This window comes from Bos javanicus, chromosome 2 (genome assembly GCF_032452875.1).
Source record: "Bos javanicus breed banteng chromosome 2, ARS-OSU_banteng_1.0, whole genome shotgun sequence".
In the NCBI taxonomy this organism is placed as follows: Eukaryota; Metazoa; Chordata; class Mammalia; order Artiodactyla; family Bovidae; genus Bos; species Bos javanicus.
In genome coordinates, this window is record NC_083869.1 from 111,141,037 (window position 1) to 111,429,394 (window position 288,358).

General features: G+C 41.2%; 2 protein-coding genes, 1 long non-coding RNA gene and 1 other non-coding gene across 4 annotated transcripts; 2 read left to right on the plus strand and 2 right to left on the minus strand.

The window, feature by feature from the left end:
- The first annotated feature begins 28,419 nt into the window (after positions 1–28,419).
- ACSL3 (acyl-CoA synthetase long chain family member 3) lies at positions 28,420–103,332 on the plus strand. Its single transcript, XM_061386411.1, has 15 exons — positions 28,420–28,510; positions 70,444–70,857; positions 80,574–80,751; positions 81,909–82,018; positions 82,870–83,008; positions 84,610–84,760; positions 85,930–86,053; positions 86,790–86,861; positions 88,707–88,846; positions 90,739–90,911; positions 92,530–92,604; positions 93,702–93,893; positions 95,470–95,584; positions 96,956–97,113; positions 101,248–103,332. Exons 2-15 carry the CDS (start codon positions 70,480–70,482, stop codon positions 101,403–101,405), a joined length of 2,163 nt encoding a protein of 720 aa, XP_061242395.1. The 5' UTR covers positions 28,420–28,510; positions 70,444–70,479; the 3' UTR covers positions 101,406–103,332.
- A 10,862-nt stretch (positions 103,333–114,194) lies between these two features.
- Positions 114,195–142,747, minus strand: LOC133229704 (uncharacterized). Its single transcript, XR_009730622.1, has 2 exons — positions 142,501–142,747; positions 114,195–115,490 (listed from the first exon to the last, which is right to left on the minus strand). It is a non-coding gene; the product is annotated as an uncharacterized LOC133229704 (long non-coding RNA).
- Positions 142,748–203,589: 60,842 nt separating this feature from the next.
- On the plus strand, positions 203,590–206,948 carry KCNE4 (potassium voltage-gated channel subfamily E regulatory subunit 4). The gene is made up of 2 exons (XM_061386433.1): positions 203,590–203,816; positions 204,369–206,948. Exon 2 carries the CDS (start codon positions 204,395–204,397, stop codon positions 204,899–204,901), a length of 507 nt encoding a protein of 168 aa, XP_061242417.1. The 5' UTR covers positions 203,590–203,816; positions 204,369–204,394; the 3' UTR covers positions 204,902–206,948.
- Positions 206,949–268,775: 61,827 nt separating this feature from the next.
- On the minus strand, positions 268,776–268,901 carry LOC133236317 (U6atac minor spliceosomal RNA). Its single transcript, XR_009732836.1, has one exon. It is a non-coding gene; the product is annotated as a U6atac minor spliceosomal RNA (small nuclear RNA).
- Between the last annotated feature and the right edge of the window lie 19,457 nt (positions 268,902–288,358).

Consider the following 288,358-nt stretch of genomic DNA (forward strand, 5'->3'; position numbering starts at 1 on the left):
GATAAATATATTACTCTACCTACAATCTAACAAGATGGCCCAAATATAAATATCCATTTTTTCTTTACCACAATAGTTCCAGGTTAGTAAGGAAGATGGTCCCTGGGGGCCAAGTAAAGAAGCATTTCCTGCCTCTGAAAGGAAATTGAGCAGTTTTCTCAAATCCAATGGATTATTTGTAAAGAGAAGGTTTACCTTGAAAGTGCCACTGGAATGTTTTATGTATTTGTAATCTCAGTTGCCTGGAAGACAGTCAGAGATTCAGAAGTGAGCAAAAATCACCTGATAACAATCCATGCTGCTGCTGCTAAGTCGCTTCAGTCGTGTCTGACTCTGTGCGATCCCATAGACGGCAGCCCACCAGGCTCCCCGTCCCTGGGATTCTCCAGGCAAGAACACTGGAGTGGGGTGCCATTTCCTTCTCCAGTGCATGAAAATGAAAAGTGAAAGTCAGTTGTGTCCAACTCTTCGTGACCCCATGGACTGCAGCCTACCAGGCTCCTCCGTCCATGGGATTTTCCAGGCAGGAGTACTGGAGTGGGTTGCCATTGCCTTCTCTGGATAATAACCCATAGGAAAGCAGAAATGAGGAAAATTATATTCAACTGGCTATTATGTTGAGGCTATAGCCTCTTTTGCTTATTTTTGCAAAGCCTTTTCTTATCCCAACTTCCACTCTGCAGCTTTGGCAAGGAGGAGCTGGTGAGGGCAAGGGAAAGAGATAGTTTTACAAATGACTATGAAGAAGACAAGGCTTCCCAGGTGGCTCAGTGGTAAAGAATCTGCCAGCCAATGCGGGAGACATGGGTTCAACCCTGGGTTTGATCCCCGGGTCAAGAAGATTCCCTAGAGAAGGAAATGGGACTCCAGTCCAATATTCTTGTCTGGGAAATCTCATGGACAGAGGAGCCTGGTGGCCTACAGTCCATGGGCTGGCAAAAGAATCAGACATGACTGAGCGACTAAACAAGTGAAGAAGAACAGCTTCCCTTCCTGGTGAGGCAGAATCCTCACTGTTCCCTTTCATGTTTGCTCCTTTCATTTTTGCCTCTTTTTTGACTCCTCTTTTTCTATTGGACTTCTAAATGTTGGTGGCGTCCAGGATTCTTCCAACTTCTCTTTTCATATTATACCCTCCCCTTGACTGACCCATCCACACAATGGCTTCAGCTACTCCTGGCCCCTGATGACATCTACATGTCCAGCCCTGATGGCTCTGCTGAACTTTGGGCCCTTGGATCCATCACACATCTCCAACAGGATGTCCCCAGCCATATTTATCCTTTTCCTCTGAAGCCTTGGTTTCTGTTGGAAAGACAGCATCAACCAAGCAGTCAGCCAAAGCAGAAAACTGAGAACGCTCGCAGACTCTCTTCTCCTCTCCCTTTTTTCTCTTTGTGCTCCTTAGTTTTTCTGCCTTATCAACTTCATCTCCTGTACATGGCTCATCCACTCCTCCTCCGCCCCCACAGTCTTTTGTTTTCGTCCTCCTTATCAAAACCTGCCAGCATTGGTCTCTCTACCTCCCATCTTATTCTTATGCAATCTGCCGTCCAGAAAATGATTAAACAAATAAACAAAGCCACAGTTGGTCATATTTTTCTTCTGCCTAAAAACTTTGAATAGCTAATGCTGCTTTCAAAGTAAATTTCAAACATCCAGACTTGGCATGGGTGACAAGCTCATTTCTGTTCCTTATAGCCTTGTCTCAGGCCACTTTCCTACACACTCCCTGTGCTGTGGTTCACCTGGCCTCCTTACAATTCCAAAAATGTGCCATGGCTCACCTTGCCTTTGTGCTTGGGCACGTACTGTTCTCTCTACCTAGAACACCACCCACACCTTCTCTGCATAACCTTTGTTAGTTTTTAATAACTTTTATTTTCTTGGGCTCCAAAATCACTGCAGATGGTGACCACAGCCATGAAATTACAAGACGCTTGCTCCTTGGAAGAGAAGCTATGACAAACCTTAGTTCAATTCAGTCGCTCAGTCGTGTCCGACTCTTTGTGACCCCATGAATCGCAGCATGCCAGGCCTCCCTGTCCATCACCAACTCCTGGAGTTCGCTCAGACTCACATCCATCGAGTCAGTGATGCCATCCAGCCATCTCATCCTCTGTCATCCCCTTCTCCTCCTGCTCCCAATCCCTCCCAGCATCAGAGTCTTTTCCAATGAGTCAACTCTTTCCAGGAGGTGGCCAAAGTACTGGAGTTTCAGCTTTAGCATCATTCCTTCCAAAGAAATCCCAGGGCTGATCTCCTTCAGAATGGACTGGTTGGATCTCCTTGCAGTCCAAGGGACTCTCAAGAGTCTTCTCCAACACCACAGTTCAAAAGCATCAATTCTTCAGCGCTCAGCCTTCTTCACAGTCCAACTCTCACATCCCTACATGACCACAGCAAAAACCATAGCCTTGACTAGACAGACCTTTGTTGGCAAAGTAATGTCTCTGTTTTTGAATATGCTATCTAGGTTGGTCATAACTTTTCTTCCAAGGAGTAAGCATCTTTTAATTTCATGGCTACAGTCACCACCTGCAGTGATTTTGGAGCCCCAAAAAATAAAGTCTGACACTGTTTCCACTGCTTCCCCATCTATTTTCCATGAAGTGATGGGACCGGATGCCATGATCTTCATTTTCTGAATGTTGAGCTTTAAGCCAACTTTTTCACTCTCCACTTTCACTTTCATCAAGAGGCTTTTGAGTTCCTCTTCACTTTCTGCCATAAGGGTGGTGTCATCTGCATATCTGAGGTTATTGATATTTCTCCCTGCAATCTTGATTCCAGCTTGTGCTTCTTCCAGCCCAGTGTTTCTCATGATGTACTCTGCATACAAGTTAAATAAACAAGAATACAGTATACAGCCTTGATGTACTCCTTTTCCTATTTGGAATCAGTCTGTTGTCCCATGTCCAGTTCTAACTGTTGCTTCCTGACCTGCATACAGATTTCTCAAGAGGCAGATCAGGTGGTCTGGTATTCCCATCTCTTTCAGAATTTTCCACAGTTTATTGTGATCTACACAGTCAAAGGCTTTGGCATAGTCAATAAAGCAGAAATAGATATTTTTCTGGAACTCTCTTGCTTTTTCCATGATCCAGCAGATGTTGGCAATTTGGTCTCTGGTTCCTCTGCCTTTTCTAAAACCAGCTTGAACATCTGGAATTTCACGGTTCACGTATTGCTGAAGCCTGGCTTGGAGAATTTTGAGCATTACTTTACCAGCGTCTGAGATGAGTGGAATTGTGCGGTAGTTTGAGCCTTCTTTGGCATTGCCTTTCTTTGGGATTGGAATGAAAACTGACCTTTTCCAGTCCTGTGGCCACTGCTGAGTTTTCCAAATTTGCTGGCATATTGAGGGCATCACTTTCACAGCATCATCTTTCAGGATTTGAAATAGCTCAACTGGAATTCCATCACCTCCACTAGCTTTGTTCGTAGTGATGCTTTCTAAGGCCCACTGGACTTCACATTCCAGGATGTCTGGCTCTAGGTGAGTGATCACACCATTGTGATTATCTGGTCGTAAAGATCTTTTTTGTACAGTTCTGTGTATTCTTGCCACCTCTTCTTAATATCTTCTGCTTCTATTAGGTCCAAACCATATCTGTCCTTTATCGAGCCCATCTTTGCATGAAATGTTCCCTTGGTATGTCTAATTTTCTTGAAGAGATCTCTAGTCTTTCCCATTCTGTTTTTTTTCCCTCTATTTCTTTGTATTGATCGCTGAGGAAGGCTTTCTTATCTCTTCTTGCTATTCTTTGGAACTCTGCATTCAGATGTTTATATATTTCCTTTTCTCCTTTGCTTTTCACTTCTCTTCTTTTCACAGCTATTTGTAAGGCCTCCCCAGACAGCCATTTTGCTTTTTTGCATTTCTTTTCTATAGGAATGGTCTTGATCCCTGTCTCCTGTACAATGTCACGAACCTCATTCCATAGTTCATCAGGCAGTCTATTTATCAGATCTAGGCCCTTAAATCTATTTCTCACTTCCATTGTATAATCATAAGGGATTTGATTTAGGTCATACCTGAATGGTCTAGTGGTTTTCCCTACTTTCTTCAATTTCAGTCTGAATTTGGCAATAAGGAGTTCATGGTCTGAGCCACAGTCAGCTCCTGGTCTTGTTTTTGCTGACTGTATAGAGCTTCTCCATCTTTGGCTGCAAAGAATATAATCAATCTGATTTCAATGTTGACCATCTGGTGATGTCCATGTGTAGAGTCTTCTCTTGTGTTGTTGGAAGAGGGTGTTTGTTATGACCAGTGCATTTTCTTGGAAAAACTGTATTAGTCTTTGCCCTGCTTCATTCCGTATTCCAAAGCCAAATTTGCCTGTTACTCCAGGTGTTTCTTGACTTCCTACTTTTGCATTCCAGTCCCCTATAATGAAAAGGACACCTTTTTTGGGTGTTAGTTCTAAAAGGTCTTGTAGGTCTTCACAGAACCGTTCAAGAGGAGAACGGTTACCGAGAGGAGTCACCCCACATCTGAGGTCAGGGGCAGCAGTTGAAAGTGCCAGGCTGCAACAGCGCAGGAATGGCCGAGAGGAGCTACCCCACCCCGGAGGCCAGGGGCCGAGGCCAGGAGGACCTACCCCACGCCCATGGCCAGGGGCAGTGGCCAGGAGGAGGAACCCCACCTCCAAGGAGCAGTGGCTGTGCGAGTACAGGAGGGCCTAAAAGAGCTATTCCATGTTCAAGGTCAGGAGGGGCAGTGGTGAGGAGATACCCCTCATCCAAGGTAAGGAGCAGTGCCTGTGCTTTGCTGGAGCAGCCGTGAAGAGATACCCCACATCCAAGGTAAGAGAAACCCAAGTAAGACGGTAGGTGTTGCAAGAGGGCATCAGAGAGCAAACACACTGAAACCATACTCACAGAAAACTAGTTAATCTAATCACACTAGGACCACAGCCTTGTCTAACACAATGAAACTAAGCCATGCCCATGGGGCCAACCAAGATGGTTGGGTCATGGTGGAGAGGTCTGACAGAATGTGGTCCACTGGAGACGGGAATGGCAAACCACTTCAGTATTCTTGCCTTGAGAACCCCATGAACTGTATGAAAAGGCAAAATGATAGGATACTGAAAGAGGAACTCCCCAGGTCAGTAGGTGCCCAATATGCTACTGGAGATCAGTGGAGAAATAACTGCAGAAAGAATGAAGGGATGGAGCCAAAGCAAAAACAATACCCAGTTGTGGATGTGACTGATGATAGAAGCAAGGTCCGATGCTGTAAAGAGCAATATTGCATGGGAACCTGGAATGTTAAGTCCATGAATCAAGGTGTCATGCGAGTGTATGTTCCTCGGTTCTTTGTCTCGTCACAACAAAGATTTGGAGCAACGGACATTAAAGCCCTCGGCGTGTCACAGCTCTCGGGTCTTGGACAAACCGTGCTACAGATCTTAGGCAAATCAGTGTTACAGCTCCACTTTATTTAGAAGATAGCAGGAGAATCCAAGACTCGAAGAGAAGAGAGTGGAGGAGTGCGTGGGGAGGGAGAGAAAGAGAGTGAGAGAGAGAGAGAGAAAGAAAAGAGCATACGCACGCGGGAGAGAGAGTCCGTGAGAAAGCGCTTTGGCTCCTCTTTGTATATGTTTTTTCCTCCACCTGGGCCTGCCCTATGCAAATTGGGCTTAGCCAAGAGTGCTCTTTGTTCTGCCTGAAGTCTTCACTCTGGTCCTTGGATCTTCCTTTGACCTTCCTTATCTTTTAGCCACCACCATTTTGGACTCCTTTCCCCTATTCTACCTACCTAACAAAGGCAAATTGGAAGTGGTCAAACAGGAGATGCCAAGAGTGAACCTCGACATTCTAGGAATCAGCGAACTAAAATGGACTGGAATGGGTGACTTTAACTCAGATGACCATTATATCTACTACTGCGGGCAGGAATCCCTCAGAAGAAATGCAGTAGCCATCATGGTCAACAAAAGAGTTCAAAATGCAGTACTTGGATGCAATCTCAAAAACGACAGAATGATCTCTGTTCATTTCCAAGGCAAACCATTCAATATCACAGTAATCTAAGTCTATGCCCCAACCAGTAATGCTGAAGAAAAATACCCTAGAACAGAGGCAACCAAGCCCTGGACTTCAGACCAGCACCTGTCCATGGCCTGTTAGGAACCAGGACACACAGAAGGACGTGAATGGTGAATGAAACCATCCCCTTCCCTACCCAACCTGTTCGTGGAAAAATTTACTTCCATGAAACTGGTCCCTAGTGCCAAAAATGTTGGGGACCACTGTCCTAGTGGGTGCAGGGGGTCTGAAACTATGGCCCGACTAGAGGAGACACATATTTTCTCTCCTTCCAAGGAGGTTTTTCAAAATTTATTTTGGATTTATGTTTATTTTTAGTTACTAAGCTAAAATGGCAACCCTCTCCAGTACTCTTGCGTGGAAAATCCCATGGACAGAGGAGCCTGGTAGGCAACAGTCCATGGGGTCACAAGGAGTTGGACATGACTGAGCGATTTCACTTTTAGTTATGAAGCAAACATGAGTGCATTTTTCTTATAGAAATTAAAATATAGAAAACACATAACGTCTTCTGGCTTTTATTGATCACTCCCCTCCAGAGGTTACCCTGTAGTCAGCTTGTATTCTTTAAGCCCTATAACTCAGTGTAGACACATACAGAAACATAGTGGATTCTTTCACATGGTGTCTAGGTCGGGATGGTGGTTGTGATTGTGTAGGTTCTCATCACAAATGCACCAAGAGTAAAGTTACATTAAAAAGTCCCAACTACAGAAAACATTTCCCTCTAATTTTCATCTAACCCCAGAACTGTCTCTTCCTATAAACCCCGTTTATGTATTTAGTAATCTTTTCTAAAAGATTCTTTCTAATCTTTTATTTAAAAGTTTCCTGGATTGATACAGCCACTATGGAAGACAGTATGGAGATTCCTTTAAAAACTAGGAATAAAACCACCATACAACCCAGCAATACCACTTCTAGGTATATACCCTGAGGAAACCAAAACTGAAAAGACACATGTACTCCAGTGTTCACTGTAGCACTGTTTACAGTAGCTAGGACATGGAAGCAATCTAGATATCCATCGACAGGTGAATGGATAAAGAAGCTGTGGTACATATATACAATGGACTACTACTCAGACATAAAAAGGAACACATTTGAGTCAGTTCTAATGAGGTGGATGAACCTAGAGCCTATTATACAGAAAGAAGTAAGTCAGAGAGAGAGAGAGAAAAACAAATATCATATATTAATGCAGATATGTGGAATCTAGAAAGATGGTACTCATGAATATATTCACAGGGCAGTAATTGAGACACAGACATAGAGACAGACTCACGGACAAGGGCAGAGGAAGGAAGGAGAGGGTAAGATGAATGGAGAGCAGCATGTAAGCATATACACTATCATATGTAAAATAGATAGCCAATGGAAATTTGCTGTGTGACTCAGGGAACTCAAACTGGGGTTCTGTAACAACCTAGAGGGGTGGGAAAGGGCAGGAGGTGGGAGGGAGGTTCAGGAGGGAGGGGACATATGTACACCTGAAGCTAATTCATGTTGACATATGGCAGAAATCAAACCAATATTGTAAAGTAATCATCAATCACTTAAAAATAAATAAATATAATTTTAAAAAACTTTCCTGGAAAAGAAAGTATAAGTTAAACTACATTTCTTCTCACTCATTTTGTAAAAATTACATATGAACACATGCTTAATGTGAAAGATTAAAAATATACATAAATACATGGAATAAAGTGAAAATCTGCCTTCATCTCATGATCCCACCTCACCATTCCCCTTCCCCCCATTATATTGTGTATTTTTCTGGTTCTTTTACTCTGCATTTTCATTTTATATATATATACAGAGAGAGAAGCTATGTATTCTAGAAACTTTTCCATGTAAGTATAATAAGATTAAAGGATTAAGTTATGAGAGGCAGAGAACAGGCCCTTAGGTAATAAGATACAGGGCAAGGTTTGAAGGAGGGGGCAGGAAATCTTTGTACAACAAGCCTGTAGAGGGAGGATTGGGCTGCTGAGGTGTTGAGAGCTTGTATGGTGAGAAGCACTAGCAGGACTGTTTCAAAAGCAAACCTGACCAACTGCCCAATTTTTCCATCTTTCTTCTCAAATCTTGAGGCTGAGTGATTGGTTGTATTTCTGGCAACAATTAGACTTTAATTTTTTTCTATTTTTAGCCCAATTGAGTAATTTTTTAAAAACTCAGTAATTTTAAAAAACATAGTATCTATTCTTTCCTTTTTCAGATAAATCAAGCTAGATATGTTCCCAGGTGGCTCATGTGGTAAAGAATCTGCCTGCAATGCAGGAGACACGGGTTTGATCCCTGAGTTGTAAAGATCCCTTCAAGAAGGAAATGGTAACCCACTTCAGTACTCTCGTAAGGAGAAGTTCATGGACAGAGGAGCCTGGTGGGCTACAGTCCATGGCGTCGCAAAAAGTCAGACATGACTGAACAACTAACACCCACACTAAAACTCAGTAATTTTTAAAGACATATTATCTATTCTTTCCTTTTTCTGATAAATCAAGCTGAATAACTTTTTTTTTTTTTAACTACATATGAGTTTTAAGTATGGCTAAATTGAGATGGATGGTCTTTGATGAGTGATTCTTTTATTTATTTATTTGGCTGCCTTGGGTCTTAGCTGTGGCATACGCGATCTATGCTGTGTCATGTGACCTTTGGTGGATCCTGTGGGATCTTTCATTGCAGGGCATAGTCTCTCTAATTGTGGTGTGTGGGCTACAGTGGTTTCAGGGTGTGGGCTTAACTGCTCCGAGGCAGGTGGGATCTTAGTTCCCCGACGAGGAACTGAACCCATGTCCCCTGAATTGCAAAGCAGATGCTTTTTATTTTTCTTATTATTTTTTAAATGAAGTATTTACATTTTTTCTTTATTTATTTATTGGCTGTGCTGGGTCTTCTTTGCTGCCTAGGCTTTCTCTAGTTGCAGAGAGCGTGGACTACTCTCTAGCTGCGGGGCACAGGCTTCCGATTGTGGTGGTTTCTCTTGTGGAGCATGGACTCTGGGTGTGGGCTTCAGTACTTGCAACTCCTTGCCTCTAGAGCACAGGCTCAGTAGTTGTGGCTCATGGGCTTAGTTGCTCAGTGGCATGTGCGATCTTCCTGGAGCAGGGATTGAACTCCTGCATTGGCAGGTGGATTCTTTACCACTGAGCCACCAAGGAAGCCTGCAAGGTGGATTCTTAACCACTGGACCATCTGTGAAGTCCCAAAATGAATGATTCTTGTTTTGAGTTCTCTTTCTTTAACTGGTAGAAATTTCCTCTTCCTCAACCTCTCCTTGCTCTTTCTTCATCACTCTTCCTTCTCTTCCAGGATTCAGCTTACTTTTTTTTTTAGGGTGGCGGATGTGTTTTCTTTATTTTCTTTCCATTTTGGACTCTCATTTAATTCAGGCTTAATCTTGTTTAACCTGCTAAGTATTTTACACTGAAGCTTAGAGAATGCTGATCACAATTCCAAAATATTTGAGTACAAACCACCAGGATGACTGAAACTATTGCCCTCTTCCCTGGGAAGCAATATGGTGCCGTAGAGAAAATCGTGAGCTGGGAGTCAGACTTGGGTATGTGTCCAGGTTCTGCCACACACTAATTTCAGGATCTCCAGGCGGTACCTAACAAAGTCTCAGTGTTTTCTTCCATGAAACAGGAAAATACTTAACTAGGGTATTTGCTTTTTTAAATAAAATAATATACACAAACCACTGATTCAATACACAAGTGCTATTTTTCCACTCTAACATTTTGATTTAGAGAATAGTCCAGAAAAAATTTCACACCATCCATTCAGTTAACCAGGACAGAGGAGGAGAGAGTGACACAGGCAGAAGGTCTGTCTAAAAGGAAACACTGTTTTATGTTTCTCTTTTATTCACCCAGAAACCTGAGCTTGCATGACCTAGGGCAGGGAGTAAAGGAAGCCCTAGAAATGCGACTCCTGCTTCACAGACAAGGGATGATGGAATATATAGTAAACGACTCTGTTTGTTTACTAAAGACATAACCACAGCTTCATAATAGTAACAAAATACCTTCCTGAGCGTCAGTGAATATCATTTTGAAACCCTTCTTTCATTTTCTTGTTTGTATTCCAGTAAATGTGTGCTGTGAATAAGTAAAAACCAGAAAGGCAATGCCAAAGAATGCTCAAACTACCGCACAATTCCACTCATCTCACATGCTAGTTTACTAGTAATGCTCAAAATTCTCCAAGCCAGGCTTCAACAATACGTGAACCGTGAACTTCCTGATGTTCAAGCTGGTTTTAGAAAAGGCAGAGGAACCAGAGATCAAATTGCCAGCATCTGCTGGATCTTGGAAAAAGCAAGAGAGTTCCAGAAAAACATCTATTTCTGCTTTATTGACTATGCCAAAGCCTTTGACTGTGTGGATCACAATAAACTTTGGAAAATTCTGAAAGAGATGGGAATACCAGACCACCTGATCTGCTTCTTGAGAAATTTGTATGCAGGTCAGGAAGCAACAGTTAGAACTGGACATGGAACAACAGACTGGTTCCAAATAGGAAAAGGAGTTCGTCAAGGCTGTATATTGTCACCCTGTTTATTTAACTTATATGCAGAGTACATCATGAGAAACGCTGGACTGGAAGAAACACAAACTGGAATCAAGATTGCCGGGAGAAATATCAATAACCTCAGATATGCAGATGACACCACCCTTATGGCAGAAAGTGAAGAGGAACTCAAAAGCCTCTTGATGAAAGTGAAAGTGGAGAGTGAAAAAGTTGGCTTAAAGCTCAACATTCAGAAAACGAAGACCATGGCATCCGGTCCTACCACTTCATGGGAAATAGATGGGGAAACAGTGGAAACAGGGTCAGACTTTATTTTTCTGGGCTCCAAAATCACTACAGATGGTGACTGCAGCCATGAAATTAAAAGACGCTTACTCCTTGGAAGGAAAGTTATGACCAACCTAGATAGCATATTCAAAAGCAGAGACATTACTTTGCCAACAAAGGTCCGTCTAGTCAAAGCTATGGTTTTTCCTGTGTTCATGTATGGATGTGAGAGTTGGACTGTGAAGAAAGCTGAGCGCTGAAGAATTGATGCTTTTGAACTGTGGTGTTGGAGAAGACTCTTGAGAGTCCCTTGGACTGCAAGGAGATCCAACCAGTCCATTCTGAAGGAGATCAGCCCTGGGATTTCTTTGGAGGGAATGATGCTGAAGGTGAAACTCCAGTACTTTGGCCACCTCCTGGAAAGAGTTGACTCATTGGAAAAGACCCTGATGCTGGGAGGGATTGGGAGCAGGAGGAGAAGGGGATGACAGAGGATGAGATGGCTGGATGGCATCACTGACTCGATGGACGTGAGTCTGAGTGAACTCCGGGAGTTGGTGATGGATAGGGAGGCCTGGCATGCTGCGATTCATGGGGTCGCAAAGAGTCGGACACGACTGAGCGACTGAATTGAACTGAGAGTAAGCTCACACACACACACACACACACACACACACACACACACAGGTACTGACTTATTTAACTGGAAAGAATAGGAGTGGGCTCAAGCACCACTAGATTTGGGGTTTCTCACCACTGTCTCTTTCCTGAACTGTACTGGGTTGCTTGATGGCCTCCAAGACAGAGCTGATCTGGATTCAGCAAACTTTATGCTTGTATCATCCCAACTCAGCTTCTTTCTGAGAATACAGGTGTAAAATGCTTGGAACAGACTCTTCTTGGGTCTTCTTGGACCATATCATGGCCCTTGACCCAGTGGCTGGGTAGGGGAGATAGGATGTTCTGATAGGCAGGTTCTGTGGCCAGTGCAGACAAGGGTTAATGACTAGTACTTCTGCCAGAAACATATAGAAATGAAGAGGGACTCTTTCCCAATGTCAGGTTTCCCTGACAGTTAGGTTTTCCCCTATTGAAAAGCAGAGACACTACTTTGCCAACAAAGGTCCGTCTAGTCAAGGCTATGGTTTTTCCATTGGTCATGTATGGATGTGAGAATTGGACTGTGAAGAAAGCTGAGTGACGAAGAATTGATGCTTTTGAACTGTGGTGTTGGAGAAGACTCTTGAGAGTCCCTTGGACTGCAAGGAGATCCAATCAGTCTATCCTAAAGGAGATCAGACCTGGGTGTTCTTTGGAAGGAATGATGCTAAAGCTGAAACTCCAGTACTTTGGCCCCTTCATGGGAAGAGTTGACTCATTGGAAAAGACTCTTATGCTGGGAGGGATTGAGGGCAGGAGGAGAAGGGGATGACAGAGGATGAGATGGCTGGATGGCATCACTGACTTGATGGGCATGAGTTTGAGTGAACTCCTGGAGATGATGATGGACGGGGAGGCCTGGTGTGCTGCAATTCATGGGGTCGCAGAGAGTCGGACATGACTGAGCGACCGAACTGAACTGAACTGAATTACAGCTGTTTATACACAGGTGTGATAAATCAAGTACTCACTTTGGTTAACGCTTTGACACTTCCACAATTTATATGAATTTGAGAAATATGCTCCTAAGCAAGGTGTGACCACATAAGGACTACTAGGGTGGTGTGATTTGGAAATTATGTACAAAGTATATAAAATAGATAATATATAAAATGTTTTTATATTTGTGTATGAATCCTAGTAATGTTCACAAGATCATTAGAGACTCAGCATATAAATGAGAATAAACTAGCAAGATGCAAAAATAAACAATCTTCAGCATTTTAAAAAATTGAATGAATGTTCTGGCATAGCCTTACTTCATTAAAAATTTCTAGACTAAAAACTTTCTTTACTAAGATAAATGCAAATGATAAAGCTTTTCAAGATCTAGAGGAGAAACAGAGAAAAACTAAAATGACTTCTCTTTTTTGATTTTGACCGTAAGTCTCAATTCTGTTCACCTGATGCTTCTACTTTTGAAACAGTGGAAAGAGGGAAAGAAAAGAAGGAAGAATTGGAGGGAAGATAAAGAGAAGAGTGCAGAGGAGGGTATTTGGGATTAATTTTTACCTTCTCAAAAGTGGGGTAATGAAATGGAACAATGTAGGTCCTGGTGTAGATGTTATTGTATTTTGAACATCAGCTTGCTTTCCCCCACCTGAAGCACTTTTACTCAAAGTCCTTCCTCACTCAAACCCTGGCTGGGGTTGACCATTGCTGACTCCACTCTCAGCTCTAGGGATGGGCCGTGACTAACTTGAGTCAGAATATTTTGTCTCCCAACAGGTATGGGCTGTTTTAGAGGTAGTGATGGCAACTAACCCAGTCATGGCCAACACGATGAAAGATGTTCCTAGGACTTTTGAAAAAGATAATTATTCTTTCGGGCTTGATTTGGTGATTTGACACAGAGTAGCTTAGGGTGAGGGTAGCCATGGATTAAGAAGTCAACTCAGGAAGAAAGACAGTTCCAGAGAGGCAGAAAAATGGAGGAGCCTGCTGACACCTGAATCTGGAGGAAGCTGCATGAGAAGCCAGCTCTACCTGTAGAGTTTCAATCATATGACTAATAAATGTTGTTCTTTATATAAATTTGGGCTTCCCTGGTGGGTAAGGAATCCACTTGCAATACAGGAGACCCAGGTTCAATCCCTGGGTTGGGAAGATTCCCTGGAGAAGGAAATGGCAAACCACTCCAGTATTCTTGCCTGGAGAATCCCATGGACAGAGGAGCCTGGTGGGCTACAGTCTATGGAGCTGCAGAGTCAGACATGACTGAGCGAATATCACATACACCCAGAGTGAGAGTGAAAGGCTCTCAGTTGTTTTCGACTCTCTGCGACCCCATGGACTACACAGTCCATGGAATTCTCTGGGCTAGAATACTGGAGTGGGTAACCTTTCCCTTCTCCAGGGATCTTCCCAACCCAGGGATCAAAGCCAGGTGTCCCAGGTTGCAGGCGGATTCTTTACCAGCTGAGCCACACACGCACATATAAATTAGTTTGAGTTGGGTTTCTGTTTCATTGAAAATGAAAATGACCTTAACTGGTTTTCTTGGAAGCACATGAATATTATTCCTCTTTACATCTCTTCCCCACTGTCCAGCCTGATGCTTTTTCATGCAGTGGTTGTTCACTGAATGAATGAATGAATGCATTAATATAGTGGAAAGCTCTCGGGGTTGGAAGTTAAGACCTGCTTGTCTAAATCATAGTGTATGTAATACAAAAATATGTAACTAAGTAGACATCCAGGCTTCCCAGGTGGGTCAGTGAGTAAAGAATCCTCCTGCAATGCAGAGACCATCTGCAGTGCAAGAGATGTGGGTTCGATCCCTGGGTCAGGAAGATCCTCTGGAGAACGAAATGGTAACCCACTCAGTATTCTTGCCTGGGAAATCCCATGGACAGAGGAGCCTGGCGGACTATAGTCCATGGGGTTGCAAAAGAGCTGGACACAAATTAGTGACTAAACCACCAAGCAGACACCACCCACCTGTTGGGACTCCAGGTTCTCATTTGAGATATGAAAGGATTGGACGAGTTCCCATACTATTGGCCTTTGCTTTCTGTGAGTTTCTCTTCTGCGGATTCCACTAACTGCAGATACCAAGGGCTTTCTGTATGCACAATGCTGCACCATTTTATATAAGGCATTTGAGCAGCCTTGGATCTGGGTATCCACAGAGGACTGCTGGAGCCAATCCCTTGCAGATACTGAGGGATGGCTGATATTATGCCACTCCCCTTCAGTGAGGAATTACTGACAGTTTACATCTTGGGTCCATTTTGATTTTATTTGGTCAATACTTTCATTGTGCTAGTTAAATATTTTAAATCTCTCTCTGCTCAAATGTAGAAAATGAAGTGGAACTAAAGAACCTCTTGATGAGGGTGAAAGAGAAGAGTGAAAAAGCTGCCTTAAAACTCAACATTCAAAAAACTAAGATCATGGCATCTAGACCCATCACTTCATGGCAAATGGATGAGGAAAAAGTGAAAACAGTGACAGATTTTATTTTCTTGGGCTCCAAAATCACTATGGACGGTGACTGCAGCCAGAAAATTAGAAGATGCTTGCTCCTTGGAAGGAAAGCTATGACAAACCTAGACAGTGTAAAAAGCAAAGACATTACTTTGCTGACAAATATCCATATAGTCCAAGCTATGGTTTTTCCAGTAGTCAGCTACAGATGTGAGAGTTGGACCATAAAGAAGGTTGAGTGCTGAAGAATTGATACTTTTGAACTGTGGTGTTGGAGAAGACTCTTGAGAGTCACTTGGACTGCAAGGAGATCAAATCAGTCAAACCTAAAGGAAATCAACCCTGAATGTTCATTGGAAGGACTGATGCTGAAGCTGAAGCTCCAATACTTTGGCCACCTGATGGGAAGAGCTGACTCACTGGAAAAGACCCTGATGCTGAGAAAGATTGAGGGCAGGAGGGGAAGGGAGCAACAAAGAACAGGATGGTTGGATGGCATCACTGATTCAATGAACATGAGTTTGAGCAGACTCTGGGAAATAATGAAGGACAGGGAAGCCTGGAGTGCTGCAGTCCATGGAGTCACAAAGAGTCAGATAGGACTTACTAACTGAACAACAACAACCACTCAAATGTATTAATTCAATTAACATTTACTGAGTGCCTGTTACCTGTCAAGCACTATGTTTGGCACTGGGTCACTGTGGAGAGTGAAACGATGTGGTCTATTGTTTTCATGCATCTTATAGTCCAGAGCTATGCTGATTAATGCAGTGGCCACCAACCATAGATGGCTGTTGAGCACCTGAAAGGGGTCTAGTCCAAATTGAGATGTGCTGTAAGCACAAAATAAACACCAGGCTTAAATGAGTTACCGCAAAGAGTGTCACATTAATTATTTTTTAAGCTGATTACAAGTTGAAATGATAATAACTGGGATAGATTGAATTATAAAAAATATACTATTAAAATTAATTTGGCTTATTTGCTTTGTACTTTTTAATGTGGCTGCCAGAAAATTTTAAATTACATACACAACAGTGCTAGTGTAGAGCAGGAGACTGATAATTCTTCAATTTTAATGTTGTCTATGAATCCTCTGAAAAATCTTGTTAAAATACAGATGTGGTTCAAGTAGGTCTGGGATTGCACCTGACTGAGATTTTGTAATTTTTTTCTTTACAAGCAACCAGGTGATGCTGATGCTACCTCTCACAGAGCACACCTTTAGTAGACTAGAAGTGATCTGTAGACTTACCAAATGGGAAATTAAATGTGGATTGAAATATATGATTGAGGAAAAAATATATATAGGAATGAACTCACTGTAGAAAGAATGACTATTAAGATAAACTAGGGGCGTCCCTGGTGCTTCCGTGGTAGAGAATCTACCTGCCAATGCAGAAAACACAGGTTCGATCCCTGGTCTGGGAAGATCCCACATGCCATGGGGTAACTAAGTCCGTATGCCACAACTGCTGAGCCTGGGTCCTAGAGCTGGGGAGGCACAGCTACTGAGCCCAGGTGCTGCAACTTCTGAAGCCCGGGAGCCCTAGACGAGGCTGTGTATTACAATTAGAGAGTAGCCCCCACTCATCGCAACTAGAAAAAAGCCCTCGCAGCAACTAAGACCCAGTACAGCCAAAAAAAAGTAATAAAATGAATAATTAATTTAAAAAAAACAGTAAAGTAGGTATCACAGAAGCAAGAACTGAAACAAATGTAGTGTGAGGACAGTCTCTCAAATTTAAAAAAATTACAGTTTGATGTTTTGTGAGAGATTTAAATGTACTGTAAATACCATGGCTGGTGTATGTACCCCTCTATTCTTCGCATGAGTGTACAGGATTCAATAGTTGAATTTAGCAAATATCTGTTGAGCTCACTTGGCGCAAGTATTGTCTATCAGCACGTAGAGCAGACAGACCTTAGGGAATAAGAAGATGAAAATGTACTTCTTCTCAAACAGCTCATCATGCAGTTAGAGAAAGATAAACACAGCTGACCTAATACGGCGCAAGAAGCACTAATCTCATAGTAATGCTACCTGGTGCTTTTGTTTGCTTTCACCTTTCTCTTATTGGACACACTCTGATTTCCCTGTGGGTCATCTACACCCACCTTCCAACATTTTCCCTCGTGACCTCCACCCTCGGATCCTGGATGCAGCGAGTGAGTCAGGTCTGGACAGACAGCAGGTACTGTTGTGGACACGTTGGGCAAAGAGGGACATATAATTCCTCAAGAGGAAATGAGATTTCTGTAGCAGAGTTGGAATTTCCAGTGGGATAGAAGTCTTCCAGAACCTCCAGCCACCTTGCTGTCCTAGAGATCGGGGGAGGGGAGGGTCAGGATGAAGCAAATGCCATCACCAAGGAAGTAGATCTGAGGAATGAAGAAAGTTAAAGCCCCTCTTTCTAATCCTTTGGAGCTCTGTCTTACTATCCCTGAAGGCATATATGTTCCCTTTAATTCGTAACCAATAAACTTTATTTGTTTTAGCAAGTTTAATGTGCATTTTCTGTTCCTTGTAACCCAAGGAAGCCTCACCGATTAACCAATAACATGAACAAAGCAGAGAGAATGGGACAAATAATCTTGCTTGGGAGCTTCCCAGAGCACTTGACACTGAGTTCAATGCCTTAAATGACAAAGCAAGATCTAATGGACATTGGGGTGATGGGACTGTGCTCCTTGTTATAATATTTATGGATTCTGCAAACTGAGCAGGATTTCTAAAAATGCCAGGTCATGTCCACAAGAATATGTTCTTAGTTTCTGGGAGAGGCTCTCTGAGTGGCAAGATGACTTTCCTGCCAAAAATATCAGCCAGTTCCTCATGAGGGCTTAAATGTCACCTCTCAGAGTTGTCTTTCCTGACCTCCCTATAGAAAATTCTTTATTGCTCTTTTCTCCCAGTCATCCTGTTTAAATGTCGGAAGAGCATTCCAACTTTGGAACTATCTTTTTATTTTTATTTATTTACTGTTGTTGTTGTTCAGTTACTAAGTCATGCTCTTTGTGGCCCCGTGGACTGCAGCATGCAAACCTTCCCTGTCCTTCCCTATTTCCTGAAGTTTCCTCAAACTCATATCCATTGAGTTGGTAATGATATCTAATCATCTCATCCTCTGTCACCCCCTTCTATTTATTATAATGTCTTACCTTAGGGTATAAGCTTCCTGAAGGTCAGGACCATTTTTGTCTCAATACATGCTATAATTGTAGCATCTCCTACTGCCCCCAATCCCTCCCAGCATCAGAGTCTTTTCCAATGAGTCAACTTTTCCCATGAGGTGGTCAAAGTACTGGAGTTTCAGCTTTAGCATCATTCCTTCCAAGAAAATCCCAGGGCTGATCTCCTTCACAATGGACTGGTTGGATCTCCTTGCAGTCCAAGGGACTCTCAAGAGTCTTCTCCAACACCACAGTTCAAAAGCATCAATTCTTCGGCACTCAGCTATCTTCACAGTCCAACTCTCACATCCACACATGAACAGAGGAAAAACCATAGCTTTGACTAGACGGACCTTTGTGGGCAAAGTAATGTCTCTGCTTTTCAATATGCTATCTAGGTTGGTCATAACTTTCCTTCCAAGGAGTAAGCGTCCTTTAATTTCATGGCTGCAGTCACCATCTGTAGTGATTTTGGAGCCCAGAAAAATAAAGTCTGACCCTGTTTCCACTGTTTCCCCATCTATTTCCCATGAAGTGGTGGGACCGGATGCCATGATCTTCGTTCTCTGAATGTTGAGCTTTAAGCCAACTTTTTCACTCTCCACTTTCACTTTCATCAAGAGGCTTTGTAGTTCCTCTTAACTTTCTGCCATAAGGGTGGTGTCATCTGCATATCTGAGGTTACTGATATTTCTCCCGGCAATCTTGATTCCAGCTTGTATTTCTTCCAGTCTAGCGTTTCTCATGATGTACTCTGCATATAAGTTAAATAAGCAGGGTGACAATATACAGCCTTGACGAACTCCTTTTCTTATTTGGAACCAGTCTGTTGTTCCATGTCCAGTTCTAACTATTGCTTCCTGACCTGCATATAGATTTCTCAAGAGGCAGATCAGGTGTTCTGGTATTCCCATCTCTTTCAGAATTTCCCACAGTTTATTGTGATCCACACAGTCAAAGGCTTTGGCATAGTCAATAAAGCAGAAATAGATGTTTTTCTGGAACTCTCTTGCTTTTTCCATGATCCAGTGGATGTTGGCAACTTGATCTCTGGTTCCTCTGCCTTTTCTAAAACCAGCTTGAACATCAGGAAGTTCATGGTTCACGTATTGTTGAAGCCTGGCTTGGAGAATTTTGAGCATTACTTTACTAGCATGTGAGATGAGTGCAATTGTGCTGTAGTTTGAGCATTCTTTGGCATTGCCTTTCTTTGGGATTGGAATGAAAACTGACCTTTTCCAGTCCTGTGGCCATTGCTGAGTTTTCCAGATTTGCTGGCATATTGAGTGCAGCACTTTCACAGCATCATCTTTCAGGATTTGGAATAGCTCAACTGGAATTCCATCACCTCCACTAGCTTTGTTCGTAGTGATGCTTTCTAAGGTCCACTTGACTTCACATTCCAGGATGTCTGGCTCTAGGTCAGTGATCACACCACCGTGATTATCTGGGTGGTGAAGATCTTTTTTGTACAGTTCTTCTGTGTATTCTTGCCTCTCTTCTTAATATCTTCTGCTTCTGTTAGGTCCATACCATTTCTGTCCTTTATCAAGCTCATCTTTGCATGAAATGTTCCTTTGGTATCTCTGATTTTCTTGAAGAGATCCCTAGTCTTTCCCATTCTGTTGTTTTCCTCTATTTCTTTGTATTGATCGCTGAGGAAGGCTTTCTTATCTCTTCTTGCTATTCTTTGGAACTCTGCATTCAGATGTTTACATCTTTCCTTTTCTCCTTTGCTTTTCGCTTCTCTTCTTTTCACAGCTATTTGTAAGGCCTCCCCAGACAGCCATTTTGCTTTTTTGCATTTCTTTTCCATGGGGATGGTCTTGATCCCTGTCTCCTGTACAATGTCACGAACCTCATTCCATAGTTCATCAGGCACTCTATCTATCAGATCTAGGCCTTTAAATCTATTTCTCACTTCCACTGTATAATCATAAGGGATTTGATTTAGGTCATACCTGAATGGTCTAGTGGTTTTCCCTACTTTCTTCAATTTCAGTCTGAATTTGGCAATAAGGAGTTCATGGTCTGAGCCACAGTCAGCTCCTGGTCTTGTTTTTGCTGACTGTATAGAGCTTCTCCATCTTTGGCTGCAAAGAATATAATCAGTCTGATTTTGGTGTTGGCCGTCTGGTGATGTCCATGTATAGAGCCTTCTCTTGTGTTGTTGGAAGAGGGTGTTTGTTATGACCAGTGCATTTTCTTGGAAAAACTGTATTAGTCTTTGCCCTGCTTCATTCCGTATTCCAAGGCCAAATTTGCCTGTTACTCCAGGTGTTTCTTGACTTCCTACTTTTGCATTCCAGTCCCCTATAATGAAAAGGACATCTTTTTTGGGTGTTAGTTCTAAAAGGTCTTGTAGGTCTTCATAGAACCGTTCAACTTCAGCTTCTTCAGCGTTACTGGTTGGGGCATAGACTTGGATTACTGTGATATTGAATGGTTTGCCTTGGAAACGAACAGAGATCATTCTGTCGTTTTTGAGACTGCATCCAAGTACTGCATTTCAGACTCTTTTGTTGACCATGATGGCCACTCCATTTCTTCTGAGGGATTCCTGCCTGCAGTAGTAGATATAATGGTCATCTGAGTTAAATTCACCCATTGCAGTCCATTTGAGTTCGCTGATTCCTAGAATGTCGACACTCACTCTTGCCATCTCTTGTTTGACCACTTCCAATTTGCTTTGATTCATGGACCTGACATTCCAGGTTCCTGTGCAATATTGCTCTTTACAGCATCGGACCTTGCTTTTATCACCAGTCACATCCACAACTGGGTATTGTTTTTGTTTTGGCTCCATCCCTTCATTCTTTCTGGAGTTATTTCTCCACTGATCTCCAGTAGCATATTGGGCACCTACTGACCTGGGGAGTTTCTCTTTCAGTATCCTATCATTTTGCCTTTTCATACTGTTCATAGGGTTCTCAAGGCAAGAATACTGACGTGGTTGCCATTCCCTTCTCCAGTGGACCACATTCTGTCAAATCTCTCCACCATGACCCGCCCATCTTGGGTTGCCCCACGGGCATGGCTTAGTTTCATTGTGTTAGACAAGGCTGTGGTCCTAGTGTGATTAGATTGACTAGTTTTCTGTGAGTATGGTTTCAGTGTGTTTGCCCTCTGATGCCCTCTTGCAACACCTACCGTCTTACTTGGGTTTGTCTTACCTTGGGCGTGGGGTATCTCTTCATGGCTGCTCCAGCAAAGCGCAGCCATTGTTGCTTACCTTGGACGAGGGGTATCTCCTTGTCCAAGTTCAATAAGGAAGTTCAATAAGGAACTCTAAAAAGAAGACAGTTCATGAAAGGAGAAGGCTTAGGGGTTATTTACTTATTTCACAATTATATGAAGGTTCTTTATCAGAAAAATGTAGAAGTTTCTCTCTATTATTAAAAATGCTCTATTGCCTTTTACATCCTTCTTTTCTTCCTTCTTGATAACTGCCATGTGTGTGTGATGACTGGAACTCTAACACCTATTTTATGACCTTGAATATGGAAGTCACATATGAAGAAGCCACACACCGAGAATAGCAGAACAGAAAGAGAGAAGCATTCTGGGTCCCTGGTGGCTCAGATGGTAAAGAATCCATCTACAGTGTGGGGTCCTGGGTTCAAGCCCTGGGTTGGGACGATCCCCTGGAGGAGGGCATGCCAACCCACTCCAGTATTCTTGCCTGGAGAATCCCCATGGACAGAGAAGCCTGGCGGGCTACAGTCCACTGGGTTGCAAAGAGTTGGACATGATGGAGCAACTAAGCACACACAATAATTTCATGGAGTGGTTGTACTAACCTTGGAGTATCTGGTTCATACTCCTTATTTGTAGAATATGTATAACCTTCTCATATTAGAGCCACTTATTTTGCATTTTCAGTTACATGCAGCCAAAATTAATTCTAGCTGATATTCTAGGTTTTCTCTCTCTCTCTTTTTAATCACATATAGAATCCAATGTTCTTGCCTGGAGAATCTCAGGGACGGGGGAGCCTGGTGGGATGCTGTCTATGGGGTCGCACAGAGTCCGGACATGACTGAAGCGACTTAGCAGCACCAGCAGCAGCAGAGTCTCTATTCCAGAATATATTTGAAAAATAACAGAAAACTAACTATACTGGACAGCTTAATATAACTGCCTGAATTCAGAGTTCTTTACAGATATACTTAAAAGATGGATAGGAAAGTCATATGAGTTGGTAAATTACAGAGGTTTAATAAAAGTATTATAATATAAAAGCTAAGTATTCAGAGACTCATTCATAAAAAAGTAAACAAGTCCAACAATGGATTTGAAGAGATTTTTAGGCATATAAAGTGAAAGTGAAGTCGCTCAGTAGTGTCCGACTCTTTGCGACCCCATAGACTGTAGCCTACCAGGCTCCTCCGTCCATGGGATTTTCCAGGCAAGAGTACTGGAGTGGGTTGCCATTTCCTTCTCCAGAGGATCTTCCTGACCCAGGATCGAACCACGGTCTCCCACATTGTAGGCAGACGCTTTACCGTCTGAGCCACCAGGGAAGCCTAGGCATATAAGTATGTGTCAATCATTAAGGAAATCAGTCCTGAATATTCATTGGAAGGACTGATGCTGAGGCTGAAGCTCCAATACTTTGGCCACATGATGTGAAGAACTGACTCACTAGAAAAGACCCTGATGCTGGGAAAGATTGAAGGCAGGAGGAGAAGTGGATGACAAAGGATGAGATGCTTGGATGGCATCATCGACTCGATGGATATGAGTTTGAGCAAGCTCTGGGAGTTGGTGATGGACAGAGAAGCCTGGCGTGCTGTAGTCTATGGGTTCTCAAAGAGTCAGTCATGACTGAGTGACTGAACTGAAGTATATATAGCTAAGAAATGTTCACTGCCTTAACTGGAAATTATCATTAATCAAAATGAACTGGGAATAAAAAGAAATATGTGATCATTTTAAAAAGTCAATTAATTTTAGGCTATTTTAATGAAATTCTGACAGGCAAGAACTTGGAATGGATTCTTTAAAGATATTTTACAATTTTCAGGCCCTTGCTATAGTTTAGATATTCTGTTTTGTCTTTCAGGAAATGAAGAAGGGAGAAGAAAAATAAAAATGACGAAAGAGAGATAAAACAGGTCATTTGGAAAAGATTTTTTAAAAAAGTCTAGCCTGGAAAAGAAAGAAGTAAAAGTGGAATTTAAAGCATTTCATGAATTTGAAAGCTGCTTAGTCGTGTCCGACTCTTTGTGACCCCATGGGCTATAGAGTCCATGGAATTCTCTAAGCCAGAATACTGGAATGGGTAGCTTTTCCCTTCTCCAGGGGATCTTTCCAACCCAGGGATCAAACCCAGGTCTCCCACATTGCAGGCAAATTCTTTACCAGCTGAGCCACAAGGGAAGCCCATGAATATTGGAGTGTGTGGCCTACCCCTTCTCCAGGAGATCTTCCCGAACCAGGAATTGAACCAGGGTCTCCTGCATTGCAGGCAGATTCTTTAACTCTGACGTATCAGGAAAGCCCTGATAGGTTCCCAAAAGGAAGGTTCCCAATCACTAAAGTGGAACAAAGTTGAACTACCCTAAATTGAAGAAAGAACACATTACTAGAGTGTTTACAGAATCCTATGTCATGGAAAGAGGTTGAGTTTTATAATGTCACTTCCTAGAGATCTTTATAGTCTACAGTGGATATGAAGTTTTCCCAGTGTGATGTCTCAACCCGTGATCAACCATATACATCCTTTCTGAGCTGATACCTGGGTAGCAAAGGGCTTCCTAGAAGGACCACAGGATTGGGATACACAGGATCGCTTAGAATTATTCTGATTCTTTCCTTGAAACTCAGTAATTAGACAATTTCTTGAAATACATTCCAGCTTTTTTTGAAACAAAAGGCAGACACTGTTGATTGTCCACCTGTAGCAGATTCTGCTGACACCCTGAATTTACCACCAGGTATTCTCGAGTCCAGGACATTCTGACAGCATCTGTGGATCTCTATCTTAGAGCTTTCTCTCTACCAGAGTGTAAGGCAGTAATTTGTCCCTATTGGGTTTAATATGTAACCCAGGCTCGAGTCTTCCAATTCTGCTTTCTGAGTCTTGCTAGCTCCACAATCTGAGGAGGGCTCACAGAGTATCTGATTTGCCTTCATGGCATCTTGTATAACTCTGATCTGCAAATAAGAAGCCCATTTTCCTGCAGAGTGGCAGCAATGGGCATGTGACTATAGGATCCTTGGGTGCTACCATATGCATGCCACCTGACAGAACTCAAATAATTCTGAAAGGCCCAGCTAAGGAGTCAGCTTGAGGTTGATACTTTTTTGGGTGGGACCCTGTACTTCAAAATATGAGACATGCTTTGAACCAAAGGTCAAATGATGTTCTGTCCCCACTTGTTAAAATATACTCTCCCATTCTCCTAGTGAATGATCTATGATTGAGCTAAGCTTATCAGGGCAATTTCATTTGATAGTTACTGCTTTAGGGGAAGTGGGTTGAGTACATCTTGGAAGATAAGAAACATGTACTGACATGTAGAAGCCAATTTTCCTCTCTGACTTTGGATGGAATATTAAGTAAAGATAACAACGGAGAAAAACAAAACAAAACAAAACAAACAACAACAACAACAACAAAAAACAATGGAGGGACTTCCCTGGTGGTCCAGTGGTTAAGAAAATGCTTTGCAATGCAGGAGACATGGGTTCGATCCCTGGTTGGGGGACTAAGATTCCACATTCAGTGTAGCAACTAAGCCCGTGCTCTCGTGCCACAATTAGATAGCCCATACATTCCAACGAAACATCCTGCGTGACACAGTGAAGATCTCATGTTCTGCAACTAAGACCTGACACAGTCAAATAGATAAATAAATGCTCGGAGCAGTTGCAGCCATTCTGTTACCAGGAAGAGAAAGAAAATGAACACCGAGAGTGGCAGAGTAAAGACACAGAAGGAGCTGGGTTCTTACACCAGTGAGCCCTATGAAGAAATCCTGGAATTGCCTTCCTCTGGACATTTTCAGTGACATAAGAGATAATTTTATTGTTTTAGCCACTTTTAGTCAGAGATGGGTAATTTCCAGTGATGTCCGTAGTGGACACTGTTGATTAGGGCTTCTCACATTTATTCCTTTCCATGGCTATTTCTGTGTTGATGGAGTCCACCTTCCACTATAAAGGCCAAAAATGCTGATTTTTCCTGGCTTACCTTGCAGCTAGAATATGACCATATGACCCAATTCTGGCCGATAGGACTTGAAGAGCACTCAGTTATTAGCTTTCTGAGAAAGGATTTCCTCCTTAATTAGAAGTGACATTTAGGAAACATTCTCCTATTCTTTGACTACACACTATTGTGTTCTCATGTGACACTTGAAACTGTGGTGGCCATCTGTGAGTGTGATGGTCTAAGGAGAAAGCCAGAGTGAAAGATGTAAAGACTCAGGTCCTCAGTGACCTGGCAGAGTCCTTGAACCCATCTTAGATCTGCCCTGCCTCTTGAGTTATATTTAAGTGAGGTACATAAATGTCATAATCTAAGTTGATTGTTGTTGGATGTTCTGCTCCTTGAGGCCAGAGCCATCTTAACTCAGAGGTCTAGGGCTGTTACATCACTTCAGTCACTGTCTCGTATGTGTGTGCGTGCTCAGTAGCTCCAGTCCTGTGACCCTGAGGACTATAGCTCATCAAGCTCCTCTGTCCATGTGATTTTCCAGGCAAGAATACTGGAGTGGGTTGCAATTCCTTCATCCAGGGGATCTTCCCGACTCAGGGATTGAACCTGTGGCTCCGGCAGTCTCCTGCAGTGCAGGTGGATTCTTTATCAGCTGCGCTACCCTGAAAGCCCATCAATCACTGTCTTCCCCTCCTGTTGCTGCTGCTGCTGAGTCACTTCAGTCATGTCTGACTGTGTGACCCCATAGACGCCAGCCCACCAGGCTCCCCTGTTCCTGGGATTCTCCAGGCAAGAACATTGGAGTGGGGTGCCATTTCCTTCTCCAATGTCTTCCCCTCCTAATCTACCAGAAATGAAAGAACAAAAAAAGTTTCTGTTGAACTTCTAAACATCAGCTGGTTCTGGTTTTACATTTTACTGATGATGAAAAATGCTAATAGTATATCATTTGCTCTACAATCACAAACTATTTCTGGGCCCCTCCACAGAAGACAATCATTAGGTATTCATGAAAATTACAAAGACGTCTCCTCTCAACAGTCCTGCAATTTGGAGAAATAACAAAACTGTAAAAGGAATTGTTGGATGTTTTCATTCAGTTGGGCATTACAGCTTCTGAATTGAGTTTTCCTAAAAAAAAAAGGGAAATACAACCAAATTCCCTTATTCTTTCAGATGCTGTAAATAAAAATATACTGAAAACCTGTCTAAAAGAAGAGCAGTTATGCATGTATTATTTTATTTAAACAACAAAACATCATAGAGACTGGAAATATTACTGTTTACTGTAAGCAAACAGGATGAGAATTTAGAAGGAACATTTTCTTTTAAAAGTATATATCATACCCACACAGCTGCTTAGCCACACACATACACTAGTAATATCGAAAGAGATAATGAAGATGTTAGGATGTTGCTGGAATTCTACAAGTCTGCTTTATGATTATTGATGGGGAATAAAAAAAAGATTCCTGCCTTGGAAATTACTTATTTTCTAGAGACTTTTCCTGGTTCTAGAACTACCACTTTGATGGTATACTTTGCTCAGCATGCAGAATGATGGTGGTCTTTTAGGTAAGAAATCTTCAGGACTTAATCCTTTGATAGGGCTTCGACAGATTAGGAAGCAACTGAACCTCTTCCTCTAGCAAGAAGAGCAGGTTTCCTGGGTCAGGGATCCTTTCCTTTAGGTAGTTAAATTGGCTTGGGGCCCAAGGTGAGTGAACTTTCTTTGCTCCTCGACTCATCACTCCAGACAGCGCAAGTTCAGGCGGCTTCACAGATTTCCCAAGAGAAATCGAGCCCCTGCTTTTGCCCAAGGCTGGCTCATGCACGTCACCTTTCACCTACTTTAAAGATAAGTTTTGCATAGCATGGTGGTTTACTATTCAAGTAGCTATTTCTAGCTCCTTCATTACTTCAAAACAAAATGAAACCCTCCAAATGTTTTACTTCTTGTGGAATCGAGTCTGACTTAAAAGTTATAACTTCGTTCACAGACCACTAAATAATATGTTGAATTAAAGAGAGAGAGAGAAAAAAAAAAAAAGCTCAACCCCACTACAGCTTGCGTAATGAAAGCCATCTTTTTAATAGTGTATTGTAGTTGTTATTTTAGTCATTTGTGTTTTGCTTTGTTGGCTTGCAGGAAGGCAGTCTACCTGCACTCTTTTCCCCATTAATAGTGTCTAAAGTGAAATATAATGGCAAACTCTTCAAAATACAGAAACGCGTTCAGCTTCATAAAAAGAAGTCCAAAAATAGTACTGAGGGGTCAACTTTATCCTTTAGAAAACAAGTATCAATCTTGTATATGACTTCCCTGGTAGCTCAGACGGTAAAGCGTCTGCCTACAATGCGTATAAAGAGTGAGTGCATCGAGGGGAGATGGGCTATTTGCTGGGTTCGGTGAAGCCAAAGCAAGAATAAAAAACCTGCTTTGAATTCCTGAGCCCCTCTCGCTTCAGACATTTCCCCAAATCATTTTATTTTCCAAAATCTGACAAATCTGTGCAAGAACGAAACACATAATCCAGTTAAGAAGGAAGATAATGGCGCACTTTTTTTCCAGAGCTATATTAAGATTTATAGATTACAGCAACATCTGCGTTTGTAGTTTTTGGGAGGGGCGAGGCGCTGGTCTTTCCAACCCTAGGGGAAGGGCCCTCCCGCAGACCGAGCCGGACGGCTCCTCCTCCACCCACGTCCCGGCCGCACAGTCCGGCTCCCCTCCCCCGCCGCCGCGGTCCAGCCCTTCCCCGCCGACCGGCCCCCGCCCCGCGCAGGCTGCGGCTGGGTCCCGTCCGCCGCGGCTCGGGCGAATGACCCGTAGTAACCCCGCCCCGCCCCCGGCCGCCCGCCGCGCTCCCGGCCGGAATTCGATAGGCCCAGCCCCGCACGCGCCACCGCCCGCGGGCCAATGGGCGGCGGCCTCTCTGCATATGCAACGAGCGCCGGCCGGGGGTGCGCGTCCCGGGCGGTTCGGCTCAACAGACGCTGGTCTGCCGGCGCCGGGGTGCGAGTCCGCGCTTGTTGCCGCGGCCGGGTCTGGGACGAGGCGGTGGCGGCGGACCGAATAGCAGACGGCCGTCTCCTCGCAGTGCGACCGCGGCGGCAGCGTCAGGGTCCCCAGGAGGCGGCCCAGGGCGCCAGTGCTCTGGGGGCGCAACCCAGGCCTGCGTGGGTCCGAGGAACCGGGGCCCCGGCGTCGCGGTGAGTGCGGCACTCGTTGTGGGCACGGCGGGGCCTCCGCGTGCGGAAGGGCTGCTCCCCACGGGCGACCCTGGCCCGGGGGAAGGATGCGGCCGGCCTGGAGGCCCCGGATCCCCGACGTCGCCGCCTAGCCCGGCGGTGCGGGGGTACCGGGCCGCCCCGCGGCGAGGGTGGGAGGTGCCGCCGTGGGATCTGGGAAGCGGGTGAGGTGGGGCCCGAGGCCGCAGAGCCCACGTGAACCCGGGGTGAACCGCAGCCCGAGCGGCCGAGTTGTCCGGAGGAGGAAGGATGCGCGGGGTTCCCTCCGGGCGCTTTGGGGGCGGGGTGGGTTGGAGGTTGGCCACTTTCACTAGCCGGGCTCTGACACGGTCCTCGGGAGGAAACACCCCTGCGGTTTCCGAAACCCAGGCTGGAGGGGCGAGCGGGGGGTGTGTTGCTGCCGGCCATGAGGAGAGATTGGGGGATATGAGGTGGGTCGACCTTGGTTTTTGTTCTGGCCGCGATCGGAGGCGATGGGCCTGGGATGAATCCTATTTGTCTGGGGTTGGGAGTTGAAGGTTTACTTTTCCCTAGGTATATTTTAATTATGCACCGGTAATGGAATGGGTAATTCCGAGCAACTCGAGCGGGGTAGGAATGATCCAGCCCGTTTCACAGATGGGGAACCCGAGGCCCAGAAACATTGAGCTGGTTTGTCCAGGCTGGCTTTGGAAAAAGTGCTCTAAGCTATTGTATGTTTTGTTGTTTAGTCGCTAAGTCGTATCCGACTCTCTGCGACCCCATGGACTGTAGCCCATCAGGCTCCTCTGTCCACGGGATTCTCCAGGCAAGAACACTGGAGTGGGGTGCCATTTCCTCCTCCAGGGGATCTTCGCGACCCAGGGATCGAACCCCCTTGTCTCCTGATTGGCGAGCGGGATTCTTTACCACTGAGTCAGCTAGGAATCGCAGAGAGAATCACAGCTTCTCTTTGCCATGATTTGGGGGCAAGTTAATGTGTCCAAACAGCAGTTCTCTCCACCTGTAAAATGGGAATAACCACCACCTTAGAGAGTTGTTAACATACTATGCAGAGACTCTTCGTAGGAAACCTGGAATGTTATAAAGGCTCAATAAGTGTCAGCTGAGAGGGAATAGGCCTTGTGAAATTGATTGTAGCGGAATAAGATGACAAGTAGCTGACACTGAGTCTTTATAACATTCCAGGTTTCCTACGAAGAGTTTCTGCATAGTATCTCTAAAACTGTTAACAACTCTCTAAGGTGGTAGTTATTCCCATTTTATAGCTGGAGAGAATTGCTGTTTGGACACATTAACTTGCCCCAAGATGACTGCAAGTAAGAGGGGAAGCTGTGATCAGACCCGCCTGTGAAAATCTAGAGCTCTCTTATCCAAGCGTTATATTATACTGCCTCTCTTTGGTGGCTGGCTGAATAGTTGTCACAGTGGAGTTTTGTTTGAGTGGCCAGGAGAACAGTCATTTGATGATAACCTTTTCTGGTTCCCCAGGTTTGTTTCAGGAGTTGAGGGGTGCTGCTGAGTTGCTCCTAAAACTGTGTATTAGAAGATTATTACTGGGAATAAGTGTGGCGACGCGGGAGTGTACTGTATAGACTGTTCTTTTGTGTTCTGGAGTGTTCTTATGCAGTTCTTAACACTTAGGAATGAGTAAGGCTTCTTCAGTCACTGGCATTTTCCTTTTAGTCTTTCCCTAGTTCGTTCTTTTTCTGTAAAAAGAGTCGGTTCTGTAGTAAGATGGCGGTGTTGGGTGTAGGCTGGATGTACGGAGATGTACACTGGATGTACGGGGTTGGGGTGACAAGTCACCTAGTGTCCTTGGGTCTCAGTTACTGGGCTTGTGAGCTGTGTGCACTGGATGACTTAATGTTATCCTTCTTGAAGGATGGATGGATGGGGAAAATCAATCCCTGCTTGGTTTGGGGCGTCAGAGCCCCAAAAAGTCCCAACGATTTTCTCGTTGCTTGTGTGCTCTTCTGCTGTCCTGTTTAATAATTCCTTATTTAGTTAATTGCTCACTTAGAGCCTTTAATTCCTATTCTGTGTCAGACAGCATGTAAGGTATGCATGTAAGGGAATGCAGCAGAGAACAGAATTGATGCCATTTTTGCCTTTAGGGAGGAAAGAATATGAAACAGGTCATCATATAAATAATAGATAATTACAAATTATGATATGTATAATGAAGGAAAAGTAACATGTGAATGAGTATTATATAGACTGTTGTGATTTAGATGGAAATCTAGTCTAGGGAGGGTTTTTTTTTTTTTTAAATGGTGGGTGACAAGTGCTTGGGTGACTAGACTGGGTACTATTAAAAAAAAAAAACTTTTAAATTTGGGCATGATTTTAGATTTATAGAAAAGTTGCAGGAATATTCCTATATACCATAGCCCAGCTCCCCCGCTCTAATATTAGCATGTTGCATAATCTTGGTTCATGTGTCAAAACAAAAGGTTAATATTGATACTATACTCTTAACTAAATTATAAACTATGTTCAGATATCACCAATTTTTCCATGAATGCCCTTTTTTGTGTTCCAGGATTGAGTCCATGATACCAGCTGGCATTTTGCGTTCATGTTATTTTAGTCTCCTCTAGTATTAAATACTAATTTAAAAATTTCCCTTTTATGAGTTACTTTTTTTTTATGATTTACTTTTAATAATTTGTAATAGTAAGTGGTATAGAACACTAAGAAAGTAAATATATGGATATGTAAAATAAACTACTATATATCAACCCTTTTAGTGGTTCCAATTTTGTTTAAATTAGGATTGCCCAGTATCAGTATGTAGAAAATTTCTTTCTAAGCCGATCATCAGTTGACAGGCACTTGGGTTGCTTCCATGTCTTGGCTATTGTAAATAGTGCCGCTAATATATATGTATTCAAATGTTCATTTTGAATTACAGTTTTCATCTTTTCTGGAGTGGAATTGCTGGGTCTCGTGGTAGTTCTATTTTTAGTCTTTTAAAGTACCTCCTTACTGTTTCTCTAGTGGCTGCACCAAATTACATTCCCACCAACAGAATAGTAGGGTTCTTTTTTCTCCTTTAGTATTTATTATTTGTAGACTTTTTGATGGTAGCCATGCTGACAGGTGTGAGCCTCATCACTACCTCATTGTGGTTTTGACTTTTCGTTTCTCTGGTAATGATGTCAAACATCTTTTCACGTGTGTGTTGGCCATCTGTATGTCTTTTTTTCCTGAGAAATGTCCATTTAGGTCTTCTGCCCATTTTAATTTTTTTTGATAGAGTTATGTGAGCTGTTTGTATATTTTGAATATTAACCCTTTGTTGCATCATTTGTAAATACTTCTCTCATAGGTTGTCTTTTCATTTTGCTTACTGTTCCTTTTGCTGTGCAAAGGCTTTTAAGTCTCATTTGTCAATTAAAAGATGCCTGCTCCTTGGAAGAAAAGCTGTGACAAACCTAGACAGCATATTAAAAAGCAGAGACATTACTTTGCCGACAAAGTAATGTCTGTCTAGTCAGAGCTGTGGTTTTTCCAGTAGTCATGTATGGGTGTGAGAGTTGGACTATAGAGAAAGCCGAGGGGAGGGAGGTGGGAGGGGAGTTCAGGATGGGGAACATGTGTACACCTGTGGTGGATTCATGTTGATATATGGCAAAACCAATACAATATTGTAAAGTAGCCTTCAATTAAATAAGTTCATATTAAAAAAATAAAAATAGTAAAATATTTAAAAAAAGAAAAAAAGGCTGAGCGCCGAAGAATTGATGCTTTTTAACTGTGGTGTTGGAGAAGGCTCTTGAGAGTCCCTTGGACTGGCAGGGAGATTAAACCAGTCAATTCTAAAGGAAATCAACCATGATTATTCATTGGAAGGACTGATGCTGAGGCTGAAGCTCCAATACTTTGGCCAACTGGTGGGAAGAACTGACTCATTAGAAAAGACTCTGATGCTGGGAAAGATTGAAGGAGGAAGGAGAAGGGGATGACAGAGAATGAGATGCCTGGATGGCATCACTGACTCAACTGATATGAGTTTGAGCAAACTGTGGGAGATGGTAAAGGACAGGGAAGCCTGGAGTGCTGCAGTCCATGGGATCACAGAGTCAGACATGACTGAGAGACTGAACTGAACTGTATTTTTATTTCCTTTGCCTTGGGAGACTGATCTAAGAAAATACTGCTATGATTTATGCAAAGAGTGTTTTGCCCGTGTTCTTTTCTAGGAGTTTTATGGTGTCATGTCTTATATTGTGTTGCTCAGTCATGTCCATTTCTTTGCCACCCCATGGACTGTAGCTCGCCAGGCTCCTCTGTCCATGGGATTTTCCAGGCAAGAATACTGGAGTGGGTTGCCATTTCCTCCTCCAGGGAATCTTCCCAGCCCAGGGATCGAACCCACATTGCTTACCTCACCTTTGTTGGCAGATGTATTCTTTACCACTAGCGCCTCCTGGGAAGCCCTGTCTTATGTTAGATCTTTAAACAATTTGGAGTTTATTTTTGTATATGTTTGGAGGAATGTTCCAACTTGTTTTACCTGTAGCTGTCCAGCGTTCCCAGCACCACTCACTGTAGAGCCTGTCTTTTTTTCTGGGGAGATTTTTGAATTGATTTGGTGAGATACTACTAGATACTACTAGATGACAATCTTGCATTCTGGTGCTGTAGTTAAATGTACATATAACCAAGAGTTAGGGAACTTTTTTGAGCAACAGTACTTTTTAAACCTCAGTGTCTGTTCCTCCTCAGAATGTCACTCCAGCTCACATTGCAAGATGTGAAAATGAGAGAGGGACTTTTTTTCAAGAAGTCGTTCTGCCTGCCTTTTGAGTACTTACAGCTTAAATATTCCTGTAACATTTAAACTTTCCCTGTTCAAATGAGCAGTTGGGAAGCAAGAAACTTTATATGAGTTTTGGACATCAGGCTGGGATTTGGATGTTTTCAGGAAAGCTAGGCCAAAAAAAGGTGACAGTTTTTTCAAACTTTAGGTAAGTAGCAATATATTTATCAAAAGTACCTGATGTAGTTTATCCTTTACAGAGTGACTTAAAATTCTAATCTCTTAGGAGTCAAATGATGACATGGTTTGGGAAATACAAGCCGTTAAATGTGTGGCTCTTTGAGTTGAATGTGTATTAAAGCAGTACAAGTGACTCATTGCAGTGCCTTTACTGAATTCCATTTGCAGAGTACTGAGCTAGATGCATAATGTGCAATAAATAAAAAGATGAACTTGTGAAATCCTTGCTTTCAAGGAGATTTCAACTTAATGAATACTAATACTCAGATTTAATTTTTTTCCCCTTTTTAAGCTAACATGAAAGTGCTTTCATGTTAGCTTATTTGATTTTTACAGCCTTATATCATTAGCAGAAATACTGAGAAAAGGGAGATTTAGAGGCAAAATTGCCAGATGTGGTAATTAATAGTAGTCAATGGATTGGCAGAAGGGGAAGCTGAATGATGACTAGTTTACCATTTTGGTGCCATCAGTGGAGAGATGACGGGTGAGATTGCCTGTGGAGAAACTAGAAAGAGAAGTGGAAGAGGCTGAGTTTGTCCAGGAGATGGACACAGTGGCTAGTCATGTGAGAGGGACAGCCTGAAGCAGGTGTCCCTGCTGCCGTGGAGAAGCACTCACCACTGTGGAATGCTCCTGTGTGAAAACTGGAGCACCATCTGTTGGATTTAGCAACTGAGAAGTCACGCTGACCTTGGGAGGAGATACTGATACGATGGTCAGGATGGGGTGGGGAGCAGAAGTAAGGGGAAGATGGGGAAAATGGGAATTGCAAGAGTAGGAAACTGCTCCGGAGAGTATTGATTGGTAGCACGATATATACCTGTGGCTGATTCATGTTTATATTAGGCAGAAAACAAGAAAATTCTGTAAAGCAATTATCCTTCAATTAAAAAAACAGGTAAGCTTAAAAAAAAACATGCTGATGGGAAAGTGTCTGACTGGGGGGATGTTGAGTATAGATCAGGAAGCTGTTACTTGTTCATGCAAAATGGAGCCTTGAGCAATTTCCAGAAAATTGCCAAGAACTGTTAAATTCCTAAAAATCAGCCACTTTTCACTGACTCATGACAGTCTTTTTAGAAAACCTCACTACACAGCATTGTGTAAAGCTGATTTAACATGTGACTTAGTCTTGATTTTATTCACCTTAATATAGTATCTACTTTCATCTGACTTTTGATCATAGTTTTTCTTTTATAAAGAAGGAGACATTATAAACATTAAATCCTGTGATTTCTTCAGTGTGCTATTTTTAGTTTCATAATAAACGTTTTCAGACTGCTTCTGTTTTCCTGACATTTTAAGTGCCTAAATTCTTTTTGTTTAAAACTGTAACTTCTATTTTTACTGAAATATGTTTACTTTTGTTTCACGTTTCCCATTTTGAGGAATAAAGAATTGTCAGATGATTCAGCGGGTTTAACTGATCTGCTAATTTTTATTTGGAGCTGAAGATACCAAAATAACCAATGTTTTGGATAAACTGGCTAACTATAGTTATCTACTTGTTTGTGAAGGTATTATGAGGATATGTAGGGGGCATTGATTTATTTATATATATTTCTTTTTTAAAATTTGTTTTTAATTGGAGGATGATTGCTTTACAATATTGTGTTGGTTTCTGCCATACAACAGCTTGAATCAGCCATAAGTGTATATGTATGCCCTCCCTCTCGAACCTCCCTCCCACCCCCACATGCCACCCCTCCAGGTTGTCACTGAGCACCTTGTAACCCTGTTGAGCTCCCTGTGTCATACAGCAGCTTCCCGCTAGTCGTCTGCTTTGCATATGGCAGTGTATGTGTTTCAGTGCTACGCTTTCAGTTCGTCCCACTATCTTCTTCCTCGGCTGTGTCCACCAGTCTGCATCTCTTGTTCCTGTTCTGCAAATAGGTTCATCAGTACTGTTTTTCTAGATTCCATATATATGCATTAGTATACTACAATTGTTTTTCTCTTTCTGACTTACTTCACTCTGTATAACAGACTCCAGGTTCATCCACCTTAGTTCAACTGACTAAATTTGTTCCTTTTTATGACTGAGTAACTTTCCATTGTATATATGTACCACAGCGTCTTTATCCCATTCATCTGTCAGTAGACATCTAGGTTACTTCCATGTCCTGGCTATTGTAAATAGTGCTGCAATAAACATTGGGAATACATGTGTCTTTTTGAATTGTGGTTTTTCTCAGGGTATATGCCCAGTAGTGGGATTGCTGGGTCATATTGTAGTTTTAGTCCTAGTTTTTTTTTTTTTTTTAAGGAATCTACTCAAATTAGTGCATATCTTGCAAGACACTGGGAATTTGAAAATGACTAAGGATCGTCCCTGCTCTAAAAGAGCTCAGGATTCATGAAAGGAAATGTATGAACATTATATGTATAAGGGAAGAAGGTATACGAGCTGTTACTGTGCAGTATAGCTCATACAGACGGAACAGGGCAGGAAAAAGGGGAGACTTGACAGGGGAGGTCTTGTTTTTTTTCTTTCCTTCAGAAGTAGTTTTTTGGCAGGAAGTAGCAAGGTATTGTGAATCCAGCACGTGAGCAAACCCATCAAGCATACATTACTTAAAGGGGACTAGGAAATACTAATTCCTTAAGAATGAGAGTGTTCAAGCTATCTGAAGATACATAAAAGATATGGTTAATGTTAAGTGAGCAATACAGAGGTTATAGTGATAGTGAAGTTGCTCAGTCGTGTCTGACTCTTCACGACCCCATTGACAGTAGCCAACCAGGCTCCTCCGTTCATGGGATTTTCCAGGCAAGAATACTGGAGTGGGTTGCCATTTCCTTCTCCAGGAAAGAGGTCCTATTGACCAGGGTCGCCAGGAAAAGATCAGCTGAGCAAATGAAACATAGATTGGATTAGAAAAAAACAGTTGGGTTTAAGGTAGAGGTACTCTAATGGGGATGTCCAGGGCAATTGGGGAGGAGCAGGATTGACAAATCAATTGAGGCATCCTCTGTTATGGGGGACTAGAGAAACTGTGAGCATTAAGTCACAGAGAAACATAAGTCATAGAGAAACAAAAACACCAGAGCCTTGGAGGATGAAGACTATTAAGACCTTGCCTAAGACTCATTTATTGATTCCTTCAGCTCACCAAGTACAGTTGGCCCTTGAACAACATGGGTTTGAACTGTGCGGGTCCACTTACTTGTGGATTCCCCACCTCCCCACAATGCAATGTATACTACAGCACTACACAATCCAAGGTTGGTTGAATCCCTGGATGTGGAACCATGAGTATGGAGGGCTGACTATAAAATTATATAGTAATTATAAAACCTTGTGTTGTTGAAGGGTCAGCTGTAATTGTCAAAAGAATGGTAGCAAGGGATGGGAATAGGAAGGGAGACTGGGCAGCCAGTAAGTGAAGAGAACCCTGTGAACTCTGCATTTCAGGTCTGGCCGGAGTTGTTTCTAACACTGCTGTTTGTGGGTGTCGCGCTGCCCATACCAATTAGCCTTTGAGGAGCTGTTTCCTCGTCTGTAAAGCTTTCTTGCTCAGCGCTCTTGTGAGCTGGTTCTCCATCAGTGCTTTTTTGCTTTTATTCTCTTTCCATCTCTTCCTTTTACTTGGCTCAAGACTTTTTCTGTTTCTGCCTTATTTCTTTTTTCAGCTTCTTTGAAACTTTATCAGTTAACGTTTTGTGTTTCCCCCTGTGTTTACGTGTTTGCTACTTGTAATTTACTAGGGCATTTTCATGTGTTTTATTAAATACTGGGCTTCACTTGTGACTCAGCTGATAAAGACTCTGCCTGGGTTTGATCCCTGGGTTGGGAAGATCCCCTGGAGAAGGGAAAGGCTACCCACTCTAGTATTTTGGCCTGGAGAATTCCATGGACTCTATAGTCCGTGGGGTCTCAGAGTCAGACATGACTGAGTGTCTTTCACTTTCACTAATTAAATACTAATTACTCAGATATGCAGTTGACACCTCCCTTATGGCAGAAAGTGAAGAGGAACTAAAAAGCCTCTTGAGGAAAGTGAAAGAGGAGAGTGAAAAGTTGGCTTAAAGCTCAACATTCAGAAAACTAAGATCATGGCATCTGGTCCCATCACTTCATGGGAAATAGATGGGGAAACAGTGTCATGTCAGACTTTAATTTTTTGGGCTCCAAAATAACTGCAGATGGTTGCAGCCATGAAATTAAAAGATGCTTACTCCTTGGAAGGAAAGTTATGACCAACCTAGATAGCGTATTGAAAAGCAGAGACATTACTTTGCCAACAAAGGTCCGTCTTGTCAAGGCTATGGTTTTTCCAGTGGTCATGTATGGATGTGAGAGTTGGACTGTGAAGAAAGCTGAGCACTGAAGAATTGATGCTTTTGAACTGTGGTGTTGGAGAAGACTCTTGAGAGTCCCTTGGACTGCAAGGAGATCCAACCAGTCCATCCTAAAGGAGATCAGTCCTGGGTGTTCATTGGAAGGAATGATGTTGAAGCTGAAACTCCAGTACTTTGGCCACCTCATGCGAAGAGTTCACTCACTGGAAAAGACTGATGCTGGGAGGGATTGGAGGCAGGAGGAGAAGGGGACGACAGAGAATGAGATGGCTGGATGGCGTCACCGACTCGATGCACGTGAGTTTAAACTCTGGGAGTTGGTGATGGACAGGGAGGCCTGGTGTGCTACGATTCATGGGGTCACAAAGAGTCAGACACGACTGAGCAACTGAACTGAACACTGCTGCATAAATCTTTTTATAAATATGTATATTTTATTGAAGTGTAGTTGATTTACAGTATTTCAGGGGTACAGCAATATGGTTCAGTCATACTTTTTGAATATTATTTTCTAAATTGGTTTTGTTAACATAAAACAGTTCATTTTTTTCTGCATTGCTGTTTCTGGGTTATAAAATATTCATTATCATTTTGGCCAGAATTATGAAAAGTTGCTACTTCAATCAGTGAAATTTCTTATTTTCACTTTCATCATGGTTGTTGAAGTGATTCTCATTCTAGTCCTTGACTTTGGCTGTTTCTTTTTTTAACCATACCATTAACTGTCAGAAATCTTCTTGTTCTCTTTGAAAACTGACTTGATCCCTGAAGTTGTTGCCTCTTGTTTGGGAGAAGGTTGGGGTAATTGAGTTCCTTCTAAAATGAAGTAGGGAGTTTGTTTTAGTTCCATAGAGAACTAGAATGAACCTGAGTGGATTAATCTTAGAACTGTACTGGGCATTTTTACAGAAAGAGAATTGACCTTCACTGCAGTTACACCAGGAGTCATTTTCCTTTTGTACTGTAACTGCCACACTGCTAGTGTGTTAGAGCCCGAGAACTGGTGTTCATCGTTGACTCTGAAACTGTGCCTGCCTTCTAGGCTGCTGCCTGTGTACTCTCCAGCATAGTGCCCGGGTAGTGCTCTTCTTAGAGATTAAAAATGTTTAGTTTGTATAACACTTTTTTGAGGTGTAATAAGATGTTGTCTCCAGGAGCATCTTGAGGTGGAAGGGTTGTGAGAGGTAGTGGCTGGTTGGGAGTGAGGTGAGAGTTCAGAGAAGGAGCTCAAATATAAGGAATGAGATTGACCTGGCAGAGAGGAGGGACGGTGGGCATCCAGGTTGGGAAATACTATGGAAGTTCCTTGCAAAACTGGGGCTACAACTACCATGTAATTCAGCAGTTCATCCTGAAGAAAATGTTCCATATTAATTCAGAAAGTGTACGCATCCCCTTGCTCATTGCAACACCGTTTGTCCCCACTTTTAGCACAGAACTCCTAAGTCTGTTGGAATTTCCTGATTCTCAGAATCTTATTCAAAAAAGCCCCTTTGGCTCACACCTGAGTTTAATGAAGTGACTTAGGACCCAGTCCCTAGAGTACCTCAGGACAGGGCTGGTCACCAGAAAGACCCAGGGATTAGAGGGCTTGAACTTTCAACCCTTCTCATTGAGGATTTGAACCCGTCTCCCTGGCTCCTGCAAGGAGCGAGGGGACTGAAGACTGAGCTCTGTAAAAACTCTTGAAAAGGGGATATTCAGTAAGCTTCCGGGTTGGAGAACATTTCTGTCCAGGTTCTGGGAAGGCAGCACCCCTGGAGGGAGTTTGGAAGCTGTGTGGTCACTCCCCGACCTTGGTTCTTTGCCCTGTGCATCTCTTCCGTTTGTCTGTTTCCGAGTTGTAGCCTTTATAATAAACTGGTAAACGTAAGAGTGTTCCTGAGTTCTGTGAGCCATCCTAGCAAATTATTTTTTTGTTGTTACTTTTTCAAATTTATTTTTAATCGGAGGTTAACAAGTTACTGAACCTGAGGAGGAGTTTGTGGAAATCCTGATTTATAGCTGACTGGAGACTTGTAACTACAACTGGGGAACAGTCTTGTGGGACTGACCTCTCTTATGAAATAGATTATAAAACTTAGACCAATTCTGGCTTAAAAATTATTTCTCAGACTTTTATCAAAGGAGTATATGCATACAGTGGCTAAGGCTCTGCTCCCAGTGCAGGGGGCCCAGGTTTGATTTCTGGCTGGAGTGTGAAATCCCACATGCTGCAATTAAGGGTCCACATGCTGTAACTAAGACCCATCGCAGCCAAATAAATACCCAAATAAACATTAAAAAATTTTTTCCACAAAACTTGGGAGGCATTGTTCATGGCCTTGCAGTGTTGCAGAGCCATCTGTTGTCAGTGGGATTCTTACTCCTTTATTGGAAGGATGACTGTACACCCTCGTTTGTCTGGAACGCCTTCAAATTCATCTTATAATAGTACATGCTTTTACTCTCCGAAGTATCCTTCTTTGCTGATTAATTATAGAATTACCTGATTTGTAAGTGACTTGGTGGTGGTTTTTTGGGAGCTTTCTTACACCTGGTGGTCTGAGAATTCACAGGGCTGTGTCTGGAGTTCAGGTTCACACTCCCCCCCAGCCCCACATTCATCGGCTCAGTACTTAGCAGGCCCTTTCAGTTTGAAGACTAGGGTTCATCAACTCTGGGATAGGTTATTGCAGAATGCTTCAGTAATTTCTGCCTCTTCATCCTCTTTGTTCTTTCTTCATAGAACTTTTAGTGGAACTTGGCCTTTGGGATTAATTTGACACCTGATTAAAAAAAAACTTTTTAACCTCCTGTTGTCTACCTCATTGTTTTTGCTTTCCTTTCTGGAAAAATATTCCCAGCTTCATTTTCTAATATACCTGTTGACTGATCTTTTTCTGTCTTCTGTATGCCATCGTATTCTTGTTTCATCCACAAGATGGTCTCTCTTATCCCTTTGAGAAAATTATACACATATTTAAAGTGTTTCCTGTGTTTTCCTACCTCCGTTTCATCCCTCTGCCCCTTTTTTGTCTTCATCTCTTTCATTGTGATTTTCTGCCCCTCAAGTACCTGGTGATTTAGAGCTTTATCTTCTGTTCGGATGTTTGGTTCTGATATATCTTTGTGTTCCTAGTTTTTTCCCATTAACAAATTCTTAACATTGGGGTTAGATTTAACATTGTGAGGCAGATTATGATTCTGCTGTTCTGCTGCACAAAAATCTGAATGGCTCTTCAGAGACCTGAATAATGTCTAAATCACTTAGCATCTTGCATGGCACACAGGGCAGTGGAGTGGGGTGCAGTATTTGCTTCTTAGAACTGCTGTCATGCCACAATTTGGTGGCTTAAAACAACAGGAATTTATTCTCTAATAGAGGCCAAAAGTTTGAGTCAGCGTTACTGGGCCGAAATCAAGGTGTTGTCAGGCCTGGGCGCCCCCCAGAGGCTCTGAGAGACGAACGAAGCTTTTCACTCTTCAGCGCCTGTGGCACCCCTCCAGGCTTCCAGGCCAGCGTCTTCATATCTCTGCTTTATCTTCACTTTGCTTTCACGGTGCCTGTCAAATCTACTGCCTCTGTCTCTCTCAAGGACACCTGATGCCATTTGAGGCCCAGGAGTGTCTCATCTCAAATGCCTTACTTTAATAACACCAGCAAAGACCCCTTTTCCAAGTAAGGTAATGTTCACCGCTTCCGGGGATTAGGACCCCATACCTCTAAGGTGGTTAATCAGCTTACGGCAGATACTTTTCTTAAATGGCCCTTTTGTTGAATACCTCTGCCTTTGAAGATACCATTACTGCCTGCAGTTTCTTCCAGTTCAGTCCAGTCCCTCAGTCGTGTCTGACTCTTTGTGACCCCATGGACTGCAGCACGCCAGCCTTCCCTTGGATCACCAACTCCCAGAATTTACTCAAACTCATGTCCATCAAGTTGGTGATGCCATTCAACCATCTCATCTTTTGTCATCTCCTTCTCCTCCTGCCCTCAATCTTTCCCAGCATCAGGGTCTTTTCAAATGAGTCAGCTGTTCGGATCAGGTGGCCAAAGTATTGGAGTTTCAGCTTCAACATCAGTCCTTCAATGAACACCCAGGACTGATCTCCTTTAGGATGGACTGGTTGGATCTCCTTGCAGTCCAAGGGACTCTCGAGTCTTCTCCAACACTACAGTTCAAAAGTATCAATTCTTCGGCACTCAGCTTTCTTTATAGTGCAACTCTCACATCCACACATGACTACTGGAAAAACCATAGCCTTAACTAGACGGACCTTTGTTGGCAAAGTAATGTCTCTACTTTTTAATATGCTGTCTAGGTTAGTCATAACTTATTCCAAGGAGTAAGTGTCTTAATTTCATGGCTGCAGTCTACATATAAGTTAAATAAGCAGGGTGACAATGTACAGCCTTGATGTACTCCTTTTCCTATTTGGAACCAGTCTGTTTGTTCCATGTCCAGTTCTGTTGCTTCCTGACTTGCATACAGATTTCTCAAAAGGCAGGTAGGTGGTCTGGTATTCCCATCTCTTTCAGAATTTTCCACAGTTTATTGTGATCCACACAGTTGAAGGCTTTGGCATAGTCAGTAAAGCAGAATTCTGGAACTCTATTGCTTTTTCGATGATCCAGCGGATGTTGGCAATTTGATCTCTGGTTCCTCTGCCTTGGGGCTTCCTGCGTAGCTCAGTCGGTAAAGCATCTGCCTACAGTGGGGGAGACCTGTGTTCAGTTCCTGGGTTGGGAAGATCCCCTGGAGAAGGAAATGGCAACCCACTCCAGTATTCTTGCCTGGAGAATCCCAAGGACAGAGGAGCCTGGTGGGCTACAGTTTGTGGGATCCTAAGAGTTGGACACGACTTAGCGCTGTCTTTCTTTTCTTTTCCTCTGCCTTTTCTAAAACCAGCTTGAACATCTGGAAGTTCATGGTTCACGTATTGCTGAAGCCTGGCTTGGAGAATTTTGAGCATTACTTTACTAGCGTGTGAGATGAGTGAAATTGTGTGGTAGTTTGAGCATTCTTTGGCATTGCCTTTCTTTGGGATTGGAATGAAAACTGAGCTTTTCCAGTCCTGTGGCCACTGCTGAGTTTTCCAAATTTCCTGTTATATTGAGTGCAGCACTTTCACAGCATCATCTTTTAGGATTTGAAATAGCTCAGCTGGAATTCCATCACCTCCACTAGCTTTGTTCATAGTGATGCTTTCTAAGGTCCACTTGACTTCACATTCCAGGATGTCTGGCTCTAGGTGAGTAATCACACCATCATGATTATCTGGGTCATGAAGATCTTTTTTGTACAAAAATGTATGGGTAAATAAATCTTTGTTGAGATTCAGCATTTATTGAGGGTCAGTTCAATTCTAGGACTTGTCATGTTAGAGTAATTAACAAAACAAGGTAAAGTTAGTATGCACCTGTGTCAAAGCTTCTCCAGGGCAAATTTCTCAGAAGGAATTTGCTAAGTCATAGGAATTTACGTTTTTAGCTTTTGCTGCCAGATTGCTCTCCATAGTGGCTACACTTCCCCCAATAATGCCAAGAGCTGCCTTGTTTCCTGTATCCTCACCAATACTTGTGGTTTTTTTTGTTAAAAAAAAAATCTGATAGGGGAAAATTATACTGTGTTAATTTGTATTTCCTTGATGACCAGTGATGTTGACCATGTTTTTCATAGTTAATAGACATTTGGATTTTTTCCTGTGAATATACATAGCCTGTTTTCTAGTGAGTTGCCTTTTATTTATAGAAGTCTACAAATATGGGTATAAATTGTTCACAGTGTAATTGCTGTCCTTATTTATATACGAGGAAACTTGCACAGAAATAAGTTAAATTGATAAGATCCCTCCCATCCCTATGGACAGATGGATAGTTGAATGAATAAATGAATGAACATGTCTAGAATCATAGCTAATAAAAAACAGAGCAGGCATTTTAGACTGAGATTTATCTAATTTTAAGGCCTGTCCCTTTTAAAGTATATCTGGCTGTCTTGTAGGGAATGAGGAATTTAATAGTGAGGCAGTGGTGTGCTGAATTTTGACTCAAAATATTTAATTATTTGTTCTACTTAACTGTTAGCTGTACTTTTGGCTCTGAGTTTAGGCTTATGTTTGTTAATGTATTTTTTTTTAAATGACTAATGACAGCTAACCTATCTGCTTTAAAAATGACTAAGAAAACATTGAGATAGTATTAATAAATTACTATATACACAGTGAAATACTATTATATATCTAATTCTTCTTGACCATCGTAACAATGAATGAAAACCTCAATATACTTTATAAAAAGTTTTGGATATATCTTTTTTTAATAGACTTTATTTTGAAGAGTAATTTCAAGTTCACAACAAAATTGAGCAGAAGGTAGAGAGATTTCCCATATATCCTCTGTCCTCCCATATTGCACAGCCACCCCCATACTCATCGTCCTGCACTAGAGTGGTACATTTATTACAGCCAGTGAACCTATACTGGTGCATCACTATCAGTGTATGTTAGAGATCACTCTTGGTGTTGTGCTTTCCATGGATTTGGACAAGTATGTAAGTCATTTATCTACCATTATAGTATGGGTGAAGTCCAGGAGTTGATGATGCACAGGGAGGCCTGGAGTACTGCAGTTCATGGGGTCGCAAAGAGTCGGACACGACTGAGCGACTGAACTCAACTGGTAGTATCATACAGAGTAGTTCCACTGTCTGAAATCCTCTCTGCTCTGCCTGTTCATCCCTCCTTCATCCTTAACCTTTGGCAACCTTCTGCTGTAGTCTGTCTCAAGAGCTTTGCCTTCTCCAGAATGTCATATAGTTGGAGTCATATAGTATGTAACCTTTTAGATTGACTTCTTTCACTCAGTAATCCGCATTTGAGTTTCCTCCATCATTTCTTGGCTTAATGACTCATTTCTTTTTAGTGCTGAATAATATTCCATTGCCTGGATGTAGCAGTTGTACATTTACTTGCTGAAGGACATTTTGGTTACTTTGAAGTTTTGGTATTTACAAAGGCTGCCATAAACAGTTGTGTGCAGCTGTTTTTTGTCTAGGCATACGTTTTTCAGCTCTTAAGTAAATATCAAGATCATTTGCCAGATCGTATGATAAGAGTATGTTGAGTTTTGTAAGAAACTGCCAAACTGTCACTCAAAGTGACTCTATCATTTTGCATCCCCACCAGTGTTGAATGAGAGTTCCTGTTGATCTGCATTCTTACAGCATTCAGTGATGTTAGTATTTTGGATTTTATAATATGTTTTTTTTTTGGTAAAAGTATACATGATAAATGTCATTTGCTAGTATAATAGAAGATGATTCCAGAAAAGCTCAGCAGAAATTTTTCTGTGAGGTTTGGAGGTAGAAATATCTCCAGGAAAAGGTTGATTTTTGGCTTTCAGATTAACTAGATGAGGAGTAGTAATGGTTGCCTTCATGTGTTTGTTTTAACAGGTACTGAAACAAAGGCACATATCTTGAAGGCACTAGCACCTCCTACCATTGTCAACTAAAAATGTTTAATTTTTTTAACTACAAAATTTCTACTAGGTGTAAAGTATATTAAGTTAAAACCAAATGTGGGTAAATTATCAGAAAGAAATATTTTCTTTCTATTTTGTGATTGTAGAATTATGAAAGCTATGAGACAGTAGCTTTTCTATTAATTTTACTTCCATATGAGCCCCATTGGAACATTGAGCCATGTTGTTCAGCAGTACTGTTTAACCTGCCTTTCCTCAAGTTGAATTTCATTAAGTATCTCGGCAAGAATTTGAAGTTCAGTTCAGTTCAGTCGCTCAGTCGTGTACGACTCTTTGCGATCCCATGAATCACAGCACACCAGGCCTCCCTGTCCATCACGAACTCCCGGAGTTCACTCAGACTCCCGTCCATCGAGTCAGTGATGCCATCCAGCCATCTCATCCTCTGGCGTCCCCTTCTCCTCCTGCCCCCAATCCCTCCCAGCATCAGAGTCTTTTTCCAGTGAGTCAGCTCTTCGCATGAGGTGGCCAAAGTACTGGAGTTTCAGCTTCAGCATCATTCCCTCCAAAGAAATCCCAGGGCTGATCTCCTTCAGAATGGACTGGTTGGATCTCCTTGCAGTCCAAGGGACTCTCAAGAGTCTTCTCCAACACCACAGTTCAAAAGCATCAATTCTTCGGCGCTCAGCCTTCTTCACAGTCCAACTCTCACATCCATACATGACCACTGGAAAAACCATAGCCTCGACTAGACAAACCTTTGTTGGCAAAGTAATGTCTCTGCTTTTCAATATGCTATCTAGGTTGGTCATAACTTTCCTTCCAAGGAGAAAGCGTCTTTTAATTTCATGGCTGCAGTCACCATCTGCAGTGATTTTGGAGCCCAAAAAACAAAGTCTGACCCTGTTTCCACTGTTTCCCCATCTATTTCCCATGAAGTGATGGGACCAGATGCCATGATCTTCGTTTTCTGAATATTGAGCTTTAAGCCAACTTTTTCACTCTCCACTTTCACTTTCATCAAGAGGCTTTTTAGTTCTCTTCACTTTCTGCCGTAAGGGTGGTGTCATCTGCATATCTGAGGTGATTGATATTTCTCCCGGCAATCTTGATTCCAGCTTGTGTTTCTTCCAGTCCAGCATTTCTCATGATGTACTCTGCATATAAGTTAAATAAGCACGATGACAATATACAGCCTTGACGTACTCTTTTTCCTATTTGGAACCAGCCTGCTGTTCCATGTCCAGTTCTAACTGTTGCTTCCTGACCTGCATACAGATTTCTCAAGAGGCAGATCAGGTGGTGTGGTATTCCCATCTCTTTCAGAATTTTCCACAGTTTATTGGGATCCACACAGTCAAAGGCTTTGGCATAGTCAATAAAGCAGAAATAGATGTTTTTCTGAACTCTATTGCTTTTTCCATGATCCAGCGGATGTTGGCAATTTGATCTCTGGTTCATCTGCCTTTTCTAAAACCAGGTTGAACATCAGGAAGTTCACGGTTCACGTATTGCTGAAGCCTGGTTTGGAGAATTTTGAGCATTACTTTACTAGCATGTGAGATGAGTGCAATTGTGCGGTAGTTTGAGCATTCTTTGGCATTGCCTTTCTTTGGGATTGGAATGAAAACTGACCTTTAGCACTATTTAGACAGTAACATTTCAACATGTGCTGGTCCTTTTATTTTATGCTTATTTAAAATTTTTAACTGGACATTTTAACAGAAACTGTAGGTCGAAGGCTAGGAAAATGGTTATCTATCTATCTGTATACATTAATCTAGGAGTACGTCAAGGCTGTATATTGTCACCCTGCTTATTTAACTTATATGCAGAGTACATCATGAGAAACACTGGGCTGGAAGAAGCCCAAGCTGGAATCAAGATTGCCGGGAGAAATATCAATAACCTCAGATATGCAGATGACACCACCCTTATGGCAGAAAGTGAAGAGGAACTAAAAGCCTCTTGATGAAAGTGAAAGAGGAGAGTGAAAAAGTTGGCTTAAAGCTCAACATTCAGAAAACTAAGATCATGGCATCTGGTCCCATCACTTCATGGGAAATAGATGGGGAAACAGTGGAAACAGTGTCAGACTTTGTTTTTTTGGGCTCCAAGATCACTGCAGATGGTGACTGCAGCCATGAAATTAAAAGAGGTTTACTCCTTGGAAGAAAAGTTATGACCAACCTAGATAGCATATTGAAAAGCAGAGTCATTACTTTGCCAACAAAGGTCCGCCTAGTCAAGGCTATGGTTTTTCCAGTGGTCATGTGTGGATGTGAGAGTTGGACTGTGAAGAAAGCTGGGCGCCAAAGAATTGATGCTTTTGAACTGTGGTGTTGGAGAAGACTCTTGAGAGTCCCTTGGACTGCCAGGAGATCCAAGCAGTCCATTCTAAAGGAGATCAGCCCTGGGTGTTCTTTGGAAGGAATCTATAGCAAGAGCTGCCTGTTAAATAGTTGTCATGGAGTAAAATATAGCATAGTTTTATTCTTTCCTTCCTGTGACTTCTGAAGTAAGTTAGAGTTTGTAAAGTTTTGGGCCAGAAATTTAAAGATCAAGTGTCTAGAAGTTTTTAGCATTTTGAGAAATGAAAATAAAATTGAATAGAACTGTTATAAGGAAGAGTCTAGTTTGGTCAGATGCTTTGAGGCTATAAAAACAACGTTTTATCTATTAGAATCATGCTTATTGACATTTAGCTTCTATTTCAGAAGATTAGTTCAGAATCTTTGCTCACATCTGTTGTGTTTACTGATTTTACATTTTCTACTGATTTTTAAGAAATTACACAAATAGTGTTCATTATTAAAAATGATACACAGTATGAAAGTGAAAAGTGAAGTCGCTCAGCCATGTCTGACTCTTTGGGACCCCATTGGACTGTAGCCTGCCAGGTTCTTCCATCCATGGGATTTTCCAGGCAAGAGTACTGGAGTGGGTTGTCATTTCCTTCTCCAGGGGATCTTCCCGACCCAGGGGTTGAACCTGGGTCTCCCACATTGCAGGCAGATCCTTTACTGTGTGAGCCACCAGGGAAGCCCCTCTACACAGTGTAAGAGTGTTTGCAGGGAAACTTCTTGATTCTTTTTTTTTTTTTTTAGTTGTACAGTTGCTTTACAACGTTTTAGTTTCTGCTGTACAGCAGAGCGAATCAGCTGTGTGTATACATACATCCACTGTTTATTGGATTTCCATCCCATTTACCCTGTCCCCTGATTCTTTTGCTCGAGTTACCCCTTACCAATCTGGACTGTGTCTTCCAAACTTCTTAACATGCATGTCCAGGAGTGCTATCCTTTAATGAAGCAAGTGTGATGGAGAAAGGACTATACCTTGCCCATTGGTGTGCCTTCACTTTACTTTAGACAGTTCTTTGCCTACATGTTCTTAAGCAATATACTTGGCTAAATGAGGAATGCTTAGAAGTGACCAAATATATTAGAGCATAGTATTTTCTCTGTAAATTTCTTTCAGCAACAATAAAAGGGAAATTCTTTGGAAACCCCAAATTTTAAATTTGTAGCTAAGAATAGATCAGTGGAATTCAGATTTATATTGACATTGCAGAGTTAATTTACTGTGTATTGAATAATAGGTATTAAATAGTAAAGCACTCATATAAATGACTACAGTTAGTATGGCCTTTGTTGAGAGTCAGCCAGATCGGGATACAGAAAGAAGTGATTTGGGAATTTTAGTTCATCTCCTTAGGGTAGAGGAGAAACAAGTGCTATGGCAAAGTGGCAGAGGTAACTGTCTCATAAGTTTGCCTAGATTTGATCAGGTACCCAAAAAGGGTAAAGGAGATCCATTGTTCACATAGGTTAATTGTTCAGTCGCTCAGTTGTGTCCTACTCTTTGCGACCCCAAGGACTGCAGGACACCAGGTTTCCCTGTCCATCACCAACTCCTGGAGTTTGCTCAAACTCGTGTCCATCGAGTCGGTGATACCATCCAACCATCTCATCTTGTGTTGTCCCCTTCTCCTGCCTTCAGTCTTTCCCAGCATTAGGATCTTTTCCAGTGAGTCAGTTCTTTGCATCAGGTGGCCAAAGTATTGGAGCTTCTGTTTCAGCATCAGTCCTTCCAATGAATGAATATTCAGGACTGATTTCCTTTAGGATGGACTGTTTGGATCTCCTTGCAGTCTCCAACACCATAGTTCAAAAGATCAATTCTTTGGTGCTCAGCTTTCTTTATAGTTCAACTCTCACATCCATACATGACTACTGGAAAAACCATAGCTTTGACTAGATGGACCTTTGTTGGCAAAGTCATGTCTCTGCTTTTTAATATGCCTTCTAGGTTGGTCATAGCTTTTCCTCCAAGGAGCAAGTGTCTTTTAATTTCATGGCTGCAGTCACCATCTGCAGTGATTTTGGAGCCCCCCAAAACAAAGTCTCTCACTGTTTCCATTGTTTCCCCATCTATTTGCCATGAAGTGATGGGGCCGGATGCCATGATCTTAGTTTTCTGAATGTTGAGTTTTAAGCCAACTTTTTCACTCTCCTCTTTTACTTTCATCAAGAGGCTCTTTAGTTCTTCTTTTTTTGCCTTAAGGGTGGTGTCATCTTCATATCTGAGGTTACTGATATTTCTCCTGGCAATCTTGATTCCAGCTTTTTCATCCATCCTGGCATTTCACATGATATACTCTGCATATAAGTTAAATAAGCAGGGTGACAATATACAGCCTTGATGTACTCCTTTCCTAATTTGGAACCAGTCTTAATTGTATTATGACTGTAATTAACCAGGTTAATTGTATTGTGAAGTAAATAGAATTTCATAGATGATTTGAGAAACCCAGTGTCTTGAATTCTAAAACTTAGAATTCTACCTCTTCACATTTGGGAGCTACTCATATTCAGAAGTTCTAAGAGTTAAGAAACAGATTTTGATTAGAATTTTATTTTAATGCTAGTTGTTAGTAGTATTATTAGTTAACATTAATATTAGTTATTAGTAGTCCCCCTAAAAATGACATGTAGAATTTAAATGAAAACATTAACAAATAGAATTGTATGTGAATACATTTAGATTCATTATCATTGCTACTCAATAGTATTTTAAATCTATGTTACAGATTCACAGCAAGTTGATGACTTTCTTGATGTTCAGTTATATTGATTAAAAAGGAAATTCTATCCACGATTCTAGTGATTCATATTTAAAATATTTTATAGAGTAGCGAAGTTTTGATGGCCTTCACTTGATCCAGTATTCTACATTTGGATGGTAGCAGAAAGTATTAGTTGTGTGTATAGTCGTGCAGCAGAGAGGAATTATTCAGAATTTTATTTTTGTATGTGAAGGTGATTAGAAGTTTGGAAGGAGATGGGACAATGTCAAGGTTGCTGCTCCCTTGACTTCACATGAAAAGATTTCTTAGAGTTAGGCCAAATACTTCTCATAGCTATCTTTTTTCTTACACCTTCTACTTTTAAAACACAAACTAGTTTTTGAACATTTATGAAAAAGCTGCAGAGGGCAGGAAAAACTGGGCACATCGAAGAATGGAAGAGAGGAGCAGGAAGACAACTCTTTTGTCTTAGTAGCTTTTAATTTTGAAACCTGTTCAGATTAAGGGTAAAATAATTGAGTTTATGAAAAGAAGAAAGCATTTTATGTAATGGGACTGGAGTGGGATCCAGAGACTGGGCTTCAGTAGTTCTTTGTCATAAAATCCAAGGATATGTAAGTATTTGCATGGAATATTAGATATGCAAAAAATACTAGTATATGTATTTTCTTAAACATAAATTTGTAATTATCTAACTAAAGCTCATGGAAAGAAATTCCCAAAATTGACTAGCTGGTTAAGGTGGCTGAATGGACTGGTGCCAATTCCAAATACAAGATGTGTTAAGCATAGTTATTTTCCATTATTTTATAAGGGACTCAAGGATATATATGTGATTTCAGCCTCTTCTAACTTTTGAATCTTTATTGTGTGCTTAGTCGCTCAGTTGTGTCCGACTCTTTGTGGTACCATGGACTGTAGCTCGCCAGGGTCCTCTGTCCATGGGGATTCTCCAGGCAAGAATACTGGAATGGGTTGCCATGGCCTCTTCCAGGGTATCTTCCCAACCCAGAGATTGAACCCAGGTCTCCCACATTGCAGGCAGATTCTTTACCGTCTGAGTCACCAGGGAAGCCCTGAGCCACCAGGGAATCTTTATTAAATCAGTAATAATAGCGCTGGGAATTGTGTACTTATTATGAGGCAAGTGTTATATTCTTTACATGCATTAGGTGTTTATGTGATACAGATATTTCTCTCCCCATTTTACAGGTGAGGAAACGAGGGTTAGATAATTTATCTCAAGTGACATTTAGTATGAATGTTCTGAATGTTCATTGAATGTTCATCGGAAGGGCTGATGCTGAAGCTGAAACTCCCAATACTTTGGCCACCTCATGCGAAGAGCTGACTCATTGGAAAAGACCTGATGCTGGGAAAGATTGAAGGCAGGAGGAGAAGGGGATGACAGAGGAGGAGATCGTTGGATGCCATCACCGACTCAATGGACATGAGTTTGAGTAAAGTCCGGGAGTTGGTGATAGACAGGAGGCCTGGCACGGTGCCGTCCATGGGGTCGCAAAGAGTCGGCCATGACTGAGCAACTGAACTGACTGGACTGACTGACTGACTGACATTTAGTAAGCAATTGAGCTAAGTGTCAAGCCTAGTCTTTTTGGCTCTATAGCCTAAACTTTCAGTAAGAGTACAGTTGAATTGACTTTAGTACCTTCAGAATCAGAGGGAAGAAGAAATTATCAAGGTAAAACAAAATATTAATGTTGGTACCCACAGTTTTATATATATATAAACAAATTTAAAATGCTACTAAAACTTACATTGTGTTTTGTAATTTATGTAGAGTGCTTTTACCTACTTTCCTGTTTTTCTCTCAAGGGAGTTTTGTGAGGTATTTGTTATCACCCCAGTTTTACAGTGAATCTGAAGCTTGGGGATGCTGATTGACCTGAAGCTTGGGGATGCTGATTGACTTGTCCCATGTTACACAGCAGGTGAATGAGGGGCCATCATCAAACCTAGAGCATAGCTGTAGTTCTGAAAGGAACAGATCTGTTGAACAGTTTTTATGTGCAATCAAACCAGTGTTGCAGGTAGTAGGACCTTTAGTAGATCTTATAAAAAGTGTGTAAATGAAGCAAATACCTGTCTGCTTTGAAACTCCACATGAAAAAGAAATTTGTACCAAAACCAGCTATACTACTAACTAGCATTTATCATGCCTTTGCATTTTTCCAGAGTCCCTTATTACCTGTTCTGTGCTTAGTCACTCAGGTCATGTCCAACTGTTTGCAACCCCATGGACTGTAGCCCACCAGGCTCTTCTGTCCATGGGGATTCTCTAGGCAAGAATACTGAAGTGGGTTGCCGTGCCCTCCTGCAGGGAATCTTCCCAACCTAGGGATCGAACTCAGGTTTCCCGCATTGCAGGCAGATTCTTTACCGTCTGAGCCACCAGGGAAAGTCCCCCTTATTATCTACTGCACTTTAAATTTCGTGCATATGGGGAAATAAGGTACAAAAAAGTTATTTCATTAATATCACACTTAACTACTGGTGGATCTCAGGCTGTAACTGGTTTGCTTAGTTCAGGAAATGATTAATGGCAGGATGACTGGCTCATTCTGGTTTGCTGGGACTTCCCTGGTTTTAGTACTAAAAAGTCCTGAATCCCAGGAAACCCTAAAGTCCTAGGCAAACCAGAGTGGTTGAGTATCCTGATTGTCCCACTTTGTGACGGATTGGGGATACGAGTAGGGTTCCCATACAAAATACCAGGCATCGGAATTTCAGATAAGCATTGAATAATGTTTTACTATGTGTCCCAGATATTGCATGGACATATGTTTGCTGAAATTTGTTGTTTAGTTGAAATTCAGCTTTTAACTGGACTGAGTTTTTGTTATTTGTTAAATCTGGCAACCTTAAGGAAGAGTGAAGGGACATTCCAGTGGGTAAATCCACTTTACTGCCTTGCGTGTGGACCTCAGGCTTTTATACATTTATCTGTGTAAGAGATCACCTGGCAGTTTCCTTTTCTGGGGTGCTTGACTCGTTCTTTTAGCCAGGTGGCCAGAGATGTGAGAGATCAGGATGAATGTATGAAATCTGATTTTGCCAATGCATTAAAACTTGTGTGTGTTGATTTGAGCAGTTCTCCTTTACTTGGCAGGAAATTTAACCCAGATCTGAACTCCTCTCCTCTTTGTTGGATCTACCAGCTAAATCTCATAGACTACCCACATCATCATTAGACTTTGTGTTAAAAAGTACTTCTGTTTAAATAGTACATTCATGTGATTCAGAATGAAAAGGAAGTAAGGGCTTTCCATACTCCTTTCTTAAACTTGTTCTTTTTCCCACTGTGGAGACAATCTCATCTGATTGGAAAATGTTAAGTTTTTGAAATGAATTTGTAGAAGTCTTCTCATTGAGGGTTTTTCCTTGTTTGTTATTTAAAACTGAGAACTCTTTTCTTACTTGTTTTCCCTTTACCCCCCAAAGGAGAGGGGAAAGTACCTTATATAGAAGACAGAAATGGGTTCCACAGGTCATTTAAATCTCCAATGTTTGATGGTCTGTTGGTACTTCTAAATCATTTTAGGAGTCCTTTACATCAGTAGAATAGAACTAGTTTAATTCCATCAACATTAGTGGTGAGCAAATTAGGGTCTAGTGACTTGAACAATGACATAGTATTTGGTTGCAGAGCTGAGATTGGTGTAGGTGTGTATTTGAGTATTCTTGTGCACAGATGTATTTATTAAAATCCTTGTTCTAAGTCAGTCAGAAAAAGATAAAGATTCCCCTGTCTAATTTCTTTGTTTCTTATTTAATTTTATGCCAAGACCCAACATTTTTTCTTTTTAAAAAAAAAAATATCCGTCTTGGACTTTATTTAGAAAAGGAAAGTGGAATAAAAGTAGTAAATTTAAATTATTTCAATCAGGGTTAGGGAAGTCAAGGTACTGTATTTGTAGTTCAAGGAGAATACCCAAGAGTCCTAAGTTATTTCAACTATTAGTATAAAAGGACTGAAAATCTAAAAAGTACAGTGGAGGACTGAAGATTATGTAAAGTTGTCTCTCTTCAGCAGCTTTTTAATTTTTAAAAATATTTCCAAAATTTTAATTTTGAAATTTAATGTTGCTTTTCCTTTATTGAAGCATAGTTGATTTACAGTATTGTGCATTTCAGGTATATGGCAAAGTGATTCAGATAGATATCTATATTTTAGATTATTTTCCCATTATAGATTATTATGAGATATTGAATGTAATTCTCTGCTATACAGTAAATCCTTGATGCTTATCTATTTTATGTATAGTATTAATAGTTTGTAGCTTTTAATCCCATACTCCTGATTTATCCTCCCTCCCTTCCCCTTTGCTAACCTAAGTTTGTTTTCTATGTTTTAAGAATCTGTTTGTTTTATGTGAATCCATTTGTATTATTATTATTTTTATCCTTTTGAGAAAGCTGAATTTTTATTTTAAATCATTGATTTACATTGTTTCAGGTATACAGCAGAGTGATTTCAGTTTTTATATATATGAAGAATACACATAAGAATTGTTATATATATATATAAATATATATACTCACTTGTATATATATGTAAAGAATGTATAATAGAATATAAATACCTTTTCAGATTCTTTTTCTTTATCAGTTATTTCAAAATACTGAGTATAGTTTTATGTACTATACAGAAGGTCCTTGTTGGTTATCTATTTTATATATAGTGGTGTGTATATGTTATTTCCAAGTGCCTAATTTTCCCTGCCTCCCTTTCTCCTTTGGTAACTATAAATTTGTTTTCTGTGTCTTAGGGGTCTATTTCTGTTTTGTAAATAAGTTCATTTGTATCTTTGTGTTTAGATCTGCATGTAAGTGATATCTATGATACTTTCTCTGACTTGGTATGGTAATAGATCCATCCATGTTGCTGTAAATGGTGATATTCTTTTTTATGGCTGTGTAGTATCCCATGTGTGTGTGTGTGTGTGTGTGTGTGTGTGTGTGTTCTTTACCCATTCTTCTGTCAGTGGACATTTAGGTTGCTTTTCTTTAGGACATTCAGAAGCAATAGTTCATGGCTATTGTAAATAGTAATAGCTGCCATGAACACTGGGAAGCATATGTCTTTTTGAATTAGAATTTTCATCTTTTCCAGATATATGCCCAGGAGTAGGGCTGCTGGATTATATGGCAGCTCTATTTTTAGTTTTATACTGTTTTCCATAGTGGCTGCACCAGATTGCATTCCCACCATAGGATGGGTTCCTTTTCTCTACACTCTCTCCATTATTTGTTATTTGGAAATTCTCATTGTGGTTTTGATTTTCATTTCTCTACTAATTAGTGATGTTGAACATCTTTTCATATGGCTGTTGGTTGTCTCTGTGTCTTCTTTTGAGAAATATCTATTTAGGTCTGCTGCTCATTTTTCGATTGTTTCTTTTTTTTTTTTTTGGATACTGAGCTCTGTGAGCTGTTTGTATAGCTGTTTGTACATTTTGGATATTAATTCCTAGTTAGTCTTGTTGCAAATATTTTCTCCCATTCTGTAGGTTGTCTTTTTATGGTTTCCTTTGCTGGGCAAAAGTGTTTAATTAGATCTTATCTGTTTATTTTTGCTTTTATTTCATTTGCCTTGGGAGACTGGTTAAATTTATTTCTAGCTTTTTTTTTTTTTTGGACACAATTTTTTTTTTAAGCTTTTTATTTTGTATTGGTGTGTAGCTGATTAACAACATTGTGATAGTTTCAGTTGGACATTGAAGGAACTCAGCCCTACATGTATATGTATCCGTTCTCCCCCAAACTCCCCTCCTATCCAGGCTGCCACATATAAATATGTATACTCACTTGTATATATATGTAAAGAATGTATAATAGAATTATATATTATATAATAATATATATATTATATAATAATTGGGCAGAGTTCCATGTAGTATATAGTAGGTCCTTGTTGGCTCTCCTTTTTAAATACAGCAGTGTGTACATGTTCACTGATATACAACTTTAAATGGGATTTTTTTAACTGCTTTTCAGTTTTTAATTTAAATATATTTATGGTGAAGACTTGAATTTTCCTCCCTCCTTCCTTCCTTTCTCTCCTTTTCCCTTTCTTCTTCCCTTCCAATGTGTCTTTAGCGCCAAAAGCTTTATTTTCTGAGATTAGAATAAATAAAAGCCTTGTAGTTTTCTTAAAAAGAAAAGATCAAACCATTATTTCCTCATCACATTTCCTAGTTGTGAATTGAAAGTTCATTTAATCCAGATGGTAACATGACTCAGTCCTCTAAAAATGTCCTTAATAGACTTTCTGGTCCAGAATCTCTTGACCTTTTTAATTTGTTGTATTGAGGAAGTACTTACATGGATTAATGGGCTTGATTTTTAGCTGTACAGTCTAATTTCATTCATAAAACAGTAACAGCTGTGAGGTCAGATTTCAGATTTTAAATGTTGTTAAAGATTTTATTAATATTTGAAGTTTTAGAAAGGAAAAATCTTTTTCAGTAAAGGAAGAGTGAGAATAAGTGCAGTACTGAGTCAAGGCAATAAATTAGCTTATATGTAAGAGTTAAAAATTTTCCTACAGTTGGGTCTGGGTGGTGTGTTTTTGTTTTTCCAGCAGTGCGCACAGTAAGTGAATGTTAAAACCATCCTTCTGAAGCAGATGTGTATGTTTCATAATTTTATTAGGATCTTAGTATTGGGAGACTGGGAAGCAAACATGTTCATCAGAGCCAGGGGCCTGCCTAAAGAAACGCTTTACTGATAGCAAATCATAATTGCTGGCTGCATTTCCCATTACAACTCATAAAGCCTAGTTCTGGGAAGGAAATCTTTCTTTCTGCCCTTGTGACCCCAGTTTCTCATTTCAGAATAAGTAATTTGGATAATTTATCAGGACTCTTTTGGTTCTGTAGGAATGTGACTGCAACTTTTGTGGAAAGGAGAATATATAAGTTGTGAGGGCCTTTTTATCTTCCTTTCCCCCCTTTTAAACTAATAATAAAGTATTAGCTCTAGAGTTTAGGGAGTGTGGGGAATTAAAGTTCAGGTGGGCTTTGGAGTCAAACATTTTGGTTAAAATTTCACCTCATCTGTTAGATGTGTCTTTGGACACAATCTGCCTGAGATTGGGTTTTTGTGACAATTAAAATGAGATGATACAAAGCTCCCTACACCGTACTTCTTTGCTTGATACTCAGAATTGCTTCCCATTTATTGCAAGTTGGGTGAAAATTATAGTTAGACTTCTTGCCACCAAATACAGATTTTTGCTTTTCATCACTGTGCAATTCACTTACTTAAACTTTGTTAGAGATAAAATGCTAAGCTGAATATTTTTCCAGATATGAATAGTTATGTAGTCTGGATGCATATTTAGTGTTGTAGGCTACAAGGAAGACAGAGCGGGGAATAGAATTGGGTGGTGGGCAAGGTTTAACCAAGACATCAGTTAATTGTCTGTGGGCATCACAATGCCCCCTCTGGAGCATTTTCTTGTCACCTTTTCTCCCTGTGTGGGTCATTCTCTCTGCCCCCAGTGAATTTGTAGGAGAATTTTCAAGTGTAGGGGTTCTTTCTCTGCTCTGGAAGTTGAAGTTTCAGATGTGTTTTCTTGGTGGAGGTGAGTATAGGAGCGTAGAAGACTCTCTGTGTTGGCAGGGTAAACATAATAAGGGTTATTGTCCCTCCTGTGGCTATGACAAGGGTCGTGGATTCAGAGCAACTCCTGTTTCCATTGTCAGTTCTCCAACTTGTGGAGGTTGATGGGTTGAGACATTGTTATGTGGCATCTCTCCTGAGCCTGTGACATTGTTGTGGATGAACATGTCTGAGCAGGCAGAACCATGGAATATTACAGTGTGAAGGTGGTCCCTTTGACTGCCTGTGCCCCCTACCCCATAAATTCAGGCATTTACAGTTTTTTGTTGGTTTTTTTTTTTTTTTACTGTTATTGAAACACATTGTCTCTGGAAGCTTTTCATGACTATGATATTATTGATACCCCTTGGTAACAATTTAACATCAGAATTTCATATACTCCTGAAGCATATTATTTGAAGGTGATTTTGCAGCTGAGTATTAATCTCCATTACTTTATGTATAATTATTTTCATAACTCCAACTTCTGTCTTCTCTTTTCTGACAATTACTCATAATTCTGTCTGCCCTCCTTCTGCCTCCACTCTAAGTCTCCTGTGTTCTTCTCAAATAATAGATACCACACAGGGAAAGATTTTCTTTTAACTTGATCATTATGAGTTTAAACAAAAGCTAAGTAAAATTATGTAAGATGTAAATAACTTATTTTGACGTAATACAGTTGACCAATCTATATAGAATATTTTAAAAACATTTCAGGCATTTGAACCTAACTAGGTATAATCACACAGTTTCACATTTAAAGATTTAGTGTTGACTAATCTTTCATTGCATAAATAATGATGGTGCCGGTGCTTAGTCGCTCAGTTGTGTCTGACTCTTTGAGACACCATGGACTGTTTGCTGCCAACTCCTCTGTCCATGGGATTCTCCAGGCAAGAACACTGGAGTGGGCTGCCATTTCCTTCTCCAAAATAACGATGGGTCATCTTCTAAAGTTAAACTTGACTCATCTTGTTATTTTAATTAGCAGTTGTAAGAGTATAGTAAAGGTGGACGTTATTATAGTCTTCAAAGATTAACGCACTTTGACCAATTATAGCTGCTTTCAATTTTTTTATAATTAGTACGGTACGTTGAAGTCCCTCTAGGTTAACTACATGTACATATAACTTATTTTTAATGGCTGTATATCATCTACATTGTGGATGTATAAGTTCTTTAACTGTTCTTTGATTTTAAATTGTTTTCTGTTTTCAGTTGTTCAAAAAAAAATTTCCAGACAATTTTCCTATCTAGTAGGATTTATTCAGGGATTGGGGATTAGTTCAGGGATTGGGCAGCATCCAGTCTAGCAGACAGAAAGGAGCTCCAAAGAGTTGTACGAAGCAGGAGATTTTTTTTTTTCCCCCTGGCAGACCATGTGGCATGCAGGATCTTAGTTCCTCACTAGGGATTGAACTGTGTCCTCTGCAGTGAAAGTGCAGATTCTTAACCACTGGACCTCCAGGGAAATCCCAGCAAGAGATTTTTATAGATAACAATAAGTGAGAGAAAGGAAATTAGGCTGGGCATTTGTTGCTTGGTTCAAGAGGGTTACTTTCCTTTATATGGAGCAAAGGGTGGGATTGGAGCCGGGTCAAGTAACTTGTGCTGAGCAGGCAAGGCTGATTGGATAACAAACGCCTGCAGTTTCTGGGAAAGCTGAGCACAGAAACTTAGCCAGGTTGTACTTTGCTAACATGGGGTTTAGCATGAGCTACTCCATCTTGGGCCTAATCTGGTTACTTAAACAGTTTTTTGCCTTTGAAGCAGTACTACCTACATCCTCTAAGCCTTGCCTTCCAACTATATGCTTACCATAATTCCTTGTTGTTATAGTCATCTCTCCTTTTGTTCCTTAAATACTAGAACCTCAGGCTTTCTATCACTCATTACTGCTATCCTATCCTGAGTCGTAGTGGTTTCAGTCTTACCACAGCCTTTCCGCTCCTTGGCCTCCTGTCCTTATTAAATGATCTCATATTCCAGTCTGCCTCTGCTTCCCCTTTCTCCATTACTATATGTATACCTCCCCATGAGCAGTAACTAAACACCCTCAGCAGTCCTAACTTGAGACGTTCTACGCAGACTACTTACTACCTCCTGTGGTTCCAACTTACTCCTTTTTAGTACCTCAACTCCAACAATTCTATTGGAAGAGAGGATCTCCTTCTGTTGATCTGTGTCCTCATAAACCTTTCCCTCCTCATGGCATTCCTTTCTCAAGCTAAAATTCCCTTATCAGTCATTTAATTCACTGCCTTGGAAATAGTCTTAATTACCCACCCCCCCCCCACCCCCCCGCTCCCGCTTTACCCTGTTTTGTTCTGCTGTTGCTGCTAAGTTGCTTCAGTTGTGTCCGACTCTGTGCGACCCGGTAGACGGCCTCCTACCAGGCTCCTCTGTCCCTGGGATTCTCCAGGCAAGAACACTGGAGTGGGTTGCCATTTCCTTCTCCAATGCATGAAAGTGAAAAGTGAAAGTGAAGTCGCTCAGTCGTGTCCGACTCTTAGCGACCTCATGGACTGCAGCCTACCAGGCTCCTCTGTCCATGGGAATTTTCAGGCAAGAGTACTGGAGTGGGGTGCCACTGGTTCTGGTGCTTGCCTGATAAAATCCCATCGTTGGTTCATTACGCTCTCCCTGATCCGTATTTGTGCTCCGCCAGCTGGCCTTGTCAGGGAAGCACACAGCTGGCTTGATCCGTGTCACTTCACGTCCATGACTGCTGACCACAGGTGGGCCTTGTGAGCTGCCAGGTGAGCCTGCTGTGTCTCCTACTCCACTCACTCTCCTGTAAGATAGATGACTATCTTGCATTTTTCTTTTTCAATTTTCTAGGCATTTCCTTTCTTTCTCCCTCTTAGCTGGTGTTGCTTCCTGTTACTCTGATCACATAGAAGCACCCAGAAGAGGATCTCCCACCAGCTCCTTCCCACCCACATGCCTTCCTGTTCCTGTCTGAGGCCAGCCTCTTCCACTTGGGTCCCATGCTCACCCTCTCTCCTACCCAAAGATGTTACTGTCTTCTGCACACAGTTGACCCTTGATATCTGTCATCTGCATCCATGGATATGGAGAGCTGGCTGTACTGTGTCATTTTACGTAGACAGCTGGAGTATCCCAGGAGTTTCCTGAAAACGGTCTTCCTAGGATTCAGAGTAATGACTGTAATCCTTATCTTTCCTCTTTTGGGTCATAGCCATCACTGTCCTTGCAAGCTATACTATCTCTTACTATAAATTTTATTTTATTAGCCACCCTACGCAGCCTGTGGGATCTTAGTTCCCTGACCAGCAATCGAACCTGGACCCTGGCAATGAAAGCACCAAGTTCGAGCCACTGGACTGCCAGGGAATTCCCGTGTCTCTCTAATTTTAAAACAAAAGGAATGGCTTTGTCCTGCCCTATTACTCATTTCTCTAATCCTCTTCCTAGAGATCTCTTCTTATTTTTTCTTTAACTGTCTCCAGTTGGGCTCTGATCTTTAACCTCAGTTCTTTTCAAGGTTGATAGTGACCTTCACATTGTCAAATCCAGTGTCTAATTCTCAGTCCTCCTTTTTTTTTTTTTTTTTTTTGAATTAAAAATTTTTGTCTTTCCTTGTGGCTCAGCTGGTAAAGAATCTGCCTGCAATGTGGGAGACCTGGATTCGATCCCTGGGTTGGGAAGATCCCCTGGAGAAGGGAAAGGCTGTCCACTCCATTATTCTGGCCTGGAGAATTCCGCGGACTATATAGTCCTTGATGTGGCAAAGAGTCAGACACAATTGAGTGACTTTCACTTGATTTTCTTTTCACTTTCACTTTTAAAAAAATTGTATATATAACAGTTTACCATTGTCTGGTGCATTGGCATCAAGCATGCTCACACTGTTGTGCACCGTCAGCTGTCTCCAGACGTTCCCATCATCCAGCAAACACAGCTTTCATTCCCTCGGCTCCTGGCAACTCACCGTCTCTGTGCCTTTGCTTATTGTAGGTATCTCACATAAGCGGAGTCAGATATTTGTCCTTTTGTGTCTGCCTTATTTCACTTAGCATGATGTTTTCAGGGTTCATACATATAGCATGTATCAGAACTTCATTCTTTTTTTAAGGCTGAATAATATTTTATTGTGTGGCAGTCACATTTTGTTTATGCATTTACCTGTCTTGAATATTCAGCTTGTGTCTTTCAGCTGTTATGAAATGCTGCTGTGAACTTTGGTGTACAGATATCTGTTTGAGTCCATGCTTTCAGTTCTTTTGGAAGTATGCCCACAAGTGGAATTGCTGGATTGTTGTTTAATTTTTTAAGGGACATCTGTTTTCAGTAGCAGCTGTACCATTTTACATTCCCACCAGCATTAGTAAGTGTTCCGGTTTCTCCACTTCCGCCTCCCGGCCAGTGCTTGTCATATTCTTTTTTTTTCTTCCTTTTTGATAATGGGTGTGAAGTCTCATCTCATCGGTGCCTCGGTTTACATTTGTCTTGGTTGACAGCACGTGTACAGCTGATCGGTCCTCCTTGACTCCACTGTCCTGTTCCTTTGTCAACACTGGCTTCTCCTCTCCTGCCCTGTTTGCTGGCCCTTCTACATGTGGACATGCCACAGGGTCTGCCATTTGCATGTGTTCCCACTTCCGAGGTCATCTCAGCCAGTCTCACAGTTGAAATATCATAAATAGGCTGAGAATTCCCAAAGTTATCTCCATCAAACAGAATTAGTTTTTTTTTGGCCGGGGCGGGGAGGGGAGGGGAGCAAAATCTGCCGTCTTGTAGTCTTCCCTTCTCAGTAAATGCAGCTCAGTATTTTTTCGATGTCTCAAGCCCCAAACTTCAGAGTTGCTTTTGACTCCTCTTTTTCTCTCTCACTGTATCCAAAGCTGTACCTTCAAAACACAGTCAGAAGCAGGTCTTTTCTCACTGCCTCCTTCGTCCCCATTCTGATCTAAGCCAGTATCATCATCTGATCCCCGTCAGAGCCCCCGCAGCAGCCACAGTCATCCTTTGCACGGTAGATCAGATGGTCTCACTCGAGCCAGCTCAGTTCTCATGGTGGTGCCAGCCCTGCAGGATCTGATCCCTCTCAGCATCCTCTCCACCCTTATCTCCACTCGCTGTTCCCTTCCTCCCTGGGCTCAGCTAGAATGCTCTTCTTCCAGGTACCAGGTGACTGTCTACTCACAACCTGCGAGATGCCGCCTCTTACAGTTTTATGATGCAGCAGTCGTCTGCTCTCCCAAATTTATTCCCTTGCACCTGCTTTGTTTTTCTTAGTAGCTCCGGTACCTCTTGGTATTTAGTTATTTGTGCGTGGTCTGTTTGCTCCCCAGATTTTGTTTATGACTATGACTTCGTCTTCTGAAAGTGTTCTGGGTGTGGAGTCTGTGTTCAATATTTGTTTGGCAAATGAGTGATTGAATGCTTGTTTTTATGTGTTTGGTAAGCACTTGCTTTTCTGTAGAATAGTGTTCTGAATGTGGGATTGCCAAGGGGGTGTGTGTGTGTTTTTTAAATACTGCCAGATCATCTCAGTGCACTCTGGATATTGTAGTCTTTTACATGTTTGTGAAACTATTGGATAAAAATTAGTATGCCTTCATTTGAATCTTGATTACAAGTTTAGGAGAACATATTGTCTGTATGTTTTAGCCATCTGCTTTTCCTTTTTTGGGCTTCTCTGTATGTGTTCTTCGCCTAGTTTTCCTTTTTATTGCTTGAATTAAAAAAATTATTGAAATTCTTTGTATATCTTGTCATGGTATTTTTTTTTCCGTAAATGTCAAAATGTGGTTGATTTATAGTGTTTTAGGTGAAGAGCATAGTGATTCATTTATATATATTCTTTTTCAGATTCTTTTCCATTATAGATACAAGATATTGAATATATTCCCTGTGCTGTACAGTAGGTCCTTGTATTTTTTAAACCTGTTTGGTATATAGTAGTGTTTATCTGTTAATCCCAGATTCCTAATTTATCACCCCCACCCTTTCCCCCTTGGTAACCATGTTTGTTTTCAATGTCTGTGAGTCTGTTTTTGTTTTGTAAAGAAGTTCATTTGTATAATATTTTTTAGATTTTCCATATAAGTGATATATGTTTATTCCTTTTTGATCTTTTTAAATTGTGTTTCACCATAAAGAAATATTAAATCTTTAAAATTTATATATAATTCAATTCAGTTCAGTCACTCAGTCGTGTCCGACTCTTTGCAACTCCATGAATTGCAGCACACTGGTCCTCCCTGTCCATCACCAACTCCCGGAATTCACCCAAACTCATGTCCATCGAGTTGGTGATGCCATCCAGCCATCTCATCCTCTGTCGTCCCCTTCTCCTCCTGCCCCCAAACCCTCCCAGCATCAGAGTCTTTTCCAATGAGTCAACTCTTCGCATGAGGTGGCCAAAATATTGGAGTTTCAGCGTTAGCATCAGTCCTTCCAAAGAGTACCCAGGACTGATCTCCTTTATCTGTAAGAATTGATAAGAAAATTTTGAAAATTGTGACTAGTGAAGGCCTCATCAGATATTTAAAGCAGCAGTTCTCAAATATTAGTGTCCATTAAAATCCCATGGTTGCTGTTTAAAACCGAGTCCACCAGTAGTTTTCAGCTTGTAGGTATTGGGAAGGTGAGAAAGGGAAAGACGGGTCTGAGGAATCTCCATTAAATATGGTCTAAGGTAGTTCTGAAGGGGTTGGTCCATGGACCACAGATAAAGGAGCGCTGCTGTGAGTCTGTCCCTGGTGTGTGGTGTGTCAGCAGAGCTGTGGGCAGGTACATCCAAGAAACAGAACAGGGCTGAGAACTGAATCCAAGTATGAATTGTAAATTATTGAAGGTGACGCTTTGGTTAGTTGAGAAAATGATGGTTTATTTTATAAATGTTCAGACAGTTCATCTGAAAGAAAAAGTTAGCTTTCTCCCTTACAATTGAGAAAAATAAACTCCATGTTGATTAAATATAAAGAATTTGCAAATACTAGAAAAAATATAGGGCATAGGGTGCCAGTGGTTTAATCCTGGCATGGATGAGGCCTTCTTAAACTAGATTGGAAACATCCACACTGTGAAGGAAAAGATTAATAGACTTAATGGTTCAATGGAAGGTGATAATCATATTCTAAGGTGTGGCAACATAATGCAGTAGCTGTGACTGGTTTCCTAATGTGGATGAAGAATGTTGCCTTTCATATCAGTAAACAGAGGATGTTGTGGCCAGGAAGCCACAAGCCTCTGCAACTGCCTGAACTGAATCCTCAGGAGATTCAGGGTAGAGAAGAACAGAATACTGGCCCTAGACAGTTAAGGTGTGTATCAAAGGAATGATTTCAGCGAGCCAGGCTCTTGCATCTTCCTATGCATAGAAAGGCATTAATAAATTAATTAACTTGGTGTTTGTTTTTTTCTTCAATTATCAGAAATCTTTTGATGTGCAACTACCTGGTTTGTTTCTGCAGAACTCATATATACCCTGGCTCCATCTTTATCTCTCTGCAGCAGTCCTTCAGAGCTATCTGAGAGCCTGTCTCCTGGGCTTCAGTCCTCAGTATGTCTGCAGAATAAAACATAAACACTCGACTTTTTGGTTGTGTGTTCTTTTTATTTCAGTCAACACTAGTCTACATTTTCTGTAGATACTTGAGCAGATAGAAGGATGCAGAGTTTTGTTATTTTACCTAGTTTGTCTAAATCACTGTAGAAAAGTCAAATATCTTATTTGCATGTGACTGTTGCATCTAGGCTGCATCTGACACCACTTGCCTCTTTCCTCCCTTGACTTTCCTAACCCCGCCCTCTCCAAGTTCTCCTTCATTGATCTTTTCCTTGGGATTTCCCCTCCCTCAGTCTTGGCATTTGTTTCCCTCCAAAGTTTTCTGTTCTTGAACTTATCTTGGCGATCTCCTGTGTGTTCTCTTTGGGTAGCTCTGACTTCTTGTAACTTTCACAGCTGGTGTGTTTGGATGACTCACAGACATCTTAAACCCATTATGTTCAGACTTGTATGCCCCTCCCTTCCCCCAGTCTTCCAGCCACTGACCAGCCTCTTCATTGTATTTCGGTCTCAGTTGAAGGCACCACACTGTTTGCCCTCCTTTCCTTGCCTCTGCTGTAACTTGCAGCTTTATTCTGTTTGCAATCCAGGTACAGAACCACCCTCAGGTATTAAAGCAGAAAGATTTCAGTTGGAAAGGCTGCAGGAACAGCTGCCACCTTTGCCACCCGCTGGGCAGTTAGGAGCTGGGGATTCTAGCTGCTTGTTCCATGTCCTACTCAACACAACCTCCTAACCGTGGAGGGGAGGATTATTTGTTATCTTTAATGTGATTTCCTTCCCTCCAGTTCCTACTGCCTTCAGGTTATCCTTGAAAGTGAAAGTGAAGTCGCTCAGTCGTGTCCGACTCTTTGCGACCCCATGGGCAGTAGCCTGCACCAGGCTCCTCCGTCCATGGGATTTTCTAGGCAAGAGTACTGGAGTGGGTTGCCATTTCCTTCTCCAGGGAATCTTCCTGACCCAGGGATCGAACCCAGGTCTCCCACATTGTAGACAGACGCTTTACCATCTGAGCCACCAGGGAAGTTCAGGTTATCCTTGGTGTACAGTTATTTTCTAATACTGTGTGTTTCTGTACTTTGGAATGTAAACTAAGTTTCTTCCTCAGCATCAAAGGCCACAACAATTTGACCTTTAAAATTTGGGGCCTTTAATACCCTGCCCTCATCTCCTCATCCCTACCCTGCTCTCCTGGGTGGCTGATTGTTTCCTGAACTTTTGGTGTTTGTTCACGCTATATGGTATCATCTATTCAAAATCTCTCTTCCTCTGTCCGCACTTTGAAGATCATAGTAAATTACTGTTTGGGCCAAGAAGACTTTTCAGAAAAAGCCTGAACCCACCTCTTCCTTTTACTGTACTCTTCCTGAAACACTACTCATTCTCAGTGATTAGTACTTACTGAAGTTTTATAGTTTCAGCTCTTATATTTAGGCCTATGATCTGTCTTAAGTTAATTTTTTTGTATGGTATAAGGGGTTCATCTTTGTTCTTTTACATGTAGCTGTCCAGTTGTTCCGGAGAAGGCAATGGCACCCCACTCCAGTACTCTTGCCTGGAAAATCCCATGGATGGAGGAGCCTGGTAGGCTGCAGTCCATGGGGTCACTGAGGGTCGGACATGACTGAGCGACTTCACTTTCACTTTTCACTTCCATGCATTGGAGAAGGAAATGGCAACCCACTCCAGTGTTCTTGCCTGGAGAATCCCAGGGGCGGGGGAGCCTGGTGGGCTGCCGTCTATGGGGTCGCACAGAGTTGGACATGACTGAAGTGACTCAGCAGCAGCAGTCCAGTTGTTCCACTGTTTGTTGAAGAGACTGTGTTTTCCCTGCTGAGTTTTTTGCTGTCTTATTGAAATCAGTTGTCCTAAGGTCTATTTCTGGATTCTCCGTTTGTTCCATTAGTCTGTATGTCCTCTTGCTAGTCTTGATTAATACTGCTTTGTATTAAGGCTGTTCCGGCTAGTTTGAATTTCCTTGTGAATTTTAGAAACAATTACTCTCTTAAGAGCAACAAACTCTCTTAAGTCAGCAGAGATTTTAATAAGCTTCATATTGAATCTGTACATCAGTTTGGGGAATGTTGTCATAAAATCCTTAAACAATGTTTTCTGTTTAGGTGTTTAGTATCTTTAAACAATGTTTTGTGGTTTTCATGGTACAAGTTTTGCATTTCCTGTTATATCTCATCCTAGGTGTTTTTGAAAGGGTTGTAAAAAAAATTGTTTTCTTACCTTCACTTTTCTTTATTCATTGCTAGTGTATAGAAATACAGTTGATTTTTTTTTTTAATGTTTACCTTATGCAATCTTTTGCTGAATTCTGTTCTGTTAGGTTTTCAGTGTATTCATTAGGATTTTCTATAATGCAGTTATATCATCTGTGGATAAAGGTAGTTTTTTTAAATCACAGTATTTTAAAATTTAAGATAGAAATATGCAGTATTAAATTTCAGAGTACTTAATGAGGTATTGTCATTCTCCTGGGTTATTAAGTGCATCTGTTCTCTGCAGTTCTGGTATCCTGGAAGTGGTAGGGCCCTTATTTTCATTGTACCACTTGTTTGTATGGAAACCTTCAGTGGCTCCCCATTCCCTTTCTGGCAGAAATCTAGATCCTTTGGACTCATTCTTCAAGGTACTACCTAACACATTGTCAAAGAAGAGAGCTGGGAATGGTGAACAGAGCCCAGAGATGAGTTGGGAGTCTTTGGCTACTCACAAAGTCTTTGGCTGCTTCTTTATGTGTGAGCAAATTCAGAGGGGTTCCTTACCTTTTAAAATTTGCAGAATTTGTGGTTTAATTTTTGAAGAATGGTTTCCTTTAGTTCTCTGAGCATAGTTGTAATAACTACTTTGATACCTTGTCTGCTGAGCCTGACATTTGGGGTCTCTCGAGGATTTCTGCTGCCTGTTTTTCCCTCGATGTGTGGGTCATACTTTTCTGTTGATTTGCATGCCTCCTAATTTTTTGTTGTAAACTGGACATTTTAGTTATTTATTTAGATAGCAGTTCTAAAGACTAATGCCCCCCTCTCCTTTTCTACACCTTCCTGTGTTGTTTGCTTGTTTAGTGACTTAGCTGACCGGTTTTGGTGAAGTTCACCTTTTCTGCAGTGGGTGTCCTCTGATGGTGCTCCTTCAGGGCCTAGCCTTGGGAACACATGCAGTTACTTGGAAGTGCCCTCTTCAGGGGGTGACAGCACGGTTTTAGTGGGGCTCCCTTTAGCCATCTGTCTCCATGACCTGCCTCTGTTGGCGCCACACCCAGCACATATTGTCCACTGCTAGCCAGTCAGTTGCTTTCTTGTTTTGGACAAAGCCGTGGGCCCTAAGATGCCCCACAGTGTGTCCAGTTAGATTAGATGCTCTTTGTAGGAGTTGTGTTTGAGGCAGTCTTTCAGCTTCCCTGGCTCCAGGAGGGGTCTTCCTCAGTGTCTCTTTCCATGATTCTGTTGAACTTCTCTGGATGCCACACTTCCCTTTGGCATGTTTTCTATTGTGGACCTACCAGCTGCATCTTAGGTGCTCACAACCAATGTCTCCTTTGTTTTCTCCAGTGCCATTGAGCTTGAACTTGTCTGTTCTGTGTTCCAACTAAGTCAGTCCTAAGTTAGTGACTGCTAAGGGGCTCTGTATCCTTTCAACCTGCTTCTCTGGCTTGTGGAGAATCTCCGTCCCACTGCTGCAGGGGCAGCACCTTGTCCTCTGCTCTTGGTCCTGGCCTTGTGTGCAGCCACTAGTGTCTGGAGCTGCTCTCCCCGCATCGACCTGATGAACCACAGTGCCCAGTATTCATGGTCTGCTGCATCAGCAGTAGAACTTCTGCCCTGAGCGGAGACGGGTGAAGGGATTCCTCAGGGCTCTCGGCCACACTTTCCTGGAATAGAATTTCTGCAGCATGGAGGTGAAGAGTGTCAGAAATCACAATCCTGGAGGCAGAGCTGGATGGAGTAGTTGGTAGTTTGTTAACTGGTAGTATCACCTACCCGCGGTAGAAAGGCTGCGTCCTCTGCCTAGCACCCTTCTTCCCCACTCGGCTCAGGTATCACTGGCCAGAGAGGCCCACCCGCATCCTAGAGCGGCCTCTGCAGCCTTGCCTGGTCACCTCGTGTTTCCCTGACTGGGCTCACTCTTTCCTCATGGGGTTTCTTACCCACCACCTGGCGCTAGTTGTCTTAAACTCTCCCAAGGAATGTATCCGCTCCACGGGAGGAGAGGCTTAGGCTGTTTCCTTCCCTGTTCCAGTCCCTGACTTAACACATAGAAGATTCTCAATAAATCTGAGAAATGCAACATATAAAATGATCAAAGTCCGCTTCCTTCTTGCTTTATAATGTAACCTGTCTAAAGTGAAAAATATCTAGAATCTCTGTGGAAAGGGAATTTCATGCGGTTTGCTAACTCCAGTTGCTTGCGGCTGCCTGGAGTGAGACAAGGGGGCGCCCTGGGAAAGAAAGCAGTGGCTCCAGGGGCCGGGAGAGGGGAGACTGTGGCCTTTGTACTAAGTGTTTGCCATCCTTAATGTAGTGAGACCCCAAAGAACAGGAAGTGGTGCAGTGTTGGTCTCCATCCTGTTGTAGGCCTGCTGGCTTGCTTTCTCCTCACCACTGGGAAGTCTTTGTGGTTACTTGAGGTTAGGTTGGAAAAGCCACCTGTTTACAGAATGATGTGGAAGCTTTTCTGTAAAAAATTCCATGGTTAATAGATAACAGCACAAAATAAGTGTCCCACAAATAGCAGGAGTGGACAGCATGTTGGCTACTTATGGGGGGGCGGGCGGGGGAAGTCATCTGCCTAACTAATGTGAAGACTTTTCCTTTAAAATTATTGGAGAATGATTTTTGACCAATAACTTTCTTTCTTTTCCTTCTAGATTCTTACAGAAAGCTGTTAATTCTTTTTGAACACTATGAATAACCACGGGTCTTCAAAACCGTCTTCTATGAAGCTGAAACACACCATCAACCCCATTCTTTTGTATTTCATACAGTTCATAATATCACTTTATACTATTTTAACATACATTCCATATTATTTTTTGTCTGAGTCAAGACAAGAAAAATCAAACCGAACTAAAGCAAAGCCTGTAAATTCAAAACCTGACTCTGCATACAGATCTGTTAACAGCTTGGATGGTTTGGCCTCCGTATTATACCCTGGATGTGATACACTTGATAAAGTTTTTATGCATGCAAAAAACAAATTCAAGGACAAAAGACTCTTGGGAACACGTGAAATACTAAATGAGGAAGATGAAGTGCAACCGAATGGAAAAGTTTTTAAAAAGGTAATGTGGTCTTTCACAGCCTTTGAATTTGCTCTGAATAAAGAAATGGTGACAAGGGACAAATGCGACCTGCTTCTATTGGAATTTGCTGATTTGGCAGGAGAAATGGAGGTATGAGGGACTAGACTGCAGTCTGTTTCCTTTCTGTACCCCTGGTTTGGATTTATTCTGAATTTTACAAAGACATTGAGTGTGGAGCACTTCTGAGCCACCTGAGTGTCTACAAGGCTTGGAATAGAAGGTCTAGGGCAGTTTGGGGTTTGAAGCTGTATTCCCTGGTAGTTCCAGAAGCACCTGTGTGCTTGAGATTGCTCTGGGTTTTGGGGTGTGACCTGCTTTTTCTGATTATAATGTAAGTTCCATTGGATGTTTAATGTCTTGGTACTTGGGTTGTGACAAATGCCTTGTTTTTTTTCTTTTGGAGAATTTCTTTTCACAAATATTAAGCCATCCATTATTGATTTGAAAACAGAGGATAAGACCTCCTGTACTAGCAGTGTCACCTGGTGGCTCAGAGCCCGGACTCCAGATCCAGGCTGTGGGTGGATGTCTTGTCCTTGCCGCCCACCAGCTGTGTGTGACTTTGGAAAAGCTACGTAACAAGTTTGCCTCCAGGGTCTTTATCTTTAACATGGAAGTAATGATCCTTCCTGACATTTTATTAGCATTCCTGATGAGCCAGGCTGCTTTAAGAGCTTTACATTTATCAACTTAGATAAGACTTAAAAAGCCCCATGGGTTAGGGTGAAAAGGGACACCCTCCTTTTCAGATGACAGCTCTGAGGCACACAGAGGTCACTTGCCCAAGGGCACTGCGGCTGGCGGGGGCCGCTGGGCAGAACCCAGGCTGACCAGCTCTGTGCTCCTTAGACTAATTCCAGCTCAGGGCTGTTGAGAGAACTGATAGAGAAAGAGCCTGAGAGAGAGATTTTGTGTGTGTGAGTGTATGTTCTATACTTATGTGTGTGGAACAGTTTGTGGTATCTAGTGTAAACGCTATAGCTTCTATTATCATTTGGGAATTCACTGGGCAGAACTGTGTGAGTGACTGAAGGCACGTGGTGCAGCCCCTGTGAAGAACAGGAATGGCGTGAAAATGCTGTTTCTAAACTCGGGTGTGTGTGTTTCTTATAAACTGTTCTTGAAGCTCTGGTAGGTGAAAATTGAAGATACAGTTTTTTTTTAGAGTCAGTAAGATGATCTGTTAGTTGAGAATTTGGCTAGGTTAGAGGTTTAATACCTGTGTAGTTGAAGTTGTTTTTCTCTTAACTACCTTTTCCAACTGCATCCTGACTCCAGCTGCCTTTTTTTCTGTCGGTCATGAAGGAAGTCCCAGATCTTGGAGGAGAGTCCAAGTAAGCACAGCGATGGAATGAGATGTTCCCATTTCCTCCCATTACTGCAGAATGTGTGTGTGTGTGTGTGTGTGTGTGTATGTGTGTGTTGTTTTACTTAATGTGTAGGGAGGGGGTGGTGGTGGGGTTGAGAATGATATTATTTTACTTAATGGTCCATGAATTTTACCACACAAATTGTAGTGATCTTCAAAACATAAAGGAGATGTCAAGCAAGTTAATATCAGTAAGTCCTAGAAATTAAAAAAACTCTATTTTAACTCTGGACAGCAGAATCTGTATGTGTTCCTAACCTTCAAATAGACTGATGTTTTATCTAGTTTTATATGAACAGTCCTGACTTGTACTTGTTACTCAGACGTTAACAGTGCCCCCTTGCAATCTCAAGAGTGATTTGGATAAATTCTATGTTCACTCTACTTTTAAGGCATTTTTCCTATCTCTTTTGCTGACTTAGTTTTGCCTCACTTAAATGATTTTTTTTGCGGGGAGGGGGTGCTAAGTTGAAATCTAGCTGTGGTTAGTTAACGGCACGTTTCGAGAAATTGAGATCATATGGTTAAACATGTCTGATTACTCGTCTCTAGCCTATAGATTATAATTTGCAAAATACTTTATTATAGTGGCATCTGATTTTTGTCATATTTAGTCACTACTTTTTATGATTATACATACCATCCTTCTTTCTGTCTCTGAGAGATCTGGTAGTTATAAAAGGTAATAAAAACACCTTTTAAGTGCTAAAGTTTTTCACTACTTTCTTTCTGTGCTTTTTGTATCTAAAATAAACATTCACATCTATCCTTTGACAAACTCCTGCTATTTGAATTCAAAGATAGGGTTCTCTTACTTTTAATGTGGCGTATATCACAAAAATCCTATCTTAGCAGAAAGTTTTATTTTTCTCCAGTCTCCCCCACACACAACATGCGTTTTATGGAGTTAGCACTATCAGTCATTCAGCACTCACAGCAGCAAACTAGTTCCCAAGTATTTGAAAAGGAGAAAAATATGGTGAATATGAAATTCTTCTTAATTCAAGTTATCTGTGTAATTAGGACAAAATAAAATCCTGGAGCTATCATAGTTGTTCCTTGAATGTGGCCAGATAACCCAGTGGTCACAAGCAAAGTTTTTATGCCCTGTGCATGTTTTTGCATGTGTGTTTGTATGTATGTATGTGAGTGTTACATGGTTCTTTTCCTCCCTCCTTGACCCTGGTGCGTTTGTATTCATTGTTTATTCAACAGAGAAATATTTGAACTCCAGTAAAAGTTAGAAGTCAAGAAAAACTATTTTCAGTTAATCGTTTCTGTCTCTACTACATCACTGTTAGAGGGTCTACCTAACACTGACATTTGCCATTAAATTTGCATGTAATTCATCAAACTTTTTCCAAAAGCCTTTATATAAACTTTGATATAAAAAATACGTAATATTTCTTCTTATTTGAAATTAGACTCATTGGGAAAGTAGGTTTTGTGTATCATAAATGAAGCAAATATTTTCTGTTAAACTTTCTCAAGAAGATGTGCTATACCGTGGGTTAGCCGAGACTCCAGTTTCTGTTGGTCTGCACGCTGGACAGGGGTATCCCCACTGTGTCTTAAACTAGGCTTCCCCACCCCCACCCCTTGGTTTCTTACTTAACAGCCACTGTCTTGCAGCTGTAGCAGAGCTGGCTATGAAAGAATAGAGGGAAGGGGACCTTTCACAGCCTGCCCTTCAGTGGAAGAGTGGAGTTGCTTAGGCAGTGTGGCCTTTGCTCAGAGTTCTTACTGAGAGTGGGAAATATTTTTGCTGAAGTGTATCATCATTTAATAGTTTCCATATTTGAAGATAATCTTATGTTGGAAAAAAAAGCTAATGATGAGCAATATCCAAAAGTTGTCTCCCTGTTTTGGGAGACTGAGCTTTGGGGATTAACCCTAGAATGTATCTGGCATGGTTGAAACAAAGATACTGAAAACTTTATTTCAAATCTGTGAACTCTGAAGCTTTGTTTTCATTTTATCTTACCCGTTTTTTGAGCTCCCAAGGGAAGGTAAGTGGGAGAAAAGGTGGTGGTGATGGTTCTGCTACAGTTGTGCCCGTGGTAGTGTGGGCATACCACAGTAGTGTGGGCAGGCTGATACTGTCAGCTTCACCAAGAACAGAAGGCAGAGGAGCAGAGGCTGCTGTGTTCCTGAGGCCCAGCAAGCTTGTCCAGGACTGTTGTGCTGTCATTCTGAGTCTCCTATGGTTTTATAAAACTGTGGCTGAGTGAAGCATGTGGAACCAGTGTTGGTAGCTCCTGATTTCAGACTTCCCGGAGCAAGTGCTTGTACTGATGTTTTTTTGAAATTAATTAATAATGAAGTGATCATTTTCTGGAACAGTTTTGAAATACATGCACTTATAATAAAACAGTTGCAAAGAATAAAAATTTTTTTTACAGTGAAACAGAAAACATGAAACCAGCTTAAACATTTAGTGATCTAACTACCAGAGACACTTTACATTTTTTCCCTATATGTTTTACATACCTTAGAAGAAAATAGAAGGAATTGGAGAAGGCAATGGCACCCCACTCCAGTACTCTTGCCTGGAAAATCCCATGGATGGAGGAGCCTGGTAGGCTGCAGTCCATGGGGTTGCTAAGAGTCTGAGCGACTTCACTTTCACTTTTCACTTTCATGCATTGGAGAAGGAAATGGCACCCCACTCCAGTGTTCTTGCCTGGAGAATCCCAGGGGCGGGGGAGCCTGGTGGGCTGCCTGCCGTCTATGGGGTCGCACAGAGTCAGACACGACTGAAGTGACTTAGCAGCAGCATGCAGTCATAGTGCTTAGAAAGAGAAGTTTCACTGTTACTCCTTCTGAATTGATCAAAAAAGATACTAGAAATACTTGTTTCTGTTCTTAGGAGTTGACTTAGCTTTTTTTCCCTCTTAGTGCCTGCTTTTGTGTTATTTCATTCTTGAGTCACATTTTTATCCTGTTTGCACATGTATGACTTTTATTTTTAACTTATTAGGATATTTACATGCTTGATTTGTATAAAAAATAATGGCTGATCTCTTGGTCAGAATTTGTGGTTGGTTATTATATTAATACTCTCCCCAGCCAGAACTCTTGGTTTTCCTTTCCACACTAGCTCCTCACCCTGTCATTTATTAAAGGCTCTACTGTGTACCAGGTGGCTCAAGGTGAAACCCAAGAGTCTGATTCTTTTTTCATTTCCCTCCTTACTGCTCTTTCCACTCCCCCCACCCCCTCCTTTCCTTTAAGCAAGTCTTCTGCTTCCACTCTTGCCTCTACTATTAATACAGTCCATTCGAACACAGACCTTTTACACTTGTTATTCAGGCCACCTGACTCGCCTGCCCAGTAACACCCCAACTCCTTCTTGTAGTGCAATTGGAGTGTGTGGTTTAGTGCTTAGACTCTGGAGTGAGTCTGCCTGGATTCGTATTCTAGTCTGTCACTTAATAACTTTGGGATTTGAGCAAATTATGTTTACTTCCTCAGTATCTCAATATTCCCATCTGTAAGATAGGGATAATAATAGTAACTATCTTAGAATCCTGTGAGTGTTACTTGCAGTATACCTAGCACATAGTAAACACTAGTTGAGGTTAGCTGCCTTCTTATCATCATGGTTATCACCAACTGTCCAGATCTACTGAATATTTTCACTCTCTCTGGCTCCCTCACAATAATTTCTTTAGAATGATGCTCATTTGCAGAGAGAAATGTAAAATGAAGCCAGGTATACTTTGTTGAAGGTAGGAAGTATATACTTTTGAAATACCTCTATTCTGCATGGTTAAAGTAAAACTTCTAATGCTGATAAAGGTTAAACTCAGCTACCTGAAAAGTTAATTTTTATAGACTGTCTCATTCTCCAGGGCCCTGACTGGTTAAGTATTGTGTGATTTGTTTTATAGCATGTTCTGTATCTTATCTCCATTTTATTTTTATAGTCCTCTTTTGAGATAAGAGGCCTTCCTCATCAGCATAATCTAGGTATCTAATTTCATAGGTTCCTGAACAAAAGTAAATTCCTGAGTTCTGTGGCCCTGGCAGCAACAGTTTGAGTGATAGCACTGATGTTTACTTGTGTGTATGTCACACCTGTCACAGAGTAAGAATACAGCCAATCAAATGTGAGAGAGCAAAGTGACTGGAGGGATTCCTTAGCCCCCAAGTAGGTTTACAGATGAAGAAACTGCTCAGACTCCGTGGTACACTAGTTGTGTATTTTCCTGACTCAGGACAGTCAGACATGTTTATGTCTCGTGGGTCACAGAAAAGAATATTTGAGGTGGGAGCACAGGACGTATGCGATTGAAGGATGATCAGAACAAAAGAAGCCGTGGAAGTTAAATGATCAGGTGCATATAGACTTTTTAAAAAAGAAATCTTTTAGAAAATGAGTCTTCTGGAGGAGAGGTGGAAGACTCTGAGGCCCAGAGTGAACTGAAGTTGTTGGGTTGCACCAGTTCTTTCCACACATTTAGCAAATAATTGCTGGGTGCCTGCTATGTGCTAATAGTGGCCTAGGCACTGGAAGACACTTCCTGAGCAAGACACACAGGTTACTCTTCTCTGGATCCTACGTTTCTATGGGAGGAAGAGAGATGATAAGTAAGAAGGTAACAGATTTAATTGTAAAGAAAGAAAGCTGATTGGAGATCAGGGGTAGCCTCTCGAGTCAGTGATGGCCTAGTGGAGGCCTGAAGGACACGGAGGCGCTAGCTTTGTGAAGATCTGGTAGGAACCCTCTCTGCAGGGGGACAGGATGGTGCAGTGGCTCTGAAGTAGGAACCAACCCAGCTGGGTGAAGCATGAGGGTGCAGAGTTCATAATGGCGCTCAGACCGGAGACTGAGTGCCTCCTTAAATTTTGTGTCCTAAGCACCTGTCTTCCCTCATCCTGGTTCCCGCGCTGCCTCTTTGAAGGACAGAAAGGACAAAGTTGTATTTATAGGCAGTGAGTCAGGACAGAGGGTTTGAGATGGCCCCAGGGACACTGCCAAAGTCTAGGGCCCTTAGGACTTTGTAAGGCAGAGTGTGGTGTTCTGATCCCATTCCTACTGGAAAGGCAGAACACTTGCAGGGCAGTACGTGGATTTATGTTTTTAAAAACTCACTACTGTAGGGAGAAGGGGCTAAAGAGGAAGAAGAGTGGAAGTTGGCCAGTCAGCATTCATTAGTTCAGGAGAGATGGGCTAGGATGACAGGGCAAGATGGAGGAAGTGTCTGTTTTGAGGGGAGTATCAGTTAAAGTCATCCTTAGATGAATAATCAACTGAAAAAGTAGGTTGGGTACCCAAGTACGAGTTAGGACTAGAGATGGCAATTTAGGAAGCTCTTCAAAGTCCTAGTGAGTTGGATTTCCTTCAGGGACACTTCAGCCACTGTCATGCCCTGGGGACTGCAGACCGTGTGTGTACATGTATGGTATTGAGCTTGGTGGTAGGAAAGCAAGGGAGTTTCTGTTTAATTTCTAATTTCTCAGTGGAGTGTGAGGTAGTGTCATCAGGTAGAAATGGAGAAGGGAGAGAGAAAGAGTGGAGGACATTTGAGGAGAGAGGTTTCAGATAGGGTGAGAAAATGAATATGCCAAGGAAGCGCAGTAGGATTGCTGGATGGTGAGATGTGTGATCCTGGATTTTAAAAGTTTGGTATTCTTCAGCAGTGTTCAACAGTATAGACAGGGAATAGAATAATTTAATCTCCAGGTTGGATTAACCATAGGGACCAAGTTAGGATCAGAAGCCTTTTCTAGCAGAAATTAGATAAAATTACAGTGTAGGGAGTCCCTTAAATATAATCTTTATGGGAAAGATCACTCCTAGAAAATTCAGTGGTTTAAAGAATTAAATTCAGAATTCCCTTACACTTGAATTAAACTCTTAGCTTGATTTCTTTGCAGCGTCTTTTGAGTTTATATATTTGGGTTATATATCTAGTGCTTTTTCAGAGCACATATATTCTCTGAAACTTATGAAACTCATTTAGATTCTAGAATCTAGGAGGTAGCTCATAGGCTTATCTTTGGAGTGTGAAATTCTTAAAAATTGTAATCCTACACGTTTTGGCCAAATTCTCATCTGCTTTCTCACCCCCACAGAGCTCCTTTTGAAGTCATTGGAGCTCCATGTGCTGAGCATTTTGTGGGGGGAGGGTGCAGTGAGAGTTTGGGACTACTAAGTTAAACAAGTATCTTAATTTCAGTTGCCTTAACCATCAAGTTCAGTTCAGTCGCTCAGTTGTGTCTGACTCTTTGCAACCCCATGGACTGCAGCATGCCAGGCTTCCCTGTCCATCATTAACTGCCAGAGCCTACTCAAACTCAAGTCTATTGCATCAGTGATGCCATCCAACCATCTCATCCTCTGTTGTCCCGTTCTCCTCCTGCCCTTGATCTTTCCCAGCATCAGAATCTTTTCCAGCAAGTCAGTTCTTCGCATCAGGTGGCCAAAGTAAGTATTGGAGTTTCAGCTTCAGCATCCATCCTTCCAATGAACATTCAGGACTGATTTCCTTTAGGATGAACTGGTTGGATCTCCTTGCAGTCCAAGGGACTCTCAATTGCCTTCTCCAACACCACAGTTCAAAAGCATCAATTCTTCAGTGCTCTTTATAGAGCTTTCTTTATAGTCCAACTCTCACATCCATACATGACTACTGGAAAAACCATAGCTTTGACTAGACGGACCTTTGTTGGTAAAGTAATGTCTCTGCTTTTTAATATGCTGTCTAGGTTGGTCATAGCTTTTCTTCCAAGGAGCAAGCGTCTTTTAATTTCATGGCTGCAGTCACCATCTGCAGTGATTTTGGAGCCTCCTAAAAACAGTCTCTCACTGTTTCCATTGTTTCCCCATCTATTTGCCATGAAGTGATGGGACCAGATGCCATGATCTTTGTTTTCTGAATGTTGAGCTTTAAGCCAACTTTTTCACTCTCCTCTTTCACTTTCCTCAAGAGGCTCTTTAGTTCTTCTTCACTTTCTGCCATAAGGGTGGTGTCATCTGCATATCTGAGGTTATTGATATTTCTCCCGGCAATCTTGATTCCCACTTGTGCTCCATCCAGTCCAGCATTTCTCATGATGTACTGTGAATATAAGTTAAATAAGCAAGGTGACAGTACACAGCCTTGATGTACTCCTTACCCGGTTTGGAACCAGTCTGTTGTTCCATGTCCAGTTTTAATTGTTGCTTCTTGACCTGTGTACAGATTTCTCAGGAGGCAGGTCAGGTGGTCTGGTATTACTATCTCTTGAAGAATTTTCCACAGTTTCTTGTGATCCACACAGTCAAAGGCTTTGGCATAGTCAAAGCAGAAGTAGATGTTTTTCTGCCATGGACTATACAGTCTATGGAATTCTCCAGGCCAGAATACTGGAGTGGTTAGCCTTTCCCTTTTCCAGGGGATCTTCCCAATCCAGGGATTAAACCCAGGTCTGCCGCATTGCAGGCGAATTCTTTACTAGCTGAGCCACAAGGGAAGCCCCTTATCCATTAAAGTAAGAATTTATTTCTCAAGTCCAACTTGGAATTGGACCCTAGAGGGCAGTATTCAACTATTTTTCCATTTTTATATTCATCCAACCTGCTTAATTCTATTATCGAAATGCATTTTTGAAAATGAATATGGTTAGATGGTTTTAAGGTGTGTGAGACATATGTTAATGACACAGGCATGTTTGGGAACTGTCAATAGATTTTTGCAGCAAGAATAGCTTTCTGTCTAATCTGTGTAAAATTAAGGATTTATGGTTTGATCTAAGTTGGAGAAAATTCCTAGACACTTGAAAGGGGATTGCTACTAAGATAAGACTTGATGTTACCTGCACAAGTGAAATGTTGAAAGCCCTGCTGAGCCAGTGAGTATTCTACAGAGGGACTTTGGTGACTAGTGTAGCTACACCCCACCTGGCTGTATCAGTGGAGACTTGTCTATCAGTACTTTGTGTATCCAGAATTAGTTACAGCAGTTCAAATTGAATGGCCATGAACATTTCTGTTAGCTTGGGTCTGGCCAGTGTCTGTTTGTGAATCATATTGTACTATCTGATATTGAAATCCAATAATTCTTAAGTAGTAGAAGTTATTTTTAAAAGAAAAACAATTGCCCAAATGATAAAAATTTAGCAGAAAATTTTAAGTTGTCATAGAAGATACCACAAAATAGCTAATTTTCAAAATAGAGTTTTCCCTTGAAACTTGCTTTCTAGCTTTTTGTTAGAACAAAATAGTTTATATACAGACATAACTTTCTGTTGAAATTTGGAACACATCCTGGCATCCTTCTGGAGATTAATATTTTGATGATTGAAAGCTCTTTGTGTGTTTTTTTGTTTGTTTTATCAGGTTATTCTTGGAAGCTATAATTGGCTTTCCTACGAAGATGTCTTTGTGAGAGCCTTTAATTTTGGAAACGGCTTACAGATGCTGGGTCAGAAGCCCAAGACCAACATCGCCATCTTCTGTGAGACCAGGGCAGAGTGGATGGTTGCTGCACAGGCCTGCTTCATGTATAATTTTCAGCGTACGTGGGCTTCCTTACCTTCTCGAAGCATGGACCTGGTGTTGTGGGAGAGATGATACTTACTATTTATGATAAGTATTTCCTCCCGGGATAAAATTCTGATGTTAATTTTAACCTTTGTTACAATTTAAGACATACTGGTTTGTTCAGTTGTGGAACAAATTACCCGTGTAGTAAGAGGACTTGAACCTATTCTGAGGGGACTTTGTGGGTCTGGGGAACTAAATCTACACCTGTGGGTCATTGCTCTGCTACCCCTTCTCAGAATTGTCCTTTAAAGTTAGTGTCATCTTGTTAGGCCATTTTTACAGTTGACAGCTGGCCTCTAAAGCACTTCCAACACTCAAACCTAGCTGCTAGTTAAACGATAGAGACTTTTTATGTTGTATAAATATAAGACGACTTGTGGAAGTTGTGATGCCTGTGAGGTCGTCTGAGAAGTTTCGTTCAGAGGTTATGGTGTCAGTTGTGGTATTAAACATGGACATTGTTTTATACTTCAGATGAAATGGAAAGGATACTTTTTATCATCAAATTTCTTTTTGTAAATGCCTCCACTGTATTTTGTTTTTAAACTGGTATACCTTTTTGTTTTCATAGGTTTGGGTTTATAGTATGTTTCTTTTAAGAAGCTTTAAATTATCTCTTAAAGTGACTTTGTTTAACTTCTCATTATTATTTAATTTTGACATTTCTAAGACTATTTTTCTTAAAATTTTTCTACTTTAGAATAAGTAGTATTACCACTCATTAGGTGCTATTTTTTAAAGAAATAATATCTTAAATATGACATTCAGTGTCTTATTGGTATATTTTTTATATTTTGGTATCAAATAGTTAACATCTATGACTTTGACATTTTACAAGTCAAATATAATTCCTTTCAACATCACAGTTTCAGAGTAGCATCTGTAGGTGAAAGAAAACAAAAAAATTTTAAAATGTTGAAATTTTGTGGGGGAATTATAGAAGAGTGAGTAGGAGTCATGTTAATATATTAAAATGATTTAGAATAACACAGCACAATTAGACCACAAATTATGGATCTAACATTTTAGGGTTTAGATGTTCCGTCAGTGGTCAGAGGCTTTATTTAATTGCACTTGGTGCTTCTATGAAATGTCAAGTATTTGACTTGCCCTTTCTTTTCCCTGTAGTTGTTACGCTGTATGCTACTCTAGGGGGTCCAGCAATTGTTCATGGATTAAATGAAACAGAGGTGACCAACATCATTACTAGTAAAGAACTCTTGCAGACAAAATTGAAGGTGAGAACTAGCTTTTCTACCTTGTGCTCATCTATTTTCAAGTCTATGTTCAATAAATTTTTAATTCTAAGCGTTATTTTTAAACTAGTAATTCACTTATTCTGAAGCATTGAGTACAAGTTTCAGAACTTTTTAAAGGAAAGTTAATGACTTTACGAAACTACAAGAGAAAGGAATTTTAGTTTCTGAACTCTATGAAAACAATAATATCTGATCCCCCCACTCCCCTTTTTTAAACAAGTTTATAAGAGTATTCCCTTCCTCTCTCCCTATATCTTTATTTGCCTCTTAAAGCATGGGGAACATTTGGCTACCCTGTAGTTCAGGCAGTATGTGTTTATATGCCCATTTTTGCAAGGAATTAACTTTATTGATTAAAATTATACCAAAGAACAGGTATACACAGTAAATCTAATATTATAAAGCAGTAACATATATTTCAAACCAATAGTTGTCCATCCGAAAAAAGGGGTAGTCATGCCAGTACACTTCACCCTTGCTTTTTTGAGGCAAGAAATTAACAATTTGAAACATGGTAAACTACTTTTCTTGTGCCCTGGATTATTTGCCACGCTCGTTAATATAGAGTAATGAAGAATATGCTTCCCAGGTGGCGCAGTGGTAAAGCCTCCACCTGCCAGTGCAGGAGGTGCGGGTTCGATCCCTGCATGGGAAGATCCCCAGGAGTAGGAAATGACAAGCTACTCTAGTATTCTGGCTGGGATAATCCCATGGACAGAGGAGCCTGGTGGGCTGTAGTCCATGGGGTTGCAGAGTTGGACACGACTGAGCACGCACACACGTTCACTCATGTTCAGAGAAAACTGCAGTGGATCCTTGTGTGTTTCCAGGACATTGTTTCTCTGGTCCCTCGCCTGCGGCACATCATCACTGTAGATGGAAAGCCGCCGACCTGGTCTGAGTTCCCCAAGGGCGTCATCGTGCACACCATGGCGGCCGTGCGGGCTCTGGGAGCCAAGGCCAGCATGGGTACGTGGCGGGTCCTTGCTTCCTTGTGTGTGTTCTGCAGTGACTGTGTTCTCTAGATGTGATCCAGGTATCTGATTCTAAAGTTAGATCAAGTGATAAACTGGTTTTCTAGATCATCACTTTGGGAAGAAAGGTCACCCTAAGTATACCATCTTCTACTCTTTAAAAAAAAACTTAAGGAAAAATACAAACATTAATTTATGAATGTTCTAAAAGTAGTATTTATTTGAAATTAATTTAAAATACTTTTTTCCATGATACAGTTTTCCTGTTCTCCTTTTTAGATGGTTTAAAGTTAGTTTTAGAAATAATGTCATTAAACTTGTAGGATTTCACAAAAGCTGTTAGGATGGTGGGACTATACTTCACTCGGCTTGGAAACAGGGTTATGCTGAGGTTAATTCTGTGCATGTTGAATTTAGGTGCACTAAATTCACATACAGCTTTGTAGTGGGCAGTGGTGTGTTCAAGTCTAGTATGCTGGAGTTTGGAGTTAAACGATTTAGAAGCTGAGAACAGGTTTTAATTAAAGCCAAGGGAGTAGGTGACACCCATAGAGAAAGGTACCTTCAAAGGCCACCACGAATTGGCCGAAGAAGAAGGAAGAGATCAGTGGTGTGTGACTCATGGGGGTCGAGTGAAGGAGCCTCTCAGAAGGCGGGAGTCTTTTGTAGGACCAGGTGCACTGGAGGAGCCCAGTGACGCAGGGACTGCAAGAGCACCATTGGACTTCTTAGCCAGAGTCGCTTCAGAGAACAGTTTCTAGAAAATGGTGGCAGTGGAGAATGGTACCATGGGACAGAGGAGTGAATGGCAGGTTAGGAAGCAAGAACTTGAGTAATAACAGTTGTCAAGAAGTACATCTTGACAGGTACGAGAGCAAGGGTGCTCTTGGGAACAAGTTTAAAATGTTTTCCCTGTTTACTGAGAAGACCACGTTTAGGGTAGTTCCAAGATTAATTCAGGCAGAGGAGTGGTGCTGCCGGTGACATACTTCTCTTTGTCTTTCTACTGTGTCACCTGTCTGGGATGCTGGCTGCTGTTCCTGGGCCTGTGCCAAAGCGGGGAGAATTCTGAGTGTAGCCATGTTAGCTTCACACTGTGAAGTAGAGAATAGTTTTAGCAAATGCCTCGGTACCCTGGTCTAATTTCTTAGTTGAATCACTGGCATAGCCTTTTGTCTCTCTCCCTCTGTTGTTTCCTTTTTAAGTTAGGTAGCCACACAGTAGCTAACGTGATCCTTGTTGCGGACAAGCCCCTGTTCAAAGTGATGTTGCTTTCCACGCAGTGTGATATCCAGAGTCGTGGGCCTGACCTTGGAGACTCTGCACGATGGGGTCCTGGCAGTTACTTCACCTTCGTTTCCTGCCACTTTTCCTAACATTTTCTCACCTGGTCTTGCTTTATTTTTCTTCATAACTCTTATAAATTATAGATTTGTGTACATCTATCCAAGTAGACTATGTCTCATGTGCAGGGACTTGATCTATTTTATCAGCCTTTGTGTGAGTACAGTTAGTAGTTGTTGAGTTAACAAATGATTATAAAAAAATTGGTGACATAGCTAAATTTCTCAGGAGTATGTGTCTTCTCTAATGCAGAAAACAAACCCCTTAGCAAACCAGCGCCCTCAGATATTGCAGTAATCATGTACACAAGTGGATCCACAGGAATTCCAAAGGGGGTCATGATCTCTCATAGTAACATTATTGCTGGTATAACTGGGATGGCGGAAAGGATTCCAGAACTCGGGTATGTTATTATTTACGTTAATTATTTACATTTATGTCATTTCTTAGTATATGATCAAATTAGTCCTTCAGAGTCTGTTTACAGTTAGGCATTTCTTCAAAAGAGACATCAAAATTACAAAATAATTATAGTTGTGGGATTTAAAAGGTATCATTGTTAATATTTACTTTTTACTTTAAAAGTGCAGACTTGACCTGATTTAAATGTCTTAAATATTTTAATCAGTTCATATTATTACCGTCATAGTCATTTTTATACCTTAATATTATAATTCAAGTGAACAGATAATATATCCACTAAGTATTTATTGAGCTTCTGTATTCAGTCTCTGATTTTTCCTTTTAAGACACAGTTGAGTAGTAGCAAGGGGAGAGTGGGTCTCCTGGAATGTGAAAGAGATCAGTGAGGAAGCCAGACGGGAGAGAGTTTTAGGGAAGCAAGGATAACATTCCCAGAGATGGAATCAGTATTGTGATGACTGATCTTGTACAGCAGTTGGGTATTTTTGTTGCCTTTAAGTGTAACAATTATAAATACCCACATGTTACTGTGGAATTGAATTTGGGGATGCAGATAGAAATCTCTTACGTATGCAAAACTTTCAGGAAAAAAATTAAGAGCAACTAGTTCCTTCTAGGAAGTTGCCCTTCATATTTTGAGAATGAGAACAGTTCTTGAAATAATATGCACATGTATACATATACATTTTGTTATATAATGTATAATTTAACTTTCAGAACAAGAATCTCTTCCTGAGATTCCTGGCAGGCAATTGTGGATTCTCTTTGAACGGTCCTTTTTGATATCCCATTAGTTGTCAAATCCCTCCTTGGGGGATTTCTTCTGTGCTTCAGAATCCCTCATATTTTTACCCACTCCGAGTCCTGATCTCTTCTGCTGTAGAGCTTTGCTTGTGCAGCGCTCAGTTAGGGAGCACCTTCCAGGAGGACTGGAAACGGAGCCACTTCTTGTTTGTCTGCCTCCTCAGCTTCAGATGGAGCTGTATCGTAATGCTTTTCTCCTGACACCCCCAGGGTCTGTCATACACACACGTGCATGCATGGAGCCCAGAGGGTCCTCCCATTGCCTTTTAAAGCTGCTCCCGCTGGAGTCACTTTTCACAGAAACAGCACCTGACTGTTGCTTCTTGCATCTTCCTTTTCTTCTAGGGAGAAAGATGTTTACATTGGATATTTGCCTCTGGCCCACGTCTTAGAATTAAGTGCTGAGCTTGTCTGTCTCTCCCATGGATGCCGCATTGGCTACTCTTCACCACAGACTTTAGCAGATCAGGTAAAGGAATTTCTGTGATTTGAGATACTGCTGCTGCTGCTGCTAAGTCGCTTCAGTCATGTCCAACTCTGTGCGACCCCATAGACGGCAGCCCACCAGGCTCCCCTGCCCCTGGGATTGTCCAGTCAAGAACACTGGAGTGGGTTGCCATTTCCTTCTCCAGTGCATGAAAGTGAAAAGTGAAAGTGAAGTCGCTTGGTTGTGTCTGACTCTTAGTGACCCCATGGACTGCAGCCTACCAGGCTCCTCCATCCATGGGATTTTCCAGGCAAGAGTACTGGAGTGGGTTGCCATTGCCTTCTCCTTGAGATACTAAGAAACCATAATGATCTTTAACACAATTTTCATTCAGTATGACAGTATACTATAAGGATAACAGTTAATCATTTCAAAAGAACTTGCCTTTTAAGGTCTATTTAGAATATGAGTGGATTAAAATGGGCTTCCCTTGTGGCTCAGCTGGTAAAGAATCTGCCTGCAATGTGGGAGACCTGGGTTCGATCCCTGAGTTAGGAAGATTCCCTGGAGAAGGAAAAGGCTACCCACTCCACTATTCTGGCCTGGAGAATTCCACGGACTGTATAGTCCACGGGGTCACAAAGAGTTGGACCCGACTGAGCGACTTTCATGTCACATCACAGATTAAAATTACAGAATTTTGAAATATATTTTTTAAGTGTTTCATTGAATTTTTAAAATAATGATCACTTTATGTAAACCTGTTTTCTCTTTGTAGTCTTCAAAAATAAAAAAAGGAAGCAAAGGAGATACATCCATGTTGAAACCAACACTGATGGCAGCTGTCCCGGTAAGAATTGACCATTAATCAATATTGAGTGCTAAAAAAAAAAGCATCTCCAGAATGTAACTGCTAGTGGAAAAGACATTGTTGACAAGGTAGTTTATGTAGGATTTACTCCTTATTTGTTACCTATGTTATCTTGAGCTCTGAAGTATTTATTTGGTCATGTTTTATCTTTTTCATCTTGTTTATTAAGCAGTCAACTTAATAGTAGTTTCAGCTTCCATATGATATTATCAATTCCTTTCCTTAAAGAGCTGCTTGCTCAAATCAGTTTTGTGATATCTGTTTGCTGTTAGTAGAGACCTGAAGCCCAGCAGGAGATAGGAGGAAAGGTTGGAGATCATCTCCTCCTAAGCAAATCACACCTCCTGAGTCCCTTAGGGAGAGTCTGGCCTAGACACCAGAAAAAAGTGACAGAGAAGTTGGTGCCACTTTGAATTGTCCGAGAATCTCTGTGATGGCTCAGATGGTAAAGTCTGCCTGCCATGTGGGAGACCTGGATTCCATCCCTGGGTTGGGAAGATCCCCTAGAGAAGGAAATGGCAACCCACTCCAGTATTCTTGCTTGGAAAATCCCATGGACGGAGGAGCCTGGCAGGCTGCAGCCATGAGGTTGCAAAGAGTTGGGCACAACTGGATGACTGACAGAGAAGCACTATGCATCTTAATTTCGTGTCAGGCATAGGGAGAGGCCTGGGAATGAGACCAATAGAAATGGGGCGATAGTGATTCTCTGTGCCCCTAATGTACATTTTACATTAGACTTTATGATTTTGTTTGAATTTTAACTGGATACCAAATGTTCCGGATTGCTCAGCTGGTAAAGAATCCGCCTGCCAGTGCAAGAGACGCAAGAGACACTGGTTTTATCCCTGTGTTAGAAAGATCCCCTGGAGAGGAAAATGGCAGCCCACTCCAGTATTCTTGCCTGGAGAATTCCATGGACAGAGGAGCCTGGCAGGCTGCAGTCCAAAGGGTTGCAAAGGGAGGACACGACTGAACTGCTGCACACACCAAATGTTCACATAATAATGTTCACATTATTATGTAGTTTTTCTAAAGGCAAATATAAATGATCAGTAGTTTTGAAGTTTCAGTAGGTATGTAGTTTCCTTAATAATATCTTTCTTTAAATTTTTGATTCATATGAATATTAAATATAGTATAAAATTGTGGAGAGAAACTATTTCAAGTCAGTAAAGTGTATGTCATAGTAATAGCAGTAGCAAGCAAAATACAGTTCAGGCAAGGAAATTTTTTCCTGGGTGCAGCATTAAAAATCAAAACCAGCAAGCAAAATAACCCCATGGTTTTTGTGAGCCAAGAATGTAGTACTTCATATCTTCCTAAGATAAAATTAGGAGAATTTAAAAAGTCGTTTCATATAGATGTTCATTTATTTAGTGAGTTTAGTTTTTAGCTCAGAATAAGTAAGATAACCTGGAGAAGGAAATGGCAACCCACTCCAGTATTCTTGCCTGGAGAGTCCCATGGACAGAGGAGCCTGGCAGGCTGCAGTCCACGGGGTTGCAAAGAGCTGGACACAGCTGAGTACACACACAAGTAAGATAAATAAACAAAGCAGTGTAAAGAATCAGTGGTGGCATATTACTGCCCTAAGGTTTTTAATATTTCCCCTTTCTTTACTACTGCTAAACATCTATTAAAAATTGCTTTTACTGAAATCTCATTTTTAAACAAAGTGTGGCTCTATTTTAAAAGTTTATTATTGACAGAATGTCTCTTTTAAAATGTCTCTCTTAATGGAAATAGTAATCTCATGTTAAGCTTTTAAATAAGGTAGCTGAGAGCATTATTGACTATATTAAGTCATTTGTATATTTTTAGGAAATCATGGATCGAATCTACAAAAATGTCATGAATAAAGTGAATGAAATGAGCAGTTTTCAACGCAATCTGTTTATTCTGGCCTATAATTACAAAATGGAACAGATTTCAAAAGGGCACAGTACTCCGCTGTGTGATAGGTGCGTAAAAGGCTCTTCCTCCGTCATAATTTGATCATTTGTTCACATTAATTATCTTAAGGGTCTCTAAAAATTCCATCTCGCATAAGAATATGAGCAGTTATTTGAAAAATATCACCAAAAATTTTATTGTACTAATAGTGTGTTTATATCTTTGGTGGCCACTTACATGATTTTAATTATTTTGAGAAGTAGTTTCTCTTTGCTTTTAAATTTATTTTGATAGGAATAGAAAATGGCAACCAGGTATTAAACGTTTTGTGACCTATTCCACCCCTCCCCCCATGGCACTAATAGGATAAGTATATTTAACTGTAAAGTAGTTGAGAAATTAGAAAATAACAGTATGATGACATTCAAATTACTTTTTATGGGGATATTAATAGTTTTCAAATGTGTCACATTTAAAGCTTTATAATTTTTTCCTGCCTTTTACTAATCTCTGCTTTGTACATAACTGCTTTGTAAACCTATTTTATATATATACATATATGTATTTATGTAATACATATGTATTTATACACACATATAATATATGTGCACATATATATACATATATGTATATATAATACATACGTATTTATACACACACATAATATATATATGTGCACATATGTTTATGTGCATATATATATGTATTTATATATACACAGATATGTATTTGTATACTTTCCTGTAGCTCAGATGGTAAAGAATCTTCCTGCAATGCAGGAGACCTGGGTTCAATTCCTAGGTCAGGAAGATCCTCTGAAGAAGGGAATGGCAATCCACTCCAGTATTCTTGCCTGGAAAATCCCATGGACAGAGGAACCTGGCAGGCCACAGTTCATGGGGTTGCAAAGAGTCAGACACGACTAAGTGACTATCACTACTATATATACACACATATATATTTATATATACACATATATATTAGATATATTTATATACACACATATTTTAAATGGTTGCCTTTTGATCTTTGCCTTTTTCAAAGTTATTAAAATACAGACAAAACCCTTCCCCTCTTTTCATCAAGGTAGTAAGCGGTCTCTTTATTTAGTGTATTTTCAGAAGCATTTCAATTAGATATTAGAGTTGTTTCCTTTTTAAATTTACCGGATACTTTGAATTAGTGAAATTCTAAAGAGCTAAATTGCTATTTACAGATATGTATACATTTCTAATGAAATAAGCTAAAGCAAAAAAATAATTTGCTTTTAATAATAAACTTCATGAAGATACAGTCAAGTTATTCAGTATTAATATGTATTATATAATGATATAAAACTAATTATTCTGGCCATAAGCAAAGGATTTCCGTTACTATACAAAATTAAACCTGGCAATTTTGAATTCTAATATTTCTTGCAGTTCTTAAGAGAAAATCACATTTTCTTGGTCAAGTAAACTTGGTTGGATAGACATTTAGATTTAAATAGTGCGTCAAGAGAATTCTTAAATTGGCTTTGTGACTTTGGATAAATCACTTGGTCTCAACGTCTCACAGGCACACCTCATTGTGTTGCGCTTTGCTTTATTGTATTTCACAAGTAACTGTGATTTTCTTTTTAAACAAATGGAAGGTTTGTGGCGACCCTCTATTGTCAGGTGGTTAGCATTTGCCAAGAATAAAGTATTTCTTAATTAAGGTATGCATTGCTGTTTATACATACTGCTGTTGCACAGTTAATAAACCACAGTATAGTATAAACATAATTTTTGTATGTACCAAGATACCAAAATTGAAGTGACTTGCTTTATTGTGATTGTCTCTCTATTGCTATGGTCTGGAACCAAACCCTAAATTATCTTCGAGGTGTTCCTATATATCAAAATTGGGAGATTAGTCTAAATGATTTGGAAAATCCCATTCAGCTTTAAAATTCTGTGATTGGATTTTTTTTTTTTAGCTTTATTTTCCGGAAAGTTCGAGGCTTGCTAGGTGGAAATATTCGACTTCTGTTGTGTGGAGGTGCTCCACTTTCTGCAACCACACAGCGATTCATGAACATCTGTTTTTGCTGTCCTGTTGGTCAGGGGTATGGACTCACTGAATCTTGTGGGGCTGGAACAATTACAGAAGGTTAGTGTTGTCTGAAGAGTGGTGCCTATAACAGAGGCTGGGGTACAACTCCTGGCCCTTTTGGTATGGGTTGTTGTTTGCAAATATATAGAAAATCAGTTAAAATATTTGTGTAAATCCCAAGTACTGTGATTGTTGAAATCAGTTTTCAGAATGTATTAGGTATGTCTGAATGTCACTAGTTCATGTAGAGGAGTTTTTCATGTTAAACTTATGATAGGTAGTATTAAAAACTACTTGCATTTAATGGCAGCAGCAGCATTCTAGAAAAGAAGGTTAAGTAACAAGCATTAGCTGTATTGTATGCATATATGATCTTATATCAGTTATTAAATTTCTTTTTATGTAGAAAAATTAGTGTGTTTGTTTAGGTTTATAAAAGGGTCAAATTCAGAAATGTTTATTGAGGTGAGTGGTCTGTGTTAAAATAAGTGCAATGAGAAACTAGAGAATCTAATTTTAGTCTGGAGAATCTAATTCCCAGAGTTTATCATGGTGACGAGTTTAGGTGACTGGTCCATCACCCAGGTGGTTCCCAGGTGACTCTCTAGTGCCCCTTGTGCTCTTTTATAGAGGAAAGTTACTTTGTTTTCAAGTCCAAGAAAAAATTATGCTTCTCCTTTGTTTTCTCTAGATATTTGTAGACACTAAACCTTATTCATGTTCCTTTCTTTGCCCTAAGTGATTTTGTGTACCATTCTTATGCCAGGTTTATCCTGCACTACTTCCATGTTTTCCAGTTTTCTGTTATGTCCTCTATCATTTTCATATTTTTGGAAGCTGCTTGTAAGTCTTGGTTTGCAGAAAACACACAAGCATTCTTAAAAACATGCACGTTCAGTTCCCAAGGAGCTGTAATTTCTTTGATTTTTAAGGTTTCCATTGGTTGTGCGATTAAGCAGTGATGGTTTATGTTGTAAATAAATCTGTAAAGTATCATGTATCAAACTTTTATTTCTGATATTTGAATGGTCCTTGAAAAGGAAACCTAATGCAGTAGTAATTCATAATAGTGGTGAAGTCTTGCCCCAGATCTTTGAAAGTGAACAGTCTGAACCTCCAGCCTGGCCTCTGAACTCTTACTGTATGAGTTTAAATAGGGTATGGTAGCGTAAGCTGAGGTGAGGGGAGCTTCAGAGGTCTCACTTTGAAGACTGGAGAGGTTATTTGTCCTGCAAAGCTGTGTTAAGTCGAGTAAGAAAGTGGAATAGCTGTAAACCATTGTACTCTTTCATCCTTAAAAACAGGGAAGGCAGAGTCATGAACCAAGCAGCTACTTAGTGGGTGTATGAAAATGTGATGGTATGGAATCTGGGAAAATTGGAGCAGGCCTGTCCTGTCTGTTAGGGGCTATAGTTGTTGCTGTGCTGGAAATGTGGACCCACGGCTCTTGGAGATTCTGTACTCTTCTGTAAAGTGTCTTGTTTATAACCACTTAAGATTAAAGAAACAAAACACCTCAGTGTGGGCTACACAGCCTGGTTCACCACTGTGCTACTTCTGCTTGTAAAGGTTCTCTGGGGATATCTAAGCTTTGGGATAAATCTTTGTAATTAAAAAAAAATGAAGCAATTTATTAACTACCATAATCAAATACTTTTTTTCATTTACGTCATAGTGTGGGACTACAATACTGGCCGAGTGGGAGCACCATTAGTTTGCTGTGAAATCAAATTAAAGAACTGGGAGGAAGGTAATAACCTGTTTTAACCCCAGAGCATTAATTTGTATAGTATTAGAATTGTACTTCATTTTCTTCCTTATTTTAGAATATAAAATCACCCATAAGTGCTTACTTTTGTCTTTTGTAAATAGAAATATTTTTATCTAGAGCTGTGAGTGAATTTATTATGCTTGTTTCAGAGATGATTTTGAAGAATTGTGTTTTTTTTTGCTTGTTTTATTACATAAATGCAAGTAAGAATTATGGGGAAAATTTGAAGATGTATTAAATGAATAATGCCCATAAATTGCAAATGATCATATTTTATAGAAACAAAATCGCAAAATTCATTCTGTGAAATGGAAGATTTTTACCTATTCTTTTCTTTTTTCTTTCTCTTCTTTGATGGCTTCAACCCAAAATTATCAGAAGGAAATTTTTACTATAATTACGTAAAATTGTCTTGCTCATTCTGTTTAAATACTAGTCATTTTTAAAATATTTGATCCTATTAACATGTGCATATTATTTCTGGTTTGTTTGGATACACTTTTCTTTTATACAAAGAGATTCTAAGCCTTGGGTGTCACTTTTCAGCTGTCTTTTAGCAAAACTAGTGAAAATGTTTCATAAGCTTGGAACTATTCTGAAGTTATCTGTAAGGAATAAATCCTCTAAATGTATGCTAGTTTGACTTTATACTGAGATTGATTCTCAAAATGCACAATTTAGCACTTTTATCAGTTAATTAGTATGATATTTAAGCATCTCTACAGAATCCTTAAAGGAACTGACCTGCATAGTACATATGTAACTGTTTTATACACTAGATGTTGGGTTTTTGCGTTTATTTTTTTTCTCGGAATAGTAGTTTGAAAGCAGAAGTGCTTATGGTTAAGTAACTGAAAATTTGTAGCTAGATTTAATGATGAATTTTGTTCATAGTGTCTGCCTTACTTTGAGAAACCCTAATTGGATCAAAATCAGATGTCTCTATTTGGAAACTAGCAGTTTCAAATATTCACCTGATGTGTGAGGAATTAATTAACTATTTTTTAGTTAATAATGATTTAGTTAATAATAATTAATTAATTATTCAATTAACTCTAAATTATTCTGTTTATTAGGTGGATACTTTAATACCGATAAACCACATCCCAGGGGTGAGATTCTTATTGGTGGCCAAAATGTGACAATGGGGTACTACAAAAATGAAGCGAAAACAAAAGCTGATTTTTTTGAAGATGAAAATGGACAGAGGTGGCTCTGTACTGGAGACATTGGGGAGTTTGACCCTGATGGTTGTTTGAAGATCATTGGTGAGCCAGCTGATACTGTTTCTCTTTAAGTAGATGTTCCTGTAGTGTCTTTTCAAAAAAGAGATTGTATATTTAGAGAAGTTGTTTAATAGTGTAAGATTTCATCTTTCTGTAATGTTGGTATGGTCTCTGTATCAGCCCTGGAGTGTAAAAATGCACAAGAGGGACTGTATGGAATTTATAAGGCTTGACATGTTATGAGGCCTTAAGGTCTGTTCAGAAGTGGTATTTTTAATTACTACTAGATAACCCTTAAAGAGTTGAATTCTTAGTAGGGAGTATTCATTTTTGTGTGCTGTGCTTAGTTGCTCAGTCATGTCCAACCCTTTGCGACCCCATGGACTGTAGCCCACTGGGCTCCTCTGTCCATGGGGATTCTCCAGGCAAGAATACTGGAGTGGGTTGCCATGCCCTCCTCTGGGGGATCTTCTCAACTTAGGAATCAAACTGCGGTCTCCTGCATTGCAGGCGGATTCTTTACCAGCTGAGCTACCTGGGAAGCCATCATTTCTGTGTATGTAGAGGTTATTGGGCAAGACTCTTGCCTGTCTGAAGCATTTCCTTCCCTTGCCATTGAGAGCTAAGGAATGCCTGGCAGCTCAGTACCAGGACTGACAGGTGAAAAATACATTCTCCTGCTTCTCCTCTTGGGTTCTTTGTCTCAGTTAATGGCACTTCTATCCCAGTCATGCCATCTAGACACTGGCAGGAGATGACAGCCTCTGCAGCCAGCTCCCATATAGTTAATCCATATTCCATTACTTTACCTTATAAAATATGCCTCAAGATCGTTCTGTCCATCTCTCCCTGTTTCTGTAATTGTAGGTCAGGTCTGCACCTTTTGCCACCCTGTTGCAAGAAATTCCTTCTGTTGTAGTGCCTACCTCTGCTGAATGCACCCTCTCGTGGCCACCACATGATTACTGAACCCCTATCTCCCTGACTGCTTTCCTGCTGGAAACTTTTGAGTGGCTCCCAGAGGCTCAGTTGAGGGTGGCCCCGCTCACCCATCTGCCCCCATCTCTTTTGTGCTGCAGTAATGCAAACTGGCACAGCTCTGTTCTTTGCCAGTGCCATTCCACTTGGCTGCTGCTCAGTCTTCTCTGAAGACTCAGTTCAGGCCTCACTTGCAGGAATTCTTCCAAAATCAGCAAGTTGGAGAGTCTGAACACTTAGCACTACCATGTTGTACTGAAGTAATTTGGTTTTTCATCCTGCTTCTCTTCAGATAGACTGTGAGCTTTCACAGGGCACTTGAGTATATATTCTTGACCTTTCTGGCATTAATGTGTCCCGTGGACGTAATCGGTCGAGCAGAACGTACCCGAAGCCCTGAGGATGGGGTCCCTTAAGAAGCTAAGTTTTTTTAAAAAAATGTATTCAGTGGTACAGAAATAAGGGCCTCATTTTATTATGTGTTTTAAATTTCAGCATAACTCTTATAAGGAACTTAACTGATTGCAAATTATGTAGGGGATGGCCAGTATTTGTGGGGAATAGCCAGTATTTGTATGTATTAAAGGTGTGTTGATACTATCCTCCAATGTGCCCTGCTCCTGGCCCTGTTTTTGCACAGATCGTAAGAAGGACCTTGTAAAACTACAGGCAGGAGAATATGTTTCTCTTGGGAAGGTGGAGGCTGCTTTGAAGAATCTCCCACTAATAGATAACATTTGTGCATATGCAAACAGGTAAGAGCATAGAATTTATGCTGCTTAAAACATTTGGTAATGCTGTCGGCCCTTCCTTTCTCTGCTGGCCTTCTCTGTAAAATTATACTAAGACCTCTTCCTTCTCATGGGTTTTCCTCTTCTCATTACAGTCACTGGCTGATTCTCGCCTTGTGATGCTCCTCTCCATATTGTCCTCTGTCTGATTTCTGTTTTACATCTTGGTGCAGAATCCCATGTGATTGGAAGGTGAAGAAAATAAACCCTCCTTCCCGCTGCTTTGGTTCTCTGAGCTACTTGTCCTTCTACACGAGGAGGCTTCCCGCAACCAGTCTAGAGGAGAGCTGAGTAAAGAAGGAAATTGGTCGGCTAACAGTGCTCTGCTCAGTTCTTACTACCACTTTCTATTCGAGCCTGCCTGGGGCCCCAGGAACCCCAAAGGAGGGCTTCCTTCCCCTCTTAAGCTAGGTTAAGCTGTGGCTTAACACATAGCGTCTCTTGCCCATGATGATTCAGAGGCAGCTGGGAAGGAGAGTTTAAAGTTAATCCCAGGAATGCACTCTTGGGAAATGTGTTGGAATTTCAGATTGACACACTGTTCACATTTTTCCGTAACACTACTGTGTGTGGCAATCATTCCCCAGTGGTAGTGATTGGGTGTTTTGTGGCCAGCCTAAAAGACTTACTGCTGCAGTTAACATAATACTTACTGTGAAAAAATAAAATCTGATATTAGAAGAACCAATTTAGAAATAGAGTTTGAGGTACAGCCCACTTTAGAGATTTACCATATCGATTTATAAATGATTCTGCCCTCTGTTAGTCATGAAGTGTTTAGTGATGCTAACAGTTCTGGATTTTCTGGTGTGATACTAACCAGGACTGTCTTTCTTCTGATGATGCTGTCGTTTCTTCAGGTGACTGCTTTCTGTGGGCGTGCTTAGAGTTCCTCTAGAATACAAATTCTCATGATAAAAGAATATATAATCACATTAGTTTGACTTGTTGCCAGATTTTCTTAAAAACAGCTTCTTACTTTCATTAGCTTTTATTTTCGTTTATAGTCTATTGATGTGAATTACTGACTTTTTAAAGCTAAATTTTCTAATTTCTTTTAAAAGCATGATTCATAATAGTTATTATATACATAGTTGAAATTCATCATGAAATGTCAGATTAAGGTTTATTTAGCAATGAATTCTGCCAAAGCATCAGAACGTGTTATGAATCAGACAGTAAAAGTGGCTGTTGCATGAAGTAAGTGTGGCAAATATTATGTATGTTCTTTAAAATGGTAGAGAGTTGGCTTCTAAACTTGAGTGTAATCAGTAACCACAGTTAACATGGTGTGCCATTTAGTGCCCTAACCAAGTTGTCCCTTATGTATTTCAGTTATCATTCTTATGTCATCGGATTTGTTGTGCCAAATCAAAAGGAACTAACAGAACTAGCACGAAGGAAAGGACTTCATGGGACTTGGGAGGAGCTGTGTAACAGCTGTGAAATGGAGAATGAGGTACTGAAAGTGCTTTCTGAAGCTGCTATTTCAGGTGAGTGAGAGTGGTAACTGGTTCTGGGACTGAGATGGGGAGAGAATACTTTAACTTGTTTGTTCTGTTTTTGTTACAAGGGCTTAGGTTACATTTCCTGCTCAGAAACCAATCATATTTTCCTACCATTAGTTTGGAGAACATGCTTGTCACCCCCATCCATTCAAGCTCCTCTGGGGACACACAAGGCCACCACGCCCACCACTGATGTACACGTATCAGAACGTTCTCTTCTCACAGTTTCTGTTTTCCGGTTTGGCCCTTTCTCCACTCTGCTCTGCTGTTTCCAAGGCCCTGCTGGGCTTCCCAGACACCCCAGCTCACAGTGAACCGTCCAAGACTCTTTCTACACTGCTATCATGTGTCCTCTACCCCTTTTGTATGTGTATGTGTGTTTTGTGGAGTGGGCACAGAGAGATGTAGTTTGATATTCTTGGTTTAATAAAAACAGCTCTACTGTCTGAGTCATCAGCGTTAAGTGAAATATAAGTGTGCATTTTTATTCTCCTTAGATATGTCATTCAAGATAATGAAAAATGTAGATCTCATTTAATCAGATGAAGTTATTCTGACCCTGTATTTCAGGAGTAATTATGTTTTTTAGCATGTCAGCCTGAATATAGTTTCCAGCTTTTCTAGGTAACTCAAAATCCTTGCACTGATGCTGAATTAAGTTAGAAACCTATATTGTTTCTCCGTAAGGTAGAATACTGAAACAAGCATAATTTAAAGTGTATGTACTTAATATATATTTTTTAAAAATAAATTTTGTAAACAGACATATAATTTACACACCAAACATCTCAACCATTTAGTATACAATAGTTTTTAGTATGTTGGCAGAATTGTACACATTGCCATATCAGTTTCAGATTGTTATCACCTCATTGTCTTTGTCATCACCTCAAAAAAGAAATATTGTGTCCATCAGCAGGCACTTCTCATCATACCTTAGACCTCTTAGTCCTTGGGAGCCACTGATCTTTCTGTTTCTGTAGATTTGCCTGTTCTAGAGATTTTGTAAAAGTCGAACCATATTGTATATGGGTTTTTGTGACTGGTTTCTTTCACTTAGCATGAAATGTTCATCTCTATATTTTTGTTGTAGTGTGTATCAACACTTCATTTCCTTTTACTGGCCAAAGTATTGGAACTTCAACTTTAGCATAGTCTTTCCTATGAATACTCAGGGTTGATTTCTTTTAGGATTGACTGGTTTGATTTCCTTGCTGTCCAAGGGACTCTCAAGTTTCTCCAGCACCACAATTCAAAGGCGTCACTTCTTTGGCATTCCCCCTTCTTTGTGGTCTCTCTCACATCTGTACATGACTACTGATAAAACCGTAGCTTTGACTACACATGGACCTTTGTCAGCAAAGAGGTGTCTCTGCTTTTTAATATACTATCTAGGTCTGTCATAGCTTTCCACCCAAAGGGTAAGCGTCTTTTAATTTCATGGCTACAGTCACCATCTGCAGTGATTTTGGAGCCCAAGAAAATAAAATCTGTCACTATATGGGTCTTTATATATTTTAGATGCAAATCCATTATCAGATATGTGATTTGTAAGTATTTTCTACCATTGTTTGGGTTGTGTTTTTACTTTCTTGATGGTATCCTTTGAAGTACAACAATTTTAATTTTTGTAAGAAACAATTTCCTTTTTTTCCTTTGGTTGCTTGTACTTCACATTTGAGAAGCCGTTGCCTAATCTAAGTTACAAGTAAATATTTTATTTTCTTCTAAGAGTTTTGTAGTTTTTGTCCTTATATTTGGGTCCTTAATCCATTTTGAGTTAATCCATTTTTATATATGATGTGAAGAAGGGATCCAACTTCATTTTTAAGCCAAGTCTATATTCAATTCACACCAGAGAACAGAATCAGTAGGTTAAATATATTTAACTATAGAAACTTTTCAGGTAGGGAATTGGTTTGCCTTTTCACTGGGGGCTGGCTGGACAGACTGGCAATCTGTAGGACAGACTGTTGAAAAAGTGGACTGGAGCTCTTAGGCAGGGGTCAAAGCCCCTGTCCATAGGCAGAATTGCTTCTTTTTTGAGGGGGCCTCAGCTCAGCTCTCAAGGTCTTTGAACTGACTTAGCCATATCTATAAAACCACTTTCAAACTGAATAACTGGGAACTCCAGCCTAGTCCAGATGAGGCATAAAACCACCACAGTCCTCCTGTTGTCAGCTTGGCACCCACATACATTTCCTTAAACCATAGTTTAAGTTCCAAGTAAAGACAGTAACAAAGTCAGACTGTCACCTAACATTAAACAGTTATCTTGTGTGCAACTGAAAATACATGAACCTTTTCTCCAGAAGTGTTTGCACACCCCTGAGTGATTTTTTAACTCTGCTACTTTGATATCCTGTAACTTAAATACTGTGATATAAAGTTAACTTATTAATATATTATGACAAGAGAATGAGGGGAAGAAAACAAAAGTATTTGCTTACCATATATACAAACATATTCACAACAAAATAAGGAAGAAATACTCATAGTTTTTATTAGAGTCCCCATTTCCCCAACTGGTCATGTGATTGTTGCTCTGTTCATTTTTCTAAAACCTGGTGTAGATGATATCGCTGTTGCTAGCATCGTTTTGAGTCCGATCATGAGTGCAGTGCTGAGTGTTTATAGCTGAGCGTGGGCTTCCAGGGCCTGCGTGCGAGTCTCCACGCCTCTCAGTGCTGTCAAACTCGTGTCCTTTAATGCTTGGTCCCTACTGTACTGCTTTTTCTCATGGTGGCTTTTCCAGTTAGAAACCACTCCTGAAATACTTGTAATCTTTGAAGAATAAAACTTTGTTATTTGAGTTAATATATCATTTTTCTTCCTAAGGCATTTATATCTTGAATTCAATTCTTTTAAAATGTATGTATTATTATGGCTAAGTGTTTACCCTTTTCCCAATAGTATACCAGTTGAGAGCAGAAACTATTCATTTTTGTATTTTAAAACAATGTTTACTAAAGCATTTTACACAATAATTTTTGCTGGTAAATATTTGTGAAACAAGTGCTGGAAAAGTAAATCAGCCTTAATAAGGAAACGTGCTTCTTCAGATCTCATTCCCCCACCACCCCCTATCCTTCCCCTCTTGTGGATCTCCTTGATATTGAGCGGTGTGTGAGAAACACAGTAGGGAGCACACAGTTTTCCTCAGAGCTCACGGCGACTGTCCTGGCTCAGTCACTAGATTTCTGTTTTAACTTTATTATTTCTTAGTTGTTAAAGTGATTTTTAGAAAATTATTTTATTTTTGGCTGTGCTGGGTCTTTGTTGCTGTGTGGGCTTTTTCTCTGGTTGCAGAGAGCTGGGGCTCCTCTCATTCCAGCACGTGAGCTTCTCATCTTGCCGTGGCTTCTCCTGTTGCGGAGCATGGGCTCCAGGGCGCTCAGGTTTCAGTCGTCGCAGCTCCCGGGCTCGAGAGCACTGGCCCAGTAGTTGAGGCGCATGGGCATAGTTGCTCTGAGGCATGTGAAATCTTCCTAGATCAGAAATTGAACCTGTGTCTCTTGCATTGGCAGGTGGATTCTTTACCACTGAGCCACCAGGGAAGCCCTCTAAAGTGATTTTTTAAAAATAAATTCAAAGAAAACAAATAGGTATAAGATCAAAAGTGACACTTCCTTTTTTTAATCCTGGATACTAGCCCCTCGAGCATATGGTTTATTTTATCTGTATCCTCATCCTACACATCTAGTTGCATGTAAGTTTATATAGTGTTCAAACACAAGGCAAAATCATTTTTTTAAACCTAACAATATATGGTAAGTATCTTTATATACCCATACCAATAGATCTAACTTATTTTTAAAGAATGAATTGTGTACATTTTATGCCTATATCATAATTTACCCAACTCATTCTGTTGATGGACATGTAGATTTTCTAAACAGTTTTTTGTTATTATAATTCTTATATATATATATATATATGTTTTGCTTCTAGTATTTCTGAGGGATAAATTGCTTAGAAGTGAGATTTATTAGCTGTAGATTTTACATTTTGATGGTTGTGTGGAGACTGAGGAAGTTAAAATTGTTTGCTAAGAATTTTAATTGTATATTTTTCATGGCTCTGTGTTTACTTTTTAATTTCTTTTTTCCACAACCTCAGCAAGTCTGGAAAAGTTTGAAATTCCAGTAAAAATTCGTTTGAGCCCTGAACCGTGGACCCCTGAAACTGGTCTGGTGACAGATGCCTTCAAGCTGAAACGAAAAGAGCTTAAAACACATTACCAGGCGGACATTGAGCGAATGTATGGAAGAAAATAGTTATTCTCTTTCAGCATCAGTTTGCTGCAGGGAGCTCAGATCAAATAGGAAAATACTTGAAATGCATGTCTCAAACTGTGAGGCAGAGTCCATTCCTCATATTAAACCTAAACTGTTATTTCTCATGACATCACCATTTTTAACTGACAGGATTAGTAAAATATTAAGACAGCAAACTTGTGTCTGTCTCTTCTTTCTTCCCCTCCTCCAGTTTACTTTACCACCTAGGACTGCACTTGTCAGCATGAGGACTTTTATGAATCATATTGGGGAACAGTGATTTTAAAAAACCTCAAGTTTTTAAACATGATTTATATGTTCTGTATAATGTTCAGTTTGTAACTTTTTAAAGTTTGGATGTATAGAGGACTAAATAGGAAATACAAGCATTGGTTATTTGGGGGCTTTTTTACTTACAGTATTTAAAATGCAAGGGTATGGGTGTGAGATTATGTCAATTTCATTCAAATGCTTTTGAATCAAATCATTGTTGAACTAAAGATTTGTTGCTGTGTAATTATTGTCTTGTATGCATTTGAGAGAAATAAATATACCCATACTTATGTTTTAAGAAATTGAGACCTTGTGAATATATGCCTCACAGTGTCTTCTTTATATATTTATTTTTTCTTAGGGAAAAATGAAGTTGGGTTGGTGCTGCATGAAACGATAGCAATAGAGGGTTATGGTTTCATAGTAAAGAAGAAACACAGCGAGGGTATCGCCAGTGGACCATTAATCTCTAGTAGCTGACCATCAAAATATCTAGTCTTCTAGTTAGCTATGGAAACTAGGAAACTATCTAAATTTTTAGAATTGGGAACAATTCTAAAAGGTAAGGTAGAATTTAAAAACAATAAATCAAAGGATGGAATGTTATTCTTTATTTTCACTGACCGCATATATATATATATACATTGAATTGTCTGTGATTATGCCATATTAATGATGGAAAGCTATTTCTCATTTTACCTTTAGTCGAGCTGTGTAGTGAAACATCTCATATTAAAATAAGGATTATTTTCTTGGATAGTTTGCACTGGGTGTATATGTGTCAGGCACTATAAAGTGTCTGTTGGTGGCTTATTAAAAAATGCACCTTATTTTTTCTACCATAACCTTTCTACACTAGAAAATGAGATACTTTAGAATGCTTCTAATAGTAGCATTCTTACTATGATATATGAGAATTTCACTTTATAATGAGGTGAGTTAATTTGCAGCTTTTTCATGTCATTGTGGAAATTGTTTGATTCTGAAAACATTGTATTATAGTATGTCGTTTCATATGTATCGCTTGCCTATTATTAAGAGTAATATTGCACCAATTAAGATGTGTTCAGATTAGGATGTAAAAAAATCATAGGTACCCTGTTTTTCATGTCATATTAAGTATCTTTTTGCGTCTCAGTTACTTTAGGCACCAAAAGGCAAAATAAAAACACACATATATGAAGAGAGATGAACATAGATCTGTGTAGGATGTGAGAGCGTTGCGGGCCTGCACCCTGTGGTTTTTGGTCATTTCAAGAACACATCATATTTGGAGATACTGCAATACAATATTTTTGTTTTAAACTTTTCTTGTATTCTTGTATATATTTGTATTATGTTTTGAATGCTTTTCTTGTCATAGTTTAAATTTTCAGTTTGAAAAAACTGCCAAGAAGAAGTAAAAATAGGAAAAATTAAATGGTGTATCTCTAAAATGTTGTGATCTGAAACTTAAAGTCACCTTGGGTGGAGAGAATTTGTTTCTGATGCTTTATCTTTAGAATAATTATTTGCTTTCAAATGTTGTTTGGAAAGTAGAAAAAACGGTTCATTGTTTCAAAGGAGAGATGTCAATATAATTGTGACTTGAAATAGTGGCAGATGAATATGTAGCTTATCACTGATTCAGAATAAAAGTTATTTTTCAGAAACATCTAATATTGCTGGCTTGATCTGTACACAGTCTTATTTTTCTCACTTTTTATGGTTCCTGTCATTCCTAAAATATCAGATACCAGGTGTCAGATGACACGGAAGAAATGAGATTAAGTAGCATCCCCTTTCCAATTACTTTAATCCAAACCATCTCTGGTGACTTGGAAACTTGTATGTTTTAGTATTATCCTTTCAAGAATAAAAAATTGGTTGATTTGAAAAAAAAAAGTGGGAGTGGGCTACGGATGAGATGGCTGGATGGCATCACCGACTCGATGGACGTGAGTTTGAGTGAACTCCGGGAGTTGGTGATGGACAGGAAGGCCTGGCGTGCTGCAATTCATGGAGTCGCAAAGAGTCAGACACGACTGAGTGACTGAACTGAACTGACCCAACAACTATAATTTGAATATAAGAAAAATAAATATTGGTTTAACCAGAAGAACTTGAAGGGAAACTTCCAAGAATTATCTAACAGTCTATTTTCAGATATGTATATCAATTCTAAACAGAATGTTTTCTAACTGTTGTTTTCTGGAAGTAAGCTATATAGAAAATTGTTGAGTCTCTCCTGAAACAGTCTTACTCGTGTCTAACTCTGCAATCCCATGGACTGTAGCCCGCCAGGCTCCTCTCTCTATGGGATTTTTCAGGCAAGAATACTGGGTAGGTTGCCATTTCCTCCTCCAGAGGATCTTCCCGACCCAGGGGTTGAACCCATGTCTCCTGTGTTACAGGCGGATTCTTTACCTCTTGAGCTATCAGGGAAGCCCAACAATATGGCAGTTTACAATCAGGTAGATGGGTGGCCATCTCTGCTCTGCACCAGCCCCCCACCTCCATCCCTCTTCCCTTCTCCCCAGGTCCCCACTCTCCCTGCTGGTATTTCTCAGCTTAAACTTCATTAGAAAGTTTTATTGACAACAGAACAAAACAAAGTTAGCTACTTTCTAAATGCTACTTGGTTTAAGTAATGGATTTGATGTCCGTGATCTCTAAAGCTTGATGTTTTTTCAGCAATGTTAAATCTGGAATGACTTTGCTTCCAGAATACACAAGGTTTTATAGTTTTCAAAAATTATTCCCTGTGATACAGCTTTGAAGCTTAATAAATCTCTGTGTGGGTTCTTTTGTGATAAGAATTATGTACATCTGTGATGTTTTAGAGGAGATGTACTTTTAAACTGTACATAATGGACCACACTGGAATGTACTGTACACTTTATATACTGAAAATCGGTTGTTCACTGAATTCATTTTCAGTGTTTTCTTGGTTATTGCTCTTTCTGCCTGAAAGAGTGCACATCAAAAAGAAGCAAGATAGCTACTATGTGGTATGGACTATATATTTGTGACTTGACATGAAGTGTGAAGAATAAAGATAGGTAAAAATTTTCTGATACTAAAACTCAATATTTTGTTTTTCCAAAGAAAGAAAAGCTCTCTCCATAAAAGCTAATTGACATTCCTGAAATACTCATTGAAAAAGGCATTAGGGGAATTGTCTTTCTTGGGCTGGCAATCCATTTGAAGGGAGACTTGATTCTAGGGAGTTCTGTTCTTGATGTACTTTGCTAGCATCTGTCCTCACTTGCCCTGAGCCCTCTGGGCCCTTGCCCTTCCTGTCCTCCCTTGGGTTTTGACAGCACAAGAGCCATGCTCTGGTGATAAAAGGTTTTCTGCACGTAAGCATTCACATAGCATAAAGTCTTGAGATGATGAAGTTTGGCATTAAAATTTGTGGGGCAAAAGCAGTTCAGTTGCTCAGTCATGTCCAACTCTTTGCAACCCCATAGATTGCAGTATGCCAGGCTTCCCTGTCCATCACCAACTCCTGGAGTTTACTCAAACTCATGTCCATTGAGTTGATGATGCCATCCAACCATCTCATCCTCTGTTGTCCCCTTCTCTCACCTTCAGGCTTTCCCAGCATGGGGGTCTTTTCCAGTGAGTCAGTTCTTTGCGTTAGATGGCCAAAGTATTGGGAGTTTCAGTTTCAGCATCGGTCCTTCCAAACATTCAGGACTGATTTCTTTAGGATTGACTGGTTAGATCTCCTTGCAGTCCAAGGACTCTTCAAAAGCATCAATTCTTTGGTGCTCAGGTTTCTTTATAGTCCAGCTCATCCATACATGACCACAAGAAAAACCATAGCTTTGACTAGACAGAGCTTTGTTGGCAAAGTAATGTCTCTGCTTTTTAATATGCTATCTAGATTGGTCATAGCTTCTTTTCCAAGGAACAAGTGTCTTAATTTCATGGGTGCAGTCACCATCTACAGTGATTTTGGAGCCCCCCAAAATAAAGTCTCTCACTGTTTCCACAATTTCCCCATCTATTTGCCATGAAGTGATGGGACCAGATGCCATGATCTTCGTTTTCTGAATGTTGAGTTTTAAGCCAACTTTTTCACTCTCCTCTTTCACCTTCATCAAGAGGCTCTTTAGTTCTTCTTCACTTTCTGTCATAAGGGTGGTGTCATCTGCATATCTGAGGTTATTGATACTTTTCCCAGCAGTCTTGATTCCAGCTTGTGCTTCATCCAGCCCAGCGTTTCTCATGATGTACTCTGCATATAAGTTAAATAAGCAGGGTGACACTATACAGCCTTGATGTATTCCTTTCCCAATTTGCAGCAATAAAATAACTAGATTTTGTGCCAACTTTGAATCCTGGGGTTGTGGGAGGAAGTGTTCTGTCCTGCCTGATGTCTTAGAAACCTGCCTTCAGCTGCCATTTATGTTGGTTTCTGATAAGATTGGGTATAAGTACCTTTGTACTAACTTAAACTTTTGTAAAAAGTAGGTCTTTGAATGTAGTCTTGTAACTAATAGAACATCTGGGGAACTTCAATGTTTGTTTTATTTGAGTCAGTTTAAAAAGATGATTGTGCCTAATTCCTGTCATTAGCTTTGCTCAGTTTATTAAACATAGGTAGCTTAATGTTTCTACCATCCTAAATACACCTTATACTTTTAGGATGAGGTCGCTAGGTCATGGAAAGATTGTCATGGAAAGATTCCTCTGACATAACCCTTAAAAACAGCAGGCTATATACCAGTGTAGCCTGATTTGAGTCATGAAAACAGGTTATTCTTCAATTGGATTCCCCCCAAACTTTACTTCTGTCTCTGATTCCCTTCTCATTATGGGTCCATGTGCAGCTTGCAGACTGTAAGGGCATGTCTGTTTAGAAATCACTTCTCATCCCAGGACCTTGACATGGGACTCAACTTTTTTGAACAGATTCAAGTGTTGACATTATTACAATGCATATGTGTGTCCATGTTTAATGTTAAATGCATTTTTCTAGTCCCTCCAGGCTTCTAAAAACAGCCTTCAGCAAACCCCCATCAACGCCCCCTTTTACTGATACCTTTGAATACTGTTCACTTTGGTGGGATTCTTTCAGAAGCAACTCCTACCATTTGGTTGGGGTTCAGGCTGGGTTGGAAAGGGAGGGGACGGGATAGGAAGGTGCTGATGTGTAAGACATTAATAACACCCTAACAGCCCAGCAGTGTGTGCCCTGGGATCCAACTCCTCCCTCCACCCTGCCCCCATCCTGTGGAGAGCCCACCCCAGGCCCCACGCACCCTTTGGGTACTTCCCAGGCAAGCCCAGGGCATTCTCCCTTTCTTTGCTTATGTACTTGGCCTGCCCTGCGAAATAGCCCTCTGCTCAGTTGTAGAGCTGACGCCAGCATCACTTACCTACCTCTGGGTCTAATGACTTTTGGCCTCAGGAGGAGTGCATCAAGACCTTGGAGAATAAAAAAAAAGAAAAAATTCCCACAAATGGAGAAAAGATAGCTATTCTATAGCCAGTCAAAAGTAGCCACCAGAATCTGACTTAAACCTGTTCAGTTGATCAATAGTTCATCTTATTTTGAAAAGCAAAATCCAGAAGAAGCGGAAAATATTATTATTTTTTTCTGCCCATTAATTCCACTTCTAGGCATCTAAGAAAATACCTGAAATGTGGCTTGAGAGTTCCTACAAGAGACCTTTATTTTGATGTTGTTTATAGTAATACCTAAACAGCTAGGTGTTATGTAACATTCATCTGATTGATTACATAGGCAAGAAAAGTATTGCTACCACTTCTTATATTTAATGTTATGCATTATTTGGGAAAAGAAAGTGGGAATAAAGATTCAGTAGGTCCTTCTGGTCATGAAATTGTGTATGTACATGTATGTACAAATGCGTGTGTATGTGTTGTGTGTATACTGCATTAGAGAAGAGCCTGGAAGGAAGTGTGCTCACATGGTGGTTTATGAAGTGTGACTGACTTATTTTTCTCTTCATGTTTTATTAAAAACTTTTTACAATGGCATTACTGCTGTCATAAAAATCCAAGCTTATGAGAACAACTGATGGCTCAGCAGTAAAGAATCTGCCTGCAATGCAAGAGATGCAGGTTAATCCCTGGGTTGGGCAGATCCTATGGAGAAGGAAATGGCAGCCCACTCCAGTGTTCTTGCCTAGGAAATCCTATAAACAGAGGAGCCTGGCAGGCTACAGTCCATGGGGTCGCAAAGAGTCAGTCACGACTTAGTGACTAAACCACCACTGTGAGAACAACTAGTTTAAAGCTTTATTTTTCTGATCCTGGAGATAGTAATTTTTAAGAAAGAAGGCTAGAAATTGTTTCATGTTTTGGTAAAGAACTAACCAGAGACTTGTATTTTCTAATCTGGTATTTATATTAGTGTCCTAGGGCTGTCATAAAATAGTACCACAAATTGGGTGATTAATGCAACAGGAATCATTCTCTCGTGTTTCTGCAGGTGTCAGCTGGGCTGGGCTCCTGCCTTGTCTCTGTTTCTGGAGGTTTGCATGATCTTTGGCATTCCTTGACAAGTAGATGCATCCTCCAATCCTCTGTCTTCACATGGCATTCTCCCCAAGTCTTCACATCATCTTCTGGGTCCAAATTTCCTCTTTTCATAAGGACTTGGTCCTATTGAGTTAAGGTCCACCCTAATGACCTCATCTTAACCAGACCATCAGTGATGTCTCTGTCCCCAAGTAAGCTCCCATTGGCTTCCCTGGTGGCTCAGTCGGTAAAGAATCCGCCTGCAATGCAGGACACCCAGGTTTGATCCCTGGATCGGGAAGGTCCCCTGGAGAAAGAAATGGCTACCCACTCCAGTATTCTTGCCTGGAGAATTCCATGGAAGGAGGATCCTGGCAGGCTATAGTCCATGGGATCGCAAAGAGTCAGACACAACTGAAGGAACTTCAATTTCCTTTTCTGAGGTTTGGGATCTAGGACTGTGGTGTATCTTTTTTTGAGGGAGGGGAGCAGGGGGCACAATTCAGCTTGGAGCTGTATTTGGGTGTTTTTTGAAACGCTTTCTTCAAATACACTCTTGCTTATCAGTCTTGTTCTGCTTGTTCTGTCTTTATAATGTGATATGTGATTACCTGCCCCTATCTTCCACCCTTACATTAAAAAAAAGTTTCCTCTGGTAGTTCCTTCCCTCTTTTGAATAGCTTTATTTTCACGTCCTTCATCTGATTTTTTCCTCTTATTTACTGTTTCATGACTCTTTTTGAGTTTTACCATAACTGAATTCTGTGGACATTTTTGTCCTTCAAGCAGACCTTTTAAGGCCCTTCATGTACATCCATCCTATACATCCTTCTCCTTCCCCTCTAATGTGCAACTTTATCAGTATCAGGTCAGGTGGTATATTGTTTTTCAGATCATTCATTTAATTAAGTGTAGATAATTTGCTAATATTTTCTTTAAAAAAAATTCTTGGATATAGTTGCTTTACAATGCTGTGTTTTTGCTGTAGAGCAAAGTGAATCAGTTATGTGTATACACATATCATTCTTTTTTTTAAATTTCCTTCCCATTTAGGTCACCACAGAGCATTGAGTAGAGTTCCCTGGGCTGTACAGCTGGCTCTCACTAATTATCAATTTTATACATAGTAGTGTATATATGTATGTTAATCCCGATCTCCTAATTTGTTCCCCCTCCTTTGGTAGCTACAGGTCTGAGGGTCACAGATGTAGAGAATTTGCAAATCTTTAAAAGCAGCTCCCACAAGAAATGGAAAATCAGAGAGATGGCACCTTCCTCCTCTTTTTCCTGAAAGCAAAAGTTCTCGTTTGTCTTTTGGTTTTGTCTTTGGCTGATTTTCTGATTCTGGTTCTCGGCACGGTGTGTCCTTGTCGTGTCTCCTCTCTGTCCCCAGGCCAGCAGCCTCCCCTGCAGTGATGACACCAAGCATCTTTAAAGGACCTGACTGTGGCTCCAGCCTACTGAGACACACTATTTTTTTTTTTTTTTTGGCACTTTAAAAAAAAGAAAGTTTCATTTGAAAGTAATTATAGACATAAAACATTGGAAAAATGTTTTTAAAGAATGGCTGACTTAACATGAATTTACACTCATAAAATTTCTAGCAATTCAGAAATATAGATTGAAAATGAAAACTTTTCATATACACACAGAATGTTTTAAAGAGCATGTTATGGGCTGAATTGTATCCAACCCCCGACTCCCCCCACCGAACCCCGCCTCCCCACCCCAGCCCCCCCTCCGCCCCCTCCCCCACGCCCCTCCCAGTTCATGTGTTGAAGCCCATGTGTTCTCAGCACTTCAGAATGTGACTATTTGGAGACAGGGCCTTTAGCGAGGTAATTAAACTAAAATGAGGCCTTTAGAGTGGGCCTTCCCTGTAACTCAGATGGTAAAGAATCTGCCTGCAGTGCAAGAGACCTGGCAATCCCTGGGTCAGGAAAATCCTCTGGAGGAGGGAATGGCAATCCACTCCAGTATTCTTGCCCGAAGAATCCCACGGGCAGAGGAGCCTGGTAAGCTACAGTCTGTGGAGTCACAAAGGGTCAGAAACAGCTGAGCCACCAACACTACTACTAACCCTGTATGGCTGGTCCTTACGAGGAGAGATTAGGACACAGACGCGCACAGAAGGAAGAATGTGCAAGACAAGCCAAGAAGAGAGGCTTCAGAAGAAAAAGCCCTGCTGATACCTTGACCTCTGATGTCCAGCCTCCTGAATTGTGAGAAAATAGATTTTGGTCATGGTATTTGTCTTAGCAGCCCCAGCAAGTTAGTATAGAACAAAATTGGACCACAATGTATATTTTGAAACTAGCCTTTTCATTGTGAGTGGACAATGATCATCTTCCTAGGTCAGTACACATAAGTTTGGTGATGGTTTAGTTGCTTAGTCATGTCTGCCACGCTCCTCTGTCTATGGAATTTCTCAGGCAAGAATACCGGAGTGGGTTGTCATTTCCTACTCCAGGGGACTCTACACATGGACATCTCCAGATGGTCAGTACCAAAGTCAGATTGATTATATTTTTTGCAGCTGAAGATGGAGAAGCTCTATACAATCAGCAGAAACAAGACCTGGAGCTGACTGTGGCTCAGATAATCAGCTCCTTGTTACAAAATTCAGGCTCAAATTGAAGAAAGTACGGAATACCACTAGGCTACTCATGTATAACCTAAATCAAATCCTTTATGATTATACAGTGGAGGTGACAGATAGATTCTAGGGACTAGATCTGGTAGACAGCGCAGAAAGAACTATGGACGGAGGTTCTTAACATTGTACAGGAGGTGGTGACCAAAACCATCCCCAAGAAAAAGAAATGCAAGAAGGCAAAATGGTTGTATGAGGAAACCTTACAAATAGCTGAGAGAAGTGAAAGGCAAAGGAGAAAAGGAAAGATATACCCAACTGAACGCAGAGTTCCAAGGAAGAGCAAGGAGAGAGAAGAAAGCCTTAAGTGAACAGTGCAAAGAAATAAAGGAAAACAATAGAATGGGAAAGACTAGAGATCTCTTTAAGAAAATTAGATATACCAAGGGAACATTTCATACCCAATGGACACAATAAAGGACAAAACCGGCAAGGACCCAACAGAAGCACAAGAGGTTCAGAAAAGGTGGCAAGAATACACAGAAGAACTGTACGAAAAATGATCTTAATGACCCAGATAACCACCAAGATGTAGTTACTCACCTAGAGCCAGACATCCTGGAGTGTGAAGTCAAGTGGGCCTTAGGAAGCATTACTATGAACAAAGCTGGTAGAGATGATGGAATTCCAACTGAGCTATTTGAAATCTTAAAAGATGAGGTTGTTAAAGTGCTGCAGTCATTATGCCAGCAAATTTGGAAACTGAGCAGTGGCCACAGGACTGGAAAAGGTCAGTTTTCATTCCAGTTGCAAAGAAAGGCAATGCCAAAGAATGCTCAAACTACCGCACAATTGCACGCATTTCACACGCCAGCAAGATTATGCTCAAAATCCTTCAAGCTAGGCTTCAGCAGTACGTGAACTGAGAACTTCCAGATGTACAGGTTGGATTTAGTAAAGGCAGAGGAACCAGAGATCAAATTGCCAACATAGATAAAGCAAGGAAATTCCAAATAATCATATACTTCCGTTTCACTGACTACGCTAAAGCCTTTGACTGTGTGGATCACAACTAACTGTGGAATATTCTTAATGAGATGGGAATGCCAGACAATATTATCTTTCTTCTGAAAAACCTGTATGCAGGTCAAAAGGCAACAGAACTGGACATGGGACAACAGACTGGTTTCAAATTGGGAAAGGAGTACGTCAAGGCTGTATTTTGTCACCCTGCTTATTTAACTTATATGTGGCATATATCTTGTGAAATTCTGGGCTGGATGAAGCACAAGCTGGAATCAAGATTCTTGGGAGAAATATCAATAACCTCAGATATGCAGATGACACTACCCTTATGGCAGAAAGTGAAGAGGAGCTAAAAAGCCTCTTGATGAAGGTGAAAGAGAAGAATGAAAAAGCAGGCTTAAAACTCAACCGTCAAAAAACTAATATCATGGCATCTGGTCCCATCACTTCATGGCAAATAGAAGGGGACAAAATGGAAACAGTGTCAAATTTCATTTTCTTGGGCTCCCAAATCAATGCCAACAGTGACCGCAGCCATGAAATTAAGACACTTGATCCTTGGAAGAAAAGCTATGACCAACCTAGACAGCATACTAAAAAGCAGAGACATCACTTTGCCAACAAAGGTCCATCTAGTCAAAGCTACGGTTTTTCCAGTAGTCATGTATGGATGTGAGAGTTGGACCATAAAGAAGACTGAGTGCCAAAGAATTGATGCTTTTGAACTGTGGTGCTGGAGAAGACTCTTGAGAATCCCTTGGGTAGCAAAGAGGTCAAACCAGTCAATCCTAAAGGAAATCAACCCTGAATATTCATTGGAAGGATTGATGCTGAAGCTGAAGCTACAATATTTTGGCCTCCTGATGGGAAGAGCTGACTCATTGGAAAAGACCCCGAGGCTGAAAAAGATTGAGGGCAAGAGGAGAAGGGGACGACAGAGGATGAGATGGTTGCATAGCATCACTGGCTCAATGGACATGAGTTTGAGCAAATTCAGAGAGATAGTGAAAGACAGAGAAGCCTGGCATGCTGCAGTTCATGAGATTGCAAAGAGGTGGACAAAACTGAGCAACTGAACAACTCCAGGGGATCTTCCAGACCCAGAGATATAACCCACATCTCTTGCATTGCAGATGGTGTCCTGAATTGGAAGGTGAATTCTTTACTGCTAAACCACCAGGGAAACCCATGCATAAGTTTACCTAAGTAATTAATAATTTGATCTTCTTGTGGCTTCATGGTATTCCATAGCATGAATGTATTGTTATGTATTTAATTATTTTTTATTGCTGGGCATCTAGGTTATTTCAGTTTTTACTACTAGGATCAGTGTGACAACAGACAATTCTTACTAATATTTTGTGCCTAAGTGAAAACTCATCTACAGGATAGCTCCCTAATAGTGGACTGGCTAGATCAAACCTTAGAATTTTTGCAGGCTATTCAACTGGTATTTTGTTTCGACTGTATGTAACCTAACTCCTCTGGTAAATTTAAATTCTGGAGGGTAGTGATTTCTTTATATCCTCCAAGTCTAGTGTACTATGTCTTTCTCCTAAGAGATTCTGAGTAAGTGTTTTGTACAGATTTGCGTTCATCACTTAGTCTTTAATTTGGGCTAAAATGCAGGAAAGAAGGGGAAAGAAGTCAGCCACTATGGACCCTGTGTTGGGTTAGGATCTTTGGTCATGTGTTTCCTCCGTCCATCCCTCCCTTTTCCCCCTGATTATAAATCATAATTTCATATGCCTTTTGAGTCATTCTGTTTCCTAGGAAATAGACTAATAATAACAGTAAGCCCAGTACTGTTTCATGAATCAAGCAGAAGAGGAGCACATGGGCATTTGCTGTAGAACTTGAGGCAGCCTTGCTGTCATGTATCTTGCCTTCCCTCCTCTGGAGCATTTATGGGACGGGCTGCGTGGGGATAACTGATGCTTCTGTCTGCAACCGTCTGCCACCCCTCTCCTCCCACGAATCAGCAGCCCTGTGATGCTGTCCACCATGCATGTGGATGGTCATCAACTGCGGCTTCTTATTTTCCTAATGGGACAGAGACATAGAGCCGATCTCCTGCAGACTTGGGGGACTCTGGGCAGCAGGAAAGTGTATTTCCAGAGGCAGAGAGAATGGTGAACACAGGCACTGTAGCAAGACACCCACGACTACTGGTCACTTCCCTGCCTATGATGTTGAAACCGATGATGGTCCTTGGGTACCACACGTTGGCTATGTGCAGACAGGAAAATGACTATACCCTTAGAATGGAGCTTTGTTAACTTTGGTTGAGAGGGGGCAATCTAGCTCTCCTGTTCCTGACATGCAAGTCATTCTAGTAGTTTCTATTTTGATTTGCATCTGATGATGAGAGCCACATTTTCCATTAAAATTTTCCATCCACTGGTTTCCTTTTTCTTAAAAAAAAAAAAAAAAACCAAAACTTTATTGAGGTAGAATTTATATACCATAAAATTCACCCATTTTAAGTGTGTAATTCAATGAAATTTAGTCAATTTATAGAGTTGGGCAACCACCACCACGAGCCAGTTATAGAGTGTTTCTCTGACCTCATAAAGATGTCCCACGCCCATTTATAGCCACTCTGAGTGCTTCTTTTGCTCCCTCCTGCCTCCATCCTGGGATTTTAAATTCTTTCTCAAGGAAGGGGACAGAATTTGCACTGTGGACCCTCTGGGACTTCGTTAGTATGGCATCAGTGCAAACAGCCTGGCTGTTGGTTTTCTAAACTCTGTGGCTTCAGAGGCTGGCTCCTTCAGGGAGACCTCAGACACCTGCCGCCTCTCCCCTGGCGACTTCACCCAGAGCCTCTTGCTACAGGGGACAGACACCCATTGGAGCCCCAGAAGGCTCCCCTCCGGTCTCCGCCCAGTCTTTCTATGGGCTCTTTCACCTTGATGGGCTTCCCAGGTGGTGCTAATGGTAAAGAACCTGCCTGCCAAGGCAGGAGACACAAGAGACGCAGGTTTGATCCCTCGGTTGGGAAGATCCCCTAGAGAAAGACATGGCAATCGACTCCAGTGTTTTTGCCTGGAGAAGCCCATGGACAGAGGAGCCTGGCAGGCCACAATCCATAGGGTCGCAAAGAGTCAGTCACGACTGAAGCAACTGAGCACACATGCACGCTTTCACCTTGATGGAGAGATGGGGGAGGAAAGAGATGGCATGTCCTTGGGTACCACAGACAGACTTCTCTGGGTTCATGGTCAGAGCAGCCCTCCCCACGATGCCCTCCCACTCAGCTTGGGGGAGTGGTGGTGGGTGGGTTTGCTTCTGTGGCTTCTCCCGTCTCATGAGGCTGCAGCGTCATCTTCCCACGATCTTTCTTCCAGTTTTGGCAGCCCTGGGGGTGGCTTGCCAGTTCTGCTGTTGAGCAGAGCACCAGTAGATGGAGTGTCTCCCCCACCCCACCTCAGGAGGCAGTCGAATGAGAGTGTGCTGTGTTCCTATGCAACCCCAGACCCCTCTTCTCCGTCCACTTCACGTAGTTGTTCGTTTGCAAAAGTCGCCAGGCAGATGTGCCTCTTGTGAACTGTATGTGGACTGAGATCCTCTCACCAGGAACTGGGCTCCTTGAGCTGAGCTACGTTGAATCTAAAATCTTTGTTTTCCCTGGGCGCTTGGTCCACAGCAATCCCTTCACCTCTTGTTTGGGTACTTCACACACCAGTGCTCCACGTGCATACACAATCCTGAGGCTGAGAAAAATTGAGACTTAGAGGCATTAAATAAACTAGACATGGTCACACGGCAGAGATACACACAAACGGGGCCTATCTGCAGATGGGAATGTAACGAGGCTCACGGAAGAAATCTTGTACCCAACACCGAGGTATAGATTAAAATGAAGGTACAATCCTATGATGGACTATTATGTGCTTATTAAAATTCATGTATTTAAAATTATTTAGGGCTTCCCTGGTGGCTCTGTGGTAAAGGATCCACCTGCCAGTGCAGGAGACACTTAAAAATTTTATTTTTTTATTTATTTTTAATTGGAGGCTAGTTACTTTACAATATTGTAGTGGCTTTGCCATGCATGACATGTATCAGCCACAGGTGTACATGTGTCCCCCGTCCTGAACCCCCCTCCCACCTCCCTCCCATCCCATCCCTCAGGGTTGTCCCAGTGCACTGGCTTTGAGTGCCCTGCTTTATGCATTGAACTTGGACTGGTGAGCTATTTCACATATGGTAATATACATGTTTCAATGCTATTCTCTCAAATCATCCCCCCCTCGCCTTCTCCCACAGAATCCAAAGAGACACGGGTTCTTAATCCCTGGTCCAGGAAGATCCCATGTGCCATGGAGCAACTAAGCCCCTGTGCCACAACTGAGACTGCCCCCTAGAGTCCAGGAACCGCAACTACTGCGCCCACAGGCCGCAGTTACTGCAGCCCACGCTCCCTAGGGCCCATGCTTCGCAAGAGAAGCCACCACAATGAGAAGCCAGTGCATCACAACTAGGAGTAGCCCTCCTTGCTGCAAGTAGAGAAGCCTGTGCAGCAGTGAAGACACAGCACTGCCAAAATAAATAAATGAACAAAATCATAAAATTATTTAATTGAGCAATTGAGCCAGTTACAAGCTATGGGGGAAAAAATGGAGCTTATAAACACAGAGTGAAAACTTCAGCCCAGCATGGGATGTATAACACCCATACTCACTCCATAGAAGAATGAACATTATGAAGCACATGCAAACAAAAAGGAGAATGAAGATAAAGAGAATGAATATAGAGCAATGAACATTTGAATAAAAGAGGTAATAATATCATAGACAAATATAAATACAATATAGATTCCTGGAAGCATAACTCCCCTCTGGCACCACTCCCCTTACATTTCTAGGTCTTTCTTCAGCTTCCCTGTATGGGTGTACCTCCTTCTAGCCAGACATTTAAACAGACAGGGTTGCTCAGGCTCAGCCCCTAGCCCTCTTCTCTCCCATGGTAATCTTGTCCAAGCCCCAAACTTCATTACCAAAACATACTGGGAACCCACAGCCAGGTGGCGCTAGTGGTAAAGTCCCCATCTGCCAATGCAGGAGACATAAGAGATGTGGGTTTGACCCCTGGGTCGGGAAGATCCCCTGGAGAAGGGTATGGCAACCCACTCCAGTATTATGGGTTGGAGAATCTCAGGGACAGAGGAGGCTGGTGGGCTAAAGTCCATGGGGTTTCAAAGAGTTGGACACAACCAAAGTGACTTAGCACGCATACCATCCACACACTGCCTTCCCCAGCTGTCTTCCCTGAATACCAATCCAGAGACTCTGTTTACTGAACAACTATATTTAAAAGCCCCAAAGCACCTCTAAATTAAACCCATAATGATCCTGTCCATAAAACAAGCTTGGCTGTTTCAGTATGCTCTCTCTTAGTGAATAGAACCATTTATCCATCTAACATGACCTGGGTGTCATCTTGGGCTTCTCTCTCAAGCTTATTTCCACTAGTCAACTAGGCACCAACTCCTGTGTATCCCACCTTCTAAATCTCTCTTGAATGATCTGTATCTCCATCCCTGTTACCACCATCGTAGTGCAGTCTGTCACCAACACCCACCTCAACTGTGAAAATAGCCTCCTCACTGATCTTTATGTGTTCGTTTTCTATATTCCTGATTCTTCCCACACTGCTACCAGATTGATCTTTCCCAAACATAAATCTAATCATGCCTTAAATAAAAGTCTTATTGAGGTATAATTCACATACCATATAATTTACCCATTTAAAGTATAAAATTCATGCTTTTTAATATATTCACAGAGTAGTGCAAACATCGCCATGATCTAATTTTAAGCATATTTCCATCACCCTCCAAAGAAACTACATATCCATTAGCAGTGACCTTCCATTGTGGTATATTCCTAGCCCTACGTGACTGCTAGTACTTTCTGTCTCTATGGATTTGCCTATTCTGGACATTGTCTATAATCATACAGTATGTGGTCTTTGGGGACTGGCTTCTTTTACTTAGCATACTATTTTCAAGGTTCATCCATGTTGTAGCATTTATCAGTCTCAGCTGAATGAATGAGTGATGGATTTGGGACCTGAGGACGTCCTGGGTGAATTCTACTCTAGCACCAACCAGCTGTGTAACACAGTTGCCCCTCAGTTTCCTCTGGGATTGGATCCAAGACCCCCTCAGATATCAAAAGCCACAGGTGTTCAAGTGTCTTATATACAATGGCATGGTATTTGCATAAAATCTGCACAATCCTCCTGTATACTTTAAATCATCTTCAGGTTACTTATAATACCTAATACAGTTGCTGGAAAATGACAGATTCAAGTTTTGCTCTTTGGAACTTCCTGGAATTGTTTTGGAATATTTTCCATTGATGGTTGGTTGAATCTATGGATGTGGAACCCATGGATACAAAGGGCTATATATTGCTTCTTTCTCCAAGGCTGAGTGTTCTGATCCATAAACGAGAGCTGTAAGCTGGCTGTGATGATTCCACTGGCTACAGTACGCAGGGGCTTAGATTGGTACCTGGAGATGCTGATGCTAGGGAAATGGCCTGATTCTATGCAGTTTCCATGGGCACAAACCATGCTTTTTCCTGGTCTAAACTCTTGTTTACAGGTCTTGGGTTCTGTCCTCTTCTCCCCATGGGTCAGAATCCGGCTCATCCTTCCAGGCTGAGATGAAAACTACCCCGCTTTTGCCATCTTTTCTTACTACCTGAACCTCTGACTTCTCACTGTCTTGTATTACTTCTTTGATATCTTCTTCTACTTGTTTTGTTTCTCTTTTTTCGAGAAGTCTTGTTAGTCTGAAATTAGATCCATAGATTGGTCTTCTAGGTTTTCATATTTAAAAAAAAAATAGCTTCATTTATTTATTTACTTACTTATTTTCAGCTGTGCTGGGTCTTCGTTGCTTTTTGGAACTTCCTGGAATTTTTTTGGAATATTTTCCATTGGCGGTTGGTTGAATCTATGGATGTGGAACCCGTGGATACAAAGGGCTGACTGTATATTGCTTCTTTTCTCTCATTTCTTTTTTCTCTAGTTGCAGGGAGCAGGGGCGACTCCAGTTGTGCTGTGCGGGCTTCTAGTTGCTGTGACTTTTCTTGTTGCAGAGCATGGGCTCTAGGCCCATGGGCTTCTGTAGTTGTGGCTCCTGGGCTCTAGAGAACAGGCTCAGTTGTTGTGGTGCATGGGCTTGGTTGCTCCACAGTGTGAGATACTCCTGGACCAGGGATTGAACCTGTGACCCACACTGGCAAGAGGATTCTTTACAACCAGGGATGCCTCTCTGCTATCTTTTATATCGTCATTTTTTATCTCTCATATTTTGGACCTGATTCTGGTAAAGTTATCAAGGTTTTATTTTCCAACTCTTTTGATGATTTGTTCTGTTGACAGTTAAAAAAATTTAATAGCTCTTATTTTGGTCTACAATTTTCCTTTATTTAGCTTTATGGTGCAGTTACTAATTAGAGTTTTCTTTTTTTTTTTTCTTTTTTTGAGTTCTCATCTATACCCCATTTTTCTTTAAATTGGTTGGAGTCATTAAAAAATAAAGGTCTTTATCCTGAATGGCTGGTTAGCCTTGTGTTCATTCAGATTAAAGTGTGAGGCAATAAAGGTCTTTATCCTGAATGGCTGGTTATCCTTGTGTTCATTCAAATTAAAATGTGAGGTACTGCCCACACACAGTGTCCTGTGTGTGGGCAGTACCTGTCAACTGGATAGCACATTGAAAAGCAGAGACATTACTTTGCCAACAAAGGTCCGTCTAGTCGAGGCTATGGTTTTTCCTGTGGTCATGTATGGATGTGAGAGTTGGACTGTGAAGATAGCTGAGTGCCGAAGAATTGATGCTTTTGAACTGTGGTGTTGGAGAAGACTCTTGAGAGTCCCTTGGACTGCAAAGAGATCCAACCAGTCCATTCCGAAGGAGATCAGCCCTGGGATTTCTTTGGAAGGACTGATGCTAAAGCTGAAACTCCAGTACTTTGGCCACCTCATGCGAAGAGTTGACTCATTGGAAAAGACTCTGATGCTGGGAGGGATTGGGGTCAGGAGGAGAAGGGGATGACAGAGGATGAGATGGCTGGATGGCATCACTGACTCGATGCATGTGAGTCTCAGTGAACTCTGGGAGTTGGTGATGGACAGGGAGGCCTGGCGTGCTGCGATTCATGGGGTCGCAAAGAGTCAGACATGACTGAGCGACTGAACTGAACTGAACTGAATGCCAGAATGCAGAGATATTTCTAGGGGGGCCTTTTGATTTGTTTTGAGGAGACCTCTCTGGTGTTTAGGGAATTGGGTGGGTGGGAAATGCTGTCTGGCTTCCAGGCATTTTAGATGAGCGCAGTGGGGCAGAGCAACTGCTTCTTGTACGTACCTTCATTTCACTACATTTGTCATTCCTGCTGTTTCTGAGTTCTGAACCTCACTGGGGATTGTCTATTGGCAGAATAGACAACTTTTTTTTTTTTTTTTTCCTGAAATGGATGCCTTTCCACACAGACTCACTAGACTGTGATTTCTTCTTATTTTCATTTTAACATGTCTTCAGCCATCTTTTCACTTCCAGACCTGTGTTAAGTTATCATTAAGCTCCCTTTAATTTTCTTCACTGTTGCTGGTTCATGTCCACTTAAATTTTCTGGTTACCATTTTAACAAAAACTAAGGAGTTAATATATTCAACCTTTCATATAGAACTTTCTATGCTATTTATTTAATGAGCTATTCAAATCAACATAGTTTTCTGCTTATGAGACTAGGTTTTTAAAAATGAAAAACTGGGCTGTTGAGGCTCATGCTTATTCTTTTTCTTGTTTTGATTTTATTTTGGAGTATTGTTTTTTAATTAATATATATTTTATTGGAATATAGTTGCTTTACAATATTGTGTTAGTTTCTTTGTACAGCAAAGTGAATCAGTTATACCTACATATATATCCACTCTTTTTTAGAGTCGCTTCCCATTTAGGTCACCTACCGTAGAGCACTGAGTAGAGTCACCTGTGCTATACAGGAGGTTCTCATTAGTTTTCTGTTTTATATGTAGCAGTATATATATGTCAATCCCAGTTTCCCAGTTCATCCCACCCCTCATTCCCCTCTTGGTAACCATAAGTTGTTTTCTAGTCTGTGACTCTGTGACTTGCAAATAAGGTAATCTGAACTGTCTTTCTAGATTCTACATGTAAATGGTATTATATGATATTTGTCTTTTTCTTTCTGAATTACTTCACTCAGTATGACAAGCTCTAGGTCACTGCAAATGGCATTATCTTGTTACTTTCTTATGACTGGCTAATGTTCTGTTGCATATATATACCACATCTTCTTTAGCCATTCCTCTGTTGATGGACTTGTAGGTTGCTTCCATGTCTGGCTATTGTAAACAGTGCTGCAGTGAACACTGGGGTGCTTGCATCCTTTTGAATTCCGATTCTCTCTGGATATATGCCCAGGAGTGGGATTGCTGGGTCATAAGTTAGCTCTATTTTAGTTTTTTAAGGAACCTCCATGTTGTTCTTCATAGTGGCTGGATCAGTTCACATTCCCACCAACAGTGTAAGCGGGTTCCCTTTTCTCTACACTCTTCACACCCTCTCCAGCATTTATTGTTTGTGGATAGTTTGATGATGACCATTCTGACGAGTGGGAGATGATCCCTCACTATAGTTCTGATTTGCATTTATCTAATAACTAGTGATGTTGAGCATCTTTTCATGTGTTTATTGGCCATCTGTAGGTCTTTTTTTGGAGGAATGACTATTTAGATCTTCCACCCATTTTTTGATTGGGTTGTTTGTTTTCTTGATATTGAGTTGCATGACCTGCTTGTATATTTTGGAGATTAATCCTTTGTCAGTTGCTTCATGTGCAAATATTTTCTCCCATTCTGAGGGTTGTCTTTTCATTTTTCTTATGGTTTCGTTTGCTGTGCAATAGTTTTTAATTAGTTCCCATTTGTTTATTTTTGTTTTTATTTTCATTACTCTAGGCGGTAGATGATGTTTATTCTTTCTATTTATTTTCAATGAAGTGTGCATGCAGACTAAGTCGCTTTAGTCATGTCCAACTCTTTGTGATCCTATGGACTATAGCCCACCAGGCTCCTCTGTCCATGGGATTCTCCAAGCAAGAAGATTGGAGTGGATTGCCATGCCCTCCTCCAGGGAATCTTCCCAAATCCAGGGATAAAACCTGTCTCCTGTATTGCAGGTGTATTCTTTACTGCTGAGCCACTGGGGAAGCCCCCTTAATGAAGTATAGTTGATTTACCATATTGTGTTAATTTTTGATGTGCAGATAAGTGATTCAGTTGTGTGTGTGTGTGTGTGTGTGTGTGCATATATTCTTTTAGATCATGTTTATTCTCTATTTCATGGACTCTAGCCCAATTTTTTCTATGTGGGTGCTCCATTAAGGTTTTTCAACTGAGCTTTAACATTTAAGCTCCCCATTTTTCTTCCTGTTTCCCAATTTTATCTATCCTCACAAGTACAATTTCTCCTAAAATGGACTTACATCTGGAGAACCATTTGAATCTTCACTTTATGGCCTTTCTATTTTCTGTCTTAACTATGCACTTCTGCAGGATTTGAAAGAGGTGAGGAAATATGGTAAGTACTCTATCTAGAGAAATTCATTCTGTAACTTGTCTTCAGAGTGATAGTCCTCTTGGCTTATTTTCTTTCCGGGGGAAAGCATAACCTGGACATTTATCCCTTATCTCTTGCCTTGTTTGGTTCACTGGGAAACATAGGCTAGTTCATCTTGTTTGTTCTCTGGGTCGGGGGTGATGTCCTGTCTTCCCCATGGCTCTGAATATGTTGGGGAGCACCCCTGCATGACCACCCCTCCCCAACACACACATCCTAGTGTACTTTGGACATTTTTTCCCCTCAAAAGAAAATCAAATTGGTACTTTCATTTCATCTAAATAAAAATTATCAAGTGGAACACTGTGACACAGTCCTTAAATCCCATAGGCCGCATTTTTGGCAAATAGCTACGTCCTGTAACCATCATTCCCATAATGTCCAGCTTACTCATCCTCAAATGCATGGCTTTTTCTTGGCCCTGGAATGTTCCATCTCAATTAAATGTGGAGGACAAAAGTCATTCTTCTACACTGTGCATGGAAAAAAAGTCCATCATGGAGACTTTTCTCATTGAACTGCCGAAGAAGAAAAATTTGTGTTCTGCTGGGGTCTCCCAGTGACATGCCTGGTCCAACTTGGGAGGAAAGCTGGAAGATTCTTTTCTACTTCATACTGTGTACTTGGAAAAATTCATGGTCATGTCTTTTCTTTCTGTGCTTCAGTAATTAATAAAACCACCACAGTTAATTCACAACATCTATTCAAGATATTCTCACAGAATCAAATTTAACAAATCCATAATAAAACCCCTTTGGAATTAGACAATATAGTCAAAAGAACATTGATTTTGGGAGCCTGAGTTACACAACTTTGAATAATAACTCAGCATCATTCTCTATCTTTCTGTTTATCACTGTGGTAAAACGTGTAACATAAAATTTAGCATTTTAACCATTTTAAGTGAGCAATTCACATATTCACAAGGTTGAGCCAGTATTACCACTCTTCATTTACAGAACTTTTCATCATCCCAAACTGAAACTGTGCCCATTAGCATCATTCCCATTACCTGCCCTGCCCTCCAGTAACCCTTGTTCAGTGTTTTGTCTCTATGAATTGAATTGACCTATTCTAGGTACGCTGCCGTCTATGGGATTGCACAGAGACGGACATGACTGAAGCGACTCAGCAGCAGCAGCAGCAGCAGCAGCAGCATGTACAACAATTGTCCTTTCGTGTTTGTCTTATTTCACCCAGCTTTCAAGCTTCATCCATGTTGTAAAATGTGTCAGAATTTCATTCCTTTTAAAAGCTGGATTCACTATATGTATGAATGTACCACATTCTGTTTATTCATTCATCTGTTTATGGATATTTGGGCTGCTCCCATTTTTCAATTTTTTGGTGACTAATGCTATGTTGAACCGAGTCAGACACCAGTGGGTGACTGAACGACAACCACGCTGTATTGAACACTGGTGTACAATATCTGCTTGAGTTCCTGCTTTCACTTCTTTGGGATGTAACACCAGATTAGGAATTGTGGGACCAGAGGGTAGTTCTAAGCTTAAGGTGTTAAGGAATCATCAAAGTTTTCTGCAGCATCAGAATCATTTTATAGATGAGGAAAATGAGGCTTGAAGAGGTTACATTACTAGTGCAAGGTCACAGAGCTGATCTCTAAAGAGAGTTGTTAAATTTAGATAATTATGTGTGTAATAAGTCTAGATAGAACTTTCCATAAGTAGGCTCTCAATAAATATTTATTCTCTTCCCTTCTCCTTCCTGTTTACATTTACTCAAGACCCCACACTCTTTCATGTTCTTTACAGATCTTACAAAAACAAACAAACAAACAAAACCCCCCTGCATCTTGGCTAAAGTGCTTCAAGAAACTTCTTATCCTTTGGAAGTGCCAGCCCCTTTCAAACAACTCATGGGTTAATGACAAACCACCCATCTGTGTCCACAGTCTTTTGTGAAACTTTGGTGGCTGTAGTTAATTTGTAGTTTGGGATTCTTAAGGGTTATAGGACTGCTTTATCAATTGTTTTAATGTTGAATTTTCAGAAATGAAGATTGATCTGCCCTTTTCCCCTCCTCAAGCCCAAATACACAGGACGGAGGTAGTGAGATCACTCTGGGCTGAGCAGGAAGCAAAGGGTAGGGTGTGTGAAGTTGAATTTGAAGGCTCTGCTGAACTTTCTTTGTCCCAAGCTCTGCTCCTTGGGATCTGCCTTTAAACTTCACCTTCTGGCTGACAAGTGACCTTCCTCTGTCCTCACTCTTTAACACATGCCTGAAGGTTGGATACCGGACATGTAAGTTGACATGATTGGAAATTAAGCTGTCACTTCTCCCAGGAGTATTTAATCTGAAGCCTGAGTTCTGATAGTGAAATCAAAGGTATCGTATTATAGCAGTTCCAACAGGCTGGTGGGTGAGATGGTTGGCCTTCCATGATGACATGGAAATCGTGCCTCGTAGGGTAGCCGTTTTCCATATGAAACACTGAAGTTACCTGTAGTATGTCCTGACTTACTGAATAGAATTGGGTGAAGCTGCTAAGCAGAACAGTTTGGGAGAAGACAAAACCTCCGGCACCCTCGGTTTTTTGGGCCAGGAGGAAATCGATTTATTCCTGAAAAAGGAGATCACCAATCTAAAACACTCCCAGTCATGGAGGAGTTTGGACGTCAAGATGGTGAGGAGAGAAGGAGTTGCATTGCTTTTAGGATGGGGAGGAGAGAGGTAAACAAAAGCCTCGAGTCTCAGGCCCTGGAACACAGGAAAAACCGGTCCAGGAGGTGTAGTTCCCACTCTGTCCACAAGATGGTGCAGAAACTCCGCTCTCAGCCTCTCCTCCGAGGCGAGATTTGTAGTCTCAGCAAGACTCCTGGTGGACTGATAAATGAAGCCTTCACCGTGGCGAAGATACCTTCTGACATTTTAAGTATTCAGACTGAATGTTCAATTAGAAGTGGATGGAGTTCCTAATAAATTAAATGAAATTACGAATGTGTACAAGTGCCTCTGCGAGGGATCAGTGCCAGATGGAAGCGAAAGGAGAGACTGGACATAATTCTGGGTGGGGTGATGCAAAGCATCTCCCGTTCCCAGAGCGTCTTGAAGTCTAGCTGAGGATTCGATCCTTCATCACACTGGGCGTTTACTGCAGACGGCTCTGCTCTGGCGGCTGTGCCAAAAGTCCCCAGCCTGTGGAGAGCTTGCATCCTCTTGGGAAGACTAGACAAATTCGATAAAAAAAAAAAAAAAAATGGTGATACAATGGTATGATCACTCACCTAGAGCCAGGTATCTTGGAATGTGAAGTCAAGTGGGCCTTAGAAGGCATCACTACGAACAAAGCTAGTGGAGGTGATGGAATTCCAGTTGAGCTCTTTCAAATCCTGAAAGATGATGCTGTGAAAGTGTGCAATTAATATGCCAGCAAATTTGGAAAACTCAGCAGTGGCCACAGGACTGTAAAAGGTCAGTTTTCATTCCAATCCCAAAGAAAGGCAATGCCAAAGAATGCTCAAACTACCGCACGATTGCATTCATCTCACATGCTAGCAAAGTAATGATCAAAATTCTCTCCAAGCCAGGTTTCAACAATACGTGAACCGTGAACTTCCAGATGTTCAAACTGGTTTTAGAAAAGGCAGAGGAACTAGAGATCAAATCGCCAACATCTGCTGGATCATGGAAAAAGCAAGAGAATTCCAGTAAAACATCTATTTCTGCTTTATGGACTATGCCAAAGCCTTTGTGTGGATCACAATCAACTGTGGAAAATTCTGAAAGAGATGGGAATACCACACCACCTGACCTGCCTCTTGAGAAATTTGTATGCAGGTCAGGAAGCAACAGTTAGAACTGGACATGGAACAACAGATTGGTTCCAAATAGGAAAAGGAGTATGTCAAGGCTGTATATTGTCATCGTGCTTATTTAACTTCTATGCAGAGTACATCATGAGAAACGCCGGACTGGATGAAGCACAAGCGGGAATCAAGACTGCTGGGAGAAATATCAATAACCTCAGATATGTAGATGATACCACCCTTATGGCAAAGAGTGAAGAGGAACTAAAAAGCCTCTTGATGAAGATGAAAGAGGGGAGTGAAAAGTTGGCTTAAAGCTCAACATTCAGAAAACTAAGATCATGGCATCTGGTCCCATCACTTCATGGGAAATAGATGGGGAAACAGTGGAAACAGTGACAGACTTTATTTTTCTGGGCTCCAAAATCACTGCAGATGGTTACTACAGCCATGAAATTAAAAGATGCTTACTCCTTGGAAGAAAAGTTATGACCAACCTAGACAGCATATTAAAAAGCAGAGACATTACTTTATCGACAAAGGTCCATCTAGTCAAGGCTATGGTTTTTTCAGTGGTCATGTATGGATGTGAGAGTTGCACTATAAAGAAAGCTGAGCACTGAAGAATTGATGCTTTTGAACTGTGGTGTTGGAGAAGACTCTTGAGAGTCCCTTGGACTGCAAGGAGATCCAACCAGTCCATCCTAAAGGAAATCAGTCCTGAGTGTTCATTGGAGGGACTGATGTTGAAGCTGAAACTCCAATACACTGGCCACCTGATGCAAAGAACCAACTCATTGGAAAAGACCGTGATCCTGGGAAAGATTGAAGGCAGGAGGAGAAGGGGACAACAGAGGATGAGATGGTTGGATGGCATCACTGACTCAACGGACATGAGTTTGAATAAATTCTGGAAGTTGGTGATGGACAGGGAGGCCTGGCATGCTGCAGTCATGGGGTCACAAAGAGTTGGACACAACTGAGTGCGTGAACTGAAGTGAACTGATGTTAACAGTTAGTGGGGTAGGTGCCTCAGTACTCCGTTCCTCTCTTCCAAGAAGAACAGCTTTCTCTTTCATTGCTTTGCTCCCTCTCAAAGACAGATACAGATGTTTCCAGAGAAGACATATGACAAGGGTTGCCAGGTATAGCAATAAAAATAGAAAATATCCAAATTTGAAAAAAAAATATGGTGATAAACAAGCTAGATAAGAAAAATATGGTGATATGCACTGTGGGAAAAGTATTAAAATTGACAAAGGGAGGTGGAAGGCTGCAATTTTTAAATCATGTGGTCTCAGCAAAAGAGACACTGATGTATAGAACAGTCTTTTGGACTCTGTGGGAGAGGGAGAGGGTGGGAGGATTTGGGAGAATGGCATTGAAACATGTATAATATCATATATGAAATGAGTCGCCAGCTTGGGGCTGGTGCACTGGGACGACCCAGAGGGATGGTACGGGGAGGGAGGAGGGAGGAGGGTTCAGGATGGGGAACATGTGTATACCTGTGGCAGATTCATGTTGATATATGGCAAAACCAATAGAATATTGTAAAGTTAAAAAAATATAAAATTTAAAAAAAATTAAAAAATAAATCATGTGGTCTCTCTGAGAAGGTGACATTTGGATAAAACCTGAAAGACTGATGGGGCAAGCCATGGGGAATTTTCGCGGGAGATTGTTCTAGGCAGAGGGTACTGCAAAGGCAGACATCCTGAACTTGGGGGTGTGTTTGATTGGCCAGCATGGCTGCAGAGTGAAGGAAGAAGAGCAGTAGGATATGAGTCAGCAAGATACTGCTGGGGTAGACTAGGGGATTTCGAAGCAGATGGATCGTGTAAAACCTCGCTAAGAAATTACAGGAACTGTGGCTTTATTTTGGCTTTGATAGAAGCCACTGAGGATTCTGAATACAGAAGTGACAGGATTCTGACTCGTCTTATAAAAGGATCACCCTGGCTCCTGAACTGAGAAGGGGCTAGAGGGAGGAGCAGGGAGACCTGTTAGGAGACCACTGTGATGCTCTTGGTCAAGGGATGAGGGTGGCTTGGGCCATGGTGATAACAGATTTCGTATGTGTTTTGAGTCAATAGGATTTAATGGTAAACTGAAAGTGTGAGAGAAACAGAGGAGTCAAGGTGACTGCAAGGTTATCTCTCTGAGCAACTGGACAGATGGAATTGCCATAAACTGAGGTTGGTTGGGGGAGCAGGATTTGGGGGGAAAGATCAGGAGTTCACTTTTGGATGTGCTGAGTTTTGAGATGACTTGGAGATGTCCATGGGAAACGATTAACGTCTGTGAACCTGGAATTCAGGGGCGGGGGGGTCCGGACCAAGATTTAAATTCAGGGGAGGGGTCTGGGTAGGGGTGCAGGTATTTCAAGGTGTGGACCGGAGTGAGACTGGGCGGGAGGATGAAATCCAAGGACCGAGCCTGGCACACACCGGTGTTTAGAAGTTGGGGCACTGAGGCGGGGACACAGAGGGATGGGAGGACAAACCAGGGCGGCCGGAGGAGACATGACAGGCGTGGTGTCCTGGAAGCCAAGTGGGAGAAAGGGCAGAGGAGGGAGAGCTCTGCGTGGCAGCTGGGCCAGCATGCGAGGCAGCCTCCAGCAGGGCGGCTTTCTTAACCTCAGCTGCCGATGTTGGGGGCTGGAAATCCTTTGTTGGGGGGCTGTCCTCTGAGCTGAAAGATGTTTAGCAGCAGCCCCCAGCATCTCCCCACTAGATGCCAGTAGCACCTCCCTCCCAGTGGTGACAATAAAAAAAAAGTGTGTCCATCAGAGTGCATGTTTCTTTTTCTTTGTTCGTTTTGAAATAAAATATTTTTAATTGGAGCATAATTGCTTTACAATGTTGTGTTTCTGCTGTACAATAAAGTGGATCAGCCACACTTATACATGTGTCCCTCCCTCTTAGACCTTCCTTCCCTTCTCCTGCATCCGTCTAGATTATCACAGACCACCGAGCTGAGCTCCCTGGTACATGTATCTTTTTGAATTAGAGTTTTCCACTATTTACAATAGCCAAGACATGGAAGCAACCTATACATCCACTGATTGAGGAATGGATACAGAAGATGTGGTATGTATTTATATATACACAGTGGGACACTACTCAGCCATGAAAAAAAGAAAATAATGCCATTTTCAGCAACGTGGGTACTGGGTATTATTGTACTAAGTGAAGTAAGTCAGAAAGGTTTATCATATGATACAACTTATATGTAGAATGTAAAATAATGGAAACATATGAACTTATTTACAAAGCAAGAATAGACTCAGTTCAGTCGCTCAGTCGTGTCCAACTCTTTTCGACCCCATGACTTGCAGCACGCCAGGCCTCCCTGCTCATCACCAACTCCTGGAGTTTACTCAAACTCACAGATATAGAAAACAAATTTATGGTTACCAAAGGGGAAAGGTAGAGGGAGGGATAAATTAGGAGTTTGTGCTTAACAGGTACACAGTACTATATAAAATAGATTAACAGCAAGGACCTGCTGTATAGCACAGGGAGCTGTTATCACTATCTTGTAATAACCTAATGGAAAATATGAGAAAGAATATATACGTATGTGTATAACTGAATCATTTTGCTGTACAAACTAACATAACATTGTAAATTAACTATACCTGAATCACGAAAATGTGTCCAACATGTACTCCAGTATTTTTTGCAGCAATATTTACAACAGCCAGGACATGCAAGCAATAATCTAAGTGTCCATTGACAGATGAATGGATAAGGAAGATGTGGTACATATATACAATGGAGTATTACAGCCATAAAAAGGAACGAATTTGAGTCAGTGGTAGTGAAGTGAATGAACCAAGAGCTTGTTACAGAGAGTGAAATAAGTCAGAAAGAGAAAAAACAAATATCATGTATTAATGCATACATATGGAATCTAAAAAAATGGTACTGATGAGCCTATATGCAGGGAAAGAATGGAGACAAAGATGTACAAGATGGACATGTAGTTAAAGTGTGCGGAGGAGAGGGTGCGATGAACTGAGAAAGTAACGTTGACATGTGTACACTGTCTGTATAAAACAGATAGCTAGTGGAAACTGCTGTATAATACAGGGAGTCCAATCTGGTGCTCTGTGATGACCTGGGTGAACTGGGGGGAGTGGAGGGAGGCTCAAGAGGGAGGGGATACATATATATATATATATATATATAAAATTTTGACTGTTTTGCATTGTACAGCAGAAACCAACATTGTAAAGCAAATTTTCTCCAGTTAAAAAATAAATTAAAAAAAATGTGTCCAGACATTGTCACAAGTCTCCTGAGGCATAAAGTCCTGCGATTAAGAACCATCGCTCCAACTCAAGGTGTGAAGAGCTAATGTTTAGGGGAAGGAAGATCTCTCACCGAGTTGGGAGGAAGATATGGAAGAGCTGATCAACCTGAATTTGACTTTAGAGGTTGGGTTGAATACTGGCAGGGGTAATGGGACAGAGTGGGCCAGGGCGTCTCAGCTAGGGGACCATTCCTGATGCTTGACTACCGACTCTGTGGGGAGACTGACAACTTCCTTTGGAGTCATGGCAACAATCCTATCATTTCCACCGTCTCCGGCTTTTGGCACAAACATATTTTCATGACATCTTTCTTTCTCACAAAGAAAGGCTGGAGGTTAAAGGATTTTTTTTCCCTCTGAAACATGATTTAGGGAGTAGACAAAGCAATACATATTAAACCATTTAAAAGCTGTGATTGAAAAAGAAAACTACTCTTCCACAGCCCTCTGCTGCCTCTCCACCCCCAGCATCTTTCCAAAAGGATAAAAGAGAAGCTTGTCTTTCCCTTAGTTTCCAAATACCAGGTCAAATCGTTTTTCCCCTATTGGAACACACAATTAATTTGTTGCTTTGCTTAAATCTGACTCAAAACTCTCCTCCCCTCCAAGACACACACACACACCCCAGCCTAAATAAAAGTCTTTTTTTTTTTTTTTGAGCAGAAACTCCATGGATGCATTAAGACTTTTACTAAGCACCTGTCAGACTAATTATTTCCCCACTATTCTTTTTTTTTTTTTAATAGCCCTCATAGAAAAACTTTATTGGAAAGCAGGGAAAACTACCAAGATATGAATGAAGACAAAAAATAAAAAAAGTTCAGACATAAAGTGTACGACCTTGGTTTAAGTGGAAATGGAACCGTTTGGTGGTTTGTAGTTAGTGACCTATATTTTCACTTTGTGGCACTGCTGCTGCTACAGCTAAGCCGCTTCAGTCGTGTCTGACTCTGTGCGACCCCATAAACGCCAGCCCACCAGGCTCCTCTGTCCCTGGGATTCTCCAGGCAAGAATACTGGAATGGGTTGCTATTACCTTCTCCGAGGCATGCATGCTAAGTCGCTTCCGTTGTGTCTGATTCTATGCGACACTATGGACAGCAGCCCACCAGGCTCCTGTGTCCACAGGATTCTCTAGGCAAGAATACTGGAGTGGGTTCCCACTATTCTTTTACTAGACATTTAACCACTATGTTCCAAGGGTAAACTTACATTGCATTTACCAGATTCTCAACAGGAAAAGACTTCAGTGTGGAAAGGGGTAAGCAGGATTCCGCTTTGAGAGTGGAGAGGTTCAGATACAGCTCAAGATAATGGCTGGTTTAAGCAGGAAGTGTGAGGACTTTGGAAGGAGGGACTTTTTGCAGCACAGGAGCAGGAAAACTCCTGGATACTTAGAGGAAACGGGCTACTGGTATCACATTATCTTCTTGGAACTTGCTGGACAACTTCCCAAAGGCAAGTTCCAAGGATGATCACAAATGAGCAGATGATGTTCTGGTGTAGATTCTGTAAAGTTGGGTAAGGAAATGGCCTTTTCCCACAGTTCCCAAAGTTAGTCACCCATCACAATCATCATTTCAGTTCAGTTCAGTCACTCAGTCGTGTCCGACTCTTTTTGACCCCATGAATCGCAGCACACCAGGTCTCCCTGTCCATCACCAACTCCTGGAGTTCACTCAGACTCACTCAGTCAGTGATGCCATCCAGCCATCTCATCCTCTGTCATCCCTTTCTCCCCAATCCCTCCCAGAATCAGTCTTTTCCAGTGAGTCAACTCTTTGCATAAGGTGGCCAAAGTACTGGAGTTTCAGCTTTAGCATCACTCCTTCCAAATAAATCCCAGGGCTGATCTCCTTCAGAATGGACTGGTTGGATCTCGTTGCAGTCCAAGGGACTCTCAAGAGTCTTCTCCAACACCACAGTTCAAAAGCATCAATTCTTCGGTGCTCAGCCTTCTTCACAGTCCAACTCTCACATTCATACAGGACCACAGGAAAAACCATAGCCTTGACTAGACGGACCTTTGTTGGCAAAGTAATGTCTCTGCTTTTGAATATGCTATCTAGGTTGGTCATAACCTTCCTTCCAAGGAGTAAGCGTCTTTTAATTTCATGGCTGCAGTCACCATCTGCAGTGATTTTGGAGCCCAGAAAAATAAAGTCTGACACTGTTTCCACTGTTTCCCCATCTATTTCCCATGAAGTGATGGGACTGGATGCCATGATCTTCATTTTCTGAATGTTGAGCTGTAAGCCAACTTTTTCACTCTTCACTTTCACATCCATCATGAGGCTTTTTAGTTCCTCTTCACTTTCTGCCATAAGGGTGGTGTCATCTGCATATCTGAGGTTATTGATATTTCTCCCGGCAATCCTGATTCCAGCTTGTGTTTCTTCCAGTCCAGTGTTTCTCATGATGTACTCTGCATATACATTAAATAAGCAGGGTGACAATATACAGCCTTGACGAACTCCTTTTCCTATTTGGAACCAGTCTGTTGTTCCATGTCCAGTTCTAACTGTTGCTTCCTGACCTGCATATAGGTTTCTCAAGAGGCAGGTCAGGTGGTCTGGTATTCCCATCTCTTTCAGAATTTCCCACAGTTTATTGTGATACACACAGTCAAAGGCTTTGGCATAGTCAATAAAGCAGAAATAGATGTTTTTCTGGAACTCTCTTGCTTTTTCCATGATCCAGCGGATGTTGGCAAGATGCTTAAAACCATGGGGCCCCACCCCTGGGGTCCCAGTAAGTCTGTGTGGGGTAAGTTCACGGCATCCGTAGTTCCCGTATGTTTCTCAGATGATTCTGACCAGCCCTGGACTCCCCATTGGCATTTGGGAATTATTTGCCCAATTTTAATAGAAATGAAGACATTGTAGGTCTTAGACAAGGGAGAGGTTCTTTAACTCTGTGACCCTGACTTCTCCATGTTTTAAAAGTCAACAAATTGATATCTAAATGAAGATGTTAATATCATAGCAGATATATAGCTGAGAAAAATGGCTTTTGATTTTTTTGTTTGTTTTAGGGAGATTCCTGTTGAACATCTGGCAAACTTTTTCATTCCTCTCTCTTTTTTTTTTAAATTCTTCCAGTTCATCTTGGCCATGAACCCTACCATTTAGCACTATTGTACTTTGGCCAGTGATACCCTGGCAGGGCTTCCCCAGTGGTTCAGCAGTAAAGAACCTGCCTGCAATGCAGGAGATGCAAAAGATGGCGGTTTGATCCTTGGGTTGGGAAGATCCCCTGGAGGAGGGCATGGCAACCCACTTCAGTATTCTTGCCTGGAGGATCCAGTGGAAAGAGGATCCCAGCAATCTACAGTCCTACAGTTCAGAGGTTTGTAAAGAGTTGGACATGACTGAAGTGACTGAGTCACTCACACACACACACACACACACACACTCACATGCATGCCCTGACATAGGCAGCTGCGATGAGATTCTGCTGGCCAAAGTTGTTTATACGTGTTGGTAGGAATTTGTCAACATAGTTTATACATCTTGGTGTGCAATCAGCTGAAATGATGGACTTCATACCTTCTCTCTTTTGAGGTCTCCGTCTCAAAAAACTCATCCCTCACGTCCTCTTGGCAAGCTTGGCTGTATAACTCCATCATCAGGGATGGGGAAAGGCAAACGTTTCCTAATGAATGGCCACTGTCATGCCATCCCTTTTTCATTAGTCATGATGCAAAGTCCCACTCAGCTGGCAGGGTTTTACTTCACTGCCTTGTGTCTGCCATCCCTATTTTTATGGTCACATCCCAGCACCAAATGAAGTGATCTTTTTCTATGAGCAGAGGAAAGAACATGACTGATGGAAGACCACTCTTCAGAGATCCTCATTTACTCTGAAACCATAAACATACAATGATGTGAACTATTTAAGGAGTGTCTCCTCTGTAGGATGTGAAAGGCTCCCTGCAAAGTCCTAACTAGCCTTGATCAAAGAGTTGAAAGCAGAAGTCTACCTGTGTCCATTTAATTTCTTTCCCCACCGTCAGCAGGGGTCCTTTCTTCTTTCCCAGGTGGAGTAATATTTGCAAAATGGCTCATTCTCTGTAAAGAGAGACGGTTCACTTACAAGGCATCTTCAGAGATGAATAAACATAATGATAATATTATTTCTGTTAGCACTTATCAGCAACTAAACACTCCACTAAGCCTAATCTCATTTAATTTTCACAACAATCTTGAGGGAGTTATTAACATTATGGTAATTTTACAGATAAGTAAGATTGAGGCTCAGAAGGGTTAAGAAACTTACAAGAAGAGGGTGTTGAGAGGCAGAGCTAGGCTTGGAACCAGGTCTGCTTGATTCTTGACTTCATGTTTTTTAAACGTCTTTGCTACATTGCCCTCTGTGGGCTTTGGATATGATCTCTGCATCGTGGAGGCACTGGATCCAGAAGCAGTCTGGCCAACGTGGATTCTTGTACATCTTTCCAAGAACACCATCTGTATGTGAAGGCTGCTGACCTCAACTTGAGGGCAATAGCTCCCACTGTGGGGAATCATGAAAGTGAATTTAAAGTATTAGTTGCTCAGTCATGTCTGACTCTTTGCAACCGCATGGACTGTGGCCTGCCAGGCTCCTCTGTCCATGGAATTCTCCAGTCAAGAATACTGGAGTGGGTAGCTATTCCTTCTCCAGGGGATCTTCCAGACCCAGGGATCAAACCTGCATCTGCCTGCATTGCAGGCAGATTCTTTTCTGTCTGAGCCACCAGGGAAGCCTGCTTTATTGCGATATAAATGAATAAATGACCTGTCTTGCTGCTTATCGTCTAATCATCCCAGGAAATCAAGTTGAGGATTAAATCCTGAATTCACCAATATTATTAGTTGTTGCCATCAAGGGTGTTAGCCCATTAAGTAGCATCAAGGCCCTACTATGTCACTGATTTTTTAATTATCAGCTAAAGAGAGCAAGACTAGCTCCATGAATCTGTGCTGTCCTAATTGCCAATCAAGTTGCTTTCAGACAGTATGCTCTGTATATTCTGGAGACTTTAAATTGCCACCAGAAATTTTATGATCAGGCAGGAAACTTCGAGACATCTTTAAAGGATGTTATTTTCCTGGCAGTGTTATTTCCACTAATGAGCCCCGAGGGCAGGGCGACCTTGTCTTTCTCCTTCAAAACACCTCTCCATCCTTCTCTGTCTGCTATTTATGTTGCCACAAGGGCTGTCTTCACCAGGTGTCTGTTTCGCTGAAATGTCTTCTTGAATTCAAGCAATTTATTTTCACTTAGAAAAGAAGCAATGCCTCGGGCTCAAGAAGATGCATTTGCAGTATCATGAGCTGTCTCCAGTGTGCGCTTGCCTGGGGGTCTGTTCTCACTGCGGAGGTGTACTCAGGCTGCTGGTCCACCTGTCATATCCGTGGTCATCGTGGTGCAGGTGGGTGGGTGCAACTCCCTGGGGAGTGAGAGTGAGTGTGAACAAGTTGAAGAGACCGGGTTTCTGTTTTAGGGAGTTTACAATCTGTTATGAAGGAAAAGCAAAGTGTACAAATAAACACAAAACAAGGGAGACTATAATGGATGTCTTAAGAAAGCTTTCCAGCAAAGCGCTACAGAAATTAAGAGGCAGAAAGGGTCCTTTCATGGACACCAACTTGGTCTTCAGGTGTATTGCAGGAGCCCACGGTTACTCCAGCATGATACTAAATACCCTGCTTCTGCTGCTGCTGCTAAGTCGCTTCAGTCATGTCTGACTCTGTGCGACCCCATGGACTTATGCCTACCAGGCTTCTCTGTCCATGGGATTCTCCAGGGAAGAACACTGGAGTGGGTTTCCTTCTCCAATGCATGGAAGTGGAAAGTGAAAGTGAAGTCGCTCAGTCATGTCCAACTCTTAGCGACCCCATGGACTGCAGCCTACCAGGCTCCTCCATCCATGGGATTTTCCGGGCAGCGGTGCTAGAGTGGGGTGCCATTGCCTTCTCTCACTAAATACCCTACCTACCCTCAACTTGGGGCTTCCCTGGTGGCTCAGACAGGAAAGGATCTGCCTGCATGCAGGAGACCCAGGTTCGGTCCCTGGGTATGGAAGATCCCTGGAGAAGGGAATGGTGACCCACTCCAGTATTCTTGCTTAGAAGAATTCCATGGACAGAGGAGCCTGGCAAACTACAGTCCAGGAGGTCGAAAAGAGTCAGATATGACTGAATGAGTAACACTTTTGCTTTCACCCTCAACTTAGTTTGATTCTAATTTTTTCCTACCAGTGATCCTATGTTGAAAAACTTGATGGTAGCTATTGCAAATACCATTTTTCTAGATTCCATATATATGTGTGTTAATATACAATATTTGATTTTCTCTTTCTGACTTACTTCACTCTGTATAACAGGTTCTAGCTTTATTCACCTCACTACGACTACCTCAAATTTGTTCCTTTTTATGGATGAGTAATATTCCATTGTATACATGTAGCACATCTTTATCCATTCGTCAATGAACATCTAGGTTATTTAAGACATCTAGCCATGTCCTGGTTATTGTAAATAGTGCTGCAATGAACATTGGCATTTACGTGTCTTTTGAATTATGGTTTTCTTAAGGTATATGCCTGGTAGTGGGATTGCGGGGTCATATGGTAGTTTTTTTAAGGAATCTCCACACTGTTCTGCATAGTGGCTGCATCAGTTTGCATTCCCACCAACAGTGCAAGAGGGCTCCCTTTTCTCCACACCCTCTCCAGCATTTATTGTTTTGTAGACTTTCTGATGATGGCCATTCTGACCAGTGTAAGGTGATACCTCATCTAGTTTTGATTTGCATTTCTCTAATAATGATCTTCCCTGGTGGCTCAGACGGTAAAGCATCTGCCTACAATGCGGAAGACCTGGGTTCAATCCCTGGGTCAGGAAGATCTCCTGGAGAAGGAAATGGCAATCCACTCCAGTATTCTTGCTTGGAAAATCCCATGGACGGAGGAACCTGGTTAGGCTACAGTCCATGGGGTCGCAAAGAGTTGGATATGACTGAGCGACTTCACTCACTCAATAATGAGTGATGTTGAACATCTTTTCATGTGTTTATTGGCCATATGTATGTCTTCTTTGGAGAGATGAATGTGTAGTTCTTCTGCCCATTTTTTGATTGGGTTGTTTGTTTTTCTGATATTGAGTTGCATGAACTGATTGTATATTTTGGAGATTAATCCTTTGTCAGTTGCTTCATTTGCAATTATTTCCTCCTCCAGCAAGTTTTTAAACCACCCAGCAAATCAGGTAAAAACACCTGACTACTCTGTGTAGGTTACGTCCTGTAGTGAGGCTGGAGGTTCCTTTCCCTCCATCACCCTGTCTCCATCCCTCATTAAGAACCACTCTCAATTGGCTTCCATGTCCCCTTCTGTACTGTTATCCTCCCCCTTCTCTGCATTCTTGGGGATTTCAGTATTTTCTGTGTGGATCACAATAAACTGTGGAAAATTCTTCAAGAGATGGGAATACCAGACCACCTGACCTGCCTCTTGAGAAACCTATATGCAGGTCAGGAAGCAACAGTTAGAACTGGACATGGAACAACAGACTGGTTCCAAATAGGAGAAGGAGTACGTCAAGGCTGTATATTGTCACCCTGCTTATTTAACTTATATGCAGAGTAGATCATGAGAAACACTGGGCTGGAGGAAGCACAAGCTGGAATCAAGATGGCTGGGAGAAATATCAATAACCTCAGATATGCAGATGACACCACCCTTATGGCAGAAAGTGAAGAGGAACTAAAAAGCCTCTTGATGAAAGTGAAAGAAGAGAGTGAAAAAGTTGGCTTAAAGCTCAACATTCAGAAAACTAAGATCATGGCATCTGGTCCCATCACTTCATGGGAAATAGATGGGGAAACAGTGGAACCAGTGTCAGACTTTATTTTGGGGGGCTGCAAAATCACTGCAGATGGTGATTGCAGCCATGAAATTAAAAGACGCTTACTCCTTGGAAGGAAGGTTATGACCAACCTAGATAGCATATTCAAAAGCAGAGACATTACTTTGCCAACAAAGGTCTGTCTAGTCAAGGCTATGGTTTTTCCAGTGGTCATGTATGGATGGATGTGAGAGTTGGACTGTGAAGAAGGCTGAGCACCGAAGAATTGATGCTTTTGAACTGTGGTGTTGGAGAAGACTCTTGAGAGTCCCTTGGACTGCAAGGAGATCCAACCAGTCCATCCTAAAGGAGACAAGTCCTGGATGTTCATTGGAAGGACTGATCTTGAGGCTGAAACTCCAACATTTTGGCCACCTGATGTGAAGAGTTGACTCATTGTAAAAGACTTGGATGCTGGGAGGGATTGGGGGCAGGAGGAGAAGGGGACGACAGAGGATGAGATGGCTGGATGGCATCACTGACTTGATGGACATGAGTTTGAGTGAACTCTGGGAGTTGGTGATGGACAGGGAGGCCTGTGTGCTGCAATTCATGGGGTCTCAAAGAGTCAGACACGACTGAGCAACTGAACCGAACTGAACTGAACTGAACTGAATGGCTCAGAAGGTAAAGAATCTGCTGTTAATGCAGGAGACCTGGGTTCAGTACCTGGATTGGGAAAATCCCCTGGAGAAGGGAATGGCAACCCACTCCAGTATTTTTGCCTGGATAATCCAATGGACAGAGGAGCCTGGTGGGCTACAGTCCATGGGTCAAAAAGAGTTGGACATGATCGAGTGGCTAACAGTTTCACTTTCAAGACTATCTGCAGTAGTGGTAATGAAATGGAGCGGGACCCTATGGTCCTTCCCCCTGCTTTCCCTCCCCTCTGGCCACGTCCTCCACCTGCTTTTGTCTGTGGAAAAACTTTAGCCAAAGACTAAGTTTAACTAGCCAAAGACTAAGTTATGAGGGCTTCCCTCATAGCTCAGTTGTTAAATCATCTGCCTGCAATGAAGGAGACTTGGGTTCCATTCCTGGGTTGGGAAGATCCTCTGGAGAAGGAAATGGAAACCCACTTGGTATTCTTGCCTGGAGAATCCCCTGGACAGAGGAGCCTGGCAGGCTACAGTCCATGGGATCGCAAGAGTTGGACACGACTTAGCGACTAAACCACCACCGCCAAGTTTAATTCAGAGAAGTGAGAAAATGCAGAAACAAAGGAAAACAGTCAAAGGAGACCGGATAATAATTTAGTCATTAAGCGTGGTCAAGGACCTTTAGTTTCTTCTCAAGGACTATAGATAATATTCTGAGCCATATCCTGTGAGCTGTCTTGTAGAGTCTGCAACACCCAGCAGGTGGAAGAAGTTAACTACATGATGACCGGACTGTGGCCATGACATAAGATGCCACAATTCCAAGAATTGGCCTCAAGGAAATGGGAACAAGTTGACCCTGGAAGTGAAGGTTAATTGTACTTAAAACAATCAAGATGACGCTGGTCAGATCACCGATGAACAATTTGAAGATGACTGTCAGAGCTAACTGTGCTATTTCTGCATGGAGCCCCCTCCCTCAGCCTATAAAAGCTCTTGCCCATTGGTTGTTACTGAGGGGAGTCAGTCTTTGGACTGGAGTCCCCCATCACTCCCAGGGTTGCTGGCATCCAAAATAAAGCAAACTCTCCTTTCGACCAACTTTGACTCTTTAATGGTATTTGAGCAGGGAGCAACCAGACCCCCTGCTTTTGGTGACAATGAGTCTTTTGGGGGTTAAAATATAGTCCAAGGCTGTTTCAACCCAGAAGTCCCTTTGAGTCCATGGTTCTTTAAAAGTTTCTCTTGACACTTTCCTCCCTCATGCCTAAGGGTGTGACAAAGTGGCCTGACATTCCTCTTCCCCCTCTTTTTTTTTTTTAATTAGATTTTTTTAAACTGCTTTGTTGGTACACAAAAAATTGCACAGATTGCTGCTGCTGCTGCTAAGTCACGTCAGTCATGTCTGACTCTGTGAGACCCCATAGACGGCAGCCCACAGGCTCCCCGTCCCTGGGATTCTCCAAGCAAGAACACTGGAGTGGGTTGGCATTTCCTTCTCCAATGCATGAAAGTGAAAAGTGAAAGTGAAGTTGCTCAGTCGTGTCCGACTCCTAGCAACCCCATGAACTGCAGTGCACTAGGCTCCTCCGTCCATGGGATTTTCCAGGCAAGGGTACTGGAGTGGGATGCCATTGCCTTCTCCATTGCACAGATTAAATGTGTGCAATTTAGTGAGTATAAAACTCACTTTATGGAGATAAATATAAAGACAGGTATGGAATACGGTACTAGTGAAATGTTGCTGCTATTTAGTTGCCCAAAATGTGTCTGACTGTTTTGTGACACTATGGACTGTAGCCCACCAGGCTCCTCTGTCCATGGGATTCCCCAGGCAAGAATACTGGAGAGGACTGCTATTTCCTTCTCTAGGGGATCTTCTCGACCCAGGGCTCAAACCCTAGTCTTTTGCATTGGCAGGCATGTTCTTTATCACTGAGTCACCAGGGAAGCCCACTAGTATAATAGTTGTATGTTAATTGCTCTTGATTTTAGTGTAAAAGTTAAAAAAAGAATTAAGGATGTCTCTAACTTCGCAAGGGCTTCCCTGGTGGCTCAGATGGTAAAAATTCCTCCTGCAATGTGGAAGACTTCTGTTTGATCCATGGGGTGGGAAGATCCCCTGGAGGAGGGCATGGCAACCCTCTCCAGTATTCTTGCCTGGAGAATAATCATGGATAGAGGAGCCTGGCGGGCTACAGTCCGTGGAGTCACAGAGTCAGATAAGACTGAGTGAGTCAGCACAGCACAGCAAAGCACATAACTTCACAAATTAGTTAATGGATAAGCAGAACAACAAGACGTAGAGTAAGACATCCATCTCCCTCTCCCTTTGTTATTCAGATCTGCCCAGCCCATGTTCACTGGATGAGGACACACTCTCGCTGGAGTAAAAGAACCTTTCAGCTTTGTCTTTGGAACTAGTCCACTTTCATCTTTTATTAAATAGATTACAAATAAAAGGAAAAAGATCAAGAAGGGGGGATGAGAAAACAAAACAAACCAAAGAAAACAAGACAACACAAGACAAATCAACGATCATCTCTTGATGTAGCCTGTCTTTATTTCTGGCCCTATGGCTCAAACCTTAATTTAAGGGATTTTTTAAAGACTTAAAATAAACCTCTTTGTTGTAAGATTAAAGAGAATTTCCCATATAAAATAAAATTAAATGCTCAGATTAAAGAAAGCAACACTGCTGGCCAGCTTCCCTCATGAGCTACACAGTCGACATCTTTGAACCCCAGGATTTCAGATGGAACGGCTGCTGAAAACTCTCATCTTTTCAAGCCCTGTTTCTGCAGGGAGGCCAAGGGCCTTGGGGAATCCAGAGGGCACCTGTCTGGCGGGTGGGGGGCACTTTGGCCTCTCGCACTGGGTATGTGTCTGCTCACTCGCCAAGCCGTGTCCAACTCTTTGCGACTATATGGACTGTGGCCCGCCAGGTTCCTCTGTCCATGAGATTTCCCAGACAAGAATGCTGGAGTGGGCTGCTATTTTCTTCTCCAAGGGGTCTTCCCGACCCAGGGATCGAACCCACATCTCCTGCATCTCTTGCATTGCAGCTGAATTCTTTAGTGCTGTGCCGCCTGGATACAGTCACTTGCACTGGATATAGTCACTTTGCTTTTGATATCTGGGAGACCCGAGGCCAGCCTGTGTCTCACACAAACAACTCACCTTTGCAACGGACCAAGTGCTTCTGCTCTTGCTTTCCCTTCTGATCCTCGAAGGTAGACTCAATTGTTTGGGAGCCTGGCACCTGTGTCCCGAAGTTCAGGAGAGCTTTCAAGCCTTGTCTTGAAGCCACGACAACATGGCCTTCAATGGAAATCAGGCTGAATTTGACTAAAATGAAGATTTTTAGATTTGGAAGCCTTGTTTATCCACGAGGGCTCCAATTTAAAAAATGGGGCCAGTCAGTAGACATCTTCTGATCTCAAGAAGCACACACATATTATAAGCTCTGGGTCACTCACCTTCCCACGGCGTCCTCAGTGTTCCCAGAACCTCTGGTGCTCTTAGCAAGCCTTCAGGAAAACCACTTCCTCTGGATGTCTGCCCCCTGTCTCCCGCTTGTGCTTGTGACAGTCTTCCCAGCTGCCCTTTTACAGGGCTCCCACTATTAGTCATTGTCCCCACTGCTCGCCCCTCCCTCTACCTGCACCCTCAGTAACCTGACCTTGCCCACCCTCCTCTTAAAGCGGGAACACAGAAGTGGACAAGCACTCATCTCAGGGATGCTATTGTGGGGCTCTCAGTGGCTCTGAGTGCTTCATTCAAGGAAGACGTCAGCTTTTTTTTTTTTTTTTAAGATTTTTTTGATGTGGATAATTTAAAAAATCTTTATTGAATTTGTTACAATATTGCTTTTGTTTTTATGTTTTGGCCCCAAGGCATGTGGGATCTTAGTTCCCCAACCAGGGAGAGAGCCACCATGCTCTGCATTGGAAGGCTAATTCCCAACCTCTGGACTGCCAGGAAAGTCCTGTGGAGGATATCAGCTTTGATCATCCCTCTTTCAGAAAAATGCTTCAAAAGGCAGCCTTTTCACAGAGCCCGGCTATCCTGCGTCACAGCCTGGGAGCCATTTCCCTGGGACCAGAGGAAGGCCCCTCCCTACAAAGTACTGACCTTCTCTTTAAAGCTAATATGTGCCTCTGACTCTCTGCAACCTTGAACTTTCATCGTTATCTTCTTTGGCTGACCATCTGTAGCTCACTCATGTGAATGCGGATGTGCATAAAGGTTTTGCTCATTGCCATGCTGTGAACCTCTGTCCCACACAGGAGCAGTGACATTGGTGTTGAGGATAAGAGCGTGGATGCTGTGGTTGACATGCCTGGAGGGAAACACAGAGTCCTAGCTGTGTGACCTTGAGCCAGTTAACTAATGACTCTGAGCTTCGGCTTCCATCTCTGCAAATGGTGGTAACAGAACCGACTGATAGGTCATGAGAAGGATTATATGAAATTGTGCATACAGTAAATGGTAAAAAAAAAAAAAAAATTAGCTAGTTAGAATAGCGGTACAGTGAGGTTGAATTGCATTTACAAAAATCATTCAAGTCTGCAAGGCCCCAGTCTATCTGAGAGTGGCATATAACCATCACCATCCAAATCTCCTCTTCCTGTACTAAGAACATGTTGGGGCCCATAGCTTGCTCCTTCCTTCCTCCAATAGTTGAAGTAGAAATGTGACTGCCATTCCCCTGTCTTGTCCTCCAGGGAGTGACAGGATAGATAGTATATTCTGCACTGTTCTTGCATGCGTGCACGCATGCTAAGTCACTTCAGTCATGTCAGATTCTTTTCAACCCCATGGACTGTAGCCTACTAGCCTCCTCTGTCCGTGGGAATTCTCCAGGCAAGAATACTGGAGTGGGTCGCCATGCCCTCCTCCAGGGGATCTTCCTGACTCAGGGATCAAACTCATGTCTCCTGCATTTCCTGCATTGCAATCGGGTTCTTTACTACTAGCACAGCCTGGCTGGGAGGCCCATATTCTGCATCAGGACTTCTCAAACATTAATACATGCACAAGAATCCACCTGAGAATCTTAGAAAAATTCAGATTATGATCAGGTGGCTCTGGGCAGGGGCTCTGAGATTCTGAATTTCTCTCATAAGTTTCCAAGTGCTATTGCCTCTTCTGGTCTGGGGACCACATTTTCAGTAGTAAGTACCTATATGATAATCCAATTGGCAGTAAGGAGCTTATTCTGGATAAATATTGGGTGGAAAAATGCCAGGCCATCAGCTACAGCACGCCAGGCCTCTCTATTATACTTATATTCTAATTTAGCTGATATTGTAAGTTTTTTTTTTTTTTTTTTTTTTTAGTTTACTTTTTGGCTATATCCTACGGCATATTTGGATCTTAGTTCCCAGCCAGGGATCGAACTCACACTCCTAGCACTGGAAGGTGGAGTCTTAGCCACTGGACCACCGGGAAAGTCCCAAGCTGATATTATGACTTTCTAGGGATTATCATTCTTCGCTGTTACTGTAAGAGAGATTTTTAAGGAAGTGGACAAGATGAGGAAGGGAAAGAGGCCCTTCCTAGTGGGCAGAAGCAAACCGCAGCTAGAGAAAAGGTCAAGACTTTCTTATTCCACAGTGAGTATCATCAGTTTAGGGGTTTTCCAGAATATACTAGCAGTTCTGATGTTTCTTGTCCTGTGTCTTCTCATAGCTCTTTGTGGTTTTATGTTGATCAGTCAGGGTGCCTCAAAAAACTACCTTTGTATTCTAGGTTAAAGCTGTCACAGGGCAAAGACAATGAGCATTCCTTCCTAGATTTTTAAGGTATCTGTGATTTGCAGAAGAGTCAAGCTCATCATTGTTTGATGGCACTTTGTACGAGGGTAAGTTTTGTGGTCTCTGGGTCTCTGGTGCTTGATTGACTTAGAAGGGAGGCTTTGTCTGTGAAAGTGGTCAGGAGAATTTCACAGGGCCCAGTCCCTCTGGCGTCAAGACAGCTCTTTCTTCAGGCTTTCTCTGTGTGGACCCATTCTCTTGATGGACAGGATGTGCTGATGTGAAGCTTGCTGTTGGCTTGTTAGCTGGCTCTCATGCTGTCAAAGGGCAACAGCAGCAACATGTCTTCTGGGTGTTGGAAGAAATAACTGGAAAAGAATTGACTCCTTTAGGAGGGCCGCAGAGGCCGTGTTCCTGAGGACCATGTGAGGACAGATGAAAGGACCTTGGGCCCTTGAAGCTTGTTTTGTTGCTACTGATAGTATTATCAGCAGAGATTTAGGCCTGGAATATATCCAGATTCTTGTTTGTAATCTTAAGGATATGTGCTAACTGTATTTATGTTGTAATGTCAAAGATTCCTTAACTTTATGAGGCGAATGATCACTTATTCCATTTTCATGAATACAAGTTATGCACTTTAATTGATTTTGCTTTAACTTCTCTGTCTCATGGGAGAAGCTCACGGCTCCCACCAAGTCGATAAGCTCGTAATATGTACGTGTCTTTCCCTTCTTTGTCCAAATCTTTGAATTTGATGGAATTTTTAGAAATGTAAGTATATACTTTTATAAACTTTTATATTCTTAGGGACTTTTAACACCTACAGATTCTAAAATTGTATGCTGTGGGATTTTAGATAGCTTATATGGCTTTGTCTGACTTGAGAGCCAAGCTCATTGGATCATTTCCATTATTTTTCCTGCTTGAGCTAAAATTTGCTTTTTAATTGATGTATTTACATTTACTATTTCTGTTCCTTATTGATGCATTTAATGAATCAGTTCCATAAAATGATTGTATAACAAGCCTCAACAGAAATATATTAGAGCATTTCATTTTCTTTAGAATATTTTGTTAACTTTTTCTCACTTTTTTAGAACAAATATATTTCTAAATATTTTGTTTTGTAGACCCCCCTTGAGAGTCACATAAGCTATTGTCTCTCTCTCCAGAAAAATACACATATTGGTGCTACTTTGTCCCAGTTCTTAATCACTGGTCATTACTGGATTATATTAGCTTTATAATCTATACTTCACTGTTGTATTTGTCTTTTCCTATGATTATGTTGTTTGTTGGTTAGTCGTTCAGTCATGTGTCAGTCTTTGCAACCTCATGGACTGTAGCCCAACAGGCTCCTCTGTCCATAGCATTTCCCAGGCAAGAATATTGGAGTGGATTGCCATTTCTGAAGTTCTTCACTAGTTTGTTCATATCAGGTTTTCTTTCTTTCAGTGTAGTATGTAAGTACTATAACACAGTGTTGTGCATAGTACTATGGACAAAGTATTGAACAACCAACTCCATTCTGGAATCAGAGATGGTTGCAGAGGCAGTGATGTCCTTGGAGCTAAAAACTGAGAGGTGAGCTGAAGTCTCCCAGCCAGAATGGACAGAGAGAAGGATGCCTAGTCAGATGGAACAACATGTTCAAGGGTGAGAGGTATGAAAAATCTGGTGAAAGTTTGACAAGAAGGGGCAAGATAGTAGATGAGCCTGGAGGTGTTGGTGGAGCAGTAAAGAGCAGAGGAAACATCAGCAAGAATGCATGCAAGTGGGGGAAGGATGTTGGGAAGGGGTAGTTAGGGAGTTAAGGGTGGACATGTGCACACTGCTGTATTTAAAATAGGTAACCAATGAAGACCTGCTGTATAGCACAGGGAACTCTACTCAATGTTATCTGGCAGCCTGGATGGGAGGGGAGTTTGGGGAAAAATGAGTATATGTATATGTATGGCTGAGTCCCTTTGAAGTCCACCTGAAACTATCACAGCATTGTTAATTGTACTCCAATATAAAATAAAAAGTTTTTTTTTTCTTTAAAGAATGTGCCTGAGGAAGCCTCTAGCTCTATATTTAAGTCTCAGCATCATAAACTCAGTAGATGTTTCTGTTCTTTGGTTTGGAGGTTTAGTAGAGTCTGGGAGTGTCTTAGTTGAAGAAAAGAATGGCCTCCAATGATGGTATTCTCACCCTAACCTCAAGCCTTTTGAAGGAATAATTGGTGTTCAATCTTAATTGAAAGGATTATGAAGCTTGTTCTCACATTCTATGAGGATTGTCATGAGCATTATCAAAATCATCATCATCATCAAAAATGACAACCCGCCCCCACCACTAGTCACTTAACTGAGCTAGTCACTTAACTGAGCTCGTCACTTAACTAGTCACCACTAGTCACTTAACTGAGCTAGTCACTTGGACTCAGGGCAAGAGAATTTTTAACAAAGATAAGCAAAGAAAATGCACAATCCTTGCCTTAGAATGCAAATATCTCGTCTGATTCTACATCACAGGGTGAGGCAGAAAAAAAATGTTACCTTGGGAACTGAATGCCAAAAAACATGCAGCCCCTTCTGCTAATCCTCGCCACTGCTCTAGTTCAGAGCCTCGCCGCCCCTGGCTTGGACTTGTCAGTACCTCTTCACTAGTTTCCCTGCCTTTGGTCTTGTCCTGGCTGCATGATCTCCAGCACCATAGCTGGAATTAAAACAAAATAATTTATTTATTCGGGTGTGCTGGGTCCTAATTGCAGCATCTGGGGTCTAGTTTCCTGACAAGGGATCAAACCTGGGCCTCCTACATTGGGAGTGCAGAGTTTTAGCCACTGGGCCACCAGGGAAGTCCCCTGAGGAATTTTTGTAATATGCAAACTTGATCATGATGCTCTTTGACTTAAACACTTCAATTTCCCCTGTCTAAATGAGACAATGTCTCAACCTTTAAATGCAGAGCGTAAGACCCTTTCCCCCAGCTGCCACCTACTTGTTTAGCCTCATCTCTAAATACTGCTGTTGGATGCAGTCTCCTGAATAGACAAGTCATTTTGCATCTTCTCACGTTTTAAGATGATTTTCCTTCAGTCTCATAAGCTCTTTCCATTTTTTTGACTGCACAGAGATTTACTATTCATCCTTTAAGCTCAAATGTCACCCCTTCTAAGAAGCTTTCTTCTATATATCTGTGGACAATTAAGAGTTTATTCCACTATATTTCCACAATGTCTGGCTTCTATCTGTATGAAAGCCTTAAGGCACACACCCAAAAAATTATTCTAACAACAGGATTCCTAGGATAGCAAGGTTTTTATTCTGTTCTCCTTGATGTCTTCTGCACAGGACTCGGTAGAGTTTGATAGTTATTGAATGAGTGGAAACCTATATGTTATTTAGGATAATCTCTAAGGACAAACACCAGAAGTTTATTTTTGTAATGAGAAAGTTATATTTTCCCCTCCTGAGAATTCTTTTCCCGTTTATTTTGGTGAGAATGGGATGGAGGGCTAAGAACAGAGCTATGCAAAACAGAGAAAGGAAGGAAATTAGAAGAGATTAAAGCATTGAGAACCCCTGGAGAAGGAAATGGCAACCCGATCCAGTATTCTTGCCTGGGAAATCCCATGGACAGAGGAGCCGGGTGGGCTACAGTTCATGAGGCTGCAAAGAGTAGGATTTACAATTTAGTGACTACACAACAATAGCAAAGCACAGAGAATAATACTCGAGACAGAAAAGAAGTGAAAACAAAGCTATCCTTTTTTAAAAGAATAATTTTTATTGGAGTACAGTTGCTTTACAGTGTTGTGTTAGCTTCTGCCGTGCAGCAAAGTAAATCACTCTTACGTGTGCATATATCCCCTCCTTTTTGGACTTCTCATTCAAGTCATCACAGAGTAGTGAGTAGAGTTCCCTCTGCTATAAGTAGGTTCTCATTAGTTCTCTATTTTATGCATAGTATCAATAGTATATATATGTTTATCCCAGTCTCCCAATTCTTCCCACCCCCCTTACCCCTTAGTGTCCATATATTTGTTCTCTACCTCTGTGTCCTTATTTCTTCTTTGCAAATAGGATCGAGGCCCTTCTTGATATTAAATATTAGAGTATCAAGTTCAAGACCAGAGAGGAAAATCCCCATGGACTTTCGAAAAGCGAGCTGGGGTTCCCGATCTGGCTTTGAGGCAGGGCCCTGTCCTTTGGTCCCTGCTTCCAAGGGAAGAGAGGAGATCACGTGAGGTCTCCCTGTGCAGAGTTCAGAAGGAGCTCAGGCACCCGCACTCCAGCTGTCTCTCCATTCTGTTTATTTTCCTTTTCATACTCACTCCCAGCTCTTCGGAATCTTCCCTTCCAGCCTGTTCAGCTGAAGATCACAAGAAAACATGACCTTGGCAACCCCAAAGGGCCTTTGGGACCCATTTAGCCATCCATTATTAAAGTCTAAAAGCTAGACTTTAATGGTCTTCCACTGACAACTCATTTTTTCCTGAGAACTAAGCATGTAATGTCTTGGCTGTGTTCAGTACGAATATGGAAACGTGCTGCCTTTTCCATGTGGGTGAATGGGCAGCAGCACTGTTGACCTGTCTAAATTGGGGAAGCAGGTTTAGGTGAAGAATCTTTAGTGTGGTATCTTTTTACCCTTTATGTGAATACAGCTTGGAAAAAGTACTTTTGCAAGATGCTCTGGACTAAAGAAGAGACAGTCATGCTGGAGGCAAGAGCACTTAGAACCTAGCTGCCAGTATCACTGACAATGATCTTCCCAGGAGATTGTGCTACTCTAGAAGTTCTGAAAGCTCCCTCACTCAGTAGAATCTGCTTGGAAAGGGGCTAATGGCTCACAGTGGTCCTTATTCCTTGTTCTGGAGTATCCAGACCAATGGTCCTCCCTTGGCGGCAGTAGCTCTAAAGCACCAGAGGTGAGGGAGGGGGCATACCCTTCACCTGAAATTGGAATACAGGAAAAATCTAGTCAAAGAGAATGTCCAGAGTAGATGTGATCCTTGGAATGAGAGCATCCACATCAGGAAGCCTAGCTGGGAGATACCAGGGAGGGACAACAAGTAACCTGAGGGTTAACCAGGAGACGGTGGATGATGAGGGTGGTAGGGTGCCATTTTAGCAGTTGTATTTCCACTGTCAGCTGATAGCTGCCTGCTTTCCACCTTCCGTGTGTGTGTGCTAAGTCACTTCAGTTGTGTCTGACTCTGTCCGACCCTATGGACTGTAGCCTGCCAGGCTCCTCTGTCCGTGGGATTCTCTAGGCAAGAATACTGGAGTGGGTTGCCATTTCCTCCTCCAGGGACCCAGGGATCGAACCTATGTCTCTTGCATCGCCTGCATTGACAGGTGGTTCTTTACCTCTGAGCCACCTGGGAAGCCCCTTTCTCCTTCAAGTGGTGTCTTAAGAGTCCTTCCTTAGAGTGTTGATCTTGGTTCAGTTTTCCCCATATTCCCTTTGTTAGGGATGGCTCAGGTTCCTACCCACAAAGGGAAGGTAAGAATTAATTATTAAAATATTCAAATGTATGGATTATCCATGGGATTGCTAGACTCAAAAATCTCCAATTAGTAGGATGTTTTGACCAGACCTTATTTTATTTTCATTGTCTAACTATATACATAGAGAAAGATCTTATTTTCCCCTGGGCTTTAGTATAGTCATCCTTTGGTAGCCACTGGGGATTGATTCCAGGATTTCTATGAGTACCATATTCCGAGGATGCTCAAATCCCTTGTACAAAATGTCATGGTATTTGCATATAACCTATGCTTATCGTCCTGTATGCTTTAAATCATCTCTAGGTTACATATAGCACTTAATATGATGCTCTGCTATATAAATAGTTGTGACTATAAAATGTAAGTGCTATGTACACATGGAACTCTGTCCAGTGTTATGCAGCAACTTGGATGAGAAGGGAGTTTTGGGGAGAATGCCTACATGTATATGTATGGCTGAGTCCCTTTGCTGTGCCCCTGAAACTGTCACGACATTGTTCATTAATCGGCTATACCCCGATACAAAATAAAAGCTTTTAAAAAGTAAGTGCTATGTAGATAGTTGCCAGCCATACAGCAAATTCAAGTGTCACTTTTTGGAACTTTCTGGATTTTTTTTATTCCCTGAATATTTTTGACCTCCAGTTGGTTGAATCTGCAAATACAGAACTGTGGATAGAGAAGGCCAATTGTACTTCAGAAGTTGGATTTCAATGGGAACACACACTACACCTCACACATGCACATAGCTTTTTCGAAGATTAGGGTTGGTTATGGAGGAAAAGTAGGTAATGTTTCACTCATTCATTTGTTCATTCATTCATTCATGTCATATATTCTAAGCCCCGTTTTGAACCAGTTTTCCTCCTAGGAGCTGGAATATAGCAGGGTATAGTCAGAGGTCTTTACCTTTATAAGACTCAAAATTCATATAAGCTAAGGCAAGAAACTGACATCTCTACTATTTCTACAATACAGTATTCAGTTGACTTTTCCCTCCTCTGTTCTCTGTGCTGGGAGTCCCGTGGGCCCTGGCGACTCTGTGATCCCAGAGGATAGAGTCCACGGAAGTGCACTCATGTCTGCCAGGTGACTGGATAAGCCAGTGGGTTTCTGGGGGCATCCATTTCCACAATGTATGATGAAAAAGCCAGAGCGCCCACCCTCGCCACGAGGGCCACTCTGCCGGCTTCCAGTGTTGCAGCGATTCTGGGAACAGCTGGCTGTTCTAGACGGTACTTTTGCCGTGAGTGCTTCATGCCGTCTGTTCAACGTCTACAGACAGGGTAGGAGGACCACCTGGTTGGAGGCGGCCTGCTCTGCCTCGCTGTGGAATCCTGGTTTCTCTCTGCTGCTGTGTTTATAAAGCCGTGTCTGCTCAGTCTCAGAGGAGAGGAGAGCACCAGGCAGTGCTTCTGGCTGCTCTCAGTCTGCTCTGCAGAGAGTTCTGGTAATTTTCCTCTGTGAGTAAAAGGGCGGGCTGCCAGCCTGAGCCTTTAGTTCCCTCTGCTGTCCCCTCCTGTGTCAGCTGATGAAATAAGGGCCTTCGATTTCATTTTCTGCTCTTTTCTCTGACACAGAACCACTAGGGAAATGAGGCTAGAAACTTTCAGGTTATCCCAGGCAGCTGAGAAACAACCATAGGAACAAAAATGTTACTCATGAAATCCTAGGACTCTGAAATCCCAGTGGTATCCTCATGTTTATGAATATATTATGCCTATGTAGGTGTGCAGGTATGCTTGGGTGTGTGCGTGTTTCTCTTGCAAAGTTTGTATCAGATGGGAAAGATTAATACCCATTTGCATTATCTTTGCTTTTCTTGTTTTTTTTTTTTTAACTTTATTTTATTTTTAAACTTTACAATATTGTATTAGTTTTGCCAAATATCGAAATGAATCCACCACAGGTATACCTGTCTTCCCCATCCTGAACCCTCCTCCCTCCTCCCTCCCCATACCCTCCCTCTGTGCTTTTCTTGTTGAAAAGCAAAAAACACTATTCAATTCTTGGCCAAAAAAAACACCTTCTTTCCTGTACATTTTTGGAGCAGTTACTTGTGAAGACCCTTCATCTTGGAAAATATAGAGTGTCCAGCACTGCACATGTTGATTGAGGCACTGGACCTCAGCCTTCTAGTGTATTTCACTGCCTTCTAGTATATTTCACCACAGAAATTGTGTGTGTGTGTGTGTGTGTGTATTTCATTTAACAACACAATCTAGTCTTATATGCCAAGTGCATTATTTCTCTTATCATCAAGACTTTAAATCCTCTCCATGCTAAATATTAAATTTAACACTATTTCTCTAAAGGGATTTGACTCTTGTGTTTGTTTTTCTTATAAGAGCCTCTAAGGAGCTAAGAATGGCTCTGTGTGAGCTTTCTGGAACAAGCGGGGCTAACCTTAAACAGATTGTTTCTGATTCTCAACCCTCTCCTTCGATGGAAGGGGCATGGGGCTCAGTAAACGCTGCCAAAAATCTTTAAATTGTGGGCACATCTACATATATAAACAGTTTAAATAAATGTGACAATGTGTTTCATTCGTTTAAGTTAGTAAAATATACACCTACTAAAGTACACCCTTGGACTGATTCCCTCCACACTACTTTGGAATGAAACCAGCCATTTAAGAGAAAAGGTCAGTTTGGTTGCTATCCTGTAAGCTAGAACAATGCACGTTAACATATTTTTCACTCTTTGGTAGTGGGAAAAGCTGGTATTATTATATAATCCAGAGTGATTCAGCAAGTCAGTTTTTATCACATTGCATTTCTAAATTGTTCTGAAAGCAAAGGTTGAAAAATTGCTTTTAAGAGTTATCAAGGGATCATTCTGTTTGGATCTGGAAGGGAAAAAAAAAAAAAAAAACCCTGAGAAAACCCTGCTTATAGAGACCATTTCACTTGGTTGCTAGCTTCACTGGAGGAATATCAGATCTCCCTCTAATAATCACTAAGGTGCCATGTGGGATCATTTAGCTAAGTGATATGCAGTTGTTCTCATCCCTCACAGGTAACTATGGCAACAGATACAGTGCTGACAAGCTCTGGGCCTAACATTATTAGAGATTCAACAGTCTTCTAGACTACAATTAATTGGTATTTTTTCCTCCTTGGATTTGTAAGGCAATTGACGTCAGCATTTTCAGGGTGCAAATAAAGACATTTTGGATGTTGGAAACAAACCAGACTTCATTTTAAAATCATGGCATTTACTGAGAAAGCAGCTTAGAGAGGGGGAAATGCAAATGAGGTAGCATCAGTCTGGTTTGCATTTCTCCTTTCAGAGAGAAGGAGCTTGTCAGTGTCTCTGTGTGTGAAATTTGAGCCAATGGTTTTAGACATATGCATGTGTGAAACAGCTAATTTTTTTCCTTGCAATATTTAGAGAGGAAACACCCCAGAGAAAATTCTGAACAGTGATAGACTATTTTGGCCAGCCCACAAGATAGCTTTTCCTCAGCCTTTCTAATGAGTTGCTAGCAGTTTTATTTCTCCAGGGTTTGTGGTGAAAAGTAGTCTGATTATTTTGACTTTGAAACTCCATTTAGTAGTATTTTGACGGGTTGGAAATCCTTAGGCAAGGAACTAAGGTTTCAAAAGAACTCTGTATTCTGGGTATATTTAGTTCCACGGTAGGGTTAGGATAAAAACTGGCCTCGGTGTCCACTTTGAAAAGCTAAAAGGCTCCCAGAAAGAAATTTCAGCAGATTCCAGGTTAATAAGCATTTATGAAGTACCCACACATGCCTTGAAGAATCCTAGGTACTTTCACATTTATCTCATTAGAATTTGGTAGCTTTATTAAGGTAAAAAGAACTCTTACAGTTACCCTTAACTGTACATACACACACACAAGGAGATAATTAACAAGGTATATAAAAAGGAAATAACTCCATCTCATTGGATTTGAATAAATTTGATGCATAAAAAAAAAAAAACCCACAGAAGCAGAGTCCAGCAAATGTTTGGATGATCCTATCTGGTCAATTCTGGAGGCTGTTACATTTAGGACTTTATTTTTCTCTACTAGTGTCACAGGCTATTTTACTACTTCTCCAGGGTGGGAATTTTCCCAGTGATATTTACTTGCTGGAGATTGCACTTGACTCAGCTGAGTTCTTACTCCAGAAAATTCATACAAGGACAGTGACTAATTAAAGTCTTGAAGCCTCAGGCTGTGCTTATCAAGTGCAATCTGATTTCCCTGAAGTTTAGACCTGGGGTCAAAAGAAATCAGATGTTGGGCTTCATCATACCCAGCCTGAAAGATACTCAGAAATATCATTCTTCTATGGTAGAAATTCCTGGAAAATTACTTCTAGATCAGAAGCTGAAGAATGCAAGTTTCAGAGCTGGAAGACTCGGATTTGAAATCCTGGCCCTTCCCCCTGCTCTTTTTGTGTCCTGGGACAGATTATATTGTCTGTTTCTAATTTTCTAATCCCATATTGAAAAATGTTATAATGAGGTTAATTTAAATGTAAAATGAGATAGAGTAGGTGTGAGATTTTTGTAAATTTAAAGTGTTTTTGCAGAACTCACAAACTCATTATGGGCAAAATTAGAAAATACAGTCTTGGGTAGGTAGAAAGGAAAGGGAAGCCAAACAGTTGCTATTGAATTTTTTTTTCTGCAATGCATTCTTGGGTGAGATACACGCAATGGAGACCAAGCATACTGAGCCTTATTCCATAGTCTGCCAGTTGGGAGTTGGGGGAGGACTTTGAGAAGAAAGGTCTAAATAGTCAGGAGTGTTCTGATATATTTTGATATCAGAACATACATTTTGATATGTTTTTGGCATAACAACATCGTGGATGGAATGCTGTTACTCTGTGAATTGGGTGAAGGGAATCATATTGATGCAACCATTTTTTGAGCATTTTTCACATCACTCAGTCATGTCTGACTCTTTGCTATGCCATGGACTGTAGCCCACTGGGCTATTCTGTCCTTGGGATTTCCCAGGCAAGTGGGTTGCCATTCCCTTCTTCAGGGGATCTTCCCGACCCAGGGATTGAACCCAGATCTCCCACATTGCAGGCAGATTCTTTATCATCTGAGCCACCAGGGAATAGACACAGTGAAAAAATGCTTTACAGACATTCCCTTGTTTGTAACAAAAAATTTTTTTAATTAATTTTTATTGAAGTATAGCTCCTTAACAACATTTTGTGTTAGTTTCTACTGTACAGCAAAATGAATCTGCTGTACATATACATATATCCCCTCTTTTTCCCCTTCCCATTTAGATCACCACAGACCACTGGGTAGAGTTCCCTGTGATATACAGTAGGTTCTCATTAGTTATCCATTTTATGCATAGTATTAATAGCAGATATACGTAACAAGAAATTTATGCAGGTGAACTCCAATTCCAATCCACTGATCTGTATAGGAATATAAATAGCTAGCTTGCCCTACATTCACCTGGAGAAACTTATAGAACTAGTGTGTTAGCCCACTGAGGGACCCAGCCCACACATTGAGTAAACATACTCCACATTGAGTTGAATGGGGTGAAATGATAACTTGATTTATAGAAAGTAAATCATGAATTTATTATTTATTTACTAATAATTTCTGTCAGTTTCTTTGCTAGGACCTGGGTATATAAAGGAGAAGGCAATGGCACCCCACTCCAGTACTCTTGCCTGGAAAATCCCACAGATGGAGGAGTCTTGGTGGGCTGCAGTCCATGAGGTCGCTAAGAGTCGGACATGACTGAGCAACTTCACTTTCACTTTTTACTTTCATGCATTGGAGAAGGAAATGGCAACCCACTCCAGTGTTCTTGCCTGGAGAATCCCAGGGACGGGGGAGCCTGGTGGGCTGGCGTCTATGAGGTCACACAGAGTTGGACACGACTGAAGTGACTTAGCAGCAAGTGAGCACCTTGACCACTTGTAGCTTCTAGTCTACTGGAGAAGAGTGATACACATGAAATAAATATTATTTAAATGCTAATTAATGAATGTATTGATTAAATGCAAGTATAGTAAGTGCTGCTCAAGAGAGTATTGGGTGCTTGGAAAGCATGTAGAAAGGGCAGTCATGTAGTCAAAGGGATAATCAGGAAGTAACACTGAAGAGAATTCTTGGATAGAGTACCTAGGTGAGTAACACACATATAATTTCCTCCTATCTCCCTACGTGCAAGTCTTATAAACAATTCAAAACTCAACTCAAATGCTGCTTCCTCAAAGCTCTCCTGTGAGAGTAGGGCAATAAAAAAGGCTCAGCACTGAAGAATTCGTGCCTTCAAAATGTGGTGATGGAGAAGATTCTTGAGAGTCCCTTGGGCTGTAAGGAGATCAGACCACTCAATCCTAAAGGAAATCAGTCCTGAATATTCATTTGGAGGGCTGATGCTAAAGCTTAGGCTCCAATACTTTGGCCACCCGATATGGAAAAGACCCTGATGGTGGGAAAGATTGAAGGCAGGAGGAGAAGGGGACAACAGAGGATTAGATAGTTAGATGGTATCACCAATTCAATGGACATGAGTTTGAGCAAGCTCTGGGAGATGGTGATGGACAGGGAAGCCTGGCGTGCTGCAGTCCATGGGGTTGCAAAGAGTCAGACACGACTGAGCAACTGAACAACAACGCTCTCCTAACTGAGCATGACCTCTTCTCTGGAATTTAGTTATTGCCTAATTTAAAAGTGAACATTGTGTATCTACTATGTGCCGGATGTTCTCAGTGCTTTCAATGGATATCTCATTTGACTCTCACAACTCCTTAGGTAGCTACTTTAGTGTCATTATTTTGCAAATAAGAAAACTGAGGGAGCTAAAATAACTTGCTTGCAGTCACAGGAAGATCTAGAATCAGACAGTGCTGTGCAACACAAGAGAGGTAATTATAACATTTGGCTCTGCAGGCTCTAGTAGTGTCTCTCTGTGGGACTTAGGCTTCCTGACCAGTGTTAAACTCATTTTTGGAGGTGTCATCTTCCTTATTGGATTGTAAGTTCTTTTTTATGTATATTTACATACAACAAAGTGAACAGACTTTAAGCACCCCTCCCTCATAAGCTATAAAACATTTCCATCACTGCCAACAATTTCCCTTTCCAATCAATAACTCTTCTCCATCCCACCCCAGGGAACTACTCTGCTGATTTATATTATCACAGTTTTTTTTTTCTTTTTCTGATCTAGAACTTCACATAAATGAAATCATAGTTTGTGCTCTTTTTTTCGTCTAATTTCTTTCACTTAGCACAATGTTTTTGAGATTCATCCACTTTATTCCTTTTTATTGCTGGCAGTACTCCATCCTTAAACTCTTTAGGATCTGCCCATTTTGTATCCACTCCTGTACTTAGAACCAAAGTGATATTAAAAATATTTATCAACAGGATGACAGGATACTTATGAGAACAAACATGGGCCCAAGGGCTGGAGCAGAGTTGTATGTCAGAGGTTAACCCTTAGTCTTCGGATTGTGGGAAGGTAGGAGTCCTGGAGAGGTGCATAGGAATGGAAATGGCTGGAGTGATGATGGAGCTCTTGGAGGCTCAGGACACTGGTTATTTACCAGCCAGCATGGGAGTTTTCACAATTTTAACAACTGATACAAGTGTACCAGTGTGTGCTGCTGAATATCAGCTCTACCTAGTAAAGTGTCCTATATAGAAAAGACATTCAATAATATTTGTTTATTGAGTGGGTTAATAACTACAAATTAAGTGTAAATTGAGTATCTGTACTTCTATCACTTAGAATTAACCTGTCTTGCAAGGATCTCTAAGAACTTTAGTTTTAGCAGTAATCGTGTGATATAGGTTATTAAGACTATTTCAGAGCTTGGGTCTAGGCTATCTTATCTGACCCAAAGGTGACCCCTCTCATGCTAGCAATGACTGATGAGCAACCTATAAATGCTGTTAAGTCTTAACTGAGTTTCCAAATATGAACGATTATATCTAGAACATTATGGGAAGAAGCAAGACTATCACATGCAGAATGGATATGCAATAGAATACCTGGCATACTGTGAAGGCTCAATATATTTGTTGAATGACTATGTGAATGACTACTTGTATGTGTTCATAAGAGAAAGAGGTCAAGAAGGGTTGGAGTACCCAGAGGAGACTTCTTAGAGAAAGTGAGTTGAAGGTAGACCATAAGAGTGGATAGGTTATAGATGAGAGAGTTAGAATAGTGGAGAACATGAACAAAGAAAGGACATGGGTCCTGTAGGGGACACCTGTTTTTGTCTTCACAGCACCCCTTCTTCTTCTTTTGGGGAACTCATCTACAGTTACTCTGTTGTTTTCAGACTTGGAGCAAGTACCAATCAAGGAATTCTGTCTTGCCTGGCTAGAAGTGGGTGGTTGATCCAAGCGAGGCTGGTAAGAAGCTCTCTTCCTAAGGTGTGAATATCACATAGTGTAATCCAGAGAATTTGATTGAACTTATGAATTCTAGCGGCAGAGCCCTGAGCAGACTGTTCCTTGGTTGTCGCTATCTACCTCTTCAGGGCTTTCCTGATTCCTGGCTTTTCTGAAAATTTGACCAGTGTGCTTTTCCTTCATTTCTGTGAGTTATTCCATAGTCTTTCAACCTTTTTTTTTTAACTTAATGTAGCCGGAGTCAGTTCCTGTTGCTTGTAACAAACACACCCTGATGGATTTAGGCATTTTCCAGCTTCCCGGCCCCTTTGTTGTTCAGTCGATAAGTCCTGACTCTTTGCTACCTCATGGACTGCAGTATGCCAGGCTTCCCTGTCCTTCACTATCTCCCAGAGTTTTCTCAAACTCATGCCCTTTGAGCCAGTGATGCTATCCAACCACCTCATCCTCTATTGTCCCCTTCCCCTCATGCCCTTGATCTTTCCCAGCATCAGGGTCTTTTCCAATGAGTTGGCTCTTCACATCAGGTGGCCAAAATTTTGGAGTTTCAGCTTCAGCATCAGTCCTTCCAGTGAATATTCAGGGTTGATTTCCCGGCCCCTAGCAGTTTTTTTTTTTTTTTTAAAGATGTCCTGGTGGTCAGTAGCTGATTTTAGAATTCTTTTGAATGTTTACTTTAGAGAATGGAATCCCCTACACTTTCCTTACCAGCAGATCATGTGGTTTCACTCCTTGAGTCATAGATTGAGATGTCTTGGAATGTTTCTCTTTATAACTCAGGGTCACGTTTTGCTACACAGGACTCCAGGAGGTTCCACTCAGAAGGGTGATGTGAATATCTGAAGATAATACCTGTAATAATCATCCTGTGGGCTCTTAAGAACAAAGACACAGTCAGATTTAAACAAAGGAAGATGCTTAATTTTATAGCTGTAGCCAGTGGCTGTTTTGTGTTTTCTTTCCCTACTTACTTCATCTACTGTTTTTCTTACAACGAAAGTAAATGTTTCTCTTTCTCTTCCCAGCATCTTTTATTGGGATAAACTATTGTTGTGGTGTTGCCCTCGGTCTTTCTTTCTTTTTTACATGCATGTTAAGTCACTTCAGTTGTGTCTGCCTCTGTGCCACCCTATGGACTGTAGCCCCCCAAGGTCCTCTGTCCATGGATTCTCCAGGCCAAAATGAGTGGGTTGCTATGCCCTCCTCCAGGGGATCTTCCCCACCCAGGGATCAAACCGGTGTCTCTTAAGTCTTCTGCATTGGCAGGCGGGTTCTTTACCACTAGCACCACCTGGGAAGTCTTTCTTTCTTAGTCTCCACTAACTTCTCTGTCAGCTTCATCTCTTGCTACTGGCTTGGAACACTCCAAAGTCTGCTTCCCATGAGTTGCTAATTGAACTATACTCTTCATTTTTTCTCATGAATCCTGGGGAGAATAGCATTTTTCTCCCCAAGGGAAAATGAAAACATGACAGAAGACAGAAGTAGCTATTATGTAAACAGGACAGATTTCAGTGGCCTTTGTGCAAAAGGAAAGCGGAAGCAAGAAGAGCAATTCAAGTCCAGGCCTGGCCACGTGGGTTAGCCTTTTTCAATGATAGGCTAGCACGACATGAGAAAAAAGGAGGGCCTGTCCCAAGAGGAGGTGCTCCATGTGGGATCACTGAGCAAGTAGATGCTCTTACAGTCCTCAGTGGACTCAGGATGAATGGGAAAAAAGCCCTAAAGAATGTAAAAATGGTGCAAATTCAAAAGAATCTGAGAATGAATGTGATTCTCAACAGTTTTATTCTCTGTCATTGGTTGGTAATAAGTACATTTAGCAGCTAGAAAATGAACATTCTCTTGGGGAACAGAATCTGCCCTCTGACTTCAAGGTGAGCACCATTCCCTTGGGTGCTTTCGGAGTCACCTATAGAGTCTTACTCCTCTCTACTCATCCCACCATGGGATCTTATTTGAGCTCTCATTCTTCTTGGTATCATTTTCTTTCTTTTTTTATTATTTATTATCTGTTTGTCTGTGCTGGGTCTTTGCTGTGGCTTGCAGGTTTAGCTGCAGTCTGAGATCTCAGTTCTCCAACCAGGGATCCAACCTGGTCCCCCTTCATTGGGAGTGTGGTGTCTTATCCACTGGACCACCTGGGAAGTCTCTTGACCTAATTTCCTAATGGTCTTTCTTCTCTGTTTTCTTCCCTGTCATCCTCTTCAGTCTGCTCCCAGAACACAAAAGACCTGGCCATGTATGTCAATCTCCTGCTTAAAGACCTTTGAGGATGCTCCTTAGTGTATAGGATGGAGTTGACCTCTTTATCATGGCCAACAAGACACTCCCCACATGGGCCTCTGCATGCCTTCCCAGCCTGTTTACTGCTACTTCTTTCCACATGAAACTATTTGCCATTCCACAAACATATCAAACACTTTAAGGCCTCTGTGACTTTGCTCACGATTCTTCCACTGTGATGTTTTCCTCAAACCTCCTCCAGAGACATCTCTTAAAGACCAATATTAAAGGTCAAAATCTCTGCCAGCAGAATATTTTAACTTCCTCTGTGCACAGCTTTCTTTCTATACATATACCACACATACAGCACATACATTATATCATTGTCCCTGGAGAAGGAAATGGCCACCCACTCCAGTATTCTTGCCTGGAGAATTCCATGAACAGAGGACCCTGGCCAGCTATAGTCCATGGGGTCGCAGAGTCGGACATGACTGAATGACTAACACTACTACGCTGCTATTATCACTGCAGCCCAATAGATATAGAACATGAACCAAATACAAAATTAATAATTTACAGCAGCCACATTAAAAAAGTAAAGCACACTCAGTTAATTTTAATAATATATTTTACCTAATCCAATATATCCAGAAATATCATTTCAATGTAAAAATTACCAATAATAAACAATAAATTCTTTGAAATATGATGTGTGCTATGTGCTTTCAGCACATCTTTAGTTTAAATACAAGTACTTAATTGTACAATATCTACATTCAGTTAGGGTTACCATAGTGGACAGCCAGCATTATTTTATAGGTCACTGTCTTTCTTCTGGTTCAGTGATGTGTTTCTCAAGGACTAAGGCTTATTCACCTTTTGATGTCTGATATATAGTCCCATGTGGGGAACATAGCAGCTGAGTGGATGTGTGCTGAATGGAAGAATAATTTTTAAGTCTTGGGTATCTATGAATGCTGGTCCACAAATGAACCATTGTATTTCCTTTTATGTCAAATTCCCTTGGTAGTGTCATGACAGACCATCAAAGAATGTTCAACAATTCCTGTAAATCCATTGCCTAGTGGTCAATGGGGTGGTGTGTAATAAAAATGACTTGGAAGGAAGATTAGTTACACAGTTAAAATTTCATCTGGCTGTTGTCAAATTATCATAATGGTTTGAATACATTAAGACTGCAATGATTAGATTGTAATTGCACCCTTCTTGGGTATTTTTCTCATGACAGTGACCTAGATGAATCAGCCACGCACACACAATCTAATCAATCACAGACAGCATCCTTGAATGTTTCCAGAGAAGATGGAAGCAGAGGAAAGAAGGGGATTAGTTAAATCCCATATTATTTGATTTCTGTCATCTCTGAACTCTTATAGCATTTATAACCCCTGCCGGATAACATGTGTAGACAATGATCCCATGGGTGCAAGGTCACATGGAAAACCTGTGGGATCTCTGAGAGCAGTGGTTATGCACCCCTGGCAAAGAGCCTGCTCTTTAATCCTACACTGTTGCAACCTTCCCAGTACCACAGGGACAGTGTCTGTGGGGGACTCTTGGGATTTCAGGATGATATTACAGAATACAAAGTACTATAACATCCACTCAATGTATTATAAACAATATCTCTTCTGGCCTTGAGAATCACTCAGTGACTCAAAATACAAATAATTATGACTAAAAAGATTATCCAAAACATATGGTTTTGAAAACTTTTGCTAAAATAAACCCATTTATGTTCCCTAGATGATAACATTCAGATGAGACTTTGTCATGTCAGATTACTTTGACTTTTCCAGTGTATTTACATGTTTTAATTTGTCATATCCATTCATTCAAAAAAAAAAAAAATGGGTCAAACTATTATTGTCATCACTTGCACTATGGTTCTCATTGGCCATGGAAATTATAAAAACTATTCTAACTAATATTTTGGGAAATGTCTGTCATCTTTCAATATGTGGACATAACATACATAATTTCTTTCATGCTGTAAATGAATCAGCAAGTGTATGTGTGTGCTAAGGTGCTTCAATCGTGTCCAACTCTTTGCAACCCCATGGACCATCCTCCATCCATGGGACTCTCCAAGAAAGCATACTGGAGTGGGTTGCCATGCCCTCCTCCAGAGGATCTTCCTGACTCAGGGATCTAACCATATCTCTTATGTCTCCTGCAAGTGGGTTCTTTACCACTAGCGCAACCTGGGAAGCCCAAATGAATCAATGTGAAGTGAAGTGAAGTCACTCAGTCGGGTCCGACTCTTTGCGACCCTGTGGACTATAGCCCACCAGGCTCCTCCATCCATGGGATTCTCCAGGCAAGAATACTGGAGTGGGTTGCCATTTCCTTCTCCAATGAATCAATAGTTGTAATCAAAGGAAAATCAGTTAAAAGGGAACAACAATATTAAGACTTTGTTCCCTTCTCACTTTTCTCTGTGGAAGAAACTCCTGAATGCTGGGAGCAGGAACAAACAGGGTCTTGGTGGACAATACCTAGTCAAGTGGAACAGTCTCCAGCTGTGTAAAAACATAATTACCTTGGCAGATCTCAAACTACCCAACTCTTTCATGTACTGGAGAAGGGAATAGCCAAACACAGAATAATAATGTTGATTTTGGGCACATTTAAAATCTAATCATTAAAGCAATAACGTATTCAACATTTTAAAATTTAAAAGTTCCAGTTCAGGGACTTCCCTGGTGGTCCAGTGGTTAAGAATCTGTCTGCTAATGCAGGACACATGGGTTGGATCCCTGATCCGGGAAGATTCTACATGCAGTGGGGCAGATAAGCCTATGTGCCACAACTACTGAGTCCAAGTACCCAGAGCCTGTGCTCTGCAACAAGAGAACCCACTGCAGTGAGAAGCCCATGCTCGGCAACCAGAGAATTGCCCCTACTTACTGCAACTAGAGAAAGCCTGCATGTAGCAACAAAGATCCAGTACAATAAAACTAAACTAAACTAAAATAAAGTTCCAATTCAGTCCAGTTGTTTGAAGCACATATGTTTTCAGTTCAGTTCAGTTCAGTCACTCAGTCATGTCCGACTCTTTGAAAACCCATGAATTGCAGCACGCCAGGCCTCCCTGTCCATCACCAACTCCCGGAGTTCACTCAAACTCATGCCCATTGAGTCAGTGATGCCATCCAGCCATCTCATCCTCTGTCGTCCCCCTTTCCTCCTGTGCCCAATCCCTCCCAGCATCAGAGTCTTTCCCATTGAGTCAACTCTTTGCATGAGGTGGCCAAAGTATTGGAGGTTTAACTCCAATATTGGAGTATTTCAGCTTTAGCATCAGTCCTTCCAAAGAATGCCCAGGACTGATCGCCTTTAGAATGGACTGGTTGGATCTCCTTGCAGTCCAAGGGACTCTCAAGAGTCTTCTCCAACAGATCAGATCAGATCAGTCGCTCAGTCGTGCCCGACTCTTTGTGACCCCATGAATCGCAGCACACCAGGCCTCCCTGTCCATCACCAACTCCCAGAGTTCACTCAGACTCATGTTCATCGAGTCAGTGATGCCATCCAGCCATCTCATCCTCTGTTGTCCCCTTCTCCTTCTGCCCTCAATCCCTCCCAGCATCAGAGTCTTTTCCAATGAGTCAACTCTTCACATGAGGTGGACAAAGTACTGGAGTTTCAGCTTTAGCATCATTCCTTCCAAAGAAATCCCAGGGCTGATCTCCTTCAGAACGGACTGGTTGGATCTCCTTGCAGTCCAAGGGACTCTCAAGAGTCTTTTCCAACACCACAGTTCAAAAGCATCAATTCTTCGGTGCTCAGCCTTCTTCACAGTCCAACTGTCACATTCATACATGACCACAGGAAAAACCATAGCCTTGACTAGACGAACCTTTGTTGGCAAAGTAATGTCTCTGCTTTTGAATATGCTATCTAGGTTGGTCATAACTTTCCTTCCAAGGAGTAAGCGTCTTTTAATTTCATGGCTGCAGTCACCATCTGTAGTGATTTTGGAGCCCAGAAAAATGAAGTCTGACACTGTTTCCACTGTTTCCCCATCTATTTCCCATGAAGCGGTAGGACTGGATGCCATGATCTTCGTTTAGTGAATGTTGAGCTTTAAGCCAACTTTTTCACTCTCCACTTTCACTTTCATCAAGAGACTTTTGAGTTCCTCTTCACTTTCTGCCATAAGGGTGGTGTCATCTGCATATCTGAGGTGATTGATTAGTATGACTCTTTAACCTAGACCTGGACATTGATAATATGAGTGAAATGTGAGTCTTGTCCAAAGATAAACTGAAAGCTAAAGGTGATAGAGGATAAGGTGTTTTAAGGGGCAGCCCTTCTTTCTCAGCCACAAGAAACCTCTTGAGGTTTGTTGGAGAAATACTACACGATCCATTGTGTACCTGATCCATTTTCCTTGCTTTCCCAGACATCCCGTCCATGTGGTGTTGAGTGGAGCTGGAAAACAGGACTCTGGTGTCAGAAGGATATGTGTTGAATTCACTCTGGCATTCTGGGCACAACAGTACTCATTAAATAATGATGCTTTTTCATGTGGTTCTTCATCTTTTTTTCAATTGTATATATACATACCACCTCAAATTCAATTTACCATTCAAAATTTGAAATAGTTTTAGAAGATTTGATCAATGGTAAATTTTCTCCCCCAGAAGTGTAACAAGGGGACAAATTCTACTCCATTATTGTATACCCTAAACTTTGGACTATTTATTAGACTGAATGACAAATGCATCAGTGTGACTAATTTGGAACAGCATAAAACTACAACGATTTTTGTTTGTGATGCTCTTTGATGTGGGTGATTTAAGTATATCAAATAACCCTGCAGTTAGTCTCAAGTATTGAACACAATAGCAGTTTGCCTCTAATTTTATTTTATATTTTTTTTAGTTAAAAATCCCATTTATTTATTTTGGCTGTGCAGGGTCTTAGTTTTCACATACGGGATTTTTTTTTGTTGAGGCATGTGGGATCTATTTCTCTGACTAAGGATTAAACTCGGGGCCTCCTTGCATTGGGAGTGTGGAGTCTTAGCCACTGGACCATCAGGGAAGTTCTTGCTCTCAATTTCAGAAGAGCAAATCACAAAATCAAATCTTCTTAAGCAACTAAAATAGTGGATGATGATGCTTTTCTGATGAGAAATATTCAGATTGTGGTTTATCCTTGGGGCTTCTCTGGTGGCTCAGACAATAAAGAATCTACCTGCAATGTGGGAGACCTAGGTTCAATCCCTGGATTGGGAAGATCCCCTGGAGAAGGGAATGGCTATCCACTAGAGTATCCTTGCCTGGAGAATTTCATGGACTGAGGAGCCTGGCGAGTTACAGTTGATGGGGTCAAAAAGAGCTGGACAGGACTTGGAGACTGAACAACAATAACAAATCAAGCATTCACAGTGGAACCAGTTCTGCCCCGTAGGAGGCATTTTTCATGTCATGATAACTCAAGTACTGTTACTAGCATTTAGTTGGGAGAAACTGGTGGTGCCTGACTGTCTCACAGTCCTACACAAATGAATTGTCTCTTGGCCTTCACAAGTGTCAAATGCCCAAAGGGATATTCATACAAGTGGAAAACTTGTTTTTATTGAGCTGAGTCTAGAATCTAACACTATTACAATAAACATAATGTTTTGTTTTTGTTGGGAAGGCATAGTTTTAATAGTATACAATAAATTTTGTGGGAATGCAATTACTTTGAAAATTGAGGGGACAAATGAAATGTAGACTAGTTACTAATAATATATTTACATAATTTCCTTAATTGTGATAAATGTAATTAATGTGAGGTATTAATAAGAGGGGGAAATGGATCTCTTTGTACTATCATCACAATTTTTTGTAAATCCGTAACTATTCCATCTAAAATAGAAAGTTTATTATAGAAAAGAAAAATACTTGAGGGGAGATTATACTGCTTCATTCTGATTAGGACCTTACCAGGAGTTAGTTTCTCTTATGGGACTGATTGTATCCCCCCAGATTCATAGGTTGAGGCCCTAAACTTCAGTTCTCAGAAGATGATTATATTTAGAGATACAGTCTGAAAAGAGGTAATTTAATAAAAATGGGGTCCTTAGGGTGGGTCCTAGTCCAGTATGACAGATATCCTTATAGGAAGAAGAAATTAGGATGCAGATACACAGAAGGAAGATGCGGGAAAGGTGGCCATCTATAAGCCAAGATGAGATGCCTCAGAAGAAACCAAACCTGCCAACACCTTGATTTTGGACTTCCAGCCTCCAGAACTTTAAGAAAATATATTTCTGTTATTTAAGCCATCTAGGGGTTTTGGTATAGCACTCCTAGAAAACTAACACAGTTGCTTTATTTTTAGAAAATCACACTAATGATGATATTAAAGCTATTGATATATATTGCACTTGAGTCCAAAGTGCAATATATTCTTGTCAGTCTGCATTTGTAACTGGCACATTCACAGTAATTCTGCATATAGTTCAAGCATTCTGACTGACTTATACCTAATTTCATCATATCTGAGCATTTACTTAATGGCATTCCTTTAATTATATATAGGGCTTCCCTAATAGCTCAGTTGGTAAAGAATCCACCTGCAATGCAGGAGACCTCAGTTCGATCCTTGGGTCAGGAAGATCCCCTGGAGAAGGGAAAGACTACTCACTCCAGTATTCTGGGTTGGAGAATTCCATGGACTGTATAGTCCATGGGGTTTCAAAGAGTTGGACATGACTGAGTGACTTTCACTTTAATTGCATTACTTGTGACCTTTATTTTACCTTTTCTGGTAGATTAATATATTAATATTTTTGGATATTATTCACATAGGCAGATTATAGTACCTACGAATTTAATTTCTGAGCATAAAGAAGACATTTAAAAATATTTATCACAAAAAGCTGACATTGGGTTTTCTGAGGTGGAGAAGTGAGTACCACTAATGGTAAGTTTTAGGTAGGTTTTACTTAGTGGAGCCCAGCCAAGCCCAGCTGCCACGTAATAAGTAATATGTGATAGTTATTATATTAACCCACTGTTTGGGGTGATTTGTCATGTAGCCACAGAAACTGGAACACGCCTTGTTAGTGTTTTCAAAGCCCTTCCTTTGACAGAATTAATTCAATTCAAGGGTTGTTCTGGGCCTTCACCTTTTCTCCAGTCACGTTAGGATGGCACATACCCTCTCTTCACTCTGGTAAGACCACATGACTCTGCTGGATTCCTAGCTCCCTTTGAAGTTCCACAGTCCTCATTTGCTTCTAACTTGTTAATGGGAGGAGAGGCACTTGTCAGTCCAATGCCAGCATGTTCTGACCTATCCTAGTGTATAACTAGAGGGTTGCATGCTGTTGAACAGAAGGAGAGAAGCATGTATTTGCTTTGCCACCTGATTTGTCCATATCTTACACCCTGCATCTCTTAAAGAAATTTCTCCCACAAATTTCTGGCACATTTGTGTGGATGCCAGCTAGTCAGAGACTAGGCAGAGAATGCACCTCCTCAGGTGATCTTGCTGCAAGCTGCCCAGCTCTGACACAAGCAGAGGACAGCAGACAAGCCATCATTGTCTCCAGTAGAGCTGGGGTGACAGAGAAGCACAGATCTAGTTGACAGGGAGGCCCTGATATATCCTGGCAGAAGGAACTGGGCAATGTGCCAAACGTCACAAATTCTTTACTGGCCCTTTTCTTGAAGAGCCAACCTAGAAGACAGAGTGAACAAATAATATAATCGTGGATGCAGCTTGTCTTTTTTGAAAATACTTTCCTGTGCCAACTTCCATTATCTCCTTTCCAAATGGCAGCCCTCTGCAATGGTCTCTTTCTGTCTGAGTTCAGTTGAAACCAAGGTGAGTAGCAGGTTGGGTGGTCAGGGCAGTTGGGGGTTGTGGTTTTCTAAACAATGTTGAGTGTCTCTGATTGAATCCTTGGAAGTCTAGGACGTAGATTCATTTACATCATTTCTAGGGTGCTTGGGGCCTCACATGAGTCCCCCTACAAACAGTGTTTTCTTGCAAAAGTGTATCTGCTGGGGGAACCAGGTTAGAGAAGACCTTGGCTTACTCAAATTAAGAGCCTGATTGGCTATGAGGTTGCCCATCTTCCAAGGAGGCATTTTTAGACAGTAGTGGAGGGACAGGACCATCTTTGCAAGGGATCAAAATGCTTTTCTCTGGATTGAGTATGAAGCAGATTATCTGGAGAAATGGAACTTTATAGGGGCAGGAAACTAATGATTTGTGGAGGATGGTAGCTGCAGGGGAAGGGGAGGGCAGGAATATTTGTATGGGGCTTTAGGAGAGGAAAGGAATAGGGGTCCAAGCACTTTTGCTTGAGATGTACAGTTACTGAAATCCCTCAGCGTATCCAGTTAGAGCTCTATGCAGTGTCCAGTGACAGCGTGGGGTGCTGAGACAAAATCATGTTGGAGGTAGAAAGAGACATGACCAAGTCAGGAGGGTTCAGAACAAGCAAGCTCTGAAATGCATCTGGTGAATTTCAGGACTTAGTTGATGGAGTTAAGGGGTAGAACTCTGTATTGGATTTCCTGTTAATGCCTATACAAGGGAGCTAGGATGTTATTTGCATCACCTACAGAGAACCAGGACACCCACACATTTCAATTTGTATAGTACTTGCAATATACACATTGATTTTGAACCAGTGTTTCCACTTAAGTCTCACAAAATTTTATGGATGCTGTGGAGCAGGTATCTTGTATCGTTCCCATTTTACAGCTCAGAAAGCGGATTAAGATCACCTGGGGTGGAAACAGTTGTCTACTATTATTGGCTGCCACTTACTGAAGACTTACTATGTGCCAGGCACTGCTGCAATCATTTTACTTGTATTGGGGTTATTATTTCCTCTGTTTTATAGGATAGGAAATGAAAGCCCTGAGAGATAAGTGTGACACAGAGAGCCCCTATTTGAAGCCTTTGTAATAGAACAGGGCTATGACAAAGCTAGACAGTGTATTAAAAAGCAGAGACATCACTTTGCTGACAAAGGTCCATATAGTTAAAGCTATGGTTTTTCTAGTAGTCATGTACGGATGTGAGAGTTGGACCATAAAGAAGGCCGAAAGCCGAAGAATTGATGATTTCTAGCTGTGGTGCTGGAGAAGACTCTTGAGAGTCCCTTGGAGAGAAAGGAGATCAAACCAGTTCATCCTAAAGGAAATCAGTCCTGAATATTCATTGGAAAGACTGATGCTGAAGCTGAAGCTCCAATACTTTGGCCACCTGTTGTGAAGAGCCGACTTATTGGAAAAAGACCCTGATGCTGGGAAAGATTGAGAGCAGGAGGAGAAGGGGACAACAGAGGATGAGATGGTTGGATGGTACCACTGATTCAATGGACATGAGTTTGAGCAGGCTCTGGATGATAGTGAAGGACAGGGAACCTGGTGTGCTGCAGTCCATGGGGTTGAAAAGAGTTGGACACAACTGAGTGACTGAACCACACAATGGATCAATTGAGAGGTGGTCCCTGCTGACTGTCCTTGAGAATCCTGCATCAGCATCTGTTATTCACATATAAATGTGACCCTGGGTGATGTCCAGAACATGATGCCCCAGGCTATTGAGGGAAAACTGGGGTGAGATGAAGTCAGTGTCCATTTATAGCTGACTGTGCCATTTCTCAAATAATTATAAGAAGAATTTGAATAAGGAAGAAATGCATCAGGCTAAAAGCCTGGGAATAATTTCTCCTGTTTTCAGTTTCATGACGTGCGACATGAGTAGCCTGGTAATTTCACTGAATGAGAGGATCTTGATTACATTTAGTCTCAATCCCCTTTGCCAGCCGGTACATGCTGGGATCAGCATGACAAAGGAGGTTATAATGAGCGTTTTCAGAGTTTTTAGACCAAAATGTGAGAGCTTCAGGAGGTGTGCCCTGGGATACAGTGACAGGATGGAAAGAGGGGACATTAGTTCTGGGGCTTAGCTCACTAACCTGCTGGGATGGCAGTGTGGATGTCAGTTTTGTGAGACAAAGGCTCTGAGACAAAATACCAGGGTTCAAAGTCTTAAGTCGTTCAGTCTTGTCCAACTGTTTGCGACCCCATAGACTGTAGCCGGCCAGGCTCCTCTGTCTGTGGAATTCTCGAGGCAAGAATACTGGTGTGGGTTGCCATTCCCTTTTCCAAGGGGTCTTCCTGACCCAGGGATCAAACCTGGGTCTCCTGCATTGCAGGCAGATGCTTTGCCATCTGAGCTGCCAGGGAAGCCCAGGGTTGAAATGATGGTACATTAGTTGACCCCAGTTTCCAGATTGCAGATAATGGTATTATACCCTATAGGACCTCTTTCTCTGCTCAGTTGCTCAGTCATGTCTGACTCTTTGTGACCCCATGGATCATAGCCTTCAAGGCTCCTCTGTCCATGGAATTTTATAGGCGAGAATACTGGAGTAGGTTGACAACTTGCGGAGGATTAAATTAGTGACTACAAGCAAAAAAAATTTCTTCTTTTTTTAAATGCCTGCCCCAGGGGCACCAGGTTGCTCCTCTCTGATGTTCTGCTGCATCTCCTTAGCACCAAACCTGGCACACAGACAGGACTTGGCAAATAGATGCCTAATGAAAATTTGTGAATAAGGGATTGCAAGAAACGGGCTGGCACAATAAGGAAAACACTTGATAAATTCCCAATTGCTCGGTGGTTTTTTGGTTAATATTTCTTTGGCTGCATCAGGTCTTAGTTGCGGCACGTGGGATCTTTTGTTGCAGTGCCCAGACTTTAGGAGTTGAGGTGCTCGGGCTTAGTTCCCCAACCAGGGATCAAACCCTCGTCCCCTGCATTGCAGGGCAGATTCCTAACCACTGTACCACCAGTGAAGTCGTGCCCTGCTGTGTTTTAATCAGAGTATGCCTCCCTTGCCTGCTTCTGTCTCTTTACCTGTGAGCTGAGCATAAATCTGGCCCTGCCTATGCCAGAATCAAAGAAGGGGATCAAAGTCCACTACATTTGGGGTTTTTCCCTCTTGGCACTGTTGACATTTGGGTCTGGATAGTTCTCTGTTGTTGGGGACTTGCCTGAGCCTGGTAGAATGTCTAGCAGCATTCCCAGACTCTATCCAGTAGATGAGAGGAGTGGGACACTTAAACTAGTAGCTGGAGCTAGTGGTAAAGAACCCACTTGCCAGTGCAGGAGACTCAAGAGACACAGGTTTGATTCCTGGGTTGGGATGATTCCCTGGAGAAGGAAATGGCAACCTACCTCAGTATTGTTGCTGGAAAAATCCCATGGACAGAGGAGCCTGGTGGGCCACAGTCCATGAGGGTCACACAAAGTTGGACATGACTGAGCAACTGAGCACACAGGACACTTACCCTTAGGTCATGAGGTCGACAAATTTCTCCAGACATTGCCAAATTCTCTGGGTACAAAATTGCCCCTTACCGAGAATCACAGATTTATGAAAGTTTATATAAATGTATGAGTTTACTAGGACTGCCAAACAAAGTACCACAGTTGGGTGACTTACCAGATGTTTATTATCTCATAGCTCTGGAGGCCACAAGTGTGAGATCCACATGTGGGCAGGGCTGGTTTCTTCTGGAAGCTGGGAGAGGATATGTCCCAGGTCTCTCCCTTAGCTTCTGGTAGTTTGCTGATCATTCTTGGTCTTTCTTGGTTTGTGACCCATCACCGTGATCTCTGCCTTCATCTTCACATGATGTTCTTTTATGTGCATGAGTCTCTGTCCAAAATTCCCCCTTTTAAAAGGACACCAGCCAAAGGGCCCAACTCAAAGACCTCATCTTAACTGGTTTTATTTGCAGCAATCTTATTTCCAAGTAAGGTTATTCTGAGATTCTGGAGTCAAGACTTCAACATATGAATTCTGGGGCTATACAACGGAACCCATATTGTGTTTCAATTTGTATAAATGTAGGGAACACAGACTTGAAAGCCAGCATGGCAGGAAGTTAAGGTACAAACACACAGTCCAGCGGGGGTGGGGGATGTGTGGGAAGCGAGCCCTGGGCCAGACAATCGCTGTCAGGAGGAAATGTGGCTGCCACGAGGCAGACCTAATTTTTCAAGAGAAGCTGCCCGATCCAGGTTTCAAGTGACATTTCTTAAATTAAAAATGTCAAACAACTCAACCATTTAAGAGAATTTTCAAACTGTCCCCAAATACATTTCTGAGCAGTATCTGGCCTGGTGGATAGTTTGCAGGCTTTTGTGCAATAGGATTATAAAATTTTGTGAAGACTAGCATTCAAAAATAGGTGAATTTTTATCACTGGGGGATAATTGGGAGAGTTGTAAGCAGATCCCTAAGCTTTTGGGTGACTCTGTAGTGTGGTGTTCAAGCTGGGACCCTTTTGGTAATGAAAGAGAATACTGGTAATAATTACATGTAAACTGAAGTCATCCCATAGAACTGAGGTGTATGGCCAAGTTACCTCAATTGCATCTTAGTAGAGATAAATTTGGTTTTTACCTGGATGATCTCAGTTATTGGAGAGGGACCGTGCTGGGTGGGGTGAGGTGGTGGGGGAGGGGCAAGGTGGTTGGTGAAGCCCAGGAGGTGGACCCTTCCAAGCTCTACTAATTAATAGCTAGGGTGAGCTTGGGCAAGTCACTTTCTAGATTTCTGTTTCCTCATCTGTTAAAAAGAGGTACTAGGCTCAAGTGACCTCTCCGCGTCCTCCAACTTTTGTCCTGCAATAAGTGAAAACTAGGATCCCATGAGTGATCCTTAACTCCTTGGGTATCTGCTTCCACTGGACAAGAGTGCAGGGCAAAGTGTCACCTGGAAGGATTCACAGGTGAAGATCTATGTGACTGACAGTGAGATTCTTCAGCCTCTAGCATGACAGTTCTGAACGTTTATAGACTGAATATTGTGTCTCCCCACAATTCACATGTTAAAATCCTAACTCTCAGTGTGATGATAAAAGGAGGTGAAGCACTTGGGAGGTGGGTAGGTCATGAGGGTGGAGCCTTCGTGATGGGACTGCGTGCATGCTCAGTTGCTTTAGTCATGTCCGACTCTTTGTGATCCCATGGACTGTAGCCCTCCAGGCTCCTCTGTCCATGGGATTTCCCAGGAAAGAATACTGGAGTGGGTAGCCCTTCCTTCTCCAGGAGTTCTTCCTGACCCAGGAATCAAACCTGGGTCTCCTGCAATGCAGGCAAAATCTTTAAATGTCTGAGCCATGGGAAGCCCTTACCTTAGGAGATGGATCCAAAAAAAAATATTGCTATGACTTATGTCCAAGGGTGTTCTGCCTATGCTTGCTTCCATGAGCTTTATATCTTCAAGTCTTACATGTGTACCTACAGTATCTTTGGGCAAGTCTCTGTCTCAACCACTTTCAACATGAACTTATACCAGCTTCCATCTTAAACTCTCTCGTGAGTGTGGATCATTTCTCTCTAGCTGAGTTGTCAGCTGGCTCTTTATATCTCTTTCAGGCCTGATAGTAATAATAGTAGTTTATATTTGTCTAGCAGTTCCCTTGGAGAAGGCAATGGCAACCCACTCCAGTACCCTTGCCTGGAAAATCCCATGGACAGAGGAGCCTGGTAGACTGCAGTCCATGGGGTCTCTAAGAGTCGGACACGACTGAAGCAACTTAGCAGCAGCAGCAGCAGTTCCCTATCTATGAGCATGTGTATTGTTTTAAAAAAAAAAAGGTAGGAATGAGGAGAAAGAAGAGAGTAAAGTGGATGGCAGAGAAGAGATTCATTTTGTCAGCCTCAAGTTGATGAAGCTGAGTCCAGGCATCAGAGCCCAGATACCATGCCTACTTAGGAGGAAGCCGGTATGTGATTGATGGGGGAGACAGGTCAGTGGCACCAAAGGGCTCTGCTCTGCTATAGCAAGGAGTTGTCCCAGAGACCTGAACCAACTGATTCAAGTTCTTTGAAAAGGGGCCATAACTGTCACAGAGTCAGTTTATGATTGAGTCAGGAATCACACTCAGATCTCTAAAACCAAAGTTCTTAACTCTTGTGCTTTAGACACAGAGTTCATTTTTCTTTGCTCACTATTTTTCTGGAACTCTACTGATGTGTCTCTGCACTGGCCTATGCAGAAGATGTTTGTGCTGTGAATCCGTACCCATCGCATATTGATGTTTTTTGTAAAATGTTGTTAAAAGAAGGGGTAGGCCAGGGAGTTGAAGGAAGTGACTGTTAATTTATTCCCATTACTTTATGTTGCAAAAGAAAAAAATAGGTTGGGGTGAAAAAGAAAAGAAAAGGGGCCAGAGAACAGGTTTGGAAATTTCTTCTTCAAGGTTAGCTTTTTTGTTAGAGCTTTGTCCACAACTTTACCCAAAATAGTACAGCCATGTCAGGGGAGACATGGAAGGTTAAGTGGTTTGGTCCAAAATTTTGGATGTGACTTGTGGTGGAAGTAAAGTCCAATGCTGTAAAGAACAATACTGCGTAGGAAACTGGAATGTTAGCTCCATGAATCAAGGTAAATTGGAAGTGGTCAAACAGGAGATGTCAAGAGTGAACATTGACATTTTAGGAATCAGTGAACTCAAATGGACTGGAATGGGTGAATTTAACTCAGATGACCATTATATCTACTACTGTGGGCAAGAATCCCTGAGAAGAAAAGGAGTTGCCATCATGGTCAACAAAAGAGTCTGAAATGCAGTACTTGGATGCAATCTAAAAAATGACAGAATGATCTCTGTTTATTTCCAAGGCAAACCATTCAATATAACAGTAATCCAAGTCTATGCTCCAACCAGTAATGCTGAAGAAGCTGAAGTTCAACAGTTCCATGAAGACCTACAAGACCTTCAAAACTAACACCCCCAAAAAGATGTCCTTTTCATTATAGGGGACTGGAATGCAAAAGTAGTAAGTCAAGAGATACCTGGAGTAACAGGCAAATTTGGCCTTGGAGTACAGAATGAAGCAAGTCAAAGGCTAACAGAGTTTTGCCAAGAAGGACACATTAGTCATAGCAAACACCCTCTTCCAAAAACACAAGAGAAGACTCTACACATGGACATCACTAGATGGTCAATACCAAAATCAGATTGATTATATTCTTTGCAGCCAAAGATGGGGAAGCTCTATACAGTCAGCAAAAACAAGACTGGGAGCTGACTTTGGCTCAGATCACAAATTACTTATTGCCAAATTCAGACTTAAATTGAAGAAAGTAGGGAAAACCACTAGACCATTCAGCTATGACCTAAATCAAATCCCTTATGACTATACAGTAGAAGTGACAAATAGATTCAAGTGACAGAGTGCCTGAAGAACTATGGACGGAGATTCGTGATATTGTACAGGAGGCAGTGATCAAGACCATCCCCAAGAAAAAGAAATGCAAAAAGATTGTCCAAGGAGGCCTTACAAATAGCTTGAGAAAAGAAGAGAAGCTAAAGGCAAAGGAGAAAAGGAAAGATATACCTATTTGAATGCAGAGTTCCAAAGAATAGCAAGAAGAGATAAGAAAGCCTTCTTCAGTGATCAGTGCAAAGAAATAGAGGAAAACAATAGAATGGGAAAGACTAGAGATCTCTTCAAGAAAATCAGAGATACCAAGGGAATATTTCATGCAAAGATGGGCTCGATAAAGGACAGAAATGGTATGGGCCGAACAGAAGTAGAAGATATTAAGAAGAGGTGGCAAGAATACACAGAAGAACTGTACAAAAATGATCTTCATGAACCAGATAGCCATGATTGTGTGATCACTCACCTAGAGCCAGACATCCTGGAATGTGAACTCAAGTGGGCCTTAGGAAGCATCACTACAAACAAAGCTAGTGGAGGTGATGGAATTCCAGTTGAGCTATTTCAAGTCCTAAAAGATGATGCTGTGAAAGTGCTGCACTCAATATGCCAGCAAATTTGGAAAACTCAGCAGTGGCCACAGCACTGGAAAAGGTCAGTTTTCATTCCAATCCCAAAGAAAGGCAATGCCAAAGAATACTCAAACTACCACACAATTGCACCCATCTCACACGCTAGTAAAGTAATGCTCAAAATTCTCCAAGCCAGGCTTCAGCAATATGTGAACCATGAACTTCCAGATGTTAAAGCTGGTTTTAGAAAAGGCAGAGGAAACAGAGATCAAATTGCCAACATCCTTTGGATCACTGAAGAAGCAAGAGAGTTCCAGAAAACCACATACTTCTGCTTTATTGATTATGCCAAAGGCTTTGACTGTGTGGATCACTACAAACTGTGGAAAATTCTGAAAGAGATGGGAATACCAGACCACCTTACCTGCCTCCTGAGAAATCTGTATCCAGGTCAAGAAGCAATAGTTAGAACTAGACATGGAACAACAGACTTGTTCCAAATAGGGAAAGGAGTATGTCAAGGCTATATATTGTCACCCTGTTTATTTAACCTATATGCAGAGTACATCATATGAAGTGCTGGATGAAGCACAAGCTGGAATCAAGATTGACGGGAGATATATCAATGACCTCAGATATGCTGATGACACCACCCTTATGGCAGAAGGTGAAGAGGAACTAAAGAGCCTCTTGATGAAAGTGAAAGAGAAGAGTGAAAAAGTTGGCTTAAAGCTCAACATTCAGAAAACTAAGATCACGGCATCTGGTCCCATCACTTCATGGCAAATAGATCGGGGAACAATGGAAAGATTGACAGACTTTATTTTTTGGGCTCCTAAATCACTGCAGATGGTGACTGCAGCCATGAAATTAAGACACTTGCTCCTTGGAAGAAAAGCTATGACCAACCTGCTGCTGCTGCCGCCAACCTAGACAGCATACTAAAAAGCAGAGACATTACTTTGCCAACAACAGTCCTTCTAGTCCAAGCTGTGGTTTTTCCAGTAGTCATGCAGATGTGAGAATTGGACTATAAAGAAAGCTGAACACCAAAGCATTGTTGCTTTTGAACTGTGGTGTTGCAGAAGACTCCTGAGAATCCTTTGGACTGCAAGGAGATCCAACCAGTCAATCCTGAAGGAAATCAGTCCTGAATATTCATTGGAAGGACTGATGCTGAAACTGAAGCTCCAATACTTTGGCCACCTCATGCGAAGAACAGACTCTTTGGAAAAGACTCTGATGCTGGGAAAGATTGAAGGCAGGAGGAGAAGAGGACGACAGAGGATGGATGGTTGGATGGCATCACCGACTCAATGGACATGAATTTGACCATGGTTTAGGAGTTGCTGAAGAACAGGGAAGCCTGGCATGCTGCAGTCCATGGGGTCCTAAAAAGTCAGACATGACTGAGCGACTGAACTGAACTGAACCACTTAGATGACCGAAGAGCTGTTTTGAACAAGTAGACTTGAATACAAGTTTACTTGCCATGAATGAATGATTATGCTTACTCCACTATACCAGTGGCATTTGGAGATGATTCATGCAAAATGGATGGTAAAAGTGCAGATTCATGCTCCATTGATGAATCTACATTTTACTAAGCAACCCTAGTAATTCCAATAGATGGTCCATGCCTTCCCATCACCTTCAGAAGCCTCTTTCTATTGCATGTAGTCTGGCAGACATGGCTGTTTAGGTCTCTAAAGGACTGTCTAGTTTATAAAATGCCAAGACATAAATTTTCTCCTTTGTAAAATGAGACAGTTGGTGAAGAATCTAGATGATCTCCAAGATCATCCATCTCCAAGAGGTGGTTTTTCTTTGCTTGTAGGGGCAGTGCGAGAGCTCTCAAGGGCTTGTATGAACCACAGTCACTGGAAAAAGGTATGGCAGGGGCTGGACAGCTGAGTGTGCAGGAACCACTGTCCGTCACATCATGTGGCGTGCTCGCATGTCAATCACCTGCTTAATACCTTCTTTCTATCAGGACCCTGATTGTTTACATCAGAGGTGGCTGCACGAATTGACCTCAGGACCAGAAGACAGGCATCTGTGGGAAGCTCCCAATTTAAGCAGAAAATTCACAGACCCAGAGATTGTGTGAACACATCTAGAGAAGCAGCAGTATTTGTAACAGTGCATTGTCTGGAAAGAGCATCGGGTTGGAAGTCTGGAGTTCAACTAACTTGTTGAGTGGATATAGGTATATCACCGGGCCGCTGTTTCTTTCTTTGTAGCAGCAAGGGGTTGAATCAGATGTATCTTTGCAGCCCAAGGTGGGCTCCGGGACCCCCAGCCCTGCTTTAGTTATAGCATCTGGGAATTTGCCTACTTCATTTATTTGGGTTCTGTGTAAAGTCTCCCTAGAAATATGGGTGTGCTAAGTCACTTCAGTCCTGTCTGACTCTTTGTGACCCCATGGACTGTAGCCTGCCAGGCTCCTCCGTCTGTGGGATTCTCCAGGCAAAAATACTGGAGTGGGTTGCCATTTCCTTCTCCAGGTGATCTTCTCAACCCGTAGATTGAACCCAAATTTCTTATGTCTCCTTCAGTGGCAGGAGGGTTCTTTACTACTAGCACCATGGAAGAATCCCAGAAATCTGGGCTCTAATGCTATAAACAAAGTTTGAAAAGCACTGGGCTTGGAACTTCACTGGCAGTCCAGGAGTTAAGATGCCGCCTTCCAATGCAGGGGACGTGGGTTCGCTATTCGGTTGGTAGCTAAGATCCTACCTGCCTCGGGCACAAAAAACCAAAATATGAAACAGAAGCAATGTTGTAAGAAATTCAGTAAAAGACTTTAAAAATGGGCCACATCAAAATAACTGTAACAACAACAACAAAAGAAAGAAAAGCACTGGACTTTCCTGCAAGGCAAGCTGATGCTTCAAGTCTCTGAGGCTAATGTTTCCGGAACCCCTGGAACAAGCTTTTGGGGATTCAAACGAATTCAGATGCAGATAAACACACCGTAGGCATTTAATTCATTGGTTTGATTTCTGTTTAACTAAGAACCCTAAGTTCAGGTGAGCAGGATGGGGGTTGGATAGTAAATACTGGGGCTAGTTAGGGCCAATATTTAATTTCAATAAACACAGCTGAGCAAACAGAGGGCTTTAAGCTAGGGCTGTATTTACATAGCCATTTCCTCAGGGGGTCATGTGCCAAATGAATTCAATGGCTTTTTGACTGTTTTCCTTCTGATGTTAATAGTGATCTGTTTGACTGAGTTGATGGAACCAATTAAAAAGTCCAGACAGGAAAAACCTGGACCCTTTCAATAAAGGGCATTTTTAGCTAAGCCTTTCATTATTTACTGGATTAAAGCAGAGGGCGTGAGGGACTTCTAGACATTTAGAGCAGAATGATTTGTATATCCTAATTTCCTCTACATTCTTTACTCCTCTTAAGAAAAGGTAGCAGTCACTTTGGGGCTATTATACTGACACGATCTAGGACAACTCAGCACGTTTGAATCATCCAAAGTGGTTCTTGTGAGGGTTTCCTGGGGCTGATCAGAACTGGATATCGCTCAATCTTAGCAGGTGGCACTGATGTCCCAGCCTTGGGATCTGTAATGTCATCATTTACTTAAGAAGCAGAACAGGTAGACAGGGCCTCCATGTGATTTACTGGCTTGGGATGTATTTTGATGTCTTTGAGGTGCTTCTCATTTGATCCACGTGTTAGTAATAATGCAAGTTGCTGTGAAGTTCACCTTGCACACTTCAGTGACTAACCACAAGAGAAGTTACTGCTCACCCACAGAGAGTCCGCAGTGGATTGAAGCATCCTGCTCTTCATACAGGAATCCAGGGATCCAGTGCCCTTCTGCCTCGGGGATAAGATACATTGGCTTCTTACCCATAGTAGAGATACGATATTCATCACTTTTGTTCATGCTCCATTGATGAGAACTGACCCTACCAGGTATAAAAGTGACTGAAATATCGTCCTGAGTTGTAGTCATTTCCCAAGACAAGCTCTATACAGTGGAAGGAAAGCACAGGTCTTTGGTAGACTGCTAGTTATTTTCACTCGGAGAAGGCAATGGCACCCCACTCCAGTGTTCTTGCCTGGAGAATCCCAGGGACAGGGGAGCCTGGTGGGCTGCCGTCTATGGGGTTGCACAGAGTCGGACACGACTGAAGCGACTTAGCAGCAGCAGCAGTTATTTTCACCACAAGAGCAACAACAAACTAAGGAGGTTTGGACGGTCATCAAACTAATCAGACAATTTTGACTCCTTAGGTCATAAATAGTCAAGTTGATGTTATGACCCACATTAGTCAAAGAAAAAGGAGAAAAATGCTTAAGGAATGACAGAATTTGAGCCTCATGGAAATGTCCCGTCTATCAAATCTGGTGTTAGTGAGAGCAAATACTTGTCTTGGTGAGCCTTACAGGAGAATGTGTACAAGCCAAGGTTGAATTCTTTCATGGAGGTCCATAAATGACTTCCTTCATCTGTGCCTCAGAGGTTTTCTGCAGAATGAAATTGTTGGATTAGATCATCTCTAATATCTATGGTCTGGCAATATGAATTTCATCTCTTCCGTTATTGAAATCATTGAAATGAACGTATCTGTCTTTGGTGTGATTAAGGACTGTTCGTCAGGAAAGGCGTAGACAATGTGCTCTAAAAATTAGTCAGAGGAAATGAGGAGCTCCATGTTTGCTTTTCTTAATGAATCTTGGCCATGTTTCCAAATATTTAAGTGTAAAATATGTATCATTTAACCGCAACTTCAATACTAACAGAAAACACAAAGCAGATGGTTAAACGACATGTATTTTAAGATTTTAATCCCAAACAACCTACACAGACAATTTTCAAATAAGAATAAGCCTAGTCAGTCTCCACAAATATAAATTCTGAAAATTAATTTTTGAATTTCAGTCTCCGATCAAATTTTTCCAAGAGTATATTTTATCTCCAGCTACCTCACTACGTTGTGGGTTTTAAAATAGATAAATAGTTGCAAAGGTACTGGGATGGCGAGATTTCTACTGAATCACTGCCCTTAAGGGGATTTGATCCCGAGCCTTTGGGTCAATGCAGTTAATCATTCATTCTGGTACCAGGAAAGTAGTTTTTCCCCAAGAAAGGCCTCCCTGGCTTGCTTCATCACTGTTCACAAGATTTTGGATTTGTAAATGCAGAAAAGTCTCTATTTTTTGGTGTTGAAGTGTCAGTTGACGTGAGTTAAAACAGGAGAGAAGATATATAATGCACGACTGTTGGCAAATAAGATGCTCTTTGCCGCTCGTTGTGTGTGTGAAGAGAGTGTCTGAGTGGGACAGTGCGGGCAAAGGCCAGACCTTATGCTGCTGTGGGCAGAAGTCAGGATGATGCTGGATAGCTAGATCCTGGGGGATGGCTTTCCTGTCTGCCTGAAGAGCAGCTTGTTTCGTTTATATCATTTATTTTTATTTACTTCTTAAACATTTCTCAAGTTGCCCTTTCTCTGCATTTCTAGAGGAAAACCCAGAACCTCTGAATGCTCCGTGGTCCTTTTTATTTCAAGTAGCATCATAGAGTAGAACACCAGCATAGTGCGGGGGGCAGATTCACCTGGGCTGAATTTGGGGGTCTGCTACCCCATAGCTTTGTGAACATAAGGTTCTCTATGCCTCAATTTTCTCATCTTTAAATGGGTCATTGCAAGGATTAAATAAGTTGGTTCATGAAAAGCACTTAGCCCATATGCTTAACACTTAGCACATGCTTAGCGCTTAGCACAAGATGACCCTATCCAACCTTATCTATCTTCTGTCTCTTAATTTTTATCTCTATTTTCTCTATCATTTATCTGTTATCATCATCTATTATCATCTATTTATCCTTTTCTATCTCTATTATATATATAAAACATTAATATATTATGTAAAATGCATACAATATATAGATCAATAGATAGAGAGAGACCAGAAAGTGAGAAAGGAGTAGTTTATTTTAATTTTATTTTTTTTTAAATTACCTTACAATATTGTGATGGTTTCTGCCATACATGAACAGGAAACAGTCACAGGTATTTGATACCATGCCCCCCACCCTGTACCAGTTCTTTTAAAGTAAGGTTGGCCTTTTTTTTTCAGTTATGAAATATTTTGGGCATACAAAAAGCCACAGTAATTTAGCAGATATATATGTATTCACAATCTAGCATAAGAAGCAGAACCATGCAAGGTCAACTGAAGTCACCTTCATACTCTTTTAAAATCTATGTTCCTTTCTTTCCTCTCTCCTTTCTCCTTCCCAGAAGAAAGAAACCAACCTGACTCCTGTGCAAGTTCTTATACTTTTATTATTTTGTTCTTATCTACCAACAACTTACATGCGTTTAAACTTTAAATAAATGATACAAGGTATGTATCTATCTACCATTTGCTTTTTGTGTCTAATATATTTCTGAGATTTATGTGTTGATATGTGTATCTCGAGTGTGTTCATTTTAACTGCTGTGTAGTATTCCACGTGTTTTCCCTTTTCCCCTGTCTGGTAGACTTTCCTTCACCAGCCTCTGCCTGCCATGCTTTACTCTGGCTATCCTTCGCTTAAATTTCTCCCCTCATGTCCCACCCAGTGAGATGCTGTGTTGGCAAAAGTGAGCAAGAAAATTCATTTTTGTTTTATTGCTGGCCTGTGAGGACACTCTTTGTGCTGATCCCTGTGATGGATACACGATATTTTGATGTGGTTTAAAAACATTTTAATCTGTCAGGTATAAAAACATTTTACTAAATAAAAAAAAATACATTCTACTAAACAACATTTCAGAAAATAAATTCACCCCTGGAGTAGGTTCTGGAATGTCTATTGTACACATTGTATCATAATAAAAAGCAATGTTTGAACAGCCTTCTCAAAATGCCCTTCTGTGCTGGGACAAACTCTTGTAAATGTTCTACTATTTACTTCTCTCCCCTTTCCTTGGAGGAAACAATGTTGATAGAAGTCACTCACACAGTGTTCCTTTATGATCTTTAAACATATTCCATTTCATACCTATTAAAATACATGATGTTTGTATGGAACTTCCCTGGTGGTCCAGTGGTGAAGAATCCACCTTCCAGTGCCAGGGACCTGGGTTCAATCCCTGGTCAGGGAACTAAGATCCCACATGTTGAGGGATAATTAAGCCCATGTACCACAACTAAAGAAGCCAGTGCAGCCAAATATATATATGTATGTATACATATATGATGTATGTATATGTTATAATTTAAAAGAACATAATCAACATTCTTAAATTTATGTGTTTTAGTCACTCAGTCATGTCTGACTCTTGGCGACCCCATGGACTGTAACCCCCAGGCTCCTTGGTCCATGGAATTCTCCAAGCAAGAACACTGGAGTGGGTTGCCATTCCCTTCTCCATCATAAAGCTATATGTCAACCTTAAAAATCAAATGTCATAACTACTTATATCACCTATAGGCTTCACTGGAGCTGAAGACATCATTTAAAGTATTTCTTAGCCCTAGTTTTGAGCATCTATACTTTGGTGAGGCTATGAAGTATCAGGGAGCAGGTGAAGGAGGAACCATCTGTTCTTTGCTTGGCATTGTAATTGCAGTCCAATTGCATTGGACATGAGCACAGTTAGTGAAGCCGGAAATTTAGATTTCTGAAGATATATCCTGAAATGTGTGAGTTCATCTCCTTTGGTGGGGCCTCAGTTTTCTTGCCTGTAAATGGGAAAGACTGGATTAGATAAACTCTCCCTTCTGTCTATTTAGTAAAGGGCTTCCCCGGTGGCTCAGATGGTAAAGAAGCCACCTGCCATGTAGGAGACCTGCTCAATCCCTGCGTTGGGAAGATCACCTGGAAAAAGGAATGGCTATCCACTTCAGTATTCTTGCTTGGAGAATTCCATGGACGGAGGAGCCTGGTGAGCTACAGTCCATGGAGTTGCAAAGAGCTGGACATAACTGAGCAACTAGCACTTTTCACATGCTTCTGTTAGGTCTCCATGGCTCCACTAAGGTAGTACTGGTCTGCAGAAAAACCCCTCTCAGCCGCTGGGGAGCCGAAAGCCTCACTTGCCTGCTGTGTCCAGTTATAGAACTGTCCTTCCTTGGGTTCTCTTTGAGGGAGTGACAGAAATCCACTGTTTTCCCTTAGCATTCCAGGGACTTGTGTCTTTCTTCCCTGAGAATGAATCATGGAATCAGAGAGCTGGATTTCAGCCAAACCTCAAATCAATCCAAGTCATTCATTGTCTTTGAACTCAGCTTTTTAACTTTTTTTTTTCTTCTTCCTAGTATCTAGTTACTGAGTCAAGTTTATGACCCCTTTCAGACAACGAGGAAGTTTAAGAAGAGGAAGAGCGCTTTGGTGGGGGTGGGCAAGGATGAATGTTGACTTAAATCTTTGTTGACTATGATGCTGAAGATGAAGGAAAGTATTCTAAGACAGTCACAAGGGGGAACGCAATGACTAATGGTCAGAGGCTCCAGGGATGCCGATCCGGGCTGATATAAGGACTTTTTGACAACCAGCCATTTTATGAGGAAGCTGTTGGTCTAGAAAGGTGTCAGGTATTGAGTAATTGATTAGGTCAATAAATACATAAGATAAATATAGTTGGGTCATGGGCTGGGTTCTATGTGGGAAACAAAAATGAAAATATGCCATCCACACAGTCAGGAGTTTATAGCCTGGTAGACAAGTTCTGCTTTGCAAAATAGTGGGTTGGCCACAAAGTTTGTTCGGGCTTTCCCAGATGATCTTAGGGAAAAACTTGAATAGACTTCTTGGCCAATCCAGTAGAGACTCCTTTGCAGAGCCGTAAGTCAGCCATAAGCAAAGCACTTTGCAGACTAGAGATGGAGGTGGCTCCTCAGGCTAAAGAAAGAGGAGACTTGGTTATGGGGTGGTCCGAGGCCTTGGCACATGAATTAGCCCTTGAAGGTAAAGAGAAGGTGATGATGAGGGGGTGGAGACAGTGTCTGAGTGAACAGTTAGGGAAGCAGGGAAATGGCAGCTCAGAAGCCCGTTACTATTAATATCTGCTTTCTGCACAATGTAAGGCAGGTTCCATCAGTATGCTTTTGGGCATTTGCACCCAAAGGGAGCACAACCATTTCTTTTCCACATAAGCTTGTCCTTCCAACTTCTTTCTTCACACAAGCTAGCAAACTTTCCTGTTTCTTTTTACCTCCTTCCTATATTTCCATGTCTATTGCTATGCCCCAGGGCGCCCCAGTCCAGCCTCAAGGTGAATTGAGGGATGATTCCTCCCACTCCTGCACATCACCAAATACCAGGTATACAGTGGTTGTCGGTGGGGGTCTAATTTGTGGAAGCTTTTTTGATTGGCTGAGTGATTAAGAAAAAAAGTTCTTGAGGAGCAGGTGGCAATTACTCCCTCCCTAAGTAGCCTTCAAGGTGCCAGTGACGTCTGGAAGCAGAGAGAGTGGTGCTCTACCTCAAGCAAAAGGTAGCCTGCATCTGAGTTGCTGTGGTGAGGCGTCACCCTCCGTGTCTCTCAAGGTCCTCGAGCCAGCATCCATAAGGCAGCATGCTCTTCAAAGGGGCTTGGTCCTCCTAAGATGATGCCCATGGCCCCGGGGTGGAAGAGAGGGTGACCTGAAGTTCAGGCATTCAGACCCTGGTCCCTTAGTTTCCTAAGGTATCAATTTCCTGAGGTGTCCCCATCCTCTCTAAGCCTAAACACTGCAGGATGCATTCTCATCTTAGGGGGAGTTTACCTTCCATGCCCTAAAGGAATGCGCTCATACTACACTTGCCCACTTTAGGGGGTAAAACGGAACAGATGGTGGGAAGGAAGTGAGTGCTGGTGCCCTGAGGATGATTTCAGAGGAAAAGCAAGGAAAAGTGCAGTTTGATCTGCCTGGGGTACAACCCCATCAAATCATTCGCATCTAGCTCCTCCTTTGTCTTTTTGTGTGTACTCAGTTGCTAACTTGTGTCCTATTCTCTGCAACCCCATGGACTGTAGCCTGCCAGGCTCCTCTGTCCATGGGATTTCCCAGGAAAGAGTATTAGAGTGAATTGCCATTTCCTTCTCCAAGAGATCTCCCCAATCCAGGGACTGAACCCATGTTTCCTGTGTCGCCAGCAATGGCAGTTGGATTCTTTATCACAGAACCACCTGGCTGAAGTCACTAAAGTTCTCTTCCCAGGAGTACAGCAATAGACTCTCATTCTATATTTTTCTCTTCTATTCCTTGCTGGTCTGGGTCATACTCCTTGGCCAATGAATTAATTTATCAGAAACATCCCAGCCCTTGCCAGCTCCAGCATGACTCCTGGACCATTCGCACTGGGTTTTCTAGCTGCCCATGCTCTAAGGCATTTGTATCTCTGATGGTTGAGGAGCTAAGGAAGTATTCTTTTTTACTTCTCATGGTCCCTTGGCTGACTGGGTGCTGTGGTTTGTTGCTGCTGCCCAGCATTGACGAGAGTATCACTAGTCCTGGGAAATAGATCAAAATTCAAAATTTGAAGTCCTGTTTCTTCTGAATACATATTGCTTTCATATCATCATAAAGCTGAAAAATTATAAGATGAACTACTATAAGATAGAAACCCTCTGTACTGGGAAAAGAAAGATGCAGGGGGGTCTTTGGTCCTTGGGGATCATATTGTTCACAGGCATGGAGCTCAGTTTTGTTATATATGTCACCAGACCCTGACTCATTTTATGGCTGACTAGCAGCATTTGTTGTTGTTGTTTAGTCACTAAGTCATGTTGGACTCTTTGTCACCCCATGGACTTATATAGCACACCCAGCTCCTCTGTCCTTCACTATCTCTTGGAGTTTGCTCAGTTTCATGTCCATTGACTTAGTGATGGTATCTAACCATCTCATCCTCTGTCATCCCCTTCTCCTCCTGCCTTCAATCTTTCCCAGCTTCAGGGTCTTTTCCAATGAGCCAGTTCTTCCCATCAGGTGGCCAAAGTATTGGAGCTTCAGTTTTAGCATCAGTCCTTCCAATGAATATTCGGGACTGATTTCCTTTAGGATGGACTGGTTTGATCTCCTTGCTGTCCAAGGGACTCACAAGAGTCTTCTCCAACACCGCAGTTCAAAAGCATCAATTCTTTGGAGCTCAGCCTTTTTTATGGTCCAACTCTGACATCCATACATGACTACTAGAAAAAGCATAGCTTTGACTATACAGACCTTTATTGGCAAAGCGGCATATGAGACATAAACTTGAGAATCACATGCACCTTGGTTTGTAGTAGCACAATGCATAGCATAGGTAGAACTACTAGCTACCTGATTCCTGGCAAGTTCCTTAACCTCTCTCTGCTCCCCTTTCTTCATTTGTCAAAGGATAGAAAAATAGCACTTCCTCTAGCAGTGTGAGAGCGATAAGAAAATAGCAACAACAATAATAGCTGTGTCAACAATATTAATATTCATTGAGTAGTTACTACATGCTGGGCACTGTCCTAGGTTTTCTTCATGTATTAACTCTTAATCCATATAAAAATCCTATGCAATAGATACTACTATTATATTTCTACTTCCTGGAGAAGGAGGTTGAGATAATTCTCAACAAAGAAATTGAGGAATTTGACCAAGCAAAGTGACAGAGCTAGCAAGTGGTAGAACTGAGATTTGAACACAGGCAGTCTGGCTGCCAGGTCCTAAGCTCTGACCACAATGTTATTTATACTGCACACAAAATGCTAGGCAGAAGTGGTATCAGTGAAAATGGCAGAGTCAAGTTCTCTGAAATGCTCTCCCTCATGAAAAGCAACAAGAAAATTGGCAAAAATGGTCAGAATTGACTGTTTCAGATGTCAAAAGTAGCTAAAGGCTTGCAGCAATCTGGGAAGTGTATGGCAAGAAAAAATGGCTGAATCTGGCTCAGCTGGTAAAAGAATCCGCCTGCAATGTGGGAGAACTGGGTTAAATCCCTGGGTTTGGAAGATCCTCTGGAGAAGGGAAAGGCTACCCACTCCAATATTCTGGCCTGGAGAATTCCAGGGACTATATAGTCCATGGGGTTGCAAACAGTTGGATACGACTGAGTGACTTACACTTTCACTAGAACAGCAAGGGGCTTCCCAGGTAGCTCAGATGGTAAAGAATCTGCCTGCCAAGGAGGAGACATAGGTTCAATCCCTGGGTAGGAAAGATCCCTTGGAGAAGGAAATGGTAACCCACTCCAGTATTCTTGCCTGGGAAATCCCATAGACAGAGGAGTCTGGCAGGCTACAGACCGTGGGGTCTCAAAGAATCAGAAACAACTTAGTGACTAAGCAGCAGCAGTGGCAGCAGAACAGCAAGTTTGATGGTGTTTTAAGTTGCCTTTCCCCCATCATCTTCTTCACTAGTGCAATAGCTTTAAAAATTAACAGCTTGAAAATCAAGTCACACTGAATTCTAGTAGTCTGGCAGCCACCATAAGGAGCAATTGAGTGAAACATTATTCCTAGAGAATTGGCATTGTTTTACCTTTCTGGGTGGGAGACAGTCTTCAAGTCTGTCGTTAGTTTCTTGACTTAGGGCTTGTCCAGTGAGAAAACCTTTTGTCTAGAAGTACTTGTTGTAACAATTACAGGCAACTGATTGATTAACTCTGTGACTGCCTGAGGCAGTGATAATGGTTGGGCAAATAATAAACTTAACAAAAAATCCAACAGAAAGGAAAAGTTAAAAGAGGAAAAAAGAAGGAATGATAAAGTAAATATCAATTAGCCATATTGAAAATGTGAAACTTCCTAAAGCTTGTTAGTGTTGCTAAGTGTACTTGTTAGATATGCAAACAAAAATTAAACTGTATCATTTTTTGTTCCACAGAGATTATCTTCAATTGTGAGTTTTTAGAGCTCTGTTCATTCTGAGATTAAATATGCAAATAAGAGCTTTCCCATATTTTATTCCCTTACTATTTTTTAATAAAAGAATAACTTCTGCTATGAAAGAAAAGAAGGAATGAGATGTTCATAGGGGCTTTGAAAAGCTCTCACATATTCCTGGGGATGTAGAAACTGAATGGAGGAGGGTCAAGCTCAGGAAAGACCTGAAGAGACCCTAAACTGTCACCTCTGACTGACTCTTAGGCTTCATGCAAGTAAGAAGTGAACGGCTAAGGCAGAGTTGTAAATTGTTGGTCTGAGTGTTACATGTGTGACCCAACATGCAGACAGAACCCTATGGTAAAGTGCAGGAAATTTATTGGTTCTAGGACTTTAAGAATATAAATCGCTGCCCAGTCATTAGCTGAGTAGAGACTTTAGTGGCCATACATGACAAAGACTACAGAAGGTACAGATTTACTCCAGAGAATTTAGTAAACAAAAAACCCCCACACATTCAGCCAAGGAAAGGAAACAAAGATCATGCAGATTGAAAAGGAGGAAGTAAAGAAATCTCTAGCTTCAGATTATATGATTGTACATATAGAAATAGGTAAGATATTAAAAAAAGCTTGTTAGGACTAATAAAAAAATCCAACATGGTTACAGGACTAATAATGGTATATTAAGTTAATTGTATTTCTATACACTAGCAATGAATGATCTGAAAATAAAACGAAAAACTCAATTTCACTTACCATAGCAGCAAAAAGAATAAATTACTTAGCAATAAATTTACCAAATGAAGTGAAAATCTTCTTCACTGAAAACTACAGAACTTGTTGTAAGAAATCAAAGAAGAGCTAAATAAATGGAAAGTCATCTTGTGTTCATGGATTGGAAGACTTGATATTATTAAGATAACCTACAGATTCAATACAATCACTATCACAATTCCAACTCTCTCTTTTTTTTTTTCCAGAAATAGACAAATTAATTCCCTAAAATTCACATGAAATTACAAGGGACCCAGAATATTCAAAACAATCTTAATAAAGAGGAACATGGTTAGAAGACTTATACTTCCTGATTTCAAATCTTACTATAAAGGCACAGAATTCAAAACAATATAGTCCTGGCATAAGGTTAGATACATAGACAAATGGAATGGAATGAAATTGAGAACCCTAAATTAAACCCATACATCTATGGTCATCTGATTTCCCACAAGGGCACCAAGCCCATTCAATGGGGAAAGGAATAGTTTTTTCAACAAGTGGTGTTGGGACAAGTGGATATTTAGATTTAAAAAAAAAAAAAAGAATTTGAACATCTACCTCACACCATATACAAAAGTTAAAAAATGAATCAAGGAACTAAATGTAAGAGCTAAAACTATAAAATTTTGGAAGGAAATACAGGTGTAAATTTTTGTGGCCTTGGATGAGACAGCAATTTATTAGATATGACACCAAAACCACAGGCATCAAAAGGAAAAAGAGGTTAACTGGACTTCAAAATTAAAAATTTTTGTGCATGAAAGACACTAACTAGAATATGAAAAAGCAACTCACAGAATGGGAGAAAATTATGCAAATCAGATGCCTGATTAGGGTTTATCATCCAGAATGTATAAAGAGTTGTTACCCAACAATAAAAAGATGAAAGAACCGAATTTTAAAGAGTGAGCAGGAACTTTCTGGTGGTTCAGTGGTTAAGAATCTGCCTGCCAATGCAGGGGACATGGGCTGGTCTGGGAAGGTTCTACATAACTCAGAGCAACTAAGCCTTCGTTCGAGCTGCAACTACTTGAGCTCACACTCGTAGTGCCTAAGCTCTGAGACAAGAAAAATCACCTCAATAAGAACCTTCATACCACAGCTAGAGAAAGTCCATGTGCAGCAACAAAGACCCAGAGTAGCCAAAACTAACTACTAAAAATAAATAATTTTTAAAAATGGTCAAAAGCTTGAACAGATATTTCTAAAAGAGGATAAAGAAATGACCAATAGGCATATAAAATATGCTAAATATCTCTAGTCTTTATGGAAATGAATATCAAAACTCCAGTGAAAAACTACTTCACAACCACTAGGTTTGTTATAATCAAACACAGAAACATAACAAGCATTAATGAGGATGTAAAGCAACTGGAACCCTTAAAAATTGTTGGTAGGGATGGAAAGCTGGGTAGCTTCAGTGGAAAACAGTTTGGCGGTTCTTCAGAAAGTTAAACATAGAATTTCTATATGATTCAGTAATTCCATTCCTAGGTATATACTGAAAAGAATTGAAAACATATGTTCAAACAGAAATCTATTCATAAATACTTACAGTAACATTATTCATAGTAGACATAAAGTGGAAATAACCCAAGTATCCATTTATTGATGAAGGGATAAGCAACATGTGGTATATCTGTACAGTGGAATATTATTCAGCTGTAAAAGAAAGAAGTACTGATATATGTTACAACAAGGATAAATCTTGAAGACGTTAAGCTAAGTGAAAGGTCAGTCACAAAGAACTACACACTGTGAGATTCTATTTCTATGAAATGTTCAGAATAGGCGAATTCACAGAGAAAGAAAGAGGATTGGTGGTTGTGGGGATTAGGAATGGGGTGACTGGTATTGGGTATGACGTTTGTTTTTGATGAAAATGTTCTGAAATTAGATAGTCAGGATGGTTGCAAAACATTATGAATAAGTTAAAAACCATTAAACTGTACACTTTAAAAGGAATTTTATGGGGTGGAAATGTCAATTAAAAAAAAGGCACATTGCCCTGGCTGAGACTAATAATAATAGGTAAGTTATGGAGTGCTTAGTAGGTGCCAGACAATGTGCAAAGTGCTTATACATGATCTAATTTAGTCCTTATTTGTGCTCAGTGGTTTCTGACTCTTTGTGACCCTATGGACTGTCACATGCCAGGCTTCTCTGTCCATGGGACTTCCCGGGTAAGAATACTGGAGAGGGTTGCCATTTCCTCCTCCAGTGGATCTTCCCCACTCAGGGATCAAACCCGTGTCTCTTGCATCTCCTGAATTGGTAGGTGGATTCTTTACCAACAGTGCCACCTGGGAAGCCCATAATTTATTCCTTACTGCAACCTTAATCAAGGCACAGATGGGTTAAATATGCAGATGGTGAGTAGCAGGAAGTGGGACTCAAGTGCAAGCATCTCATTCCGGAAACTGTGTTTTTATGTTGCTCTTCTCCCCATTCCTTGCTGCTACAGTGACTATTATTTTTCTTTGTATGCCTAGGTGGCTTGGATAATCTAACCAATCTTTTCTTAAGACTGATGCAAGAGGTAAAATTTGCCCTCCTACTCCTAAGGAGAAACTTAACTCTTTATACCAGAAATGAAGGCATACAGTACAGTTTCAAATGAGCCTCAGATATTTTTTCTTATTGAAAAAAATAAAAAGGAGTTCCTTTCCCAGGAGACTTGCATTAAGGGCCTGGCCTTCTGGGGGTTGGGCTTGTGTTGCTGGTCATACTGTCATAGCAAGGCTGAACTTGACTGCTCTCATGCTAGGCAATAGCTGGAGGCCCGAGGAGCGCCATGGCGATCTAGCACTCTGAGATCCCAGCCCCATGTCTGCAATGCTGGGAGCTGGAGTGTGATTTCACTGTAAACAAGTGTTTGGTCCTGTTCAGAGAGGAAGTCAGCATTATTCAGCCAAGAAACTAGGACCTGACAAAGCCCAATGCCAGCCACTGTTGTGCAACACTCTTCATTTTGACTTACATCTTTGCAATCAATCACTTTTCTGTTGTCATTTTGATCATTTAATTTTATGAAATACATATTGGTTGAGGTGGTAGGACATATGTATTTATTTGACTAAATGAATCAGTGAATAAATAAATGAACAGATATAGGCCAAATGAATATATCATTAATCTGGGTTATGCACAGTGGAGCGTGGGGCCAGGACCATGACATGGGTTTGGGTGAAATTTCTGGGGCTATTAAGCTGAGACATCTGTCTCTGAGTCTACTCACCTTATCACATGATTTCTTCACTCTTCAGGACTCCCCTGGCAGGATGGGGCTACATTCTCCTCTCTTCATGCTCACTGTTCATCATGGATAATCTTTTCAGATGTTGCTTCCTGCTTATGCACAGGAGTGAAGTATTTGTTGAATTTAGAAGGAAGGCTTCTCTCTCAGCCATTTAGTGTCCGGGCCTTCTTTCTCCTCGGTCACTTGTGGAAAGACGTGTGCAACTCTTCCCAATTGTTACTGTGTGTGAAAAGCTGGCTTTGGTATATTTGGGTCCCAGCTGTGACGAAATAGGCAAAGCCTGCCTGCCTGCCATCACTGGGTGAGCTCTCCTTGATGAGCTGAGTGGACCCTAACTGCTCATATAGTCACGGCTGTGGCAGAATATGAAGAATATTCTTCATGGCCTTGGGTTGCCTGTTGCACTAGACTCCAGTTTCATCTCATCATTTAATTTTTTAAACTTTACTCAGGAATAATTGACAAATATAATCGTATACTGGAGAAGGAAATGGCAACACACTCCAGTATTCTTGCCTGGAAAATTCCATGGACAGAAGAGCCTGGCAACCTACACACCATGGGTCGCAAACGGTTGGACAGGATTGAGTATGGCTTCCCTGCTGGCTCAGTCGGTAAGGAGTCTGCTTGCAATTCGGGAGACCCGGGTTTGATGCCTGGGTCAGGAAGATCCCCTGCAGGAGGGGATGGCAACTCACTCCAGTATTCTTGCCTGAAGAATTCCATGAACAGAGAAGCCTGGCGGGCTACAGTCCATGGGATCGCAAAGAGTTGGAAACAACAAGTGAGTAATACCTGAGCACGTGCACACACATGTGATTATATACATTTAAAGTGTACAAGGTGATAATTTGATACACATATACACATTAGAGCAAGGTAAGTAACACATCTGGTAGCTCAGCTGGTAAAGAATCTGCCTGCAATGCAAGAGACCTGGGTTGGATCCCTGGATTGGGAAGATCCCCTGGAGATGAGAACAGCTATCCATTCTGGCCTGGAGAATTCCATGAACAGAGGAGCCTTGGAGGCTATAGTCCATAAGGGTCACAAAGAGTCGGACACGGCTGAGTGACTTTCACTTTACACTTTTATCACCTCACACAAGTAACATAGTTAACTTTGCGTGTGTGGTGAAAATGCTTAAGATCTACTCTCAACCACTTTTAAGTATACAATACTGTTTTATTAGCTAGAGTCCACCTCTCAGTTTTTATTGGGTTCTTTGTTATCTTCTGACAGTATGGTATTTGGAAGGTGTAAGAATACACATTGGAATATTACTCAACCAAAGGAATGATAATGGGTCATTTGCAGAGACATGGATGGACCTAGAGTCTGTGATACAGAGTGAAGTAAGTCAGAAAGAGAAAAACAAATATATTTACTGTTTTATATATATATATGGAATCTATGGTACCGATGAACCTATTTGCAGGGCAGTAATAGAAATGCAGACATAGAGAACAATGGATGGACACAGAGGTGGGGTGGGCTGAATAGGGAAATTAAGATTGACATATATATACTACTGTGTGTAATAGTAGCTAGTGGAAACGTGCTGTTTAGCACAGGGAGCTCAGCTCAGTGCTCTGTGGTGATCTGAATAGAACAGATGGTCAGAGAGGGAGGTCTTTGAAGGGAGGGATATATGTTTACATATAGCTGATTCAATTCATTGTATAGCAGAAACTAACACAGCTTTGTAATACAACTAAACCCCATTTTTTTTTTTTTTAAGAAAAGCAAAATCTTTTAAGGGCTTCAGAACCTTTCTTTTAAAGAATGTCAGCTTTGCCCTCCTCAACTGAAATCCCCAAAGCCCTTTATTAGCACCCTTTTTCCATCATGTTCTGAAGCCTGTCCTGACCTCTTTATTAGCTGGGGTCAGAGGAAGTGACCAACAAGCACTGAGTAGTGTGTGTCCCAGGAAAGGAGTACGTGCCTGGCGAGATTTCAATAGGAGGCAGGCTGGTCCCTCCCTGCTCTGCTATGTCCTGTCGTGTGAGCAGGAACAGTTACTTACCTTTTTGGGTCGAATGCTCCACATTTATAAAATTCTGCTCATAGTGCCCTATTGGGTTCTTGTGCAAATTAAATAAGAAAGTCTGTGAAGAGTACTTAGCACTTTCTTTCAGTTATTCACTCAGCAAATATTTCTGGAACGTCTACTGTGGGCCAAGTACCCGTCTAGGTGCTGGGAATAAAACAGTGAACAGCCACTTATGGTTCTTCAACTGAAATTTAAGATAGATAATGCCAGGGAGCTCCCCAAATAAGATCTGTCTGTATTTTTCTAACATTGTTTAGTATTTATGATAAATGAACTCATGCTAGTTCCAGGCACAGATCCAAGCGTTTTGCACACGTAATCTTATGATAAACAAGCAGGACCTGCAGGATGTCATCATAAACGAGCCTTTATGTTGAGTCCCACAGCTTCTTCAGACTCCTCCTCTAGGACTAGTTTCTCCCTTGCCCTGTGATAGAAATCTGGGGCCAGATCCCACAATTTTTCTGGTCACGCTTAGGTAATAAAAATCCCCTAGCTGCTCGAGTTTCCCCAAACAGCCTCAGTTCAGTAATTTAAAGCGTTCATTCCCACATCACAGTCAAAATTCCTCAAGGTCATTTAGAGTTGAAGCTTCTTTTGCTATGTCCCTTCCCCCTTCAACAATCCCCCTCACCCCTTGGGCCTTGGACAGACTGGGAGCCATTGGTAGACAGGGTTATGACCTCTGACCCTATACCAGGCACTTCTTTGGATATGGGGAACACATCTCCTTCCTTAGCCTTTGGGCTGCCATCTTGGGCAGACACTAGCCATATCTCCAGGCTGTGTGCTCCCTCCTGTGTGCACACTATTTGGGGAAACATTCCCAAATCCGATGAACTCCCAAAGCATGGGCTTCCCTAACTCAGGAGCCTCTCTCCAGAGCATGGGCCAAACATAGTCCCCTTCTGATTTTTCCAGGCGTGGAAATGACCCAGGTCCTCTGTGTCCAGCAGGTTGAAGGCTGTAGGGAACACTTAGACTTACTCTCTGTCTGTCTCTTCTTTCAGTGACTCCAGTTCCAGGGCACAGTGCAAAAACTCCTTAGGTAGCAGAGACCACATGGTCTAATGGTTAGAACCAAAGACTCTGGGTTCAGAATTTCAGCCCTGGGTTCTGATGTCAGTTCTGCCACGTGCCAGCTGTGTGATGCTGGGCAATCTATTCCATGCACTCTGTGCCTCAGTTTCTTGATCTGTATAATAGGGATGATGAGAAAGCCCATCACCTAAAAGTTTCAGGAAGATTAAATAAGACACAATTTGTAAAGTCCTTAGAGCAGTTTCTCAGACGTTTTGGGCAAGTGTGTGTTAAATAAATATCAGGTGGGAAAAAAAGTCTGAATGCTAAATAGCAAAGGCACGTTAATGGCAAATATACCAGACACTCTTGACTTTTAGGTGTTCTGGGTTCTTTCATCTCAATTTCTTTCGGGTGAGGTCCAAGCAGGACTGCTTACAGCCTCAAGACCCTCAGGCATAGCTGGTATTTGAGGAGAGTCTGAAGGTCTTTTTTTTTAAGCATTGTATTATAATTTTATTTATTTACGACTGTGCTGGGTCTTTGTTGCTGCACAGGCTTTTCTCTAGTTTTGGTGGGCGGGGGCTAGTCTCTAGTTGTGGACTGTGGGGTCTAGGGCACTCAGGCTTCAGTAATTGTGGTGCGTGGGCTCAGCAGTTGCAGTTCCCGGGCTCTAGAGCCCAGACTCAGTAGTTGCGGTGCACAGGCTTAGTTGCTCCGTATGGCGTGTGGATCTTCCCAGACCAGGAATCGAACCTGTGTCTCTTGCATTAGCAGCAAATTCTTTACCATCAAGTCACCAGGAAGCTCTGGAGGTCTTCTCAAATACTAGAAGACACTCAGTCCTGTTTTACTTCAAGTGCTAGAAACGTTAGAAAATATGTGGCTAGGGAGGGTGACTCAGGGCATTAGAAGGAATGACCATAGCAAGATTTCCCAGAGTTTTTCAGAAAGGGTTTCTGGGAAAAGCAAAATGAGGGTGGGCTCTGAGAGTTTCATTCTGTAACACTCCACCAGCCCAGCAGCCCTATTATCTCACATCTTGTTCTGCTCTGTTCATTACTGTCCACTCAGGATGGGGACAGCCACATGGATTATGGGACATTTTTGAGTATCTTAAAACAATTAATTATCCTACTCTTGACATGCCTAAGGGGGCTAAAACTGAAACACAGAAATTATGCAACTGAGCCAGTCACGTAGCATGGGTGGGGCTGAACTGGGTCAGATCTCTGGACTCCAGACTTACGTTGAATCTGATGAGATCCACCGCTGGGCTATTATCCCAGCACGGAGTTTGTTTAGTCACAGAAGCTGCTAACATGATTTCAGAGATGTGTGGTCAGGGACCCCTGGGTCATCTGGTGAAAATGACGTTACCAGGAAATTTAAAAACTCAGAGCTCTGGAGAAAGTTGTGTGTGAGGATGGAGTTGGGAAAAAAAAAATCAAAACAAGACTAGAAATTACCGTATATATAAACAAAAGGGAAATTATTTCACTATGGAAAATATGGATATAGGATAAAGGTATTGTTAGCTCAATGATAACTTCCAGAACATGCCAAGGTTAGTGTAGCCTCAAAGAATTGGAGGAACTATTTTATCATTGCATGTTTACATTTAATTTTGAGTATCTGGCCATCTAGGAATTCACTTAAAAAATGTTTCTAATTGAAGGATAATTGCTTTACAATATTGTGTTGGCTTCTGCCATACATCAACATGAATCATTCATAGGTATACATATGGCCTCTTCCTCTTGATCCTCACACCCCTTCCTCACACACCCTCACACCTACCTCACACCCCTTCCGACCCCTCTAGGTTGTTACAGAAGCCCCAGTTTGGGTTCCCTGAGTCATATGGCAAATTCCCATTGACTATCTATTTTACATATGATAGTGTATATGTTTCCATGCTACTCTCTTCATTCATCCCAGCCTCTCCTTCCCCCAACGCTTGTGTCCATGAGTCTGTTCTCTATGTCTATGTCTCTGTTGCTGCCCTGCAAATAAGTTCATCAGTGGCATCTTTCTAGATTCCATATATATGTGCTAATATGTGATATTTGTTTTTCTCTTTCTGACTTACTTCATTCTATATAACAGACTCTAGGTTCATCCACCTCCTTATAATGGACACAAATGCATTCCTTTTTATGGCTGAGTAATATTCCGTTGTATATATGTATCACAGCTTCTTTATCCATTCATCTGTCAATGGACATCTAGGTTGCTTCCTTGTCCTAGCTATTGTAAACAGTGCTGCAATGAACACTGGGGTACATGTGTCTTTTTCAGTTATGGTTTCCTCAGGGTACAGGCCTAGGAGTAGGATTGCTGGGCCATATGATAGTTTTATTCCTAGTTTTTTAAAGTAATCTCCATACTGTATTCCATAATGGTTCTATCAATTTACATTCCCACCAACAGTGCAAGAAGGTTCCCTTTTATCCACACCCTCTCCAGTATTTACTATTCGTGGATTTTTTGATGGTGGCCATTCTGATCAGTGAGAGGTGATGTTTCATTGTAGTTTTGATTTGTATTTCTCTAGCAACGAGTGATGTCAAACATCATTTCATGTGTTTATTAGCCATCTGTATGTCTTCTTTGGAGAAATGTCTGATTAGGTCTTTTGCCCACTTTTTGATTGGGTTGTTTGTTTTCCTGGTATTGAGCTTATGAACTGCTTGTATATTTTGGAAATTAATCCTTTGTCAGTTGTTTCATTTGCTGTTATTTCTCTCATTCTACGGGTTGTCTTTTCACCTTGTTTATAACTTCCTTTGCTGTGCAAAAGCTTTTAGGTTTAATTAGGTCCCACTTGGTTATTTTTGTTTTTATTTCCATTACTCTGGGAGGTAGGTCATAGAGGATCTTGCTGTGATTTATATCATACAGTGTTCTGCCCATGTTTTCATCTCAGATTTTCATAGTTTCTGGTCTTACATTTAGGTATTGAATCCATTTTAGGTTTATCTTTGTGTATGGTGTTAGGAACTGTTCTAATTTTATTCTTCTACATGTAGCTGTCCAGTTCTTCCAGTGCCACTTGTTGAAGAAACTGTCTTTTCCTCACTGTATATTCTGCCTTCTTTGTCAAAGGTAAGTTGCCCGTAGGTGCATGGGTTTATTGCTGGGCTTTCTATCTTGTTCCGTTGGTCTATATTTCTGTTTTTGTGCCAGTGGAATACTGTCTTTATGACAGTAGCTTTATAGTGTAGTCTGAAGTTAGGAAGATTGATTCCTGTAGCTCCATTCTTCTTTCTCAAGATTGCTTTGGCCAATCAGACTCCTTTGTGTTTCCACATGAATTGTGAAATTTTTTGTTCTAGTTCTGTGAAAAATGCCATTGGTAATTTGATAGGGATTGCATTGAATCTGAGGAATTCACTTTTTAAAAAAGTTTTATGAAGACTCAAAAGGAGTTGAAAAAATATCTTTCTTTGATTTTCTACTCTTTCTCAGTTCTTCTCTTGGTTCCCATCGAGTGAAGCAAAGAAGAATAGATAGAGAATGGGTTCTATAATTGTGGAGATCTGGGTTCAAATCCTGATTCTAATACTTTTATATATATATATATATATATATATATATATATATATATATATATATATAATTTATTTGTTTTGGCTGTGATGGGTCTTCATTGCTGCATAGGCTTTTTTCTCATTGTGGAAAGTGGAGGTTACTTTTTACTTATGGTATGAAGCCCTCCCATTGCTGTGGCTTCTCCTGGTGCAGAGCACGGGCTCTACAGCACATGGACTTCAGTAGCTGTGGCTCAAGGGCTCTAGAGCCCAGGCACAGTAGTTGTAGTACATGGGCCTTGTTGCTCCACAACATGTGGGATCTTCCTGGACCAGGGGTTGAACCCTTGTCTCCTACATTGGCAGGCAGATTCTTTACCACTGAGCCTCCAGGGAAGCCCCCTGACTCTACTACTAATGAGGTGGTCTTGAGCAATTTACTTAGTGTCTCTGACCTTCAGTTTCCTTATTTATGGAACATTATAGTGACACTTACTTACTACACAGGGTTGAAGTAAGCAAAGTCTCTCCCAATGCCTGGTTCACAACAGACACTCATCTAGGGATGGGCTGCAGTGTATCTTAGACTCATGAAAAATCCCAGTTCAAAATGGATTTATCAAAGGAGTACAGCACTGATGCAAGGATAGATCCAAAGAACAGACTAAAGAACTCAGAAGTAGACCAACTAAATGGTTAATTAATTTTTGATAAAAGTCCCAATATAATTCAATGGGAAAAGGGTGGTGTTTTCAACCAGTGGTGCTGGAGCAATTGGATATCCATATAAAAAAAAATAAACTTTGATTCATACCTTGCATCATTTCCAAAAATTAACTTGAAACGGATCATAAACCTAAATGTAAGAGCTAAAACTTTACACTTTGAGGAGAAAAACAGGAGAAAATTTTTGTGACTTTGGGTTATACCAATTTTTTTTTTTTTTTAGAAAACAAAAAGCACAAATCTTATAAGGTGGACTTATCCGTGTTAAGAAATGTTTGCTAGTCAAAAAGACGCTGCTAAGAAAATGGGAAGCCACAGACTAGGAGTAAATATTTGCAAAATGGATTTGTTTCTTTAATATTGCTGTCTTCTTGATACTGTGGTATAAAGTAGATGTAATCAATAATTCTTGTGTCCTCCCATCCTCTCCCTGATAGAGTGCGCTTTCTATATGCTTTCCCTTCCTCCCTTACTGTTTATGTCATTATTCACAGCCATAATTCTCATAATATTGTTATGAGTGAGGGCTGGAGAGAAGACTGAAACTTGTGTTATGAGGTTGCAAGCGCTTCATCTAAATTCCATTCTTGGTGGGAGAGAAGAGAGCAATGATGAAAAATACAGAGACAAGCATGTGTCCATTAGGAAGCAACCTGAAGCTGTTGGTAACCCTCTCAACAATGTCAACAAAAAGCATAGACTGAGCATATGGCACTAAGGGCTGTGCTTGCATCATTTAACTGTAGGAGAAGCATATGCAGGAGTCATCCTAGGGTCCCAGAAGAAGCAGGGCCACCAAGCAGGCCTCCAGGAGAAATTCATCTGGGATGTTCCTTCCTGACACCTGCAATGGATTTTGTCCTTCCTGTGTCTCTGGATTGCTTTATCCTTTGGATGTCATTCTAGATTCATCCACGTCTTTTCTTGGTTTTACCATTTTGGGACTGTTGGCTTGATTTTGAAGATTTATTTTGTTTGAAACTGCAGTCTCTGTTTGGCTTGCTGGCACCAGACTTCGTACTTCCTTGCTGTGTAAATCTGGTAACCCTCCCCGCAATCGCCTCTCTGTGTCTTAAAGCTTCCAGTTTGCAGTTTTTGGCCATCCCTGGGTGATTACTTATCTCATATATCCCAAGGTACATAAGCATCATTACTGGCATCAACAGGCAACACTCTTATGGGTCTCTCTTGTTCTTATGTCCCTGGCAAACCACTGTAAGCATAGTTGAAGGAGAAAGCCTTCAGGTTTCTGAAGTACCGGTTGAGGAGGCCATGTCTGCCTTGGCCAAGGAAGCTGTGGAGCTTTTGAAGTAGATGTAACTGTGAGGATGTCCTTATGGATGTGAGCCAAGTTCCTGTGTATGGAAGATCTTGGAGTTGGAATGGTCAGCCTGTTGATACTTGAGAGTCAGCTAAAGACTTATGGGTGAGCACAGATCAAACCACAGGGTGAGTAGACCAGTGGGGAAAACAGAGCATGTGCTCACCATTCTGCTCTTTCCACAGGTGTCCAGATAGAATTAGAGCCAGGCATTAATCCAGTGGCAGCAGTGAAAGTCCCAGTGCCTGGGATACATATATGTGTGTGTGTGTGTGTGTGTGTGTGTGTGTGTATATATATATATATATATATCCAGCTTCCCGCTGGAGCAGAGGGAAGGTACCATGTTTCCCTTCAGCTTCAATTTAACAACAGCAAGACCACAAGGGATGTTTACTCTAGAGTTGATTCCCCACAATAGTCTGGCTGCAATTCGCAGGCTGCAGAACAATGGGGGTGGGGGTAGCAGGGAGGGTGCAGAGAATCCCTTTGGGTTTATTTCAATTTAGGATGAGAGCCTCTTAGAAAAAGTAAGCATCCTGTGGAGAGGAAGGACAGACACCAAAGTCTTCAATTCCTTTGGCAATTTTGATCTCTGTGACCATTTTAACCCAGGGTTTGCTAGGTTTCAAAAGCTTGAACTGTGCTCAGTTGCTCATCAGAAGAATTCCTGCTCCTCCCCTGACCTGCTCCTCCCTTGACAGCAAAGTGATGTGTGAATGGTCTCTGTGTGACGCTCTGGAGGAGCAGTTATGTGCCCTAGAACTGGAGAAAAATTTGTCCACAGTAAGTATCTTGCACTGTAAACTGTTTTCACTTCACATAGACTGTTGAAAAGCATCTGGAAGATATATATTCATTATTGTTAAAAAAATAGATTTATGAGTGTTATGAGATTATGATGCAGAAGACAGAACCTCTCAGTGTTTTTAAAGTGCAAACCCACACTCTCCAGCCTTAAGTCTTAGAGTGATCAAGCTGACAGGGACTCAAAAACTCACGTAGTTCATATAATTTTACCTACTGAAGCCCCCAATGTCCAACAATTTTACAGTTCAGGAATCTGAGGAGCGGAAAGGCTCGGGGAGGATTTATTATATTTGCATAGTCAGTGGAAGAGCTGAAACTTAAGCCCTGGTTCCTTGATAGTAAATCCTGCACTTGCCTCTAACTGTCTTTTATCTAAATTAAGGTATTTGACTTTCTGTCTTTGAAAACCTGTATAGACATCACGGTTATTTCCCCAGAGGGAGATGAAGCATGAACTAATTTTCAATGAGAGTGAGTCTGGGGGGAACAGTTCCAACTGGGCACATTCTTTTCTCCTTTTTCATGGCCACCTGAAAACTTTGGCTGGGTGCTGGGGGGTGGGACGCTCTTCCCACTTCCCAGTCTTTTTCTTTTCACAGCTGCAAAGTTCAGTAAGTTGAACTGCTGTGCTGTGAGTTCACTGTTCACTCTGCCACGACCAACCTCTGTTGTAAATTTTCCTCCCAGAACACGTGACGATGCATTTCTTGACTATATATCCCAAGAGCAGCGGCAGAATTGTCAGAGTGCGGAGCCCCACACGCAGGAAGAAAAAGGCTCTTGGACCTGACCATTTAGGAATTCAGGACTTGGGACAAATTCGCCAGCTTTTGGTAAGTCAGCAATGCCACTTTGCTTCAGAAACATGAAAGGCTACTCCCGGCAATTTGTAGATGCAGTTTTCTCTTCCTTTCCTTTTTTCTAAGGCAGTTTTGTCTTGAATTAAAAATAGGTTGATGCTTGGCATCGAAATGTAAACTTTCTTTTTTTCTGCTCCATCAGCTCAAAAAGTTTCCCAGGGATTCAGACATTATTTCTTTTCTCTCTGCACCCCTGTCTTAAAGGGATTTTTTTTTTTTTTTTTGCTTTTAAACTGATTGAAGCAAAGCTTTTCACATGTTCACTTTATGAAATGAAAATTTGTTGGACATGTAAAAAAAATGAAAGTCTTCTTTTTATTTCCTCCCACCTCCCGGTGCCCATTTCCCCGCGCACCCCAGCCGGTCATAGCTGACCCCTGTTAACCGCTAGGAGGGACTTAGAGTTACTTCTCCAGGCAGCAGCTGTAAACCTTTCTGATCCTATAGTTCCACAAACCTGGTGCTGCCCTCTTTTCTGTAACTGCGGTCGGGTGGGAGAGTCCTAACTTGCAGCTTTCTCCCCAGCTCCTGGCAGTGTGAGCTGAGCTTCAATGCTGAAGATGGAGCCTCTGAACAGCACAGATGCTGGCACCGCAGCCCCCAGCGCCCCCCTTGAGTCCCCCGTGTCCGGCAGCGGCCACGGCAACGAATACTTCTACGTTCTGGTGGTCATGTCCTTCTACGGCATTTTCTTGATTGGTATCACGCTGGGCTACATGAAATCCAAGAGGCGGGAGAAGAAAGCCAGCCTCCTGCTGCTGTACAGGGACGAGGAGCGGCTCTGGGGGGAGGCCATGAAGCCGCTGGCCACGCTGTCCGGCCTGAGGTCGGTGCAGGCGCCCACGATGCTGAATGTGTTGCAGGAGAGCGTGGCTCCTGCCCTATCCTGCACCCTCTGCTCCATGGAGGGTGACAGCGTGAGCTCTGAGTCCTCCTCGCCCGATGTGCACCTCACCATCCAGGAGGAGGGGGCGGACGATGAGCTGGGGGAGACTTCTGAGACCCCCCTCAACGAAAGCAGCGAAGGGTCCTCGGAGAACATCCATCAAAATTCCTAGCACCCCCTAGGACCCTCTGGAGGTGACCCTATGAACCAGCACCCTTAGAGCGAGGAAGGACACTTTCCGTGTCGGGTTTCACTTTTGCAGGGCAACTGCCACTTCAAGGGACCCGCGGCAAGCCCCTGAATAGGGGGTGGGGTGGGGTGGTGGTGGTGGTAGTGGGGGTCAAGGCTCAGACGGGGCCAGCCGCAGCCTGGAGTCCGCCGCATGCCTGAGGTGTAGACCTGCAGCTGAAACAGGCCTGAAGACGCGCGGTGTGTACCTTTCCTTGGGTCCTGGCGGGCGGGGTTCCCGTGCGGAACTCGGCAGGTGGGATGTCCTTGCGATTGTACTCTCAGGGGATGCCCCGGGGAACTCCTGCAGCATCTGCCTACTCCCAGGGCTGCCAAAGGCTTAGGGCGTCCCAAGGGACTAGTTTCGGTTTGCTAATTTGCCCAGAGCTTTGTTCTTCTAGATCTGATTTGCTGTAAGAGCCTTTAATGTGAACCTGTGGCATTAGTTCACCACAGGTTACAGAGCTTCTTTTAGGGGGTCTTTCTGGATAGAGCAGGGGGATATTTGTTGGAGGGGGACTTTTGATGGGAGGAAGCTGGAGATCTCTACCTGGTCTATTTGCCTACTGTAAGGAGAAAACCAGGCGACTTTTAAACTGGTCAACATGAGCTGAGATGATAAGAATAATCTGCTACTTGACCCTTTGTCTAACCTGTGACCTTGAACTCTGACCTGGGACCATCCAGCATCATGTGCTGGCATGACATTTTTTTTTTTTTTTGGAAGGGTTTCCCCAGAATCTAACCTGCATTCCGAATGGCTGTGCAGGGAATATTCCTGATCTTTCCAGAAGGGGTGATGGTGGGGTTGAACCAAGCCAAACTGTTAGCTCTGATGCTGCTTTTTATTCCCAGCCCAGTTTTCTGAGCTGGGAAAAGATATACTGTGGGCCTCCACGACATGGCATTTGGTCACATAGCTGAGACTTAGAAGGGCATACTCTGGCAAGATTGTTCAGAGCTGGGGGTCCTCTGTTTGTGAATCCCAAGCCCAGACTCTGATATGCTGTGTGGTCCTGCGCATGTCATCCACAGACTTACTGCCTTCCTGAGACTCCTGATCATCTAGATCCCCAGGGGGCTGGGAGGATGTCTTTAGATTTTAAGACTCTGTGATGAATCCTACATGGCCTGGTGTGAGGAAGCTTGGACAGACTATTTCCTCGCTGGCCAGTAGTCTGCAAAAGGATCTGCTTACTTAAAGGAGCAGTTGGTGACTGAAAACACGTGTAACTGGGAGATCCAGGGAGGCTCACCCACCATCCCCTGCTGTCACTTTCCCAGCAGTGAATCCAAGAGGCAGATCCCATATTTTACTCCGCCGAGTTGTCTGGGTGGTGGACTGTTAACACTCCGGTTCAGGGAATGAGACATCTAAGAGAAAAGACTCAGGAATGCATGCTAACGTCTCCCTGTATTCCTGTGGTCAGTCACTTTGCAGCAGACTCTTTGAGCCCTCGAAGACAAGGAGGAAGAGAAACACACCAAAAAGTCAAATTTAATTCTAGTAAAAACATAAAACTTTTTTTTTTTAAACAAACACAATCTCCCTGGACTGGAGACAGCAGTAACTACTGTTCCCGTGGAAGGGTTAACAGCGTAGGGACTGGTTTATCAGCTCGCCTTAACATAGTGCTAGAGGAAATTTATGTTTGGCGGGGGAAAAGGGCCCTCCGTTCACTTTAAAATTCAGAGTGTGGATTTACTCCAAAGGGGGCTGTTTAAGGTGAAAGAAGCCAAGTTGAGTTTGGCCCCTTGCCTGGAATCACTTGAATTCTGAAACTTTACTGCGACGGACATGTGCGTTGTCACATTTTCCATTGCTTAATCCTGAAGTTTGGTGCAAGTCTATCTGCGCCTATTAAAAAGTGATGTATATACTTCCTTCTTATTCTATTAAGTTGTATAAAATTGTCTTCTGTATTTAACAGTTTGTAATTTTCACGATATTTTTTTTAATTTAAATAAAAAAACACATTTTCCCTATGGAAGTTATGAGTTCTCTCTTTGATTCTTTAATATAACTCCTAGTTTCTAAGATATCCCAGATGCATTTTTCCAAGTCCTCTCTGAATCCGGGTCATCTTTCAAGTCTGACTCACATGAAAGCATATCTTATTTCTGCCTAAATCATAGAATGAGCAGGGCTGGGGTTTTCCTTCCTTTGAAGGAAAGCTTTTCCATGCTTTGCAGTGAATAAGAAGCAGGCTGCACGTGGGTCTTACATCCACTTCTGTTTTTAAATTTGGTGGTCATGGGGCCTTGGAACTTGAACATAGAATGACATAGTGACTGTTGCGAAGATGTTGCTCCAAACTTGGTTGCAAGAAAACCTTTGATTTACGCATTGGCTGGACGAATATTCACACGTGGCCGCAACAGCACAGACAAATGGGCAGGGAGCTGCTATATGTAGATGTTGTGTATACATTCATATGGACACAAACATCATGGGGAGGCAGATTTTTATATAGACACAAACTTAAGAACATACCCAAGCACAAAGGCCATGAGTTGGGGTCGGTCCTCCTTCCTCTCCCAGTACCACCCCCACCTCCAGCCCTCATGAAGACTGATTGTCTAGTTTCCTCCCCTGGGGTCTTGCTTTAGCTCTGGTCCAGGTTGAGCACAGCCAGCCTATCTCCCTTAAATTTGTATTTACATAGTAAGAAACGCTAAAGAAAAATCACCCAAACCAGTGACCTGTCTTAAATTATGCAGATGGTAGATAATGGCCTCACTTTTCTGTTTCTCTGCTTTGTGCAAGGTGTTTGGCTTTTCTGTTTGAAGTAAATGCTTCCCCTGGGTTCACAAATAACTGTCTCCCTAAAGGATTTATCTGGCCAAGGTACAGGGGAGCCTGGATCCTTGTCAAGGTACAACAAGTGTCTCAGTCCACCTGCGGGTACTTTGACAATGTAAGATGAGAAGATTATTTTAAAAGACAAGGAAGCCCTTCAGTTTATTCCAGCTTAATGTCATTCTTGGGGAGGAAACAGTTAAGGAAAGCAGCTTTTACCGTGGGCGGAAGAAGAGGGAATTCTAAACTCTAATTGTCCTAAAAATATGCAGAGTACACTGTGTCGTTTTAATGGAATATTTGTTTTCTTTAAAAAAAAAAAACAAAAAAAAACTTCTAAGCAGAACCTAAGACCCAAGGGGTTTAGTCTGTGTGGATTTACTCATGCATGTGAGAAACTGGAGAAGGGAATTTGGCCTCGTGCACCTAGGATATTAGAACCATATTTTAAAGCACTTAAATGTTAGGGATGAGGTAAATGGATCGTCTTGCTTGTTCCATGCTGTTCTAATTACACCTTTGTACGTCAAAGTCAGACAGGGATGCTGCAGAGAAAAAAAGATTTCTTCCACGGGCAGAATCACAGGATCAAAACTACCGGGAAAGGCTGAAGCTAGGCCAAGGCGTGAGTGCTCTTGGCCTGTGATTCTGGTTGGAAAGTCGATCCCATGGTACATTTCAGAACCGCAACTGGAGGGTTTTGTGGTCAGGCATGCACTTTCAGGGCTCAGCTGAAAAACGGTCATTTATCATCCTGTAAAACGCTGCTCTGACCCTAGACATTGTGGAAAGGACGGAACACGGAGCTTACAATGCAATGAATACCCTAGGTTTAGAGCATACATTTGCTGAATCATCCCTTCCAGAATCTAGGCACCTTGTTGGAGGAAATCACAGGCAGTATCGTGGGTTGTGGAGCAGGAGGTGGAATCTAAGGTTGGAGGGACACACAGCAGCTGATTGACCAGCTGCTCAGGCACGGGCTGGACCACTGGACGCAGGATGGAAGTAGGGGTTCCGAAGAGGCTGCCCTGTTGCTCTGGGAAAGGTATCCATCCTCTCTGACCTAGAGGCTCTGTATTTCAAAGTGAGGGCACGCAGGCCTTCCTCTTTAGGCAGCTGTTACTGAAAAGAATGGTGAAGCATCCTACTGAACAAATTGAATGTGGCATGAAGCTTACAAGAAACCAAAAAAAAAAAAAAAAAGAAAGCAGCTCCAGGCTTCTACTTTTTAAAATATATCCTGGGCATGCATCTGCACATGAAGTCGCTGAAAACGCCTCTTCTGTGCACGGTTTCCTCAGGAGACGGCAATGTTCAGGGAAAGGACACATTTTGCCAAAGGAGAAGGGTCATAAGAGAGAAAAACCACTGTTCAGTTCTGCCTTTCTCCGTTTCTGAAATGTTTCCTCCCACAGGAAGGAACAGTTTGGGATGTGAGCTGTTACCATGGAGATAACCAGCCAAGGTCACTTGTTTGAAGGAGTCCATGGCCCCACGGCACTGAATCATTACGGAGACTTTAGGAAGCTAGGATTTGGTTCTTGATTCAGACGACCGAGCTTTGAGCCCACAGCAGCCTACTTTCATAGCTTGGAGGAGAGGGCGCAGGGAGAACACATGTGCTCACTGCACACACACATATATACACATACATACACACACACACAAATGCACACAACACCCCATACAATCCCATCTTTCTTCTCCTTGCACTTCCTGTGCTCCATTCGATATGGGGCAAGATTACTTATAATGTAAATAATATATTCTTACATTGATTTTTTTTTTGCTAAGAAACATTATCAAAGAATCTTTGTAAAATCTTCAAAGATCAATATACAATGAATATTGCACAATATCACATCAATACCTATACTTACTTTTTTCTGTCCTTGATGGTTTTCCGTTCCCTGTTCCGAGATGGTGAATAACATCATCTCTCTTTTCTTAGTTAATTCCAGCTGTTATAACAAAGCACCATATTCTGGGTGGCTGAGAGACAGCAGAAATTTATTTCTCACAGTTCTGGAGGTGACAGTATGGATGCACGCTGGTGAGGAGCCCTTTCCGTTTTCAGGTGGCTCACTTCTCACTGTGTCCTCATGTGGCTGAAGGAGAGCCAGCTAGCTCCGTGGCCCCTTCTACGAGCACTAATCTCATTCATGAGTGCTCTATCCTCACGGCCTAGTGACCTTCAAAGCCCCCATCTCCAAATTCTATCACACTGGGGATCAGATTCAACATATAACTGTTGAAAGTGAAAGTCACTCAATCATGTCTGACTCTTTGCAACCCCATGGACTGTATATGGCCATGGAATTCTCCAGGCCAGAATACTGGAGTGGGTAGCCTTTCCCTTCTCCAGGGGATCTTCCCAACCCAGGAAGCGAACCAGGGTCTCCTGCATTGCAGGTGGATTCTTTACCAGCTGAGCTACATGGGAATCCCAATGGCTGTTGAGGGGACATAAATATTCAGTCCATAACATCTCTTCTCCTAACCTCCCATCCTGTTACCCCCTTCACTTCTTTCCATTACACAAAAAGAACAACAGCAAAAAAATCCAGTAACTACAACCTGTAATAAACTTTTATGATGTGCCAAACATATACTTCACCTGGTTGTTACAATCCTATGCTTTAAACTTCTACTTTCGTCTAGGTACTTCACTAAGTGCTGGGGAAAATGTATTAGTAACAGCCACTCAAACCTCAGAGAGGCCATAGTCTCCATGAAGATGAATTTGCAATGGAATATTACTTAGTCATAAAAAGGAATGAAATCGTGCCATTTGCAGAGATGCAGATGGAGTTAGAGATTGTCATACAGAGTGAATTAAGTCAAAAGAGAAAAGCAAATATTGTATATTAATGCATATACATGGAATCTAGAAAGGCGGTACAAACGAACCTATTTGCAAAGCACATGTTTGCTCTCTATTAGACATAGAGAGCAAACATGTGGACACCAAGGGGGAAGGAGGGTGGGATGAGTGGGAAGATTGGGATGGCATATACACACTATTACGTATTAAATAAATAACGAATGAGAACTGACTGTATAGCACAGGGAAATTTATTCAGTGCTCTATGGTGACCTAAATGGGAAGGAAATCCCCCCAAAAGGGGATATATGTACGTGTATAGCTGATTTGCTTTGCTGTACAACAGAAAATAATACAACATTACAAAGCAACTATACTTCAATAAAATAAAATTAAAAAACCACATCTCTGCTTCTGGTTAATCTATAACATTAGTTGAGGATTTCTGTGTGCAGGGTCTTTTGGATATCAGAATACATAGCTTGTATCTTTGAATAGTTTTAGGGCATAGTGGTGTTATTAAATGGACAAAATGTATTGTTTACCTGATATTTGCTTTACTCTGTGATAGGTGCTTTCCCTTTGATGGTCTTACTTTATCATCCCAAGGAAACTCTGGGTGAGTTCTTTGATACTGTTAATGTAGATATGAAACTTGAGGTTCAAGGAAGTTGCAGGTCAATGTAATGAATGATCAGGGTTCCAGTGCTGGTCTTGGATATACAATCTGATGTTCTTGAAATCAGCAAGAAGCAGAGAGACTCAGAATCTAGTCCTACCCCAGGCATTAGGCAACTCTGTGGCATTACATATGTTGCTCAGCCTTCTGGGCACGCTTCCTCATTGGTAAAATGGAGATGATGGTATCTTCCCTCCTGACCGCAAAGCATTGTCACAACAGCTTAGGAAGCAGCTGGGAAAATAGAGTTTTCTTACAGAGACACTGATTTGTTCATCTTGGATAGGCAGCCGTGTGTAGACATCATAGCATTCATCAATATCCAGTTCTTCTCCCCTCTGAGAACATGGAAATTTCCACTTCTCAACTCCTTTTCTTGCCCCTCCTCCCCTACCACCAGGGGTCAGACAGGCATAGGACTCATTCTGCTTGATGTAAACTGAATGGAAGTGATGTATGTCACATGTGAGCTGAGACAGTGAAAAGCCCACACGTGATCCTCTAGTTGCCCTCTTTACCTGCATGTTTTCAATGAGACTGTATGTTTCAGATGGTACCAATACCAGGTAAAGCCTGTGTCAGCCTGGAAGAATGAGTTATTGCATAAAAGGCAATTGTTCTGGAGAGTTGCCCAAACCTGCAGCTGGCTTTATATGAAGCAATAGTAATCTAAGTTTTGGTAAATATTGAGACATTGGGGTTTCTTGCTACTGCAGCATAATCTTGCCCATCAGACTTAATACATAGTTTGACCATATTATACAGACCAAATGTTGGAAGTCACCTTCTAGGTTATCTAATCCAACCCCTCTGGTTAATGATGGGAAAGTTAAGGCTCACAGCAGTTAAGTGTGGTGTTCAGAGTCTTGGGAGGAGACAGGAGCAGAACTGGGGCTACAGGCCAGGTCTCCTGATGATAGTTGGTTCTAATCCTCATGGTAGGTATGCCATGGAGGTCTCTGCCCTAGCTTAGTGAAATCGAAATAGCCAGAGAGGGTCTTCTCCTTTGAGCTCCTGAGTCTATTTACTGGCTTCAAAAACCCTGCTGGGAAGTAGTTTCTTTTTTCCTGGTCAAACCCTGGCATTGACTGCCCTTTTGGAAGGATGGATCTAAGCAGGCAGAAGTAAACACATTCCCCCAAAGCAATGCAATGTGATATTACTGGAAACTTTAATAAAAGGGAAGAAGCTATAAATAGGGGGAGGGAAATATTCAAACGGGGTTGAATGCAATTGTCCTGTGCACAGCTTACTGGATTTCGGCTTTCGGTTTTATTTTTTGCCTGCTTGGGCTTAGCTCCAGTGCCAGAGCAGGTCACGGCCAGGCACCCAGTGCAGAGTGCTCCCAGGACTGATGTCCCTAGGTTCCGGGCAATGATCCTTGAAGGAAAATGCTGAAGGTCCAACTCTAGATTAGTGTTTCAAAGGATGCAGAAACCAATAGACATGCCACTGATCATTATTTTAATGTTCTTAGCCCTAATATGCAAAGAATGATCTCTCTCTCATTTCAATCTCCCTTTTATCACTTAGAACTTCTCCCAAAGAATTGAACATGGTGCTTGGGTAGAGCGATTTTTGTTTCTTTTTCAAAATTTCTTCCTTTTTATATTTCCATTACACTATCCTCATGCCTCAATTATAGCAGAAGTGAAACTCTTTTCTATAGGATTATATACCTTGTGAAAGCTGGAATCATATATTATTATTTTTGTAGGTAATACCCAGTTTGGACTGGAATTCCTCAGGACTCTCTCTTATCATTTTCTTTTCTTTATATCATACATATTCTCCTTGGGGATCCCATTCACCCTCAAATTTTCAACTAATATGTAAATTATTAGTGAAATCAAAATATGTAAATAATCACCTGTCTTGTGCTAAGCACCAGACATTGTTCTCAGGATATTTAATTCTCGTGATAAGTTAAGACAGAGGAATTTTTAAACCTGTTCTAAAGATGAGGAAAGTGAGGCATAGAGAGATTAAGAGCATTAACCAGGTTCTCATAGTTAGCAGCAGAACTGGAATTTGAGCCCAGCAACCTGGTTGCAGAGTTGATGCCACAAACAGCCTGCCCTGCTTTCTCTCTGTCTTTAAGGCCTGGTCCCAGTCCTTCAGCTCTAGCCTAGACTCCTCCCGTGGACACCTGTGACTATGGCTCTATTCACCAGATGTTCCATAATTACTTCAAATTCCTGTCATCAAAACTCAAACTCATTATCTTTCCTCGTAAATCTGTCCCCTAACTTACATTTCACAGGTGTCAGAAACATCAGTAGAATGTTTATCCTTTACCTTATATCTCAGGCCCTCTCTGAAACCTCTTTCCATCAACATGGTCATTATTTACCCCTCAAAGTATTTCTCTAATCAGGAAAATACTAAAGACCAGAGAAAAATGTTAAAAAAAGGAAAAGATGACATGAACAGAGCCACGCTTACATAAAGAGTGGTTTAATATTTAGGATTGTGTGTGCTAGCCAGTGGCTGTGTGAAAAAACCCAGTCTCTGTCATCCTGGTGTTTAGAATCTTCCCATGCTGTAAGATCAAAGAAGATAGAGGGAGCAGGTAAAGAAGAATTCCTGGTGATAGGTGAGAAGTGCCTGGATCGGGGCAATGGCAGGTGAAATGGAGACATACTGGGTTGGCTAAAATGTTCGTGTGGGTTTTCCCATTCGAATGTTTTGGCCAACCCAATAGAAGCTAGAAATAAAGAGGAGTTGAAATTGATGAGATTTCACAGCTCCTTGAATGTTAGAGATGGAAGGAGAGGGTGGGAATGAAAGATGACTCTAATGTTTTGAATCTGCGTAGTTGAGACTGTGGAAGCGCAAATAATAAAAATGGGCAGTAAATCCTGGAAAGGCTCTATCGTGTTGTGCATTTTGAGTTGGAGGTGTTGACACAATATCCAGAAAGTATTTGGAAAATAAGTATGAGAACTTTTGAGAGAAGTTGGAGCTAGAGACAGAGTTGGGAGCCATGCACATGAATACATGGGCTCGAAACCCTGAGCGTGGCTGAAATAGCCAAGGATAAGTGGGAATAGAGAAGAGGGCAAAGGGCAGTCCTTCCGGGACCAGCTACTTCTTGGGGGTTGGAGAAGGAGAGGCTGAAAGAGCAGGAGCAGTCCAAGAAGTAAAATCAGGATGGCAGAATGCCCAGGAGCTGAGCAAGCATAGATTTTTCCAGAGAGAAGAGAAGGTCAGAATGGAGAAATGGAAGGAAATATACTTCCTTCATATGACTAGGAGGTGATTAGTATCTATAAAATGAGGAATCTGTAGTCGGGCTTCCCAGGTGGCTCTAGTGGTAAAGAACCCACCTGCTACTGCAGGAGACATAAGAGATGTGGGTTCGATCTCTGGGTCAGATAGATCCCCTGGAGGAGGGCATGGCAACCCACTCCAGTGTTCTTGCCTGTAGAATCCCATGGACAGAGGAGCCTGGCAGGCTACAGCCCATAGAGTTGCAAAGAGTCAGACACGACTGAGTGAATTAAACATGCACGCACAGGGTAGAGCTATCACAGGTATAGAAGACTATTGAGTTGGTTTCTGTCATACATCAACATGAATCAGCCATAGGCATACATGTCCCCCCACTCTTGAACCTCCCTCCCACTCCCCACCTCCCATCCTCTCCACCCCTCTAGGTTGTCAAAGAGCACTGTAAAGCAATTATCTTCCAAACGAATTAGAAAAAAAGGCTATTGAGAAATAAGCCACTCCTTATAAACTAACTCTTTGGAGAAGATTGGCTGTGAAAAGCAAAGTGTAGTGTGGGTAGTTCAAGGATCTGGCTCTACTCAGAGCACATATTCTTTTTTATTTGCCATTAATTGTTATTTAGTTTAGCTTGCAAATCTACTTTACTCCCTTTGGTAGTATGGGCTGATGGAATTCCTTTCTATGTGTGTTTCTGTAGAGGCTGATATTTTCCCAAGTTTATAATGGATCTCCATCAAAGACACACAGGGTGCATGTTAGGCCAGACTGGAGAAGTTGCCTGGAGAATATGTTATAGGGTTAATCCAAGGGAGAAAAATAACACAGCTTTCTCTTTCCTACTGCAGACAGCAGAACACAAATATTTTGCTGCCAAATCTCTGCTTTTCCATGATTTTCTCTTCAGGTTGTATAAAAAGAAGCACCAAAGATATTTAGGGTGACCTTTTGTTGCCCAGAATTTTGTATTTCTCCACAGTGATTTTTTGCCCAGGAACTCAGTTTTTCTAGGTGCTTGAAAATTGCTTGGGGGTATGATTTTATGTAATTGTGCTTTTCTCCATAGAAAATGTCACAATGAAGTCAAGATGTTATCATACTTATTACGATTAGTTTCTCAGTGTTGAGAAAATGGATACTGCATATTTTACCTATATTGGTTGTGATTCAAATTACCATAAAATAAGTGAGTGAATAATGAACATTTTTTTTCCTGCTCGAGATTGGATAGTACTACAGACTTCATGGTCCCATCCTGGGCCTCCATCATAATAAAAACGAACATTAAAAATAACTGGTTTAAGATATTTCTTGTGTTTCTTGGTCCTTGAAGAGGAATAAATCATCCAGCAAAATCACACACATACAAGGTAGCAATCTTCAACATGGAAAAGAGAAAGGCTTTAGGCGGCCACGGGTAGATGTTACGGACCAGAAGGACAAAGCTGCACCAAGAACCACAGACGAAGTCAAGTTTGACCCTTTCCTTGTAATTTAATGAATGGCATTATTTTGTGGCATAATGCTCAAATAGACTGCAATAGCTGAAAATCACCTAAAGAGATAATTTTTGTTGTCTTTTAATAGCTAAGACATGTTCGACTATTTTTTGACCCCCATGGACTGTAGCCTACCAGGCTCCTCTGTCCATGGGATTTTCCAGGCAAGAATACTGGAGTGGGTTGCCATTTCCTCCTCCAGGGGATCTTCCCAACCCAGGGATCGAAACCAGGTCTCCTGCATTGACAGGTGGGTTCTTTACCACTGAGCCAAAAGGCAAGCCCCAAAAAATATTACTGCATTTCAATTAAAAAGATAAAATGTAATTTTGCACTTCAGATAAATCAAGTGGTACTATTAAAATAAAGACAAAAATCAGGGAGAAAACCTGGAAATGATATATAAGTATCAAATGTTTGTAATTTTTCTGAAACCCATATTTTTAATAGGAAGTGGGTCTGATTTTACTTCAGGGATTAGGTTCTAAAATCAGAGTGTAAGGCAAATTTATCCTTGCGTGCATGCCTGTGTGCTCAGTCACGTTATTCATGTCCGATTCTTTGTGATCCCATGGACCGTAGCCTACCAGACTCCTCTGTCCATGGAATTCTCCAGGCAAGAATACTGGAATGGGTTGCCATGCCCTCCTCCAGGGGATCTTCCCAACCCAGGGATTGAACCCATGTCTCCTCCGTCTCCTTCACTGCAGGTGGATTCTTTACTGTATGAGCCACAAGGGAAGCCCTAAAAACTCCCTAATTACTCTTAAAAGGTAAACTTCTGTGGTTTCTCAGAGTGCATTGGTCACGACCTCCCAATCCCTAAGTAGCACAATCTAAGGGCAACTTTAAATAGGGGACGAACACAGCGGGACTCTCACTCACACTTAAATTCCCATAAATAAAATGTGCCAGTCTTGAACTTTGCTATAAAATAGAGGAGTTCTTTCTCTGTGTTGTGGTTATTTCTGTCCAAAAAGCAATTGCACTTCTATGCTATCCTTCTATGATCACCAAGTAAGAGGCTCTGTATATCAGCTGTACTCTTGACTAAAGTTGTCATGAGAATATATGACTGAGGTGAAAAATGAAATTGCTTTTTGAGTTATGTCCTGAAACTCAACCAGAGATGTCATAAGAGTTTAGGGTTTATAGTCTCAATGGTCACTTCCTTTGCATCTCAAATTATATGTAGGGTAGGCCAAGGGATGGGCTTCCCAGGTGGCTCAGTGGTAAAGAATCTGCCTGCTGATGTAGGAGACGTGGGTTCGATCCCTGGGCCAGGAAGATCCCTTGGAGTAGAAAATGGCATCCCACTCCAGTATTCTTGCCTGGAGAATCCCAGGGACAGAGGAGCCTGGTGGGCTACAAGCCGTAGAGTCACAAAGAGTCAGAAACGACTGAGCAATTGAGCATTCACACATGCACAGACCAATGGATATTTATTGAATGCCCATTTTGTGTCTTTAGCCCTTTCAATATGTAATCTCATTCTGTCCTTAAAATGTCACTATGACATTCCTTGTACATGTGAGAGATTGAGGCTTCAAGTGTCCAAAGTCAAATTACTAATAAGAATCATAGTTAGAATTTGAACTCACAGCCAACAGATGCAAACACAGATATTTTGACTACTCTTCATTATAGAGTCTTCTCTCACTTTCCACAGAATGTAATATTATGTAATATTTTTCTTCTGTTTTAAGAGCATTTATACGGCTTTTCATCTGCAGCTCATATTCTTCATGAATTTGGCAACTTATAACCAGTTGGGAAAGCTATAAAACTTTTCATTTTATTTACTTATTTTATTTATTTTAAATTACTCTTTGTTAAAGTATAGTTGATTTTCAATGTTGTGTTAGTTTCAGGTGTACAATAAAGTGAATCATTTATACATGTACACATATTCATTCTTTTTAAGATTCTTTTCCCAGATAGGTCATTACAGAGTATTGAGTAGAGTTCTTTGTGCTATACAGTAGGTACTTATTAGTTATCTATTTTATATATAGTAGTACGTGTGCATTAATCCCAATCTCTCTATTTATTCCCCTGACCCTACTTCCTCCATAGTACCATAGTTTGTTTTCTACATCTGTGACTCTCTTTCTGTTTTGTAAATAGGAATTGTTCAAAATCCTGAAACAACCACCTAAATTGTCTCTACTGTCTTCTTAGGATCATTCAACAGAGAAAGAGCAGTGTTATCATAATATAGGTTGAAAATGAAGCCATGAACTGAGATTGCTGTTTCCAGGATGGTCTTCCTCTGGTGGGAATAAATATCGTGGTCCAAGGAACAACTGGGGCCCTGAGGGGTCAAGGGCCAGCTAGGTCTAGAGAAGGGAGGTTCCGAGATGCTTGCCTGAGACTAGAGGTGGCTTGAAGAAAGCCTGAGATGCTCTTTGGTTGGGTTAATTTAGCAGGTGTTTATCTGCATAGAAAAGTCATTGCAGGACTTATTGTAGATGCAGAAAAGTCACTGGAAAAAACAGAAGGGTCAATTGAATTAATATATTAATTAACTCAATAAACATTCATTTTTGAGTCTTGTGTACAAGATCATTTTGTTCCTGTGCTCTGAATGATTCAGAGAAAAACAAGACATATTTTTTTAGGATTGGAAGTATTAAGTATCTAACAATGATTACTAGATAGTAACTTCAAAATGCTTGGGAACATTTTTTTTTTTGCATAAAAAAGAAATTTTGTTATGCCAAGGGGCTTATTATTGAACCTATTCAATAGAATTTAAGACTTTCATGGAGACAGTCAACCAATACCTTTGCTTTTCATTTTTATTTTTTATGGGAACTTCCAGCCCAGTCCTCCTGGTTGGATTTCATTTTGTCAGGTTCATATTCTGCCTTATCAAGTGAATCTTCCCCAGCTCCATGGTGACAGACAATACAGAGAGGGAAATATTTCAGGTCAAAGTTTGGGAACACTTGCCTCATATAAATTTAGTTTAAGCACAGTTCTTCTAGATGTTAAAGTGCATGTTTTCAATGAAAGAAATGTAACTCACATGCTTTTAGCCCCTTACACTGTTAATCAAAATGTCATTCTAGAAGAACAATTTGGAGTCTAAAGAATAATTTCAGTTTTTGAAATAAGGATGATTTTTTAAAAATGGAAAGTCATGATAGGCTGTGGGCATGAAATCTGAAAATAAATATTGTTAAGGAATGTTTGACTACTGTCATTTAAAATTTTTTTCTTTTAGTCTTTATTTTTAACTCAACATTTTTTCCTTGCTAGTCCATTTATTCATTTATTTCCCCAATTTTATTGAAATATAATTGACATATAACATTATATAAGTTTAAGATGATCTGATATATATATCAAATCATGCATATGTTTATATATATCACACATACACACACACACACACACACACACACATATACACATATATGTGTATATCGGAGAAGGCAATGGCAACTCACTCCAGTGTTCTTGCCTGGAGAATCCCAGGGACAGGGGAGCCTGGTGGGCTGCTGTCTATGGGGTTGCAGAGTCGGACACGACTGAAGCGACTTAGCAGCAGCATATGTGTGTATGTTAACTGTGGTGTATATATACACCACGGTTATATTTAGGTAAAGCTCATCACCTTTCTTTCTCATTTAGTCGTAGAGGAGACATGGGCTTTCCAGGTGGCACTAGTGGCAAAGAACCCACCTGCCAATGCAATAAACATAAGAGATGCAGGTTCAGTTTCTGGGTTGGGAAGATCCCTTGGAGGAGGGCATGGAAACCCACTCCAATATTTTTGCCTGGAGAATCCCATGGACAGAGGAGCCTGGTGGGCAATAGTCCATGGGATTACAAAGAGTTGGACATGACCGAAGTGACTTAGCATTCATGCATACAGATGAGACATAAGGATTAGGCTCAAAAATTAAATCAAGTTCCATATAGTTTTAGTAATAAGCATAAAATACATGCTCTCTCCTCAATATTCATAGCAGCATTATTTACAATTTCCAAGATATGGAAGCAAACTAAACGTCCATTAACAGATGAATGGATAAAGAAGACATGGTGTATATATACAATGGAACACTACTCCGTCATAAAAAAGAACAAAGTTTTCATCTGAAGTAACATGAATGGACTTGGAGTGCGTTATGTTAAGTGAAATAAGTCAGACATGGAAAGACAAATACTGTCTGACATCACTTATATGTGGAGTGTAAAAAAGTACAATGATCTAGTTAATATAACAAAAAAGAAGCAGACTCATAGATACAGTGGTTACTAGTGGTGGAGGAGGGACAACATAAGGACGGGAGAGTGGGAGGTACAGACTATTGGGTGTAAGATAGGCTCAAGGAGGTATTGTACAATATGGGAAATAAAGTACATATTTTGCAATAACTGTAAGTGGAAAGTAACCTTTAAAAATTGTGTAATACCTAATTTTTTTTGGACTTCCCTGGTAGTACATACAGTGGATGGAAGTCTGTCTGCCAATGTTGGGACATGGGTTCAATCTCTGGTCTGGGAAGATTCAATATATTGCAGAGCAACTAAGCCCATGCACCACAACTACTGAGCCCGTGTGCTGCAACTACTGAAGCCTGTGTGCCTAGAGCCTGCACTCCTCAACAAGAGAAGCCACCGAAATGAGAAGCCCATCCACCACAAGGAAGACCCAGCACAATAAAAAAAACAAATTGTATAAAAAAGCAGAAAAAAATCCAAAAATATGTGTTTTCTAATTATGTTAAATGAATTAATATATACACATATAATTCTCAGAATAGTGCCTCATGTATAATAAACATTCAAATGTTAGTTACTATTGGTGAAAGTTGCTCTGTTGTGTCTGACTCTTTGCAACCCCATAGACTATTCAGCTCATGAAATTCTCCAGGCCAGGATACTGGAGTGGGTAGCCATTACCTTCTCCAGGGGATCTTCCCAACCTAAGGATTGAACCCAGGTCTCCCACGTTGCAGGCAGATTCTTTACTGACTGAGCCATCAGGGAAGCTCTTTGTGGCTTACTGCAACTCATTTTATTAGTGTTTTCTTTGTCTAAAGAACATAAAACCTTAAGATATTCAGTATTTAGTGCCTCGGACTAGAATTTCTGAATTTCACTACCACGATTTCATTACCACGTGGAGAAAGAATGTATTTGGAGTTCAAGTTTGTTCAGATTCTTAACCCAAGTTCACCTACGAATTTGAGCTCCTTCTCTGGAGAAAGGAATGGCAACCTACTCCAGAATTCTTGCCTGGAGAATTCTACAGACAGAGGAGCCCCCTACAGTCTATGGGGTCACAAAGAGTTGGACATGACTGGGGGACTAACACTTTCACTTTCACTCTGTGCTAGCGTTTGGGTGTAGAGAGCTAATGCACACTAAGTTGCTTCAGTCGTGTCCAACTCTTTGCAACCCTATGGACTGTATGTAGCCTTCCAGGCTCCTCTGTTCATGGGATTCTCCAGGCAAGAATACTGAAGTGGGTTACCATGCCATCCTCCAGGGAATCTTCCCGACTCAAGGATTGAACCCGAGTCTAATGCAGCTCCTGCATTGCAGGCATCTTCTTTACCACTGAGCCACCAGATAGCGCTTATAGTCTTATACATAAATAGCTTACAATTAAAGTGGAGGAGATGGATGTTTAAGCAAATTGAATATGATGGGATGAGTACTAGAATGCAGTATTAATCTACTGTGGGAGCCAGGGTAGAAAGCAGCCTGGAGAGGTAGAGAAAGACTCCCTAGACGAGATGGCATTTGATCAAAGTTTTAAAGGATGAATAAGAGTTGCCTCAATTTCTCAATCTGTAAACAGAGGCAGTTGGACAGGATTCATTATGATCCAAACTTCCATGATTCGAATGCTGTGGATCCCTTGGTCAGCCATAAGGGACATTGGCATTGAGCTTATGCATTTTGATTTTTGCATAAGGCCTTATGTGCACAATTCTTCAGCTCCTCTGTCCACAGCAGAAGCATTGGTTGACTGCTCAGCTGTTGTGCTATCCTGCCAAATAGCTGAGCTTTGAGATTTCAGGACAAAAAATCCACACAACTGGCTGAATGTTGCACTTTTCATCAGGATATTTTGGCACCAGGTAGACAATAACCATGGACGAATTTCAGGAATTTGAGTGATTTGGATTCAGTACAAAGAAAATAGCTTCAACTCTGATTTGAAGTGAAGCTGAACTCTCCTAAGCCAAAAACATAGCCTTTTTTCTTCCAAGTGGTCTAAGATGTTCATTAGCCCTGGCTTTGGTCCTGGGGTATTTTTGTAACGAAGTCGGCTGAAAGTTTGTAGGACATATGGCGTTGCCATCCTTCATGGGCTATAGAGGAGAGCAAAGCTGAGTTGGAGACAGGAAGACAGAAAAAAATCTAAAAAGGAAAAATGACTAAAATGTCACTTGAGTGATTATATAGTTGGGTTCAATTCTGCCTTAACAAATCCTTAGTAATTGTAGTGGCATTTTTAAAAAATAATTTTATTGAGACAAAATGTATACATTTTGCAGTTCTTTGAATTTTGTCAAATTTATGCCCCCAAGAAACAATCCCATAATTAAGATATAGAGTACCATCATCAGCTCCCAAAACACTTCACATCTTTCCTCATCCAACATCTCAGCCTTAGACAACCATTAATCTGCTTTCACTCACGGCAAATTAGATTTGTCTTTTCTAGAAATTCATGAAAGAGGAATCACACAGTACACGCTTTTGTGTTTGCCTTCTGTCACTCAGCATGTTTTTGAGATTCATCCATGTTACTGGGTATATCTGTAGTTTTTTCCTTTTAATTGATCATTAATATTTCATGGTATGGAATACCACATTTGTTTACCCATTTACCTTTTCATAGACATGTGGGCTGTTTCCAATTTGGGATGCTTATTACTCAAGCTGCTATAAACATTCATATACAAGTCTTGGTGTAGACATATATTTTCATTTCTCTTTGAACAAATACTTATGAGTAAAATTACTGGCCTGCAGGTGATAATGATTTGTTATAACTATAAAAAATTGCCAAACTGTTTTCTAAAATGGCTGTGCCATTTTGCATTCCCACTAGCAATGTTTCAAGAGTTCTAGTTGTTCTGTATCCTGTTAACCTAGTCTTTAAAATTTTAGCTCTTCAGGTGGGTGTGTAGTGGTTTTACACTGTTGCTTTAATACTCATTTCTCTGATGATGAGTAGTTTTGAGCAACAATTCACGTGTTTAGTGGTGATTCATATACTGTTATTTGTAGAGTCTTTGCATCTTTCCTGTAGTGGTTTTGAAGCTTTTACATGGCAATCATGTGGTTTGATGAATAGGCTTTGAGCCACCATGGTGGGTGGATTAAGTTTCACTTAAGGTTGTTTGAAAAACAAGTTTTCATGGTTAAATGCAAAATTTGAAAACCACTCGTTTAAAGCACAATTGCAGAGAAGGTAAACTTGGCTTTTCGTGTTTCCATTCCCCTTTCCCTCGAGGGCCTGCACAGTAAGTAGCAAAGTGGTATTCTGGGCACTGTGGGGAGCACATGACCTAGAGAGAGGAAGCCTTGTATGGAGAGAAATCTGCCCTGGCTCTGCAGTCCGTTTATATCCAGATTCTACCATCTGGTAGCTCTGTCAGCTTGGGCAAGTTATTATCTCATTTGAGCTTATAGTTTCATCAGCTGTAAAATGGGATTAATAATATCTAAGTAGTAGGTTATTCTGAAGATAAAGTGAAAGAGTCAATGTAAAGTTTCTAGAAGCATGGCCAGTGAACAGTAACTCTGCCTCAACTGTTGATTTCCTTCTCTTTCTCCCTACTCCTACACGTGCTTTATTTCTCTCTCTTTATTTTAGGATCTCAGGATTCCTTACCATGGTACTCCATCCTTCCCCAGCCCCCCTTTCAGAGGCTCTGGCCAGGGAGTAATTCTTCCCACATTCCAACATTTTCCTGTTTGTATTCTCCTCTCACCAAGTCCTGATGAATGCATGAGTAGCTAATCTGATAAAACATAATTTTTCTTAAGGTGATAATGGTTGATTATAGTAAGTGTCTAATCGAAGGAGTAAGACCAGAGAAGAACGAATCACAGGAGAATTTGAGGCTTGTGGAAGGCTGATTAGGGTAGGCAATGTTTTTGGTATGGTTGACCTCCCCCAGAAGTCCATAAATCACATTACATAAGTGGTTTTCTCCAAGGAGTTTACCTGAACTTGGACATTTTCAATTATTGGGTTGGCCAAAAAGTTTGTTCAGGATTTTCCCATAACATCCTATGAAAAGAACAAACTTTTGAGCTAACACAATAATTCATTCTTTTCAAGTTTTTCCTCACCATTTATGTAAAAATTTTCCCACCATCTTCAAGGAAGTGAAAGTGAAAGTCACTCAGTCATGTCTGCTCTTTGTGACCGCATGGACTGTAGCCCACCAGGCTCCTCTGTCCATGGGATTCTCCAGGTTGCCATTTCCTTCTCCAAGGGATCTTCCCAACCCAGGGATTGAACCCAGGTCTCTTGCATTGCAGGCAGATTCTTTATAGTCTGAGCCACTGGGGAAGCATATATCTTCTAGGAAGCGAGAGGCATATGAATGAATTTACTAGCAAAGTAATGGTACTTTAACAAAGATCCTGTTTTTCTCTAAATTTATATTTTTACCATGTTCCATTACTTGTTGATTGCTTGTGGTTTCCTGGACTATTTCATAAAGATTTTAGGACTTCTGATAAGACTGTTATTATCTGTAGTTGCAGCAAAATCGTGACTGAGTAGGCAGACCTAATACAGGTCCCCTGGGTTGTAATTTGGTAATCCATCTGGCATGTAGGTCAACAAATACACAAGGGAGATTTGGATGGTGATCAGCTCTACCTCTAAGATGTTGTGAAATCTTAGACTAATAGAATATTATGGCTGGAAGAACCTTAGGAAACAGTCTAGCCCCATGTCCAGTTTTTTAGATGAAGGCATATATTATTTTGATTGCAAAGTAATTTCTTGATGAATGTTGATCTGTTTCATAGGTCATGATGTTGGCCTGGATATCCCTGCTGTTGACTGTATTCTGAGACACTGATGCATTCATTTCTTGGATGTCACTTTTTGTAATTAAATTCACCACCTCTGATTCTGGTTACTGCTAGTTTGTTAGTTTTGTTAACACATCTTCTTTTTCTATGGCTTTGGGAGTCAGGAGAGTTCTGCAGAATATTAGCATTATGCAAATAAAACTGTTGTGCTATGCACAATAACTTTCAGGTCCTTAAGTGAGCTAGCTTCTTTCTTGCCAATTTATTTCTAAGGACAAGTAAACAAATACCTGAAAAAACGTTTACAGCTTCCATGAGACAGCTGTCCACTAATGGATTCTTACATGGAAACCTTATCCACTTAAACAAGTGTTTCCCCAGATGATGGGAAAAGATTGCCTCCAAACAGGGTAGCTGGATAGACATACATCCAAGTTATCCCAGTTGACTATTCCTGGAAAACTCAGTTCTATTCTGAGAATGAAAAGTTAGAAGAGAAAGTGCACAGAGAATTTGGCACTGTCCGCTCTCATTTGTCACATTAGGCAACTCCTCATAGACCACCCTTTAAAGTTCTTTGAAGAGTGGGCTTCCCCTGTGGCTCAGATGGTAAAGAATCTGCCTGCAATGTGGTAGACCTGGGTTTGATCCCTGGGTTGGGAAGATCCCTTGGAGAAGGGAAAGGCTACCCACTCCAGTATTCTGGCCTGGAGAATTCCATGGACTGTGTCATCCACGGTATCGCAAAAAGTCAGACACAACTGAACGACTTTCACTCACTTCACATGGACCACCCTAAACAACTATGAAGTATTAAAATGTCCTTCCTAAAACAGCATACATCTCCACCCATTGAACCAACCTGGTCAATATCAAGTCTTCACTGGAAAAACAGAAGGCAGCTCAGAAGGGCACAGCAATGGCAAGGCATGAGGTTACGATGGCTTGAAACTAGACAGAGGGAGTGATGCTCTGAAAGATGGTGAGGCAACACCTGAGTGCTGGTACTGTGGGAAGGGAATAGAATTTTTAGGTGAAGATTTTAAGTTCAGCTTCTAATACTCAGGAACAGCGAAAGAAGATATGCAAGTGTGCACACATGTCCAGTTTGGTTTCCCCTTAGCATTCTGACTAATGGTATCTGCCAGGAGTCCCTGTAATTCATGTTCTTCCTCCTTGGTCTTGTGTGATGGGGGCTGTACTGTCTTGTCATGCTCTTGTCTTGTCATAGTGGCAGCTGTTTTCCCCATGGGAGAAGGAGTTTGCATTTTTTGTTTCATATTGTATGAAATTCTAGAGAACCCTAGGGGAGAGAGGTTCCATGAAGGCAGAGGCTGTTGATGTGGAGCCAACTATGGAAAATAAGTACTCAGGATATGAGGAAATTTACAGGAAAAAAAGACTGGAAATTACAACCATAAATTAGCTTATAAAGTGTGATCATGCATGCTTATCATCTAGCACCAAGAGAGCAGCAGGAGAGAAAAACACAAAATATTTTTTTAAACCTCCAAACTTGGAAAGTCTGCAAATTCAAAGAACATTTTGGGGAGATTATAAACTGAGTGTTAAATATTGAGAATTGCTTACAGAAGTTCAAAAGGAAGCCTGGTTGAAAGGAAAAAAAATGTTCTTTGGGGATTTGCACTGACATTGACTTTTTTTCCAAAAGGAAAAAGCCTGAAGGGCTTGTTCAAGCTCATATTGCTGAGTCCCAACTTCCAGAGTTTATGATTCAGTACTTCTGAAGTGAGGTCCAAGAACCTGCATTTCTAACAAGTCCCAAGGTAATACTGATACTGCTGACTTAGAGGACCCCACTTTGAGAACAGGATCTTCCTAGGTGGCATCAGTGGTAAAGAACCCATCTGCCAATGCATAGAAATATGAGATGTGGGTTTGATCCCTGGGTTAGGAAGATCCCCTGGAGTAGGGCATGGCAACCCACTCCAGTATTTTTGCCTGGAGACTCCCATGGACAGGGGAGCCTGGTTGGCAATAGTCTATACCGTGGTAAAGAGTTGGACACAACTGAAGAGACTCAGCATGCGCACATGCACCTTGAGAACAGCTGATCAATGAATTCTATTATTTCACTGAGGCAAAGCCCAGAGAGGTTAAATTGTTTTATTTTAATAATATGGCCAGAGTCACAGGGCTAGATCTGAGTAAGCAAAGATGAGACCCACATCTGTGGACTCCAAATCCATAAGCATTTATTTGATAAGGTAATTCTAGAGAAAATATTTAGTATCTTTAAAATAGAAATTTATGACTTCTTATTTCATCCTTACGTCTGAAAATGTATGATAACCAATGGTAACAACACATTTCAGGCCAGCAAATGCGTTCAGTGGAAGAGAAGAATGAATCTAGTCTGAGGCAGAGGCTGGGGCAGAGTCATGGGAGGGTCCTAGGACCTGAATTCTGTGAGTTGTATTTTTATTTGCTTATTCTATATATTATATGTCTCCCCTAGCTAGAATGCAAGCTCTCCAATGGCAGAAATTTGTATTTCTTTTCTCTCCTATACCCCCAGCTCTTGTCCTGTACCTGGTACGTAGTGAGAATTGAGTATTTGTTGAAAGAGATTAATACTATGGTATACTTACTGAGGGCTCAGAATTGGAATAGGGATGATAGGAGTGTTTTCTCTTGTTTTCTTCTGTGAGTGGATAGTGCTGAAGATAAAGCAAACTTTACCTTCTTACTCCAGGTGATCTTTCTGAGTCAGGGTTTGAACCCTTGTCTCCTGTGTTTCACCTGGTGGGATTGCAAAGAGTCAGACACAACTGAGCATCTGAGCACGCATGCATGCATCTTCTCCTTATCATGGCCAAGAATGAAACCTACAGCTGTTCCAGAATGGATATGCCTTCGGCAAAAGGCTGCCAAGCCTCCCAGGGCTCCTGAACCAAAAGTGTTGTTACCAGTGGTGACCAACCTGTTAGCTCTCCCTCCAGGAGTAGATTTCGAAGCCATCTTTAATAATAATGAACATTGATTGAGCCCTTACAATTTTCCCTACAATATTCGTGGGCCTTTGTATACATTAGCTTACTTAATCTTGAGAACTTCCCTAGGATTGAAGTACTATTATTGGCCCTATTTGACAGAGGAGGACACTATAGCTCACAGAGGTTAAGGAATCACAGAGGCACATGGCTGATGAGTGTTGGAGTTGAGGTTTAAACCCAGGCAGGAAAAGGCAATGGTACCCCACTCCAGTACTCTTGCCTGGAAAAATCCCATGGATGGAGGAGCCTGGTAGGCTGCAGTCCATGGGGTCACTAAGAGTCGGACACGACTGAGCGACTTCACTTTCACTTTTCACTTTCATGCACTGGAGAAGGAAATGGCAACCCACACCAGTGTTCTTGCCTGGAGAATCCCAGGGACAGGGGAGCCTGGTGGGCTGCCGTCTATGGGGCTGCACAGAGTCGGACACAACTGAAGCGACGTAGCAGCAGCAGCAGCAGCAGCAGCAGCAGCACTCTGATTTCAAGCACTATGCTCTTAACCAGTCCATCTGACTTCCTGATGGCCTTGTGTATGAGTCACACACATCCTGCAGATGAAAAAGGAAGCCTTGAGTGTGTGTTCAGTCCTGTCTGACTATGCAATTTGATGGACTGTAACCTGCCTGGCTCTTCTGTCCATGGAATTTTCCAGGCAAGAATACTGGAGTGGGTTACTCTTTCTTACTCCAGGGATCTTCCCAATGCAGGAATTCAACCCACATCTCTTGTGTCTCCTGCATCGAAGGTGAATTCTTTACCATTGAACCACCTGGGAAGCCCAAAAAAGGAAACTTTAATGCACACCAAAACTGGACCTGAACTTCACCCTCTTAGCTGACTCAAATTCTCTAAAACCTGTCTTGACTTAGGGGAAAAGTCCTCAGCAATAGAAATAATTGGAGGGCTGTAGCAAGGATTACAATGGAATAACAAGAAGCAAATCCAAGGTGGAGAGAAGGGTGTGTATATATGTATGCATAATATATATACACACATATATCTGTAAAATCAGGGGCATGGAAAACATTAATGGCTTTGAAATGTTTTCTTTGAAGTCCAGTGTCCAAGAATTCAGAGAAGCATTTTTTTTTTTTTAATATCTATAACACGTTACCTGTCTAGAGGGTAAATATTTTTAGGCAGACTTTCTCGTTGTATTTGAAAGGGAAAAATTGTCCAAAAGACAATATAAAATTGAGTAAGAAAGTTTTCTTAAACTTTTTAGAAAATGAACATGTAGACATTGAAGTTAACATGAGTTCTGACTTTATTTTTTCTCTTGACATCATCTGGGTTATTACATTGAATAACCCAGAGTAGGATATTCCTTACCAGGGTGCTCTGAATGTTGGACATCATTGGCTTACTAATTCTTCTGTCTTGCTTATGAGACCATCTTAGGATGTGATGATGATGTGAATGAATTGCTCTGTGGAAATGTGTGTCTTTGGACATAAGAAATAGAAAGGGCAGGGCTGACTACGTGAGATAAGCAGCTCTTATCTCATTCAGAAATTCTTTTTACAGTTCTCATTACCCATTGGGGGGCTTTCCTTGTGGCTCAACTGGTAAAGAATCTGCCTGCAATGCGGGAGACCTGGGTTCAACCTCTGGGTTGGGAAGATCTCCTGGAGAAGGGAGAGGCTACTCACTCCAGTATTCTGACTGGGAGAATTCCATGGACTGTACAGTCCATGGGGTTGCAAAGAATTGGACATGACTGAGCGATTTTCACTTCACTTACCCATTGGGTGTTCTTATCTCCGTGTCTTACGTACCCTTGAGCTGCCCAGATTTAGCAATGCCATGCAACTGCTCATTGAAATGGTTGGTAGAGTTTTTCTTCTTATAGGGTGAGACACTGTGGTTTTCAAGAAATCTGCTAATTAATTGTTTTTGGTTATGCTTGCAAATTGATACATTTGTCAGATCTCACCAAATTATGCTCCACAATAACAGTCTCCAAATCTCAGTGGCTTCCTTATACGTTTATTTTTCGCTCATGTAACATAGGGTTGCAGGTCTCTAGCAGGTCTGCTGCTCATGGCCTCTCCCTTCCAGACCCAGACTGATCCAGCAGTCTCGTTCTGGAATAAACTCTTTGTTACGGGTTGAATTGTGTCCCCATGAAATTCATATGCTGAAGTCCTAACCCTCAGTATGTGACCTTATTTGGAGAGATGGTCTTTACAGAGACCATCAAGTTAAAATGAGATCTTTGGGGGTGGCCTTAATCCAGTATGGCTTATGTCCCTATAAAAAGGGAAAACTTGGAGACAAGCACCTAGGGAAAAGATGGATATCTACAAGTCCAGGAGAGACACTTAAACAGACACAGCCTCAGAATAAACCAACCTTGCTGACACCTTGATCTTGGACATCAGCCTACAAATCTGATACAATAAATTTCTGGTGTTTGAAAAAGTTTGTGATACTTTGTTTTCTGAAAGCCTTGGAAAATTAAGACAACCATCTTGTCAGGGAGACACAGGAACAAGATGTCTAGCCAAACCACAAATCATGTTTAAAGCAACTTCTCCAAGTTAGATATGGTATGTCCACTCACTTGCTGTTGGTCAAGGCAAGTCACATGACCAAAGCTGGGATGTATACCCTTTCCTGTTGAAGTGGGGCATGAGGTGGGGGCATATTTGCAAAATACAATTCAATCTGCTCCAATCAGATTCACCAGTCTTGCTAATGTTTTGAATTAGGGGAAAGACCTTGGATTTTCCTTGTCTTCAGAAGCTGATTATTCAAATCTACATGTTAGCTGCAAGAAAATATTTCCCTCTTCCCTGTTTTCCTTACTAACTTGGATTTCTTTCTTTTTTAACGTTATATTATATTTTTATTTATTTTTATATAAATTTATTTATTTTAATTGGAGGCTAATTACTCTACAATATTGTATTGGTTTTGCCATACATTGACATGAATCCGCCATGGGTGTAAATGTGTTCCCCATCCTGAACCTCCCTCCCACCTCCCTCCCCATCCCATCCCTCTGGGTCATCCCAGTGCACCAGCCCCCGAGCATCCTGTATCATGCATCGAACCTGGACTGGCGATTCTAACTTGGATTTCAATTGATCTGATTCACAGTTCTATGGGTTTAGAACAAAACACCTGGATGAAGCAATTTATCTTGGGCATCCATTTCATTCACTATCATTGCAAGGAGATCTCCAGCCCAGGCTCAGTTTTCTCAAGAAGGAAGGGCTTACTCCCTCCAAGGCAGCCTATTCAACCACTGGCCAGACCAGTATAAAGCACCTCCAAATACAGAATTGAACAAGCTCATGTTTGGGGATTGCCAGGCTTTTACATGACCCCAAAATAATGTGAAATCAACAAGAGTCCTCTTGACTACTATATCAGGCACAGACATAAATACAATTTCAATCTAGGAAAAATATTCTGCTTTCTGTTGACATTTTCCCTCACAGCTGCAGACAGGGCAGACAGGGCAGCCAGTGTTCTCAGGGGTCACCTAGAACCATCTTGTTTAACTTCAGTGGGAATAAAGAGCATAGATTAAATCATATGTGTTCTTTCTGGGTTTCACTAAGAAAACTTTTCAGTTCTAAGACATGGTATCTGAAGCTCTTGTGTTATCTGCATAAAGGACCATAGTACTATAGTTTCTTAGCATATATTCTTTTAAGAAAAAACAAAATGAAGCCCATATTTTTACCTTTAGTGTTTTTTTGACTTTATATTTTGTTTGACATTAATGTTGTCACATTTGCTTCTCCTTTGATAGAATTCTCTTTCTTCATTCTTCAGTTTTCAGTCTTGTTTCATTTTTCCCAGAATGTGTTTTTTGTAAATGGAAAAATAGGTATCTAACTCAATATAATGCATTTTGTCTTTTAATAGGGAAAATTTACTTGTTTATTGTGATTACTGACAAATATTCTCTGTGCTTTAATTTATATTTTTAATCTGTAAACACAAATTTCACTGCATGTGCATGGAAATGGGATGAGGGATGGTAATTCATAGCTTTTAGATGCCATTATGCAATTAAATAACCGATTGATGTCTGGGCTTTCTCCTAGTCTTTTAGAGCTGTTGACTGAAGTTAGAGCATTGCTAGAACCAATCCAGAGCAGTGTTCTCTTACACAGTTCTTTGACTTTTCTCTGGCCTTTTAAATCCTTAGCCTAATATCACCTGTCTTTTTTCTTTAATACAGTCCTAGACATTTTTGAATTACTAATGATATTCTTTACTGTTTCCTACTATTATTATGATGTTCTTTTTACTTAAAATCTTTTCTGCATTTTATGGGAAATGAGCAAGAGGAAAGGAAGACACATATATTTGACTAGCTGTATCAACAATCCAGTTCTCCAACATCTTATTTCTAAACATGTTTGGTTTTGAGAGGGGAATGGTGGGGTCAGGTTGAATGTGTGTGTTTAACACTTCCTTCAATTGCACAAATCCTGGGTTATATTTATCCTTTCTTTTTTTTTTTGTTCTGGAGGAAATGAAAGGTATTTCCTCTTTTCTTCTAACCTTCACTGGATTCTAGTAGTTGAAAATCAAGTCAAATCAGTCAGGATGAGATTATAGTGGATAACGTGCTCTCTTGCTTAGGCTGTTCAGGGGGTGGGTGCTGGGAATCTGCTGTAGCATGATTAATTTTTGTCACTGTGCTTTAAAAAATGAAATGTGCCTGATTTTCATTAATTATGTTGCTTTTGTAATGAGGCTAATCAAAATGGATAATCAGCCATCCGCTGTGCCAGTAACAGATGCTGTTTGTAGGTGAGCTGAAAAATCTCAAGGCTTGGTTGGGTTCACTGTCACAGATAAAGTCTCCACAGTGGGCATTCTGAGGTGGTGCAAATTAGAGAGCATGTTCTTAGACCACTGAGCAATTCAAAGCATCATTGTCATTTGAATTATTTATTCCTGGGGTTGAAAGATGTAGCTAAGACTAGTTCTTAATGCTTTACATTCTAATATTCTACATTGTGGAATCATCCTGGAGGTTAAAAAATTACTGATATCTACTAAGGATTTTGATGTAGGTGATCTGGAGTGAAGCTTGGCCACTGACAGCTTTAAAATTTCCCCAGGTTCTGCTAAAGTGCAGCAAAATTTGAGAGCCCCTGCTCTAAAACACCCAAGTAAAAGGTAGAACATCAGTGTCAGGCCTCAGGATAGATGGCCAATCATAACAGGCAAAATCTCATCTAGAGATCCTTAGCCTGACTTTCAGACTGTTTCCAGTTGGTTGAGACTCTTACTCATGCTTCTTTATATAGATTTTTCTGGTCTTCCTAAACCAGTCCTCTCATTCTGTCTCTATGTCTTATGATCCAAGACTTCTGCTATTTCTCTTGTCAGGAGCAGTTTTCCCATCTTTGTCAATTTTTTGCTACCATATCTGCCAATTCAGCCCCAAGGTCTCCTTAACTATGAGTGATTACAGTGGGCATTGTTTATATCCATGGATCTGGAGCCTGCAACTATTTGCATTTGAATCTTCTTGGACAGGAAACTTCCCTGTGCCTGTAAAATGGGAATAATAATAGTATGACCTTCATATAGATCTTTGTGAAGTTTAAATGAATTAGCACACCGAAGTTTTAGATCAGGGAATGGCATTTAAGACCCTAGGCTCCAAATAAACCTCATCCCAGTGGTTCCCTTTTGTAACATTTAAATGCATTGCCAAATATTAGATTTCAGTGTAGCTTTGAAGTTGGTTCAGTTATCTCTTGCTTTTTTACAAGTCATCCCACTTGAATCTCAACACTTGTGACTTAAAGCACGGTAACAATTATTTATTTTTCAAGTTTCTGCAGTCTGGGCTGGGCTCTGCTGTGTGGTTAATCTACTGGATCTACTAGCGCTAGAACATCCGGGATGGCTTCTTTACTCTTTAATGTGGTGCATCACTTGAATTGGCTGAAACAGTTGGGAGTTAGTAAGGGCCCTTTGCATTGGTCACTGAGGAAGGCTTTCTTATCTCTTCTTGCTATTCTTTGGAACTCTGAATTTAGATGCTTATATCTTTCCTTTTCTCCTTTGCTTTTCACTTCTCTTCTTTTCACAGCTGTTTGTAAGGCCTCCCCAGACAGCCATTTTGCTTTTTTGTATTTCTTTTCCATGGGGATGGTCTTGATACCTGTCTCCTGTACAATGTCACAAACCTCTGTCCATAGATCATCAGGCACTCTATAGATCAGATCTAGGCCCTTAAATCTATTTCTCACTTCCACTTTATAATCATAAGGGATTTGATTTAGGTCATACCTGGATGGTCTAGTGGTTTTCCCTACTTTCTTCAATTTAAGTCTGAATTTGGCAATAAGGAGTTCATGCAGATATGCAGATGACACCACCCTGCAGAAAGAAGAGGAACTAAAAAATCTCTTGATGAAAGTGAAAGTGGAGAGTGAAAAAGTTGGCTTAAAGCTCAACATTCAGAAAATGAAGATCATGGCATCTGGTCCCATCACTTCATGGGAAATAGATGGGGAAACAGTGGAAACAGTATCAGACTTTATTTTTGGGGGCTCCAAAATCACTGCAGATGGTGACTGCAGCCATGAAATTAAAAGACGCTTACTCCTTGGAAGGAAAGTTATGACCAACCTAGATAGCATATTGAAAAGCAGAGACATTACTTTGCCAACAAAGGTCTGTCTAGTCAAGGCTATGGTTTTTCCAGTGGTCATGTATGGATGTGAGAGTTGGACTGTTAAGAAAGCTGAGCACCGAAGAATTGATGCTTTTGAGCGGTGGTATTGGAGAAGACTCTTGAGAGTCCCTTGGACTGCAAAGAGATCCAACCAGTCCATTCTGAAGGAGATCAGCCCTGATATTTCTTTGGAAGGAATGATGGTGAAGCTGAAACTCCAGTACTTTGGCCACCTCATGCGAAGAGTTGACTCATTGGAAAAGACTCTAATGTTGGGAGGGATTGGGGACAGGAGGAGAAGGGGACGATAGAAGATGAGATGGCTGGATGGCATCACTGACTTGATGGACGTGAGTCTGAGTGACTCCGGGAGTTGGTGATGGACAGGGAAGCCTGGCGTGCTGCGACTCATGGGGTCGCAAAGAGTCGGACACGACTGAGCGACTGAACTGAACTGAAGGGCCCTCCCCCGTACCTTTGGATAACTTGGGTTTTCCCCATAGCATGGTGGTTTCAGAGAAATGGGACTTATGTGATGTCTGGCTCCCTAAAGAGAGTGATCAGAAGCTACCTTTCCTTTTAAAGCCTGGACTCAGAAGTCCCAGAATATCACTTATGCCATGTTGGTCAAAAGCAAGTCACAAAGCCTGACCAGTTAGACAGAGAGGAGAAATGGACTCCCCTTCTTGAAGAATAGAGCAGCATGCATGGAGAAAGGGAAGCAAATGATGGAACCATCCATTATCTGCTACAAGAATATTCTTATATGATTTCAAGAATGTTTATTTTATTTCTCAATTAAATAAGCTAAATTTAATAAATTAAAATTTCTCACTTTGATGCCAGGACAATGTATTTTCTCCATATTTTATAATTCCACCTAGTGTTCTGTAAGCACAATTTACTCGACAAAATAGATATTGATAAGTTGTTATTAGCACAAAAAGTCCAAGGTTGAGCAAGTATGGAAAGAGCTGTTGACCTTTACACCCAAGAGAGAATCCACAAAACAGGAGAAAAAGATGGAAATTTTCTTAGGGAAGTATGAGTTTCTATGATGAATGTCAACATCTAGGGAATAATAAACACCCTAAAATTTTCCTTCCTGACATCGCTCTTTTCTTTCTTTCTAGGTAACCTTAACTGATCCCTAGTTTCAGAAGAGAAATGAGAAGATGCAATCATGGGACTGTGCTACCTCTGTATGTGTTACCATGGTGATGAGAGGAGTTTGTTCTTACAGCCAAAGCCTGCAGGCACTTCTAAATACCTAAGGCCTCCTTTGTTTTTCATTAATTTTGGATGCTAGCACTTGATTGCCTTACAACCTCTTCCTTGAATTGTATTTCAAAGATGAATGGTTTGTGGAAGAATGTTCAAAGTTTAGATTTGCATCAAGAGACTCATAAAACAAGCACGTAAAATAGAGCCGTGGACACAGAGTATGGTTCTTGAGGATTGTAATATATGAATCTAAAGCTGCCTAAATCTGGATCTTTCTCAGTGGGAACAAAATTGGTTTGACTTTTGGATCAGAGTCTGCAGAGAGACTTTGGCCTCAGGGCTATCAATGCCCTTTAGTCATGTTTTTTCCTAGGTACCCCTTTACCTTGCTTCTGATGGACAGTCAGGGTTATAAGTGTTAAAAAGCAAAGAGATGCAACAAGAGGGCATAGTCATAGCCTGTGGTGGAGAGCTATCAAAATGTTGGATTCCAATGGCTTTTGCTTTATGTCAGAAGTTTGTCTTGGTTTTCCCAAGAGATGTTTTGCTTTATTTCTAACTCAGAATGATTTTCTAATTTCTAGCAAACTAGAATAAAAATTTCTCACAGACATAGAGAATGGACTTGTGGACACAGTGAGGGAAGAAAAAGGTGGGATGAATTGAGAATGTAGCATTAACATATATACATGACCATGTGTCAAATAGCTAGCTAGTGGGAAACTGATATATAACACAGGGAGCCCAGCCTGGTGCTCTGTGACAATACAGAAGGGTGGGATGTGGGTGGGGTGAGAAGGAGGCTCAAGAGAGAGGGGATATATATACATATAAGACTGATTCATGATGTACAGCAGAAATCAACACAACATTGTAAAGCAATTATCCTCCATTAAAAAAAAGAATGTGTAATGTGAATTTCTACCTTCATCCAACTTCTAAATGAAGGTAGGTTCAGGGGGCTAGAGCAGCATGTGGGAGAATTCATCATCATTTCTGAGGGAAAGTCGGGGGTGGAAAAGGAGATATCAAAAGAAGCTCCTGTATCTGAAAGGCTGAGAGAAAGTCTTTCCATTTTGGTAATCTCCTGAGGTGTTTAGGATTTTGGTTTAGTTTACCAAGAGCCTATAATTTCAAGAGATTTTGCCTTTGTTCATTTGCATTCTTAAATTAGAGCTGTTACTTCCTCTAAGCATCAGATACCAGCCTGTGGGTATGACTGACAGGTGTCCAAACCCCAGCTTGTTCAACACATAATTAAGAGGGCAGGTGTTGACACTGCAATATTTACAATGGCTAACAAGGACCTGTTATATAGCACATGGACCTCTGCTCAGTGTTATGCGGCAGGCTGGATGGGAGAGGAGCTAGGGGAAGAATGGATGAGTCCCTTTGCTGTTCGCCTGAAACTATCACAACATTGTTAATTGGCTATACTCCAGTACAAAATAAAAAGTAAAAATAAAGAATTCCGGTGTTGAAAGCAGAGCAGACTATAGTTTTAAGCACTTTCTACGACTTTTTCACTTGGTCAACCTTGGGCAGCTTACTTAGGTCCTCTAAACCTTGGTCGTGTCATAGAACCCTGAAGTGCAGGCATTACTTACTGGCTTGAGTCACTGAATCCCCCTCAACCCAATGACCCTTAGGGAAATAATGACCAGAAAGGGGAAAATGGGCCTCTTATTTGGGTTAAGAGTTGGGAAGCCCATGTCCAGTCCTGGTTCTGCTGCTGTCCTACGTGTGCTTTAATCAGGTCCTTCAATGCTCATGGCCTCTTCAAAATGAGGCAAATGGGACTTCCCTGGTGGTTTAGTTGTTAAGACTTTGTCTTCCAATGCAGGGGGTACAGGTTCCATCACTGACCAGGGAGCTAAGACCTCACATGTCTTGTGGCCAAAACACCAAAGCATAAAACAGAAGCAATATTAACACATGTATACCTGTGGCGGATTCATTTTGATATTTGGCAAAACTAATACAATTATGTAAAGTTTAAAAATAAAATTAAATTAAAAAAAATATTGTATCAAATTCAATAAAGTCTTTAAAAATGGTCCACATAAAAAAAAAAAAAAACCTAAAACAAAACAAAACGAGGCTGACAAGCTCCAAGACCCTTCTGAGCTCTGATGCACGATGTGTGTTTGCACGGCTTCTGTCTCTGCTCACGTGGCCAATTTCTGCCACCACCTTCCCTTTCTTTTGATTTTTTTTCACTTTGAAATCAGCCCTTGTTTTGGGTTTTGAAGAAGGATACATGGATTCTTCTTTTCTCTCATGATAATTAACATCCATTGGACATTAATTGGTCAGTAAAATCCCATGGATGGAGGAGCCTGGTGGGCTGCAGTCTATGGGGTCGCTAAGAGTTGGACACGACTTAGAGACTTCACTTTCACTTTTCACTTTCATACATTGAAGAAGGAAATGGTTACCCACTCCAGTGTTCTTGCCTGGAGAATCCCAGGGACGGGGGAGCCTGGTGGGCTGCCATCTATGTGGTTGCACAGAGTTGGACACGACTGAAGTGACTTAGCAGCAGCAGCAAACCAGGTTTCTAGATAGAAGAAGATCAATAAGCTGTGTTAAAGACAAGCTCATGATCACAATTGCTTCTTACTATTCCCAAAGGGTCCCAGCTTGATTCTGCTTCAGTGACTCCACGTCCTGTTCCTTAAGCCTAAACTCCCTTCTCCTGGCTCTTATCGTGTCTGGTTCTTTCTAATTTTCCAGGTCTCGGCTACAGTGACTTTTTCCTGCATCCTCTTTGGCAGTCACTCTCCAGCCGAGCACCTTAGCTGTCCTTCTCTGAAATCCTGCTTCTGCAATGCTTAGTCAACATCTGCCTCCTGCTGGCAGAGATTTGCCCCATGGCAGCAGCAGGGACCTTGTCTGCCTCATTCACCTCCGAATCCCCAGCACCTGGCACAGTGCCTAGCCTTTGGTCAGAACTCCGTTTAGGTCTTGATCCTGTGTTCCTAACCACTACCCTACACTGCTATTGGGGATGAGAAATGCAGGCAGCTGCTGTGACAGGGGTGAAGTAGAGAACATCTGATAATGATGACCTGGTCATCCATCTCATTCTCATAAATCCTGACTCTGAGGATCTTGACTCCCAAATCGGGTTTGCCAAATAGCTAACCGCTAGCTGTGATTTATGGAGAAGGAAATGGCAACCCACTCCAGTGTTCTTGCCTGGAGAATCCCAGGGACAGGGGAGCCTGGTGGGCTGCCATCTCTGGGGTTGCACAGAGTCGGACACGACTGAAGCGACTTAGCAGCAGTAGTAGCAGCTGTGATTTAACTTCTCTGGACCTCATATGATACATTTTAAAAATGGATAAGTGGTGAAATCAATACCTCACAAGTGTGCAGCGCTTTCTCTGAGTCAGGCACTGTCCCCAGAATTTTATGGGCATTGTCTCCTGCGATCGTCACATGAGCCCTTTGAGGTGGAGTCTAAGATTACCTCCATTTACAGAGGCGACATGAGACCGAGACTGAAAATCTACCTGTCTTAGTCTGCTCAGGCTGCCATGAACAAAACCACCGCCAAACCCCCCAAAACAATCCACCTAAACCCCCAGAGACTCAGGGTCTTCAACAATAGAAATTAAGTTTCATACAGTTCTGGAGGCTGGAAGTAAAATATCAAGGTGTAGCAGGTTTGGTTTCTGCTGAGTCCTTTCTCCTGGGTTTGCAGACAGCCACCTTCTGCGTCCTCATTCAGCCTTTTCTCTGTGCTCCCTCATCTCTGATGTCTTGCCTTCTTCTTGTAAGGCCATCAGTCACATTGGATCAGTGCCCCGTTCTTATGCCCTCATTTAACCTTAACTGCCACTTTGAAAGCCGTGTTTCCAAATACAGTCACATTGGAGCACCAGGGCTTCAGTATGAGAATTTTTGAGGGGGCACAGTTCAGTCTATAACACTGCCCAAAGACCCTCCACTCATAAGCAATGGAGACATTAATTGTTTGATTCTAGGCTGCATCCGCATGCCCCTAACCACTGCTCTATATGACCATGGTTTTCTCCCAGCTGCCATGCAGGAGAGATCAAGCTTAGAGGAGCTGGAGACCTTGCCTCTGTGCCTGCATAGTGGATATTGGGAAGGGAAGAGCAACTGGCTGGAGACTAAGCAGTCTCCTGGCACTGCTCTTGGGTGTCCTCATCCTGGGTAATGAAATGAGGCCTGACATGTCCCACTACTCACAGCAGGTCTGACGGGAAAGGCACTGTTAGCAGAAGTTACTGAGCACTACAATTATCCAGAAAGCTCTCACAACCTCTTCTAAAATTATTGGAGGATACATTTCACTTGGGTTCTCTCATGGATAAAGTGGCAGTTATCCAGAGACTTAAAAAGGCCAGGAAAGTTTAAAGAGGCAGAGCTGATATTTGTAGGAGAGTCTCATCAGAGCCCATCTCCTTGGTTGAAAGAAGGAACGTGTGCAGCAGCCAGGACCGAGGAAATGAGACCGTCCAGCATTGCTGGTTGGATGCTGTGGCCTGCCGGGATTGCTGAGCGTGTCTGGACTGTCATTTGCCACCTGTTCAGTAATATCCTCTGAGCTGCTACTATGCCCAGCCATCCTTTGAGGAGACTGTGATTTCTGTGGTCTTTAGCAGATGAGCTCAACATCCAAATCATTAACCATACTTCTTGTGCTTGTTCTCAGTCACATCTGACTCTTTGCGACCCCATGGACTGTAGCCCGCCAGGCTCCTCTGTCCATGGGCTTTTCCAGGCAACAATACTGGAGTGGATTGCAATTTCTTTCTCCAGGGGATCTTCCCAACCCAGGGATCGAATCTGTGTCTCTTGTGTCTTCTGCATTGGCAGACGGATGCTTTACCACTGAGTCACCTGGGAAGCCCAACCACACTACAGAGCAATGCGTATTCCCAGAGGACCACTGATGGGGCAGAAACCCAGATAATCACGTTCATTCTATAAACCCCTTCTCCTTATTCCACTGATATCCTTCCTTTTCTTCTTCCCCACGTCCTTTATATTTATTGAATGGCATGTTCTTGTTAGACATTATCTCATTTAATCCTCAGAGGATCCATACAAAGTTCATATTGCTATCACCACGATTTCATACACAGAATCAGTTTTAGATGGTGGGGGCACAAGGGTGGGGGCTAAAGGCAAAGGAGGAATGGAAAAATATACCCATTTGAATGCAGAGTTCCAAAGAATAGCAAGGAGAGATAAAAAAGCCTTCCTCAGTGATCAGTGCAAAGAAATAAAGGAAATGATAGAATGGAAAGACTAGAGATTTCTTCAGGAAAATTAGAGATTCCAAGGGAACATTTCATGCAAAGATAGGCTCAGTCAAGGGCAGAAATGGTATGGACCTAACAGAAGCAGAAGATATTAAGAAGTGGCAAAAATACACAGAAGAACTGTGCAAAAAAGATCTTCACGACCCAGATAACCATGATGGAGTGATCACTCACCTACAGCCAGACATCCTGGAATGCCAAGTCAAGTGGGCCTTAGGAAGCATCATTTTGAACAAAGCTAGTGGAGGTGATGGAATTCTAGTTGAGCTATTTCAAATCCTAAAAGATGATGCTGTGAAAGTGCTGCACTCAATATGCCAGCAAATTTGGAAAACTCAGCAGTGGCCACAGGACTGGAAAAGGTCAGTTTTCTTTCCAATCCCAAAGAAAGGCAATGCCAAAGAATGCTCAAACTACCGCACAATTGCACTCATCTCATGTGTTAGCAAAGGAATGATGAAAATTCTCCAAGCCAGGCTTCAACAGTATGTGAACCATGAACTTCCAGATGTTCAAGCTGGATTTAGAAAAGGCAGAAGAACCAGAGATCGAATTGCCAACATCTGTTGGATCATAGAAAAAGCAAGAGAATTTCAGAAAAACATCTACTTCTGCTTTATTGACTATGCCAAAGACTTTGACTGTGTGGATCACGGCAAACTGTGGGGAATTCTTCAAGAGATGGGAATACCAGACCACCTTACCTGCCTCTTGAGAAATCTGTGTGCAGGTCAGGAAGCAACAGTTAGAACTGGACATGGAAGAGCAGGCTGGTTCCAAATCGGGAAAGGAGTATGTCAAGGCTGTATATTGTCACCCTGCTTATTTAACTTATATCTGGGCTACATCATGCAAAATGCAGGGCTGGATGAAGCACAAGCTGGAATCAAGATTGCCAGGAGAAATAGCAATAACTTCAGATATGCAGATGACACCACCCTTATGGCAGAAAGCAAAGAAGAACTAAAGAGCCTCTTGATGAAAGTGAAAGAGGAGAGTGAAAAACCTGGCTTAAAATTCAACATTCAGAAAAACTAAGATCATGGCATCTGGCTCCATCACTTAATGGAAAATAGAAGGGAAAACAATGGAAATAATGAGGGACTTTATTTTTGGGGGCTTCAAAATCACTGCAGATGGTGACTGCAGCCATGAAATGTAAGGACGCTTGCTCCTTTGAAGAAAAGCTATGCCCAACCTAGGCAGCATATTAAAAAGCAGAGATATTACTTTGCCAACAAATGTCCATCTAGTCAAAGCTATGGTTTTTCCAGGAGTCATATATGGATGTGAGAGTTGGACTATAAAGAAAGTATCAAAAGAATTGATGCTTTTGAACTGTGGTGTTGGAGGGAGCTCTTGAGAGTCCCTTGGACTACAAGGAGATCAAACCAGTCAATCCTAAAGGAAATCAGTCCTGAATATTTATTGGAAGGAGTGATGCTGAAGCTGAAACTCCAATACTTTGGCCACCTGATGAGAAAACTGACTTATTTGAAAAGACCCTGATGCTGGGAAAGATTGAAGGCAGGGGGAGAAGGGGACAACAAAGGATGAGGTGGTTGGATGGCCTCACTGACTCTCTGGACATGAGTTTGAGCAAGCTCCAGGAGTTGGTGATGGACAGGGAAGCCTGGTGTGCTTCAGTCCTTGAGGTCTCAAAGAACTGGACATGACTGAGTGACTGAACTGAACTGAAGCGTGACATTGTTCCTTTTTTCTTCAATCAGTGCCTGTGCTGTGTTGGATGCAACTTCTCGGTTGGGTGGTAGGCTTCTAAATGACTTCATGGGCAGTTTAATAGCTTTCAACTCACCTTCAACTCTTTAAAATCTCAGTTCAACTCACTGTCATCTGCCCTGAGCTCCAACTCAGTAACACCTATAAATCCTTCATTTGGTAATGAAATTCTTTGCGTGTAATCCTATTTTTGATTAGAATTATCTCTATGTCATGTGATGTGATATCAGTGAGCTTACTCTTAGAATTACTTTCCAAACACATTGAGGGTTTTCAGACTGGCTGTTTGAACAAGGGATTTGCAGTTAATGTGGAGTTTGGGCATTAGCTATTCATTGTGAGATGTAACTAGTAGCTTCTTAAATTTTGTCTGGTACCGCTGTGGATGATTTTGTAAAAGGACTTTGCTCTTTGCTCTTTCCCTTGCACCAAAGTTAAGTGCCTCCAAATTTGAAAAAGAAAGAAAGAAAGAAGGGAAGGAGGGAAAAAAGAAAGAAAGGAAGGGAAAAAAGAAAAAGGAAGGAGGGAGGAAGGGAAAGACAGGGGAGGAGGGAAGGAAGAGGAAGCAAGGTAAGTAATAAAGAGTAACTCAGGTACCATTTCATTCTGCACAGAGAGGAGAGTGAGGTATCTGCAAGTATGTGCCCTTTGAATGGCTACATGAATGAAATGAAGGAAGCATGGATACATGTGGAAGAAGATAAACAAAGATAAACAAAGCAAGCACAAAGCTTTGAGGGAGGGTGTGTTGCACATGGATAAAGGGTGGAGGGTGGGGTTTGAAAGGCCAAAGCAGATGGATTTTTGTTAGAAACAGGGGAAAGAATAGTAAGCTAGTTTGACCAGGTAGTTGTAGACCCAGACACATGATGGAGATTTTTTTTTTTTCCCTGTCATTTCAATCATATCATCGTCCAGTCAGCACATCAAAGCTCTATATTTCTTCAATATAGGGGCTTAATTCTTTTGAATAGCGTTTCCCATTGATATTTTCCTCTTATCACGACTGTTAATATGACAAGAAATCAGTGCTTTGCAGATCACATTGCTTGAGAATTTTGCAGTAGGAACAGTTACTACTACATAATGGTGATATTATCATAGCTTAGAGTTACTTAGAACTCTTAGTAACTTAGAGTTACTTAGAAATGTTCCAATCCTTTTCTCTGTGAGATGGATGTTTTTGCAAGGTGCTGGGGTGAGTTTACTTGGCACCACTTCTTCTCTTGCTAACTTGAGTGTGAAAACAAGTCATTTGAGCAGAGGAGGAGAAAGATCAGGTCTCACAAATTCAAATTTGAGATAATCCTCAGTAGAATGTTTAAACAGGGCCTCACACATTTTTTGGACTTCTATATTTGTTTTGTGAGTCTGATGGCCTTCTGGCTTTAATCAAAGTCTGGTCCATAATGATGAAAAAATAAATGTCAGAAAAATTTAAACCTACTTAAATGCAAGATACTTACAAGGATTATAGCCCTTCTTTAGTTTCAGAAAACTTGACTTTTCAAAAAAGTTTTTAAGTCGACTGCATTTTTAAGAACTTTAAAAACTAAATCGAATTAAAAAAACTGAAAAACAAAGTCTATGTAAGCAAAATGGCAAGTGTTGAGATACAAATTTTTATTTAACTCTGTGATCAACATCCTGAAATTTCACAAAGTATCACTTTTGCACACATTCATATATGTTCAAATATATTTTGAAAATTAATATTCTGGAATGTAGAAAACTATAATAATCTTCAAAATTTATTTATTGAAATGATATTTAAATATTATTTGTTTTAAGGAGTAGGTTTTATATGCATGTCTAGAAAATGCTTATTATGAAGTTCTATCTAGCTCATAACTAACTGTTTTCATCAATGTAAATTATTAATTAAAAAATTGAGGAAAAACAATTTAGAAAAGAAAATTAATTATACTTAATTTAGGAACATGTAATACTAGATACCAATAACAAGGACGAAAGTCATATATGGCTCCTTTATTTGTAGAAAAGATTGTGGAAAATATGGTAAATTTTATAAAAATTACATGCTCTCCACAAATTTTCACTGTTGGTGATAAATAAGTGACTGAAGTAATAGCCAATTTAACTGGGATGATTTGCCAGGATGGTCAAGGGGAAATATTACATCCCCATATATGCACCAAAATAATAGTTACTGACTTTAGAAATTTATGGGAAGAACCATACAAAGGGTTTTCAAGCATAACTTTAATTTTTGGAAGCATTTGAATGGCTTTAAACATAAGCTTTAATTTGTAAACATCCTACAATTTCCTCACAAGGTCTCCCTGGGGAGAGTAAGCCATGACTTACCAACTGGGAATATTTGTGCTGCTGAAGGCAATGGCACCCCACTCCAGTACTCTCAGCTGGAAAATCCCATGGATGGAGGAGCCTGGTAAGCTCCAGTCCATGGGGTCGCTGAGAGTCAGGCACGACTGAGCAACTTCACTTTCACTTTTCACTTTCATGCATTAGAGAGGGAAATGGCAACCCACTCCAGTGTTCTTGCCTGGAGAATCCCAGGGACAGAGGGCCTGGTGGGCTGCCCTCTATGGGGTCGCACAGAGTGGACACGACTGAGGTGACTTAGCAGCAGCAGCAGCAGCAGTGCTGCTGAAGGCCACACTGTTTTCCATGGAGGAGAACATAACCCTTTTCTGGCTTGTTAGAGCTTTCAAGGCCCTTAAGTCTTTGATGCTGAGCATCTGGTCAGGGGCATTTTGTGAAACAGACAATGAGAACTTCTTGAAATGTGTGTGGGGGATACAGAAGTATGACAGGACTTAATATAGCAGCATGCTGTTACCATTGTGTGTGCTGGGAGAGTTTGTGTGAAAAACATATTCTCTTAGCAGTTGGCACTTGACTTTTTAGGGAGAAAGCTGTCTTTGTTTTCTGTCTACTAAGACATTTGGGAGAGCAGGTGAGAAAGAGTCTGAGGTTAATAGAACAGAGCCAAAATGATAGAAAAGGCAGAGTGCTCAGAACAAGAAAATAAAAGCGCTTCTGCTCTCAGAGGAACAAAGTGAGACTCTCAGAGTGCGACTGGGGACCACAGAGGTGAACTGGCCAGTGGAAAGGACCAGATGGCATGTAGCCTCCCAAGTGGAGAGTGGGGGATACCTCATTTTCACATGGATTGTTTATATTTTTGTTTTGTTGTTGCTGTTTAGTAGCTCAGTCGTGTCCAGTTCTTTCTGACTCCATGGACTATAACCCACCAGGATCCTCTGTCTATGGGATTTCTGAGGCCAGAACACTGGAGTGGGTTGCCAATTCCTTCCCCAGGGGTCTTCCTGACCCAGATTTCGAACCAGCATCTGATGCTTGGCAGGCGGATTCTTTACCACTGGACCATCTGGGAAGCCCATTTTTCTGTTTCCACTTCTTGTATTCCTTTCAAATCTGTAGTAAAGTCACTCCCTAATTCCCTTTGGGAATTTAGGGAATGAAGGAAATTGTTGAGTTTCTTAAAAATTTTTATTGGAGTATAGCTGATTTACGATGTTGTGTTACTTTTTTTTTTTTACTTTGGGAATTTTAATTAGGATTAAATTCACCCTTTATCAATTGGGAACAATTGAAATGTTTATATCTTTATATAGGTATAAACATATATTTCTTTATAGTGGAATATATATCTTTACAATGTTATCTTTCCATCAATAAACATGGTATGTATTTTCATTCATTTCAGTCCTTTATAATGTCATTCAATAATGTTTTTGGTTTTGCCAATAGATATGGCATACTTCTTGTTAGATTGATTAAAATATACTTGATATTTTGATATTATTACAAATAACATCATTTAATTGTTTTTCATTTTCTAATGTTTGTTACAGTTGATTTTTATGTGTTCATTTTGTATTTAGCATCCTTGCTAAATTTTCACATTATTTCTAAAATTTTTTCTATGTTTTTTTTTTTTAATTTTCTTAATGCATGATGATGTCATACAATAGTAATAACACCCTCATCTTTATACAGGAAAGGGTTGAGTTTCTTATCTGGATTGATGGGCAACCAGATATAAAATGGCAAGTTGGTTCATCAACTGAGCAAATTAAATTTAGTTCTGGAAGTTTGCATGAGAGCAAAAGCTCTCCCAGGAGTTTGCAGAAATTGTGGAAGATGGGTTAGGATGTGGACAGGGTTTGGAACTGAGAATTTGATACAATCTTATATAAATATCAAGACATATGGAAGTATCATCTGGCATCCTGGTTACATAAAAAAGGAATGTAGGCTCTAAACAGATGACAAAACTGTAGTGATCCATTTATTAAAGAGATGCCATTTTGACATTGATTTTTAAAATCTATTTATTTTTAAAAATTTATTTTTAATGAGAAGATAATTGCTTTACAATGTTGTGTTAGATTCTGCCTTTCAATAATGTGAATCAGTCGTAAGTATACATATATGGCCTGCCTCTTAACCTGCTCTTTCGCACCCCCAGTCCCACCCCTCTAGGTTGTAACCATGCTGAGCTCCCTGTGCTATACAACAGCTTCCTACTAGCTATTTATTTACACCTGGAAATGATATTGATCTTTAATATTAGGACATTAGGATGAGAAGAGATTGTGCAGATCATGTTCCCTAGTATTTTCATCTTTTGCTGAAGGGGAAAGGCCAAGAGAGATGAACTTCTTAGCCAGGTACCCTAAGTCAGCAACAAGAAAGAAATGTCTTTGCAACAAATTTTGTGTTATGAAAATTGTAAAATACTGCCTTGAGAGGAAAACTGCCAGCATGCTAAAATATGTGTGGCTTAGAAAAGAGAGATGTCATTAATCCAGAGAATGATTTGTCCTGCTAAGTCGGCAGGATTAAACTTACTTCTGCCTTCACAACTCCTCTGGCAAATGCAATTTCTTTTGCTGAGTTATATTTTCTTGGGACTCTTAGCATCTCATTATAGGTGAGAAAGCTGATAAAAGTTGCACCCATTTATTCTTAGTGTTAGGGTTGATCAGGAATCTAGTATGCACAACCAGAGCTGAAGGCAGACTTTGGAGAAACATGAAGTAGGAAATAAATTCCAGGTTCATGGTTAATTCTTGTCAACCCCCTTTATAAAGATTGACTTTTTTTGGAAGAAAATACACAGTATACTTAAAGACCACATCATATTATGATGACCAAATTACTCTTTAGAATATTAAAAATATGATTTATATATATTATATTAAAATATATGTTATATATTATATTAAAATACATGTTATATATTATATTAATGGAGAAGAAAATGGCAATCCACTCCAGTATTCCTCCCTGGAGAATCCCATGGACAGAGGAGTCTGGTGGGCTATAGTCCATGGAGTTGCAAGAGTCTAACACAACTTAGTGACTAAACCACCACATGTTATGTTAAAATACACATATTATATGTTATGTTAAAATACACATGTTATGTATTATGTTAAAATACACATGTTATATATTATGTTAAAATACATATGTTATATATTATATTAAAACACATGCATATATTATATTAAAATACATATGTTATATATTATATTAAAATGCTATATATTAAAACATATATATATTAAAATTACATATATGTATATTAAAATACATATATGTATATGTGTATATAAATATATATATATATACTCCTTATCTTCAACCATCAGTGCGACTCCAGTTCTCCTCATAAGCTCTAGATTCACTTCTGTGTCTCCACTCCAAGGGACATCCGGATCTACTTGGAAAGAGAGTCAACAAGTTCAACCTGCCATCAGCCCAGATCACCACATGTCTCTTCATCCCTTCACCTTAATTATCTCCTACACCTCTTCTGATAATTTTTATCTTGATTGGTAGCATGACCATCATCCCTGTAACCCAAAAGAAAAACACTTGCTTAATCCTTCTGTCCCCCAAACTTACAATCTCGATTCACCAAAAAGTCTCTTGATTTTCAATTTACAATATTTCTCTGTCGAATGCTTTCTTTTCATTGAACTGCCCTAGTCTCAGCTTGAAATATTGCCACAACCCTGGACTCTCTATCTCCAAGGCATTGCTGGAAACAGGATAATTATTACTTTGAGTGACATTTAGTGTGGAAATGGTGGTTGGATGGAATACATAATTCTTTTCAGCATTTGAGGCCTCTGAAGGTCTTAAACTGACCCTGCCTTGAGGACATGCTCAGGTTGCCTTGGTGACTAGTTAGAAAGGGTCGCATGACATCATTATAAATCAGATGTCCTTAACACTGAGGCTCTAGTGCTTAGCTCAGGCCACCCAACTAGACTTTAAGTTCTTATTTCTGTGAAGTTTCCTGTTTGGCTGTTTTATTTTCTTACAGTTGGCCCCGATCTAAATTGTTGTTGGTGTTGTTTAGCTGCTTAGTGGTTTCTGACTCTGCAACTGCATAAACTGTAGCCCTCCAGGTTCCTCTGTCCATGGGATTTCCCAGGCAGAATACTGGAGTGTGTTGCCATTCCCTTCACTATGGGATCTTTCCAACCCAGAGATTGAACCGGAGTCTCCTGCATTGGCGGGTGGATTGTTCACCGCTGAGCCACCAGGGAAGCCCCCAGTCTAAATAGACTGAGCCTAAAACTTTGAACCTAAAAGGGAGGTGTCTTTCCTATCTCATAGAAGGGTCCTTAGACCCTGAATAAACTTACTGTTTCAAACTGATTAATTAGGAGAGACGCAGCCTTTTTGATTGCCAGTAGAATTTGAGTCCGAGGTCACTGCAAATCCCAACAATACTCCTGAACTTTTCCTCCAGAAGAGCTGAGAGACAGTTGCTATGGGGAGAAGTGGGTGTGAGGGAGATCCAAGAAGTAGGGAATAGATGTATGTGTGTGTGTTAGTCACCCAGTTGTGTCCGACTCTTTGCGATCTCACGGACTGTAGCTCGCTAGGCTTCTTTAACCATGAAATTCTCCAGGCAAGCATACTGGAGTGGGTAGTCATTTCCTTCTCCAGGAGATCTTCCCCACCCAGGGGTAGAACGTGGTTTCCTGCAATGCAGGTGGATTCTTTACCACCTAAGCCACCAGGAAAGCCCCCAATATATGTATACATATGACTGATTTGCTTTGTCGTAGAGCAGCAACAAAGCAACACTATAAAGCAACTATATCCTAATAAAGAAAATAAAATATATTTTCTTGGGAAAACGAGTTGTTTATAAATGGCCATTTCTGGTGAGCATCCTGAAGCAAAGACAGTCTGATCCAAGCGGACTCCCGGTTCCCACGGCCTAGAGCAGCACCTGCTGCACGTCTCAGAAGTAAGAAAGCTAGCGTATGTGTGCCCTAGCACGTTTGTATTCTTGAGAAAGTGGACATTTGTGTTGTTGGGTCTGTGATTTTCCATCTGGCTTTGACTTTGGTCTGCTGACTTCTTTGACTCCACCCTTGACTGGAAGGACTGCCTCATGGGACCTGCAGATCAGAATTATGCTAACTAGGCTGCTGAGTGCCAGTTTGCCTGCCTGTGACGCCTCACTGTAAGAATCCTGCCAGGCAAATTGTCCACACCCGGATCCCATTCAGTCCTTTGAGAACATGAAGATAAAACCAAAACCACCTTGGTAAGTTGCATTAAACACATTATTACATACATGGCTTAGAAGAAAGGTTTGGCCAAGAAAACCATTTGGTTTATTTAAAAGTTCCATTGTCTTATCATTGTGTGAGGATTTGAAACTGGCAGCTACTTGGATGCCTTAGATATTTTTGCTATGTTTTTGAAACAGGCTCAAAGTGTTCAAAGTAAGCCAAGTTCCTGAAATTGACTAACAAAATGTTTTAAAAAAGTAAATCTTTATGATGGTTGTTTTTTATATTTAATTAACTTCCCTGAGACCCTACTGGATTTGTGTAAAGGAATGGAAAAAAGAAATATTGTGAAGCAATATTGGCCTGAATTTTTCAGACTTTCTGTAGGCAGGAGTGTCAGAGAGATTGGCAGGAATTTTGCTTCCACAAGAAATATAGGTTGGGCTCCAATGTTTATAGTTATCAGGGGAACTATTTTTAAAGATCAAATTTAGAGCAGTTTTTTCAAGAGAGAGGTTAAAGTAACTAACTGTGGCCCAAAGTGTCTCAATAGGATATTTCTTCTCAAATATTTTCTGCTTTCCCAAAGTTTTAATATAAGAAGTTGCCCAGACCATCTTGAGGTCTCATCTAAAAACTACATAAAATAAAACTTTTCCATTAACATAACTGGTATGAAAAAATCTTACTCAAAACAATTATGATTTGAGTAAGAAAATGTTGGGGTTCCTCAGTTCAGTACAGTCGCTCAGTCATGTGCAACTCTTTGTGACCCCATGGACTGCGGCACGCCAGGCCTCCTTGTCCATCGCCAACTCCCAGAGTTTACTCAAACTCATGTCCATTGAGTCAGTGATGCCATCCTTAATTTCTTATAATAATCCTGATATGAAGCAATATTTTAATTGTTTTTAATTTATCTTTAATTGGAGTATAGCTGCTTTTTTTTTGGAGTATAATTGCTTTTGAAGCACTATTTAGATTTTACAGATAAGAAACCTGAAGGTGAGAAAACTTAAAATAGGTCCTTTCACCCAGATTTGAATCTGTGCCTTAGACTATAAAGATCATCATGTGGGCTCCCCAACACGACAACCACTTCCCAATGCAGCTTCATGCCTCTGAGGTTCTCATACTAAAAGTGCTAATAGTATCAAAAGTAACGTTTTCTGGATCTGCTCTCATGAAAGAATTAATAACAAAGAATGGGTAGCACTTTGGTTATGCAGTTTCTTTAAACTCTTAGAAATCATTTGAAGTGACAATTTTTTCCTTGACATCTCATCTATAGTGCTTATTTGCTTACCACATCTTTTTTTTTCATAATCACTGGAAAGAGTACCTTGCTGATCTCACAGTTTAACTCACAATTTAACAAAGCATTTACATACTTGTGAACATATCTCTATAGTTTTGAGAACTTTGTAAATTAACTCATTGTTTCCTTTTAAATTTAATCAATTGCTCTCCAAAATTGTTCAAAAGCGGATGGAATGAAGTGAAAGACTTTCTTTTCTAGTGCAGAGATAACTTGGAAGATAAATAGCCAAATGGAAATAAAAATTTGAGCATTCACACTAGTTCCAATAATAGTCTTCTCCCACAATAGTAAACATCTGATAAAATGACTGGAAGCCACTACTGTTTTGCAGAAAATAAACATCAGAATCTCAATGTTGAATATCATTTCCTGTTTGTTGATGGTTTAAAAATGCATATGATTTGGCAATAGTTACTTTTTATTGAGAATTTTCTAGGTTCTAAGGTCTTTGCTTAGGTTTCATTCACATGTTCTTCTTTAAGCCAAGGAACCACACTGCAGAGAAAGCATCTCTAACCACCGAAACACAGATGGAGAATGGCTTGCCCAAGGTCCCATTACAGGTAGATGGCACAATTGGGATTCCACTTTGACTTTGTTTCTAAAGAACCTCAAAGAAAGTGGGGAAGATCGTCTGATAGTACTCCAAAGAGGCATCATTAGGTTATAGGAAAACTGAGGCTAGAAGTTAAATGACATCGTCCAGTATCCTTCAGTTCAGTTCAGTCTTTCAGTTGTGTCCGACTCTTTGCAACCCCATTGACATTAAAGCGTGTCAGGCTTCCCAGTCCATCACTAACTCCCAGAGCTTGCTCAAACTCATGTCCATCAAATCAGTGATGCCATCCAACCATCTCATCCTCTGTCGTCCCCTTCTCCCCCTGACTTCAGTCTTTCCCAGCATCAGGGTCTTTTCCAATGAGTCAGTTCTTTGCGTCAGGTGGCCAAAGTATTGGAGCTTCAGCTTCAGCATCAGTCCTTCTGATGAATATTCTTTTAAGATCGACTGGTTTTATCTCCTTGCATTCCAAGGGACTCTCAAGAGTCTTTTCCAACATCACAGTTCAGAATCATCAATTCTTCCACACTCAGCTTTCTTTATGGTTCAACTCTCACATCCATACACAACTACTGGAGAAACCATAGCTTTGACTAGATGGACCTTTGTTGGCAAAGTAATGTCTCCACTGTTTAATATGCTGTCCAGTATCCTTAGTGTAATTAATTGGTGATATTTGTCTTTTAGCTAAGTGTTGTTTTCTTTAGATTGCTGGTGGTCCAACATCTCTGTATAAGTCTTGAACTCTGTGGGTCATCTTTAGGGGATTCTGGAGAGAAGTGAGAACTGTAGCTGACCTTAAAGGTTTTGCATACACAGAAACTTAAATGGGGGCTTCCCCAGTGGTTCAGCAGTAAAGAATCCACCTGCAATGCAGGAGACACAGGAGATTCTGGTTTGATCTGCAGGTTGGAAAGATGCTTTGGAGGAGGAAATGGCAACCTGCTCAAATAATCTTGCCTGAAAAATCCCATGGACAGAGGAACCTGGCAGGCTACAGTCCATAGGGTCAACAAGCGTCAGACACAGCTGAGTGCCTGAGCAGCAGCAGCAGAGCTTAAGTGAGGTTCAATAGAGAAAGCCCTTAATCCAGTGCCTGACCACAGTTGATTGCACCATAGTTGAGTCAAGTGTTTCATCACTTTTGGTAGCCTATCTTATGATTTAGAATACTGGGGCAGGGACAGTGACCAGAAAGATTCCACAAAAACAGGAGTTCATTTCTAGTCTGTTGCTTGCCTGACACAGGAGTCTTGAGGGGAATAAAGTAGCTGAAACCTTCTGGTTTAATAATTATTAGAGATTTAGAATGTTCTTATTATTCTCTATTCTGGGCCACTGACTTTAAAATTTAGTGAATTTTTTTTTTCTGTAAATTTCTGTTGAACACTTCAAGGGTCATATTCATTATTTTTCTCAAGAATGGCCTGAGGTTGAAGGTCTCTGGTTCTTTGACTAGTTTCTGACACTCCAACAGAGTTCTTACATAAATCCAAGGGCCAGGGCTTGTATTTACTTGGACTTCATCAGTAGGAGCATAACAGGTAAAATATTGAAGTCTTTCTCTACTAGTTGATAAGTAATTACTCTCTGAGCCTGGGCTTCCCAGGTGGCACTAGTGATAAAGGATCCATCTACAAATACAGAAAATGTAAGAGAAGGGGATTTGATGGCTGGGTCAGGAAGATGCCCTACAGGAGGGCATGGCAACCCACTCTAGCATTCTTGCCTGGAGAGTCCCATGGACAGAGGAGCCTGGACTGAAGTGACTTAGCACACATGCACACACTTCTGAGCTTAGTGGATGCTCTTGATCCATCTCTGCCTTGCTCCCCTTGGCCACTTCCCTTGGGACACCTCAGAATACCTCATGATCTGGCAACTAATGGGTTAATGCATGGTCAGTGGTTGATTTAGGTTTTGTGGGACCTGAAGCTTGCTTGACTTGGGACCCCCACCTTAGGTTTTTATTTTTTGATGTGGACTATTTTTAAAGTCTTTATTGAATTTGTTGCAATATTGCTTCTGTTTTATGTTTTGTTTTTTTCTGACCACAAGACATGTGAAATCTTAGCTTCCTGACCAGTGGTGGCATCTGTGCCCCTGCATTTGAAGGCAAAGTTTTAACCATCGGACCACCAGGGAAGTCCCAGGGCCCCCACTTTAATAAGAAGAGCACAATATTAGATACAAACACAAATAAATACACAGAATAAGAAAGCACAGCAAATTATAAATTTTGAACACCTGATAATGTAAACATCACAAAAATTCAGAAACATAAGCAATACTTTTTATTAACTAGTTACCCTCATAATAAACTTTTCTTTCTACATATTTCTCTGGGTTGTGTTCTTTCTTTGATGTCTTTATAACATAATCTGCAAAAATAATTGAAAGATAATTCAGTTTTCCCACGTGACTGTATTTTATTTTTAATAACTTTAAACTTTTTAAAATTTTAATAATTTTAAATACTTTTTTAAACTAATTTTATTAGGCATTAATGAAAACAGAAATCTTCTCTTTACAGTTTTGCACATCTGCTGATGATAAAAATTTTCTAAAGTTTTGCCTCTGACACCATATATTTCAAATCTTGCTTCTTCCATACCCTCTTCCTGGTGTTGGTGGCCTGGGACATATTTATGTTGCCCTATAACCTCATGCCTTGCACAATCACATCATGCTTCTTGATGAATGAATTGGCAGCATAGGCATTTAAAATATTCCTAGTCTTGACACTGAAAGAATGACTCATGCTATGGTCTGAAAGTTTGTGTCAACCACAAATTCATAATGTTGAAATCCTAGGACTTAAAGGCAATGGATTAGCAAGTGGTGCCTTTGGGAGGTGGTTAGGTCATGAGGGTGGTCATAAATGGAATTAGCATCTTATAAAAAGGCCCCACAGAGCTCCCTGGCCCCTTGTGAGGCCACAGAATGAAGGCACCAGTTACAAACCATAAAATGTGCCTTACCAGAGTGCTGCCATACTGGTGCCTTGATTTTGGACTTTCCCACCTCCAGAACTGTGAAATAAGTTTCTGCTGTTTATAAGCAAACCAGTCTGTGGTGTTTTGTTATAGTAGCCTGAATGGACTGAGATAATTCATAAAGGATAAAACCTATAAACTGGAAACATTAAAATTAAAAACTTTTTCTCATAAAAGCTCAAAAGAATGAAAAGACAAATTGCAAATGCAGAGAATATATTAAAAAATCACATATCTGACAAAGGATTAGTACCAAAACTATATAAAGAACTCTCAAAAATGCCACAGTAGAAAAAACAAGCAAACATTATAAAATGAACAGAAGATAGACAAAAACGTTTCACTGAAAAGGATGTACAGATGGCAAATAAGCACATGAAAATGTGTTCAACATCATTAACCCTTAGGGACACACAAATTAAGATCACAGTGAGAGGTCACTTCACATCAGAAGGGCTAAAATAAATTAAGAAAAGGCTAACTCCAAATGCTGCCAAGGATGTGGAGAAACTGGACCACTCATACATTGCAGATGGGAATGTTAAAGCCCAGAAACTCTGGAAAACACTTTTTTTTTTTTTTTAAGATGAACGTACAAATATCATATGACACAGCAATTGCATTGTCTGGAAATTTATCCCAGAAAAATAAAAGCTTATGTTCACATAAAAACCTATACAAATGTTCATAGCAGCTGGAATCAGCCCAGAAGTCCTTCAACAGGTCAGTTATGGGCAAGCAACTCTGGCACAGCCAAACCATGGGATATTACTCAGAGGTAGAATACGCAGCCGCTTGTATGGATCCCCAAGGAATCGAGCTGAGTGAAAAAAGCCAATTCCAAGATGTTGCATAATTCCATTTATATAACATCTGAAATGACAAAACTTTAGAGATGGAGGACAGATGAGTGGTTGCTAGGGATTAGGGAGAGGGAAGCGGGAGAAGGGGAGCTGGGTATGGTTATAAAGGAACAACATGGGGTCATTTGTGGCTTTGGAACTGTTCAGAACCTTAATTGTGATAATATATTCATGAATCCAAGCAGGAGATAGAATTGATAGAACTTAATACACACACACACATACGCACATACGAATGAATACAAGCAAAACCAGGAAATCTGAATATAAGTGGATTACATCAAAGTTGAAATCTGTTTGTGATATTATTATTTTGCAAAATGTTATCATTGGGGAAATTGGGCAAAATGTATATGGGATCTTTGTACTATTTTTTAAAACTGCATGTGGATCTACAACTATCCTTATTAAAATGTCTATGAAAAGTAAATTTTAAAATACTCGAAAATTGTTTCTATTCTCCGACAGTTAACAATGGCTTAACTATACATGGAAGTGACTGCTAAGCTCAAATCAATGCATTTCTAACTCAATTTTTCTCTAGCCAGATCTCCAAATTCCCATGGCCATCCACTACCACTGAACACGGAGGAGACATCAGAGTGGAAATAGACAATGGTGTTAGCCGATTGGAGTTGATTTAACTTATTTTTGTAAAATTTCCAAAAACTTACCACCATGTGACATGCCCAGAGGCTCCTCTCTTTGGCCCAGGCCTATATGAATGAGAAGTCCTGAGGTTTAATTAAACACCTGTAGTTTCCCCTTAAGTCTGGCCCTAAACCTGACCCAGCAGGGAGGGATCTCCATGCCTGTGACTACTCACCTCACCTCAGACTGCTGGTTCGTGGGCTGGGCTGATTACTAGCAATTTTGAAACAGGGGTGCTAATCTTTACATTTTTTAAATGAAATATTTTTTCTTTATTCTGAAAACATGAAAATTAAATAATTTGGTGAAGTGTGATGAAATACAAAGTGATGTGAGAAGTTTACTGTGAGGCTTTTTGCTCTCATGTGGATTTGAGGAAGAGGTGGGCTCATTTGAAGAGCCCATTTCAAGAAATTTATTTATAGGAGAATTTAGAGTCCTAACAAGGGGCCACTTGTAGCTTGGTGGGTCTGCTTTCTGAACCCCAAAGGCAATGCTGTGAAACAGCTTGACAAAGCAGTGGGCCAGATCCTTCTGCACTCTTTCAGTGCAGACTTCCCTGTCCCTCACCACCTTCCAGAGCTTGCTCAAACTCATGTCTATCAAGTCAGTGATGCCATTCAACCATCTCATCCTCTGTTGTCTCCTTCTTCTCTTGCCTTCAATCTTTCCCAGCATCAGGGTCTTTTCCAATGAGTCAGTTCTTTGCATCAGGTGGCCAGAGTATTGGAGCTTCAGTTTCAGCATCAGTCCTTCCAATGAATATTCTGGACTGATTTCTTTTAGAATGGTCTGGTTGGATCTCCTTGCAGTCCAAGGGATTCTCAAGAGTCTTCTCCAACACCACAGTTCAAAAGCATCAATTCTTTGGTGCTCAGCTTTCTCTATGGTTCAACTCTCATGTCCATACATGACTACTGGAAAAACCATAGCTTTGACTAGACAGACCTTTGTTGGCAAAAGAATGTCTCTGTTTTTTAATATGCTGTCTAGATTGGTCATAACTTTTCTTCCAAGGAGCAAGTATCTTTTAATTTCATGACTGCAGTCACCATCTGCAGTGATTTTGGAGCCCAAGAAAATAAAGTCTGTCACAATTTCCATTTTTTTCCCCATCTATTTGCCATGAAGTGATGGGACTGACCAGATGCCATGATCTTAGTTTTTCGAATGTTAAGTTTTAAGCCAGGTTTTTCACTCTCCTCTTTCACTTTCATCAAGAGGCTCTTCAGTTCTTTACTTTCTGCCATAAGGGTGGTGTCATCTGCGTATCTGAGGTTTTTGATATTTCTTCCAGCAATCTTGATTCCAGCTTGTGCTTCATCCAGCCCAACGTTCCTCATGATGTACTCTGCATATAAGTTAACTAAGCAGGGTGACAATATACAGCCTTGATGTACTTCTTTCCTGATTTGGAACCAGTTCGTGGTTCCATGTGGAGAAGGCAATGGCACCCCACTCCAATATTCTTGCCTGGAAAATCCCATGGACTGAGGAGCCTGGTGGGCTGCAGTCCATGGGGTCACTAACAGTCAGACATGACTGAGAGACTTCACTTTCACTTTTCACTTTCATGCATTGGAGAAGGAAATGGCAGCCCACTCCAGTGTTCTTGCCTGGAGAATCCCAGGGACGGGGGAGCCTGGTGGGCTGTCGTTTATGGGGTTGCATAGAGTCGGACATGACTGAAGTGACTTAGTAGCAGCAGCAGCGTGGTTCCATGTCCTGTTCTAACTGTTGCTTCTAGACCTGTATACAGATTTTTCAGGAGGCAGATAAAAAGGGTGATTTATCTGACTGGTTGAGTGGGGAAAGGAAATCAGGTAGCACATTGAACTCATGTCCTTCATGGCTCCTTCCTTCAGAGCTGCCTGCCCGGAGGCTTCCTCTACTCCTTGGAAAAGACTCAGTATGGCAGGACCTGGTGGGAGTGGGGCAGGCAGAGGTCCAGCTGCTCCACCCACCTCTCTCTGGGTCAGAAGGCCCAGCTGGGAGGGTAACCAGAAGGAGGAAAGAGCTTCTTTTGGCCCCGTGCATAAGCCAAGGCCTCTAATCCTGAAGAATTAATGAATTTGAGCTGTGGTGCTAGAGAAGACTCTTGAGAATCCCTTGGGCTGCAAGGAGATCAAAGCAGTCAATCCTAAAGGAAATCAACTATGAGTATTCATTGGAAGGTTGAAGCTGAAGCTCCAATACTTTGGCTACCTGCTGCAAAGAGCTGACTCATTGGAGAAGACCCTGATGCTGGGAAAGATTGAAAGCAAAAAGATAAGAGGGTGGCAGAGGATGGGATGTCATCAACGACTCAGTGGACATGAATTTGAGCAAACTCCAGGAGATAGTGAAGGACAGGGAAGCCTGGCGTGCTGCAGTCCGAGGGGTCACAAAGAGTTGGACACAACTGAGCAACTGAACAACTAGGGACAAAACTGATGCTTAGATTATGATCTGACTCTTGTCTATTTGTCAGCTGGCCCAGAACATATAGGGTTGAGAAATGGGATGAAATGGATCTGTAAGCACACACATGAAACTCACACTTACTCTATTTATGTTCCTAATGCATAGTCTCATGATACTTTGAGAGCAAATCTGAGAAGTGTTACCTGTCCTCAAGAGCCTGGCAGATGCATTTCGATGCACAGGGGTTATACTGCTAGTCTATGGAGAGGAAAATTCCTTAGTTCAGTACTGTACATTCCTCTACAATATTTTTTTTGAAGCAGCTGGACTCAAGCCCAGCAGTCTTGGGGGAATTACTTGGCCACTCTGTCCCAGTCTCTCCCTTCCAAACATGTGACAGCCAAGGAGAATATTACTTTTACGATCTCAAGTCAGCTTAGAGTAAAAACAGCTAGGCTCTAAGAGAGGAGGCATGGACAGGGCAAATAAATCACCCTTACAGGAGACAGCCAGGTTCCACCTGCCCATGCTCTGGTGGACCCCTGGCCATGCATTTAAACTGCAGGAGAGAGCAGACCAGCTGAGCACTGAGCAGATACCTCAGATGACAACAAGGTGCCAGCCTTTCCTGCCCTCTCTCTACCCTGACCCCAGATTCAGGTGGTAGGCAGTTATTACAGTCTTTCTTCTCCATTTTTCTCTTCCTAGTATCAGTTGCTTTGGGAGAAGCATTTACAAATGCAGCTGGTAGCTTCATTTGGAGAATGAATTTCACCTTCTTAAGAATAAAATGAAGTCTAAAGGTAGCTGCTGAGTCTTGCAATGACCAATTTCTTGTTGATACATTTTATTATTAAGTGAATGGCAGAAGGAAGTGTCCCCCAGGTTTGCACTGAAGTCTTCACTTCAGAAGACAAATTCTCCTGGTTGGTTGCAGGTGCTCTGGAGCAGAAGAGCCACATTGCCAATGACCTATGAAGACATTGAACTGATGTCTAGTTAGGAAGACTGGTCAGGTGAGCCCTTGTTCTGGGCCGGCTCCTGGCACTGCCCCTGACATGCCAAAGTTTGGGTGGAGTCTCCTTGGGCTGTGAAAGACTTGTACCACTCTTTGCATTAGCAAAGTGACCCTCTCAGAAGAGAAAATGAGATTTCAGGTTCATGATGTGATAAAAATAGCACTAGGCAGAACTCAGAGAGCCTGGTTTTAGTTCTGACTTTGTCACTAGCTGAAGGGTTTTTAGCTAAGTTAGTTTTCATCTGTGTCTCAGTTTCCTCACCCATATAATTAGCTATTGGAACAATTACATCTCTGTTTCCTTTCCAGCCTTCCAGCCTGTTTAGAGTTTGAGTGTTCTAGCTTGTAAAGGGTAAGGAAACAAGATATATGCCAATCATTGAGACAGAAACTTGATATTATTTCCTCCTTTAATCTTCAGGAAATATCTTTCCAGTTTTACAGATGAACTAATTGAGGCTCAGAGAATTTGAACAACTCATATAATATATAACTGATATGTTAGTGAGCAGTCTTTCTGTTACAGGTGATAGGAAATCCAAGTTAAGTTAGTTTAAGCAAAAAGAGACTGTATTGGCTCTTATGATGAGAAGTTCCAAAGGCTTTTCACTACAGGCATGGAGAGATTCAGGGGTTGGCAGATGTGACCATGAACTGAATTCTTTCCATCTGTCAGCTCCTTTTTCTTTGTGCTGGTTTCATTGTTAAGTTTCATGTGGTAACAAAATGGCTGCAACAGTTCCAACCCTCACATCCAGTGCTCACAACTAAGATGAATAATCACTCTGGTTTGTTTGGGATGGTGGGGTTACCTGTATATTTTCAATTTTAAAGCCAGGAAAGTCCTAGGAAAATGTGGCAAGTTGATTCTCATCATCAAGTCAGCTTTAAGTTCAGCAGGAAAGAGCATGCTTCTTTGAGTAGCTCCTGCAAACTGTTCTGACTTGCTTATGCTCAACTGTTTCAGACCAGGGCTCATCCCTGAACCAGTGGCTATGGCCAAAAGGATGCAGATGTGCTGATTGACTTAGGCTCAGAGAAAGACCTTCCTGGACCACAAGCACTGTGGTGGGATAAGAGAGGAGCTCTAAAAGGCAACAGGGACTGTGGTCAGAAAAGCGAGAGAAGGGACTTGCAGAGGTGAATAGGAAGGATCCCTCTGCCGGTAAGTGGCAGGATCAAGTTTCAAGCCCCAGTTTTCCTACTCCATGTGCTGTGTTCTTCCCCCAGAACCACAGGGAGGTGGATGACGCCAAGAGATGTTGTGGCCCCTTGCCAGATGGGGTCAAGGAAGACTGCCCAGTAGAGTTAGAGAATGGTGATTCTGACGCAAAAACTTTGGGCGTTCTTGGCTCCATGGCCTTTGAATAGAGAACAGATCTGTTCCCTGGCCCCTTCACCATGGTAGGATTTATGGAGGTGGGAGGGCAGGATGAGTGGGAGGGTGCATAGCTGATTCTCACTGTGTAAGCATGTTGGCCACAGAACAGAGTAAGACTGGATTCTGTGCATCTTGCCAGCATCTGAGAAGACCCTATTTGATGCCAAGGGTATAACCAGTCCTAGTCCTTGTGGAAATAGTCTCCTCCAAGGGAACGGACATCTGCCTGGGAGATGGACACCCAGAGGAACTTAGCAGATGCTTCTGTGCAGTACCAGATCAGAGTGCCCTGGCTGCTAATCCAGCCTTTTGTTAAAGCTTCCAGTAGCACTCACTGGAGAGCTACTAGGCTAAAAGGAAAGATTATTTTTGGCTCTCATATTTCCTGTTTTAGGAGAAAATCATATTCCAGAAAGACTTACAAAGACTGAAAAACTGCTAACATAATGACATTGAAGGCAGAAGAGAAATTCACACTGAAAATTTTATTTCAAGTGAGAGACAAAGTGTGAAAATTATTATAAAGGTGATGATAGAAACATGCTGTTTTCAGGAGATAGAAATATGTTCTATTTAAGGAGGCCTAATGTCAGAGGTATATTGTATGTTTTAGGGCCAAGTTTATCTTCCTGCATATAGAAAATTGTTAGGAGTGTTACTAACAGGAAAGACTCAATAGCAAAATGATTGTTCAAAAATCTTTGGTCTTGAACCTCTAGAAATCTAGATTAAATGGACTGTAATAAACTTCAGTGTACATCTATTTTTACTTTTTTTTTTTTTTTGCCTGCCCAGCATCTATCCTTTTTTCTGATGATAACACCTTGGTTTCATCTTAAAAAGGAATTAACCTTGATTTTCCCTATTCTCAACCCAAGTAGTTTTGGATGGATTGAATTCCAGGGTTGGGTATAAGGTTAAAATGTGGGCAATGAATCACTGTGTTTAGTTCAAGCACAGTGATGTAACCCAGTCTGGCCAATGAAAATCACTGATTTTTGTTCAATTTAGGATTGGGAAATTGGTAGTATGTAAACCCATAGGTGCTAGTAGCCAACTTTGCCTGAGATCAAAGGCAACTTGGGAGAAAGTAAAGCCAAATACGTTGAGACATGGAGTTTTGATGATGTTATCTAAGCACTTGGATCTGGCCATGTGCAAGTCTTTTATTCAGGATTGTGCATAATGCTGAAGTCAAGCTGCTATTAGCTTTTTTGCTATTTGGTTTCAAATCAACAGCTGTTAATGAGTAAATCTTTAGGTAAGGAGGGGGCCACTACTGGCAGGGAGAAAGAAGTAAGGAGACACTGGGGCAGTCTTACATGGGAGGAGCCAGGGAAGCCATAGGAATTCCTAAACTACCCCAGTCTTGGTCATTAATGTGAGGTGAAGGAGGTCCTGTATTACATGAATGTTCTGGGTAATACTTGAGCCATCAGGAAAAGACTATGCCATTCTATGGTTTTCTGCTCTAAAAGGTATGAAGTACATATTTAGTATTTTAATTTTTTAAAACGAGTTTTTGTTGTAAAAAGGATATACTTCACTAACTGGAAGATCTCTCTACCAGGATGGATTTCCTGAGAGAAATGGATAGCCTAGGAATGCTTTTATTTTGACTTAGAAGTAATGGTGTCTGATACCTTTCACAGTTTACCCCTAAGTGATGCAGGCAGTGTGTGTTTCTTAATTTTTCTTTCTTTCAGTTTAGCCACAGAAAGGTTTTTCTGCTGGTGGTAAGGGACAGAGGGACATAGAGACCTGATAATGAAGCCTGAGGAGGCCAGTCTCAAGGAGAGGCAACTGGCGTATCTGCCCTTGGAGCATTTGTTCTAGGTGAAATATTTTGTGTGATAAGGGCGATACTCTTTGGGGTCACTTTAACTCAAAGAATCTAAAGTTGCCTGCTTGGTTTAGATGTTTTTTTTCTTTTTAGTGGCCATTAATTTTGAGTAGTATCCCATTGAATAAATCTATTTCCTCAAGTTCAGTTTTTTAGAAGGCATATGACACTCATGGCAGCCTTTCACAAGTCATGTTAGCCTTAGATAATGGTTTATTTTTACAAGAATCTTGGAGTTATCCTGGGTTGTGGCACAGAGAGCTGTCCACCTACAAAACTGTTCCCTTTCTGTGGTGTGGAGGTTTTGTCCTGGGAACTAATGGTTTAAGTAGGGACCACATTTCCTAGCCCCTCTTGCATCTAGAAGTGACCGTGTGATTAATGGTCATCAGTGGAATGTGAACAAAAGTGACATGTATTGATTCTGAGCCAGAGTTTTAGGAAGTGAGTGTGCCTTTCCCATGATTGGTTTTCCAGTTGGTTACAGAGGACTCCAGTGGAGTTACAAGACTGAATGCACCTGGATCTGGAGTTTTGCTACTTAGAGAAGAGATACCCACTAACCAGTAACACCTTCATCAGATTTTAGGTAAATGGATAAGAGATAGCATTAGGTCATTTATAGATGTAGTGTTAAATAACACTGGCTCGCATAGTTAATTTTTTTCCCGTTCTTTTTTATTCTTTGTACTGTCATTCTATTACATTAGATTTTAATACTTCTCTGTATCAATCTTGCATTTTATTTTTTTTTAATTTTCTTTTAAAGAAATTAATTTATTTATTTTAATTGGAGGCTATTTACTTTACAATATTGTAGTGGTTTTTGCCATACATTGACATGAATCAGCCATGGGTGTACATGTGTTCCCCATCCTGAACCCACCTCCTCCCTTCCTCCCCATCCCATCCCTCAGGGTCATCTCAGTGCGCCAGCTTTGAGCACCCTGTCTCATGCATCAAACCTGGACTGGTGATCTGTTTCACATATGCTAATATACATGTTTCAATGCCATTCTCTCAAATCATCCCACCCTCGCCTTCTCCCACAGAGTCCAAAAGACTGTTCTTTACATCTGTGTCTCTTTTGCTGTGTCACATATAGGGTCATTGTTACCATCTTTCTAATTCCATATATATGTGTTAGGATACTGCATTGGTGCTTTTCTTTCTGACTTACTTCACTTTGTATAATAGGCTCCAGTTTCATCCACCTCATTAGAAGGTGTATGTGTATATGTACCACAGCTTTCTTTTTTATTTATTTATTTATTTTTAAACTTTTCAAAATTGTATTAGTTTCACAGCTTTCTTATCCATTTGTCTGTTGATGGACGTCTGGGTTGCTTCTGCCGGAGTCCAGCTCCAGCAGCCAGGGGATCAGCCTGAAGGGATGAGCGGTGTTGGTGGGAAATGATGTAGTCTCTGACTCTAGGTACCGGACTACATGTTTATTTCAAGCATCAGGTTCTCTTTTATATCTTTTCAAAAGCATTAGGTCAAAGGTTTGACATTTTCAGTTCTCTCTCACCCAGATTATTGTCTCACTGTTGTCCTTCAAACAGAGTTCCTGCTTCAGAGATTCTCTCAGAATTGTGTTTACTTGTGATTACATTGTAACTCACGCTTATGTCTGGGCTGCATTCCACATTCCTCAGTTTATTTCTTATCTTTCTAAATCCTGCTTGTCCCTAGTATCCTAAGCTCACTATCTCCTAAAAAGTCTTCTAACTATTCTTAATTATTCCTAAACCCTAAACTCAGAAAACTTCCTTTGCCATAAACATTTCCCTCACAAACAGGTCTTAGATAACAATCTTTGCTATGGCCTCAAGCTGTGGCCTACATGCTCATCCTGGGACATTCTTTGCAAAAATCCTTGAACAAATGTCAATGGTTACTTTATAGATTATTTTCTGGGCACAACTGCAGAAGGCTTTGTGCTTTCTCACGCTTCTCTCAAGAACAATAAGCACCTTAACATTCTTTCCAGCCAACTTCATCCGAAGAAAGGAAGAAACAAGTCAGAATCACAAGAGCTAACTCCTTCTGGGTCCATGCCTGCGGAATGAGACGGGGCTGGGGCCGTGCCTCCATTTTGTCAGTAATGCCTAACGCGGTTCCCGACATGCTTCCATGTCCTGGCAATTGTAAACAGTGCTGCGATGAACACTGGAGTACACACGTCTGTTTCAATTCTAGTTTCCTTGGTATGTATACCCAGCAGTGGGATTGCTGGGTCATATGGCAGTTCTATTTCCAGTTTTTTAAGGAATCTCCACACTGTTATCCATAGTGGCTGTACTAGTTTGCATTCCCACAAACAGTGTAAGAGGGTTCCCTTTTCTCTGCACCCTCTCCAGCATTTATTGTTTGTAGACTTTTTGATAGCAGCCATTCTGACTGGCATGAAATGGTACCTCATTGTAGTTTTTTTTTTTTTTTTTTTATTTTTAAACTTTACAATATTGTATTAGTTTTGCCAAATATCAAAATGAATCCGCCACAGGTATACCTGTGTTCCCCATCCTGAACCCTCCTCCCTCCTCGCTCCCCATACCCTCCCTCTGGGTCGTCCCAGTGCACCAGCCCCAAGCATCCAGTATCGTGCATCGAACTTTGATTTGCATTTCTCTGATAATGAGTGATATTGAGCATCTTTTCATGTGTTTGTTAACCATCTGTATGTCTTCTTTGGAGAAATGTCTGTTTAGTTCTTTGACCCATTTTTTGATTGGGTCATTTATTTTTCTGGAATTGAGCTGCTTATGTATTTTTGAGATTAATTCTTTGTCAGTTGATTCATTTGCTATTATTTTCTCCCATTCTGAAGGCTGTCTTTTCACCTTGCTTATAGTTTCCTTGTTGTGCAACAGCTTTTAAGTTTAATTAGGTTCCATTTTAAAATTTTTGCTTTTATTTCCATTACTCTGGGAGATGGGTCATAGAGGATCCTGCTGTGATTTATGTCGGAAAGTGTTTTTTGCCTATGTTTTCCTCTAGGAGTTTTATAGTTTCTGGTATTATATTTAGATCTTTAATCCATTTTGAGTTTATTTTTGTGTATGGTGTTATAACGTGTTCTAGTTTCATTCTTTTACAAGTGGTTGACCAGTTTTCCCAGCAACACTTGTTAAAGAGATTGTCTTTTCTCCATTGTATATTCTTGCCTCCTTTGTCAAAGACAAGGTGTCCATAGGTGCATGGATTTATCTCTGCACTTTCTATTGATCTATATTTCTGTCTTTGTGCCAGTACCATACTGTCTTGATGACTGTAGCTTTGTAATATAGTCTGAAGTCAAGCAGGTTGATTCCTCCAGTTCCATTCTTCTTTCTCAAGATTGCTTTGGCTATTTGAGGTTTTCTGTATTTCCATACAAATTGTGAAATTATTTGTTCTAGGTCTCTGAAAAATACTGTTGGTAGCTTGATAGGGATTGCATTGAATCTATAGATTGCTTTGGGTAGTATACTCATTTTCACTATATTGATTGTTCCAATCCATGAACATGGTACATTTCTCCATCTATTTGTGTCATCTTTGATTTCTTTCACCAGTGTTTTATAGTTTTCTATATATAGGTCTTTTGTGTCTTTACGTAGATTTATTCCTAAGTATTTTATTCTTTTCACTGCAATGGTGAATAGAATTGTTTCCTTAATTTTCTTTCTGTTTCCTCATTGTTAGTATAGAGGAATGCAAGGGATTTCTGTGTGTTAATTTTATATCCTGCAACTTTACTGTATTCATTGATTAGCTTTAGTAATTTTCTGGTGGAATCTTTAGGGTTTTCTTTGTAGAGGATCATGTCATCTGCAAACAGTGAGAGTTTTACTTCTTCTTTTCAAATCTGGATTCCTTTTATTTATTTTTCTTCTCTGATTGCTGTGGCTAAAACTTCCAAAACTATGTTGAATAGTAATGGTGAGAGTGGGCACCCTTGTCTTGTTCCTGATTTTAGGGGAAATACTTTCAATTTTTCACCATTGAGGATAATGTTTGCTGTTGGTTTATCATATATGGCTTTTATTATGTTGAGGTATGTTCCTTCTACTCCTGCTTTCTTTTTTATCATAAATGGATGCTGAAATTTGTCAAAGGCTTTCTCTGCATCTATTGAGATAATCATATGGTTTTTATCTTTCAATTTGTTAATGTGGTGTATCACATTGATTCATTTGCAAATGTTGAAGAATCCTTGCATCCCTGGGGTAAAGCCCACTTGGTCATGGTGTATGATGTTTTTAATATGTTGTTGGATTCTGTTTGCTAGAATTTTGTTGAGGATTTTTGCATCTATGTTCATCAGTGATATTGACCTGTAGTTTTCTTTTTTTGTGTGGCATCTTTGTCTGGTTGTGGTATTAGGGTGATGGTGGCATCATAGAATGAGTTTGGAAGTTTACCTTCCTCTACAATTTTCTGGAAGAGTTTGAGTAGGATAGGTGTTAGCTCTTTTCTAAATTTTTGGTAGAATTCAGCTGTGAAGCCATCTGGACCTGGGCTTTTGTTTGCTGGAAGATTTCTGATTACAGTTTCAATTTCTGTGCTTGTGATGGGAGGGTTAAGGTTTTCTATTTATTCCTGGTTCAGTTTTGGAAAGTTATACTTTACTAAGAATTTGTCCATTCCTTCCACGTTGTCCATTTCATTGGCACATAGTTGCTGATAGTAGCCTCTTATGATCCTTTGTATTTCTGTGTTGTCTGTTGTGATTTCTCCATTTTCATTTCAATTTTGTTGATTTGATTCTTCTCCCTTTGTTTCTTGATGAGTCTGGCTAATGGTTTGTCTATTTTATTTATCTTCTCAAAGAACCAGCTTTTAGCTTTGTTGATTTTTGCTATGGCCCCTTTGTTTCTTTTTCATTTATTTCTGCCCTAATTTTTATGATTTCTTTCCTTCTACTGACTATGGGGTTCTTCATTTCTTCTTTTTATAGTTGCTTTAGGTGTAGAGTTAGGTTATTTATTTTATTTTTCTCTTGTTTCTTGAGGTAAGCTTGTTTTGCTATGAAACTTCTCCTTAGCACTGCTTTTACAGAATCCCATAGGTTTGGGGTTGTTGTGTTCTCATTTTCATTCATTTCTATGCATATTTTAATTTATTTTTTGATTTCTTCTGTGATTTGTTGGTTATTAAGAAGTGTGTTGTTTAGCCTCCATGTGTTTGTATTTTTAATAGTTTTCTTCCTGGAGTTGACATCTAAAAAACAGTGCTTAGATGCCACGAAGTAGGTGGCAACGCCGTAACCATATGAATGTTGTCAGGCCAGAGAGCCTCTTCCATTCTTGTCAAGGGGAGTGCTAACCTTCTCTCCTTTTATACAACACATCAATCTTGTATTTTAACAAAAAAGATAAAAAGTTCTGGGCTTCAAGTATTCCAGTAGCAACATTTATTTCTATAGAATTTTAAAATATTGATTTATTTTTATTGTACTTAACAGTCATCTTTTATTTATGGCAAGTGAAGCTAGTTTTCTAATTATAATAAGAAAATAATGTCTTTTAAATATATGTACTTTAAGAGGAAAAGTACTTGATTTAAAAATATAATAAGTAAATAATAGTAAAATTGCTAGTTAAGGTGAATATATTGTTATAGAAATTTATTGAGAAATAATTATTGTAGAATACTGCCATATTCTTCTTTCTAAATATTATGGTGTTAGGAACAAGATTGATATTGCTCTAACTTTTCATACCCAAACAATAGGTAATATAATCACTGCAAGATAGCCAAATTACCTAAAGATGATGCATTCTACTCACAAAAATTCTATTTATATCTTTGGAGTAAAATCTCATTTTTTCCCCCAGGCTATCCTCAATTTGATAAAAGACTTAAAAATATTTTTTGAGACATAATTCATATATCATAAATTTATTTATTTAAATGCTTTTTTTAGTATATTCACAGAGCTGTGCAACCATTATCATAATAAATCTTACAAAATTTTCATCACTCTCCTGCAAAAAGCCTATACTTATCAGTAGTCACTCCCGATTTCTCCCCAAACCTCGTGTCTCAGGCTCCAGGCAAGCACTCATTTCTTCTCTGTTAATTTAGATTAACTTATTCTGGACATTTTGTATGTTTGGACGCACACAGTGTGTAGTCTTTTGTGACTGGCTTCTTTCACTTAGCATAATGTTTTCAAGGTGCATCCTTGTTGTAGCAAGTATTGGTACATTATTCCTTTTATTGCCAAATAATATCCCAGGTGGCGCTAGTGGTAAAGAATACACCTGCCAGTGTAGGAGATGAAAGAGACACAGGTTTGATCCCTGGGTTGGGAAAAGCCCCTGGATAGGAAATGACACCAGTATTCTTGCCTGAAAAATTCCATGGACAGAGAGCCTGGTGGGCTATAGTCCACTGGGGCTGGAAAGATTTGGACATGACTGAGCACATACATACACACACACACTATTCCATTGTATAGATACATCCCATTTTATTTATCCATTCATCATTTGATGCACATTTGGGCTGTTTCCACTTTTTAGCTATTATGAATAATGCTGCTCTGAATATTTGTGTATTTTGGTGCAGGCATATGTATTCATTTCTCTTGATAAATATCTAGCTGTGAAATTGCTGGATCATATGGTAATTCTGTGTTTGGTTCTTTGGGGAACTGCCAAATTGTATTCCAAAATGGCTACACTATTTTTGCCTTTCTACCAATGGTGTTTGAGAATTCAAATTTCTCTACGTCTTCACCAACACTAGTGACTGACACTTTGATCAAAGCAATTCTAGCTGGATGTGAAATGATATCTCATTGCAGTGCTTATTTTTACTTTTGTGTGCTTACTGGCCATTCAGATTTCTTCTCTAGAGAAATCTCTGGTCTGATCATTTGCTCATTTTTAAATGGGTTATTTATCCTTTTGTTACTGAATTTCAAGAGTCTTTTATATATTCTAGATATGAGTCCTTCATCAGATCTATGACTTATAAATATTTTCTTTCATTCTGAGGACTGTCTTTTTACTTTCCTGGTACTATTTTTTTTTTTTTTCAGGATTCCATGAAATAGCTTTCACAACCTCAGAATCCCATTTATCCATCCATTTCATTAAACAACTCACTGAGGTAAGACCCAAGTCTTGATTGATTTACTTTCTCAGGTAATGAGCAGAAGAATTTTCTGTTGTGTGAACCAAAATTAATTGAAGACGTAGTAGGAAATATGTGTTTTTCACTGGCTAACAAATTTAATTCTTATTTAAGAGGGTCTTATGTGTTGCTTTATTGACTATGCCAAAGTCTTTGACTGTGTTACAATAAACTGGGGAAAATTCTGAAAGAGATGGGAGTACCAGAGCACCTGACCTGTCTCTTGAGAAACCTGTATGCAAGTCAGGAAGCAACAGTTAGAACTGGACATGGAACAACAGACTGGTTCCAAATAGGAAAAGGAGTACGTCAAGGCTGTATATTGTCACCCTGCTTATTTAACTTACATGCAGAGTACATCATGAGAAATGCTAGGCTGGAGGAAGCACAAGCTGGAATCAAGATTGCCGGGAGAAGTATCAATAACCTCAGATATGCAGATGACACCACCCTTATGGCAGAGAGTGAAGAGGAACTAAAGAAACTCTTGATGAAAGTAAAAGAGGAGAGTGAAAAAGTTAGCTTAAAGCTCAACATTCAGAAAACTAAGATCATGGCATCCAGTCCCATCACTTCATGGGAAATAGATGGGGAAACAGTGGAAACAGTGTCAGACTTTATTTTTCTGGGCTCCAAAATCACTGCAGATGGTGACTGCAGCCATGAAATTAAAAGACACTTACTCCTTGGAAGAAAAGTTATGACCAACATAGACAGCATATTAAAAAGCAGAGACATTACTTTGTCAACAAAGGTCCATCTATGGTTTTTCCAGTAGTCATGTATGGATGTGAGAGTTGCAGTATAAAGAAAGTGGAGCACCGAAGAATTAATGCTTTTGAACTGTGGTGTTGGAGAAGACTCTTGAGAGTCCCTTGGACTGCAAGGAGATCCAATCAGTCCATCCTAAAGGAGATCAGTCCTGGGTGTTCATTGGAAGGACTGGTGTTGAAGCTGAAACTCCAATACTTTGGCCACCTGATGCAAAAAGCTGACTCATTTGAAAAGACCCTGATGCTGGGAAAGATTGAGGGCAGGAGGAGAAGGGGATGACAGAGGAAGAGATGGTTGGATGGCATCACCGACTCAATGGACATGGGTTTGGGTGGACTCTGAGAGTTGGTGATGGACAGGGAGGCCTGGCATGCTGTGGTTCATGGGGTCGCAAAGAGTCAGACATGATTGAGCGACTGAACTGAACTGAACTGAACTGAACTATGTGTTGAGGCATGGGACCATGCCTGACGATTCTCCTTAAAAGAGAATGTGGCTTTGGAAAATATATCAAGAAATCTATATCCTTTTAAATAGTGACTTCAATACTGCTTCTGTTTCAACGACAGATTTATACGCTTTCAGAAAAGAAATTTGTTTAAGATTATTTATTCACTTTCCACTCCACACACACACACACACACATAACTCATTTCATGCTAAAACAGCAACAACAATAAAAAAATCCCAATACTAACTTTCCCTGTTTGCTTTGGAAAAGTCTGGATACTTCAGAATACTCTGAGTCAAACTGTACCACAATGTACTCAACTGATAGGTGCACATAGTTATCTTATGATTAGTTTGTTCAGTCAGTGAGAGAACCAAGGTGGGTGACTACACTTAATTAGCTTTGCTTCTTTTTTGACTTGCAACCTGTGCCTTGGATTATAGCTGGTTTGAATTTCCTCTTTTATATTAATGTCATGGATATAACAATATATCATAATGTTTTCAGTTCAGTTCAGTTCAGTCGCTCAGTCATGTCCGACTCTTTGTGACCCCATGAATCGCAGCATGCCAGACCTCTCTGTCCATCACCAACTCCCGGAGTTCACTCAGACTCACGTCCATCGAGTCAGTGATGCCATCCAGCCATCTCATCCTCTGTCGTCCCCTTCTCCTCCTGCCCCCAATCCCTCCCAGCATCAGAGTCTTTTCCAGTGAGTCAACTCTTCGCATGAGGTGGCCAAAGTACTGGAGTTTCAGCTTTAGCATCATTCCCTCCAAAGCAATCCCAGGGCTGATCTCCTTCAGAATGGACTGGTTGGATCTCCTTGCAGTCCAAGGGACTCTCAAGAGCCTTCTCCAACACCACAGTTCAAAAGCATCAATTCTTCGGCACTCAGCTTTCTTCACAGTCCAACTCTCACATCCATACATGACCACTGGAAAAACCATAGCCTTGACTAGATAGACCTTTGTTGGCAAAGTAATGTCTCTGCTTTTCAATATGCTGTCTAGGTTGGTCATAACTTTCCTTCCAAGGAGTAACCGTCTTTTAATTTCATGGCTGCAGTCACCATCTGCAGTGATTTTGGAGCCCAGAAAAATAAAGTCTGACACTGTTTCCACTGTTTCCCCATCTATTTGCCATGAAGCAATGGGACTGGATGCCATGATCTTAGTTTTCTGAATGTTGAGCTTTAAGCCAACTTTTTCACTCTCCACTTTCACCTTCATCAAGAGGCTTTTTAGTTCCTCTTCACTTTCTGCCATAAGGGTGGTGTCATCTGCATATCTATAATGTTTTAAGGGATATTAATTATATTAATGTATATGCCTTGTTCAGTGCCTGGCTTAGAGTAGGTGCTGAGTGAAGATTTATTAACTTCTATCTTTTCTTAATTTGGGCTACAGATTAACTCCACTGAGGAAACAGCTTATGCAAAATGTCTTGTGGATCAGGCATCTGCATACATAACAAGAGAACACACTGCAAGCGTATTTCTTCTCAAGGATTGGATGGGAGTGGGGGAGGAAGCAATAACTTATCAGGTATATGGAATGCTTAGAAAGGCCAGACTCTGACTCAGAGGCTGCAGTTTGCCTGGTGCCCCTTGGGTGGTCAGTGGAAACACACGCAGATCAGAGGACTGGCTCTGGCCCCTGGCTCCCTGTGCGATCTCTCCAGGAACATCTGCTTTATGAAAAGAAGCAGATCAAATGGCTCAAGAAAAGATCAGGGTCAGAAGGGAAAAATGAAGTCTCTTAAGCCCTAGGCTTAACTTCGTTTCCCAAAAAAAGGCATGTGGTGTACTTACTAGCATTTTTTAGTGGAATGTAATTCTTTGACATTGGTGTGATGGTCTGGGATGTGCTTCAAGATGGGGAGTGTAACTTGAAAGAGTCTTCAGATCAGCCTGAGTGGGTGGGGGTGGGGTTGTTGCCTTTGCTTTATGGTTCATGATTTTGTTTCAGCTCTGGGTGATCCTCTTTGATATGAACTTGTCATTCGCAGACATTCAGACAGACCACGTGGCATAAAACGAAGCTTAAGGAATTCAACGGCACACATTTTTTGAACATCTAGTAGCTGGAAAGCTGTGTGTAAGGCTCCATGGTGATTACAGACTGATAGGTATATGAAAAGTTAGTTGCTTAGTTGTGTCTGACTCTTTGTGACTCCATGGACTATAGCCTGCCAGGCTGCTTTCTCCATGGGATTCTCCAGTCTAGAATACTGGAGTGGGTTGCCATTCCGTTCTTCAGGGGATCTTCCCAACCCAGGGATCGAACCCAGTCTCCTGCATTGCAGGTGGACTCTTTACTGTCTGAGCCACCAGGGATAGGTATGTGATGCAATCTCTTTTTCAAGAAGCTGGCATTGACATAAACAAGGCATCTATGGTGGTTAATTTGAGGTGTAAGCTTGACTAGGCTATAGTACTTAGTTATTTAAACAACCACTAATCCAGATATTGCTGTGAAGGTATTTTGTAAATATAGTTAATATGTACAATAAGTTGATTTTAAGGAGATCAGCCTTGATCATGTGGATGGGTCTCATCCAATTGAAAACTTCAAGAGAAAAAACTGAGGTTTCCCAAATAAGAAATAATTCTACCTCAAAATTGCACTAATTTTTACCTGAATTTCCAGCCTGCTGCTCTGCCCTACACATTTCAGATTGATCAGCCTCCATAATTAAGTGAGCCAATTTCTTTCTTTCTTTCTTTTTTTTTGAGTGAGCCAATTTCTTAAAATTTATCTATCTACCTAGCTGTCAGGCTTCCCTGGTGGTTTAGTGGTGAAGAATTGGCCTGCAATGCAGGAGATGCGGGTTCAAATTTTGGTTTGGGAAGATTCCCATGGCACCCCACTCCAGTATTATTATTGGGAAAATCCTATGGACAGAGGAGCCTGGCAGGCTATGGCCCATGTGGTCACAAATAGTCAGACACGACTGAAGTGACTGAGCATGCACACATCTATGTGTCATCTGTCTATCACCTGTTGATCTTGTTTCTCTGGAGAACTGTGACTGATGCAGTATCAAGATAACTCTAATACAAGTCAGAAGAATGTGTGCTCCATGAAAGCAATGAGTCTGTCTTGAACACTTGTATGTCTCAACAATGAGGTGCTCAACAAACACTTCTTGGATAGCTGACTGGAAAAATGTGATAAGGACAATAAGAATAGTACAGAATGTTATAATTCCCAGAAGAAAAGTCATAGACATCTTAAAATCAAACTTTAACGTCAATTTTTATTCTGATTTTCCCCTTCCAAACCCAGAATTTAGCAAATGTAACATGATGCTGGGTCCAAACCAAAGACAGCCCATTCCACTTTAGGTGCCACTGGGAAAGGTTTCATTCTCATAAAACAAAGATCCCTTCTCTGGTTACAAAGTTAATTGTGTATGATGTTTTAAGTTCCTGCAGCCATCTTTACCAGCTGGAGAAGGGTTGAGCCGAGAGATCTGCAGAGAAATAGAGTGAGGGTCCTGAAGTAGCACATCTGGAGCTCACCTTAACTCTGGACTTCTTTTTGTATGTGACATAATAAGATTTCCTACTCTTTAAAACAGTTTGAATCATAGTATTTTGTTATCTGGGCTAAAAGCATCATTTTTTTTTTTTTTTACTAAGAAAATTTTATTTTAGTAATACATCTTGGTTCACTAAATGGATTCAAAGGTATGAAAAAATGGCCAGTAATGGCTGGTAGTTAAAAAAATCTGTTTCATATGACCATGGATAAACTGCTTTCTAGGATACTTTGGCCGTTGGTATATGTTAGGTAAGTTATTCTTTAACTGTGAAGGTTAGTAAAAGTCATGGAAAAGCTTTTGAAGAATCAGAAAGAACATAAAAGTGCCCATATGTCAGGAGTGGAACAAAGTTGAAGAAACTATTAACACAAGCTAGTGTTTTTCACTCTGAAGCCAGTGGAGGTTATTTTCAAGGATTCTGCAGACAGCAAACTGTCTAATTGTCAACAGCTCTTTACTTTTTCCTGAATTATGTCCTTTTACCTCTGGGGACACCCAGATACTCCTCCTAAGAGCCTTCAGGGGATACTATGAGGGTAGGGTGGAGCTGGGAAGATTATGTTGTGTCTGTCTTCTTATTCTGTTCTTTCAAGGTTGTCAGGACTATGTCGGGCCTGAAGTTTTAACCCTACTTGTAAACTAGCAAGTTGGTCTGCCACAGTGTCATGGATGATGGCAGAAGTGACATTAGGTACATATATAAACTCTATGAGTATTTCTCTTTGCATGTAAAGTGTTAAGATTTATAGGTGAATAACAGTGCATTTCTATTCTTCTGCCCATGGAATTTGCTCTGTACTTTGGTGACAACATTTAGGGAAGTGTAGTAGACTTGCAGGGAGATCAAAAACACTATATGATTTGATCATGAGTGAGAAGGAGGTATTTGTGACAAAGGGTCTTTTCTGAAAGTAGCTGCCTGTGGTACAGTAGGGGCTTGAAACTGGGGAGTCTTGCTTCTGTCTGTGTTCTGACTGTTTGCTAGTGATAAGAGGATCACCTTGGTTCTAGAGTCTTTCCATTTTGTAGTTCCAGTTCTTTCCTGATGTTTAGCTGTATCATCTTTCTTATATAGTATGTAATATCTTCACATCTTTTAAACAAAGTCCCTGTGAAGGTGCCTGGAGTTGGTTTCTGGTACTTGCCTACAGACCCTAAAGCTGGGAAAAATTGAAAGCAAAAGGAGAAGGTGACGGCAGAGGTGATTATATAGCATCACTGGCTCAATGGAAATGAATCTGAGCAAACTCGGAGACTGGAGGACAGAAGAGCCTGGCAGGTTGCAGTCCACGGAGTCACAAAGAGTCAGACATGACAGCAACTGAACAACAACCACATTTAACTAAGACAGTTGGCTTATGAAAGAAAAAGCATTGAAGACTCCATGATTGCTTTTTCAGATATTCAAAGTCAACACTATTCTGCAACTGTATAGAATCCAACAGAACATGAGTTTAATTTTCTGGAAAAAGTGTTTTGTTAGACTGCTGGAACTCATAAATAAGCCTAATCAGCAAGAGAAAACTATGGATTCGGTTCTTGAGATCTCCAAAAACTAGATCAATTACAAACCTTTGTGAATCAGGAAATTGGAGTAAATATCTCTTGAGGGCCTTTCCAGTTATATACTTCTAAAAATAAAAGATTGTATGAATCCAGCATTTGGAGAGCAGAGAGTGGAGAGGTTGACAAGAGGAGGCTCTCAGGGGACCTAATTTGAACTGAATGGTATCTCCTAAATATGGTCTCTATGATCGTTAGTTTTATGTGTCAACTAGACTGGGCTGAGTGATGCTCAGGTAGCTGATAGAACATAATTTCTGAGTGTGTCTATGAGGATGTTTCTGGAAAAGATAACATTTGAATCTGTAGACTGAGTAAAGAAGATCCAACTTCACCAATGTGGAAGGGAACATCATACAATCTATTGAGGGCCCCAGTGGAACACAAAAGCTGAAGGAAGGTCACTTTTTAAGCTGGAATATCCACCTTTCCCACCCTTGGACATCAAAGCTCCTGGTTCCCAGGCTTTCAGACTTTAGGACTTGGTTTTCAAGCTTTTGACTTTGGGTTGGACTACACTGTTGACTCTCCTGGTTCTCTGCGTGCAGTTGATAGCTAATGGGATTTCTCAGCCTCCATAATAGCCTAATCTAATTTCTATAACAAGTCTCCTTATATATTTGCATTTGTATCTATATATCTCCTATTGGTTCTATTTCTCTGGAGAGCCCTGACAACAGGGTTGTGAATCCCGAGAACAGTCTCCAATTCAACCTTCTCATTTGGTGAAAATCTTTCAGATAGGGAAAATGAGGTAGAAAGAATGATGTCTGCTATAGCCGGAGTTCTCTGAGATTCTCTGCTGAGCCTGAAGTTACCTTCACTTTTCCACCTTTTCCAGCACTGCGGAAAGCTGTCATCTGAGTCTGTTGATGCTGACAACTGCAGAACTCATAGGAGGATGTTAAATTACATTTAACTTTTTTTTTTTTAGAACTTATCAGTGTTTTACATTTTGAGTTGTGGGGAGAAGATGCTTCTTGATAAGTTTAAATCATTAAATGAATGATTTGTGACTCAGATGCTCATTGGAAATCTTTTATCTAAATCACACGACAGCCTTCAGGCAGCCTCACCAGAACACGGCATTCTTTCCTGGCTAGCACATTTCAGAAGGGACTTCATTTCTTTGAGCAACTACAAAGAGTAACTGGAATGTTATCAGGGCCCATGATGTGATTTATGTCAAAAGTAAACCACATGGATCTTGTGCTGTCTTGAAGAATTTACTTAATCAAAGACTTAAACCTCTGAGGGGAGATTACCAAAAATTCTTCCCATTTGAGACAACCACTGGAATGTGCGACATGGTCTCTGATGCTTGTTGGGCTACTAAGGCACTGTTTGGCTCACTACGCTTATTTCTAGAGCATAAAAACCTAGGGGGTGGGGCTCGGCGTGGTGCTCTGTGGTCACCTAGAAGGGTGGGATGATGGGCTGTGAGGAAGGTTCAAGAGGAAGGGATTATATGTATACATATAGCTAATTCACTTCATTGTGCAGTAGAAACTAACACAATATTATAAAACAATTATACTCCAAAAAAACCCCAAAAAACCTATGGGGAGATTTGGACAACTCAGTTCCCAAAGAGTAGTAGTCACTGCAAGAGAGGTAGATGGAGGAAATGAATTTCCATTAAATAAGAAAAAATATCAGCAAGCAGCAACTGTGGTTCTCTTAGCTTTAGGTCATGTGAACATCTTGAAGGTCAAATTTTTCTAGAAGCTTTGGCTTCCCCCAAATTCTGTGACAGAATAATAACACGTACTTGTCATTTGAAAGCCACTGTGCTATAGTAACGGAGAAGGCAATGGCACCCCATTCCAGCACTCTTGCCTGGAAAATCCCATGGACGGAGGAGCCTGGTGGGCTGCAGTCCATGGGGTCATGAAGAGTCGGATACGACTGAGTGACTTCCCTTTCACTTTTCATTTTACTGCATTGGAGAAGGAAATGGCAACCTACTTCAGTGTGCTTGCCTGGAGAATCCCGGGGACAGTGGAGTCTGGTGGGCTGCTGTCTATGGGGCCGCACAGAGTTGGACATGACTGAAGCGACTTAGCAACAGCAGCAGCAGCAGTGCTATAGTAAAATGGTGTCAGGATTGGTGTCTCTGGGTACATATTCTGTAGATTTGAGAAGTTCTTTGGCTTCCCTGTGCTTTCATTTTCCCATCTATCAGTCCGTTCAGTTCAGTCGCTCAGTCATGTCTGACTCTTTGCGACCCCATGGACTCCAGCACCCCAGGCTATCCACCATCCCTGTCCATCACCGATTTCTGGAGCTTGCTCAAACTCATATCCATTGAGCCAGTGATGCCATCCACCTGTCTCATTCTCTGTCATCCCCTTCTCCTCCTGCCTTCAGTTTTTCCCAGTATCAGAGTCTTTTCCAATGAGTCAGTTCTTCGCATCAGGTGGTCAAAGTATTGGAGTTTCAGCTTCAGCACCAGTCCTTCCAATGAATATTCAGGACTGATTTCCTTTAGGATTGACTGGTTGGAGCTCCTTGCAGTCCAAGGGACTCTCAAGAGTCTTCTCCAATACCACAGTTCAAAAGTATCAGTTCTTTGGCACTCAGACCTCTTTATAGTTCAACTCTCACATCCATACATAACTACTGGAAAAACCATAGCTTTGACTAGATGGACCTTTGTTGGCAGAGTAATGTCTCTGCTTTTTAATATGCTGTCTAGGTTGGTCATAATTTTTCTTCCAAGGAGCAAGTGTCTTTTAATTTCATGGCTGCAGTCACTATGTGTGGTGATTTTAGAGCCTGAAAACATAAAGTCTCTCACTTTTCCCACTGTCTCCCCATCTATTTGCCATTAAGTGATGGGACCAGATGCCATGATCTTAGTTTTCTGAATGTTGAGCTTTAAGCCAACTTTTTCACTTTCCTTTTTTACTTTTATCAAGGGGCTCTTTAGTTCTTCACTTTCTGCCATAAGGGTGGTGTTATCTGCATATCTAAGGTTATTGATATTTCTCCCAGGAATCTTGATTCCAGCTTGTGCTTCATCCAGCCCTGCATTTTGCATGATGTAGTCCAGATATAAGTTAAATAAGCAGGGTGACAATATACAGCCTTGATGTACTCCTTTTCCTATTTGGAACCAGTGTGTTATTTCATGTCCAGTTCTAACTGTTGCTTCCTGATCTACATACAGGTTTCTCAAGAGACAGGTCAGGTGGTCTGGTATTCCCATCTCCTGAAGAATTTTCCACAGTTTGTTGTGGTCCACACAGTCAAAGGCCTTGGTGTAGTCAATAAAGCAGAAGTAGATGTTTTTCTGGAACTCTCTCGCTTTTTCAATGAACCAACAGATGTCGGCAATTTGATCTCTGGTTCCTCTGCTTTTTCTAAAACCAGCTTGAACATCTGGAAGTTCACAGGTCACGTACTGTTGAAGCTGGGCTTGGAGAATTTTGAGCATTACTTTGCTAGTGTGTGAGATGAGTGCGATTGTGCGGTAGTTTGAGCATTCTTTGGTATTGCTTTTCTTTGGGATTGGAATGAAAACTGACCTTTTTTCAGTCCTATGGCCACTGCTGGGTTTTCCAAATTTGCTGGCATATTGAGTGTAGCACTTTCAGTTCACAGCATTATCTTTTAGGATTTGAAATAGCTTAACTGGAATTCCATCAAAAATGATACCTCCCAAATTGTTAGGAAGCTCAGTGGTAACTCTGTAAGTGACAGCACTGACCAACTGTAAGGCCTGGTGCAAGCCTTGTTATCACTACCTGCAGTGGCAGAGGGTGACTCTCATGTCTGACCACCTGTGTTCGGATCCAGGCCCAGCCCATTCAGTGACTGCACCACCTTGAAGAAATTAAATTTGACAGATTAGTTTACATAATCTTGAACAGTTATCCATTCTGATCCTCCATGTTAAAAAATATCTAAAATTCTGATAATAAACTAATAACTATTTTATGAGGTGGGTGGGGGTAGTAAATGAATAGGGGAAATTTCTTGATTTGGTTCATGTTAAGTTCAGTACATAATTTTTTGTTTTGAAAATGTACTTTTTATTGAAGTGTAATTGAAGTACTGCTACTGCTAAGTTGCTAAGTCGCTTCAGTCGTGTCCGACTCCGTGTGACCCCATAGACCGCAGCCCACCAGGCTCCCCGGTCCCTGGGATTCTCCAGGCAAGAACACTGGAGTGGGCTGCCATTTCCTTCTCCAATGCATGAAAGTGAAAAGTGAAAGTGAAGTCACTCAGTCGTATCCGACTCTTAGCGACCCCATGGGCTGCAGCCTACCAGGCTCCTCAGTCCATGGGATTTTCCAGGCAAGAGTGCTGGAGTGAGGTGCCATTGCCTTCTCCGAATTGAAGTACAGTGTTGTGTAATTACTGCTATATAGCAAAGTGACTTAGTTATACATATGTATGTATATTCTTTTTCATATTCTTTTCCATTATAGTTTATCACACTGATAGTGAATGTAGTTACCTGTGCTCTACAGTAGAACCTTGTTTATCCATTCTATACATACCAGTTTGCATCTGCTAACCCCAAACTCCCAATCCATCTCTCTTCTTCCCTTTGGCAACCACCGATCTATTCTCTATGTCGCTGATTCTGTTTCTGTTTAATAGATAGGTTCAATTGTGTTATATTTTAGATTCCACATGTAAGTGATATCATATGGTATTTGTCTTTCTTTTTGTGATTTTCTTCACTTAGTATGATAATCTCCAGTTTCATCCATGTTGCTACAAATAAGACAAGTATTAACTTCTACCATTACTGGCAGTATTTCAGATTATATAGCTAAATATTCTACCTTCAATTAGAAGTTCTCATTTCTGAATTTTTCTCATCTCTAATGACCTAGGCACAAACACTTTTCATTTTTAAACTGGCAGTTGGGGAAATATTTGTCTTTGCTCTTAAATATTCTATTAAAAATAACATGGAATTTGGAATGCAGGTATATTATCATGAATAGTTTTTTACTGGTTAAGTGTTTAAAATGGAAGAAGAGAAGTGTTTACTGTTTTTCCTATTGTTATTTCATGTGTATATGGTATCCATAGTTAGAATATTGCCTTGAGAAGAACTAATCTTTTAGCTTTATCTTTTGCATAACTTTCATATGATCTCAATGTCTGGTACATATTTTTAAGAAGGTTCATTTATCTGGATTGAAAAAAATTCTGTTTCCAGTGCTACATGAAGGAAGGAGGTAATATTTTTATTTGCTTGGATTCACTTACTTCTCTAGAGCCACCACTCACTAATTCAGAAAGACATTAATTTTCTTAACAAATATTGAGATCCCTATCAGCCACGTGCTATGCTGAAATGTGGGAAGAAGAGTATAAAAGACAGACATGGTCCCTGCCTTCACGAGGCTTACATTCCAGTCTAATATCATACAATACCAACAGAAAGGTTTGCATATTACGAAGAATTTTTCAGATCTACAATTGCAAGGCGCTCTCTAATTCTGATTATCTTTTGAGTTAATTACTTCCCCCTTTGTACCTTGCTTCCTCTTGTACAATGTCACAAACCTCTGTCCATAGCTCTTCAGGCCCTCTATCAGATCTAATCCCTTGAATCTATTTGTCACTTCCACTGTAGAATCAGAAGGGATTTGATTTAGGCCACACCTGAATGGTCTAGTGGTTTTCCCTACTTTCTTCAGTTTAAGTCTGAATTTGGCAGTAAGGTGTTCAAGATCTGAGTCACTGTCAGTTCCCAGTCTTGTTTTAGCTGACTGTATAGAGCTTCTCCATATTTGGCTGCAAGGAATATAATCAATTTGATTTTGCTATTGACCATCTGGTGATGTCCATGTGTAGAGTCTTCTCTTGTGTTGTTGGAAGAGGGTGTTTGCTATGACCAGTGTGTTCTCTTGGCAAAACTCTATTAGCTGTTGACCTGCTTCATTTTATATTCCAAGGCCAAACTTGCCTGTTACTTCAGGTATCTCTTGACTTCCTACTTTGCATTCCAGTCCTCTATAATGAAAAGGACATCTTTTTTGGGGGATGTTAGTTTTGAAGGTCTTGTAGGTCTTCATAGAACCACTCAACTTCAGCTTCTTCAGAATTACTGGTTAGGGCATAGACTTGGATTACTGTGATATTGAATGGTTTGCCTTGGAAATGAACAGAGATCATTCTGTCATTTTTGAGGTTCCATCCAAGTACAGCGATCAAGACCATCCCCAAGAAAAAGAAATACAAAAAGGCAAAATGGTTGTCAGAGGAGGCCTTACAAATAGCTGTGAAAAGAAAAGAAGTGAAAGGCAAAGGAGAAAAGGAAAGATATAGCCATTTGAATGCAGAGTTCCAAAGAATAGCAAGGAGAGAAAAGAAAGCCTTCCTCAGTGATCAGTGCATAGAAATAGGAAAATAACAGAATGGGAAAGACTAGAGATCTCTTCAAGAAAATTAGAGATACGAAGAGAACATTTCATGCAAAGATAGGCTCAATAAAGGACAGAAATGGTATGGACCTAAGAGAGGCAGAAGATATTAAGAGGTGGCAAGAATATACAGAAGGACTATACAAAAAGGATCTTCATGACCCAGATAACCACAATGGTATGATCACTCACCTAGAGCCAGACATCCTGGAATGCCAAGTCAAGTGGCCCTTAGGAACATCACTTTGAACAAAGCTGGTGGAGGTGATGGAATTCCAGTTGAGCTATTTCAAATCCTAAAAGATGATGCTGTGAAAGTGCTGCACTCAATATGCCAGCAAATTTGGAAAACTCAGCTCCACAGGATTGGAAAAGGTCATTTTTCATTCCAATCCCAAAGAAAGCCAATGCCAAAGAATGTTCAAACTACCTCACAATTGCACTCATCTCACACACTAGCAAAGGAATGCTCAAAATTCTCCAAGCCCGGGTTCAACAGTACGTGAATCGTGAACTTCCAGATGCTCAAGCTTGTTTTAGAAAAGGCAGAGGAACCAGAGATCAAATTGCCAGCATCTGTTGGATCATTGAAAAAGTGAGAGAGTTCCAGAAAAACATTCTGGAATATACTTCTGCTTTATTGATTACACCAAGACCTTTGACTGTGTGGATGACAACAAACTGTAGAAAATTCTTCAGGAGGTAGGGATACCAGACCACCTGAACTGCCTCTTGAGAAATCTGGATGCAGGTCAGGAAGCAACAGTTAGAACTGGGCATGGAACAACAGACTGGTTCCAAATAGGAAAAGGGGTATGTCAAGGTTGTATATTGTCACCCTGCTTATTTAACTTATATGCAGAGTACATTATGTGAAATGCCAGGCTGGACGAAGCACTGCTGGAATCAAGATTGCTGGGAGAAATATCAACAACCTCAGATATGCAGATGACATCACCCTTATGGCAGAAAGTGAAGAGAAACTAAAAAGCCTTTTGATGAAAGTGAAATAGGAGAGTGAAAACTTGGATTAAAACTCAACATTCATAAAACTAAGATCATGGCATCTGGTCCCATCACTTCATGGGAAATAGATGGGGAAACAGTGGAAACAGTGACAGACTTTATTTTTTTGGTTCCAAAATCATTGCACATGGTAACTGAAGCCATAAAATTAAAAGATGCTTGCTCCTTGCAAGAAAAAATTTGACGAACCTAGACAGCATATTAAAAAGCAGAGACATTACTTTGCCAACAAAGGTCCATCTAGTCAAAGCTAAGGTTTTTCCAGTAGTCGTGTATAGATGTGAGAGTTGGACTATAAAGACGGCTGAGCACTGAAGAATTGATGCTTTTGAACTGTGGTATTGGAGAAGACTCTTGAGAGTCCCTTGGACTGCAAGGAGCTTCAACCAGTCCATCATAAAGGAAATCAGCCCTGAATATTCATTGGGAGGACTGATGCTGGAGCTGAAACTCCAATACTTTGGCCACGTGATGTGAAGAACTGACTCATTGGAAAAACTCTGATACTGGGAAAGACTGACGGCAGGAGGAGAAGGGGATGACAGAGGATGAGACAGCTGGATGGCATCACTGACTTAATGGACATGAGTTTGAGTAAACTCTGGGAGTTGGTGACGGACAGGGAGGCTTGGGGTGCTGGAGTCCATGGGGTCACAAAGAGTCGACAGGACTGAGCAACTGAACTGAACGTTGTTTACCTTTGGGACAGCAAATTACTTCCCTAAGATATTTAACCTAAATTTTCCTTAACCCATTGTTGACATTTCAATAAAATTGTGGATTTTTCATAAATAGATGAGATCAAAATAGCCTATCTTTTATAAATAGGTTACCAACATTGTTTTCCTATCGAATTTTAGTAGGATAGTACAATGGTAGATAATAACCATAAGAATGATCTTTATTTAAATCATGGAGAATATCCCTCTATTTTTTCCTTAGATTTTTCTGTAAAAAGCATCAAGAATGCTAAGCAAATTTTACTTTCATGGGCCAGAGGAAAGAGGTCCGAAGGGAAACATAATTTGTAGAAGGAAAAACACCATGGAGATTTAAAAAAAAAAAAAAAAAACAAGTATCAAGATACTTTAAAAGAAGGAAATGGGTCCCAGCATGCAGATCAGCTCTGGCTGAACACCGGAAAACGCCAGGGGTTAGTTAGCTGAAAATACATATAAAATTTTTTTAGTTTTGAGAAATGGCTCATAGGAGATTTAATGGCTGTGAAAGCCCCCTTTTATTTCACATAGGAAGGGGACTTAAAATAGCCCATTTACTGTGCTGGGAAATCCCATCCCCAAGGGTCTGAATTCATTTGAGCTCAGCTAATAGTTACAGAGAACCTGCTTTGTGCCAGACACAGAGCTCTGCTTGGAGACACAGGAAGGAGGAGACACAGACCCCAGCCTGCAGAGACTTCTAGTCTACTGTGGAAAAATATTTCTAAGCAGGAAATTTCTCTACACTATGGTGAGGTCTGTGATTCAGGAAAGCCTGGAGTTAACATGGGCTGCTGCGAGGGTAAGTGATGTAGTATTATCATTACATGTGTGCTAAGTCACTTCAGTCGTGTCAGACTCTTTGCTACCTTTTGGACTGTAGCCCTCCAAGTTCCTCTGTCCATGGGATTCTCCAAGGCAAGAATACTGGAGTGGGTTGCTATTTCCTCCTCCAGGGGATCTTCCTGACCCAGGGATCGAAGCCCCTGTCCCTTGCATCTCCTACATTGGCAGGTGAGTTCTTTACCACTAGCACCATCTGGGAAGCCCATTATTGGTATGCAACACTTTCTGAAAAATAAATGAGGACTTCCATGAGATGATACCCACAACATTGAAACTTTTAAAGTTGAATGTAAAAGTCAGTTGTCCACATTCCAGCTCTGTGGATTCTTCCTTTGTCAAAGAACAGAGCCAAAACCTTTGAACAATGTATATATAGTAAATCACCTGCAAATATGTTCATATCGACTCTGCCAACTGGATTCCCTGAATAGCAAGCCCTCCCCTGATGACTTTCTGGTAATTGGCAAGCTCAGGCAGTTTCCTCATTGAAGAGTCTTGTCACCAGAGCTTTCTCTTGTTGCCAAGTAGCCAAGATTGTTCTTGTGAGTAGAGCTGCCTTTGACTTTCTTCATTCAGTGACCTGCACCAGGTTCACAATATTCTCACAGGGTTATTTCAGGACAGCTATAAAAATAGATGGTGTTTGCATTAACTCTTTCTCAGATAGTATTAATTTCTCAAGCCTCATCATGAGACACATGCTTGATTCATTCACAAATTCTGTTGCTGATAAGATGGATGAATTGTTTTCATTCTCAGGAAATCAGTTCAATCATGTCTAGGTCCACGATGGCATAAACTCATGACCTCTTTTCCTTGGGATAGTTTCCCCTACAGGAAAATACATTAGTGGCACACAATGGTTTTGAAGATGGGAAGTGACAATCTCTTGATTTTCCGAAAGTCTATTTGTTCTGAGAAATGCTCAAAAATGATTTAATTTCTGAACAGTCAGTTTCACAACATTTAAACAACTTAAGAATTTGGGGATTTCTTCATAACATTCTTAGGAGATTCTCTATTCATGCTTCTCCTCTTTGTCCTTTTACTTCTGCCAAAACAGAAAAAGGAAAGTTACAGACGAGGAAGCTTCCCACAATATCATAGTGCTTGTAGAGTATGTTGAACTGTCTATTACTCGGCCATTTATGTTCTTGTTCATTTCAGATACACAAGTGTTGGAGCAAAGGTAAGGCTTGGAAAGGCTTCAGCCCCATTGGATTTCCATCAGCCCCACTCCAAATACATTTGCAACCTAAATAAAAACTGGGAACTCACTATGCACAGACAACTTCAAAAGGAGAACCTCTTGCTACCAGATTGTGTGTGTGAGCCTCTGTGTGCGTGTCAACTAAGTTAGAAATTTTAGGATATATTTGGGGGAAGCAGCACTGACCTATGTTTTTGAAGTGTAGGGCAGGTGCAGTGACTTAAATGCAGACAACTGTTTTCAGTCAGCCTGGCACGATGCTTGGATTTCATACTTTGCCAGGGTTCCCTTGCAAAGTTAATGAGATAAAGTCATCTAAATCCTATTATGCTGTCATGGATGTGATTACAGTTTCCTTTTCTCAATTTTATTTATTCTGAGAGAGTTGGTGCAGGACTCACGTTCAGACAAATAAGTCCAATGCATAATCCTGCTGATCTCTCTTAACTCATCAGGGTCCATGGAAGCCAGCTCTTGTTTACTGTCCCTGTAGGATGACAATGTCGAGCAGTTTGTAGGTATGGTTTGGACATGCTGAGGGGAAACCCCATCCACATCTTTAAGATGGCATCCTAAAGCCATGAATAGGCAGAATTAGAGGTCAACATTATTGCCATTTGAGTTCACAGGGCTGGACATTTTGCTGCCTCAGTCAGTTCAATTTAGTTCAGTCATTCAGTCATGTCCGATTCTATGAGAACCCATGGACTGAAGTAACCCAGGCTTCCCTGTTCATCACCAACTCCTGGAGCTTGCTCAAACTCATGTCCATAGAGTCAGTGATGCCATCCAACTGTCTCATCCTCTGTTGTCCCCTTCTCCTCCTGCCTTCAATCTTGCCCAGCATCAGGGTCTTTTCCAATGAGTCAGTTCTTCACATCAGATGGCCAAAGTATTGGAGTTTCAGCTTCAGCATCAGTCCTTCCAATGAATATTCAGGACTGATTTCCTTTAGGATTGACTGGTTGGATCTCCTTGCAGTCCAAGGGATTCTCAAGAGTTTTTTCCAACACCACAGTTCAAAAGCATCAATTCTTTGGCACTCAGCCCTGTTTATAGTCCAACTCTTACATCCATACTTGAGTACTGGAAAACCATAGCTTTGACTACACAGACTTTTGCTGGCAAATTA

What these genes read in the sequence shown, in the direction of transcription:
- ACSL3 (XM_061386411.1), top strand. Translation starts at nt 70,480, where the DNA reads ATGAATAACCACGGGTCTTCAAAACCGTCTTCTATGAAGCTGAAACAC. An exon ending in CTTCATGTATAATTTTCAGC is followed by an intron (nt 80,752 to 81,908) that starts GTACGTGGGCTT and finishes TTTTCCCTGTAG; the next exon opens with TTGTTACGCTGTATGCTACT. An exon ending in AGTACTCCGCTGTGTGATAG is followed by an intron (nt 88,847 to 90,738) that starts GTGCGTAAAAGG and finishes TTTTTTTTTTAG; the next exon opens with CTTTATTTTCCGGAAAGTTC.
- KCNE4 (XM_061386433.1), top strand. Translation starts at nt 204,395, where the DNA reads ATGCTGAAGATGGAGCCTCTGAACAGCACAGATGCTGGCACCGCAGCC.